The 288,358-nt window shown below is 44.6% G+C and overlaps 2 protein-coding genes across 7 annotated transcripts; both read right to left on the minus strand.

The window, feature by feature from the left end:
• Positions 1 to 15,697: 15,697 nt before the first annotated feature.
• On the minus strand, positions 15,698 to 62,860 carry MND1 (meiotic nuclear divisions 1). The gene is made up of 8 exons (XM_037496648.2): positions 62,817 to 62,860; positions 56,970 to 57,035; positions 53,275 to 53,332; positions 50,128 to 50,276; positions 32,018 to 32,092; positions 30,689 to 30,803; positions 25,280 to 25,324; positions 15,698 to 18,994 (listed from the first exon to the last, which is right to left on the minus strand). The coding sequence occupies exons 1-8, from the start codon at positions 62,817 to 62,819 to the stop codon at positions 18,888 to 18,890; spliced, it is 618 nt and encodes a 205-aa protein (XP_037352545.1). The 5' UTR covers positions 62,820 to 62,860; the 3' UTR covers positions 15,698 to 18,887.
• A 1,911-nt stretch (positions 62,861 to 64,771) lies between these two features.
• Positions 64,772 to 188,191, minus strand: TRIM2 (tripartite motif containing 2). Of its 6 annotated transcripts, XM_054689965.1 has the most exons (13): positions 115,216 to 115,523; positions 107,851 to 107,952; positions 105,290 to 105,474; positions 100,890 to 101,127; positions 93,462 to 93,613; positions 92,121 to 92,301; positions 90,544 to 91,267; positions 79,396 to 79,499; positions 78,994 to 79,161; positions 75,394 to 75,562; positions 73,917 to 73,987; positions 71,618 to 71,758; positions 64,772 to 69,254 (listed from the first exon to the last, which is right to left on the minus strand). In XM_054689965.1, exons 2-13 carry the CDS (start codon positions 107,881 to 107,883, stop codon positions 69,102 to 69,104), a joined length of 2,319 nt encoding a protein of 772 aa, XP_054545940.1. In that variant the 5' UTR covers positions 107,884 to 107,952; positions 115,216 to 115,523; the 3' UTR covers positions 64,772 to 69,101. The 6 variants fall into 6 exon arrangements, with proteins under 6 accessions (XP_054545940.1, XP_037351492.1, XP_037351493.1 ...); XM_037495595.2 differs by lacking the exons at positions 107,851 to 107,952; positions 115,216 to 115,523 and adding an exon at positions 188,026 to 188,191; XM_037495596.2 differs by lacking the exons at positions 107,851 to 107,952; positions 115,216 to 115,523 and adding an exon at positions 147,902 to 147,960.
• Positions 188,192 to 288,358: the final 100,167 nt, after the last annotated feature.

The raw sequence follows: 288,358 nt of genomic DNA on the forward strand, positions 1-288,358 counted from the left end.
TGTGACAGCAGGTGTCTTGTAGCGAAGTAAAGAAAAGGGGCTTTTTGCTTTGGGGGTGAAGGTCAAAACTCACCACTACGGCCATTTAAAAGTTGATAAGGAGAATCCTATTTCAGTGAAAGACACAGACTTTGGATATTAAGGTTAGAGTGAAGAGGAGAAAAGTTATTCCCTGTCTAAAGATCAGAACCCAGCTCAACACTCAGAATAGAAGTGTCCAGAATTCAGGTTCAGGAAAGGTTTTCTTACACAAGGCAACTACTGGAAAGTTGTGGCATGCCTCCTGTGGTTTCTGCTTCCCGTATAGTCCACCCAGAAAACCATGATGGGGACAGAAGGCCAGTGAGGGGGCAGGGGAAACAGAAATCAGTGGGATTGAAGACTTGCTAAATGTTCCCTCTCATCCACTAATGTACAAAAACATCTGAAGTTGCTCACTTATCTGTGAAACTAAAAAGAAATCATGCCAGAAATCCAGCATCCTTTGCAACCAAAGATACACTCTCCCGTGGCTGTTGTTACAGAGTGTCATGGACACATACACATTTGTGTTTTTTTTTTAAAAAGAAGGCACTTCATATAAACCCTCCACTTAAAGGGTATAGGACTATTGAGCTTTAAAAAGGAAAGAGCATTCAAACACAGACTACAACACGAATGGATTTGACACCACATTTAAAAAGCCAATAAATAATGGACACTGTACAATCCACTGACTAGCGGTCCCTGGAGTCATCAACTCCTAGACAGAGAGTAGAATCACGTGGTAGCTAAGGGACATGACAGGGCCTGGACTGCTATGGCTTAACAGGTGCAGAGTCTCAGTTTGGGAAGATGAGCGTCATTGTAGAAGTGGTGGTGATGGCTACATAAGAGAATATAATTCATGACATATTGTGCTGAAAAAATAGTTAAAATGGTAAATTTTATGTTATATATATTTAATCACTGTTTAAAATATATGTATTTTAAAGTGTAGGCCCTCCCCTGGTGACGGTTCCCCAAGCTGGTTCTTTTCTAGATGTCTTAACTGGTAGAATCGACACCTGGCTCTGCAAGCAGCACAACACTCAGAGATTTGTCTAAGCTCTGGGTAAAATCTTTTGAAGGCAACTGGGAATTTGACAGTGACTTTCTCAAATCGCACCTGCAAAGCCCACAATTGATTCCGTACAATTAGCCTTGAGCAAGAGTTGATGAAACACTTGATAAAATAACTTCTTGGAAGACACGGCTCCCCTCTTACTTTCCCACCCTCCTGGCTTCCCTCGTGAACACCACATAAAAAGTTTCAGTTTGTCATTTTTTTTCTTCTTTTTTAAGTTTTGGCATCAGCGTTGGTTGGCCTGACCCCTGAATGCAAACAGGCCCCACGACACCTGGCAACACCCGTCACACCCTCTCAACCCCACATTGCCCTCAGGAGAGAGCTGACCTCTATCTAGTCACAAAACCCGGTCAGTGGTGCGAAGGGACATTTCCTTTATATTTCCCCCTTAATATGGTTACTGGGGCAGGGGAGCACTCTGGGAACTCTAGTCCTCAGGTCCCCGAGTTCCTCTTTCTATTTCTGCAGTTTTCACTTCCCCTGCCATTAGAAATCCCCTGTGGTGGTGACGCTTTCTCCTCTCCCTTCCCTGTTATTTCCCTTTATTTTCTCCCCTCACAGCTCCCCTGGGCTTGTCCCGATGTCCCAGTGGCCACGCTTACCTGCTTCCCATCTTAGGTTTCCTGTCTCTCCACCCCAGACCTTTCCTACACCAACGCGACTGTCCAACGCATCCTGCACATCCGCAGTGCCGGGAGAACATTCCTGGTGCTGTTCCACGCCCCAGGCCTTGGCCAGAGCTCGGGGCCGCCTGCTGGCTGCTTCCACTTGCTCACTGCCACCAGGCCTGTGGGTGCAAGGGAATTCCTCCCCTGGGTGCCGGGGAAATTCGCTGGTGCTCTCTGGCTAGTCAGAGAGGGATTTCATGGGGAGGCTTTACCGCACTGCTTCTTGGAGCTATGATCCCCATTTCACCTCAGTGGTGTTTTCTAGAAAAACAGGAACGAAATAGAGTTTATCGGGTAAGCTGTCTCTGAAACCTAAAATGTCACCTATCAAAAATTCCAATCCTATACAGGCTTTTAAATCCCACCTGAGTTTCCCTCATAGAGAGTAGCTATAATTCTCAGTCTACAAACTTCATTTTTGCAATAGATAGAATATTATTGTCTACACTTATTTTCCACTTTGAGGCCCCCGTCCACAGCATGGGAGATTTAACCTCAGCCTTTTTCAAGGTTCCCTGCTCCCTGCTTCCCAAGATTATGCCTCAGCTCTGGGGCTTAATATCAAGAACAAGTGTTTCTAGAGCCTCTGCTCACGGCGAGCTGCTGCAAAGGTGTCCACTCAGGTCTAGCAGCTCTCAGCTGGGCATGGAGAAGTGGTGCAGGGTTCCCCTCACACGTAGGCCCCCGACTTTCCTTCTCTTTCCTCTTCCTCCCAGCCTGGAGGATTTTCTTTCTAAAGGCAGAGAAATCTTTCCTGACCAAGGTATTTGGTTATGCTCACAAATCCTCCCCTGTTGTCTTTAAACCAACAGTTTATTCATGACCAGGTGTCCACTTCTCTCTCTAGGGCTCAGATCTCTGGGAAAAATAACCTGGGGTTTTGCTTTCCCCTAAAACAGAGGGTACCAAGCTGTACCTGAAAAGTAGGATTAAAAAGGACCCCAACTGTAACTTTTTGTCACTTTTTTAGCAGTAGTTTTTGAACATAAGCAATGAACGTGAATGTTGCTGTGACAGCTCCTCACACACCAGTGCTGGTGGCTTCAGTTTCTATGCAAGTGGCTACTTCAGGGACACTTTAAAGCCATTCATGTACATTCAAACGTGAGCTGCTTACAGTCTAAAGAATGCTCTGTACCCATTAGTTTTTTTGGATCCTCATAATCACCGTAAGTGGTTGTGGTTTTTAAAGAATTTTTTAAATAGTAGTTGCAGCTGACATTTGCCTACAAATAAGTACTGAGCCCAGGGCTTATTTAATGAGGGGATTCCCAGCTAGTTCTCAGGAGACATGCAAAAGATGCATGCCACCTACGTATTAGGACTGCCAGAGCGCCTCCTCTCGTGTGTGTGGAAATCCATGAAGAGCATTACTTTCACTATTCTACATGCTGAGAAACACTAGTTTCTAGTAGCCTCCGAAAACCTGCTAGAAAAGGGCCATAAAATAGATCGGTAGGAAAAAAGGAAGAGTACTACTTTACACATATAGTTTATAGATACATACCCAACGAAAGTTGCAAATAATAGAACTATTCCTGCAATTTTTATCACCCAGAAGTGTTCAGTACCAGCGGGAGAAAGAGAGACGAGAGAGCAAGCAAGAAATAAAAGATGGGACCTTCAGTATCTTGGTTTTCTTTTTTTTTTTTAAGATTTATTTTTATTTATTTATGCATACAAGAACTGAGGTGTAGGCCAGAGGTGCAGGGGGTGAGAGGACTCAACAAGAAAGAGTGGGGAGCAGAACAGGCAGAGCTACTGAGATACACTGCTGAGGGGAGCAGCGGGTGAGACAGGAGAGGTCTGCTGCACCATGTGGGTAGCTCCCTGCCTGGGGATCCAGCTCATGCACAGTGGCTGGCAATAGCTTGATAGTGCTGAGACTTAGCCTCTGCGCCACCAGGGAGGCCCAGTATCTTGGTTTTCTATGGGAATTTCCAAGTGTGAGAGAGATAAAAAGATAAGAACAGAAAAGTTAACAAGGTCATCGCTGTCCCAAAAGTAACGCACAGAAATATGCCACTAAAAATGACAGTTAAGAGTCCTTCCTTTTTTTTTCCTCCTCCAAAATTTAAATGACTTTCATTCAACTGTATCCAAAAGGTAAATTGACACTGTCCATTGAGAACTTACTCAAACCAGGAACTGGGTGTCGCCCTTTAGGCCTTTTTTCTCATCTCTACCCCATCTAAACAGTCCTCAGCTCTTCAGATTCAACCTGCAAAATATATTAAGAAGCTACTTCCCTCCTTCCTTGCCCTAATCCAAATCTACTTCCTCATTTCCTGGCTTGTCTCCCCACTCCCAGATTTGCTCTCCCTTCATAGTCTTATCAAAACAAATGCAGGTAGATTGCTACGCTCCCACCAGGAGCCCTGAAAATGGGACCTGCACCTACAGAGTACACAGGATGGGCCTTGGAGAAAATCTTAGAACTTGCTTTTTTAACTCAATCTCCCAAATACTATTATTCTATATTTTAAATATACTTATGTAACAATAAACATGCCAGTGCTGACATGCAGGTTTAATGTGTTTTACTGCTAGAAGTACAACATTTACACCATTTTAAGAGTTTGGTGGCCACTACGTTATGCAGCACTCAGAGAGTCTTAGGAATACAGAGGTGGTTACCTACACTCTTTTATGCAAACCACTCAATGGCTTCCCACTGTCCCAACAACTGAAGGCTCTGTCTACTTCTCTGCTTCTTCTACTTCTCTGCCTTTCTTGGGCACAGACTGTAACTCACCAGCAGATTTCCCAAGTTTCTTCAGTGCCCCAAAGCCTTCAGTCTCTGTTTTAATGTTATTTCTTCCCTGGCCTCCCCTCCCTGCACACCCACACCCTCCAAGCTGAGTGGCCCCTTGGGATCCCTGGTTGCAGTACTCACAGCAGTTGCTATCATCTATGCATAGATTTCTGGTTAATGTTTTCCACACTAACCCATAATCTTCATGAGAGCTTGTTATCCATTGTGACCCCAGAACCTAATAAGTGTCCAATAAATATTTCTGGAATGGAAGAATGAACAAAAGCACCAACATTCACCCCTATACTTACTTCCTAAGACTTAGGGAGCCTGGGAGGCTCCTCGGCTCATTACATCATGGAACCCTTGGCCTTTCACATGTTTTTCTGTCCTGTTCCAGAACATCTTAAAGACTCAGCTCTCATTAACCATCTGTCTTTCCATGGGAGCTTTTGAGATGCCCCTGGACATTCCTCTTTCCTCTGGACTCATCAGCACCCCCAAAAAGCTTTACTACAGCTCTTATTGATGCGTAACAACCTACCTGCATTTGTTTTGACAAGACTGATTATTTCCAGGACTTGACCTGTCATTCACCTTATTGAATGATAAAAAGAGGCTTTTCTTCAGGGATGGGATTTCTCTGGTGTTCCAAGAATTTCCTTGGCAGAAGTTTTAGCCTACTTAATTTCCATAATTCCCAGCAAATGACAAATATCCCTTAAGGCAAGGCCAACCTGTGGGCGAGGGGTCCTCCCAGGCCTTGTGTGACAGGTCGCCACACATCACAACTGCGCACATCCTGCCCTTCCTGAGAACCACTTGGCGAAGGGAGTGGAAAGAGAGAATTAACACTCTGCTTAGTTCCACTTTTCTTCTTCTCCTTCTTGGAGAAACTAACTTAAAAGAGAGTGAGTAACTCCGAGACCCAGCAAAAACCTGGTGTAAGTAGCACAGAGCACAGGGAAGTTGCTTTTGACCACACTCACAAGGACCTAAGAAAAAAGAAAAAGGGGCCTCCCTGGTGGCACAAGAGGTTAAGCACCGCACTCTGAAGCAATCCGCAGCCTCTGCAGCACGAGTTCCATCCCCGGCCAGGGAGCTACCCGCATGGCACAGCAGACCTCTCCTGTCTCGCCCGCTGCTCCCCTCAGCAGTGTATTTCAGTAGATCCGCCTGTTCTGTTCCCCACTGTCTCCTGTGACTCCTCTCACCACCCCCCTGCATTTCTGGCCTGTACCCCAGCTCTTGTATGCATAGATAAATAAATCTTAAAAAAAAAAGAAAAAAGGAAAAGGAAAGACACACCTGATGTGCTTGTGGCAATTCCACAACATGGGAGCATAGAGAGTTAGAAAAATGCTTCCTTGGTATTTAAGACAGAATGAATTTTTTTATTAGGATGCAGCCTCCTCCAGAGCAGGCGGCTCAGACCTCTTCACAGAACTTTATCTCAAACCCAATCTTGCGGATCCCTGGAGTACCTAGGGGCTTCTTTACACTGGACATTCTTAATCTTAGCCGTTTGACATTTAAACTGATCCTAATAAGGGTTCGACTTGCTCACTTCAGTACCAAGAGCTGCTGCTGAGTTACCATACAAGGGAAGAGCCTCAGAAGGAGCAGGAGGGAGCAGGCTCCAGCCGAGAGGTTATATAACCACCCGGGGAATGCTGCAAAGCAAAAGGCTCCCTGCCTCCCTTATGAAACTCTAAGAATGTCTAAAAGACACCTAACCCGCGCATCTGAACTGCTTGAGTTAGTAGCTTAAATATAATTGGACCCAGAAATATCCATTCAATCTGATGCGCTTATGTGGCTGTTACTTTAAATAACTTTAGATACTAGGTGTCCTGAGAAACAGCTATGAAAACACATGTGCAGCATGTTTCAGTAATAGCAAAATAAATGTCATTTCCCCTTTCAGTGACAATGAGTTATGAATGTTGACCTACACGCTGTCCCCAGACAAGCTGCATTCCAGTGGTTCATTTCTAAGTCAGTTGTTGGAACATAATTTCCCATAGAAACACTTTTAGACCTGGTTTGGATTTCCAGATGGGGCAAAAGAAGCCCATTTACCCAGCGGAGATTTTCTGAAGCCCCTAACCACCAGGCACAAGGATGCTTTTTTTTAAAATAAGGAAATGTTTCCTGACTTCCAAATTGGGATTCTTGTAACTCGCCCTCTTGTCCTGGACGGAGTGGAGGATGGCCTGAGTGTGAGGCTGCCTGGAAGGGGTGCTGAAGGGAGGGAGGGGCTGGAGGGGTTCCTTGGACCAGTGGATTGTTGTGTCCATGGCCCATGACTTGCCACTGTAAGTGACCGAGGACAGTGTCCCTGAATTACAGAATACTGAGCTTGTCTGCTTTGCTGGAGCGCAGCTTCATGTTTCACTTAATTCTTCAAACAAACTCAGCTGGGGGAACAGGTCATTGTAAGATGATTGCATCAAAGAAAGAGGACATGGAAGCTTAGGGAAATTAAGAAATCTGCTGAAGTTCACAGTGAGAGCCAGCTTCTGAATGCAAGCCTGCTTGACTCCAGATCCATTATTCCAGTTTTCCAGGGATTTAAGAGACAATCCCAATCACTTGTTTAGTTCTCTTTTTAATGGTCTTAATTAAGACAGTAATTATCCTTCTCAGTGAAGGCACTAGATTAATCAATTCAAGAAATATTAAGTGCCATCTATGTGGATGATGCAAGAAGGAAAATGCTGGAAATCTAGGGGATATGACAAGAGGTATCCAAACATGAACACTCAGGTAACCCTACCAAGCAACAGGTGACCGTGCCACGTGGACGGACGTACCACATCACATAGGGCGGTCATCCCAGAACAGCGCAGTCATCCCAGAATAGGGCGGTCATCCCAGATCAGGGCAGTCATCCCAGAAGGCCTCACGACAGACGCTGAACTTGAGCAGGGCCTTGAAGAAATGAGTTAGGTTAGAAAGCATGCCTGGTAAAGAGCTCAGAGGAACAAAATTTCATGCTGATAATTCCTTAATTAAGAGACAAAACTGGCTTGATTTGTCTCACATGGAAGAAGTAGAAAATGGCCATAAGGTACACAGACCTCCAGGATTTATGTTATAAACTCTGAACAAGTAAGACAAACAAAAAATACAATTTATGAAAAGGAACAGAAGAAAGCCCCCTCCCCAGCTCCTCACACGGGTAACCTCTATTAATAAGCTTCCTACACATTCTTTCAGGTGTTTCTTGAGCACACACAGCAACAATAAACAAGCATATAGATGGGGAATACTTATTTTCTCCCTTTATTTATTAAAACATAACACCTGACCTATTGAAATGTTGAACAGCAATAATTTTTTTTTAAAGATTGATTTTTATTTATTTATTTGTTTGTTTATACATACAAGCACTGGGTACAGTCAGAAGTGCAGGAGGGTGAGAGAATTCACCAGAGCCAGAGCAGGGAGCAGAGCAGGCAGAAGGACTGAAGTACACTGCTGAGGGGAGCAGCGGTCAGCAGGAGAGGTCTGCACGCCTTGTGGGACCCTCCTCTGGTGGCCGGGGAGCAGCCGGGGATCGAACCGGTGCTGCAGAGGCTGCGGGCAGCTTCGCAACCCAGCGCTCAACTGCTGCGCCACCGGGGAGGCCCTGAACAACAATAATTTTTACATATACATTTTACTATTTATATTAACTGTATTAACAGTAATAATGAAAGTACAATGGCATTTTACCATGTAGATGAAAGAAAATTAAAAAACTGGGATCCAGAATAGACAGTAAGTTCGAGGTGAACTCACTCACCTTTGGGTTGGTGAGGGGGTATGTTTGTCTGCAGCGCTACTATAACACCTGTCCACACCTCACCTTGACGTTCTTCAGTTCTTTAATTGCTCATTTCTGTGTCTGCCCCACTCACTTGATTGGAATTCTTTGAGACCAGGGCTAGAGAACTCTTTCATCTTTTCCAGGGGACTGGAGGGGGCGGCCTGGAGCTGGGAGGCAGCCCTGGGGCAGCGGGACCACCATCTTGTCCTGGGTGGGGTGTGGCCCCAGCAGGAAGCTGGTGCCAGCTCTGAGGTCTCCAGCTCCAAGAGGACAGCCTCCCCGACCTGCCCTATGATGGTGGCGTCCTGGAGCGGCACGCTCAAACCCAGGTCACGCAGCCCCACCAAAGCAAGCACCACCCAGATCCACTGAGAGTGGCATTGAGGCAGGTAGCTTTCTGCCTGCACAAAGTTCCCTGGTGGAGGTCAAACAATCACACCACTTTTTGGATAACCTGAGACCTAAAGGAGGTACAGAAGCCAAATGGCTGGAAGTCATCAAACGGGATTTTGACTCCTTCGAAAATTCAAGAAGTTGATCTCTGTAACTGTGTGTGACCAAGGCTCAGGTTGGGGTTGGCTTGGTTTCAGAACAGGGCCGCTTACAGACGCTGCCTGTCCTAGCCAGGATCCTTGCAAGGAGCCACAGGTTTTAGTCCACACGGGGGCTGATGTGGGGAGCAAGTCTGTTACCTGCAGAGAGGACATGTCAGACCTGACTATCTGAAAGCCATTTGCAATGTAATCCACTAGGATGACGTGACTGAGATACAAGGTTTACAGAAAGTAAAACACTGCCACACTGAGAACAATAGGCTTCTTAGGACAAATGGAGACATTTGTGTGGAATACTGCAGCGCATCAGTAAGCTATTCCACTGGATTACTTTTTTTCTTAAAGATTTATTTATTTATGCATACAAAAGCTGGGGCACAGGCCAGAGGTGTGGGGGGTGAGAGGATTCACCAGAGACAGAGTGGGGAACAGAACAGGCAGATTGACTGAAGTACACTGCTGAGGGGAGCAGCAGGCGAGCCAGGAGAGGTCTGCTGTGCCATGTGGGTTGCTCCCTGGCCGGCAGGGGATCGAACTCGTGCTTCAGAGGCTGCGGACAGCTTCATAGGTTGTGTCTTAACCCTTTGCACCACCAGGGAGGCCCTGGATTACTTCTTAATGTGGCTAATCTAATATTTGATAAATATCATTTATAATACTATGTGTAACTTGGACTAAAATTTTGTTATTGGGCAAAAAAGAACTCATTTCTTTTTGTGTCAATATTTCATGCAGCTGAAAAATCTGAAGTTAAGTGAATGTTCAGATGATAAATAAAGAGTATTTTCACTGTAACATTTTCAAGGATCATTGAACAGTTTAGGGGATCCCCAGAGAATCAAATAGAAGGGGAAGGAATGGTGTTTGATTGTGACTGTCAACATAGTTCTGTGCAACACTGTGGAGCTGTGTTAAGAAAGATGAGGCAGCAGGGAGGAAGAGTGAAGACAACAGGGGAAGGAAGAAGAGAAAAATGAGGCAAGGCCTTGGAGCAATCAAGAGGGAGGTGGGTCCCCAGCAGTGGCGGTGAGGTTGGCCTGCACCGGAAGCACTGGTGTGAGCATCAGCATGTGCAGGATGATTAGGAAGTGAGATTATGCTTAAAGTGCTCATAAAAACTTTTTTTTTTTCCCCCGGGCAGCTCTTCTGCCCACTTGTGACTGTACAGGTGCCTTTTTCTTTCTCCTTTTCCTAATGAATCTGTCCTTTTAAGATGTAAAAAAAAGCCTTCTTGGTGGAGGGGTTATGTCTCACCACGATCACCACGACTACAACCTGAATTTGAATCCCAGCCAGGGAGCTGACCCACATGGCACAGCAGACCTCTCCTGTCTCCCCAGCAGTGTATTTCAGTAGATCTGCCTATTCTGCTCCCCACTCTGTCTCTGGTGAATCTTCTCACCTCCCCCTCTACACCTCTGGCCTACACCCCAGTTCTTCCATGCAAAAATAAATTTAAAAAAATTTAAAAACAAACAAACAAACAAAATTTAAAAACAATAAAATGTAAAAATAAAAAATAAAAAATAATTAGAGAAAATTGAGAAAAGTTGGGTTGAATAGAGAGGCCTGCACGGCAAATGTTTGAAATAGTTGTAGGGACTGAGAGGAAAAGCTGATTGAAAGCAACAGCTGTCTTACAGACTTTCTGGAATAAGGCCAATTACAACTTTAAGTAAAAGTTTTGATAAGAAATGTTGAGACTATTTTATGCAGGAGATGATGAAGGTGTAATTCTTTTGTGTCAAATATTGTGTAAAGTGGAAAATCAGTGTCCCCTTAAGGCACTTTTTGTCTAGTAAGGGGGTCATTTGAGTCTTCAAAATATATTTAATTCCAATATTTCACCTTATTCATAAAATCCTTTTTTAAAGATTTATTTTTATTTATTTTTATTTATACTGTACAGTCAGAGGCACAGGGGATGACAGAATTCACCAGAGACAAAGCGGGGAGCAGAACAGTCAGATGGAACAAAAACACTGCTGAGGGGAGCAGCATGGGAGACAGGAGAGGTCTGCCACACCATGTGGGTTTCTCCCTGGCCAGCTGGGAATTGAACCTGCAGCTGCAGAGGCTACAGACAGTGTCACAGTGTCACAGTGTGGCGCTCAACCCACTGCACCACTGGGGAGGCCCTATTCCTAAAATCTTATAACATAGTTAAGGGCCTCCCCTTACTATGGTGGTGCGGCGGTTGAGCGCTGGGCTGCGAAGCTGCCCGCAGCCTCTGCAGTGCGAGTTTGATCCCTGGCAGCCAGCGAGGGTCCCACATGGCGCGCAGACCTCTCCTGCCGTGCCCACTGCTCCCCTCAGCAGTGTATTTCGTCAGTCTGCCTGTTCTGTTCCCCGCTCTGGCTCTGGTGAATTCTCTCACCCTCCCCGCGCTTCTGACTGTACCCAGTGCTTATATAAATAAATCTTTAAAAACAAAACAAAACATAGTTAACACTGTGATACAATGCAGCTTTTGTGCTACTAAACATCCTGCCCAGGTATGAGAAAAGTGAAGCAACCTCTGAAACATTATGCAAAATAATTTTGATATCTAGGGACTTTAGTCCCTAAAGTGGTACTTTGTCAAATGTTGACACCAGTCCAAAAAAGAAGTTCTTTTTCTGTATCCACTCAGGAAATTGTTATAGACAGTATATTTTTATTTGTTAAGGACAATCCCTGTAGTCACAACAGATTTTAACAGGGTACTTAAAGCAAAATGTTTGTTTCAGTTGACCTAAGAGTCAAATCAAATCTCTTTGGTTGGAAACTTCCTAAGTTAGCTGTACCAGTCAGGTGTGGGTCCCCAGAGTCCACGTGACCGAGGAAGCATCTAGAAGCAAGAAGGACCCAAACATGGGAAAAACTACAACTGGACAGGAAAAAATTATACATCTGTTCAACTTAAATGTGTAAAAAGTTCCCATAGTTACTTTTCAAAATGTTATGAGAAACATGAAGCCGTCCAAGTTCAGGCTTCTTGCCAAATACCTCACCCTTTCTGTATCGAATCCCGTCTCCAAATCGGAAAGGTATATTTTAGAGAGGTTTTCCAGAAACCATTTGAGCTTTAATTTTTGAAAGCTAATCTTTAACCTAAAGACACATGAACATTAATTACAAATTGTCTTTATCATTAATAAATTCTAACTTAGGCAGTGTTTTTTTACAAATCTGTTTTGATAAGATTCTCACTTTATAATAAATCTTTTTAATAAAAAATAACTTAGAATTCATTTCTGAAAACCCACGGAAAAGGTAATTTAAAAATCCTTGGGGAGGAGAAGGGAAAAAAAGAATCATCTGTCATTACTGTTCTACAAAATTCAGTTCTGTCTTATATTTCCATGTTCTTCTCAGAGGATCAGTTCTTCAGAGCAACTCCTTTTGGGTAGCGATACATCCTCAGAACTCCCACAAATGTGCAAACAGGTAAATCTGAAAATGTCCTTTGAAAATATCGTCTAAAATAGCATGAAAGTGAAAACAAACAAAAATGTCCATCAATCTTGGTCAAATAAACTATAGTATGTCTTTAAGACAGCCAAGTAAAACAAACATTTTGAACCAAACAAACTTTTCAAACTTTAAAATAAAAGACGAAAGTGCTGATCCATGTGAACGGAATCATTTTTGTTGGTTTAGAGTTAAGTCTCTCTAGAGACCAGGGAGTCCCAATGTTACGTAATTGAATGAGTGGAAGGGAAACTTCTGTGTCTTTTTCAAAAGGCAAGTATTAACAATAAAATCCAAATCTGTAAAGAGAGGACATAAAATAAAAATAGACCAATACCACTTGTGAATATTAATGCAAAAATTCTAAACAAAATACTGGTAAAAAGACTACTATTACATGAAAAAAATAATTCACCACGACCATGTAGGTTTTGTGCCCAGAATGTGTAGGTGGTTGAGATTAGGAAACATATTAAATAAATATATTCACCTTATTAGTAGATTTAAATAGAAAGATCACATGCTTATCTTCATAGATGGGGAAAAAACCTTTGACAATTTTTTATTCTTTTTTAAGATTTATTTTATTTATACAAGAACAGGGGTACAGGCCAGATGAGCAGGTGGGTGAGAGGATTCACCAGAGACAGAGTGGGGAACAGAACAGGCAGACTGAGGGAAATACACTGCTGAGGGGAGCAGCGGGTGAGACAGGAGAGGTCTGCTGCGCCATATGAGTAGCTGGCTGGGGATGGAACTCAGGGCACAGTGGCTGGCCATAGCTTGATAGTGCTGAGACTTTAACCCCTGCGCCACCGGGAAGGCCCCACCTTTGACACTAGATGAATACTTCTTTGACATTAGAAATTATATAAGAACCAGGGGCCTCCCCAGTGACGCAGCCGTTGAGCACTGGGTTGCGAAGCTGCCTGCAGCCTCTGCAGTGCTGGTTTGATCCTCGGCCGCCAGCGAGGGTCCCACATGGCGCGACAGACCTCTCCTGCTGCGCCCGCTGCTCCCCTCAGCAGTGTATTTCAGTCAGTCTGCCTGTTCTGTTCCCCGCTCTGGCTCTGGTGAATTCTCTCACCCTCCCGTGCTTCTGACTGTACCCAGTGCTTGTATAAATAAATAAATAAATATTTAAAAAAAAAAAAAGAAATTATATAAGAACCAGCATATTATATAACATGGAAATACTACAGGCATTCCTATGGAGGCCAGAGACAAGGCAAGGATGCTGTGTCCATTACTGTTTTATTGGTGGCATTAGCCAAAATAATTAGATAAAACAAGTAGAAGCCTAAGATTTAGAAAAGAATTAAAACTCTCTATTTGAAGATGATTTGATAGGAGACCTGGAAAACTTCAGAGAACTAATGATGAAACAAACTCAAAGAAGAATTTAGCAAGATAGCAGGATGTGAAATTAAGATGCACAACCAATAACCTTCAGATACATAGATAAATGCCAGATAGAAAAGGCAATGGAAGAGAAACCCCCTTTACCAGTGGAACATAAAAGAAAAAATACTTAAGAATACACTGATGAAATGTAGAAAACCTATGTAAAGAAAATCATAAAAATAGGAAAAACAAATACATGTGTGAGCCAATGGAGCGCCATTCCTGACTCCTGACTGAAATGCTTCATCATCATTAAGATGTCGATTCTCCCCAAGTTACTTTATATATTTAATATAGTCTCAGTTAAAAAATAGGGCCAAGGGCCTCCCCGGTGGCGCAGCGGTTGAGCGCTGGGTTGTGAAGCTGCCCGCGGCCTCTGCGGCACCGGTTCGATCCCCGGCCACCGGCCACCAGAGGAGGGTCCCACATGGCGCGCAGACCTCTCCTGCCGCCCGCTGCTCCCCTCAGCAGTGTACTTCGGTCCTTCTGCCTGCTCTGCTCCCCGCTCTGGCTCTGGTGAATTCTCTCACCCTCCCGCGCTTCTGACTGTACCCAGTGCTTGTATAAACAAAACAAACAAATAAATAAATAAAAACATGCCTCTATAAAAAAAAAAAAATTAAAAAAAATGTAAAAAACAAAACAAAACAAACAAACAAAAAAATAGGGCCAAGACATTTTCCCTGGAATTTGAAGAGTTGAAACTAAAATTGTGCTCCAGTCAGTCTGTCAACTTGAAACAAAATTGGGCCCGAAGCAAGCTCTATGCTGCAGCTGCACTGGTGGATGGGCACATACCGTGGGGCCAGCCTGCCTCACCTCTCCATGATTTCCTGAGAAATGAGGAATTAGGGTTGCCAAATCACCCAGTTTTCAAAATAAGCTAAAAGTCTCTGTGTGCAAGTGGCGTTCTCATATGCGAATATGGTAACTAATGCAAATTAAACATAAAATAGTTTGGGCAAAATAAAATCCACCTTGCCAGCACATCCAGTCCGCAGGGTGTCAGCTTTTAACCTGGAGGCCGGCAGACTTCTTCGGTAAAGGGTCAGGTAGTAAATAGTTCGCGCTCTACAGCCTCTATGGCACATACCTGCTTATTTATTTTTAAATGATTTTTTAAAACTGGGCCTCCCCTGGTGGCGCAGCGGTTGAGTGCTGGGCTGCGAGGCTGCCCGCAGCCTCTGCAGCGCTGGTTCGATCCCCGTCCACCAGTGAGGGTCCCACATGGCGCGCAGACCTCTCCTGCCGCCCGCTGCTCCCTCAGTAGTGTACGTCTTCATCAGTCTGCCTGTTTTGTTCCCCAATCTGGCTCTGGTGAATTCTCTCACCCTCCCACGCTTCTGACTGTACCCAGTGCTTGTGTAAATAAATAAATAAAAATTAAAAAAAATATTTTTTAAAACATAAAAAGGCATGCTTAGCTCAATGCCCGATAAAAAAACAGGCCTTGCATTTGGCTCTCAGGGTGGTAGCTAGTCAGTCTTGGTTAACAAATTATTAGAAATTTGTAACAAATCATTAGAGATCATTTGAGATTTAATGAGCATTTTTAATGATAGCCACATGACCTGGTCTCCTCTCACACAAATAATTAAAAAACAAGTCAAACTGGGATAAGTATGAAATATGTAAATTCACCATAATGAACCATTTCATAACACAGTATATTTTCCTAATACATGAGCAATAATCAGGAAGCACATCCTGAAATGGAGTTTATACATAAATTTAAGACACTTTCTACCATCGGTCACATTTCAACTGCTTTTACAAATGGTGTAATATTAGGGCCTCCCTGGTTGCAAAAGCACAAGTTCAATCTCCTGCCAGGGAGCTATCCACATGGCACAGCAGACCTCTCCTGTCTCGCCTGCTGCTCCTCTCAGCAGTGTATTTTTTTTTTTAAGATTTTATTTTTTATTTATTTATACAAGCACTAGGTACAGTCAGAAGTGCGGGAGAGTGAGAGAATTTACCAGAGCCAGAGCGGAGAGCAGAACAGGTAGACTGACAAAGTACACTGCTGAGGGGAGCAGCGGGTGGCAGGAGAGGTCTGCGCGCCATGTGGGACCCTCACCCGGTGGCCGGGGATCGAACCGGTGTTGCAGAAGTCGCAAGCAGCTTCGCAACTCAGCGCTCAACCACTGCGCCACCCGGGAGGCCCTCAGCAGTGTATTTCAATACATCTACCTGTTCTGCTCCCCACTCTGTCTCTGGTGAATCCTCTCACCCCCACACCTCTGGCCTGTACCCCAGTTCCTGTATGCATAAATCAATCAATTTTTAAAAACAAAGACAAATGATGCCGTATTAGTTGAAAAATGTTTTCTATTTTACTCCAGTCATGTTCTCAAAAACCCCAGCATTTTCATATTATTCAGATTTTTCTGCTCAAGAGTTATCAGGGTGGTTCTTGCTTCTTGGCTGCCAGCTACACTCATATCCTTTCCTAATCCCTTAAAGAGAATCATGCTTGAAAATGTTAAGGATAATAGCATCTATTTCTGAGACTGGCCAAGAACTCTGTAATCCCTTTAGACAAATGACGTGGCAAACATCACAGGAAAAATCACATCCAATTCATCCTTGTGGATACTCTGGTCACAGCCCAACTGCAGAAGGGACATTGGAGGGGCTTGATCCAAACAACTGTGAAACTTATTAGAAGACTGTACAATCTTCCTCCTAGAACTCTCCAAAAACAGGATGGTGAGATTTAAAAAATTACTACCTGTGGAGAAATACCTTTCATACTCTAAAATTCATCAAAAAAGATACTGGGAGTATCAATTATAGCATCATTTGCTGAATGGAATTTGATCTGGATCACATGTAATTTGACTCTGTCTATATAAGCTTTACTGTGTTAGGCTCAGTAACAAAACCAATCCAGGACTTAGGATTACCAGAGCTCAGTTGGGCCAAGTTCCTGTGGTTCTTAATCAGTGTCTTTAATTTTAGACAAGAGCAAATTCAAATGTAGCTCTTAAAGGTTCAGAGCAGTGATGTGCTAGAGTAGGTGAGCCTCGAGCTGTTTGGTAGGGAGCCCAGTGGACACAGCCATCATTAAAGATTAAATAAACTCTGACGTACTGTATAAAAACAAAGTTGTAAAAACTCAAAACTCATCACTCCCCAATTATTTTACATTTTATCATTATTTCTGCTCTTGAGATTATTTACTTAGTCTGTTTTCTGTGGTGGAAAAACCAAGTGATGGCATGCTGAGCGCCTATCCGCAGCTCTGCGTTGTCATCAAGGTGCTAATCTGAAATAGGTTTAGCGTATTTGCACCTGGAAGAGGCAATTACTATAACCAGGCCCTGCTCCCACTTCCTGAGTCCATGTGTTATAGAGCAACCCCGATATTAAACGGGTTCCTGGCTGTGGGTCCTCACCCGCGCGCTTTAAAGGGACTTATGAATACTCTACTACAGACACATGCAAAAGGGTTAATAAAAGGTTTATTTACAAGAGAAAAGGAAATAAGGAAAATGTACAACTCAGGGAGAAAATAGGGAAATAAAGTCTTTAATGCGTCCTACCCTGGAAACCCCAAAGTCACTCTCAGAGCTGACCGGACCCCCAAAGCCCACGTGTCTGCCTTTTGTATCCACCTGGCTGCTTAACCCCACCCTCAGGTCCCAGCCACCTTCCCTTTGGTGGTGATGGGATTTGGAGTTCCCAGTGTCTTTGGCTTTGACCTGGGGTGGGGTTGGAGTCCACAAAGCCTATATGGAATTTGCTTTGGGACATCCTTTTCCCCCTAACACATGTAGACATTCAACCAGCACACTTCTGGCTACAGGGGGCACTACCAGCTCTTGCTAGATCAGTCATTCTCATAGCTCTGCAAAAAATTTTCAAAGTTGCCTACATACCTAAAAAAAACAGAATTTTCTAGGGATCATTAGAAATGGCTTCCTTTCTGAGTACATATACTTCTCTCTAAACAAGGAAGCAATTTTTTTCCCTTGACTAACAGCAAAGTCTGAGAAATTTTGGAATTCCCACAATTAATGTTTAAGAGAAAGGATTCAGATGAATTATTTTTATTATTTGTCCTTTGTCTCTGACATCAAATACTTCTCCAGTAGAAGAGCTGCTGCCTACCCTAAGGCAATATAAACTGGCCCCAAGAACAAAGATGGACCAATTTGCTCCCCGCCCACCTCCAGGAAGTGATTAAGTAGGACCCGGGGCCACACCTCCTGCAATACAAAGGCCAGATTCACTAACAAATGGTTTGGATGCCATTTGGGTCATTCCAGATACATGGACTATCTCATTCAAGTTACTTAAAAGAATATAAATATTGGACAGTGTGGGAAAAAAACCAAAGGCATGTATGGAAAAAGCATCCCACACCTTTGTTTTGGTTTTCTTTACGTTTGTCTTGGAGGGCTTGCAAATATTCTAAATGCCTAAGCTGAACTGGAAAGAGAAATACACACTGGATATGAGCTATTTTTAACCTACTCTTTATTTTTTAGGTGGTTGAAAAGAAACCCCTGGCCTCTGGTGGGCAGTGTGGCCTTCTACCGCCAGGGGCCACCTTATGGAAGCGCAGATGTCAGGACAAGGGGGCTGGGGCTTGTTCTCTGGAAAGGCATCAGTTCATCATAAATAGTCCTGTCTGAGGAATGCCCATGCCATACTCTAAATTTGAGAAAGCCACTTTCAGTATTTTTCTGTGGGAAATTTGCAAACATGATGTAGAACATTGCACTAAGTCCTGACATTATAGGAAAGCAGCCATTAGGGCATTAAAGGTTATTTCCGAGCATTTATGTGCAGGTTTACATGTAGAATGGGGTCTCCCAGCACACCCTTAGCGCTTAACATTTGATGTCTGGATGCAACGGAAATGTGCTATGATGGCGCTGGCCTCTGGGACTCCCACAGACCTCACTCATGGGTGCCTCCGCTCGCACTGTCCTGCCTGTGGGTGCTGTGAGAAAAGCCAACTTCCTTCTTGTGAACCAGCAAACAAGTCTAAAACATCTACACTTTATACTTTACTAAAGATAAACAAAATGATCAACACAGTTACAGGTCAATGTGAAAGCAGTGAAAAGTAGAAAAGTGCATATTTCAGCAGACAGCTCCATCACCAACACGGAATAGTTCAGTCTATGTAGTCAAAGTCTTCTGGAATTCCAAAATTTTTATCAATTTTATTTTCTTCAAATCCAAATTTTCTTTTCGCCCAAGATTTTATTGCAAATATGTTATCTATAAAGAAAATCAAGAAATAATTTTTTAAGTTTACAATCAGAAAACATTTCAAATGTAATTAGACTGTCTCTTTTTACTTTTCTGTATTACTGTCAGAAGCCTCGCGATAAGAGCATTTTGAATCAATAAATCTCATATTAAAAATCCAGCAAAATGGTTGCCACTAGAGAATACGTGACTTGAGAACAATCCAAAGTCAGGCAAGGTTAGCGGTGCTGCTTCTGCTTGTCCAGAGGGGCTGGGGGGGGGGGGCACGCGTGTGTGTGTGTGTGTGTGTGTGTGTGTGTGTGTGTCTCAGGACTGTGACCTGACCTCGAGAATCAGAGCTGCTCTTTTCCTAGACGGAGCACATTCCCCGCAGCCTCTTCTTCCTCCCTGCAGAGAGTAATGACTTCCAGACAATCTGGTCAGTGTGAGGGAGAAAGGATGAGGCGGGAAGGGGAAGGGGGTTCTCCTATCTTAAGACCAAGACAGGAACAGATGCAGCCTCAGTGCCCTCTCGGAGGAATTTAAAATGCATTTCACCACTGAAAATAAGTGTTATCTACTTAAAGGAAATGAACCCAATGAAATAAAAGCACTTGTTTACAAAGATTTATAGTCAAAGATCTTCACACAGTGTAATGAAAGAAAAAGCCCTCTTGTGTCTAATGGCCTGGAAGTGCCTCCATGAACAGGCAGTGAGGGAAGCGGGGCAGTGCCAGCAAGCTCCCAGTGGCTGCTCTTGGGGCAAGAGAATGACATTTCTCTTTTTAAAATATCTTAGACCTTTGTCTTAATATACATATACAGCCTTTGTAATAAAAAATGTATTACAAACAGAAAAATGGTAGGTTTTTCTGGTTCAGATGTTTCTATACAATGTGAACTACCAGATTAGTGGTGGTGATGAAATAAAGGGTTAAAAGAGGTTCTTTAGGACTGCTGTTAGTTATCTCTACCCCCCACCCCCCATTCATCTGCCGAAGTCCTAACTCACAGTACCTAAGTAAGAATGAGACTATATTTTTTGAGATTGGGTCTTTGAAGTGACTAAGGTAAAATGAGGCCATTTAGGGTGGGCCTTCCTCCAGTCTGACTGATGTCCTTTTTAGAAAAAGAAAAGCAGGGCATTCTGAGATGCCAGGGTGCCCAGGAAAGATCCTGTGAGGACACACTGAGGAAGCAGTCACCTTAAATCAAGGAGAGAGGCCTACAAAGGAACCAAACCTGCCGCTCCTTAGACCTCGGATTGCCAGCCTCAGAATTAGAAGAATATAAATTTGGGTTGTTTAAGTCCCCCAGTATGAAGTATTTTGTTATGACATCCTTGGCAAGTTAAAAACATTGTTCCAGGAAATTTAATTTGAATTATCAAATAATAATTAAATGCTGGAAATGATGTTCACTTCTAAGGTGACTACTGCATCAAATGGAGTAATGTTAACAAAATATCCTCATTTCATTCAATTCAAGATGTACTCTCAAAGATATTAAAATGAATCTTTGAGGGCCTCCTTGGCGGTCAAGGGTTAAGATGCAACCTAACCCCTCAACCAAGGGGTTAAGATGCAACCTATGAAGCTGTCCTCAGCCTCTGTAGCACGAGTTCGATCCCTGGCCAGCCAGGGAGCTACCCACATGGCACAGCAGACCTCTCCTGACTCGCCCGCTGCTCCCCCTTAGCAGTGTATTTTGGTCAATCTGCCTGTTCTGTTCCCCACTCTGTCTCTGGTGAATCCTCTCACTCTCCACACCTCTGGGCTGTACCCCAGTTCTTGAATGCATAAATAAATACATCTTTAAAAGGTGCTGTTTTTAAAAAAATAAAAAAAAATGAATTTTTGGATAACAATCTGAAACAAATTTTTACTTTTATAAAGACCTAGAAGAGGATACTAATAGTATGAAAAACTCCAGAATGATGTTTGATTTTACTCAAAACCCACAGACATTCACAACAATTGTAGACAAATATATTTAGAGGGCCCACTGCTACCTAAGATAAGCATTAAGTTTATTATAAGTATTCTAAAATGTAGAGATTAATGCCTTCAAGCCAACAGAAGGGCAGAGAAAGACAAGTCAATAATTTATTACTAGTCAATAATTTATTACTAAATATTACTAAATATTCCAAAGTGATATGTCTGTCAGAGAGAAAAGATCAAGAATTATGGGCAGATCTTCCAGAACAGTCTCCATGAGCACAGAAAAAGTCCCAGGAAATGCGAGAACAGATACTACACTGTAGGAACCTTGGAGGTGATTGACTCCAACCTGGATCAGGGAGAAGAGGGTGCACCCCCAGGAGGCAGCCTGTGCAGGAAGGAGTTTCCAGTCCACACATCCTCATTTTATTATTTTACAAACCTTTCAATTTTATGAAAAACTTTCAATGATTAAAAACAAAAGGACAGAAGCTCCTCCACAACAACGCTTAATGAATCAATTAAGGAAGAATAAAATTTCCCTGGGCTATTGGATGTTGCCTCCAAGATAAGTTTCCTTACAACCATGGCAGTTTGTTGATTCCTGTCAAATAATTTTGCTACTATATGGACACTGCTGTATATAAAAATTTTTTTTTTTTTAAATAAACCGCCTCAAGACTAGAAGAATGTCAGTTAATTTATATGATGGTGGACCCAAGATGCATATATAGGGAGAGGATGGGCAATGTCACATGGCCTCAGACATCTGAGGCCATGTGAGGACCCCTACTGGCATCAAATAGATGATTATATTACATAATTACGTGTGCTTAATATATTATGTAATTATTTTAAATAACAATAAGATACATGTTTTAAAATATATAAAAGCAGTTATATATTATATGCCTATTAAGCAAGGTTTTATATAATTTGTTAAATCACATTCAGAGTATATTTAATGTCACAAAACACTTATATGTGATATTTATAGTTATATTTACACCCTGAGGTAATCTCTCATTCCATAAAACTAAAATACTGAATTACTGAACAATAAATAGTCTAATTGCAGATAGAATTTAGGGTGCTTTTTTTTAAGTAAAAAGAAACCAAATTACATTAATAATAATGACACAATAAATCTTTAGTTACAATTATTACTGATGCTTTCTTTCTGTTTGCTTTGAAGGGAGGTTTTCTGAGGTATAGTTTGTTTTATCTACACAATCTTTTCATAACACTCATGTTGGAAGGGGTTAGTTGTAACATCAGATGGAAATATGGTTCTTAACAGCTTTTCTTTCTACCTGAATTTAAGTTTCAGTTTCTTACTCACCTAATACCATAAGGAAAAAGGTTTTTCAAATTTTTTTAAAACTGTAACTTTGGAAGCTTATGATCAACTAGAAAAACAAAGGATTTTTAAGAGAAAACTGAAAGGGGAGTGCTTGATTATCGATGTGCCTAACAGATAAAAAGCTTACAAAACTATCTTACTGAGCTCTCCCCAACATGAGGTAGCTCATGTACACTGAATGGTGAGATGCAGCTCACCAGGTCACAAGGCTAATCACAGCTCAGTCTAGATGCCTTTCAAAGTCACACACACACACACACACACACACACACACACCCTACCTTTGCTGAGACTGCTGGGGGAAATCTCTTTGTGACTCTTATTTTTAAAATAAATATCCACTTGCTGGGCCTCCCAGGTGGCGCAATAGGTTGAACGCAGCACTGTGAAGCTGTCCACAGCCTCTGCAGTGCGGGTTCAATTCCCAGACGGCCAGGGAGATGCCCACATGGCGGGGCAGACCTCTCCTGTCTCGCCCGCTGCTCCCCTCAGCAGTGCTCTCAGTCCATCTGCCTGTTCTGCTCCCCGCTCTATCTATGGTGAATCCTCTCATTCTCCCGCGCCTCTGGCCTGTACCCCAGCTCTTATATAAATAAAAAATAAAATCTTTTAAAAAATAAATAAAATAAAATAAATATCCACTTGCTTTTGCGTCCTCACTAAAAATTTTGCATCTCTTAAGCCCATACAGTATCACTTTATTTATATGTTGTCAGGCACATTTCACTCTCTTTAATGTTAGTTTGTTCTTTTTAATCCTCCTGTTCTTGTCACTAAAGCATATTTTAAAGAAATAACATTGTAATAAATGATTACACTTGTATAAGGCACCAAAGGCCAATGATACCGATTTCATCAATCTACTGAATTCTAAAACAAACAAGGAAAAATGATTAACCTTTTGGTGAAATACAGAGGCCTGGACATGGAGCTAGGAAAACCTGGCCCAAATCTGTTTTTCTGCTGACTAATCACCTTTGACTTTAGACGGCTCTCTGCATCAATGCAGTCTCTCCATGCTCTCCCACGGAAACAAAATGAGGATGAGTAATACATGTAAAGACATTATAAATACTTACCAAAAGTTCAACTACTATTATTTTATAATTAAATACTGGAAAAACATGAGTATAATTTTGAGACAGGTTTTAACAATACTAATCACACATACATGTAATTCATAGCAACCATTACTAACTTTTGTATAAACTTTAAGACACACATACAGTGCTTTATTAATTCCCTTTTTTGAATATCTGAGTTGACCAGAGCATGTCTCCATTGGCAACGAATGAATAAGGCATTAACATGAAAGCAGGAAGACAGAAAAGATAGCATCATATAGCAGCAAAGAATTTGGAATCTGAAATCAGAAAAGCTGGATTCTAATTCTTTTATCTGCCTGGGACCTAGCTGATCATGTGCTACTGATGGACTCAGTTACATCTTTGAAGGTATGACTAATCCTGTCTGCCTCACAAGACTGTAGGGATAAAAGGAGAATGCATCAGGGCCTCCCCTGGTGGCGCAGTGGTTGAGTGCTCGTAGCCTCTGTGGCGCCGGTTTGTTCCCCGGCCACTGGGGAGGGTCCCACCAAAAAAAAAAAAAAGGAGAATGCACCACAGATACCCTTTACCGTACTGGGCATGAGGTCAGTCCTCAAAAGCTGTCAGCTATCAGTACTACTAACAAGAAGATGAATCTTTAGGAGTCCATGGAACTCTTAAATTTTGTCTTTTAGTACTATATATGAAGGTTAACTGATTAGTTCAAGTGTCTAATTTGAGAAAAATCGCACAAAATTAAACAGGAAGCAATCATTCATTTTACAAAAATAATCTTATACAGCTGATCCTTGAACAATATGGGTCTAAACAAAGCAGGCGAACTTAAACATGGACATTTCTCAGGAAATATAAATGCATGAATCATTATACTGCAGATATATGATTTTCTTTTTCACATTATCTCCTCATCTTTGATGTCTAGTGTTATACATAAAACATTTACAGTGTTTCGTATCATGTAAGAAAATACTGATATAGGTGTACTGCCAGACAATTCATCTTATAAACAGCTGATGTAAACTTAAGGTATCAGTAAACACAGTATAATGTTATAAATGTATATTCTCATATGATTTTCTTAAATAACATTTATTTTCTCTACTGTATATATTACCTACAACACAAAATATATGTTACTTGACTGTTTACATTGTTGGTAAGGAAACAGTATAAAAGAAGAAATAAGAAGATGTACTGTATACACAAAATGGGATACTACTCAATTATGAAAAAGATGAAGCTTGCCATTTGGAACAACACGGATAAAACTGAAGGGGGCTATACTAAGTGAACTAAGTCAGAAGGAGAAAGACAAATACCAAGTGATTTCATTTATATGTGCACTATAAAGAAACAAAGCAAAGGAACAGACAAAACTAATCAAAACCACCATTGGAATGTGACTGCAGAACTGAGGTGACCATAGGTAAAGGAGGGTAGGGGCGAGCAAGAGGTGGAGGGGAGGGGGGCCTGAAGAGGATCATTGGTGCTTTGGGTGGTAACATACACGTGAACAGGTGTGAACCTGTATGTACACACAGTTGAGTAAATCAATATTGTATCAATAAAATTATTTTTCTTTTCTTTTCTTTCTTAAAGCCTTTACTTTGAGACATGATGGAAGAAAACAGTGTTATCAAAATTATTTTTAAAAGTATCAACAAGCTTAAAAGAAGTTTTACACCATTTTTTGATCATAAGGGGCAGCTGGTACCCCAAAACCCTGTGATGTTCAAGGGTCAACTAAATATTACAAAATGAATTATAAGATTTGAAAATTAACCCTAGGTAACTGAAATAATGTATAAAAACTTCATCAATACATATATTTTCAGAAATGTCTTTTCCTGAACAAATCCAGGCACCAGGCACTGAGATTTTATATCCTAGTGAGTGTGGGAGAAGTGTAACCACAGCTTACCAGTACCATTATAATACCTACCAGTCCATCTGTTAGCTGCTTCTTTGGCTACTTTATTTGCTTGACCTTAAAAAAAAAAGAGAAAAAAAAATGCATATATAAATACACACATACATATATACATAATTATCTTCAGCTATCTATAGATTTATTTTTTATGTGAACAAAAGATTAAATAAAATATGGGAAAAAAGCTCAAATAGGGACATAATATTGTGTAACACAAACCTGCTCAACTTTCCAAGGAAATTTTAGAGAGTTGCAATTATACTAGTCTTGGGAGCCTTTCCCCACCCCACAGATACCAAATTTCATTTTTTATATTGTGTGCCCTACATCATAGGCTTCTCATTATTTTTTATGCCACTTATTGTGAATGACACAGGAGAACAAGTAGGACACAAACAAAAATGCTCGAACACTAATCTCTAGGTTTACCTACATAGAAACTTTTACAAGTGTATTTTATTTCTTCCTATTAATCAAATTACTAGCTAAAGTCTTTTCTTCAACGGGAAGGACTCCCCCCCTTTTTTAGGGCAGGTCTGCTAGTGACAAACTCTCCATTGTTTACATGGGAATCTTATTTTATCCTTTATTTTGAAGGAAAATATTTCTAGATGTAGAAGTTTTGGTTACTGAAGATCACTTACATATGATGAATTGTTTCTTTCTTGTAGCTTTCGGGTTTTCTGCTCTTTTTTGATAGATTAGGTTATTTCAATCAAAATATCTTACTATATTCAAGCTTATGGATTCCTTCTGCCTGCTCAAATCTGCTGTTAGTCCCACTAGAGAATTTTTCATTTTAGTTATCGCAGTTTTCAACTGTAGAATAACTGTTTGGTTCTTTTTTTTCCCCCCCAGTAATTTCTATCTCCTTATTGATATTCTCTATTTGGTAAGATATTACTCTCAGATTTTCCTTCAGTTCCATAGGCATGCTTTTCTTTAGCTTAAAAAAAAAAAAAAGATTTATTTATTTATGCATACAAGAGCTGGGGTGTAAGCCAGAGGCATGACGGGTGAGAGGATTCGCCAGAGACAGAGTGGGGAACAGAACAGGCAGACTGACTAAAATACACTGCTGAGGGGAGTAGTGGGAGAGGCAGGAGAGGTCTACTGTGCCATGTGGGTAGCTCCTTGGCCAGGGGTGGAATTCGTGCTGCAGTGGCTGCTGACAAAGTCTGCATGTTTTGGTGCATGAGTCATATCTGTTTCTTTGCATGTCTTGCAAATCTTTTGGTGCAAAATGAACACTTTAAAGTAATGTAATCTGGCCATTCTGGAAATCAGATCTTTCCTTCCTTTCCAGCGTGATGGTTGTTACTCATTGTAGCTTTGTTGTTTGCTTAATGATTATCCTGTAAAGTATATATTCTTCGCTATGTGTAGCCAATGAAACCTCTAGTCTTCAGTTTGGTTATTGTTCAGTTAATGACTGAACACAAATTTCCTTAGCCACCTGGACTAAATCACTAAATCTCCAAGTCCTTGCTAAGGGTGTGTGTGTGTGGTGTGTGTGTGTGTAAGTGCATGTTTTAACACTCAGCTAGGAAGTTTACAACTCTACTTTGTCTTCACTTCCTGCTTGCACTGAATGTCAAGGTCAGCTGGATGGAGAGTAGGACCGTCGCAGTTCCTTCCTAAGAATGTACACAGCCATTTGCATGCATGTGGCTTCTAGATTTCCAGGAATATGTTGCTTTTCAAGGCACCTATGAACATCATTTTTAAGTTTCTCCTTTTAATTTGTTCGATTAGTCTACTTACTGCTTGCCTAAAACAGATGTGAAGTTACAACTCTTGCCTGTAATTATCTTAGACAAATGCTCCCTAAGGAGAGGCTTCTGGCACTGGGCATACACCAAGCCAGGTAAAACAAGACAATCCTTTCTAGTGGTGTCTTTCAGGAAACACGCAAAATATCAAATAATGAGAATTCTTTAGGAATGAGGGTCCTAAGGCATTGGAACTGCATGCCGTCTCCTCTCCTCTGAAAGCAGTAACGCGGGGCAGCTATTTTTCAAGGTTACTACTGAGCCAGAAAGAGTAGAAGTCAAAACACTACAAAGCTTGCTGTTCCCACTGAGATTCAGTCATTTTTCTTGAAAAGGCTCGGTAAGCCTTTGCTAAGTTACTAATTGTGGAAAAGCTGTGACAATTTTTGCAAGCTTTCACAGAAGAGTGTATTTTCAGAGGTCTTTACTATTTTCACTGTCATCCTGGCATTGTTTCTAATTTTTTTTTTTTTTTTTAAGATTTGTCTTATTTTATTTATACATATAAGAACTGGGATGTAAGCCAGAGATGCAGTGTGTGCATGTGTGTGTGTGCGTGTGTGTGTGTGTGTGAGAGAGAGAGAGAGAGAGAGAGAGAGAGAGAGAGAGAGAGGGTTCACCAGAGATAAGTGGGGAGCAGAGCAGAACAGGTGGATCCACTGAAATACATTGCTGAGGGAAGCAGCAGGCGAGAGAGGAGAGGTCTGCTACACCACGTGGGTGGGGCTGGGAATCGAACTCGTGCTGCAGTGGCAGCTGAAAGCTTCATAGTGCTGAGACTTAACCCCTTGGGCCATCAGGGAGGCCCATATTTCTTTTTTTTATTTTTTAAAGATTTATTTTTATTTATTTGTTTATACAAGCACTGGGTACAGTCAGAAGCACGGGAGGGTGAGAGAATTCACCAGAGCCTGAGCAGAACAGTCAGATTGATGAAGTACACTGCTGAGGGGAGCAGCGGGTGGCAGGAGAGGTCTGAACGCCATGTGGGACCCTCGCCGGAGGCCGGGTATCGAACTGGCGCTACAGAGGCTGTGGGCAGCTTTGCAGCCCAGCGCTCAACCACTGTGCCACCAGGGAGGTCCAGAGGCCCATATTTCTAAGAAAATTTCTTAAGTAGTTCTATGACTTCCTTGTAAGTATTTCTATGGAAATTTAACTTATACCACAGCTTATTTTATCACTTTTTACTTAAGTAATGATTAGAGTACATAAAATTACAATCTTAATAACTTATGCTTTTACTTCTCACTTATGGGAACTTTGCATGCAATCTTGCTAATACTTAATGATATCAATAACTAAACTGGCATGATGGAACACAAATATTTCCTGCAGGAATTATTGAGCAATAAGAGATAATACACAGCCAAGTCCACATGAACATAAAGGTTACAGCTATTATTGGCAGAAAAACTGCTTTAAAATAAACCATGACAGACTTAGAGATAAGCTGATTGTCCTAAAGTGTGCTATAGTCAAGCTATTAAGAATTAAATCCTATTAAAATTAATTTTTGGCATTTATAATCCTTTAATCCAGTATAATCTATACTTCAATACTATGATAGCTGAAATCCAATGAGATCCCTCACTATCAAAGGGAACATTTTAAAAACAGTAATTTTATTGGGGAAGGAGGTTGGGGTGAGGAGAGGTTAAAGTTTAAACTTATGGGGCCTCCCCTGGTGGCGCAGCGGTTGAGCGCTGGGTTGCAAAGCTGCCCGCGTCCTCTGCAGCGCCGGTTCGATCCCCGCCTGCTCCCCGGCCACCAGAGGAGGGTCCCACATGGTGAGCAGACCTCTTCTGCCACCCGCTGCTCCCCTCAGCAGTGTACTTTGTCACTCTGCCTGTTCTACTCTCCGCTCTGGCTCTGGTGAATTCTCTCACCCTCCTGTGCTTCTGACTGTACCCTGTGCTTGTATAAATAAATAAATAAATAAATAAATCTTAAAAAAAAAAAAAGTTTAAACTTATGTTCCCTACACTTAGTGATAAGGAGATCACTCCCATGTGCTACTTAAATATTTAAATTTCTTGGCTTTACAAATTATAATTTTCATTAATTTGGAAAAAAATTTAGACTTTCTTCAAACATTTTTCTGGCCTAGATAACCCCCCTCTTCCTCTCAACACACATTTCTCTTGGCACTCTAATCACACGTGTATTAGGTTGCTGGAAGTTGTCCTAGGTCTCAAAAAAGCTATTTTCATATTAAAATGTTTTTATTTCTCTTTGAGTTTCACCTTGGAGAGTTTCAATTGCTAGGTCTTCAAACACATTAATCCTTTCTTCTGCAAGTTTTGGTCCACTGTTAATCCAAGCAAATGTACTTTTCATCCCAGACACTGCAGGTTTCTAGGGCTTAGCGGGAGCGGGGAGGAAGGGATGGTCAAGGAGTATAATGGATGGTGATGGGAAAAAATAAAAATGAAATGGCTAATTTAAAGGGGGAAAAAGCTATTTAAAATGACCAAACTGGGGAAGTTTTAGTGGAGGGATCATTCTTTTCATTATCAAAACAGCAAATATCTGTGCTTTTCCTAGTCTGTCTTGTGATCAACCTGGCCTCCTCCACCACTGGTCTTTGCTATGAACACCAAGAAGTCATGTCCTTATAAGACAGACGAACAGAAAAACAGTTTGTTTCCTTTTCCAGATGAGTCGCGAGCAGGCCTTGCTTCCTACAGTATCCCCTACCCCACGCCTTGACTCCTTTGATGTGCTCATCTTTAGCGCTTCATTGGCAATAATTAAAACTTAAAGATAGGTTAAAATGGTTATTTTTAAGCAGTAGATGTGGTTCTTGCTTTCTTCTGGAGGATGTAAATGAAATGAATCTGTGGGCAGCGTGAAAGATCTAACACATCTTTCCAAGTACTTATTCGCGGGAAATGACCAGCTCAAAGGATCCTTTTGCCTCCTGAAAATCAGCCTGGGTGACCAGCTCAATGGCTGCATGTTACCTGCGTGAGAGCAGTCCCTCCCATCATTTGCAAGGGGGGACCTGTCTGTACAATTAAGTTTAACCTCAGATTTACACTAACTGAACTGTTAAAAATTGAAAAAAGTTATGCATCTGAGAGCAATTAAGTGTAATGTCTTTCTAATAGTCTTTAATTTCTTCAACTCTTCAAATGTATATCTTTATACAAATATATAAAATTATGCAAAATGAAGCTTTGGGAACTCTGGTTTAAAAGTAGGTAAAACATCATTGGTATATTCAAAAGGCAAGTCAATAGTCAGAATGATTTTCTGCAATTTGCAAACACTTGTATTTTTTGGAATCAGTTTTCCTAGAAGATAATGGTGGATGGATTTCTTTCTAGAGTTAAGGTACGCGGGGCCAACTTAGATCCATATCCAGCTCCTCAGCTTCCTAAGATTTTATGTCTTTACCCTTTCACCTACCTTCCTTACTCTTTAAATGCTTAAAATGTCAAAGCTGTCATGCTTTGTGATGCTTTAACATTAAGATTCCTTAATGGAAATATTAATGCAACATTAATACTATTAAAGGTTTTATTTTCTCAGATGCACACAGAATGGTTACCAGACAACTACGAGCATAAAGTCTCTCACACTAAAAATTTTAGCAAAGGTGTGACCAAAAAAAAATGTTTAACAAAGATGTGACAAAACTTACGTATTTCTTCCACAACCTGTGGGTCACATTCTTTATATTTTTCTACTTCTGCCTTTAGCTGCTCCCTTTGGTCTCGCAGTGAAGAAAGCTCCTTTGTAAGCATGGCTCGCTCTTCCTGCATCCAAAAAAAGTTATGTAACATTGTAACAAATCAAATGACTATTGTTCTCATAAATAATGTACATTAGGCTTTTGATATCAATATATATAACACATATTTACAGTATAAGAACAAACTCACCTTTCTTTGAAATCTCAAGCATCTTTTATAGACTGAATAACTAAGTGGAATTTATATGTAGAATGGATTACTCATAAATAAAGAAAGATTACCAATTACATATGGATCAACCCAAAAACAACGTCATTATAAGTTGGAAAAAAATGCTACTGGGTAGTTTCATAAGATTATGTCTGTTGTGACCTCTCCTGACTTGCCCGCTGCTCCCTTCAGCAGTGTATTCCATTCAGTCCGCCTGTTCTGTTCCCCACTCTGGCTCTGGTGAAACCTCTCACCCCCCCCGCATTTCTGGCCTATACCCCAGCTCTTGTGTGCATAAATAAATAAATATTTAAAAAAAATGTCTATTGTGTATATATATATCTTATGGCAGTGTTTTAGACAATTTTCAACTTTTAAGGATGACTCATCTTTAAAATAGTAAAGATAATCAGAAACTAGAAAGTAAATGGACTTTAAAACAAAATAGCGGTAAGCGCTGGGTTGCGAATCGAGCTAACCACATAGAACTCAGCAGTGTAATCTGGTGAAATGACTGTACCCACATGCAAAAAACATGAAAACACCCTAACATAGAAAACACTGCACCTTTTAAAATAAAATAAGCCACTATACATTTAACTAATTTAGAACTATTATAAGGCCACAATATCACTATACTGCTAGTTTTCGATTTGCTCTGTGGCAACACTTTCAAAAACACAACGCTAAAAATTTACATGTTTATATACAGGGCTTACCTTTGGCCAGGTTCTCTTCTAAGTACTGTGCAAATATCAGCTAACTTAATCCACACAATAAACCAATGAGGTAGATTTTATTATTCCCCATTGTACAACTGAGAAAACTAAGGATGAATTGTTTAGGAGACTCAGAAACCCAGCAGGGCGGCTCTAGGGTTTGTGTCTCAGCTATGCTGCCATAAGAATACCACAATAATTTAAAAACTAATCACAATTAGTGAGTCCCACCAGGCACCACCTCCCAGCCCTCTCCTGTGTGGCTGGCAGCAGAGCAGTCTCCTCATAGAAAGCTCCAGAGTCCTCACTTTTCAGTCAGCTCTGACTCCATTGCAGACTCAGACTTACCGTTTCCTGTCGGCCAATCTTAGCTTTCTCAATGCTTTTCTGTAGGGTTGCATGCTTTTGGTTTCCCTCAGATAACTAAAGAATTAAAAAAACAAGCAAAATGGCCTGGTAAGAGAAACTTGCTATGAAGTTTATAAGAAGACAAAATGAAATTTGCTTTTGGCCAAGTCAATGTAACAAACAAACACAAAAATCAAAAATTACTGAAACTAATGTCTCCAATGTGAAGAAAACCAAGTACCGGGAATCATTAGTGCAGACTAAAAAAAGTTTAACAATTATTTCTTCTCCTGTACAGGAAATTAATACATGCTTTCAATCCTTCCTACACAGTCTTCATTTATTATGTTCTCCACCTTTTCTCAAATAACTTGAGGTGCAAGATGCGGTCAAAAATTGACTTGAAAATTTAAAAACATCTGTTTTTTATATATTTTCCCTTCAAATTACATTTCACTTTTGACTAGTCTTTTCAACACACCTATACTGTCCCCAGACCAGCAGTATCGCGAGCTGCTTCACTAACAGTCAAAAGTGAACGCACCACTTCTTATCCTTGAAGTATTTTATGAGGAACTGCAGTGCTTTATATACTAAGTCTGCAGAAAAGAAAAAAATCTAGTAGTCTGTTGCTGAATTTATCCATGTTTAGGAACCTTAAGTTGATCAGTATAATCATTTTATTAAGCTTTAACATATGTTATAAGGAGATGGATAAAATAATTAACAGCATAAAGAGATTACAGATGTAGAATATTCACTAGAGGGGGGCCCCACATCAAAAAAAGATTGGTTCATTCCAGAACACTGCCTTTGTTCTGTCTCAATTTTACTAATCTTACCTGGGGCCATAACTAAATAATCAGAGCAAATTCCCAGAATTCAATTCTCCAGCACATCTTTTGCTATAAATTAGTTAGAAATTTCAGACTCATCTGACTGGGTAAGGAACTTACTTAAAATGTATTCCACTCCATCCTCACTCTTGAATTATAAATGTTTAGGAAATAATAATTGGATGAATTCTCTGTTTTGGTTGTGATAAGACACTGACCTTTTACAATATGACCTATTATATGCAGAGAGTGAATAATATTTAGACACCCTTTTTTGCTTAAAAATCACAAACAGTGTCTTTTGAAAGTTGGTAGCTTTACTGGGTCTTTTGTAAATCTTCCTCTCCTCAGTACGCATAAAGGAGCACTGTAAGCACTCTTTCAATGCTTCCCAAGTCATTATTCTAATCCTATGCGAACAAGATCCATCTGTGATGCCAACGAGACACCACCACCACCAAGTCATACCTCTTCTGGAGAGTAATTATCTTTTGTTAAAAACCAAAAATCTGCTGCAAACTTATGAGCCAAAATAAGCTTAAAAGTCCTAAATTTAGCAAGGAGATCAAGTTCTTTAAAACAAGGGTTCCCATTTATAAAATAATGCCATGTTTAGAAAGTTAAAACTCCACCCTGAAGGAACCACCTGAAATAATTAATAAATGCATACAACATTAAATTCAGGAGATTTTCCAATGAGAAAATACATATTAATGAATAGTTTTTTAAAAAATAACCAGACAGTTAAGTGTTATCCAAAAAGTTGATACTTACATAGAAATAAGCCAAAAATTTATGGATACATCTTAACCATGTTAATGATGGTCTTCTAGAATGTTAAATAAGTTACAGGTCTAGATGTAATTATTCACAACTTAAAAGCATTGGAAGGAGAGCTAGTTTAGGAATTCCTTAACTCTGCAAATAATCTGTATTTTAAATGTGATTTCATAATTTGTCATTTTAAGTGAGGGAGGCATCATCTGAATGATATTATCACTGAGAAGCTTCTGTTAAGTACTGAAACAACTTGGCTCAGCTCAATAGTGAAGGATTCTGTTTTCTGTTTAGATCTTAAAATTGCAACCAGTGGAAACAATGAGAGCAACTCTTGTTAAGCAGGTCTTTCTTTTTTTAATCAATTTTTTACTCTCTCTCTCTATTTTAGAAGCAATAGTGCCATAGATCCTATATATGCTTAAAGAAGCCCAGTCCAGGCCTTAGTCACAGAGATGAGCTGTAGAGTCAGGCATAGACATTACCTACAGCAGCAGTTCACAAACTTGAGCGGACATCAGAGGCAGTGAAGAGCCTGGTGGCACACAGACTGCTGGGTCCCCAACTCCCCATTTCTAAAAAGTGGGTCTGGGGATGGAACCTAAGAATTTCCATTTCCACATGCTGCCTGGTGATGGTGATGCTTGTGGTTTGGGGCACCACACTTTTGGGAAGTACTGAGACAAATAAAAGCCTGTTTTCTCACAATTAAAATACACAAGATATGGGCCTCCTCTGGTGGCGCAGGCAGTTGAGCGCCGCGCTGTGAAGCTGTCCTCAGCCTCTGCAGTGCCAGTTTGATGCCGGCTGGCCGGGCGAGGGTCCCACATGGCAAAGCAGACCTCTCCTCTCGCGCCCGCTGCTCCCCTCAGCAGTGTATTTCGTCAGTCTGCCTATTCTGTTTCCCGCTCTGTCTCTGGTGAATCTTCTCACCCTCCCGCGCATCTGGCCTATACCCTGGTTCTTGTATAAATAAATAAATAAATCTTAAAAAAAAATAAAATACACAAAATATTAATAAGGAAGAGTATTGCCTAGTTCATCAGTAAAAACAAATTACTGTTGAATACTGTAGTCTGAACTAGAAACATGGTATTTTAAATTTTCTGTCATAAAAAAAGTTTTACATATTATCAACAAAAAAAGGAGTAATAACTATATTCTCAGTAAAGGTATTCACCATAGGATTCCTTTAAAAAGCAAAAGCTGATACATTTCTGTAGTAGAACTGTAATACTTTTACAAACCCATTTCTGAATTTCGATAAAGCAAATAATTTTTAAAAACCCAGTAATGCAGACCAAAACAATAGCAGCAGTCACAACAAAAACTGCCTATAATTGGTAAGAACAGGATTTCATCTTTAGATTTGAGAGCTGATACAATGCATCTCTTCAATGCATTCCAGCCCACCTATACAGACACTCAAGGCTGAGAACCAGAATGCAAATGTTTTCTAAGGGGCTAATTTAATACCTAGAGGAACTGCCTATTTGTGAGAAACAGAAAGATTGATTCAAGCTGCCTACACTGGAATTCTGATTTTCTCCTTTTTAGAAATAAAAAAAAATTGAAAGCATTAGGGAAGGAATATAAACAGAGGTTTTCACAGATGGGAAAGGATTTTAAGGAATAGTGATTGGGGAGCAACAAAATTAGTCCACTGTTTCATCAAAATTCACATAAAATATGTTATGGGCAAGAACATTTTGTCTTGTTTTTTGCTTTTCCTTAAAAAAATCATTTACTTAAAAATTTTATATATTTAAAGTCTTGTTAGTGTATCCATAACTTCAAAAATTATCTTTTAAGGTGATAGGAATTGATTATGAATTGATCACAGGGAAACAATGAACACTATAAAGATATATATAAAGACAGGAGTCACATAATTATCTTTAACATAGAGAAATGTTAACTATTTCACAATTATGCAGCCAAAAGAAATGTTTTAGGAGACTTTTTAATGACACTAATATAGAGAATATAATTGTAAAAAATTAGGAACAAAACTGCCATTACATTTGAAAGCCTATGTGTGACCAAAAAAATTGCAAGAAAATGCATAAAATTCAAATAATGGTTATCTTTGTATTGCTGTACCTCCTTTAACTTTCTAGAAAATGAATATATATAACAATTATTTAAAAAATTATTTCCGGGGCCTCCCTGGTGGAACAAGGGGTTAAAATGCAGCACTATGGAGCTATCAGCAACCACTGTAGCACGAGTTCGATCCCCAGCCAGGGAGGTGACCCACATGGCACAGCAGACCTCTCCTGACTTGCCCACTGCTCCCCTCAGCAGTGTATTTCAGTTAGTCCACCTGTTCTGTTCCCTGCTCTGTCTCTGGTGAATCCTCTCTGTACCCTGGCCTGTACCCCAGTTCTTGTATGCATAAATACATCTTTAAAAAAATTATTTGCATTATAAGCAATATATGAACACATTCAATATATGAGAATTAAATGAGATTAAAGAGTATTAAAATGAATACTGAAAGTCCCTTTTGGCCTCTCTACCTTTGTACCACCATCTCCTCCCCAGAGGTGACCCCTGTAAAGTCTAAAGGACATCCCCATCCCACTCCTTTGCTTTAGATTTTAATAAATGGATATAGAGAACATCATGAAACACTCATGGGATGATCCTCTAAGTAATGCTCCACAACTTGCATTTCCAGAGAAACGTCCAGTGACAAAACACACGGGCATAGCTACTTCGTTTTTTAAAGAATAGACTTTAATTTTTAGAACAGCTTTAGGTGCACAGCAAAATTGAATGGAAAGTACCGAGATGTCCCCTTTAACCTCTGCCTCCTCTCCCGGCACCCAGCTCCCCTTACTATCTGCCCCAGATCGGTACACTTGTTACAACAGATCAGCCTACATCCACACATCATCATCACCCGAGGCCCACAGCTTATATTAGGGCTTACTCTCAGGGCTGTCTATTTCATGGGCTGTGACAAACATAGAACGACATGCACCCAGCATTATGGTATCTCGGAATATTCATGCCCAGACATCCTCTGCGCTCTGCCTAGTCATCTCCCCAATCTGTGGAGACCACTAATCCCTGCATTGCTTTATAGTTTTGTCTTTTCAAGAAAGTCATATAGCTGGGCTCATGTATCTTGTAACCTTTTACCATCCCCTTTGATCAAGTCAGAACCATACTTTGAACAATAACACAAAAGTACCCAACAATGGGGCTATCTTTGTGAAACTCTAAATGCATAAAGTAGTCAGTGACATTATGAATACTGAAATATTCAAATGCATAATTTTGATATTCTTTCTGAGGGCAAAACAGGCCAAAAAGTGAAATTGGGTTATTCCAGGAAACCAAGGACACACATGGCTTTAAAACTGTCACCACCTGTGGCAAGGACATCAAAATTGGATTCAGCTTTTCGTGAAGCAAATCTTTTCCCAGCTGGTTGATTTGGGAAGAAAATAGTTAAGAAGAATGGCCATCACAAACCCTGAACTCATGTGAAGCACAGAAGAGTGTTTTGGGGATGTACTGGGAATTCTACAGTTCTAGAGTCAGGCTTTTCAAACACACCCAGCAAGAGGCTCCAACAGCAATATAGAGTAACTCCTGGGGGGAGGTTTAGAAGTCTGGTGCAAAGCTACCTACAAAAGTAAAATGAACAAATTTAAAAAATAAATCTCTAAAACCTTAGGCCTTATAGTAAAAATTCATGCAAATTTCACTATTGCAATATTAACTACCATGAGTCACCCAATCTCAACAAATATATATTTAATTCCTGATTCTCTGAGATGCAGACAATAAGAATATTCAATAAAAGGAAACTCAATTCAAGGAATGCATACAGATAAAAGTCTGTATGCATCAGGTGCCTCTCCCAAGCCTTCCTTCCCCTTCCGTTCTGATTTGGGTGGCAAGGTGTTCAGAGAGAAAGGGTGCCTTCCCAGCCTAGGGGAAGAACACGACAGGGTAGATGCTTCCAGTGTAACCATGAAGCTCACCTGGCCAATGAGACAGAAAAAGAAGGCCATTTGGAAAGAGGGTCTTCAGGCATTTTCCTTTCAGATAAAAAGGAAGAGACAGAGAAGAAAGTCCATTTTTCTTCCTGTTTTGGACACTGTCATGGGGAGACAAAGTAGCTATAGTAGCTAGTGTGGAAAAGGAAATAAAAAGTTTCAAACTAAAAAAAAAAAAGTCAGGGACACCATTTCAGATCTCAGCTATCAAGGGGGTGACCACACTGTGACATCAGTGTAGTATTTCCCGCAAAGAGGTATCAAAGTGGTAAGATGAACTGATCATGACAAAGTCCATCCCAAACCTCTTACATAAATTAACAAACATCTCTTATTTAAGCCAATTTAGATCTACTTTTCTGACATTTGAGGCTGCAAATATCCTGATGCATACATATAAAAACAATATGCATCAAAATGTCAATAGCAATTACCTTTGAATTGATAGAATTACAATTTAATTTTCTTTTTTTCTACAATGAATAAATTTATTATAGAAAAACATGAATGTCAGTATTTTAAAAAGCCAGACTATGTAGGGTTGTGGCTTTCAAAGTTCTTACTTGCTAGAAATAACAATTCAAAGTATGCCAAATGGGTGGAGAGAACAGATGTATATTCCACAACACAGACTGGCGCACATGCTAATAGGGAGCTGACTACTCTCCCTAAGTGCCTGGTATGGGGGAGTTGTTAATGTTAAGGAATTATGGGCCGGGCTCTTTGAGAGACTCCACATGGGTATATTTAATCACGCATATTTAATCAGCACAGCTTTGAACAAGTTAGAATATGTTTTACCAACTGGCAAGATTGTTTCAGGCATCACAGAATACACACCAGCTCTGGGGATAAGAAGGTAGTTAAAAGATAGTAAATAGCCTTATTTACTGAAAGAAGTCTGTAAGCTTGGGCACAATTTCCAAAAGCGTGTTTCATGGAACATGAATCCCTCATAAAAATGGGTCAAGTATGTTGCAATGCATACCAGCCTATGCTCTGAGAACTCAAACTAGACTATCTTTGTTAATCCAGGATCTCTCAATTCCTTTGACCTTCTTTTAAGTAACACCTTTTATATAACCATTTCTCAGAATTAATTTGGGTAAAGCTGAGCTAGTGTCCAGTAAAACATAATTCAGGTAAAGGGGTGGAAAAAGGAAATCAAAGTTTAAAATTTGTCCTTGATTATTCCTATATATTATTCATATACATATATTTATTGCTGAGGCTGAATTTTAAAAAACATTGAGATTACTGTGTCTACTTCTGGAAAACATCTTTACTGTTCTATGTAGTGGGCTGGCCAGCAAGGAAAAGCTATGGGCCAGGGAGGAAGGCTCCTAGACCAAATACACACCAGTTGGGACAGAAATTAGGCAATGCCTTTGATTTATGCTTTTATTCAACATTTATTATGTCTCTACGCGTCTCAACAACTGCATTCCATGCTGAGGATAAAACATGATTAAGATATTCCTGCCCTCAAGAATGTCTACCATGGAAATCAGGCACATAAAAACTTCACTCTGTAAAAGAAATATACTTAAGATAATCATAGCACGAAGAAGTACTAAACTCTGCTGAGGAGAAGATGCAGTCTTCCCAGAGGAAAAGATTTTTGAGATGCATCTTAATGGCTATTTGTCTCTGGCTAATGGAAGGTTGTAGTTTACTACATAAATAAAGAGAAGCAGCCAGGCATAGTATGTAAAGACATAAAGAAATAAATGTATTCAGGAAGCTATAAACAGTCTGGTATAACTCGTGTGCAAGGTTAGAGAAGGGCCAGCGGCATGAGCTCCATCACAGAGAGTCTTCAAGTCAGGCTGAGGAATTTGCATTTTATTATTCAAGATTGGGAAACCACCTAAAGGGCATTAAAGATAACTACTATAGCCGACAGGAGAAAACAGACTGCACTGGGAGACCGGTGAAGACACTAATTCAGAATTCTGAAGCAGCGATAACGAGCCCAGACGGTGGCAGTGAGGGTGGAGTGGGAGGGAGAGGCCTGCGAGGCAGCAGCGTGTGGACTCAGCAGCCATGTGGAACCAATGGGATGTGGGAAAAGGAGAGAAAAAAGCCCAAAATAACTACCAGGTAGAGACTGAGTGGATAGTAGTTTCAGGATCTGGAAGACACAGAGGCGCAGGTCTGGGTAACTAGCTGAGTTGTGCACATAACAAACACCCGCTGCCTGTGGCCACTCGAGGTGATGTTGAAAGCTGTATGTCCAGGAGCTGAGTCCCTGAGTGTGGAGCTCAGTTCAGAAGTACAGGCGAGAAATCCGGGGAATCACGAGTGTGCAGGAGTGGCAGGAGCTACACGGGAGATAAAAGATAAGATGGAATGTCCCGGGCAGAATGTGCAGGGCAGGACGGGAAGGGACCGTCCTAGGGACCCTCATAGGACAAAGGTGGTTGCCTGGGTTTGAGGTATTTTTCTCTACTACAAAAATCTTTACAGAAAAACATACACTTATTTAAAAAAGAACAGGGAAAAGTAATTTAAAATGTAACAAGAATAAAGTCAGAGACATGAATCTAAAACAAGGCCTATTTAGTATTTTAGAAAAGACCACAGTGAAATAGTGCAAGTTTAGAAAATCTAAGTAAGGATAACTGACAGCAGGGGATGAGTTACATGTACTGGGAACAGAGCTAGTGTTCATCTTTCAATGAGAAGATGGTGAACTAAGGAAGTGACAGCGTCAACTTTTTTATTTACTTAGACATATTCAGATCAAGATGGAGATCTGGAAAGCATATAAAATTACTTTGGAGATACAGACCTGTCCCCTCTTCCAGGCCATTCTATAGATGATAAGGGCCTGACCCATCCACTGTGGTGGAGTAGGATCAGTTCCAACTGCAGGAGGAGGAGCTAAGCTACAAAATCCCTAGAAAATCTGAAGGATAGAGGGAGAGAGAAAACTTAGGACTTCACGTCTGGAACCCGGAGAGGAGGCAGCCTTGCAGCTACTGTGCACACCACTGAAAGAGGGGTACAAAGCAGGCCCTTTGACATATCTGAGCACCAGATAGAAGACGGTGTAAATCTCATTAGACCCAGCCCACACAAACACTAACCCCGGGATCCTTGCCAACACCATTCCTGGCTAGCCAGGCTTGAGAGGCTCACCCTGAAGAGAAGGTGGGCCACTGAGGAGGGAGGAATGAAAAACTGGTTGAGTTTACCTTAATTTATCGAGAAATCTCTGAGCGACTGACGTTTTTACTACCAGTGAATGAGCTCAAATTTGAAATTACATTTAATTTTTGCATATGTGAACTTGTGACCTGAGTATCTGTATTGGCTCTGTAAGGATCTTACAAATATGTCAAAGAACATTATCACTTGCATCCATGCTATCCTGACCTTGACCTTCAGACTATAGACTGAAAGCATGTGTCCCATCCACACAGACAGGCAACAAAGAGAAAAATCTCTATTTCAATAAAAATTAGTGTTTAATTTAAAATCTGAGTTTGGTAGAGTCAATGTGTGCACCGATGATAACAGACTCTACCTCCTAAACTTCTCCCCAGTCTATATCTTCTCCAACCCGAGGGCCAGAGTCTTAGCTCAGTCTTCACCATCCAGCTGAACAATTTCACAGCACACACTCGAGAATCCTCCACACTGTCAACAGAGCCTCTTTCTAAAATAAGGCTCTGATTGTCTCACGTCCCTACTCAAAATTCTTCAACAGAGGTACATAGAGTTCTTTCTTATCAGCACCTGCTAACAATCAAGTTATAGCCAGCTGTCCCTTGTACAACCGAGTGTTACAAAACAACTAGAATTCTCTCTCACACATTACGTACTTTACACACACTGCTCTCTGCATATAATCCATAGTGCCAAAAGCTAAATTACTCACAATGTACTAGTCACTGGTGTCAGCAGTCATAGGAAACACATTCAATTTCCATAACTATGCTATGCAGTAGGAATATTAAAACCATCTGATAAGAGGTTTCTACTAAATGGGAGAGGTTGGGCTTGAGCCTGGAGCCCACCTGCTGTCCTGCACAGGCATGTGGGGCACTGCACCCAGAGGCCCTTCCATCACAACTCCCTCATGAACTCCCAACCTTTCCAGAACTTGCTTCGCTGTCTCCTTCCTTAACTGTAAAGGCTTCCCTCAGCAGAATTACTCCTTTCAGCCTCTCTGTGCCTGTCTTCGCCAACACTGCGCAGGGAGCATATCACCATGATGCATGGACGCATGTCTCACCAGCCTGTGCCGTCCTTGAGAACAGGAACTACATGATCAATCTCTAAGTTTTCCTCATGAGCCACAAGGCTGCCGCAGCAAGCATTCCTGAGCAGTATGGAACTGAATGAGTTTCAGTAAGGGGAATGTCTATCTTCATTCAGAAACATTTCAAATTGTTCATACAACCCAGTAAGGGGTCTTATTCACGTAGTTTTCATGGTAAAGAACTCAATACACTCATTTCTAAAAACTTGGCAAATACATAAATTTTTTAACAATCCTAAAAGAATCTATAAGCATCTCCCAAAACTAATCCACTACGTCTAAAAGCCAGCTCAGTGTGGATTTCAAAGTGTAACGCTTATCATTAGCTGCTAGAAAATCCATCTCCCAAACTACCTTTCACAAGTAAAATGGCCTGCAAACAGAACTTGGATGAAGAACTATGGAAGATCTCAGCAGAACAAGAAAACAAGATAAAGTAATTTCCATAATTCTGACCCTTTCACTAAATAAAAAGCAGTTGAAAACTACTACAGAGATTGGCTAATAAAATTCTCTGAATCAGTGAAAGGCTTCATTAAGACTAGTGACTAAAATCATTATCATACGGGAAAAATCATCAAGTTTCAGCCAAAACTCTTGAAATAGTTATGAAGAAGAAAAAAACCATCTCTTCACCTTCAATGAGTTCTAAACACTCTTCAGGATTTAGAAAAGTGCCATTTCACCTGGGAGATCCCAGAGATAATTTATTTTTAGGTTATATAAAAATTCATGACAAAGACCTATGAGAAAAAGATGTGGACATTTCTGTTCCCTGTTGAGGCAAAATGGCCACTTCTAGTATCCTCCAAATGCCCCAGAGTATTTACATGTATTTCAGAAGAACTAGCAGATTTAAACATGCCCTACCACTTTTATCATCTCCACATAAAGCTTTCTTGCTCATTAAAGTTATTAATTTATGTGAAAAGGCCTCAGGAATGCATCTGTGTCACAACTATTTAGACAAGCTAGTTTAACAACTATTTCTTCTACCCAACCCAAATATTTATTTCAGTCTTGCAGAAATAAGTTACTACACCTTAAATAATTCTCAGCAACATTAACAAGCTCTTAAACAAAGAGAGGGGAGAAAACATTTTTGCTTAATACCAAAATGTAACGATACTATTTAAGTGTATCACCTAATTTTTAAAAAAACAGTTCACATCAGCAAAAATAATAAAAATATTCTAAAGGAAAATTTCAACTTCCCCTGCTCGGTGTACATGATGAAATCCAATCAACCACTGACACATCTCAGAATATGGTCTTAATGTAACTTTCAACCTTATTTTCCCATTGCTAGACAACAAAATATTGCATATTCTTTACAAGCTGGTCATCAACTACCCAATGAATGTAATCTGCTTTAACATCTTGTTTATCTGTGCTTATGAGCAAGGACTATAGAGACAGAATGTCTGGACTTGTATCCCACTTTACCAACATAGTCACCATAGGCAAGTTATTTAACCTCTTGGTGCCTCTGTGTTCTTATATATAAAATGGAGTTAGTAACAATATCTACCCCATGAAGTTGTTAAGAATCAAATGTTAGAAAACATGCAAAAGTGCTGCGGTGGTCTGAATGCTTTTGTCTCTCCAAAATTCATGTTGCAATCCTAACCCCCCAAAGGTAATGGTATTAGCAAGTGGGCCATTTGGGAGGTGCTTAGGTCACGAGGGCAAAGCCCTCAAGAATAGACTCAGGCCTGATAAACGAGACTCCAGAGATGCCAGACCCTTCCACCATGAGAGGAAACAGCAAAAATGGAACCCGGAGAGGCGCCGCCCATCAGTCTCCAGAACTGTGAGAAACAAATATGGTTTCTAATAAGCTCCAAGCTTGTGATATTTTCTAACAGCAGTCCACAAGTTTTTAAAACTGCACCTGATGAAGGCACTCAGTAAGCTCTGGCTGTTATGATCAGTGTCGGTAGCTGCGGCTCCCTCTCTCCCCTTTGGGGATCTCTAAATTCAACAAGATCTGTTCAACTTTCGGCTCAAAGTAAGTGTTTCTAAGAAGTCTTCCTTACAAAAAACTATGAACCAGAGACACTTTTTGGGGGGTGGGGGGCGGAAGGGGAGGGATTGGGATCAAAATGGGGGGGTTGCAATTGTATGGGGAATATAAAAATAAAATTTATTATTAAAAAAAAAGAAGTCTTCCTTAATTGCATAGATTTATAAAAATCTTGCCATCCTCTAAACTCGTGACAATTAGCACCCACAACAAAGACAGTATTTGGTACTGATCTTACATAAATTAAATCTTACATAGCTAACTTTTCATAAAGTTAATTAACTGTGTCTTCTAAAAAATCAATTAACTGGGCCTCCCTGGTGACACAGTGGGTTGAGCACCATGCTGTGAAGCTGTCCGCAGCCTCTGCAACCCCAGTTCGATTCCCGGCTGGCCAGCGAGATACCCACGTGGCGCGGCAGACCTCTTCTGTCTCACCTGGTGCTCCCCTCAGCAGTGTCTTCTTTGGTCCATCTGCCTGTTCTGCTCCCTGCTCTGTCTCTGGTGAATTCTTTCACCCTCCTGCGCCTCTGACCTGTACCCTGGTTCTTGTATAAATAAATAAATCTTAAAAAAAAAAATCAATTAACTGTGTAAGGCATTTATCTTGCCTTAGGAAGGAAAGTGTAAATTATCACTACATGAAACACATATTCTATTAATTTTATACTGCCCAAAGAACTCAGCACGGTGCATGCACAGAGCAGGCACACAGTAAATATCTGCAGAAGCAGTTAATGCAACCCACACACAGTGGATGGCTTGTTTGCTATCTGAGAAAATGTTAAAGAGAAACTTAAGTTATAGCCATGAGATCTTTAGACTGTCTTTAATAATGATCAACACATACAACCTAAAGGCAAGGAGTGGGGGAAAAAATGTTTCCTGATTCAATTTTCTGATCTACTATAAGAATGTCCATTCTCAACAGACAAGTACATTCCTGCACCTAATTGGAATCACTGGCAGAACCAAATCAGAACAGAATGATGAACAAAAAAAAGAAAATTAAGTGTTCTCTCTCTCTCTCTCTCGACTCTGGAAGTAATTAACATGAACCTCAAAGGAAGTTAACATTTACTTTGGTAGTATGTTGAATAAACTGATTCCTCAGAGGAATCTTGAAGTTACAATATGGTTCAAATTCAACACTAGCTGAATGTGTTCTTTCTTCATATAAATCTCTTACAATATCTTTATTCTCCACCATTCATGCAGGCTATTAGCCACTCACACTTTTCTCTCTTCATTTCACTCTTGTGTGTATGTATCTTAATATTGATGTATGCTTCCAGTTCTTTCCCATGAAGCATGAACCTTGACTTCTCCACTTTCAAACTACCTCCAGTGTCTGATAAATGCACATAGTATTCCCTCAAATATTTGTTCTGACTGAACAAATAAGATTACACTATAGACTCCAGGGTGAATACTAACATGGCTGGGTCCGTGGCTACCATCTGTTGAACACCTATGTGCACCAGGCACTTCACACCAATCACTTAATCTACACCACACCCTGTGAAGTAAGTATAATCTCTCTTAGAAATTAGGAGATTGAGGTTTTAAGGATTAAAAAAAATTTTTTTTTTTTCGGATCTCCCCGGTGGTGCAGAGGGTTGAGCGCCTTGCTGTGAAGCTGTCTGCAGCCTCTGCAGCACCGGTTCAATTCCCGACCGGCCAGGGAGATTCCCACATGGCACAGCAGACCTCTCCTGTCTCATCCACTGCTCCCCTCAGTAGTGTTCTTCGATCCTTCTGCCTGTTCTGCATTCGCTCTGTCTCTGGTGAATCCTCTCATCTTCCCACGCCTCTGGCCTATACCCCAGTTCTTGTATAAATAAATCTTAAAAAAAAATATTTCCCCAAGATCCTACTGCTAGAAAAAAGTGAAGATGTGATCCCAATCCATGTGTGAGTTCTAACTACTTCTTTTCCCATTAACTCATGTTGCTTCAAATTGTGATGCTCGATGCAGAACCATGGGGAAGTGTATCATGATGACATTGAGATTAAAATTTCAGCAAAAATAAAGCAGGGTTAGATCAGTGAAGTAGCACTAAATTGGCTTTTCTTTCACTTGAATCCCTTGAAGATAATTATCAAGTGTCAAGAGTTAACAACCTTTTATATATGACATATCAAATCTCACTCTTCATTTATTTCTGGGAGAAAGTATTTAGACATTTATCTGACATAGGATGTATACCCAGAACTGTCTAAATTCAACAAAACAATACTCCAATCAAAGGCAAAAGATTATACAGACACCTCATCAGTGAAGATATATGAGTGATGAGCATATTCAAAGATGTTCAATGTGATTAGTCACTGGGGACATGGAAATGAAAACACAATAAGCTGTCACTCTGTCACTCTATAGTTCTTAGAATGGGCATTGCACCCAGTACTCATGAAGCTGCGGAGGGGCTGGAACCTTCATGAGCCATTCAAAAACAGTTTGGTGACCTCTTAAAAAGCCAAACATATCCTTACCATTGATCCAACCATCCATTCCTAGGTACTTACCCCATATAAATGAAACCATATGTCCATCCACAGACTCGTACACAAATATTCACAGCAGCTTTATTTCTAATAGTCCCAAAATAAAACAAACAAAAAATCCAAATGTCCATCAACAAACGAACTGTCCTATACCCATGCTATGGAATACCACTCAGCAATAAAAACAAAAACAAATGAACACAGACCAAATATGGCTAAATCGTAAAATCATTATGCTGAGAAAAAAAGAAAAAAAGTACATACTGCATGATTTCATTTATATGAAATTCTAGGCAACATGAACTAATATGTAGTGACAGAAATCAGCAGTTGCCTCAGGATGGGGTCAGGGAGCAGAAATGGACAGGAGAGAGACATGAAACACTTTTAGGGTTGAAAGGTATGCTCAAAGTCTTGATTGTAATGATGATTTGATGAATGTATACATGTCAAAACTTATAAAATTATACAGCTTAAAAATGAGCAATTTTTATATGCTAATTATTCCTCAATAAAGTTATTTAAAAATTAATTGAAAAGAAAGAACATACACAAAAAGTGAAAGGAGTAAAAAAATTGTATGTATTGTCTACAAAGGCCCCCATGACCCTATTTCTTGGTACTTACACCCATGCCCAATCTCTTCTTGAGTACATGCTGGATTTAATGACTTGTCTCTAGGGAACAAAACGCAGCAGAGGTGATGCAAGAGCACCTCAAAATTAAATTGCAAAATACCCATGGCTTCTGTCTTGGACTCTTCACATATACTTGTTCTGAGGTAAGGCAGCTGCTATATTGTGAGCTGTGGAGATACCCGTAAGAGAAGGAACAAGGAGGCCTCTTCTAAAAGCTATCAAGGAATTAAGGCTCTGAGTTCAACAGCCTTCAAGGAACTGAAGACCTTAGCCTAGTAGCCTGCAAGGAACTAAATCCAATAATCAAAGGACTTAGTTCAGAAGTAAACCCTTCCCCAGATGAGCCTTCTGATGAGAATGCAGCCCTGATCAGCAGTCTGACTACAACCTCATGTGAGACTGAGCGAGAGGAACCCAAAAAGCCACGCCTAGATCACTGATGCTGGAAACTGTGAGCTGTCAATATTTCTTCTTTAGCCATGACATTCTGGGGTACACAGTTTTGTTATACAGCAATAGACAACTAATGCAAGATCAAACTCACATGTGTATAAAAGAAAGTCTGCAAGGCAATTTTATCTACACAGAATATATTCAGCTCAAGTGACAGACATCTGACTAAAACTTGATTGAACCGGGACTTTATTTCCTTATGTAATATGAAATCCACAGGTAAGACAGTCCTTTTGAGACCAGAGAGAACTCAGGTCTTCATCATAATGCTTGTTACAGTAGGGCATCATATGTTATGTTCACATCAGAGAAAAGAAGAAGGGGCTTTGTCTCTTAAGAAAGTGAAAACTAGGGGCCTCCCTGGTGGAGTAGGGGTTATATACTCTCAGCACAGCCAAGCTATCACCAGCCACTGCAGCCTGACTTCAATCCTTGGCCAGGGAGCTAACCCACATGATGGAGCAGACCTCCCCTGTCTTGCCTGCTGCTCCCCTCAGCAGTGTGTTTCAGTCAGTCTGCCTGTTTGGCTCCCCACTCTGTCTCTGGGGAATCCTCTCACCACTCCCCCATACCTCTGGCCTGCACCCCAGTTCTTGTATGCATAAATAAAAATAAATCTTAAAAAAAAGTAAAAACTTTCCCCAAAGCCTTGAAGTCTGTATTTTACTTACATTTCATTCATCAGAACTGTTTCCCTTCACCCTTCTTAGTTGCAAAGGAGTCTGGGAAGAGGAGCATTTTTGAGTAAGACACACTATTCTCTCAACAAAGTGTCTGGTTAGTAAAGAAGGGGGCAATATTTATTTGATACCCAACCAGCAGTATGTGTCAAAGCATTACATTTCTGTTATGGTGAAACCAAAATTATTACAGGAGGTTAAAGAAGGGCAAGAATACAAAAATCTATGGCAGCTTGAGGAGGATGCTTGATGTATTTTGTGGATATCAATCAACCACAGGAGGGAAGGGAGTGCCACTCAGCAGAGAAGCCCCCTTCCTATTTTGAGGACTGCTGGTGCCAAGAGCTGTCTCCCACCATAGAAACTGGATCCCTCAATTATTTACTCCCAGCTTCCCTGGCAACTAGGATGCAGGCTCATGACTCAGCATTGGCCAATCAAATGCACTCCCAGAATTGTGGCTGGTAGTTGAGACAGAAGTTTTTTGTTTGTCTGTTATTCTTTTTGGTGGCAGCAACATCTGGTTGTTAAGCCAGGGCCAGGAATGTCAGTGGAACCATTTCAGGTCAGCAATTCCAGAGCAGCAGGCAGCCGTGTCCAGGGCCCTGGGCAGCGGTGTCCGCGCCAGCCAGTGTGATTCAGGCTATGGTCTGGCTGCTTCCCACCTTCCCCCAGTTGTTGCCCACTTTTAGAACCAGATGTCTAGCCTTATCAGGGATTCTACAATTCTACTCTATACCTTTCAGTAAATCCCTTTTCGGCTAATGTCAGTCTGTTACAAGCAAATTACAGTTGCTTGTAATTTAAGAACACTGACTGAAAGAAGCCTCTGTACAAACTTGATCCTTCTTAAACCCATTTAAAAAAGTGCTGTTTGAAGATTTTCTTGTGAAGAGATGCCATCTCACATAACTTCCAAGCAGAAAGAAATTCACTTATTTTACTATTTTTGATGACCTTTTCCAATTTATCTTCCAGAGAAATTTCCTCCCCGCACCCCAAAACAAGTCCATAGCCCCTTCCCCTGAAGTTCCATTTCCTGCTTATTTGTTAAACTGCATGTGATAATTCACTCTATCAGTCTTACAAAAGGATAAAACATAGTTGATAAAAATTTGATGCATATTTCTTGGAAGCAATGAAGATTTTCTTCATAGCCGAATAAGTTAATAAAGTGTGGTGCAACTACAGAATGGAATATGATTCAACAATAAAAATAAATAAGCTATTAAATCACAAAATGACATGGAGGAAACTTAAATGCATATTGTTAAATCAAAGAAGCCAACCTGAAAGTTTGATTCCAACCATAATTCTGGAAAAGGAAAAACGATGGTGACAATAAAAAAGTCAGTAGTAGCCAGAAGCTGGGGGAGAGGGAAAGGGTAAGTGGAGCCCAGGGATGTTTAGGGCAGTCAAGCTATACTGTGTGCCACTGGAATGGTGGACACAGGACACTGCTGGATTTGTCAAAATCCACAGAATGTACAAAAGAAAGGTGAACCCTCATGTAAACTATGCGGCTTAGTTAATAATAAGTTATCTATATTAGTGCATCAATTGTAACAAACCATCCACACTACTACAAGACATAATAAATAATGGGGAAAATTGTGTTTGTGGAGAAGTATTGGCTTGCGGTATTTCTGCAAGCCTAAAATTAGTGCCCAGAGGAAACAAACATCTATTAATAATATTAAAAAAGGAAATAAAAAACAATATCATGGCATATAGGGAGATGAAAGTGAAAATATTCTAAGGTCCTTGCATTGTTTGGGAGGATAGAGGTGTTGATTATCTTTAGACTTTGAGTCAAATAATACATGTTAAAATTTTAACAGAAACCATTAAATGAAAATAGGATTAAGTAAAACACATTTACTTAATCCTAACTGTGGTTGTTTACCTGAGATTCCAGAACTTCCAACTTCCTCTTCCGTGCGTGAAGAGCTTTACTTGGGAAAGCCCAATAGTAATTGGATGTTCCGATCCTCTCACAGTCCACCATGCTGTCATCGACCAGGCTCTGGAGGACTTCTTTGACTGACATAGCAGCTAGGAGAGATCATTTTTAAAACTCTATTAAAACATCGTAAATAAACTAAAAGGGGAGTAACTGGGGACACATTTCCAGCTCAAGAGTTAAAAAGTTAATAAACAGTTTTTTAAAAATAATAACCAAGAAAGGACAAATAGTCTGACAAAGAAATAGTAAGTCTACCAACAGCTTCTACAAAATGTGCATGCTCAATAAACAAGATGATATTCAATCCCACAAATAGCTGGAGAAATGCAAAATAAAGCAATGATATATGATTTCTTGACTACGAAATTAAAAGCACTAACAGATATAATAAAGAATTCAGGGAAATGGGTTCTCTCAACATGGGTGGAAAAAAATGGCAACATGTATCTACTACTTTAGATTCACGCATGACTTTTATGCAGAAACTCCACTTTTGTAAATTCAACGAAGGAAAATGATGGGTATGCTTGAGGAGGCTTGTTGTAACATGGCTTTCAATAGCAAAGACTGAAGAGCAGTGTATGACTGTACTTTTAGAAGAATTTTACTGATGGGATATTATACAACTGCTAAAATTGTGTTATAAAATATTTAATGGCATAGATATATGTTCACTCAAAATGGATTATACAGAGTGTGTCATACACAAAAATAAACTATAGGGCCTCCCCGGTGGCGCAGTGGTTGAGCGCTGGGTTGCGAGGCTGCCCACAGCCTCTGCAGCACCGGTTCGATCCCCAGTTGCTCCCCGGCCACCAGAGGAGGGTCCCACATGGCGTGCAGACCTCTCCTGCCGCCCGCTGCTCCCCTCAGCAGTGTACTTCGGTCCTTCTGCCTGTTCTGCTCCCTGCTCTGGCTCTGGTGAATTCTCTCACCCTCCCGCTCTTCTGACTATACCCAGTGCATGTATAAATAAATAAATAAATGAATCTTAAAAAAAGAAAAGAAAAAAAGCATTATTAAAAATAAATAAATAAATAAATAAACGACAGTATTCACTAAGAGACGGTGGTTATCTTTGGATGGTAGGTAAAAGGCGATTTTTATCTCCTGTTTTCTGTTCATTTTCCTTTTTTCCAACAATGAACATGTGTTACCTTTTTTGCTAAGAATAGGTTTAAAATGATCAGGAGAAATTAAACTATAAAGTTAAATGTTATGATTAAGAGTATAATTAAAAATTAGTCAAAAAGTTTTTTATCCCCAGATATAACCTATTGCAAAATTAAAGATTTAATGAAAAAGGAATCTTGACACTAAGTATGCAAAACATTCAACCTAAACTTGTAAAGAAGTACAATCTTTCATGAAAAGTACAATCTTTAATAAAATGTAATTTTAAAAACAAAAATACAGTCCTGAGAAATGAATGTGAGTATAATTTGGTACAGTCTTTTCCAAAGGCAATTTGAGAACACATATAAAGAGCTTAATAACTGCATAGGTCTGTTTTGCATTCTACCTCTAGAGACAATTCCTAATGAAGTAATATGAGATGCAGAAGAAAATTCATGAGGGGGTGAGGTAGGAATGACAGGTGGAGTACAGAGGATTTTTTTGGCAGTGAAAATCCTGTCTGATATTGCAGTGATGGGCCCATGTTACTACACACTTGTCTGAGGCTGTAAGAGGAAGCCACAATGTGGACCATGGACTTGGGCAATGATGATGGTGTACCCAGGAGTGTAGGTCACAACCTGTGACAGACATGCACTGGTGCGTGGAGATGGGCAAACTGCGCATGTGTGGGGGCAGAGATCATGGAAGAAATCTGTCATTCCTCTCAACTCTGCTAGGGACCTAAAACTGTTCTAAAAATGAGTCTTTTAGGGAAAAAATTATGAATAGAATGCTAATTATACATTAAATTTAGCAGCAAAATTTAGAAACAAGCTAGCTGTTCAACAATAAGTAATGAGCTAAGCAAATTGTGGTATCGTGGGTGGTCACAGAATTAATCATTAAGAGAGGCAATGTTGCACATCAATTTTTAAAAGCAAATGACACGAGTGAATGTGGAAGATATATAATTTTACAAAAAAATACATGAACACAAAACACCGCATGCAACAACAGTTCCTCTCAGAGGGATGAACAGACTGTTAACAGTGGTGCTCTCAGAATACAGGGTTATGCACAACTTTGATTTTCCTTGTATTCTTTATAATTTCCAAATCTGGTAAGATATTTTCTTGTCTCTCTCTCTCTCTCTATATATATATATATATGTATGTATGTATGTATATATATATGTATGTATATATATTTCACAATCAGAAAGAGAGCCCCTAGAACTTGTGAATGTGAGTTTATTTGGAAAAAAAGGCTTATACACTGGTAATCAAGGATCGCACTAGGAAATCATGCTGAATTTAGGGTGGGTCCCAAATCCAATGGTGGGTATCATTGACAGAGGGGAGAAAACAAAGGGCAGGGCCGTGTGGAGACAGAGGCAGACATCAGAATGATGTGTCTACAAGCCAGGCACTGCTGGCCATCACCAGAAGCGAGGAGAAGAGGAAGGAATGGATTTTCCTTTAGAGCCTCTGGAAACAAACAACTCTGCCAACAACTGGATGTCAAACTTTTGGCCACTATGAGAGAATGCATCTCTATTGTGTTAAACCCCCAAGTATAAGGTAAATAACTAAAACAATCTTAAAAAACTAATATACTATGTAAAGACACGAGATCATATTTAACAAATACTAGACCAAGCATAAACAGTTTTTACTCCTTTTGATATAAATTATACTCACAAATAAACTTGGGCACAATGTGTGTGTGTACGTGCATGTACGCAGATGCATGCATATTCCACTTTAGTTTTTCCAGAGCAGATTCTCCAAACAGAAGAATCGTGTCTGTGACACAAAGAAATTACATAGGGACTGTTGCAAACATTACTCATCTCTAGAAATTTCTGTTTCTCTAAAGTGAGAGGCTGTTACAGGGGAATGTTACAGGCTGTTAATGGTGAATGATTTCCCATTTCCCGAGATATCCCAGCACATCTTTGATACTTACTAATGCCTTTCTCTTTGGGAGCAATCTTCTCTATGTCTTTTAATTGGAATACATCTTTCTGTTTGAAAGGTTAAAAAAAAAAGGTATAAGAAACTTGTACTTACTTTCTACTATATATGTATATTACCATAATTAAGATGTTAAAGTATACTAAAAAAACCATGCCTGAAACTAACAATAGGGTCCAGCACATGGAACTAGAGAAACATCACAGTTACCTTGTTCAATACCCTCAATAGAACTTAAAATGGATCAATTTTGCATGAACATTCTATTTTATAGTAATCAGAGAGAATATCTTCCCACTGAAGTATGAAAGCTTGTTTATGATTAATCAATTGTTAACTTGAATTAGTTTCTCTCACGCTCTGATTTCAAGAAAACACAATAGCGCTCTGACACACATTATATGTCACAGATGGAGGAGTTTGAATTAAAAGTAAAAAAGACAACTGTGGAGATTTGTTTATGTTCAATGTTTCATAGAAGAGTTAAACCTAAACAAAGGAAAAATTACATATTTGTCTTTGTCTATCAATTGCTCATCTAATTGGTACATGTCCACCACATGCAAATCTAAATGGGAAGAAAGACATGGAGAACATTTCATCCTAATTATTGGGGGGAAATTCTGTGCAGAACACTCCTTTCTTTTTGTAGTAAGTCTTGGTTGAAGTGGAGAAAAGAACTTGGATAAAAAAAGTGACATGTGAAAATACTGAAGTATTCAGTAAGTAGAACAGAATTATTGTGATTGTTATAGAAATCTGGGATTTATTTCTCCTAAAATAAACTTGAAAAGTCAACTTCAATAGGATGGAAATTAGACTTCACAAAAATTAAAAACTTCTGCTCATCTAAGGCCCTGGTAAGAAATTGAAATGACAAATACTGACTAGAAGACAGTATTCACAAAACATACCTGACAAAGACGGCTACCCAGATATATAAAGAACTCCTTTGAAGTATACTCTACCCCATCCCCCAAAGATGAACTGACGGAAGAACAAAACAGTGGTAGGTGATACACACACACACACACACACACATATATGAAAATATAAATGAATATATATAACGAGTAAAATGCTGAAGTAGAATCTAGGTGTTGGGCATATGGACAGTCACTATAAAATTCTTTCATCTTCCATAACAAAATGTTGGAAAAGTAACTATATCATTACACTTAAGATTTAGTAAATTAGGGGCCTCCCTGGTGGTGCAAGGGGTTAAGATGCAACCTATGAAGCTGTCCACAGCCTCTGCAGCACAAGTTCCACCCCCCGCTGGCCAGGGGCAGAGCAACCCACATGGCGCAGCAGGCCTCTCCTGACTGGTCCGCTGCTCCCCTTCAGTCAATCTGCCTGCTCTGTTCCCCACTCTGTGTCTCTGGTGAATCCTCTCACCGCCCCACACCTCTGGACTGTACTCCCACTCTTGTATGCATAAATAAATAAATAAATAAATAAATAGATAAATAAATAAATATTTTTTAAAAAAGATTCAGCAAATTAAAGTACTAAGTCACTGATCTTAGAGTGTGAAAACAATTTTTGTACATGTGGGAATAAACTTTAAAGATAGTATCTTGGGATTGCAGAGACTATGCAATAAATCACTGACTAGAAAAATCAACTAATCAGACCTATTTGCAAGTAGTTTAGATTCCCTGGAAAAAGAACATGAACTTATTGAGACATCATCCTATATGTGGCCACCAAGGAAGTCCCAACACAGTGGCTGCCCCAGCAGGTTTGCTGTGTAAACAAATGAGTTAGCAAAGAACAAAACCTTATAACTAAATTGAGATCATTTAAGAGGACAGAGAAAACAGTAAATATCATTATCCAGGCAATAAACAGTGATAACAAAGGAGATATAAATACAATGGCTCTGACTCTTAAATAACAATGCAAGCTAAGTGTAAGGTCTCCTGGAAGACACAGTCACACAACCAGACAACTTTCAACTGGGCTCTTATGATCTGGGCACTGGAATGTTTTACACGGATTGCCTCATTTAATCCTTACACCAATACTGTGAGCTGGATACAATTATTAGATCAGAAATACATTAGAAAACTGACACTTTGGTCAAGTGACTTGTTTAAGGTTACAGAGCTATTAGATAAAACAGAGGTCAGGTTCACTATCACTGAGCTCTGCTGCTCCCATGTTCTTCCTAGTGTAAAAAGCAAAGAATTCTATTTCTATTATGTTAGCAACTTTAAATATATATGTGAGTATACAATGAATGAAACATAAACTGAAATCAATCAACTAATTAATACAACCAATTCCTGGCTTTACATGACAGCTCACTAACTACTGAACTTCTTAAAACTGCTAATACTCTTTAGTATTATATTCATTAGTGCCTTCATGCTATTATCCAAAAGAGGTGGAAAATTTCTAATCAAAAACAGCCAATTTTGATATTTGAGGGAGTTAACAATATCCTAAAGCACAAAATAATCCCCTCCCCCACCACTCTCCCCAGTTTTCCACTGTCTGATAGAAATTATATCTATTTTTCTTGTTCTGAGAACATAGGAAAAATAGTTCAATGAACAGAACAGTAACCACACAAACTTCATCATTCCACCTTCCTAATCTTGTCATCATTACTACTATGATACTCTGCTGAATTGCCAATGACTATCTGTAAGTCACTCTAAGTGAGATTAGGGAGATTAATCAGAGGGCAAACAGTTAATACACAAGTTCCCAGAACATTTCACTTGTCTTACTTAGACTCTGTACTATCAAAATGAAAATCAAATACTACCATTGCTTATCTTATTAATTTACTATTCCATTTTACCATTTCCCCCCATCTTCTTCACATTTGTATATAATGAAAATAGTAGATTGGGGCCAAACTAGATTTTGAAGGACCTGTGTACTAATATATAGGAGGTTAATATTTTTTGTAGGTCAAAGGTTTGGACTTTAACTAGGGGGCGAAGAAAAGTCACTGAATAGCAACTTGGTGTAGAAAACAGGCTCAAGAGCCGACAGCCTGGGCTTGAATCCTGGCTCTGCCACTTAGGAGCCAAAACTTGAACATATTCCTGTTAGTGACGGGCACAAATTTCTGGAATAAATTAAGGAGGCCTACGTACTACCAAATATGTCTTATGCACAGACAGATTAAGAATGTCTTCAGACAGAGAGGCAGGATTAAAGCCCTGTCTCTGAAATCAGGTGAGCTGTCCTCCCTGGGTTTGAATCCTAGTATTGTCACTTCTATTTTGTGAGATCCAGAGTTGGTATCTTAGGCTGTGCCTCACATGTTTCATCTGAGAAAAGTGGATGATACTTTGTCAGTATCAAATAAGTGGATGAGCTCTTGTCAGTAAAAAGGACAAAATCAGACAATCCACACCAAGTGCCCAGGGCAGTGACTGGTCCCTGCCAATGATACTGTGAGCCATTATTACTATTTTCAGGCAGAAGGGGGAGCAGTCTAGTATATGCTTCAGAAAGAGGGTGTGTACAATAGTCTGAATGAAGAGATTTCACCAACAAGTGACAAGTCCTTTCCTATGCCACAGCTCACAAGCACCACAAATGTTTGCAGAATTTTATCCCTTCTCACAAATGGTCAGTATTGATCTCTCACAAAAAGGGGGTTAACACAGACCTAAGGAGACAACTATGCAACATACTAAAAATCTTAGGAAGATGACTTACAGTTTCAAAAAATATTTCCATCATGCGGACTCTCTTTTCCTCTGCACTCAGTCCTTTTTTCTTCGACTAAAGCACAAACACAAAAGTTAAATGGTAAACACTGTGTTTGAAACAAAACACTGCATTGTAAAACAAGCTGATCTAAAACATTATCAGAAATTCTGTGTACGGTTTTGTCTGATAACAACATTTGACAACTCTTAGTGTCAGGCCAGAGGACCCATCATACCTACCCTACCATGCCCTTCCAAGCCTGGGGCGGGGTTGGCCAGCACAGTAAGGACGGTGGGCAAGACGGGCATCTTGTCATTTTGTAGAAATTCATCATTTATTGAATGAGTTAATGGTAAGGCACTTCATTTGCCTTCAAGACTTACAATCTCCCAAAGAAAATACATAGACATAGCTACTATTAAATAAAAAGGTACATGTACAGACAGGACAGAAAGGATTAATTCCACCCTGAGGAAGGAGGAGGTGATCTAGACTAGAGATGAAAAGGATTTTAGGAAGTTGAGAAATGGTGAGACAGGAGACCTGGGCACCCAGGATTGTTCCAGAGAGATAAGCATTCTGAGAGGACTGGAGTATACAGAGGCAGATGAGGTAAGCAAGGTGGTCTCTGGCCAGATGATGGGAGACAGGAGGAGGAGGTGTGATTTCTACAGCAGGCAGTGACAAATTAGAGTAACCGCGGCGGGCAGGCGAGAGAAAGGGAAAAACCTGTAACATGGGAAGTGGAAGTCACTTCAGGTTACAGTTTCTCTGCAGACCCCTTAGCCAATGTGAAACTGAGGTCACTCACACGTAATTGAAATGTACGTTACTAATGATTTTTACTATATAATGGCTATAGACTATATAAAAAATTAAAAAAAAAAGCCACATTTCTTCACTGCAAAGATTCACAGGGAAAAAAAACAAACAAACCAACAAAACACCTGTTCAACTCACTGATACAAGTCAAATGAGACCAAGCCACACGCCCCACTGGAGGAGCAAACAAAGTGACATGTGAGTTTTGAGAACTTCCTTCTGAAAAAAAAAAAAAAAAAGAAGAAGAAAAAGAGAGTTACTCAGGACATTTATTCAGGAATATTCAGGAAGAACTTTAACACTCACACTACTTAAAAGTAGACATAAATGAAACAAAGATCGACCCTATCCAACTAAAAACACCAGGACAGGAGCCGAGGACAGCAGGAAAGCGTGCAGCACTTCATCTGACCCACAGAACAGAAACCCACTGCCTGGCTGCACAGCAGTGAGCTCAGTGGCTCCCTGGCGAGCGGCAGGTGTCTGCAGTAGTAGGCTGACATTCACTTTCTGGCCTCTGCCCCCTCCCACACACTGCAGCTCCGGGTTCTCCATTGAGGTCACCTTTTCTCACCCTGCGACCTCAGATCTTTAAGTCAGCTCCCAGCCCCTTAGTGTGCTCCTGAGCATCCCTGTCCAGTACCTACTTGCCTGCTGGACAGGCCTCAAACTCAGGAGGCCTACGCTGACCTCTGCTCTCCCCACCTATGCCCCAATCTGCTGTTCTGAAGCTCAAGTTCAGGTAGCTACTAGTTTGCTACCCAGGTCAGAGGCCTGGCAGTCACGCGGGGATCCCTTATCTCTTAACATTCAACCTACCACCAACCTGTGGGCTCAGCTGTCTCTGCTCCATCTCTGCTACACCCCTCAATTCAGGCCTTGCATGGTCTCTGCAACACACTGCAGTGCCCAGACCACACCAGCACAGCCTCCATCCACACTCCACACGCCAAAGAGCAGAGAACCAGGCCTCTCTTTTGCTTAAAATCGCAGAGTGGCTCCCAATATGCAGAAGCAGTCAATCACCACAGAATGAGCTACAGGTGCCTCCATCAGCTGCCCCTAATGTACCCCTCTGGGCGCCCCCCCCCTCAGTTTACCCTAACAACTTGGAGAGCTAAACAAATTGAGCTGTAACACAAGTTACTGACTGCGAGCTTTTTCTCATTTCTGTGCTGTTTTAAAAATGCTCTTGTTGGGGCCTCCCCGATGGCGCAGCGGGCTGAGCGCCACGCTGTGAAGCTGTCCACAGCCTCTGCAGCGCCGGTTCGATTCCCGGCCGGCCAGGGAGATTCCCACATGGTGCGCAGACCTCTCCTGCCGCCCGCTGCTCCCCTCAGCAGTGCACTTTGGCCCTTCTGCCTGTTCTGCTCCTTGGTCTGTCTCTGGTGAATTCTCTCACCCTCCCGTGCCTCTGGCCTGCACCCCAGTGCTTATATAAATAAATAATAAAAATCTTATAAAAAAATATAAAAATGCTCTTGCAGGGCCTCCCTGGTGGCAAAAGGGGTTAGGATGCAACCTATGAGGCTGTCTGCAGCCACTGCAGCACGGGTTCTATCCCCAGCCAGCCAGGGAGCAACCCACATGGCGCAGCAGACCTCTCCTCACTCCCCTGCTGCTCCCCTCAGTGGTGTAGTTCAGTCAATCTGCCTGTTCTGGGGACTCCCTGGTGGTGCAAGGGGTTAAGACACAACCTATGAGGCTGTCCACAGCCACTGCAGCATGAGTTTGATCCCTGGCAGGGGAGGTGACCCACATGGCACAGCAGACCTCTGCTGGCTTGCCCGCTGCTCCCCTCAGTAGTGTATTTCAGTCAGTCTGTCTGTTCTGTTCCCCACTCTGTCTCTGGTGAGTCCTTTCACTCCCCACACCTCTGGCCTGTACCCCAGCTCTTGTATACATAAAATAAATAAATCTTTAAAAAAAAATGCTCTTGCAAGCTTCTCCTCTACCTTCTATTCACAACTCCAGTGGAGTCTCCCAAGGCTGAGTTTCACCTTTCTCACTCTAGGAGAACTTTCCGAGCCCCCAGACCAAGTTGAGTCACTGTGTATGTCCCCAGCACACACCACCAACTCACGTAGTACAAATGAAAAGCTGTGCTTGCTGGACTCTCAGGCGATGCACATGAACTGCCTTTGCCTTCCCAGAGCTTAGTGCCAGGTCGGGTGACAAGCCCCCTAGTCCAGAACCCTGTATCTAAAAGCTTGCAACCTTAAAATGCGAGGCTCTTCAGGCTCCCAAACCTCACAATTCCCACTTCACCCCCACAATGATACCAGGTGAATTAATACTAAGGAATCTGGTGGCAGCCATTTATTGCTTTGCTTGGATAGAGAAATCCCAGATGAGCAAGTGCCAAGAAGCCACGGAGGCCTGGTCACAGAACCTGGGGGCCAAAGGCAGAGTTCAACAATGTTTGACAAGCCTCCCTTTGCACTGGCCTCCAGGGTCTCTCCCACGAATGAAAACTCACACTCAGAAGGTGCCTTTGGCCCATTTCAGTCCTGCGGGTCTCAAACAGACATACCTTAGAATCATCTCAGTTTTAAAAAAATGCTGATGGCCAGGTAGGTCCCTCCAAACCCTCATCACATCTCTGGGAGGGGCCTTCAGCCTTGGCATGAATATTTAAAATGATTCCTCACGGGGTTTAACTGTGCCCCAGGATTGCTTTTTTCAGCCCAGAATCTGGAGGCTGAGTCTCAGGGCACAGTCACAGGGCACTGTGTGGGCCCTGAGAATTCTAAGCTTTAGGTAGGAAAGACTCCTGACATTTTGGTATAAATGCTGGAGAGACCCACGGCCTCCATAAGAAACTGTCACCTGGAGGCAGGCAATAAGGCAAAAAGCGTGTGTGTGTGTGTGTGTGTGTGTGTGTGTGTGTGTGTGTGTGTGTGTGTGTGTGTGTGTGTGTGTGTGTGTCACACAGTTTTAGGAAAGCCATGAATCACTCAGTTCAGCAGCTATGACATTTAAGAAACACCATGAGCTGCAGCATCCACTTACATTGCTCTTTTATGGCAGATAAGGCTTATAATCAACCACAGTAGGAGTCTTATGGACAGAAATAAAATAATTAATGCGAAAAGATGCTATGTTAATTCATATTTAGAAATCCACCCCTCTCCCAAAATAAATCAGTAAGGGTTCATTTACTGCTTAAGATAGAAGAAAATCTCCTGATAGTATAAAGTTAGAAATACATTCAAGCTTTAAGGGGACTCAAAACGACCTGAGGACAAGAGAGTTTTCTGGGTGACCAGTATACTTCAAACCACTTAAAAATCATCTACCGGAGTAATGATCTTCAAGTGGGAGTTACAGAATTCCTAAAATCAGGAATTGATTAATTACAATAGCCTTTTGAAAAAGTAGACGCTATCTGCTATCCTCGGAAGTAGGAGACTTCCATTCAATTTCTCCAATTCCAAAAAAGATAACTGGATTATAAATGTCACCCTACAAACTCAACCATAACAAACTATTAATTCCCAATCCTGAAAGAGAACAGTTTGTCTTTGGTTAACAAAACATTAAGCTAACTTCTTGATCCTACATAAACAATAGGAAGCACCGATGTCATAAAAAGTTTTATTCTAACTTGTTTCATCTTTCTTCATTATTATAGGGAAGCATCTGAAGAGTTAATAGCTCATCAGGCCATGTAGTAGCTGAAGGTGATTCAGGTGTGGAGAGAATAGGCAAGAAGACAAAGTTCAAGCATTTGTGTTGCAAAATTCTCACTAGTCAGATTAGCTAAAGAAAAAACGACACCAGAGCCAGTTAACAGATGCTAACAGATTTAAGTGTAGTCCTGTTTGGCTTCTTCAAATCCTTTCACGCCCAGATGGCTAAGTTGTTAGTTTAACCACAAAAAGCCGTTATCAGCTATAATTATATCTGGACAAGTAGCTTCAAATAAACACTGAACAACCTAGATCCTTGTCCAGCAGAAGCTCGGCAAAATAACGGCCATTAGCTAAATTAAGATATTAAAATCTTAGATCCATTTAATGAATGTTGATTTTCTGCCAAGAGAAGCACACAAAAATGGCATGAAACTTTGAAGGCTTACGAAAACGACTTGACGAGCAATAAAATATTAAGTTCACAGAGAGACGGTGGGTCATCGTCCCAGACCTAACCCTTTATGGTACGCAGGGAAGTCTCCGCGCCAGTTTCTCTAACGGGTCGACTTCGGGCTCCGAAGTCCCGCATTTCTCGCCCTTTGGGGAAAAGGACTCTGTTTACAGCCATGGTGTAACTGGCATCAAATGAGGCTTGGTTAGGCCGCCTTTGAAATTGTGAGCAGTTCAGGGGCCTCCCCTGGTGGCGCAGGCGGCTGAAGCAGGACTGTGAAGCTGCCTCTGCAGCGCGGGTTCGAGTCCCGGGCCCCAGCGAGATACCCACATGGCACGGCAGACCTCGCCTGTCCCGCCCGCTGCTCCCCTCAGCAGTGTATTTCATCAGTCTGCCTGTTCTGCTCCCCACTCTGTCTCTGGTGAACCCTCTCACCCTCCCGCACCTCTGGCCTGTACCCCAGCTCTTGTATGCATGAATAAATCTTAAAAAAAAAGAAAAAAAGAAATTAAGAGCAGTTCAGAACGTGCTCCACTGTCCCGATTCACAAAACCACCCCGGGTCGGCACTCAGGCCCTGGGGTCTCCGGTCCCGGAGCAGCCCGCAGGGGGTTCCAAATGCCGGGGTGCGCCCTGGGGCCGAGCCCCGGGCCTCTGGGCTCAGCTCTCGCCCAGGCGCGTTCCAACAGACCCCGGAGCGCTCGAGAACATTTCGCTGCCCCGCCTCAGCCGCCCGTGGCGGGTGGGAGGGGGGCGGGGGGGGTTGGGGGGCAGGGGGGGCGGCTCCCTCCCCGGGACTGCCGCGGGGTGCAGGGCGGCGGGGGGGGGCGCAGCTGCGGGGCTGCCCCCCCGGAAGTGCAGAGGGGGCAGCGCGACCCCTCGGCGTCCCCCTCGGCTCTGCGCCCTCACACCGGGGCACAGGCGCCGGCCGGACCCCAGCTCTTACCATGGCGCGGCCGCGGGTCTTCCGGTGGCGCGGGCGGCGCTCGAGGCGGGGGCGGGGCGCAGAGCGGGTTTGATTTTGGCGCCGACACCGCCCCGGGGGCGGAGCAGCGAGGGGAGGAGGCGGGAGAGAGAGAGGCCGAGCCTCGTCCCCGCGGCGCGCAGCGACCCCTGGCGGCGGCGCCGAGCGGGCGGGCGGGCGGGCGGGCGGGCGGGCGGGCGGGCGGGCGGGGCGGGGCCTGCTCGGGGGCGGGGCCTGTCCCAGCTGTCAGCGCTGAGTGGCTCCTGCGTCTGCAGTGTCGGGGAACCCCCATGCTTCCTCCACTTTCTCTTCGGGGTAGAATTTAACTCCTTTTTATTTTTTATTTTTTTATTTTATTTACTTATTTATTTATTTATACAAGCATTGGGTACAGTCAGAAGAACTGGACGGTGAGAGAGTTCACCGGAGCCAGAGCGGGGAACAGAACAGGCAGACCTACGAAGTACACTGCTGAGGGGAGCAGCGGGCGGCAGGAGAGGTCTGCGCGTCACATGGGGCCCTCCTCTGGTGGCCGGGGAGCAGCCGGGAATCAAAGCAGCGCTGCAGAGGCTGAGGGCAGCTTCGCAACCCAGCGCTCAACTGCTGCGCCACAGGGGAGGCCCTAACCCCTTTTTAAAGAAAGTTTTTTTTTTAAAGATTTTATTTATGCATACAAGAGCTGGGGTACAGGCCAGAGGTGCGGGGTGTGGGGTAGGGGGGGTGGGAAGGGTGTGAGGGACGCACCAGAGACAGAGCGGGGCACAGAACAGGCAGACTGACCAAAGTACACTGCTGAGGGGAGCAGCGGGCGAGGCAGGAGAGGTCTGCCGCACCATGTGGGTAGCTCCCTGGCCGGGGCTCGACCACGTGCTGCAGTGGCTGCAGATAGCTTCATAGGTTTCGTCTTAACCCCTTGCGCAGCAGAAATCCAACCTGAGTTTGTCTTGTAAAATAGAGGTTTGGCTGCTGGCGATGAAGACACCACCTCTGTCCATCCGGATTTGCCCAATCTGGGGCGCCCTTTTTTGTTTTCTCACTTTGCCGTTCATCTCTCCCCCAGTTAGTCACTATTTTTCTAGCTTTAAAAAATCTCCCCCTGGGCCTCCCCGGTGGCGCAGCGGTTGAGCGCTGGGTTGCGAAGCTGCCCGCAGCCTCTGCAGTGCTGGTTCGATCCCCGGCTGCTCCCCGGCCACCAGAGGAGGGTCCCCCATGGCGCGCAGACCTCTCCTGCCGCCCGCTGCTCCCCTCAGCAGTGTACTTCAGTCCTTCTGCCTGCTCTGCTCCCTGCTCTGGCTCTGGTGAATTCTCTCACCCTCCCTCGCTTCTGACTGTACCCAGTGCTTGTATAAATAAACAAATAAATAAATCTTTTTAAAAAAATCCCCTTTTTTGTTTTTATTTTTTAAAAAACAAGGAATGAATTTCAAGTCAAAATGTTCAAAACTACGTTACCACCTGATGACAGTAGATGGTGATTCCAAGCAAAAGTTTGGATCCCTTCGTTTGCAGGTGCTGCAAAATGAAGACTTAATTGTATACACTACTGAAAACATAAAAAGAGCATCTGAAATAGGAATTTGTACCTCCTGTTGCTTGTTAGGGAAGCATAGCATTCCATTGATTTAGTTTCTCCTAGTGTTTTACTCTGCAACATTATTAAACTTATGCCAAAGGTCTCTTTGTTCTGCAGTATGAGGATAGTGATTTTGATCTACTACACCATGTAAATACATGTGCTGTGCATATCCCACGATTTTCCAAATATCTGTTGAAGTTACATCCTAAATGCTAATAGATTATTAGCACGACTAAGAAAATTTTATTAAGCTTCTCATAAGCGTAAACAGTTTGGTTGACGTAATGATCTCTTGCACATATTCTACAACATTCCTTCACTTCCCTTCACTGAAAAAAGAAACAAACATTCACCCTGGAAATGGAGAAAACAAGCTTTATTATAATGATTGGAGATTTTGTGCATGATAAAGATATACACATGAAACTTGTTTCTCCTATGTTTCAAGACAGAATTAATTTAAAGTTTTATTGTAGACTAAAGCATCCAAAATACTGTGGTACGTATGCAGCTATGAACGTACAAACACTTGGATACACAGCGCTCACTCTTTTCTTTAAATAAGCAGTCAGCATTTTGATTCATAAAAGAACAAACCATGAGAAAGTACCAATGTCAGGGCAAGACTTAGTGTTCTATACACAGGAAAAGTATGAAACAGATCTATAAAGATGGAATGTACAAAATTGAAAAAGAAAGGAAGCAAAAAACTTTCATAATCATACGTAGGATTGAAAGGCTATAGACTTGAGGATGATAAAAAGGGTTCTATGATAAGGATACACTCTGTGGATGACAAAACATTCCCATGTCATAAAGCAAAAGCATTGAGTTTAAGGCTGTGCTGCTTTCCAAAGTTAATGGAAGTGCTGTACATTCACTGGAACAACATAGCCAATTAACCTATTTTAGACTATTAATAGCTTTCATACATTCTCCACAAACAGACCACACAATCACTGCCACACAATTCATCTTCAGAAATTTTTTTTTAAAGATTAACATCATGATTTGTAGCTTACTGTCATTTAAAGCAAAAAAAAAAAATTATTTATTTATACCAAACAAATCTTTAATGGGCACTTAGTTTCCTTTATGGCAATTCTAGATTCCTAGTTATCAAAAATATTAAAATAATTGTAAAGTTTAAAACCCTGCAACATTTATAGAATGCAACAGTATTAGGACTTTCGGTTTTAAGCAAACAGCTTCAATTTTATCCTTCCTGGAAATGTCTTGTTTTCACATGGTTAAACTACAAATACTCCTCCCTTTTCAGAAGCTGGTGAATAGAGAGGATACTATAGAGTCCAAATGTACAAAAAGATTTTTCCCATTTGAAGTCATCTGCCGATTACCTGATATTTGCAATTTCTTCCAATTTAACTCAGTAGGCATTACCAACGTAATGACCTTCACATAAGGACCCATATACACTTGCTCATGTACAGCTATTCCAGTTAACTCCACATTAGGACATACCCTGTATACTTAGCAGAAGCAAGTGTGTTCCAGTTGCATGGACCTGTGACATTTATTTGTCTCAACTCTAGTGAGAGCAAATTGAAATAAGGAAACTTGACTTGTTTAGTTACTGGAGACTAAAGTTAGATCAAGACACTAATTACTATTCAAAACAAAGGATGAACAGTCATAAAGGTTTTTTATTGATGTGGTTCTGGACGGACCGGTGACTTTTCCACCTCCCGTGTCCAGCAGGGGAGGGCTCCCTAGGAGGGAATGCACAGTCACGGACCTTCATGTACTAACTGGCAACATTTTGCCATAAGTGCCCAGGGGAAATTTGAATGAGTAATTTTTCAGTGCTACTTATCATGAAGGTATGACAGGTTCTGTACACTTAACAAAGAGAAATCAAACAATAATGGTAGCCCAGAAAAAAAGTCACTTATTTTAATATCCTTCTCAGTTTACCAGAAACCATTTTCCATAGAATGTGACAAAATTGCATTTAAATCTTGTCTATTCCTCTATTATCAGCAGCACTTTCTTCCCTAAAATATGCTTACCAAGAAATACAGTAAATGCACGTCTGTATTCAAATGTGAAATGTTATCTATACTTTAATCTAGATGATCATATTTTTTTGGGGAAAAAATGGTGATTTCTGGGGTGCCCATAGCAACTGTTTCAGATAGTGGAACAGGTCTGAATCAAAATATCTATTCTTTCATTCCAGTTTGTGCCAACTTGACATGCAAAATTTTTTGCCTTGTATTCAATCTACTATTAAGATATGGGATGGCTAATCTTTATGGACCTAATATAGTCCCATAATATAGGACCCAACCTAATATGGGATGGCTGATTAAATTTTTCAATTCAAAAATATAATTTAAATGTTGCACCAAAAACAAACAAACAAACAAACAAAAAAAAACCTTTTCCATAAACTAAGTCTTAAGATCAATAGCCTGGAAAGGGATCCATCACTTCCTGGCCCTTTGGCTAAATGAAGTGTAGAAAGAGGTCCAAATAGGAAAGCATTTTTACTTGTGAAAATAAATTAAAATGAATTTAACCATTTTAAAAGTTTTCTCTTAAACAGTATAGTAACTATTATCTTTTATGCAGAATGTTAATAAACAGCAGAATGAAATTCCCTCTCTGGGATGTAAACTCCAAGGGGGCTGGGATTCTTGTCTTCACTTTACCCCTGGTGTCTGGCATAGTTTGGGGCACCTTGTGATCACTCATCAAACATGAATGTGTAAATTCAAAGACTTTTCACTGATGTCAGGAAACCATGTCTTAGTTTAATATTCTAAAAATGTTATTGAATTTTATAATTTTATCACAGACAGGCTCAAGTACTTTGAAAACTCTACCTAACTTAAAAAAATACTAAACCTAGATGTAAATCTCCCTGAAAAAAATTCTTCCAGGTGTTGATTTGGGCATAATAAATTTGACAGACAATTGGAAGTAGCTGGGTTTCCCTTCAAAATTTTAAAAAGTCCTATATAAGAGTGTGATTGCATTATAAATTAATAAGCAGTAAACATCACATTCATATAGTTACACATAAGGGAATTATTTTCTTATGGTACAGTTCTAAGGTGCTTTCAGTGAAAAAGATCCCAAAGTCATTATCGAAAATGCCGAGTTTGGCATCCTATTTGGTAGAACTGAGTAGAAAGTTCAACTGTGGAAATAGACCACATCTTATTTTACAGTTATCAATGATAGATTGGCTAAATTACTCTTAGCATTTCTTAAAACACATTTATACTTAGGTTTGATTTCCTTAGAACTCAAATTCAACTTTTCTTTTGACCTGTTTCTGTTCTCTCTTATTTTGAAAGCATAGAAGGCCATTTTCTGACTCAAGGTCAGTCACCACCACCATTTCTGGAAAGTGGCAAGAATCATGTTTGCTTGAGGGCGTGTTCTCCTGGGGCAGCTTCACTGTGCAATGAAGGGCGTGCTGAAGAAGGCTGGGCAATGCTTTGCTTTTCAGAGTGCTGCCTATTTCAATACACCAAAGTTTCAGCTATATATATATGTATATATATATGATACATTCTACCTTACCCTAATCATGTATACATAGTCCTTTAATGCCTCTACTATTCATTAGACAATGATAAATAACCATAACATGCCCTTACCTGTAAGGTTTTTGAGATAACACAACTTTGGTAACACTTGCTTTCTAAGGGAAAACCATTCATCAATCGCATGCCTTTGGTTGACACCACAGTCCTCCAAAGGGCTACTTATGGCTCTCTGTCCTAGGATACTGGTGTCCTACTACATGTGCTGACGTTTTGCAGGAGGTAAAGCTTTCGCTTTCATGAAGTGGAAGAAGAGAGACATGTGAGAACATGGCACATAAAACATCACTCATTCTTTTCTTGATTGCATTCCAGTGCACGAATCTGGAGTGGAAGGGCTGTCTGCCAAAGGTAGCATTACTATTGGAAGATGCTTTGCAAAGCATTGGGTATTTCAGGTTGCCCTGAAAATGTACTTTGTTTTTTGATATAATGAGAGCAGGTGAAAGGAATATATCCAAAGGATCTGTGATCGAATCCAGAATGGATGGGAAATTTGCATTGATTGTTAAGTGCTAAACTCATAGACCTGCTAATCAGACTTGCATGACAGTCTCTTTTTTTTTTCCTAAAGTCATTTCTCTGTCACTGTTGATAACCAAAAAAAGTGACCAAAGTAATACCTACTGTAAAAGGTGAGGTTAAAAGATTCCCCAGGTCTTGTGACTGAGGTTAAATAAAGTATATAACTACAACAGATTTTGTTTTTGTTTTGTTTTAATTTTGGAAGCTCTGCGCAAAAGCTATCATTCACAGGATTAACGAATAACCTTTAAATATTCTAGATTTTTTAAATGCTTGTTTGATTTGCAAAATTAGTTCAACTACATAAATCCCTGTCCTACAGGCCATAGTTCACAGGAGTAAAACTTTGCAGTTTTTATAGATTCAGTAGAAGAAATTTCCTTTTTTTAAACCCTAAAGGTGAATTACAGAAATCAGATATGCAGTTTTTAAGGAAACTGTTACATTCAGAAACAACCTTGGAAAGTTCACCAATGATTCCATCTAGCATGAAAAGTCTAGTATAATCTGGTCCCGCGCCGAGAAATTCATTCCAGTTTATAGTGCAAGACCTTTGTAAAAGGGGTGTCCAGCGGCCAACGGTCAAGGTCACTGCAAGTACCGATAGACCTTGAAGCAGTGGTTTCCAGAGTCTGCCACCACTACGTGGCCGTCTGAAGTCAGGGCCAGGCCTTGGGGGCCATAGAGTGGGTCAGCAGATGTATTAATATAGGACAAAAACGATCCACTTCCATCAAACACCTGTCGAAAATATAAAATCAGAGGGTTATACAGGAAAAGGTTGAATGGTATGATGAAATAAAAGTGAGAAAGCGCTTGATATGAGTGTTTTTTATATAAAACATGTATATTCCCGAGGTTTGTTTAGGACATTAACATATCTACTCTCTCTCTCTCTCTCCCTTTATTTTATTTTTTCTTCTCTCCCTCTCTCCTTGTCCCAGAGTTATAGACAGTGAACATGCCCTCGGCCAGTATATTCTTAAGGTGGTCATATTTGATGGAGCGTGAAAAATGTATGACCGGTATCTCTCGCTCAAAGCCTTCACTTTTCCCTTCCAGCTTCACGTCTCTCTTTTATCCCCAATCATTAGAGAGAAAGATGAGCAACTAGACCACAGAAGAACCGTCTTGAGTGATCATGAGAATGAGAAAATAGATTATATTTTCTTTTTTAGAGAAGAGCTACAAGGGTGGTGCAGGGATTAAAGTCTCTGCACTATCAAGCAATTGCCAGCCACTACGGCATGAGTTTGATCCCCTGCCATGGAGCTACCCACACTGTGCAGCAGACCTCTTCTGTCTCGCTCACTGCTCCCCTCAGCAGTGTATATCAGTAGATCTGCCTGTTCTGCTCCCCACTTTGTCTCTGGTGAATCCTCTTATCCCCCGCACTTCTGGCCTACACCCCAGTACTTGTGTGCATAAATAAATAAAAATAAGCCTTTAAGAAAAAAGAAAAGAGTTACAAGAAGTCACTGGGGCAACATGCATGGATACGAAGTGGTCGTCTTTGGTCTGGAAGCTTCTGCTGTGATGAAATTAAAAAAAAACTTCTTTTCAAGGGCTAAGCTGGTTCCTCTGGACAATTTGTTTGCCCTGTGGAGTGCTTTAAAAGGCAGTGGAAGCTAACAGGTGTTATGAGCACAAACAGCTTAGCATTGGTGGTCCCACATGGAAATGCTTTGTGGACTTGGCCCCTGTCTGGCTTCTGACTTCCCGTCAGATACAGAATGCCTCTTTCAAATGTAGTTGCCTGCTGGGGTAATTAAACAAGATAAATACACTGGAGAAATAAAGGCATTTAGTGTTGTCTCAGTTCTTTATCCGAGATGTAGTTATACACACTGGATACAAAGTTCTGATGGCTGTACTCACAGAGACCCCTGGTAGCTATGAGATTTAAAGAGCACTGTGGGTGCTCAGGTGCATGGCAGAATGAAGAACCCTGCCTGTTAATGCATGTTTAGATTATGCAGGTGTCTACACAGACAATTGAGAAAATAGAGTGGTCTTCCTACCTTGAGGATTTGACGGTTTTGTTGTTGACATACAGAAAAATCAAAGTTTTTGTGCTGGGGCCCCTTTGCAAAGACTATAGACTCCACTTCAAAACAGTGTTTCAATGTGCTTTTTCCAGAATGCTATAATTTTTATCATTTTTAATATGCAGTCAAAATATCAAATGCCATTTACAATACCATTGCTCCTAAACCACAGATGCATATTCAAATGTATTCTTCTTTCAGATTTGCTTTTGGTAACTTCTGATTTTGAAATAATAACAGATTAATGGGAAGTTGCCATGATAGTGCCCAGAAATCCTGTGTCCCTTCAACCAGTTCCCCCCAAAGTCTCCATCTTATAAAAGAGATGCTGGGATGTGGATATGTAGCTGTACATTTTATCCCAAGTGTAGATTCCTGTAACTACCATCACATCAGAATATTCTACAATATCAGAATATTCCATAGAACAGGACTTCCTGGCTGCCTCTGGGTGGTCATGTCCACCTCCCCCCCCAATTTACTCCCATTGTCCCTAACGGATCTGTTTTCTTTCTCAATAATTATTTTTGTTTTGCAAATGGCACATACATGGAATCAAATGGTATATGATCTTATTGAAGTGCCTCTTTCCACTCAGCATGAGTGATGGTTCCAAGTTCGTCTGCTCCTTTTCACTCCATAGCATAGGGTATAATAGTAATATGACAAGGTCTGTGATTTCTCTTGGTGGTAATATTACAGGTGTTACTAAAGCTACTGTGATTGCTCCCTCTATTCATAATGAAAGGCGGTGAAACTCTTCAGTTAGAAGTTACTAGAAATAATGGTATAATATATCTGTCATCTTAAATTCAGTGCCAGGCCCTTTGGTAGTCTGTGGGTGCATGTGAAGATGCCCTAAGGTTGGGGTGTGGTCTGGTAACATGCTGACGCTTTCTCTACCCCATCTTGCTTAGCCGGGAAGTCCGGTGAAGTCACCTACGGCCTTATGACCTAACCCATGAAGAATGAGAAGCAGGCCATTTTGGAGGACAGTTGCTTCCTCACTACTAACAAAAGCCCAGCACTGAAATGCCCCAGAGTGTGTCTGCCTACCTGGATCCTGCTGTTGCCCCAGTCAGCCACGATGATGTTGCCGTTGGAGTCCACGGCCACGCCTGTCGGGGCATTGAACTGCCCGTTTCCTTCTCCATTGGAGCCAAACTTCAACATGAATTCTCCTTCTTGATTAAACACCTGCATGAAATATTTTTGAATTACTGTAAATTAAAATAGTTGAGCCAATATCATGGATTTTAAAAATATCTATCTGAGCAGGTTATTTATAGCATGACCTATGCTTTAAGACATTCTTTTTTTTTTCTTTAAAGATTTATTTATTTACGCATACAAGAACTGGGGTACAGGTCAGAGGTGCAGGGGATAAGAGGATTCACCAGAGGCAGAGTGGGGAACAGAACAGGCAGATTGACTGAAATACTGCTGAGGGGAGTAGTGGGCGAGATAGGAGAGGTCAGCTGCGCCATGTGGGTTACCTCCCTGGCTGGGGATTGAACTCGTACCGCAGTGGCTGCAGATAGCTTGATAGTGCTGAGACTTAACCCTTTGCGCCACCAGGGAGGCCCCTAAACTTGATACTGTTTTTTTTTTTTTTGCACTTAAAAATTTTTTTTATTATAAATTTTATTTTTATATTCCCCATACAATTACGACCCCTTTATTTTGACCCCAACCTCTCCCCTCCCTGCCCCCTACTCCCCATAGAGTGTCTCTGGTTCATAGTTTGTTCTTAAAAAAAGGAAAATAATCACAAACTCAATCTCCCTGTCACCTGTGGGGTGGAGCGCTGCCACGGGGTGGCGACTCTGTGGAAACAAAAGGGCACTGCCAGGGAGCACCCCCTTCCCTCCTCCTGCACCCTCACCACTGTGCTGCACTGTGCTTGTGAACTGATACCCAGGGAAAAAGTGCAAGGTCTCCCCTTTCACTCAGGCGAGAGGTGTCTTTGAGGAAACTTCTGAGAGAGCGCTCTTGGTTGTTAAAGTCCCTATCCCTCATCTCTTCCAGGTAAGGGATAGGGATCAACTGATTAGATCAACTGATTCTAGCTTTGGTTTATCCATGGCTGACCCTGTGGAAACTTGAGCTACTGACTTATCACCTGTGTTGCTGCCTTATTAACTTTTCTTTAAAATGCCTCACTTTAAAAAATTTCCATGAACTTACAAGGAAAAATGCATCACTTCTGAAAGTGCAAACTATTATCACTTAATGGAACAAAAGGCAAATCTAAAATGAAATATGTAACTCTTAAAATAAGGGAAGGGGGTGAGGGTGGCTAGGTTGGGGCAGGTCGTGGTCAGTTTTGCATGGCGAAGGATGGAAACTCGACCTGGAGGCTAATGTGATATAGTGCACATACCGATGCTGATTTAAAGTGCTGGCCACCCGAAATCTATGTAACGGCATAAGCCAATGTACTGCAATTAAAAATTAAAAAAAATAAACAAACACATTTCAAGGATTCTCTGTCCCAAACTGCAAATCAAATTGTTTTTATGGTGCTAAGCAAGGACTATGGCCAGAATTCTTGATGAAAATAAAATAAAGTATGTCATTGCCTAAAAAAACAGTAGGTGCCAGCACCTGGCCCAGGACTGCAGGCCTTCCTGCAGCCGGACACCAGGTGCTTGCTCTGGGAGGGGACAAACATCTTCTGGCTTCAATATATGAGATATCTGCCTTGAACCACTTATTGTTTTCTAATTTGTTCATAATAAAGTTCACATATTCCCTCTATACCCAGTTGGAAAGATGTAAAGAGGGGGTGGGAGGCTGCATTGTTTTTCAAGAAACACCAGGTGGGTGAAAGTACCCTGAGAAGCATCAGATATGCTACATGAATAAATGTACACTGGGGTGAACCCCCCATCTATCCCATATCTGTTGTTGCAGCAGAATATTAATTTTTAAGTTTATTTGAAAGGCTTTATGATGCAGAAAATTGAAAAAGCGCTCTGTTCAGTTTATTGGATAGACACAAAGTATTAAACTGCTTTCACGAGCTAATTTTTCAAGTCGTCTCTATTTACACCCATTTCAAATTAAAAAACTTATTGTCATATTTTTTTGACTTCTCTGACTCTCCAAGGTCTGTCTGTCCAAATTGATACCTGCATTTGTTTTTTTTAACATTTTAAAAGGGCAGGTTTATCAGGAAGAGGAAAAGGAGGCACCTGCACAGCCAGTCACAGACGGGCAAGAGCCTGTCTTTAAGAAGCCAAATCTAGTCTTTGAGGTTAACACCTTTAGGCCCTGTATTGTTATTTTCCCCCAGACCGATTTCTCAATAAACGCATTTAAAAGTTAACAACAATTGATGTGTTTCTAGTACCTTGACAGAGTGATTATGGAAATCTGTAACGATAATCTCATTATTGCTATTTACAGCTGCAAAATGGGGACCTGCAATAAAGATGGAAAAAATTAGGTGGTGACCACAGCAAACCAAGTGGCAGCAATAACACAGCAGTTACTACCAGATGTAGTACATTAACTTAGTTTACTTCAGCAAGAACAAAGAATTTGAGACTCAGTCCGGGAAAGTTCACCCAACCAGACCTCTGGCTCCAGATAACCTGGCCCCTCTGTCACGCTATGCCTGTCACTATCTACTCTGAATTCTTTCAGCTCAAGCTAAGCGCTCCCCCCGGCCTGGTGAAGCGGAATGAGCAACAGCGGCAGAAGTTATTCTCCGCACCACCGTCTGAAAGTCCCCTCTGCCAGTTCCCTGAGTACATGTGATCATTTCAGGATCCCCAGCTTCCGACTGAGAAAAAACACAGTGACTCTGCACTGGGAAGAAGACTCTGACAGGTCATGCTTTTGAAAAAAAATCGAGCAGAAAACCCACTTTATAATTTGAGTTGACATTCAGAACCTGGCAGAACTGGAGACAAAGCATAAAGAAAGATTAAGCAAATGAATATTCACTGCCCAAAGCATCCTTTCAAAAAGAGAATTTAATAAAAATGTTCATTAAATAAAAATTTAATAAATTCAGCCTCTTGCAGATGTGAAAATCTAAGGAAGCTTGCAATTGCAAGCTCGGTATGGTATACCATAAAAGAGAAGGGAGTCTATCCTTGCTGTACACAGTAAATGTATTGAAATCATGATATCTTACAATTACTAAGGAAGGTTAAAAAAAACCTCTCATTCAGAAGCTCCATAAAGCTGCAGCTGGGAAACAAGAGTCACTCCCCTGAACATTTTTTTTTTTTTAAATGGAAGGATTTTTTTTTAAGATTTTTATTTTTATTTATACAAGAACTGGGGTACAGGCCAGAGGCACGGGAGGGTGAGAGAGTTCACCAGAGATGGAATGGGGACAGAACAGGCAGATGGACAGAAGACACTGCTGAGGGGAGTAAGTAGTGGGCGAGACAGGAGAGGTCTGTCACACCAGACCTCTGTGGGTATCTCCCTGGCTGGCTGGGAATCGAACTGGTGCTGCAGTGGCTGCAGACAGCTTCACAGCATGGTGCTCACCCCACTGAGCCACCGGGGAGATCCCATTTTTATTTTTTAAATAATTTATTTTAAAATTTTTATTTTACTTAATATTTGAATGTGAGGCTTCTGAGTTATAAACTGCCACTGACAAAAGCCCACACATGGACTGCAGATAACCTGACTGCAGCGGAGCAACTGAGCAGCACCCAGCCAAGCTCTGGCTTAGATGCCACCCCCAGTACCTTGCCCCAAGCCAGCAAGCATTGGTGGTGAGGTGCCTCCACATGCTCCGATATCATGCAAGTGTGAGCAGAAGAACATGAAAAAGGGGGTTTACATATTACCATCGAGTGTACCTGCAAACTGCCTGTCCCCATTTCCTCGGCTACCAAACCTGGTGACTATCTTCCCATTGGGCTGGAAGATAAACACGCAGCACGCCTTGTTATCCACCACGATGATGTGGCCGTTGCGGTCCACAGAGACACCTTTGGGCCCCATCAGTTTTCCCGATCCAATTTTTGTCTGTTAGAAACAAGCACAGAAATGAAGTTGAAAGCACCACAGCACCAGCAGGATCTGTCTTAGTAAACATTGGCTTGAATGTGCAAATAGGCATTCATTGCTACTCCTCTGTCACAAAAATTGCTACTCTTCTGTCTTAGAAAATTATCTTTACCACTTTTGTTATCTACTGAGATTTCTATGAAACCCTTATTTTTTTAAGATTTATTTATTTATGCATACAAGAGCTGGGGTACAGGCCAGAGATGTGGGAGGGTGAGAGGATTCACCAGAGACAGAGTGGGAAACAGAACAGGCAGACTGACTGAAGTACACTGCTGAGGGGAGCAGCGGGCAAGTTGAGAAGTCTGCTGCGCCATGTTACTCCCTGGCCAGCCGGGGATTGAACTCATGCTGCAGAGGCTGTGGATTGCTTCATAGTGCGGTGCTTAACCCCTTGCGCCACTAGGGAGGTCCAAAACCCTTATTTTTTTTTAAGGTTCCTCACCAAGAATCCCCTTAACTGGGATCATGGTTCTCTTCGAAGGAGGCAATGTGGTATATCAAAAGATCCCTGGATTAGGTATAGGATGACTGTCCTGTGTCTGTGATCTGCTTTGGACACAACTGGCATAACACAAATGTATTCGATTTCTTTAAACTGAAGATTCCTCACATATTCATCTTAATTAATAGTTTCCAACATTATTTTAGGATCATATATGCAATGAATAATGCAGGTAAGTGTTTGGAGCATAGCACCTATGAAGCAGTCATTAAAGGGAATCCATCATTGTCATTATTACATGTCATACTTAACACTGCAATTGCCAGGTCTTCTGTCACTGAACTTCACTAGACTTAAACTCACTCAGGTGGGAGTCTGAATGTTTTATCCAGTGCCTTTTGCTCAGAGTATCATACACTTCTTAGTGTCTAATAAGTACCCAACAAATATTTGCTGAATAAACGTTATTAAAATCCAGAAACAACGTAATTATGGTCATTAAATGGCTCCAGTTTCCAGTATTTTAAAATGGGAGCAAAGCATCTGATTTCTATCAAGCATATACCATATGCATTTTAAATCTTACTCATTTTTCTGAGTGAACTACAGTGTGCTTATAAAGACCCGTTTGCCACAAGATGTAAGTTTTATATATTTACTTTTATAGCGCCACAGACAATCTACTTCTCCTTTATCATACTCAGCTGATAAATCTTATGCGTGGGATTATCTTCTATCTCAAAAGAGCCAGCAGATGTGTGTAGAGAGTCTGGAGAGAGAGATGGGGACTTTCCCATAGTGGGGGTTCAGCCTTTATATTTTTGTAAATTCATAAATAACTGAGATTCAGACTTGGTCTCGGTAGACAAAGAGGCGCATTCATTTAGGAAGGAAACAATAGCATTCTTGCAGGGAATCTGTTGCATAAATTTGATTCTGGTTCTTCCATGTAGCCCAGAGATCAAAGAGACTAAAACATAATGGCTTATAAAGGAACTATACGTTCTCTCAGGTCTGAATGGAAGATATGTCAGCAGAGATCAAAACGAAGGAAGTGCAAGCTTGATGGCTAATGAATATCATTACTGCCTCACAATGAAAAACACCAGTTGTTATTTAGAATGACTCAGCCATATAATACCAAGCAGATGATAACTGTGTAGAATACAACAGAAAATAAATCACATAGTGAGAAACAGTGCAGGTCTCAGAGAAAAACCTTAAAAGTTGAACCAAAATCATCTTTACTTCCATTTCCTTTCTTCCAGTTAGGCTGCACTGGACTCTATCAAGGAAAATAAGGGCTACTGCTTTTGCCCTGACAATGTGTCTCTTATCTTAATCAGTATAGAAAGCAAAAAGATTAGACCCTGGCTTGGGAGAGTTAAGTGAAAGTATTCAGCTCAACAAGTAGGATCTTCGATTGAAAGGGGAAGAGATGAGCTATTTTAGAATGAGGGGTGCCAGGGGCCTCTCTATTGGTTCTGGGGGGGTCACAGAAGATGGAATGGAAGATGTGAGTCTTGCAGGGAAGATGGAAAGGAAAGAATCAGAGGAGGCAGAGGGAATGAAAATTAGGGCAAAGAAGCTGGTGAGTAAAAGAAAAAAGAGGTAAGATGTTCTATGTCTGCTACTATTACAAGCAAATACACAAATGAGCCTATATGATAAAAGTTTATCTTTCTGAGTATCTGTTTAACTTTTCTGAATTGCACCAAAGTAGAAAATAAGTACCTCTCTGTGTGTGGTCAGGGACATCACATTTGGATGAGCTCCTATTACATATCACAGTGCTTTTATTTGCATCCTTTTACTCTTGGGTCTTTATCAGCATTGACCTTAAAAAGGGGGGGGGATTTTGGAACTATCACATATCCATCCCCCAGTCCTCTAGGAGCAGGAGTGTTCTCTAGTGCTTATTCCAGTTATTACCAACAATATTCCGCTGTGAGAATTCATTTCGCCTAAGAAGAGTGTCTATTACATGTAAAATTCTGAAGCACAAGATGAAAAGGCTTAATTAGGAAACTCACCTCTTTCAGATATATAAACTCCTGTTTCAGTATGTTTTACTATATTAGCTTGAAAATATTTCAATACATTAGACATAAAATATTCCACTATCTTTGATATTAAATTACTGTTTCAATATCTATTTTACGAGTCATTCCTGCATTTCAAAAGGCAGGGTATGGTTTTGCTAGAGTGTGAAACAAGAACCAAATGAACTGTCCCCAAACTAGATGAATATTTTTTAGAGGTGACTCAATAATTTTCATCCTATTCGTGAGAAAGCTGTCATGGTTAGGCGTGCCTTACCATAAATACAATCACGAAAGCACCAAGAAGGGGAGGAAGTTAGAGGAGAAGCGACTTTGTGTGTATCTGACCATCACATGGAGTCATTAAATTTCAGAGGACCCAAGATATCTAGGGTGACTGGGGAATTGTGTGCACGACTGTGGAATCAAAAACAACAGATTTTCATTCTCCTGGATTGAAATGATGGGTGCTCCATACAAAACAGGCCCTGTTCTGAGGGTTAGTATCATGTCCTCCATGTGTCTCCATAAAAACAAGGTGACTGCAATGATGCAGAGACTTTTAAAAGGAAAATAAAAATCCCTCAAAAAAAAAATGACATCGATTAAGGTTTTTCATTCAATTGAGGTAACAGGAAGTTTCTCTCTAAATCTGATGGTATTAAAAAAAAAAAGTGCCTGAGCAACCCAATTGCTTTATAAAATAAAGTCACATTTAAGATACATCTAAGCAGACTTAGGACAATATCATTGTTCTTCTCACTTCATAAAATCAGTAACAAAGTTGTCTTTGCATATGAACAACTTTGCAGCTCAAGAAAAACTAAACAAAACAACTTCCTCTTATGCTTCCTATCCCTTCTCCCTACTGTTTACTGGCCAGCTGGTCTTGTTATTCTTACCTTAAACTTCCCATCTGAAGAGAAAATGCTAACCCACTTATTATCATAATCTGCAATGATTATGTCCCCGCTGGGATGCACAGCCACTCCTGTGGGTCGCTGCAGCTGCCCAGGGGAACGCCCCCGAATGCCAAAGCGGCTTTTGAACTGCCCGTCATTGGAGAATATCTGTAAAACAAATGACATTATGTAAACCAGCGCAGAAATGAATTAGGAAGAAACCATCAAAAATCTGGGCTTATGGAAGACAGGTCAGGACATGCAGGCCCATGCTAAGGTCCACAGGGGCACAGCATTAGCTTCCCTCTCCTTCCGTATATCTCAAGTCTTAAGTAGGAAAAGATGCAACGGTATCTACCTCATCAATCTATGGGGGCCCAAGGGTACCCTGAGGGGCAATACCTGCACACATTGGTTGTTACTATCTGCAATCAGTATCTTCCCACTAGTGGATGCAGCTACTCCTTGAAGATTTGTGAATTCTCCTTTATTTCTTCCTTTGGTACCTAAAAATAAATTATAAAAATGTAGAAGATTAGACTTCCAAGTTTCTGTAAGCGAATGATTCAGACTTCTGCACTAAACTTGAGAATGCATTGTTTTACAATGATAATTAAATGAGAACACCGTCCTCCCCATGACTAATCCATAGACTACTAAACTTTCCTTCTAGATCAATAAAGTCTTTGTAAAATCACATTTTTAGGCAAATGTCAAACTTCTCTTACTAAGTCAAAGCTGCATATTAACATGATTAAAATATACTTAGATTCCACCAGACATCATAATATAAACTAGTATTCTAATCAAGGATATGCAATAGGAGATGGCCTTACTTTAGAGTTTTGTCAAAATCCCAACTCTTAGAAGAAACCTGGGTACCGGGTTTTCACTGGATTAAAAAAGCATCAGGGCACAAATGTTCTAAAAGTAGCAGATACTGGATTTCCTCCACACTGTGGAGGAAATGAGCCACATGGATCTCTGAAACAGGCATGCCTCTGGTATGGAGACTTGGCATCTGCTGGCCAGGGGCCAGGGAAGGGGTGGGTGGACTCGGGGGAAGAAGGAACGTGTTTAGCCTTTGGTTCTCCCACTGATGTCTGAGTAACAGCCAGTTAAAAGGCACAGATCGGGAAAAGAAATAATTCTAAAATGCTCAGTTTATAAATTCTTTTTAAAAGGTGATGTGGGGGCTCCCGGGTGGCACAGCGGTTCAGCACTGGATTGCGAAGCTGCTGGCAGCCTCTGCAGCGCTAGTTCGATCCCCGGCCACCGGGGAAGGGTCCCACATGGTGTGCAGACCTCTCCTGCCGCCTACTGCTCCCCTCAGCAGTGTATTTCAGTCAGTCTGCCTTTTCTGTTCCCCACTCTGTCTCTGGTGAATTCTCACCCTCCCGCACTTCTGACTGTACCCTCCCGCACTTCTGACTGTACCCAGTGCTTATATAAATGAATAAATAAATAAATCATTAAAAAAAAGAGAAATAATAAAAAAAAAGTGATGGGGGTAAGGCCAAGGTCTCTCAAGAGGAAACTTTAATTCATTGAAAACATTTGATAAACAAAGTGCTGGAAGCGAGCAAGATAAGAAACTGAGGACCGGGCCTCGCTGGTGGCGCAGTGGTTGAGCACTGGGCTGCAAAGCTGCCCCCAGCCTCTGCAGCGCAGGTTCAATCCCCGGCTGCTCCCCGGCCACTGGAGGAGGGTCCCACATGGCGCGCAGACCTCTCCTGCCGCCCGCTGCTCCCCTCAGCAGTGTACTTTGGTCCTTCTGCCTGGTCTGCTCCCCGCTCTGGCTCTGGTGAATTTTCTCACCCTCCCGCGCTTCTGACTGTACCCAGTGCTTGTATAAATAAATAAATAAATCTTTGAAAAAAAAAGAAAAGAAAAGAAAAGAAACTGAGGACCATGTAAAGACACATGCTAAAGCAAGAGCCCCACAACTGAGATTGGGACAGAAAAAAAAGAAGTGACTCTATAAAGCAAGTCCAGCTGTTCCGGATGGCAGCTTATGTAAAACTAGACGTGCATCTGGGGGCTAGAGGCACACGCGCAGAGGGAGCAGTACTAAAATAGGGAGGGGAATGAGAAGCACCCGGACAGAGTAGCTGAGTACCGGTTGGCTGCCCTTCTGGTCCAGGCAGGGACAAAGACCTGGCGCTGCTTGTTTTTATCTAAGCTCTTGTCCATCTTGCTAAGGACAAAGTCTAATGTATTCAGAAAAGCCTCTGTAGGGAGCAGCACTGATTGAGAGGAAGGAGGAAATGAGGAGAAGCGTGCTTTAGCAGAGGCTAAGGGATGCCTTAGTCCATTCGAGATTTATCCATCTGAAAATCTAGAGGCAATGCTGAAGGAGGGAGAACACAGCAGCAAAGAACCACTAATGCTTTTTATTTTTGCTTTGCAGAACAAAGCACAGTAGAGAGTCAATGGAAGTGAAAAGCAATTGTATTTGGGGGCGTCATCTTAAAACTTGGGAGACTTATCAGTGCCATTTAGACAGGAGAAGAAAGACTCCATGCCCAGGTAAAACCAATGGGAGATGCTCAGAGCCTGCCCTGCTGAGTCAGGAGAGCAAAGGAAGGGGGGGGAGGGTTCGGGAGTAGGGGGTGCACAAGCTGGAAGTAGGCTCTGCACCTCCACTGAGCTCCAGAGTGATGTGATGGTCCAGTTTTCAGTCTCGGTCTCAAGTTAGCTAGAGCTTAAGTCCACCACCCTACATATAAATTCCAGGGGTGGAGGTACAGCTGTTAGTCCATGATTGCATTTTTGCTTATATGTGTGATACATACATACACACATATATGCAGTTTTGTATATACATTTTTATTTTTTTATTTTTTATTTTTATTTTTTAAAAGATTTTATTTATTTATACAAGAAGTGGGGTACAGGCCAGAGGCACGGGAGGGTGAGAGAATTCACCAGAGACAGAGCAGGTAGTTGAACAGGCAGACAAACCAAAGACACTGCTGAGGGGAGCAGCGGGCGAGTCAGGAGAAGTCTATCATGCCATGTGGGTTTCTCCCTGGCCGGCCAGGAATCGATCCCACACTGCAGAGGCTGTGGACAGTTTCACAGCGCTGCGCTCAACCCGCTGCACCACTGGGGAGGCCCTTGTTTTTATATATTTTTAAAGCTCTACATGGGACAGGCACTGGCATTTTAATTTCATAATATTTGTTGATAAAAATAATCTTCACACCACATGGCTCAGTTGCCCATTAGCTGGAGTTGGCATTACTGGAAACACCCCAATTTTCATAAGCGTCTTTTGTCAGAGATAACTGATGATCAGTTTAAAAAAAACTATTTTTTATTTTTAAGTGCAGCAGAATCAGAGTGTTAACTTCTGGAGACTAAAAGAAATCACCACCATATTCTTGAGGGACAACTGATGCTGCCTGGTTTTTATGAGCAGCTAAACTGGGAAAATTTTAATGTTGTGTAATGATACAGAACGACAGCACATTATCACTGGGCTCAACTGTCCACTATCCCAGTGTTTATCAAGTGTCTTGGGACCAAAATAAAATAAATAGAAATTCTAGAAGTTAGAAAGTAATTTGGGATCATCTTTTACTCTTGAAGATTTTTAGCCAATTCCATTTGGCCTGTAGAAAAGTCCTCCCCCCAAGTATTCTTTTTTTTTTTTTTTCTTTAAGCAAGGCAGATTTTTTTTTAAAAGATTTTATTTATTTATACAAGCACTGGGATATAGGCCAGGGGCTCGGGAGAGTGAGAGAATTCACCAGAGACAGAGCAGGGAGCAGAACAGGCAGAAGGACCGAAGTACACTGCTGAGGGGAGCAGCAGATGAGGCAGGAGAGGTCTGCCCTGCCATGTGGGAATCTCCCTGGCTGGCCGGGAATCGAACCAGCGCTGCAGAGGCTGCGGACAGCTTCACAGCGCTGCACTCAACCCACTGCGCCACTGGGGAGACCCTCCACAAGTATTCTAAACATACAATGAAAACTAGTTCTGACATAAAAATATAAAAGTGACACAAAAAAGAGTACTTACAAAATATTTTCCTATCTAGTCTGATGTAAAATTTCATTTAATAGCTACATTTTTGACTAGTAAAATCGGCAAGATGGGTTTTTTTTTTAATGATGGTCATGGAAATTTTTTTTAAGATTTATTTATTTATGCATACAGGAACTGGGGTGCAGGCCAGAGGTGTGGGGTGGGAGGTGGTGGTGAGAGGATTCACCAGAGACAGTGGGGAGCAGAACAGGTGGATCTACTGAAATACACAGCTGAGGGGAGCAGAGGGTGAGACAGGCGAGGTCTTCCGCGTCATGTGGGTCAGCTCCCCAGCCTGGGATCGAACTCGTGCCATGATAGCTTGATTGTGCTGAGACTTAGCCCCTGTACCACCAGGGAGGCCCTGAGTTTTAAAAGGAATTATAAACGATTTGGCAACAATTCCGTAAGATAATTACTTGGTTTTCCCAGACGTTAAACTAGTCTATGAAACACCAAAGTATGTAGAAGCCAACAGTTCTCATGGACACTCTTCTACCTGTGCCTCCCTCCCAGGTGACTCCAGAAGTAAAGTGACCCCTGGACTGAACGAGGGGATAGAGGACTATCCTGAAGCAGGATAGTCCTAGCAGGAAAATTAAGCGCATCTAGAGACTCAGAATGCCATATTGCCAGAGGGTGGAACTGAGTCAAATGCAGCACTTAACCCAGGATCTTAACAAATGTTTGCTGAATGAATACCTGAATGAATTATTAATGACTGAGTAAATGCCAACCCACATTACATCATGGGAAAGTGAAGTAATATTCACAAAACCAATGTGTCCTGCTGGGTCACTCGCTCCTGTCACTCCCAATAGGACCTCATGAGTTGGCAGGATAAATATTATCATCCCGTTTTATAGATAAGAAATGGAAGCTGGGCCTCCCCGGTGGCGCAGCGGTTGAGCGCTGGGTTGCGAAGCTGTCCGCGGCCTCTGCGGCGCCGGTTCGATCCCCGGCTGCTCCCCGGCCACCGGAGGAGGGTCCCGCATGGCGCGCAGACCTCTCCTGCCGCCTGCTGCTCCCCTCAGCAGTGTACTTCGGTCCTTCTGCCTGCTCTGCTCCCCGCTCTGGCTCTGGTGAATTCTCTCACCCTCCCGCGCTTCTGACTGTACCCAGTGCATGTATAAATAAAACAAACAAACAAACAAATAAATAAACATGCCTCATTAAAAATAAAAAAAAAAAAAAAAAGAAATGGAAGCTGACACATCACAAGGTGGTAGAGAGACAGTAAAGAGTAAGCTAGTTTTCCTGGCCCTTTACATACATGGTTTTTTCTATTACACATATTGTTTCTTTCTAAATGGACTTGAGAATACCAGGTTTCTGAGTGACCAAAACTCCACGGGGCTCACCTAGATCATGTTTTCTCCACAAAATCCTTCAGGAAACTCCATCCTTTCTCATGTGGTATGTGAACTGTGTAATAGTCTCCCTCACTGACCTGGCGTCTTCCAGGGGATGGGCACAGACTCTGTCCAGCTCCCTGCTGGATTCATGACACCAACCACCACTTGGGACTCAGCAGACTGGAGCGGAATCTTTTTCCATTTAAAATGCAAGAAGAGGGGCCTCCCTGGTGGCACAGGCGGTTGAGCACCACACTGTGAAGCTGTTCACAGCCTCTGCAGCGCGGGTTCAATCCCGGTCAGCAGGCGAGAATCCCACATGGCACAGCAGACCTCTCCTGTATCACCTGCTGCTCCCCTCAGCAGTGTGTTTTGTCAGTCTGCCTGTTCTGTTCCCCACTCTGTCTCTGGTGAATCCTCTCACCCTCCTGCACATCTGGCCTGTACCCAGCCAGCTCTTGTATAAATAAAAATAAATAAATAAATCTTAAAAAAAAAAAGATTTATTAAAAAAAATGCAAGAAGAGCTCTCAGGGAGGAGGTACTCCAGGGCAAGACAGGTTCCTATAATGGCATCAGATGCCAAATTAGCAGAATCTCCCTCCTCTGAGATTCTAGGAGGGAGGCGGTGGTTGGCAGACGTGATTCAGGAGAGTGGGGTATAAAACGATATATTTCCTGGGCCTCCCCGGTGGCACAGTGCGTTGAGCACAGCACTGTGAAGCTGTCCGCAGCCTCTGCAGCATGGGTTTGATTCCTGGCCCAGCCAGGGAGATACCCACATGGCATGGCAGACCTCTCCTGTCTCGCCTGCTGCTCCCCTCAGCAGTGTATTTCAGTCAGTCTGCCTGTTCTGCTCCCCACTCTGTCTCTGGTGAATCCTCTCACCTCCCGCATCTCTGGCCTGTGCCCCAGCTCTTGTATAAATAAATAAATCTTTAAAAAAAACCCACACAATATATTTCCCGGATAGCCTATGAGCTCACGCTCAGTAATTTCATATCCACTTTATAAAAGAAAACACACTGTTCTCGAGCATGAGTGTTCCATTCAAGACTTCCCATGGACTCATTAAGGTGTGAGGCCTGAGGTATGAATTACATAATTTGAAACAACTCAACTGTAATTCTTTCACTCCCTCTCACATCTTCTGGCTTCCCTTTTGTTCAACGACTTTCTTTAGTAGCTGACAAAACAGTGCAGGGAAAAATAATCTCCATGTTTCAAGGAATTATTATCAACAGATGGACTGTGTCCCAGCATCAGAGGAACACAAAAACTCATTCACAGTGGCACAGCATTAAGTGTTCGGGTGTGGGTGGTATCAGATATCTCAACTTTGGAAAACCACAAATACCTCAATTTAGCTGAAGCAGAACTTTGTGCTGTGTCAAAGGCACAGCCCATTTCTATGGTGTAAATGCTCCCCCTCTGGCTCATTTTAAGCTCCAGAACACGAAAACACTGAACACAGGGTTGGAGGAGGTGGAGAGCTAGTATGAGCTGTCTCTAGCCCACACTTATCTAGGTATACTAGATGGCGGGGACAGCAGGAACTCAAAGAATATTATATATACTAGGGATTTTAAGTAAGTAATGTGTCACGGAATGGGGGTGCATGCTGTGAAATGGGTTGTTAGGGGATTTTATTTAAGATTTATTTTTAGTTATTTATGCATACAAGAACTGGGGTGTAGGCCAGAGGTGTGGGAGGTGAGAGGATTCACCAGAGACAGAGTGGGAACAGAACAGGCAGATCCATTGAAATACACTGCTGAGGGGAGCAGTGGGTGAGACAGGAGAGGTCTGTTGCACCATGTGGGTCACCTCCCTCGCTCTGGATTGAACTCATGGACCGAGGTGGGTGGGGAATCTTACTCATCCCCAATAGCTTTATAGCGCTGAGATTTTAACTCCTGCACCACCAGGGAGGCCCCTACTTAGGGGATTTTGTTATGCAAATACCACAGAGTGTAACTACACAAACCTTCTACCCACTGACTCTCTTCCAAAGGTCTAGATATTACCTCTAGGAACCTTAACTCCCCTTCACCTGCCAGCTGTGCCCAGCCCAGCTTCTGAGCCTGTACTCATACTGAAGTTACCAGAATTTTCATGTCTGTCCCCTTCCAAATTTGGCCTCCTCCTGGGGTCAGAGTCAGTCTCATCTCCCTCTTTATCCAAGACCTAGCCAAGTGTCTGGCACATAGTAGGTGCTCAAACAACAGAGTCCCATCGAATTAGAGCACTGGATATTCACTGAGGAATGTAAAAATTGGAATAAAATTTTCCCTGAAAATCCTTTACATCATCTGGAGAGCGATGATTCACTTTCACAAAGGTATGCAATATTAGCACGTTATTTGGGACTGTTGAATGAACCCTAATATGCATTCTGTGAATACAAGGTAGCTTTTAGCATCGGATCGGGGCCTTGGAAGCTCAGTGGGAGCAGAGGCAATGCTGCCATGTCCAGTGTGGCTGAATTTTAATGAATTCTTGATAACATGAAGCAGGCTCAACAGTACTGTTCCCATAACGAATGTTCCATGGCCATGCACCTAACAGCCTCACCACACAGCAAAGCTTAAAGTTCTGAAACAAAAACACAGCTATAAAAAAACCTGGACTTGTTGAAGTATTAACAGAAACTTTACTCATTTATAGCCAATGGTACAGACGCTGCGAAGACAAGGCCACATGCTTGTCTGATGTTGCCAAGCACAAGGCCACTCAGGGGATATACAGGCCCCGACGCCAGTCTAGGGCATTATTGCCTGTCTGTGTATCCCGGGCCTAAAACTGGGACCTAACGGTCATGAGAGGGAACTGACAGTCACGGGAGGGAATCAGGCAGTAAGTGAGGACTTAATTCTACTCCCACAGGCAAAGTACTTATGTGAAGTTTTCTTCTTGAATATCACTGGAGATTATAAATGAGTAAAGACAGCATCCTTGACCTAGTGGAATTTACAGTATTATGGGTAATAAGACCCACACATATTATTATAATAATCATGGTAGATTCGAGAAGAGAAAGTGGTACTTGGGAGAAGGATGAAATTGGGGAAATAATTCATGGTCAGAGGTGCCAGGTATGTTAAGCATGGAGGGCATCGAGGTAGGGGCTCCCACACCATCTGTCCAGTCTGCTCACCAGCCACTTCAGTGGCTTCCCCTCCAGTCCTCTGACCTGCTCACCCTGCATCTTCTCACAGGATGTGCCCCCCTGAAACAACAAGCATGGAGTTCACTCCTCTGCACCTGGTCCTTTTCTCTTTACCCCGGCCCCTCTGGCTGGAAAGCCATTTCAACTTGCCATCTTGGATAAGTTGCAATTATCATTAATTAATCCTGGTTTTTACTCCATCTCATTTCTACCGCCTTCTATCACCTAATCTGTGGTATTAGAGTCACTGATCGATATCACTGGTCAAACATCTGTCCCCCCAGACTGTAAGCTCCTTGGGGGAGGAGACTGCACTTCTTTGGTCTCTGTATTCCCACCTCTTTGCACAGTGGGGCAGGCACAGATGTTCTGGAATGTTTCCTGACTGTATTGTTGCACACTGAGCGCTGTTTTGTGGCTAGACTCTAGATGAGCACGTAAAGTTAAAGAGGAACAGACTAGTGACACTGGCTTTTCTTTCTGCCTCTATACATCTGTTTTGGGCTAAATTGTATACCCTCCAAAATTATATGTTCAAGTACCAACTCTAGAACCTCATACTGTACTGTATTTGGAGAGGTCTTTAAAGAGGCTACTGAATTAAAATGAGGCCACTAGGCTGCTGGGAATTGGGCTAATCCACTATGATTGGTGTCCCTATATGGGGAGGGGAAGACACAGAAGGGCCAAGCACAGAGGGCCAGCCACACGAGGACAAAATAGCCTAAAAACCAACAATACAACCAGGAGAGGGACCTCAGAGGAGACCCAGCTGCCGCAGACTTGACTGGACTTCCAGTCTCCAGAGCCGGTAGAAAATACATTCCTGTTGTTTAAGCCTTCCATGGGTGTTTTGTTATAGCAGCCCTAGCAAGACAAGCCAGCATCTTTACATCATCAATAAACGTGGACCTAGTGCTGTGTATGCCACTGCATACAGCTTCTTAGAAAGGTTTCAATATTTAAATGCCATCTTCCATCAGCGCCTATGAATCATTAAGACTGACTTTCTCAGTGGGTAGGAGAATGGGAGCCGGGAATTCAAAATCACTATATTTGGGGGATCAGGACCTAAGTTTTTCCCCACCCTACATACAACCTGGAGAAGACTGGGGTCACTTGACTTGAGGTGGGGGGCTGTGAATTCAAAACTTGAGTTTGTTCTTAATACAGGAGCTCAACAGGGAGCAGTGAGGTAAATTTTTTGAGAAGGAAAGGTCGCAGGGAGAGTCTACCGGCCCTCACTGCATGTGCAAAGACAACAGGTCTTGTTTAGCTCGTCGTACAACTCAGGTATTTAGCTTGGGACTTAGAACTAAGTTCTGAGAAGCAGATGTTTTTATATCTTCATTTATGGGCAGGGAAACTGAAGTCCTGGGAAGCTGATAGACCTGCCCAAGGTCCAAATAAGTGGCAGAACTGGAGACACAGACCTGGCTGCCTCCCAGTCTGTACCCGCCTAGCTCATGTGCTCGCTTTGGCGGGTGGATCAACATCTCTGGCACTCACCCTGCACGTTGGGCCAGGGAACGTGCCAGGGCCTCCAAGCTCTGACCGGACAAGTTAGATCTCATATCGTGTCCTTTACCAAGATTCAGTCTAAAGTACACAGAGCAGCTTTTGCCCTAGATTATTTCTTTTTTTTTTTTTTTTAAAGATTTATTATTTATTTATTTATTTATTTATACAAGCACTGGGGTACAGTCGGAAGCACGGGAGGGTGAGAGAATTCACCAGAGCCAGAGTGGGGAGCAGAACAGGCAGAGTGATGAAATACACTGCTGAGGGGAGCAGCGGGCATGGCAGGAGAGGTCTGCGCGCCATGTGGGACCCTCGCCGGCAGCCGGGGATCGAACTGGCGCTGCAGAGGCTGCAGGCAGCTTTGCAGCCCAGTGCTCAACCACTGCGCCACCAGGGGAGGCCCCCTAGATTATTTCAAAGAGGCTTATTACCCCGAGATATCCCATGGAAATGGCTCTTGGGTCAGAAACATCTGGAAGTCCCCTCCCTGCCTTGGAGGTTACACTGCACACCAGCAGATGCTAAAAGTTCTGCAGTTGTGTTTTTAAATTTGTTTCCTTCACATAAACTAAGGTTTCCCCAATCTATTTGAAGCACAGAATTGTTCTCTACATGTTTCAGTGAATACAGCACAAAGAAATACTGCCAGATGGGGCTGAAGAGGTGGAAAGGAGCAGGCTGAGCTACTTTTGGATACAGTAACTGAAATGCAGACTTTCCCTCACCCCCCTTAATTATCAAATCATTTGTCATGTTTACTTTGGTGCTTATTGAGAAACTAAACAGTTAAAACAAATCAGAGGCTCCATCAAGAAGGGAAGGGCCATCTGTGCCCTCAAATCTCTTGGATCATCCTCCACCTCCACCCAGCACCATTCCATTCTTTGGGTCCCCACCTACAGTCCCCTCTTTGGACTGCCCTCCCACCACTGCAGATGACCCCACTCCCAACTCCTGCAAGGCAGAAGCAAGACAGGGGGCACCAGACTCTGCCCAGCACAGTACAGCCAGAGCTGGCATTTCAGAGAAACGAGTTATTGGAGCCCCCTCTCTGCCTCTGGGTTTTCAGGTAGGAAAACGCTCAGTACATCCATCCCCACGGGGGAGACAGATGGCCACATTTCCTCTAACATTTCCAGATGACGAATGCCACGATTCTCTAATTCTCTTTTTGCTTATTTTCAGCGTCTAGCTTTCTACAACGAATACGCAGCACTTGCATGTTACAAAAGAGCAAAGTGGGGTGGGGTAGTCGGTAGAAGCAGGAAGGAGAGGCAGGAGGCAGGCTGAGGGGGAAATAAACCCTGAGATCTCCAGGGAAGGCCACTGCATAAGCTCGCCGAGCAAAATACACCATCATCCCCCAGAGGCGCAGGTTCGGACCTGCCTCAGCTCCTGTTTGCAGCATCACCCTCCCAGAGACCCCTTCATGGAGCTGAGCGACCAGACCTCGGGGGCCGGCAGACTCCTTACCCACTCGAAAGATCAGATCGTCCTCGATGGGATTCTCTTTTCGCTTCCCGGTGCTGTACATGCTCGCGGGCCTCTTCACCGCCTTCTGCTTGACATGCCCACTGCCCGGGGACTTCACGCGCCGCTTCACGCCCTCGGTGGTGGGGGACACGTCGGCGGAGCGGATGACCTTGAGCTTGAAGGGGCTGCCTCGGATGTGCTGGTCGTACAGTCGCAGGGACAGGGTGAAGTCCCCCTCCTTCTGCACGGTGTACAGAAACTCGTAGGTGCCGTTTTTGTTGTCCAGGATCTCCCCGTCGGCCACGCTGCCGTCGGGCGTGCTCAGCTCGGCCGTGAGGTAGGCGTTGCCGGTCTTGCAGAGCTCGCCGTCCTTGTCCTTGGTGGTGATGGTCACGGACATGGGCTGCCCGATGATGGTCTGCCGCAGCCCCTCGCCCGTGGCCACCGTCTCCGAGGCGACGGCGTTGGTGGTTAAAATCGTGCCCAGGTTGTGGATGGACTTCTTGAGCCCCTCGGTCTCCACGAGGAAATCCAGCTGGTCGTTCTCGCGCGGGTGCAGCGGGAAATCCTGGTCCGCCAGTTCGTTCAGCTTCTCGCTCATCTGCTTCTTGACCAGCAGCACCTCGGTCTCCGTGCCATGGTTCAGGGCCTGCGCCGTGAAGTTGCTGCAGCTCTTGATGCTCTCCTGTCCCTCCAGCAGCGTGTCCAGCTGCGACTGCAGGACCTGCGGGAGACGCGGGAGGGTGAGGGCTCCCTGCGCCCCAGGCTGCACCCCCGCTCGCCCGCGCTGTGCTGCGGCGGCGACGCCCCGGCCTGCGCCCTAGCTGGGCGGAACGCAGCGTCTGCACCTGCGCGCGCGGCAGTGGCTGGAAGCAAGGGGTGTTTCACCCAACCCAGCGAACCCGGTTCTCATGCATAATCCTAAACCAAGGCAGGACCTTCTCTTTCCCACCCGCCTCTCCCACACGCATAATTCTGGGGTCAAGTGTTTTCCACTAGGGCGACAGAAGCGCCACCGCCAAGAGCTTGGCACCAGATCACTATGCCTGACATCTGAAATATTCCTTGTTCTCACTCCCGCTCTCATGGCCAAAGCGCCCCTGTCAACCCCTAAAGAAACAGAAACCAGACCAACCTACTCCCAGCAGCCGGATATCTGAAGCTTTTCAAGCCTGGCTCTGTGATTGGACAAGCAAGTTAACAAAGGCTGCAGTCAGGGCTGGCTTGGAAGTTGACTAACAGGTTGGTGTGGGAGAGAGAGCAATTAAGAGATTATTAGACATTATAATTAAGGAAGGAAAACAAGCCAGCTTAACCCTAAATCCTGAAAGCACTACTTTACATTCAACTTCACCTTGTGTCAAATTATAAATTGGTACTTAAAGTTACAGAATCACAGATTTTTGCTGAAAACAGGAAGGAAAAAAGAGCTCGCAGTGCCATGAAAACTACTGTGCAGTGCACGACAGCGACATTCACGAATCCTCTGGAGGCCTCTCTGCTGCTGTTAAAATGAAATAGCAAGTCAGAGCCCAAGGGCCCTGGGTATGGCGTCTCCTACCAATCTGGAGTCTTACTTTGTGTTTGAGACCATAGTTGACCTCCAGTTCCATTAGCAGCACGCTCTTGCGCACGTTTAGAGTCTTCTGGAGCTCATCGAAGGTGGAATGGATATCATCCACAATGCTGGCCTTCTGGTTGGTTAACTGATGGATGATTTCTGAGATGAACTGAAGAGCAGAATCTATTTCTGGGAGCCTGGAGGACAGTTGTCAGAGGTTATTATTTAACAATAATCCAAATATAGTCTTAAAAAATCTATCTGAACACTTAATTTTGTCCAAAACCCTTTTTTATACCTTTCATCATCCTGAAAGATAGCTGAAGAACAGACTGAATAAAACATAATTACTACCTATGAGAGAAGGGACTTGGAAGGTCTATGTCTATTTCAAATTATTTCAATCACCTGACTTTACTAATGGATGGTCCAAAGCCTTGAAGCTCTCTGGACCCTAACAGCTTCACCTCGCACTCTAAGTCAGACTTGTTCAAACTGGACACTAATATTTTGGGCCAGATTATTGTTTTGCTGCAGGGGACTATCCTGTGTGTTGCAGGATGTACAACAGCATCCTGACCTCTACTGGATGCCCTCGGTACCACTCCCCCACCCCCTTAGCCTCCCACCCCCTGCCTGCACACAGTTGTGATGCTAAAAATGTCTCCCGGCATTGCAAATGTCGGGGGTGGGGTAATCACCCAGACCTGAGACACACTAGTCTAAATATAGGCTCTATCTTTCCCCCCAATCACTTGAAAAACTTCTCCAGACTCAAGAGTTTCCTAGGAGCATCTTGCAAGTTTCCAAGTTCTTTTACTTAGTACACAATAACCACACTTTTCTCACTGTAATTATGGTGAAAAGGTTTATTTTCAGCTAGCTGTTTATTTCCTCTCTTTGATCTCTCTCATGCATCACACAACTGCTCTGCTCCTTCATTTCCATGCCAAAGAGAAAGTGTGGAAGCAGAGAAACACCGGGTAAGTTGAGCACTGCAGCTCGATACCATTTTGCTGGATTCAGAGAGAGAGAGAGAGAGAGAGAGAGAGAGAGAGAGGAGCCAGACATGGATTTCAGTGACCTCCGGAGAGCATTTCCCTTACTCATTTAGTCATGCGCATATACTAAAACAAAAAAGTCACTTGTAACAGGAGGAGTTTGGGATTTTACCAAGGGCTGGGGGATGATGGTCCCTACTCATTAGTTTATGGCCACAGGCCTGTGAGAAAAGGAGACTTTATTGAAGGAGTGTATAGGGTGGCCCCCTAGAACAGAGGATAGCATGAACCAACCACCCCACTGAGACAGAGGGCAGAAGGCCACACCAGTGGGGAACCCGGGCAGGTGTGCACACCTTTTGTTGACGGCGTCCAGCTGCACCTGGAGCGAGGCCTTGTGCTGCTCCACCACATCCTTGAGGGGGACAGTGGGGTGCTCTGCATGCTCCCCCTCGGTGCACTCCCGACACATGGCCGTCTCACAGGACTGGCAGTAAAAGTCCATCACCTGCAGGGGACACAAGAACAATGCCAGGTTTGGCGCTGCTGACAGAGGCTGCTACCGGCTTTCTCTCATGGCCTCCCCAGGATGCCCATACCATGATGTGCAGTTTCACAGGAGAGGAAGGATTAACATTTGCTTATTTATTGAGTCATAATGAATATAAGACATTAGCTTCGGGTGACAACATAAGGATTTGATATTTGACTATATGGCAAGGACTAGTCAATGTCTATCCCCACACATAACCACAGAAAATTTTTTTCTAATGAGGACTTTTAGGATCTACTCTCAGCAACTTTCACATTTACAATGTATCACTGGGTATGGTATTAAGTATAGTCACCATATACATAAGTCACCACGACTTATTTTATAACTGGAAGTTGGTGCCTTTTGATCTCCTTTTATGTCAAGGAGGATAAACCTTCTGGTGCCATGTAACAAGAGGAGCAGCTGGACCCCACAGCTGATGTTTGGTCACTCCCCTGTGGCTGTGGTCTCAGGCCTCTTTAGACACTTTATAAATCACTGAGGACGCCAAAGTGCTGTTGTTTAGCTGAGTTAAATGATAGATATTTATTATACTAAAAGAGAAAATGAATATATTTTAAAATATTTTGTCATTTATTAAAAGCAATAATAATAAGCCCATCTGATATCAACAGGAAGAAAATATATGGAAAATAACTATATTCTGCAAAACAGAAACTGAGATGGTGGCGTTTTCCATTTTGTAATCACTTCAGTGTTTGGCTTAATAGAAGGCAGCTGGATTCTCATATCCGCTTCGGCATTCAGTCTGCTGAGATAACACATGTCACATCATCTCTGGAAATTCCACTGCACATTCTTGAGAGAATGAGATTTTAGGTTCCTGAATACAATAACTCTCTCACCCAGAGTCTAGGTAATTTCTTGCACATAGTAGGTATCAATAACTCTGCTAAATGAGAGAATACTCTTAGCCACGATTTGGACAACCCCCAAAGATACCACAGGAGGCACAGAGGAGAAATTAGGTATTAGAAATTAGCTATTCCTAATTAGGAATAGCTATTTTATGTAATTCTTTCTGAAGCCGATGTTTCCAGGAATAAAAATTTAGTTTGGTTATATTATTTTGGAAGCAGTCTTCTCCAGTGAACCAAATCCAGATAGAAGTCCTTCAAACTATCACTAAGAAAATATTAAAATCTCACTTGACATTAAAATTTGAAATAGGCAGATAGTAGATAAGGGATTTGAAATACACTATTTTATTTTTGTCTTATAAGATTTGATACCGTATATTTTGTCCCACTGCAGACATTTTAGGAATATGCTTAGACCATCCATTGGAAGTTTCCGCTCTTTATCCATCGTTACTCAAAACATTTCTCCACACAGTCTATTAACAATGTATTTTAATAAACATACTCAAATAAAAATCCAAATGCTATGTGGGAAGATTATTGAACTGGTCACCCATGACTCAGGGCAATTTGGATTCATTCAATCCTGCAGAGGACTGGCACATACAAGCAGGGGCTCAAATAATGTCACTTCCTTGCAAGGTTGATGAGAAAAAAATATCCTAGCTGACCTTGAATGAAATTACTTTATTCACAGACCTGGTCTCACATGTCATTTCACTTAAAACCACAGTTTCCAAGAACCCATTCACAATTGTAAGTGAGGATTCCGCTTACATCAAGTGACAAGTGCAGAGACACAAAGCAGACTGGTGGCTGCCAGGGGTTGGTGGGGAGGATTGGGGGCACGGGGGTGGGGGTGCTGCTTAATAGGCATGGAGTTTCTTTGGGGGATGATGAAAGAATTAATCAATTAGGGGCCTCCCCTGGTGGAGCAGTGGTTGAGCACAGGGCTGCGAAGCTGCCCACAGCCTCTGCAGCACCGGTTTGATCCCTGGCCACCAGCCACCAGCCACCAGCGAGGGTCCCACATGGTGTGCAGACCTCTCCTGCTGTGCCCGCTGCTCCCCTCAGCAGTGTATTTCATTGGTCTGCCTGCTCTGTTCCCTGCTCTGGCTCTGGTGAATTTTCTCACCCTCCCGTGCTTCTGACTGTGCCCAGTGCTTGTATAAATAAATAAATAAATCTTAAAAAAAAAAAAAAAGAATTCATCAATTAGATAGTGATGATGCTTGCATAAACTTTTGAATATGCCCAAAGTACTAAATTGGACACTTTAAAATGGTTAAAATATTGAATTTTATATTATGTGAATTTTAGCTCAATAAAAAAAGAATGGATTGCTGCTTTGACGAGAGAGCAGCAGGCCTGAGGGATTGTCCCTGGTTCAGTATCCTAAGTGTTTCTTGGGACACAGAGACCCTGGGATCATTCAAATGCTTGTACCCAGATACTGACAGCTTTGACTCAAGCAGGGAGATCATTGCTCATTGTTCATTGGGTGTGCAACTGGCTCATCCATCTTGAGCAAGATGCTGCTGTGCTCCCAGGGCCAGGTGGTCAGAAGGCAAGTGAGCATGCTGTTGTGGACAGCAGTCCCCATCAGTGCTCACTAGACGAGAACGTCATGAGACCATATGCATCACTAACATCATGGTCAGGGCTTTGCTGGCAACGCTGAGGCTTCTGGAAGCGGGACTAGTTATAATGAGGATTTCTCCTCTGTGCCTCCTAACATCCTTGTTAGTAAGGTACCTAAGTGAGCAATCATAGGGTTTAATGATCATCTGTGTGTAGGGACTGCAGGACAGGAGCTCAAATGTCTGCTTTAAGTGCACAGAACGTCTTAAATCACTGGCGATTTTTCCCATTTTTCTTTGCATTTGGACAATGCAGCCATGGCAGTTTAATGAGAAGACAGTGTCATAGCACTTAAAGTAAATGACAGGGTTTCATCCACATGTGCTAATCAGCACCAGGCACTTTATGATGGCAACATCCTGCCTTATTGTTAATTACCCAATTTTATTAACCTTCAGATGCTTGAATTGTTTTTAAAGATGTACCCATAGCAATTACTGCAGCAATTTATCTGTAACATTGCATGCATTTGGCTGGAATATGCACTGAGGACTCCTGTTTCACAGTGGGAGCAGTGAAATTCTATAATGGATGATGAGAGACTAGAATCATTCAAGACATATGCTGCTAATTTTCTACAACCTCTTGCTGGTTTATAAATTGTATGATTCCAAGGACTCATAACGAATGACCCAAGATAAAGACAATGCTCAGACTTTAGTTTCATTCAACCTCAAGAAAGAGCAAATATTTTCGATACATTTAATTTTCAGTGCGATTTGATGTGATGATACCTTTGGTAGAAAAATAAGGGAAAGTTTTAAACTCAGGAGTCTGACTTTGCTGGCGTTAGCATCTCTAAGAGCCTTTCTGCTTGACAGTCTATGGCATTCAAGAATCTCTGCTTGCTGGGGCACTCAGAAAATACACTTTTAGGAATTCTTTTATTTGTCCTTCAGACACTTCAGTAGATTTCTGTCTACAGTTTCAAGACTGACAGTGCTATTTTACCAAAAGTAACAGTAATCTTAAAGAGCTAATCTCTATCTCAGCTGATATTTCAGGGACCCAAGCCAGAGCTGGGAACCACCTTTTCCTTGCCAGCCCATCAATTCTTATACTGCCCACTTCTTCAGTCTTGCCTCTGCTGCTCAGGATCAGGCCCCCTCCATGGATTGTTCCAGCAAGCTCCCAGGTGACTTCAAGCCTCAGGTTCATTCCCTTTGCATCTACCTCTATCCCTTCATATCTCCAACTATTTGAAATGAGCTAAATGCAAATCTTACCTCAGCACGCCAATGCTTGACAATCTTTAGTAAATGCTATGATGTAGAACATATTCAAGTTCCTTAAAACGCGTCTAGTGCCCTCCAGGACCTGGCCTGTTAACTCATCTGCCTGTCAGCCTCTCCTCCTGGCTCCCAGGACTCTGGGCTGATGCAGAGAATGACAGTCTCTCTGCTCTTATATTGTCTCTGCCACTGTGTCCCTTCTGGACAGAAGGACCCTTCCCTTTTTCCATACAGTACTATACTGTGAACCTACTAATTAAGAAACAAGCATAACTCTCTCTATATAAACACACAAGCATAGACACATATATTGGCGTAAGTGTCTTCTGTTTCTTAAAAAGCATCAGTTTTAATGGCCACTCAAAATCAGTTATATGGACTTGCCATAATCTAGTCATTTCTATAACATTGCACATTCAGATTATTTCCAATTTTTGCTACAATATAAAAAGTTCAGTTAATCTTCTTATATCAAATCTTTATCCTCATCTCCAGCTATTTCCTTAGAAATATTTCTGTTAGTGTAATTACTGGATTAAAAGGAGGAGTTATATAAATAACACTCATATTTTGCCAAACTGACATAACGTTTCTGAAGAGTAATTTACCCTCCCACCCACGGCATATGAACCTGTCTCACCATCAACTCTTGTTATTACCTTTTTATAGAAACTGCAGCTAGTTTAAGAAAATTTGACTATTTGTGAAGCTTATTTTTTTCCTCCTATGATTATTAACCATTTATAATGCCCTGAGTTCTTTGCCCATTTTCTGGTGATGTTCTTATTTTTCAAAGTTTGCAAATACTCTTACATTATAAGAATTTGCTGGGAGTATTTTAATTAAGAATTTTACAGTGACTTTCACAAACTGAATGATTAATAGTTTTCTTCTTGTTCTGTCTTTACTAGACTTTGGTGTCAGAGGTATATCATGGATGCACTGGGAAATTTCTATCTTATTTTTTAAAAAGATTTATTTATTTATGCATACAAGAACTGGACTACAGGCCAGAGGTGTGGGGGTGAGAGGATTCATCAGAGACAGAGTGGGGAACAGAACAGGAAGATGGACTGAAATACACTGCTGAGGGGAGCAGCAGGAGAGTCAGGAGAGGTCTGCTGCACCATATGGGTAGTTCCCTGGTCGGAGATTGAACTCGTGCTGCAGTGGCTGCAGATAGCTTCATAGGTTGTGTCTTAGCCCCCTGCACCACCAGGGAGATCTGGAACTTTCTATTTTATGATCCAGAACTATACAATGAATGATCCAAAACTATATATGAATCACATCCATTTTTATGTAGGTTTGGAGGAATTCAGTTTTAAATGAACTTTTACTAGTTTATTTCAAGATTATCAGTCTACTCAGGTTTTCTTGATCACTTGTAACTTCCTAGATAACTATCTATTTGCTTAGACTTTCAGTGGTACAGCCTTCAATACATAGAAATGACAATTTATTTTGAAATCCTCTCATCTGTACTGATTTCCTTATTTGTCCTAAGTTGATATATTTATATTTCCCCTTTGTTGCTTTATCAGATGTCATAAATTTTTAATTTTTAAAAAAAATTTATTTATGCATACCAGAGCTGGGGTATAGGCCAGAGGTGTTGGGGGTGGTGGTGAGAGGATTCACCAGAGACAGAGTGGGGCACAGAACAGACAGACTAACTGAAATACACTGCTGAGGAGTGGGAGAGTGGTAGGTGAGTCAGGAGAGGTCTGCTGCGCCATGTGGGATTGAACTTGTGCTGTAGTGGCTGCGAATAACTTCTTAGGTTGCTTCTTAACCCCTTGCGCCACCAGGAAGGCCCTTACTTTAGTAATTTTTAAGAAAACATTTGACTTCTGGGTTTATTTATCCACTCCATTATTTTATTTGTTTCAAGCTTTCTACGTCTGCTTTCTTCTGCCTGGTCCAGCTCACGGGCCAGCACCTCCCAGCAGGGCACACCTGTGGCCTTGCCCTTCGCCCACAAGAAAGCTTTCCCCACTGCCTGCCTGTGGGTCTCTGCCAAAACACAAGTGGTGTGTCTGACTTTCTATTAGAGGGTGCTAAAAAAAAACCCCGAAGCTTTTGTTTGTGCCCATTGGGTTGGTCTCCATTTCCACACTTTCATGTATAATATACGGTGCCTAGTGCCCGGGTGTAATGGAGAACATGGTCCCTGCCCTCTGGGAGCTCCCTTTCTAAAAGTAAAGCAAGAATATCCATAAATCAAGAAATACACAGAGAAAGCAGGCTGAGTGAAGGGCATCGAGGAAATCAAGGAGGCCAGACGGCAGGTAACTTTGGGGTGTTGGAAGGGGTGTCTTAGCAGGTATCGCCAGAGAGGACTGCTCCCTGGAGGAGACTGAGCTAAACCACGAAGGGTGAGGATGAGCTAGACCCTTAGGAGCGAGCAAAGTGCACGCCAGGCAGAAGGAGCAGAGGAGAGTCAAGCCCAAGGTGGGAAACCACCTGGAAGTTCCAGGTCAGGGAGGCAGCAGCTTAGCGGGCACAGAGAGTATGGAAAGACAATGAGGGCAGGAGTGAAGGCTGCTAATACCTGCCTTGCTCTAACAATCTCTCGTTGCCTTGGTGGATTTATTACATGTGGGCATTGCATCAACAGTAGTTTCAACTTTGAAGTGGCCATTATAGAAAGAAAAAAAGTGAATAAAGTCATCACTAGAAATAATCTTAATAGTAATAAGTCACTGAGAGCTTACCATCTGCTTTACATGACTTAAGCATTTAATTACCCCAATAATCCTATATGATAAATATTAGTATTACTTCCTTTTTACAGACAAGGAAGCGAGACACAGAAAGTCTAATAAACTTGCTGATGCTGACCCAAAGAATAAACCAAAGAGTAGGGCTTGAATCAGACAGTGCAACTCCTGAGCCGCTGCGCAGTGCTGCTGCTGAGGGGTACACAGCTGCTGTGAATCAGTTATTGGTGGAACACACAGGTCCTCCTAAGCCTATAACAGATGTTATGTTGTCAGTAGGAGAAACTGTTTGGAATTCATAATCTATAATCTATTCTCAATAGCTTCTAATTCTATTAAGGAAAAAACTAGAGCCTCCTGGAGCATGAGAAAAATTTCCTTCCCAAGAAAAATAAAGAACTCTAGTTAATTAACATTTTAATGATCCTTCTCAGTTTACAGAACTTATCTATTATTAAATCTTTATCTATAATTTACTACACAGATGCTTATGTGGGTCAAAGAATGCCCAGCTTGCAACAGCGATTGCTTTGCTCTCCGGGGAAAACCAACAAAATGTGCTAAGCAGACACAATGAAGATTGATGCTATTATTTAAACAAATTTGGTCTGAGAAAGTAAGCAGGTAAAATAGTTGGAGAGGGCTAACATACATCATTTTTAATCCCTCATTGTTCAGAGTGCTGCCTTAGTGCAGTAACTTTTCATGTAGAACCAGGGCCTACTCAAATCAAAGCAGCCGGCCAGGCACTATCTGGTCTGCGCTCACTTACATTCCCATCGTGGTTTGGGCAAGAGAGAGGCTTCCCGGCAGCCACCGCAGTGACTGTCTCCAGGATGGAGGACTCCTCGACGTTGCTGCCAGGAGTTCGCTGCAGCACGTCCATCAGGTTCGTGATGAAGAAGTTGTTCTGGAGTGCGGCCACCCCCTTCTCGGGCAGGATGGAGGTCTGGCGGCACACTGGGCAGGACAGGGTTAAACTGTGGGCGGGAATGTAGTTCTGCAGGCACCTGGGGTAAGAACAGAGAGGGAGGGCTGTCAGCTGGGGCTAACAGGGGGGTTCAGGGAACAGAACCCCTGCTTCTGGATGGTCCCAGCATGTTCTTAGTGACCTTCTTGCAGGACTCCCTTCAGAGTCTGCTTTTGAGGAAAATGAGATTTGGAAACCAAGAGGTAATGGGTACTCCTCCCGACCCTCCAACGGATCAGCAGATGGCTGTGACAAGGCAAGGACAATGTCTCAATGCTGGTGGGGCTTTGCATCCTGGTCACACCTGTGGAAAGTGCTCCAGGAAAGAGCAGCCCCAGTTCCAGAGCCCAGGAGAAACGCCAGCTGGTAGGTGGTGCTCCCGCTGAATGCACACATCCTGGGCAGTTTGCACACAGGCTGAGATTAAGAAGCATTGGCCTAGAACATCTGGTGTGCTGCTCCCAGATTCATGGACATTTCCAATTGGGAGAGTGTATCACACTTTTCACCCTGAGTTTTGGCAAACATTCAACTTTTTACATACCAAACCACAAGCACATCTCAGATGTTAAAAATACATCAAAGTGGAATTTTCTTTTTAGAAGTTTGGGCAAGAAAGGCTTCTTTCTTATCCCCCAGTTAGCAATGTTTTGTTGGAAGCAGGGGTGGGGCACCAGAGTCACACCAACGTGAACTCTTTTTGCTGCTCCTCTCCTGGCATCAACTGATATGATTTAGTTAGTGTGATGTATTGTCAATTACTAACGTGGGCACTGAATTCACAGGACTTCTAATGACCTGTGAAGTGGGTGCTATTGTGATCGGCTTCAGGCATATGGGGAAATATAGGCAAAGTTCCTCGCCTGTTATAGGAAGGTGGTCAGAGGGGGAGTGGGGGTTCAGACCCAGGCCATTTGGCACCAGAAAATAAGTTTTACAGAACTGCAGGCTACACTGTTTCCCAGTAGCTCAGCCAAAGAGAATTTGCAAATCTCCTATTTTTGCCAAGTCCCCCTTATTCTGCACATGAGGAAACTGACTGCAGGAAGTTCATGGGCCTCCCCCTCTGTCACAGAATCAAACCCAGAAATCAAACAGCTTTCGCTAAGGCCACTACTGACATCTAAACCCAACAGACACTTTCGACTCCTACCTTCCGACACTTCTCAGCAGCATTTCCAGTCTGGACCGCTGCCTCCAATTATCGCCTTTTGGGGAAAATTTCTCTTCCCTTGGTTGTGACATCACATTCACCTGGTTCTCCTTCTACCTTTTCTTGTGGCCCATAGAAAAGAGACTCCATTGTAAAAGCCCTCACGTCTCCCTGAGAGATGACATCAGTGAATGTGCTGGACAAATTGCCCTCACATGTCAAAATTCACCCCCAGCGTCCCCTCTGAGTCTTAAGGTCTGTACACCAACTGCTTTCTTGACATCTCCTCTCAGATGTCTTGTACTCCTGAAGCTCAACATGTCCAAGGCCAAACCCATGATCTTCCTCCAAACTGAGTCCTCTTCCTAGCTCAGGGAATAGCATCTCCACCCAGTCATCTTACACAACCTAGAAACTAGGAGTTTTTCTGAAGAGGGTAACTCCCTGCGTCCTTCATTTTCCATATTCAACCCGCCACCAAAGCCTGTCAAGTCCTACAGCCTGTCTGACATCTCCAGTTCTCTTCGTCTGAACCTCACACACACTTTCCTTAGGTTTCTGCAACAGTTTTATACCTGGTATATTGTCATCCACTGGTACTCCTTTAACCCTTCTCATGTTGCAACCAGAGTGACCTCAAAACTTAAAACTTCTATTTCTAAGATGAACATCTTCTCACGACTTCCACTGTACTGACAACAGAGGGCAGAACTCATATGTGGAACATGGATTATGCACCATCCTGATCTGGCACTTTCTTCTTTCTGTCTCATTCCGTCATTTACTGTACCGCAGTCATGCAGGGCTTATTTAGGTTCTTCCAAGTGTCCTGTTCCCTCACACTCTACATACCTGAAATGATTTCTTCCTGCTCATGCCCCTTTGCTAAATTCAATTTCATTTATACTTGGGGCTTCTATTTCATCACCACTTCTGAAGCAAAGATTTCCCTGATTCAAGCAAATTCCTCTATTATGTGGTTGCTTCTGTCCTTCTGGGGTGAGACACTGGACACTGGTTAATGTCTCATGAGCCCTAGTGATCAGGTTAAAGACTGACTCTTCCACTGACCCTAAGCTGTCTGGTTTTACTCCCCTTCCAAGCCTCAGTGATGCCACGGACACTGAGAGTGACTGTGAGAAGATGTTTGCCAATAAGCTGGTGTGTGCCTAGCAGTGGCTGGTGGTCAGAGGTCCCAGGACCGAGTTTCCTGACAGTGAGCCCAGTCACGAAATAACATAAACAAAAATCATAAACATAACATAAACAAAAATCATCCCATTCTATGGAAAGTCCCCAGCATCTTCAGAAGACAATAATTTCAATTCAGCATATGATACTGAAACTATTTTAACATGTAACATTCCACAGAGCCTTGTGTGGCAGGAGCTGGAAAGTCTCTGCCACTAGTTATTGGATGGAAGATTGAAGTGGTTTAGGTGAGACTGGGGAGGGGCGGGGGGACAGCAGGCAGGGGGAAGACCCAGGGCAGCCCAGAAGTGTTGCTTCTCACCTGCTGGAGCGAGAGAATGTGAGCCAAACTAACAGGCTGGGCACTGAACAGTGGGGAATGGGGCAGTTGCACACAGCTCAGACTGAGTGGCCTCCACACTGAATATAAAGAGCACCAGGCGGTGTCAACTGCTGCAAATCAAATAATGCCCTTATTGTGTGAGCCCTGGACACATGGACAGTTAGCGCGATTCATGTTTTAGCTATACCCATTGAGACATTTTGGAATACCGGTTATAAATTACTTATTATAAAGTACTTACAGCGAACTTTACAGTGAAGAAATATTGATGTCCTAAGGACAACTACTAAAACAAACAAAAATCACACACACACACACACACACCCCAAATCCACAACATAAAATAAAGCAGAACCCAACAAAGAATCATCACCATCAGTAACAAATTCACCTTCTGCTTCCAGCTGTCACCACCAAGATGTAGTTATTCTGTTGCAACTGAGACCTTCCAAAGTAAATCAATTTTAAGAACACTGAATTAAATAACAAATGCAAGTTAAATTGGATGGTAAAATGTAAATAGCATGGAGTTGAAGCAATTAGAAAAACCAATTTCCTGTTCTATAACAGGAAGTGAAGCATTGTAACAATGTGTAAAATAATAGAAAATGTATTTAATGAAAAACTATGAAACATAATTACTAAATTTATATATTTTTAAAATATACCCCTACTAGGCAAATACTTAAATTGGGCCACAGTCTTTTTCTGCTTAATTACTTACATGTAAATTGAACAAGGAGGTAAATGTGTATTTAGATATCTGATTAACTCAGTGGAAAAAACTATTTAAGAAGGTTCAATAAGGAATGTTATCACATATAGCAAATTGCATATTCAGGTAATTTATAATTATTTCAAATATATTGTTTTCCTTCATCTGAAACATCATAATGTTCAAATGTGTCATTAGTGTGTGTTTTTTGAAGTATTATAAGAAAATTCTGTCCTTTTAACTAACTCCCCAGATACACAGGTATTTTACCTTTCATATGGGAGGAGATAGTAGATTTTCAAAATTATTTGATTGAAGTAACACTGCATTATAACATTATATAAGTCAGGTGTGCATCATTATAAATCAACATCTGTATTTACTACATTAAGTTCACCTCTAAAAGCCCAATTCTGTCACCATATAAGTGACCCCTTTAACCCTAATTTCCCACCTTCCCTACCTTTCCTTTCTCGTAACCACTAATGGTACTCACCAAAGATCCTCTGTGAGGGTGATGTGGCTAACAAAAATTGTCTCACAAAGAACAAATATAAACTTTTTGGGAAATCTTTAAGTATTTAATGTTTCATCTCCTAAGGAACTGAATCAGTAGCTACTGAATGGCTTTCTCCCACTTAGAATGATTTGAAATAAAGTGATTTATTGACAACTCCTGACTATGGTTCTAGATGTCTATCAGATACACAAAAGATTTACTGTTTCCCATAGGTAACTGGAAAGAACCCTTTCTAAGGTGGGAAGGGATCAGTGTCATCTTGAAGCAGAAGAAAGCTCACCTCTCGCAGAAAGTGTGCAGGCAGGGGAGAACCTTGGGGTTCTTGTACCGCTCCAGGCATATACTGCAAATCAGAAACTGCTTGTCGATCTGACGCACCACAGGACTTGGGATGTTGGTGGCTTCACTGGCCATCCTAGACCACTGACATGGGGGGCCGACTTTCCTTGACCCTGCACGCCGCTGCTGTTGGACAGAAACAGCAAGACAGAACCACATTTAATAACCTGAGGAGTAGTTCAACCTTCGACTCATTCACAATAGGCGCTGAGTGAGAGGCTCCAGACCTCAAAAGGAACATCCCCAACCCTCCCCACCCTCTAGAGGAAGCACAGTCAGCTGCTCGTTTGTTTTGTAAATCAACGGAACAGTCACGTGTTCACCATGCAAACAAAACAAATCAGAAGGTGTGTTAAACAAAGAGAGGCTTGCAGAGTTCAAAGCAGTGGCAGCCAGAGCATAAATATTCACATAATGTGGCTGTTCAGGCCGTCAGTTGTGACTATACTTGGCTATTTAGTCTAATTAAATATAGTCTCATTATAATTTATATCAAATAAAAGTCTTATTAAAATAGATCTCTTTCGCAACTATTGTACTTAAAGGGGATCATATTTAGGGCTACCCCTAAATATGCCACTTTGACTTCAGATTATTTTGAGTGGGAAGCAATTGAGAAACAGTACACGTGGGAGGGGTTTTCTGCCCTCTCCCATCTGTCGAAAAGTAGGGCACACATTTCCCATTTGTAAAGGAAATTCTCATTTGTAAAGGTGCCCTGCTTACTCATGCCAGGAAGGGAAGACTTAATCACTAGAGATGACACCTCGGGGAGTCCGCGTATACCCTAGGAAATCACCCTTCCTACCAGAGATTTCTTGGTCACTTGCTCATAGATCACTGCCCCTAGGGATCCAGACTCCCCCTTTCTTTTTCTAGTCTGTGCTCCACAATGTGTCCCCCCTTGTTAAAATAGTATATAAGCTCCTGGTCTACCCACCTCTTCAGTTTTCACCACTTTTTGGTTATCCCTCTATCCATGCATGTAAAATTTAAAACAGTAAGTCAGTAAAATTCAAGAAAATGTAAGGTATATTTTATTTTATTTTAGAAAAAGAAAAACATCACAGACATTTTCTCTTGATTATCTTTTGTTAGTTTAATTCACAGATGTCAGTTAAGAATTAGGAATGTGAGGAAAGTGTGAATATTATTGCGACGATGGTTTCTATTCTGCTTCACGATGGTTAGGTCAACAACGGACCTGAGGTTGGAGATGGTCCCTGTCGGCTACACCCTCTGTATCGGATGCACAGTAGGTGATACTGTCTAGGCTCCTGTGATTACACCCCCTGATGGTCCCACAACAAAATCACCTAACAATGCATTTCTCAGCACATATCCTGCCGTTAGGCCACACGTGACTGTACTTTTATATGCAGACATGAAATAATTAGACTTTAATTAAAAACTCTGTATGTGGTTCAGAGCATTTTCTTTAAAACTAAAGGCTTGCAGATTTCATACTAAAATGTATTTGTCATGGAGGAGGGACAAAGGTTTCAGATAGTGCCAATTATTTTAATAAATATCTAATGGTATTTAGATGTGGTTATTTGAAGCATCTGCTGAAGTGAATTAGCTCAGAAAAGTTTTCAAAATACGAGGGAGCATGCCAGAAAAGGAGAGTTAGAAGATCAGAGAAGAGAGTAGAGGGTGTATGAGAGAATAAGGGAGGAAAGTTACAACATAAAGCAGTTTCATTCACCTTAAAGAATTCCTGACTTATACAGCAAAAGGATAAACTGCGGCTGAGCTAAAATTCATTACCTAATTCTGTCAATAGTTAAGAGGCCCACAGTTCTCTAATTTCTAGTAAAAATGTTCTTTCCAAAAAACAAACAAAAACCACAGTTAATTTTCAACATGGCCTGAGGCAGGATACCTAGGTCTCCTTCTGTTAAAAACTAAGGCTCAGGCAAGAACTGTGCTGCAGGCCACACTCAGCTGTGGCTGTCTCTGAAACTCAGAGTCTTTTCACTCTGGAAACCACCATGCCTCCCTTGACCTTGTGTCTTAAGAAGGCTGTAAAGGGAAGCTTCATTTATCTATAACATTTTCATGTAGCCTGGACCTGTGTTTGAAGCTGGGAAATAGAAGATATTTACAAAATGAACATTTCCACACACTCTAAAAGAAACTTTCTTCCAAACAGATATGGTTGTTCTTCTTTCTCCCCACCAAATCATCAAGCTGTTCAAAGATTATATCAACTTTTATTAAATTCCTATAGTTTTCACATATTTGAGTGTGTTTACAAACACAAGATACCCATTTCCCCACACTTTACGTTCTAACAAGTTCATTAAAGAGCGTGACCATAGATAGAACTTTGTGAAGGCACCTGCTACACCAGAAGGTCATGTTCAAACAGAATTCTCTGCTGAGCTACACAATGTAGGTGTGATATATCCAATTAGTCAGCATTACCTCCTAGACTTTCATAGCCCCTTCCTAAAGAACTAGAGTAGAGGATGATTTCCAGTGACGAGATAAAAGTACCTCATGTCTCAGGACCTCAAAATGTTGGTACATTCCCTGTTTTTCTTCAGCTATTGATACATCCTTATGACTTCAGAATAGGTAAGGAATGGATTTGTCTACCTTTAAGATAAGGAAACCACATATGTGTTATAAACCAATGTTATCTCAATAAAAACAAATAGAGTCATATAAGACAGTAAATATGCAATCCTTTCTACGATGTAAGAATGTCTGTACATTTAAACAAACTCCCCACACCACTCAAAAAAAAAAAAAAGATAAGGAAATCAAAGCTGAGGATTTAAATGATTTGCCCAAGGTCATCGAATAAAATCAGGGAATCAGAAAGCTTGAAACCTAAGCTTATTGAGAAAGTCAGTAAAACCTAATCTTATATTTAACACTTCACTGGTCTGTGTGTGTGTCTTAGAAAAATGCTAGGGTGCTTACTTCAGCAGTGCAAAAATTGATGCTGCAGAAGATGGCATGACCCCGAGTGAGGATTTGCCAAGTGTTTCATTTATTTTTTATTATATTAAACTTTCCATTGAAAACAGTTAAAAAATGTTATTTTGAATAGCTTTTGAAGCTGTTTAAATTGTTCTTTGAAATAATCATCAAGCGGGGTATTAAAAACAGCAGAGAAAACATCATATTGGATTTAACTCTTTTGAACCTTAATTTTGGAGTGTGGCAAGGAAAAGAAATATTGGTTTAATCAAATGACATATATTGACTAAATGAAATTTCCTCAGCAGACATTTTAATTCTACAAAGCTGAAATAAAAATACTTTAACAATCTTGTGATCATTATTGTAGCGGGTAAGAGCAAGTCTATGTTAGTATTGTTAATTTTTATGGGAAATTAAGCTCACTCATTAACACTAATTTAAAATTATGACAATAGTACAGATCTTTCACCAGTGACCAGTTGAAGACAGCTCAATTTTCAGCTCTCCCACAATGAACCCCAAAGGCCTCCAACTCCCAAAGGTCCCCAAACCGAGACTTTGCCAAGATAACAGTCATTTCCTGCATAACTGGATCCATACAATAGGAAGAGAATTTGACTTGTCCTAAAGGGACAATATGCTCAGAAAAATGGAGGCGCCAAATGTACTAATGGGTGCTGCGGGAACCCTTCCATCCCTATGATGATGCCGAGGGGAAAATACACAAGATACACGACAGTTTTTAATCAAAGTGTTTGGGCCCTACCACTGTTTCTAGTCTTTTTTTTTCTTAAAGATTTATTTATTTATGCATACAAGAACTGGGGTGTAAGCCAGAGGTGCAGGGGGTGAGAGGATTCACCAGAGACAGAGTGGGGAACAGGACAGGTGGATGTACTGAAATACACTGCTGAGGGGAGCAGTGGGTGAGTCAGGAGAGGTCTGCTGTGCCTTGTGGGTAGCTCCCTGGCCGGGGATCAAACTCGTGCTGCAGTGGCAGTGGACAGCTTCATAGGTTGTGTCTTAATCCCTTGTGCCACCAGAGATGCCCTGTTTCTGGGCTTGATTAGAAGCACAGTAAATACTTCCCTAGAGTCTTGACTGGTCTCCTTTCCCAATCTTGGCTCCTGAAGTGTCAAAGATCTTTCTTACTCACATACCCAGCAGTAACATGTGCAGGGCATTAACGTGGCTGAGGCTGGAGAATGCCTCTTCTGTTGGAGATTAGTGACATGCATGTCTGGAGAGACTCATGTGCCCACACATCTGGGTGGACTTTGTCTTGAAGGAGATTTTGGAGGCGGGGACTAGTGCCAGACATGCTGGCACTAGGCTAACGGGAGCTGCCAAAGAAGCATCATGGAAAGAGCTTTAAGCTCTTTAAATCTACATCACACCAACATGGGTATGACATTGACATGAACCAGCTATAGGTGCTTGCACGTGGGGAGACTGAGGTTCCATGTTGCTGGAGAACCAAGAACAATACTGCTGGTGGGGCTCTCTGCCACCCCAGCTCTTTGCTCACCATCACCTTCTCATTCTGACCATTCCAGTTTTTTTTTTAAAGGGTTTATTTTATTTTATATATTTTAAAAGATTTATTTATTTATGCAAGCACTGGGTACAGTCAGAAGCGCGGGAGGGTGAGCAAATTCACCAGAGCCAGAGGGGAGAGCAGAGCAGGCAGAAGGACCGAAGAACACTGCTGAGGGGAGCAGTGGGCACAGCAGGAGAGGTCTGGCTGCCATGTGGAACTCTCGCCCAGCAGCTGGGGATCGAACCAGCACTGTAGAGGCTGTGGGCAGCTTCACAACACAGCACTCAACCGCTGTGCCACCGGGGAGGCCCTAAGGTTTATTTTTTATATTTATTTATGCATACAAGAACTGGAGTATAGGTCAGAGGTGAGAGGATTCACCAGAGACAGAGTGGGGAGCAGAACAGGCAGCTATACTATAATACACTGCTGAGGGGAGCAGCATGCGGGCAAGACAGGAGAAGTCTGCTGCGCCATGTAGGTTAGGTCCCTGACTGGGGATCGAACTTCATGCCACAGTAGCTTCATTCACAGTAGTAGGTGAAAAGCTCGACAGCACTGAGACTTTAACCCCTTGCCTGGACCATTCCATTTTAAATTGAAATGTGCCCCCACTCCCCTAGCACTTGTGACCTGTTCTCCTGCAGCACTTTGTAATCAGTAGGTGATGCATTCATTTTGCATAATGTGTCTCCCTCCGCCCTGCCCCACTGGGATATAAGATTCACAGGATGTTTTTATCTGATTGCTCATTGCAGTTGTTCCAGCACCTAAAACTGTGCCTGGTACATCGTAGGACACATTATTATTATTTGTTTTGAATGAACTATATAGCATATCCCAGTAGCAGAAAAGAGGGATCTGGGTTGAATGACGTGACAGTCTGATGGCTGTTCTCACTTGCCATCAAACAGTCCCTGCCTCCCCATGTGGTAGTCTAATGCTCAGCAACATAAGTCATCACCCAGGGAGTAAATATTTAGTGACCTATTTTAACACCCAAATGCAGGAAAAGAAATTGAGCACCATTATGGATGCTTGGAATATATACAGAAATAAAAAGTCTAAGAAGGTTGACATATAAATTCCTTACTAGTGGGAACTTGCCAATTGAACAGTTTGTTGTGGGTAAAAGCAAAGCAACAATAACATCACAAAATCCTTGGGCAAGAAAATTCCCATTCCAGCACTGCTTCCTCATGTCATCGCTGCTGGTATTTTTACTGGCTCACTTTTTCAAATCTCTGGCAAGTTGGTGGAAATGACAACTACGTCGAACAGAATAACTTGATAGGAGAGGAAAATGTCTGTGTCTGCAATTCTAAGGTTGAGAGCATTGTTTCCACCCCAAATCACAGCATTTAGACCAGTAGATTATCAATTCTTTACTGCTGACACCAGAGCGAGCAGGAAGGAGGGCGGAGAAGTCAGACCCTGAACGCAGTCCCTGGAGGGGAAGGGAGTTGAAAACGAGAATGGCTGGACCATGACACACAGGTGGGCAACAGGTCAAGATTCCGAGGGAAAATAAAACTTCAACATGTGATTGTGGATAGGAGGCAATAGGTTTGATCACAAAGCATTCTGAGGGCACTAGATCACATTTCTATAGATTAATTTTCTGGTATTCCCAGATTACTCTATCTGTTGCCACTCAGTTGAATTTATTCATTAATGTAGTTACATTTTTTATTATTCTTCAGTCAATGATATTGGTGTTAAAGTCAGCTTTCCAAAGAGTTAAAAAAATTTCTGATACAACTGTAGAAAGGAAATCTTGAAGCATTAGGATCAGCTATAATAACGCACAACATGTCAACTTTTAGCTGTCAGGACAGATGGTACCTCAAGCTGTGAGTAAAGAAACAAGGTACTTTGGATTCTAAAATGTAGGCACATATTATCATTCACCTGCAACTGACTTTGCATTGTTACTGAGGACAACTGGAAGGAAGAAAAGAGGGCAATCTTTAATGAAATTAAAAACAGGATGACCTATTTCCAGTTATATCAAGTCTCTATCCCAAATGGGCCATTTTGTAAATTAGAAGGCCAGATGCAATATCTTTCCTGGTAGTAGGGGGTGTGTGTCTGTGTGTGTGTCTGTGTTTGTGTGTATGTATGTGTGTGTGTGTGTGTGTGTGTGTGTGTGTGTGTGTGTTTGGGCTGGGCGTCATTCAGGGTGTCCTCCACTTAACTTCAGCCTCCAGGTTAGGATGTACCTAAGTTTTCCAAGGACTCTCCATTTGATCCCCAGGGTCAGATACATGGCAGCTTCCATAGATAGCTGGTTTTTACTATAGTAGTTGAATTTTAAGCCAATTGTCTTTATGGTATTTAGATCTATTTCCTCTACCTCTTTCCTAAGCATAGGTATGGCTACTTGCCATTCATTGCCTTCTTCATACAAGTCTTCACCTTGTGCAGTCAGTTCTTAAGATCTGCTTTGGGGTTCCTATGTTCCAGAAGGCTGGGTCTCTGTGTTGGCATGTTAACTGGACAAACTAATTGGCATTCATCCACAGTACCCTTGGACAGTCAAAGCGAGTGGGGTCTCCACTCCCCACATCCATCACCTTGCCAAGTCTCCTCCCTTGCTGTCCTGGCTGATCACATATGGAAGCTAAATATTCTGGGGCCACATGAAAGGCAGAGGGTAGCCGGGGGCCCTAAGCTCAGTGGGAGGTTGATAGTAGCAAGAAAGGGGAAGAGAAATAATTCTACATCAGAAGTCCAAAAGAGACAGGCCTAGGTAACAGTAAATCCATTTTGCCTCTGGTGTATAGGAAGCACATTATTTAATTCTGTTGATTAGAATAAATATTTAATTAATAAGGTTTCTAGTGGAATAATAAAAAATACTTAATGGAGGAATGACAGCTATTGAGAACCTGAAGGCAGAAGGTAGCAGAGGAGGGTAGAGAGCAGTAATTAATGTTCCTTCAAAGATGCTATTTGAATAATTACACTAGGCTCATTTTCCCCCTCAGTATCTAATTCAAACCTCCACATCTTAGGAGGAAACCTGATCTGTTAAATTCAGACAACATGCACAATAATAATATTCAGAGAACCCCACGGCAACCCTGTCATAAAGCAAGTTCTACTCTGATAGTAAAACTTGCATAAATAATAAATGGGCAGGCCTCCCCTGGTGGCGCAGCGGTTGAACGCTGGGTTGCGAGGCTGCCCGCAGCTTCTGCAGCGCCAGTTCGATCCCCAGCCACCCACGAGGGTCCCACAAAAAAAAAAATAATAAATGGGCATAGGTGGCATCAAGGATTTTTAAAAAGCCTTACACACATGTGTGCAATTATAATCTGGCCATAATTAAAAGTAATTCCATGACAATTTTAAAGAAAAAAAAAGGTAAATAACCTGGCAGACAATAAGTTTAAAAGTATTTCTCTTCTCTACATTTCAATAATACAAATATTTAGTGAAAGTCTTAATCAGGGATAATAAAGACAAAGGGGAGTGTTAAACATTCAATTTAGTTAAATTTTTAAAAATTGCTACATATTTAGGATTTTAAAAAATTACTTAATAAAGATAGGTACAATAAAGTCATACATTTGGAGCAATTAATGCCTAACAGTATCCAATGGAGAATATTTTCATTTCTTTGTGAGACAAAGAATGAGTATTTTTACTTCATTTTACAAGCATTAACACCCACTAAGATTTTATCATAAAAGTAAAAAAAATAAGCCATTTGAGGATCATAATAATAATAGTGAAAAATATGTATAGATGTTGGTTTCCATTTTAAAAATGTAAGGGTTATAAATGCTGCATTCATATTTTGGAGAAAGCACATTCTACCAGGGAGCATTTGTTACATGCAGCCCTAGTTTAACCTTTCTCATGCAAATCATTGTGTCTTTCTAGGAGAAAATTGGAAGGCAAGACTGAGAGGTTTATGAGGGGCCACGACTCACATCTGTGCAACAGAAAGCTGTTTTCTCAAACCATCGACATGAAACTTCTCATTGTGTGCTGGCTGGCTGGCTCACTTGCTCTGGAGGGGCGTGATTAGTTAACATCAGGGTGGGTTAGGAATGCTGCTGCTAAGACATCTGCCTGAAAACAGTGCAAAGCACCAGAAAATAGCTTCACACCATGCAGAATGGAATTCTAATACTCAAGAAATCAATTTAAGAATCTGGCAAAAAAAAAAAAAAAAAAAAAAAAAAAAAAAAGCCCTCCTTAAAAATAGAAAAAGTGCTAACAATTTATTCATTCATGCAGAACAAACTGCTGTAATACGATCTAAACCAAAGAACTAATCATTTTTAAATGCCTCATTGTGAATTTCAGTCTGCTCCTTAAAGCTATGATGTTGAAACATCTTTTCTTAAGACAGGAAATATCACATTCTCATTTGGTTTAGAAATCCATTTAATTTTTCATAAATAGGCTTTAAAAAAGAAAACACTGTTCTTCTATCCACCCAAAATAAGGAATAATGAATGATAGGGTGGGGCATACTTGGAGGAAAATGGTCTCAGATAAAATATTATACACAGTTTCAGGAAGCAAACCCAAGGATTTTTTTTTTTTTTTCCTGTGTAATGCTACCATTGAACTCCACCCGGATTTCATATTTTACTTTTCAAAGGGCAGGGAAATAAAACGTTACAATAAACCCAAATCACCTGTATATTTGCTAATAATCATCAATGACATTCAGAACTCAGAGGGTCCAGTCATGCATTATGAATGAATGGGTTTCCAATGGTAACTGGGAACCGAGGCTCCCAACCCCAGGCTTCTCTATCAGGGGACATGGTGGGGGGAGGGTCGCGTCACACTTCCCTTTCCCTTTTACCCTGGGTGTTGAGGAAGGAATTCTGAAAATTAAACATCTCATCCCCACCTTTGGACCCAACAGAGAAAAATTCTTTTACTTGCAAGGGGGAAACTTCTCTTTAAAATGAGCCAAAATACACATTAAAACAAAGACAGTAAAATTACAGATCTAGTAGGATCACATTAGGCACTTGACAAGAAACCCAGGCATGACTTTCCCCTATTCTTGTTACTTGGTGCCTTTGTTTAAGCAGAGTGGCTCTCCTCCGGTCTTGTAGTTACAAAGCCTGCAGCATCATCACGAGCGAGAAGAAGGAAAAACAGAAAGAAAACAGCAAGACAGAGCGAAACAACAGAACAGCGAGAGCAGAAGCGGGTCATCCACCTGCATCATACTAAGCAATTCAAATATTTCGGACCTACCCATTTCTGCAGAAAGACTAATCAACGAGGCAAAGAATCAAATCCTCCCAAGCCTGTGGCTGCAGCTCCGCGGCAATCCAAAAGAACAAAGCGCATTTCTGCTAACACCTCAAGTTTGGAAGCACCATGCAAAGAGACTAGTTAAAATTCCCTACCATGCAGTGCAGCCATCATCACACGCCCGGCATCTCTTCTGCTCTATGGAGGGATGTGCCCGTGTATGCCCAGAGCAGAAAAAGAGCAAAATGGAGGAAAATGAGAGGAGGCGCAGGAAAGTCGGTAGGAATGTTTCTGGGTCATTAACAAGTGGGAGACCCCTCTCGGTGTTCAAGCCAATCCATCTTTATCTTACAGGACATCTTTTTCCCACTCAGCGTCTGTTGAAAAGACTGCAGCAAACCCAGCAAGGGATTGTGGGATGGGGATGCAGCAGCGAGCAGCGCTGAGATTCGTGGGTGGCTCGCTTGCCCCTCTGAGTCAGCAGTCAGCTGTTTGCAGGCTCTCGTGCTGGGCAGCGGGGGTCCAGCAGCTCAGTGTGCGCGCAGGAGGCCCCCCGGAGAGGCTACCCGCGCGCCTCCCGCGCCCGCGCAGCCAGCGCAGGCTCCCTGAAGTGGTACAGGCCAGAAAGGGGTGTGCTGATAAGCAAAATGGGGGTGCAGGGAGCCTCGACTCCAGAAAGAAAACGAGGTGTATGGGATCTCAGTATGAAAAGTTAAAATTTAAGAGTGTTTTGGGTGAGTGTGTGAGCACACACGGGAAAAAAAGGTGATCTATTTCCGTAGACATTTCAAGTAGTGGGAAATAGACACATAAATGAAACACAATGCAGAATAGCCCCAGTTCAACAAGGCTTTATCACCTCTTCCCCTCTTGCTATTTACTCAGGAAATAAAATAGAGTTCCTCCATGTCAAATCATGCAAATGACATTTCTCTGCCTTTTTTATGGCTTTGATGGTTCAAAGAAAAATCATATATAAACAGAATCCCTCTCTCTGAGGCAAAAGTTTCCAGGTAAAGGTTGAGAAACCTGAAGACGTTACATAGATACATAACCATAATTCCTATTGAATCATTAAACTTATTTAAAAAGGTGTTACTAACATAAAGATGATCAGCACGTGGCCATATAAAAAATGATTAGGTCCTTATAGTCAAAATAATGCTTTAGAATTAAAAAAATTCTTTCATATCACAATGGAATCACAATCATTCCCTTTTCTACAGCAATGGAGGTAGGGAGCCCTTCTGTTTTTTATTTCTTGGTTAGTGACTACTTTAGGAGTGAACACAAATAATTTTTACTCATAATAAAATCATAAATTTGCATATTTGATTACATTAATATTCATCACATTCCTTCTGATAGTCAGGCATTGCATTGAGCATTGAAGGGGTGCTCAGCTTTTCAGGGGTGACTTTCTTGGTGGTAGGGGAGAGAAGGTCATAGTGAACCCAGGGCAATGGACAGATCCTGAAAACACACATATGCCAATTTTGACATATTATTCCAGGTGGTATGCAGTTCTCAAAATCTCAGGTGTACACTCCACTTTGGAAGTTTATTTAACAGCTTTACTAAGAGTAATTCACACACCGCAATGCGCCCACTAGAAATGTATGAGTCAATGGCTTTTAGTATGGCCAAGGTTCTGGTCAACCACCACCACAGCTGATTTAGAACATTATCATGACCTCAAGAGAAACCCTGTACCATTTTGCTACCAACCCATCAACTCATGGTCTTCAACAATCACTTTCTGACACTAAATGTCCTTATTCTGAAGTGTCACATGCTGGGATCACGTCATAGGTGGTCTTAGATGTTTGTCTTTTTTTACTTAGTATATTCTCAAGATTTGTCTCTGTTGTAGCACATCACATTTCATTCCCTTTCATGACCGAACAATATTCTGTTGTAGGGACAGAGTGTTATTTGTTTGTCAGCTGAAGGACATTTAGGGTGTTTCTACTTTGGAGCTATTAAGATAATGCTACTAAAATACATTCATGTGCTGTGGACATTCATATTTTGTGCACATAATCATCTCTTTTAATTTTATGATTTAATTAGAAGCAACTCCCGAAACTAAGGCAGGCCAGCCCCTCCAGTGATGATGTGCCCCTCCTATGACAGGCCATCACAAGCTGCCTGACTCGCTATGACCAAAGTCCTCACTGCTCATAGTGCTGCTGAGCCATTCTGGAAGCCGAATTCATGGGGTGTTGACCCCTCCTAAAATACCATGACCTCCACCCTAAGCATACCCTCTCTACTTCTCCTCCCTATTCAATCTAAGCTCTGGGGTGCACAACTGGAAGTGGGAGAGAACTGCGGTCCTGTTGCTCAACTTGCTGTCAGAGAAGGTTCACTTGTGCACGCAATCACGCATTCCCAGGAACACTTACCGAGTGTCTAGTGTGTGCCAGGGACAGAGCAGCACTGAGAAGACAGAGAAGAATGTAACTGTTTCTCAGCCTTAGGAAGCTCATAGCCTAGTGAGGTGGATGAGTAAGCAGGCAATTGTGAGACAAGTGGTAAATGCTTTGACTTGCATGAGGAAGTGGATGCTTTAGGAGCCCAAAGTGGGGACATGGCGGGCAGGGAGGATTTGGGCACCTTCCAGAACTGGAATGCAGCTCAGGCAAAGACTTAGAGGTTCGAGATGGCGCACAGGATTGAGAGTAGCAGCTGGGCATAGTTCCAGCCTGGGGTGAAGGAAGAATAAATGAGGGTCATATGTGCTTCTGATGAAACACTGAGGATGAGGCTGCTGCACCGCCCCCTCCTGCTGCTTCCCCCAGTGAATAGACATTAGAGAGTTAACTGTCTTCAGCCAGCGGGACTGTGATGTACACTGCAGAAGACCTATGCATTAGAATGGGACATGGCTAACCAAACTGGGTTTGGCCCAATTCTAGGAGATGGGAACCCAAAGTTTACTGAACATGTCTTTTTTTTTAAAGATTTATTTTATTTATTTATACATATAAGAGCTGGGGTATAGGCCAGAGGTGCAGGGAGGGGGTGAGAGGATTCACCAGAGACAGAGTAGGGAACAGAACAGGTGGATCCACTGAAATACACTGCTGAGGGGAGCAGTAGGTGAGACAGGAGAGGTCTGCTGCGCCAGGTGGGTCAGCTCCTTGGTCGGGGATCAAACTCATGCTGCAGTGGCTTGCGATAGCTTCATAGTGCTGAGACTAAACCCCTTACGCCATCAGGGAGGGCCCATTACTGAATATGTCTTATGTACTAGACTCAACCCCAAGTTCTTTATATAGTCAAAGAAATTTCTACTAGAAAATAGGTTCCTTAGGTTGGTGTACATGGCCATTTATGATCAGGTCTCTGCCTTCCTTATTTTTCTCCACCTCTGCCCTCTGCAGTCATAATCTAGTTACTAAGACACCATACCGTGTGTATGGGGGCATGGGGAAGCACCACTGACATGAGGTGCCCCAGGGGTAGGGGTACCAAACATCCCCCCATACATGTGACAGTCTCATACAGGTCCACTGGTCCCCTCAAATTGCCAACAGCACCCCCTTTGAGAAATACTCATTTCTAGACTCATATGCCACTGGTTCTGCCAGGAATGCTGGTATTTACTCCCACCTTTCCCAGGGGAAGTCCTTTTGATCCTTCAGAACTCAGTGAAGCCGCCACTCACTTCAGGAAAGGTGCTCAGAGGCCTCCTCCAGCCCAGGCCTCCCGCCCCATTCAGGACAGGGTGTCACTCTCGTGAGTGACACAGCATTCTCTGCTAAAACTGTTGGCACTTCCATCTGTTGACCTCTAGCTCCCTAGTACCTGTCACATGGTAGGTGCCCAATAAGTAGATGCAGAGTGACAAACGTGCTTCTACAAATGAACAAGTGACATAACATGATGTAAAGGTAAATGTTCATCTCAGAATTGGAAAATAGTTGGACCACAGACCAAGAACGAAAGGCAATTCTTTATAGCTGATTCTTTATAGTCCATAATTTAAAAAGCCTGCTGATTAGAGAGGTCATTTGTTTCAGTGAGAGATAAATACAAGCACCGAGAAGGGGCAGCTTGAAATCAGGAGCCTATTCACTCTGGGAAATGCATCATCATTTACCTTTATCTTTGCTTCCAAAAAAAATTATGAAAATTATTGCCCAACAATCTTCTGAAAGAGGATAGTAAGGAACAATTATTTCCAGCTTTCAATTCAAGTATGAGCGAACTAGGGGAGAGCTACTGCTATGGTGGATTTCACAAGCCAGCACCCTCCAAACCAGGGTCCTTCCAGCTAGTCAGACACTCTGCTGTCAATGTGGGTAACCTGGATCCCAGGAGTCTCTTTCCTCTCTATTGGCAGTGGCTCTGGGGTGCCCCATTTCCACATCAAGGTTTGGGGTTGTGTCTCTTCTTCAGTGGCTACAGAGAGGTCCTAGTCCAAACAGGACAGTCTGAAAATAATAGTGGATGAAGCAGAAAGGATCTTTCATCTAAGTGTCCTTGAGAAGAGAGAAGGCCCAAGTTACCTTTAGCTTGGTGGGGTTATATGGGTAGAAATGGATTATTAACCAGGAAATCAGATGACCCAGTTGTAACCCAAAAACTCACATACAACTAGTCTGGCCTTGGGATTATCATTTAATGTACATTTCACAAAAACAAAAACAGAAACAAAAAAAACGGTGGTATAGTAGGCACTGATGATAGTACAGTAAATGAGATAGGAACAGAGCCTCTCAAAATCACCTCTGGGTATGGATTTTCCTGCCTCCAATTCACTGTCATGTTGATTGGGTCTTACGGGTCAGGACCAGCCACGGGGAGGGATTGCCTGTGTGATCCTTACAATATGCTGCCCAATACGGAAGACATGACGCAAGCAGGCTCTGGCCAGCACAGAAGAGAGTAAGACCGTGGCTGTCCTGGACGTGGGTCCAAACCTTTTACTGACAACTTCAAGTTCCCTTTACTTTTCTTGGCACTTCTGTCATATTGACTCACACTGCACAGATAACTCAAATTTGTGTCCACTAACCCTTTCAAAAGGAATTCTGATTGGTCTGTTTCTTCTTACGGAAGCCAGAGTGCTTCTTTTCTAGATGCTAATAAACCATACACTTGATAGTCCTCCATAATATTATGTTTGAAAGAGCCTAAAATTAGCCTGCAATAATACATTTCATCTTTGTAGATGAAAAATATATTTTCCTATGTCCAGTCTTTCCTAAGCTCTCATAAAAATCAGGGCCCCTGATTAAGCAATCTTATCTGTGTATTCTTTCAAAAACCTAGATGTTGAAGTCAGGAGACTTAAAATTGATGTAGAACAACTAAGTTTTTTGTTAATTTTACTTCCTGCATTCATTTCCTAGGGCTGCAGGGAATCCCAGACGGGATGTACTGTAACAATCGAAATTTATTCTCCACACTTTTGGAGGCTGGAAATACAAAAATCAAGGTGTCAGCATGGCGAAGCTTCCTCCAAAGACTCTAGAGGAAGAGCCTTCTTTGTCTCTCTGGTTTCTGGTTGCCCCCGGCCATCCTTGGCTTATAGGAGCTTCACTGTAATCCTTTCCTTTGTCCTTACGTCACTGTCTTCCCCTGAGGGCCTCTGGGTCTTCACGTGGTCCTCCTCTTCCCATGTCTCTGTTATATTTTTTTTTAAGATTTATTTATTTATGCATACAAGAGATGGGGTACAGGCCAGAGTTGTGGAGGGTGAGAGGATTCACCAGAGACAGAGTAGGGAACAGAAGGGGCAGACTGACTGAAATACACTGCTGAGGGGAGCAGTGGGTGAGACAGGAGAGGTCTGCTGTGCCATGTGGGTTGCTCCCTGGCTGGCCGGGAATCAAACTTGTGCTGCAGAGGCTGCGGGTTGCTTCATAGGTTGCGTCCCAACCCTTGCACCACCAGGGAAGCACACCCCTCCAGGTCTCTGTTTTATCTTCTTTTTTTTTTTTTTTTTTTTTTTTTTTTTTTTATAGAGGCATGCTTTATTTATTTGTTTGCTGGTTTCTTTGTTTGTTTTGTTTATACATGCACTGGGTACAGTCAGAAGCGCGGGAGGGCGAGAGAATTCACCAGAGCCAGAGCGGGGAGCAGAGCAGGCAGAAGGACCGAAGTACACTGCTGAGGGGAGCAGCGGGCGGCAGGAGAGGTCTGCGCGCCATGTGGGACCCTCCTCCGGTGGGCGGGGAGCAGCCGGGGATCGAACCGGCGCCGCAGAGGCCGCGCGCAGCTTCGCAACCCAGCGCTCAACCGCTGCGCCACCGGGGAGGCCCTGTTTTATCTTCTTATAAAGAAACTTGTTATTTGGGATTAGGTTCCAGTTTCATAGAGTATGACCTCATATTAATTTGATTACATCTGCAAAGACCCTATTTCCAAATTAAGTTCCATCCATGAGTACTGGGGTTTGTGAAGTCAACATATCTTCTTGAGAGACTCAATTCATCACACACCTACTGTAGGGAAGTGGTTAACACCAGGCATGGGCTGATGCAGACCTGCCTGAGGATGACTTGATTTTTCCAAAGCACTGTTCCCGTGAAGACAATAGACTTAAGATAAATGGAGAATGTTGTGTCTGCCTTATTCTCCATGTGCATTAGTGGAGCTGTGAGGGAGCTTCCTAAGCAGGATGATTAAAAGTTAGGTGGGGAAAGGGGCTAAGTTTGTGTCAAGGGGAACACCCCCCTACACACACACACCTTGGCTCTCATCCTTGGTACTTCTTGGTACTTCTCAATACCGGGTACATACTCCAAGTGGGTGAGGGTGACAAGGTAGCTGCTGGACTTAGCCATGAGCTGAAGGTGCTGTGTGTTGGCTTCACATCTTTGCTGATGTTTACTAACCATATCATAAGATGAAAGCAAATCTGTCTCTGGAGTCTGGCAGTTGAACCCACAACCACAGCTGTGTTGCTGGCCCACCCTTGTCCCTGTTCCTTCCCAGTAACCTTCAGAAGCCCCTTCTCACCCTGAAGATGTCCTTACAGCCAAGGCCCAAGCAAAAACACACTGTACCAAGGCACTCACAGGCCCAGCACCCAGCGGGTCTACCCCTCCCTTGGGTATTCTTTGTGTTGTTCTAACTATAACACACAGAAAAAGCGAAAGCAAAACAAAACAAAAAAACCCACACTCTATTTTTTTTTCTTTTTCTGCCATGGCTGGGCCAGGATAACTCCAAGCTGACGCTATCAGTTCCGAGAACGTGGAAGAAAACCTTCCAAGCCTCACTCTGGATTCCGGGTCCCACTGGGTGAACCCTGGGGTCCACGTCAGCCGCCAACGCTTCTTTTCCAGCAGTTTCCTGGTCACACTTTCCATTTTGATAATTAAATCCAAGGCGGTGCCAAGTTCCTGCTTGTCCCAGTGGTTTGCCTGTTTAATGAATCGGGGGTGCGGGGGTGGGGGGTGGGGGGTGGGTTTCTGATTCCCAGGCTGGGGTCGTCTGGGGCTCCCCACCGCACCCTCCGGGCGGCTGACCCCAGCCCTGGGCGAGCCCCGCGGGGCGGCGGCGACGTGCGCGCGCAGCTGCTCAGGCCAGCTCGGCTCTCGCGGCCCCCCCAACCCCGGGGCCTGCGCCCCACACGGCGGGCGCGTTTATAGTCAGTGACGGCTCCCGGCGCCCAGGGGTGCCCCCGGGTCACCCCCGCGTCAGCATCTAGTCTAAGGCGACCAATGTAAAGCAGCAGCCGCAGCTTCCCAGGCCAGGCGGAGCCCCGAGAACATTCACCGCTCCCCACGACGCCCTGGAGGGTTTCTATGGCAACAGGCCCCGCCCCGAGGGCGCCCCGCTCGCCACCAGCCAAGAGAAAGGCAGCGGCCACTGCAAAGAGCTGCCCCCACTGCAAAGAGCTGCCCCCGGTGCAGCTCACGAACCCCCTCCACCCGCCCTCCGCTCCGCGGTTTCTCTTCTGACCTTATTTCTCACCGGGAAACAGGAGCTCTCGGCAAAACAGCTGGTTCCAGCGGTGTCCACGGGGGCGCCCGGGAGGGAAGGGTCGGGCGGGGGTGACAGCGGCTGTGAGCCCCTGGGATGGCCTGGGGCGACCCCCCCCCCAAGGCGGCTGCTCCCCTCGTGGGATGACAGTTCTCCCCAGCCCTTTAGGGTTCCAGCACCTGTCACGGGGTGACTTTCTCCCCTAAGCACGCCTTGAGGGGTTCACAGAGACTTCTAGAACCCTGCGCCTTACTGGGAGGCCGGTATCACAGGAGCTGGGGCACCTGCAGAGCCGATGATCTGAAGATACGGGAGCAGGAGGGCCGCCTCCGCACAGGTAATCAGGGGGCCTTGTCTCCCTGGCAGCATAGGAGGCGCCAGGCCACACGGGCACTTTCATCCTAATATTAGAATCCACTAGCAGGAACCTGTAATTTAGGTACAGGCTCTGGAGACACATCCAGATTTGCTCGATCTGCAGGTTGTCATAGCCTCTGTGAACTCATTTGTAAAATGAGACTTCATGAAACTGTCCTGGTGATTAAGTGGGAGAGGGTGGAAGCCAGACTTGGGCCCAACTCAGCAAGTCTCACCTAACTGTGGCCGGAAGCTGTGTGTGCAGTGCTGGTGTGTGGGCCCTAGTTCCAGCCAGGGCTTCAATCCCAGGCCTGCACTTACAAGCTGCATGACTTTGGGTCAGTCATTTAATCTCTCTGTGCCTCAATTTCCTCACCCATATAATGAGAATGAGAATTAAATGGCTTAGTCTGGGGCCTCCCTGGTGGTGCAAGGGGTTAAGCACCGCACTTTGAAGCAATCTGCAGCCTCTGCAGCAAGAGTTCGATCCCCGGCCTGCCAGGGAGCAACCCACATGGCGAGGCAGACCTCTCCTGCCTCATCTGCTGCTCCCCTCAGCAGTGCACTTCAGTCAATCTGTTTGTTCTGTTCCCCACTCTGTCTCTGGTGAATCCTCTCACCCCCTCCCCACCCCGGCATCTCTGGCCTGTACCCCAGCTCTTGTATGTATAAATAAATAAATCTTTACAAAAAATAAAATAAATGGTTAGTCTCTGAAGAGAACGTAGCCCAGTGCTGACCACTGCAAGCAGTCAGCATGGGGACTGGTGAGTCGTGGTCCCAGCATCACACTCAGATCTACGAGTCTTTGGGAATGTCTAACTCACTTCTGTAACGCTAGAGCCTGGTTCACGTGGGGATCGGCATTTCTTTTCAGAGGAATAAATAGATGAATAAGATAATACTCCCCATTATTATTTCCTTATGTCAAATATACTAGATCAATAAACGGGAGTGGGCAGAATCACGCCACATCATAAGAGACCCAAGTCTTCCCTTATTTCCTCTGTTGCGCACAAGGTTTTCCTCACCTGCCACCCACTTAGCTCTGTGCTCTCCTTGCTGGTTTTGACACAGTTAAGAGGCTGGAGTGATACTTTGTTCCTCTCATGGAAGCCTCCCACTGAGGCCTGATCTAAGCCAGTCTGAGGAAGGAGGAGGGTGTCTGCTCCAGGCCACTTTCCCCTCATTATTGCGAGAGAGAGGTCTGGTCTTTTGCCCTGTTCTGTGGAAATGAGTCCTTATGGGTCACCGTGTCACATTTAGTCAATAACCTTCCTGGAAAGATAAGAGGAGAAATGACTCCTTTGCGGTCCTTTCCAGAGTCAAGTTCTCCCATGGAGGAAAGTCATTGTCTCTGGAGGTGAACTAGAAGCCTCACTGTCATTGTGAAGGACAGGCCTTCCCAAAACACACCTTGTGGGCAAATAGATTATTATATGCTGAGGTCAACCGAGACCCTGCAGACTCTGGAAAAACGTGTAATATTCCCTTAACTCCCTAGAAGAATGAAAATTGAGGGCCTTACCCAGAATCAGGGATTTTACTAGAAATAAATTTCCTATCAGAGAAAGTGATCTCCATAGCAGGGCAAACAGCTAACAACAGAGCATCCTTGTCATGGGGTCCCCTTCCTGCTCCTTGAAGTCCAGGTGCCTGTTCTACTCTTGGCTCAGGAAATACTGTTATTTGGCCCTATTGCCCTTCGAATCCATACTTATGTGGATTCTCCATATGTATTTATTAAATTTTCTCTTTTCTCCTACTAAATGTATGTTAATTTGATTGCTGGACCAGGAATCTGAGAAGTCAGAGGGGTAGGAGGAAGTTCCCTCTCTATACCTATAATGTCTTCCTCTGAGTGGACACGCTCTAAAATAAAGCCACTACTGGGCCTCCCCAGTGGCGCAGTGGTTGAGAGCTGGGCTGCAAAGCTGCCTGCAGCCTCTGCAGTGCCGGTTCAATCCCCGGCTGCCAGGGAGGGTCCCACATGAAGCGACAGACCTCTCCTGCCACCTGCTGCTCCCCTCAGCAGTGTACTTCATCGTCTGCCTGTTCTACTCCCTGCTCTGACTCTGATGAATTCTGTCACCCTTCCGCACTTCTGACTATACCCAGTGCTTGTATAAATAAATAAATAAATCTTTAAAAATAAAATAAAATAAAGCCACTACTGACTCACCTGGGTCTCTCTAGGGTTGGTGTGATAGGCGGGGAGCTGGGCAGTGATGCCACTAGAGGCAAGAGTTGCAGGGGCAGGAGAAAGGAGCAGAGGGGGAACACACCCTAGTCAGGCCAGGTCTGCCTAACTCTGTGAGCCCCAGTGAGCTGCCATGCATGGACTGGGGGAGGGACAATGCTGGGGGCACCCTAGCTCTTCCAATGTCTTGCCTCTTCCTGCCTCACCCTCCCCCCAGCAAGCTGGGAATTCTGCTTCTGCTCTGTGCTGGGCACGGCACTTGGGTCCCCAGCAGGGTCACCATCCCTACAGGACGTTGGCTCTCTCAGGAGAAAAATAAAAAAAAGATCTGAATTAAACAACACATTACATTAAAATAAACTTAAATCGAATTACGAATCAAAAGTTTTTATCTGTGGTCTCCACCTCAGACCCATGAAGAATGAGCGGGATTATCACTCTGGTGGACCCGGACGATGTTCTGTGGGAGATGAGATTCTGGACTCTGGAATCAGACACATGTGGGTGCAGGTCCAGCTCTGATACTGACCACTGGTGTGATCTGGGGGCCCATCACACCACTTCTGTGGGACTCCTTGCCCTCCCTGTGAAGGGGCGGAGGGCTTGCTGGTGTATGGCCGCAGCCACATGGCAATGTGCCGGGCACGGCAGATGGCACAGGAGGTATCAACGCTCATCGTTGTTTTCATCACTCAGGCCCAGGGCTCAGCCAGCTTTCTCTGCTGTGGACCCAGCAGGAAACCTTTCAGACTGAGGACCACACAGTCTCAGCTACCACCACACAACCATATTGTGTGAAAGCAGCCCCCGGCGACCTGTAAGCAAGTGAGTGTAACTGTGTGGGCATAAAACTATTTACAAACACTGAAATGTGCGATTTCAGATCATTTCACATGCCTCAGCATACTGTTTCTCTTTTTTGCCCCTCCACCATTTAAAAACATCAAAAGCACTCTGAGTCCGTGGACCATCCACACCAGGCAGTGGGCTGGATTTGGTGTGCAGGCCACCCCGGCGCCAGCCTAATGAAGTGGTGCCCATTTCCATGGATTTGGCTTCAAAGGAAAATCCAGCGGATGGGCAGATAATATGCCGATGGATTCAGTCTGAATGTTAAGACACAAGCCCAACATACTTGAACAAGGTTACAAACCAGCCCCAGGGCAGCAAAAAGCTCATAAAAACTAATACCTACAACTGACTTGCGCAAAGCCGAGGTAAGTACATAAACAGTAACTGCAATGGCTCACGTTCCGCCTATGAAACAGAAAACACCAGTCCCTCGCACACACAATCACCCTGAGCGTTCTAGAGGGAGGGGAGCCTGACCTGACTGGCTCCAGAAGTGGTGTGTATACTTCGCTTCTCGAGAAATCCAGCTGTAAGAAATGTCCCAGAGGGTCACAACGCCCCTAAATCTGATACACAGAGGAGGAGAGAAGAATGTCTGGCAGATGAAGAAAACAAGAAAAATGAGGGAGCGGTCAGAAGGACCCTAGCAGAAAACAGGCCAAGTCCCACCACTGTGGGATCAGACTGCAAATGACTGAGCTACAAGAACAGACACCCCAAGTCATGACCAAGCATCCCTCTGTCCCTCCTCGCCTCCCCTTCTCTCCTGCCCTCCTGAGTATCTGTGGATGGAAACAGGAGTCTGTGCTTCCCTTTCCTCTGCAATCTAAGAAGATATTTACTTGTCTACGTTCATTCAAGTTTCTCCCCAGCTAGAAATCCTTCCTTTAATGCTATACGAAAGCCACATTCCAGACACATTGCAATGAATAATTAAACCCATTTCTCTTGGTCCAAGAAATTGTAAAGACTTTCTCTAAAGCCACCCGAAGGATCAAATCCGCGTTTGCACCCCTTCTAAAACTGCATTTTACCTGCGTCTGAGCAGCCTGGCTGAAGTGCCGAGAGCTCTCCCGGCCCAGGGCCAGCGCCGTGCCCTCTAACTTGGCGGGGACACTCCTCTGGGAAGAGCATGAGACAGGCACAGACACATACACAGTTCGGGGGTAGAGAACCTGTTGGCTCCCTGCAGAGCCGCCTCTTTGCTTTAAGTGCTCTCTGATGAAGAAAGCAAGGCTTCTAGAAAAGGAAAAGTGAGAACTCAGGATCGTGTGAGGAACGCTGGCCACAATGTGCCCAATGCACTCATGCCTTCCCCAACCCACCAGGAAGCACAGCCAAGGTCAGAGAACCTGACAGTTTTCCTCATCTGGGCCAGACCACGTGGCGTGACACTGGCGCACTAAAGGTATACGGTCACCCTCTCTCAAATGGGTCTTCAGTTTTAGACCCAAAAGGCTGGATCGGGGGCATAAACACCACCACATTCTGGTCCCATGGGGCTCAGTGCACACGGTGATACTGACGTTCCCATCAGTATCAGGCCTGCCTCCAGTCAGTATCAGGCTCAGGCCTCCACCTCAGCCCCAGGTCTGGCACCTTCCTTGCCCTGGCAGAGCCCTTCCTCCAGCAACCGCAAGCAGGAAGGCACGAGACTCATCCTTTCATAGAATCAGGGGTGTTTAAAGTTGGAAAGGGCCACAGAGATGATGTTTCTTCAAAACACTTTCTCTAAAGAACTGGTGCCAGTCCCGTGAGCCCTGCCAGCAAGCACACTCACATCTGGACCCTCGATGCCTCTCTCAGAACACCAGGACTCCGCTGCCATCTTGAAGGACAGCCTCACCTCCACCCCAAGATGTCAGAACAGGCCCTCCCAAGCCCTGTCGTTGTGGCAAGTATCATCATATGGAGGTCAGTCAAAGCCCCGCAGGCTCACTAGAAACTTTTTTTTTTTGTGGGACCCTCGCCAGTGGGGGAACAAACCGGTGCTACAGAGGCTGCGGGTAGCCTCGCAGCCCGGTGCTCAACCACTGTGCCACCGGGGGAGGCCCTCACAAGAAACTTTTTACCAGTTCCTTAGCTACCTAGGAGAATGAAAATTGGGGTTCTTACCCAGAATTAGGGTTTTTACCAGAAATAAACTTTCTATCTGAGAAATCTATCTAGTTGGCAGGGCAAGCATCTAATTAAGGTCATCACATGTGTCACCCTCTCCTATCCCAGGAGTCCCCTCCACCCTCTTTGAAGCCCCAGGTCCCTGAACCATCCCTTAGTTCAGGAGATGGACCTTCATTTTGCCCCATTTACTTGAGAATCTATATGTACATTGATTCTCCATATATACGTAATTTTTTTCATGTGTATGTAATTAAATGTTATTTTCTCCTAATCTGTCTGAAGCTATTTTTTTTTATAGAGGCATGTTTTATTTATTTATTTGTTTGTTTGTTTGTTTTGTTTGTACAAGCACTGGGTACAGTCAGAAGCGCGGGAGGGTGAGAGAATTCACCAGAGCCAGAGCGGGGAGCAGAGCAGGCAGAAGGACCGAAGTACACTGCTGAGGGGAGCAGCGGGCAGCAGGAGAGGTCTGTGCGCCATGTGGGACCCTCCTCCGGTGGCCGGGGAGCAGCCGGGGATCGAACCGGCGCCGCAGAGGTTGCCGGCAGCTTGGCAACCCAGCGCTCAACCGCTGAAGCTAATTTGATTGCTCAACCAGTCTAAGAACCCAGAGGGCCAGGGGAGGAATTTCCCCTCCACCCCTACAGCATTCAGCCTGTTTAATACCATATCGACAAAGAAATAGGAATCTGGGGAAGTGATGTGACATCCCCTCTCCACATTCACACAAGTAGCAAGTGACAAAGCCTCACACAGACTCAGGTCCGACTCTGTTGAGACCTGTCCATCTGCCCCACTGCCTCTGCCCCGCTGGGCCTGGGAAGGTCTCTGCAGACTGCCCGGGGTTCATCATGATTTTCTGAGTCTATGGAAACTATCAGAAAGGACTGAAAATGCTAGCACTGGTCTTGCTAACAGAAAACCATGTTGAGGTGTAACACACATCTCTCCTACATAGCTGGAGTGCTGGAGAGTGAAAGGTTCAGAGGTTATGAATATGCAAACGCCACAATCAAACAGCAGAAGTTCCCAAGATAGCAGAGAAACAGGAACCCGCCCCAAAGGATGGGAGCCCTCAGAGGCTAAAATCCCAGCATCCACACAGCAAAGGGCAGGGAAAAATAAACTATGACATCCTGTTGGAGGGGGTTTCACAGAGAAGGCAGACTCCCGGGAATAGAAAGAAAAAAAAAAACACCAAAACATAATAGAGGCTAAATCCCAACTTTACAGAGTTAAGAAGCTGCCTATCTTCAGAACGACCTTGGCCATAAAAAGCTGACACTAAAACACGAAGAGTGGAGATGAGATCATTAGTTGTTGCACAGATTTCACAGGAAGCCTTGCGGTTCCCCTTGGAGAGCAGGGTAAAGTCACAGAGCGACTGACTTTTTACACAGACTTACCCAGCAGACCTGTCACGCCGGCGTCTGGCGGTGGCGTATTCAGGCCCTTCTCCTTCATCCTCACTGAGAGACCTCAGCAGAATTTCCATTCTATTTTTGAAAGGCTATTAACACATGTCTGTTTGCCCCCAGGAGCGGAAATGTGGAAATGGAAGAACAGTCTTAGTTTAGACTTGCCCATAAAGCCTCTTTATTATAAAAACAAGCTTCATTTCTGTTTTTCTATTTATTTAAACTACTAAGGCTCCCCTAGGGGATCCTGGACACTTTACCCAACCTTTCTTGGCCTGTGCTTCTGCTCTTCCCTCTATCTTTCTCTCTCTGATGTTTGTGACTTTCCAAGAACCAGTCAACCTATTATCCTAATGAGACAGGGCAAGCTAGGGTTATTAGGCAGTTTTAGGGATAGTGCAGGAGGGGACCTCTGAAAAATTTAGGGAGGCTTCAGAGATAAGGACAAGCAAGGGAAAGTAACCCATTCCATTAGGAAAAACAAACATGCCAGGACCAAGGACAACATTGTTAATGCTGGTCCTGGTTTCCTTCAGGTGGTAAAGGGAGGCGGAGATTGGAGAAATGGAGAGTGGTTTAATTTATGGACAACTTAGAAGGGCAGCTGTTTAACTTCAATGCAGGGATGCCCATCCAGAACACTGGGCCATAAATTTAAAGATGCAACAAATGGGGAAAGAGAAAGCTGTTAGATAAGGAATGTGAAGATCCCCCACTCAGTAGCAAATTAAGTGAGACAGCCGAGAACTAACCCATCACAAAGAGACTGGTGGAGCTTTAGAATAATGAGGGAAAAAGGTATATATTCCCTGAGACACGACTCCACTTTGGCTTCCTTGCCCCTCCCAGGTCTGGTTCCCTGGCCTGGGAGTCCCACTTTATTTCTGCTCTTTTCCTCCTCAATAAACTTTTTCTTCTAAACAAACCTGACCTGCCTCTTCTTGCTTGCTTGCCTGAGCATCTGCGAAGTCCCTGCTGCGGCTTCGTGAGACACCAACCCGTGGGGGTCTAGTGGCCGGGGCTCAGTGCTGCCCTGCAGCCTGGGATTCATTCCTGGCTGAGAGACTAGGCCTGACAATTCCGGTATCACTAAGTTCAAATTTTCTGAGATCTTAAGTCCTTAAAAAATTGACAAAATTACTGAGTCTTTGTGAGGATCGGGCCATTCTTCCAGGACACTTAATAGTTGAGGTTCCTGCGGCCCCTCCCCCCCTTTTTGCAAAGCTGCCCCCATAGCCTTAATGCTCTGCCTTAACGGGGCTGCTCCCTGAGGCCTTTCCTGACCCTCTTAAGTAGGCTCCTGCTTTGTTATTTAGCACTGAGAGCTGCTGGCCCCCACAACCTGCAACCTACAGGGACAGGGCCCTGCTCAAAGAAGAGGTAGCACATCCAGCCCTGACCCCACCCCCCACACTGGCTTCAGGCCGCGTTACCCAGGGCTGGGCACCAAAGTCCCTCCAGATAACACAGTCTCACCAGCCAGTCATCATGTGAAATGCCTTCAAAAATACTTGTTATGACTGAAGCTCAGCTATATTTTGTCTGTTATACATATGAAGTACTGAGCTACATCCGAGAGGATGTCTAAGGTAACTGGTATAAGCAAGATTATCAGGACTGTGCAACCAGCTGAAGAATTTCATGTTTTCCATATGTAAAGATTTTCATACTTCTTCCAGAAATGGTTTTCATTCACCTATTAAGGTGTGCTTTATTGCACGTTTACATGGTTACTGGGTGAGTATAAATACTGGTGAGGAATGAAGGCAAACAACTTTTTTGATATTCACTCTAATTCTGTACTTCTGGACAAGAAGCAAAGCAACTTGCAGAAGGGATGAAAGCCTGGTAATCACTCTGATTCCTTTTGCTCTTCCATGTTCTGACGGTGTGAGCGCTTACAACAGGCAGGAGCAGATGGAGGAAGCTCCAGATGATAGACGCAGCATAGAAAAGGACACCATTTATCCCAGGCCGTCTGTTCCCAGTGGACAAAGGTAAAAGAATTATTAAAATTTGATGCTCTTTCATTTTAAAAGAAATATACTGCTTATGTAAATATGTAGTTTTTAAAGAAGAGTTTATGACATAAAACCTCTTCCTTCTCATTGGAAGTCTAAAAACATATCGAAAGGAAACACCATCAAATAGTAAGTTATATCTCATTATTCTTATTGCTTAGCCTTCTATATTTACTGTGTTATTAAAGGAAAACATTTCCAGAAATAGTCAAATAATCCTTATGCAGTTTGGCAGCAATAATCTACTGCATTTAAGCCAAATAAGGCTGTAGGAGTATAATAGTCAGCAGAAAGCTAAGGTGCAGTCACAAGAGGGCATTCTATGTTGCTTGGTAATGATGCTTCTAATCAGACACAGATGAACAAGGCAGACCTGATAAAAGTTGTGCTGTTTGTTGAAGGAAACAGAAGAAGGTAAAGAGAAGAGAAAAGGATAGAGAATGAGGTGCAGGTCACTTATTTGTTTCCCTCCCTCCTTCTTTGATGCAACAATGATGTTAATGCTTATTAGGATCAAGGCAGTTTTGTACTGAAGGGGATTCAAAGCACTATTATGGCAACTGCATTCTTTGATAATTACAAATCGGGATACTTTCACTCTTAGTTAGAAGGTATAACAAAGAGATTAAGGCAACAGAAAGACAAAAGAAAGAGAGCTGTTTTTATGAAGAAATCTCCAAAACAATTCTAGCAAAGTCAAAGTTCCTTTCTAACTACAGAAAATGGGCACTAACCCCATCACAAAGGCCCCACCCTCATGGCCTAATCTAACCCTAATTTCTTTAGTGAGTTGCTTAACTACAAAGTTCCTCTCTTCTTGCTGGCATGATTCTGAGAAGGCAGATGTAGTTTTTATCTTTGTTCCTCCACAGGTAAGGTGTTTGGTGTTTTTTTTTTTAACTCTGGCTTGCTTCAGGATTTTAAATTTATCTTTGACTTTCTGTAGTTATGTGATTTTGTCCTTGAGTGGCTTATACAATACTAGATTATATAACTTCTACACACTAGGCCATCTGGCATAGCCTATAAGGACCACAGTCATATATGTGGCCCATCACTGACCTAAGTGATCTTAAGTGATGCAAGACTGTACCTCCCCAAGGCCTCATCTCTGAAGACTATCACACAGGTATTTAACACAAGAATTTTGGGAAAATGCAAACACTCAGTTACTACAGAAAGACTTTAGGTTTTTCCTCAATAGGGCCTGGCCATCTTCTACCTCTGTGACTGCATTTCTTTGCTGTGACAAAAGCATCCAAATCACATAGGGTCACAGGACACATGGAGAGCCCAGGATTCACAACCGGACACAAACCCAGACTCTAGAGCAAATGTCTCAGCTGGAAATGTTTCACTTGTTGGCTCTAGACTTATCCCCTGACAAGTCTTTATTGTATTTAAAATGTACTCATTCCAGGCTTCTCAAGAATCCTGAGTTATTCCTCTCCCTCTGGTTTTTAAATTTTATACTACATACTTTCCTTCTGCCTGGAAGGCCAGTCCTTTCTCCTCCTGCTAGAGATTCAGTAGGTCCAAGAGGCAGGGCGACCGAGAGCAGCATCAGAGCTTGTTCTAGGGTGGGCTAGGCCGGGGCATGCGCAGACGGGCACACAGGGTCCATGCTAACTGCGCCTACTAGGCCTTCTCCCTCCAGGAAATTGTGAGATAATCATTAGCCAGGATCTAACGCTTTTTTGTCTTGCATGGTGCCTCCCGGTCAGTGTGATGGGCCAAACTGTTTGGACAGGGCTTGTCCACCTGTTCAGACAGGCCTGGGACAACTCATCCTATCTGCTGGCAACTTCCTCTGTGTAGGCTGTCTTACAGGAAAGATGTTCATCCTTCCCTTGAGTCACTATCCATCTTGCCCACACTCCTTTTATTGTACTTTTCACTCTCTGCCGTAATTATTGGTTTACTTGTCTGCCTCCTACTACAGAATGAGCCCCTAGCCCAAGCTTTATTCATCTTTTTATCTCTGGATATATAGGAAGGGGTAGATAAAAAGTGCCTAGTAATTATCAGCCATTTATTCTATGAATATTACTTTTCTCCTAAACATGCTTTGGTTTGTGGCACATGAAAAGGAAAAGAATTCACATTTATTTAGCAGCACCTACTGTATACCAGGTTCCATGGCTAAGCATCCCATTTTATTCTTAGACAACTTTGCAAGATAGGAACTATTGGTTTGAATAAAAGAGATTATAAGAGACGAGAGGAGGATTTTCCCAAAATACCTAGAGATCTACTTGATCTATTTTGAATCAGTAACACTTTGGAGGTTAACTATCTTAACTCTATAACTCCTATCTTTTTTTTTTTTAAGATTTATTTATTTATGCATACAAGAACTGGGGTACAGGCCAGAGATGCAGGGGGTGAGAGGATTCACCAAAGACAGAGTGGGGACCAGAACAGGCAGATTGACCAAAGTACACTGCTGAGGGGAGCAGCGGGTGATACAGGAGAGGTCTGCTGCGCCACGTGGGTTTCTCCCTGACTGACCGGGGATTGAACTCATGCTACAGAGGCTGTGCATAACTTCATAGTGCTGTGCTTAACCCCGTGTGCCACCAGGGAGGCCCTATAACTCCTCTCTTAACTCGATAATAAAGGTCTCTAGTGTTCTTTGAAAAGCAGAAACAAAAGAATACACTGAAGAGGTTGCTTAAACAAGTAGCATGTGTTGATGTATGTTTAAAATCCAACATGTTAGAATGACATGTACCTACTCAAACATGCAAATGTCCAAGAACCACCCAACTTGGCATTGATGGTAGATTTGCCAAGAAGTTAGTGGCATGGTGATCCTGAGTCAGTTTATTCTGGTTTCAGTGGATGGTGCTGTTGCAACACCACCCACCAACCTTTTGCAGTTGGCACATCACAGCATCACCACTCATATTGTTCCTTAGAGCAAATGTTCTTCAGTTATTACATGGGCACAATTTTTTTAAAACTGGATGAAAAAAAACCTTCAAAAATAATTCCATTGTGTGGATACTTTTGATTGTTTAGCTGTTGCTGTCCTGTTTATGGTCTTCCAGTTTCAATGTCAAAAGGACATAGAAGTCATTTTTGGGTTATCACCAATTTATTCCACATGTCTCCCCTGTTTCCAATAAGAGGAGATGTGACATTTCACAGCAGCCAATTCATTACCTTTTGCTCCATGAAATTTGCTTGGATACAAATTATGAAACTTGCTATGCTATGTGTCATGTCCTATTAATTTTGGAGATTAGTGCCCATCAAAATACATGAACAAGTGAGAACTGGCAAACTTTTCCCCACCCCATACTAATCTGGTTCGCCATCCTGTCTCTGAATGTTGTTTAGAGGGCAGACTCAGAAACACAGCAGTTATTGTCACTACAAAATTAAAGTTCACCTCACTCAGTGGTTGATGGGGTAAAAGAGAAATAGATGAGAAATCCCAACTGCCTGAACCCCTTTTCTTGAAGGAAGGGGAGGAAGGAGGTTTAGCTTCACGTGGACTAAAGACACTGAGACCCAGTCCACATGGAGCCAGGACCAGCTCTTAACCCTCCCTGCTCCCCCGCACCGCCACTGCCATTCCCCACAATGGCAGGTTACCCACCACATACCCCGAGCCTTGTGAGACTACTAGGTCACAAAGTGGGACAAGAGGGAGAGCTGAACACAGGCTACCAATGGACTTTCTAGTCGTTGGAAAAGAGAGAGAGGAAGGAAACAAAGATCTGAGCTCTAGTGATCAAGTCAGGAAAGAAGACAATTAGAAGTATTGACAACTAGTCAGGGCAAAGTCCACAGTGCTCTATGCATATTCTCCTTAATCCTTTCAACACCCAATCATACGTGATCGATGCTGTTATTCCTAATGACAGGCGATGTATCTAATTAAACACAAGCATCCTGCCTAGGGTCACACGGTGAGTAGAAGGTCCCTACACTTCTCCACATGAATTTCCCCATATGATCCAGAGTAGAAGCACATTTGACGGCATGGTCCAGCACAGACATATATTTCACTGAAACAAGAGTTGTGTGATATCATACTTAGTCACACTTAGCCCTCTGCAGTTTTCTATTTTATTTCATTTTTTAAAATAGGCTGGTTGCAACCCAAAACACGATTTCCAACCCACTCCTGAAACCCACAGTTTGAGAACTCCTGTTCCACACCCTCCCACACCAGCAGGGGGTGTCAGCAGTGAGACTGCAGGCCGGAGGAGAGGTGCAAGCAACCAGCGAGACAGCAGGAGGGAGCTTCACTCCAGGTGATTTCAAGTCAAACGCACATGATGAGACGCAAATCTCTTCTGCTAAGCCACACCCGGAGGACATGTCTGTGGAAGCTGTAGCTCTTGGGCGTGAGTCATTCATGGCTGTCACACACATTTATGGGGATTGGAACCATTCTGGCTGCCAGGTTTCCACATGGTATGCCACAGGGAAAGATGCAGATCCATTTAACTTTGGAGGACGATGAGCTGTTACTTCTGAAACGGCAATGGAATCACATGGCAGCAGGATGTGGGCAAAGTGCCCAAAGAAAATCAACTGTGAGCCTGGACCCCACTTTGATGTGATTCCTGCAGACAGTCATTGCACCAGGAAATAATAGCTCCAAGGTGGAAGTTATGGAAAATGATATTTAGCATCTTGCTCAGTAGGAAATGGTTTTGCTGGCAGGACTATATAGATGGCCCCTGCACCCCCAAAATATCATAGACACTGGGTGGATGCGTGCGCTTATCCTCCCTCTACTTTGCAGGAAGAGGGAGATGGCTCCTCTTCACTAGAATTCACTTTTTCTGACGGGTCCCCCTGCCTCCTCACACCTCCTGGGCCTCTCTTTCAGTTAGCGCTTCCCAGCCACATTGCTTTCCCCACACAAGCCCCTCAGCATGTAGGAGGAATGCAGGGGCTGGAACTTGTGCCTTGGTAGTCGTGGTGTTGGCACCAATGTGTACCCAGTGTCAAAACTCAAGAATGCAACCCCAGAAAGGGTGCATTTTACTGTATGTAAACTATAGCTCCAAAACCATGACTTTAAAATAAAATTTCCCTCCCCCTTTCTTAATCATATCGCCATTCTGTGACGAGCATGCTCTTCTCCGCCTTCCTTTCCTGGACACTTTCTCTTCCTGCTGTTTTCATTTGAGCTCAAACCAAAGTCTCCCCCAGCTGACCCAGCAGTTCTCTCCTTTTCAACTCCCATGATCCTTGGGCTCCTGGCACTGAAACTTCTTGAAACTCTCCTTGTTAAGCACTTGACTGTCACTCTAACACTGTACATGCTGCTTTGACTCAGTAGCAATCCTCTAACTTTGGGAATTTGCCAAAATACCATGGGGCTGAGTGTCTACATTTGACAGGGGTGTTTCCCCTGCCTCATGCATGAAAGGGTTGCTTGAGTACCTCTGACTCCCAAATCTCTGTCTCAACAGAGGACAGTGGGCTCTGGTTTCTGGTGGTCCCGGGGACATCACCACTCGGCTCTGTCACCATTTCAAGTTCAGCGCATGTGGTGACCTCACTGAAGTGATGACCTCTCCATTGGTCTCCTCCCAGCCTGAAGTCCTGAAGACACCAGCAGCCCTCTGCGTCATCCTCACTGTCAGCCGTCAACGTCAGAGGTGGCGGAAGTGCTCTGTAAACTGTCGTGGTCTACACTACGATGTAGTGTGATTCCCACTACTCAAGTCTTTCCAGCTCTTCCTTTGAAATGTCTGTGGATTTTACCTAGTCCCTGCACCCTCCACTCCAGCCTACAGCTCCGTTCTTTCCCTCCAGAGTGTTCTGCATCCCATTATCAGTCCACCTCCAGCTCAACAAACTTCTCCCTCACACTGTTGCTCACAACTCTTGAAAAAGTCTCCTGTTATGGACTAAATAGTGTTCCCTCCCACCAAAATGTTGAAGTCCCCTAGTCACTCAGAAAGTGACCAACTTGGAAGTAGGTTTTCAGAGGTAATCAAGCTAAAATGAGATGATAAGAGTAGGCCCTGATGCAGTAGGACTGATGTCCTGAGAAAGAGGGGTAATTTGGACATAGAGAGATGCATAGAAGGAAGACAATGTGGAGACACGGGGAGAACAGCAACCATAAGCCAAGAAACATCCAAAGCTACCAGAAGCTCAGGATATTCCCAACAGTCTACTCTGCCCTTCCCACTTCTCTCTTCCATCTAAATCTTGCACATTCTTGGGTCTTCCTGGTGGTGCAAGGGGTTAAGCACAGCACTATGAAGATATCTGCAGCCTCTACATCTCAAGTTCAATCTCCAGACAGCCAGGGAGCTACCCACATGGTGCGGCAGACCTCTTCAGTCTCACCCGCTGCTCCCCTCAGCAGTGTATTTCGTCTGTCTGCCTGTTCTGTTCCCCACTCTGTCTCTGGTGAATCCTCTTACCCTCCTGCGCATCTGGCCTGTACCCCAGTTCTTGTATAAGATATATATATATATTAAAAAATATATATCTATCTTGCACATTCTTTAAGATCTACTATATCCTACTTCCTCAATTATATTTCCTATGCTTTTTCTCTGAGTTGCCATTATACTTAACATCCACATCATATAATCTGACACTTGATTATGTCTCATTCACAGTTCCTTAATATTTTCTTGTATAATATTCTTGGCTTTAAAGTTTAATTTTAAGTGATTAATCTGTATTGGAAACTGCTTCCCTGGGCATCTTCCTAGATCTATTTTCTTAGTAAAGCATCCTTCAATCCTTCTAGAACTTCCCACAATTCTTGTATTTTTTTATATGTCACCCAATCATTTGGGTTTACTGAGAAGGATGTTCTCAGTATGACTCCTAAATCTGTTTTCTGGAAAAGTCACTGGACTTCTAGGAGCTTTAGTTTCCTTGTCTCATAAAAATGTTACCTCAGGCTCGTTGTAAAGATAAGATGGAATAATTTATGTGAAGGTGAATTTTAAAAGGCAAATATTTACCCAAACGTGAGATTAAATCATCATTATCATCAGCTCCATCTAGCAAGCAGCAATCCTGGTGGAATTACGGGATTGAACCAAATGGTTCTTCTAGATTTATGCCACAGGGGCCAATAAATTTCACTACTAAAAAAGAGTATGAAGGAAACTGTAAAGCACAAGCTGGTGGGTCAGCAGTTATCTTCATAAATAAAAGATAGATGGCACACACAGCTGCCTCAATCTACCTATGCAGTGTAGTATCCCAGGCTCTTGAAAGAAATAGCTGACAGTTCCTGACATAATCGGTTTTGGTGCAATAAATCCATAAGGCAATACATTCTGCCCAAGTCAAGAGTTTAATATCTTGGGGCTTTTTTTCTAATTGAATTCTACTGGTTTTATGACTGAAAGTAAACCCAGAATCACTAAATATGCCTGAATACATAAAGCAAGCTGACTTGTGTCAATTCAGAATGTCAGGATGATTCATCCCATAAGCACCCTGAATCCAGGAAGAATTAAACCCTTGCCATTGATGTCCAAGGAAGACAAGCTTTCCTAGAAAACAGAGTTAGGATTCATACTGAGAGCATCCTCTTATTAAACCCAAATGCTCAGTAATACTTGATTAGATGACATATGATAAAATAATACAAGAACTGTGGGAGGTTCTAGATCGATGGGTGTTTTATTAAGAAAACAAATCTAGGAAGGTGCCCGGAAAGTTGTTACCAATACAGATTAATCGCTTAAAATTGAACTCTAGACCTGAGAATGAATACAAGGAGACATTAGGGAACTTTGAACGAGACACAGAGTCAGTGTGCTTGGCAGGTACTCACATCCCCAAACCATCAAACTTTCCCTATGAAACAAGTCATAGGAATTAAAAATACATTTAAATGTTTCTATTTTAAAGGGGTTAAATGAATTATTTTACAAACTTTCTACAGGGATCAATAATTTTGAATGCTCATATGATCATTCTTCAACTGTGGACACCAAACACGGCATATAAGAATATTAATGTTGCCAAAATCGCTGTGTAAAATTTAGAAAGGTGGGCCCTGGGTGTGTAGGGACTGGAAAATGGATCGAAGACACAAGGAAGAGGTCAGGCTTGCCTGGCATCGCTCCCCATTCTGGTCTGCACATGACCTCCCCTTGACCACATGAGCAGATCCACCAGAACAGATCTCAATTAGGGAGACCCGGGACTAAGCTACTCCTGCAGAGACCTGGCAGCACTTCAGTAAATGCATGTAACCCAGGGACCGGATATGGAGCAAACGGGTTAGGAAAGGAAATCTATGTAGTTCTGTGTAGATTTTATTTCAGCATTGGAGCATCCTGTGTGGATTAAGCCCCAGACCTGCCAAGAATATTTTGTACCGCATGACAAATGAAAACCAGCTCCCAATGCATACGGAATTCAGTTTCATAACCCAAAGAAATCTGTCCACCTCCTATTACAGGAATTGCTTTAACTATTCAAGACAACTTCTTAACTCCTTACCATTCTTGATACATTAAAAACATTTGCAAAAGTAGGGAAAATTTGATCTGTGATAGATGCTTAATTAAAAATTCAAAACCTTTGTTTAAGCAAAACAATTTAAGGGAGAAGTAAAATGCTTACAGAGGAAATCCTGGAAAAATCCAATTTTTTTCCTTTTAATGAATTATGTTAATAATGAATAAAACATACCTTTTGTGGGGTCCGAAGCTGATGCAGAGATATTAGAGTAAATGTCACAAGGCAAAGGGGGATGGTTTGCCCAGGGACCCACACATGCTTCACCCCCTTCTCCCCTTTCAAGGCTTCCTAGATCATTCATGTTGTTCTGGTAGGTGGTTTGGCAGCTTAGAGCAGGTTTTAGTCTCAGCCATCAATTACTTTATACTTTAGGTTTTTGGATTATGGATGAGGACAATTGAAGGGTAATTGCTACTTGATGGCTGAAAACAGGGAAAATCAGCAAAAAGATTGCAGTTGGCCACTGGTCCTCTTTCCTCCAAGCAAAGGACACCCAATCCTGTCACTTCACTGACAGTGTGACTTCTGACGTGGGGTAAAAGCGCACACTGATTAGGTAAGCTCATTTGTTGCACAGTGTGCGCACTGCTTTTCTAAAATGGAAGCAGCTTTTGGGCCCCCCTAGTGGTGCAAGGGTTAAAGACACAGCGCTATCAAGTTATCATCATCCACTGCTGCACGAATTTGATCCCTGGGCAGGGAACTAACCCACACGGATGCAGCAGACCTCTCCTGTCTTGCCCGCTGTTCCCCTCAGCAGTGTATTTCAGTAGATCCGCCTGTCCTGCTCGCCACTCTGGTGAATTCTCTCACCTGTACCTCTGGCTTATACCCTAGTACTTATATGCATAAATAAATAATTCTTTAAAAAAATTAAATGGAAACAGCTTTAAAAAATATTTTTAGTGGTACTTGGTACCTCGAGAACATTCTATAATTTGGTTTTGATCAAAGACCTCATTATTGGTTAAGATTTAGAAGCAAAAGGCCTCTAGTCTCTGTCATTTGTTTTCTGCAGCCAGCAAGATGCAAATACTCAGCCTTTTGGAGTACCTGCGCATCTACATTCTTGAGTCAATTCTGACTGGCCAATAAGGGGGGATCCAAAATAAGTGCTTGCATTTCGTAAGAGGCTCATCTTTGTAATTACTGTCTTTGACAAAGATGCCATTTATTTGCCTTCCATTTGGCAGAATCCAATGCATGGGTTAAGTTAAGTGGAGGACGCTTTGGACAGATGCTGAACACCAAAGCAGAGCCAGCTGCCCCAAATCTGCAAGGAGATAATTCACCCATCAGTACTGAGTCTACAACACATTGAGCTGGCAGGTGTACTGCTGTGGCAAACTGTGCAGTTAATCTTGAATGACAGAAAAAAGAGGAGGAGTCAGACCTGACCCCATGCCTCCCTTCTTTTGAATATCCCGCATGTTCCTCTTTTCCCATCCCCCTCCTAAGCTTCTAGTTCACTATTTTAGTTCCCAGTAGAATCATAACCAAGGCAGCACGCCTAGCAAAAGACAGACGTGTCCCCTCCTGTGGTGTGCAGTGGTGAGGGAGACAGAAGCAAGCTAACAAGATGCAAATCCCATTCAATGTGGCTAATGCCTTTTTTATTCCTAAGTGAAGACCCAGAAAGCTCCCCCTTGAAGGCAGGTCTGTAATATAGGTTCACCATGGTCGCTGAATGTGCGGCACTCGTTTAAATAAATTGTATGTGGTCCACAAAAGAGATGGCTCTGTCTTTGTTTAGTCTGAGAGGCTGTTTCATGATTAAAGAGACCTGATCTCATCCTCTTAATTAAGGAGAAGTGCAAGAAGATCACTGACTCTCCAGCAACGCCCCCTTCTGAGTCATTCTGGCGCTGGCCAGGTCACTGCTGAACAGCTTGGTGTGGGGGGGAAAGACATAAGATATGAACAGTCATAGGAGCCTGAGGGTTAGCAAGTGTCATTTTGCCTAAGCTGTGTTGAAAGAACCACAAACACACCTTTCACTACTGAAGGGAGTAAACTTCAGGTCACTAGGCTATCTTGACCTCACGAAGTGGCTGGAGCTAAACTTTCTGAAAAGACACAATGGAATTTCCAGTGGAGGATTTAGTGCACACAGAAGAGGGTCCTGCCATAGACCTGGTGAGGAAGGCAGTGGAAACAGGAGGGAGAAGGACGCATGCTAATATCCAGAGACACCACCACGGCCTGAAAATCCCTTTGAGGCTATGTGCTGCCTCTTACATTATTGTGTTTTTCAGGTCACAAAGCCTGGGGCTTGAAAGATAATATTTGTTCAATATATCCTGTTGGCTGATAGACTGGGCTTGAAAAACATCTTTCCTTTCTTCTAGCTGATTAGACAGACTCCTCTAAAACAAAAGGGGGTCTGATCTTTCACATGTTTAGTTTAAATCACATCTTTCTTGGGCCTCCCCGGTGGCACAGCGGTTGAGCGCTGGGTTGCGAAGCTGCCTGCAACCTCTGCAGCACCGGTTGGATCCCTGGCTGCTGGGCGAGGGTCCCACATGGCGCGCAGACCTCTCCTTCCTCCTGCTGCTCCCCTCAGCAGTGTACTTCGTCAGTCTGCCTGCTCTGCTCTCCCCTCTGGCTCTGGTGAATTCTCTCACCCTCCCGTGCTTCTGACTGTACCCAGTGCTTGTATAAATAAATAAATAAATCTTTTAAAAAAAATAAAATTATAAAAAAAAATTCAGATCTTTCTTTTCTGCAATCTGGAGAATTTGGATTTTGGTTTGTGCATCCAAATTATCATCCCTGAAAGTGGGCGGTGAGAGTTCTAAAATGCTAATCCTGATCCTAATGGGAGATATGTAGGTCAGAAGACAGACTTTCTGCTTCTCTTGATACTGTTTTGGCTGAGATCAATGGCTACATTTAAACTAAAAAAAGATATCCTTCAAACAGCAGACAGACATTCTGAAACCTGGAAACATTTACTATAAAGAGATGGTGGTTTAAAGGGTTGATTATCACCCCCCAGAACTCCAACTGCTCTAGCAGATTTCTACAAATTGTTCTGCTTCATTCATTTGACTGCAGTTAAGCCTGTATTTGCAGCTTCTAGCTGAGCACTACAAAAATGTCGTACACTAATACAGATGACGAGCTAAGGTATTTTAGTTTGACTCGGGAACACATCCTAATCCTCCTGGTCAGCCCTTCTGCTGAAATACATTTGAGACATAGCAGAATGTTAAGCAAAAGAATGTGCTGAAAATTCTGGGGAGAAAGTATTTCTTTTCAAGGATTCAGATGTGATTCAAAGGCAGGATATGCAAAAGTAATAGGTCCATAGAGGAAGGAATAAGTACTAGTAAGTCAAAATATTTGCCAACAAAAGCTTAGTTTCTGAGGTTGAATTTCCACTAAACTCTCAAAAAGTACATAAAAGCTAACCAACTAGTAAACAGTGGTTCTGTGAAACTAGTTTACCTCACTTCACTCCCTTCTACCTACTTCTACCTACTTGCACTTGTCTGTTCTTGTGACTCTAAGATCAAATTCTATCCACACCCAAAATCAGGCATTCTCTTCCAGAGAAAATAATAAACTAAACTCACGAAAAACTTGCAGGGTCTTTTTCAGACTTGCCATCTAGCTCTTGATTCTTAAGATCTAGTATACAAGATCATTAGCAATAATGTCAATGATGGAGCATGACAGTCACTCCAGCCTTGACTCAAACAGACATCCTGGAATGTATTTTTTCATGAAATCCAAAAAGAAAACAGCCATTTCTGTGTGGGGCTGATCTCCCCAAAAGAGCCAGGCAGGCTTTTCTCAATGTGCCCAGAGTAGACCTCTCATGGGCTTTGGTGCGGGCACTAGAGGCCAATCAAGGTCCTGTGAACCTGGGAGGTCTACTACCATTGCTTAAAGGATGTGGATTGTTCTTGATGAAGAGCAGGAGGGCCCTGAAGGCTAGGAGAAGCTTCTGTCCTTGCCTAACTGCTTCAGCCCTCCCTAGTTGTGGAGGAGATACCTGGAAGAATGCAGCTTGGAGGTCTCATCCAGTTGTATATCAGTAAACATGTCTTTTCTATCAAAGAATCCCATCTTTACTCTCAGACTAAGGGCAAAGTAATGCCCCCCCATATCCCCATCTGTCATGGGAAGTCTCCCCTCTCTTCTCTTGATACCCAGATCCCTAAACACTGAATAAATATTCCTGGTATGCTCCATTAGAATTTACACCATGTAAAATTGTCCATATGTGTGTTATTAAATTAATTGTTTCTTTGCTAACCTGTCTGATGCTGTTTTGATGACTCATCAGCATGAAAAGAACCCAGAGGGTTACAGGATGGTTTCTTTTTTGCCCTGACAGCTCCTGTCTCCTTCTTTGGCAACAGTATCTAAAGCATCTTGCCAACAGCTGCCAGCATAAACTTCAAGAGCCTATACAAATCAAATTCAAATTGCCTGTTGGGAGCTGATATGCCAAGATGAGTTTGGTGTAAACCAAGCAGTGTCATTTTTAGTGCAGTGGTGAGAGAAGAAAGTTCCGATAATGTTCTCACCCCAGATTTCACGGTGGCATTTTTCAAGGTTTCTCAGTCATTGCTTTGTTGCCTGATGAACCATCTCCTGTGGGCTGACCAGATTCTTAACAAGCAGTCCTAGGAGAGGTGGTGAGTTATTGCTGCTCAGAAAAGGTCAAATAAACAGCTCACGCCCAAGCTACTAGGGATGTAGCCAACCTCTCTGTAGAGTAGTCAGTGGGCAGAAATCAAAGAAGAGAATTCAAACCAAGGGCAACCAAAGGAAAGGTCAGAGTGTAAGCACTGAATTCTCAGTATTCTCCCTGAGCCAGTCACATCCAGTGTCTTATGAGAAGCTCCTTTGGGATGAAAAAGATGCGGTATATGTACATGATGGAATACTACTCAGTAATCAAAAAGATAAATCATACCATTTGCCGCAACATGGATGGAGCTGGAAGGGGTTATCCTAAGAGAAGTGAGCCAGAAGGAGAAAGAGAAATACCGGCTGGTTTCACTTAATATGTGGAATCTAGAGAAACCAAACAAAGGATCAGACAAACACAAATTGTAAAAGAGACACTTGAAAACAGACAATAGATCTGAGACACTCAGGAGGAGACAGGGAAAAAGGGAGAGTAGAAAACAGGGGAAAGAGCACAGTGGGCTATGGTGGAGGACTGTGGGGGCTTTGGTGGTGGGAAAACTATGGGGACCACCCCTGAGGGGAGAAATCCGTATTGCAAAAAAATAAAGAAGGATGTTTAAACAATTTTTTAAGTAATAATAAATTTTTTAAAAAGGAAAGTTCCTCTCATTTGTGTTTCAAGATGAAGCAGCAATAGCAAGCTGACTCATGAGGAAATCATGCAAGTTAATATTCAAATAATGTTGCAAAATAATTCAAGATGCATGTGCCATGTTTACTTTTGAAAGATACAGTGGGTTTTCCAATGGAGGAGTCAATAGCATTTCCCAGGAAAATGAAATGTTCTGAGAATACCAATAAGGCACCCTGTCATTTAAACAAATCTTGACATGAGAAGGTAATGATAGCCCAGATTCCATCATGCAAAATGAGTCATGGGAGGTACCTAAAAGGGACAGTAGAGAAAAGGGTAGAAAGGAAAGGGAGGTTGGGGGAAGAGAAGCTAACAAGTGGCGTGGAGGGAGCCCTATTAACCCTTCTATGCCCAGTCCAGAACACCACCCAATGACCTCTCCATAAAAACCTTTCTATAAAGGTAGGTGCCCCTGTCTGTATCAACCAAATTCATGTTAACGTTCAGGGAGGAGAGGGGCAGAGGTTTTGTTGTTTGTTTGATCCTTAATTGCTAGATGTACCTAAATTTGAAGAGGAAGGAAATGTCTTCTGCGTCACAAAGAATTCCATCAAACACTTTGCTTTAGTGGTGAAGTCTGCGGTAGTCAGAGGCCTCTGAATCATCCCTGCTCTTTGTTTCTTTCAGCTGAAGGGCAGGTACCAGGTCTGCCACGGATGAAATCTAGTGGTAATCCGAGGCTGGAGGCCAATAGAGCATGGAGGCAGTGTCCCAGCCTCCGGGGAGCGAACAAGAAATATGAGTTGTCGTGCATCCAGCCCATAATTAAATTCCAAGCACATTGATGAAATTCAGTGTCTGTTTTAAAAAAGAAAATAGCCTAAAAGCTGTTGAGTGAAAAATGGCATGGGTGTGTGGACCTCCACAAGAACTGCATGCTCATCCCACCCTGGGGTGATCTGCTCTTTGGGTCTCTGGAACTAGGAATGCCTTATAATTAACTATTTAACAAGCATTTGCATCTAAAGCTGTCTGTTCTATAAATTAAGGTTGGTGATTTGGGGAGTGGAGAGAGAGATAGGGGAGCAAAGGGATGAGGACAGAACCAGCTGATGAGTTAGATCACAGGTGGGGATGAATTTAGGTTCATAAAATGCTTGGGATCTGACAGACATTTCATGTGAAAAAAACCTACCTCCCCACCCCCTTTTTATTCAGCCTCTTATTCAGCGGCAAGTAATTTTCTACAAGGGACATGAATTTTTCAGAATAAATATATCTATCACAAACAGACCTGAAAACCCTCAAAAAGTAACCGCTCCCTTCTCTAATGAGCCAGAACTGCAGTACGAATTTAGGCAGAGGGTCAGAGTGGAGGCCAAAGGAAATGAAATCTATTTGAGTAGTTTAGTTTTAGGGAAATAGGCAAAATTTCAAAGAGAGGGGAACCCATCTTTTAACCAATTAAAGCTGCTGCTTTAAGACTGCAGAAAAACCTTAGTGCCAACAGACATTAAAAGCTTTATTCCGGGGCCTCCCCGGGGGCGCAGCGGTTGAGCGCTGGGTTGCGAGGCTGCCCGCAGCCTCTGCAGCGCCGGTTCGATCCCCGGCTGCTCCCCGGCCACCAGAGGAGGGTCCCACATGGCGCGCAGACCTCTCCTGCCGCCCGCTGCTCCCCTCAGCAGTGTCCTTCGGTCCTTCTGCCTGCTCTGCTCCCTGCTCTGGCTCTGGTGAATTCTCTCACCCTCCCGTGCTTCTGACTGTACCCAGTGCTTGTATAAATTAAATAAATAAATAAATAAATAAATAAATAAATAAATCTTAAAAAAAAAAAAAAAAAAAGCTTTATTCCGAAGTCTCGCGCACACTTGGGAACGCAGAGGGTCCCGGCGCGGGGAGCCCCTCCCTGGCCCGCGGGGCGGGGGGAGATGCAAGGTCAGGGCTCGCCACGGCGCCCCGAGGCTGGCAGCGCCTGCAGCGGCGGCTCGGGGTCCGCGTCCAGGCGGGCTGGTAACCCGCGCAGCCAGGACCCGGGGGCGGACCCCACCCGGGCTTCCAGGCAGCCCCAGACCTCCCGGACCTGGCCCCGGGGAAGGGTCCAGGTGCGCCGGGTCAGGCGCGCACGCGCAGCCCCCCCACCACGCCGCAGCCCGAACCCCAACTTACTGCGAGACAGCAGCGGCTCCGCGGAGAGGCGCTCGCCGAGGGGCCGGTCGGCTGCTCCCCGCCGCCCAGATGGCGCCCCGCGCGCCGGGATCCGGGGGGGCTCGGCCTCAGCCAGGGGGTGCTGCTCCCGCGGCGGGCGGGGGGCTCCGGGGGTCCACCCCGGAGGTCGCGCGGGTGCTGCGCGTCCGCTCTGCTCCCCGCGCGCGCTCCTGCACCCCGGGTGTTCTCCGAAGGCGAAGCTGCCGAGCCCCCGGCGCTGTCACGGCGCGGCTCGCCTGGGCGCAGACAGGCAGAGGAAACGCTCCTTCCTCTCCGGACTCTGAAGGGCCTTGACCCCGTGTCCTCGGCTCCGAAAGGCTCTCGGGTGGGTCATCCCCGCGCCGCGCTCAGCCCCCAGCACGGGGACATCTGCGTCCCATGGGCCGCGAGGAGAGGCCCAGCCGGGATCCCGGGCTGCAGCGCCCCCAGCCCCGCGCGAAGCTAATCCCCGCACAAAGAGCTGGAAAACAACACACAACTTGGTGCCCAATCCCAGAAAGATTTCCCAGCGCGATGACTAAAGGTTCCTGTGCCCAGCCCTGCCCCCCTCCGCCAGGGCCAATCGCAGCACAGGGGGCCCCCAAAAGGGGGTGGGACGGGTTTGCAGGTCTACTCCAGAAAACGCGTCCTCTGCCGTGCAAGCAGAGATGCAAACTGTCTCTGCGGGGGAAGCGACTGGTTTGATGGGGCTGAGCTGGAAAGGACCGGCCTCCACGACCCGACAGCGCAGGGTGGAAAGCGGCCTCGAGTCCCGAATGTGAGGGAGGGAAACCGCGTCTGCGTTTACTTTAAGTCGGTTCTGACAAACAAGGCAACTGTGACACAATCAGCCTGAAAACGACGAGGAATTACAGGATCTCGGATCTCGGGGTCTTATTGTTTTACTCTGTAAAATAAATGGGACGGGGAGTCTCTCCTGTCTTTCTAGAAGCACTGGTGAGCGGATGTGCCAGACACTAGACTGAGAATAGAAAACTGCCTCCCAGACTAGCGTGGGTGTGTTGCTGCACGGACCAGCATGTCAGTGCATCCTCACATTGCTGGGATAGATGTGAATGCCAAGGCCTCCAGGACTGTAAATGCAGGGTTTACATCGTGTTGAAAATCAAGGAAGGCTTCCTGGGGAGGCTGCGTTTGAGTCTTGAAGACGGAGCAGGCGTCAGGTGCAAAAAGGGGAGAGATGGGAACCCTCCATAACTGCAGCCGGCCAGGGAGAGGCGCAAAGGGAGAGATGAGGTTATCCAGGGTGGGAAGGGGTCAGATTTCCAAGCTCTCATCTGGGATCCGCCTTTGTTTGGAAGCAGAGGGTGGGAGGGAATATGGAAGTAAGCCTGCATAAGAGGACAGTGGAAGTCGGGGCTGGGATGGAGGGGAAGGACCCAAAGATGCGAGAGAGGTGAAAACTGCTCGTTGATGGCTGTTAACAAGGAGGGAATGGCGCTACAAATCACCCAGGTTTCTGATATGGGCAACAGATTGGATGGAGGACGCCATTCACCAAGAGAGAAAATGGAGGAGCGAGAGGGACAGGTGATGACAGTTAAGTTCGTACCAGCCGAGTTTGTGGTTTCTGTGGAACATCCAAATGCCATATCCCAGCAGACAACACAGTGTTGTGGATCTGTAAATGATTTTGGAAGTTACAAAATCATTTACTAGTAATCAATACAAATTAGGCAATTGTCCACTCATAAATAGAAGGTAAATAGAAGTTGAGTTTGCTATAGTTGCCATAGCAAATCAAGTGGCTTAAACAATAGAAATGTATTGTCTTCCCGTTCTGGAGGCTAGATACCCCAGGTCAAGGTGTTGGGAAGGCCATGCTCCCTCTGTCTGCCCTACGGACTTATTCCAGGGCTCTCTCCCCACTCCTGGGAGTTTCCTGGCTTGAGACAGTATAACTCGGATCTTCTCACAGCATTCTCTCTATGGGAGTGGTTGTATTCAAATTTTTCCCACTGTAAGGACACCAGTCATTTTGGAGTAGGGTCCACCCTATTCTTCTACCATCACAACTACACTCATTACATTTGCCCTTCGTTATTTCTCCTATTGGGAAATCACCCTATTTCCATATAAGATCACTTTCTGATTTAGGGAATATTAAGACTTCAACATGTGAATATGCGGGTGTAGGGTAAAGAAAATATCAGGCTTTTTCTGCCCTCCTTTTTCTGCCATCAGGATAGATGATGGATCCTTGTCCTGAATGCATGCCTGATGGCGGGCACCTGGAGTAGGGTGTGGGCATAGGTAGATGGGATTCAGCTGAGCTAAGACTGTGCTTTTTAAGGGCGGCGTCACGGGGGGACGCCAGCAGCACCAGTAGCAGCAGCAGCAGTAGAAGCCGAAGCAAAAGCCGAAAGAGAAGCCGAGAAGCAGCAGAACGAACGCTAGAGAGCCCAGATAGAGTGAAGACTTGCTGGGGGCTGGGAGGCTGGCAGGCCCCCCAGTCAGCACCCCTGCCTGCCATATGCCTGGTGAACCCCAAATAAAAAACCTGCAAAACTACTGAGGACTCTGACTCCTCCTTTACCCGGTCTGCATGGGATCAGAAAACCTGCACTGTGTCCTGTCCTGCCCTCTACAGCGGGTAACCTGTAACATTCACAATAATGTGACCTGAGTTATCAATAACAGGACTGAATATAGAGATGAGAAGAAACACCAGCAGTTTCAATGACCGAGAGAGCAACTCTGACCAGATACTAAGAAAAAATTATTAGAGAGATACAGAGGGGTAACCCTAAAACACAAAAGAGAAATGTTTCGGAAAGTGTTTGGTGTTGCCTAAAAAAGATGCTTAAAAAGTTAGATGAGATAAAGCTGGAAATCACCCATTGCCTTTGGCAATGTGACAGTCATTGGAGCAAAGAGACTAGAAGAACTTCAAAGGCCTGCTGAGATCCTGTTGTAGAGCAACCCCAATACAAAACGGGGTGCCTGACTGTGGGTCCTCACCCGCGCGCTTAAAAGGACTTATCAATGCTCTACTGCAGGCACACGTGAAAGGTTAATAAAAGGTTTATTTACAAGGGAAAGGGAAATGAGGAAATGTACAGCTCTGGGAGAAAAGTGGGAGACAAAGTTTTAAATGAGTCCTACCCGATCCGCCGATCAGGAATCCCAAAATGGCGCTCTGAGAGCTGGCCGCCAGCCAGGAGCGGTGAAGCCAGGAGGCGAGCGATCGCGAGCCAGAGAGAGAGCAAGGCCCACGTGTTTGGTTTTTATATCCAACCTGGCTGCCCAACTCCACCCTCAGGTCCCAGCCACCCTCCCCTTGGTGGTGATGGGATTTGTCTTTCCCAATGTCCTGATGGCTTTAGTCTGGAGTGGGGGTGGAGTCCACAAAGCCTGTATGAGATTATCTCAGGACATCCTTTCCCCCTAACAATCCCACACGCTGACTTTACAACCACTATCCCGGGGAAACCCACCTAGTGAAATGTAAGATAGTGGAATTTGTTTGAGCGTTGCCTTTTGCAGGGGAGCAAAAATCTTTCACCCCAAATATGTCTTTTTGGCAATTTGATTGCCTAGGAGGGGCGCTGAGGGCTGGGTGGAGGTTGTTTTTGTAAGATATTTGCATGTAAACTTCTCTCTGTAAGGCCTCTCCAGAAAGACCTACTCTCCTTATCTCTTTTCCATGTAGAAGGAACAACTTAAATCTACATACCTTTGCCCACAGTACCTTCCTTGGTAAACTCCCTAACTGTACTTCATCTTTCTTCTTCTAATCTCCCTTGTTTTAGCTAAGCTAGTTAAGCTGGCATCTGGAACAATATCCCTGATGAACATTAACGTAAAAATTTTCAATAAAATACTAGCAAATCAAATTCAACTTATATACCAAGATCAAATGGGATTCATTCCAGGGATGCAAGGATGGTTTAATAACACACAGATCAATTAAAGTAAAATATCAGCACAAGGAAAGATAAAAATCATCAGACTATCAATAGATGTAGAGAAAGCATCTGATAAGATTCAGCACCCATTAATAATAAAAACTCTGAATACAGAAGGAAGCTACCTCAATATAATAAAGGTCATATATCACAAACCAACAGCCAGTATAATATTCGATGGTGAAAAACTGAAAGCTTTTTCTGTAAGATCTGGATGGAAACAAGAATGCCCACTGTTGTCACTTCTTTTTTTTTTTTAAAGATTTATTTATTCATTTATACAAGCAGTGGGTACAATCACAAGTGTGGGAGGGTGAGAGAATTCACCAGAGCTAGACTGGGAAACAGAACAGGCAGACTGATGAAATATACAGCTGAGGGGAGCGGCAGGAGAGGTCTGTCGCACCATGAGGGACCTCACTGGCAGCCGGGATCAAACCGGCGCTGCAGAGGCTGCGGGCAGCTCTGCAGCCCAGCGCTCAACCGCTTCGCCACCAGGGGAGGCCCCTGTTGTCACTTCTATTTAACTTAATATTAGAGGTTTTGGTCAGACCTATCAGACAAACAGGAAATAAAAAGAACCCAAGCAGGTAAAGTAGAAGAGTCACTGTCACTATTTGCCAACCATTTGATATTAGATATAGAAGATCCTAAAGATTCCATCAAAATGTTATTAGAAACAATAATGAATATAGCAAGGTGGCATGTTACAAAATCAAAGTACAAAATTCCACATACAATTTATATACAAACAACAAACAAGAAGCAAGAGAAATTAAGGAAATTCAAATTGCTTCAAAAAGAATTAAATACCAATGCAGTAATATCATTTACATGACCAGTAGCAACTACTGGCTGTGAAATAGTATTTCATTGTGGTTTTGATTTGTATTTCCTTAATGACTAATGTAATAGTGAATATTTTTTTGTGTGCTTATTGAACTTTTGTGTATCTTCCTTGAAGAAGTGTCTGTTAAACTTCTTCACCCATGGTTTAAATTATTTCTAAAACTGCGGTTAAACATACATAACATAAAACTTTAAGGATACACGGGCAGTAGAATAAAGTGCATTCACCATGTACAATCACCATTGTCCATATTTTACTTGTTTTTAAATTTATCTTTTTTTTATTGTTAAATTTTTAGATTCTCGATACAAGTCCCTTGTCAGATACAGGCCTTGAGTATGTTATCTCTTATTCTGTAGGTTGTCCTTTCACTTTCCTGCTGGTGCCATAAATTCTTTAACAGATTTTGGTGTTTTTTTTTGCTGAAATTAATTTCTGTTCTCAGTAGCTAAGAACACAGACAGATGCATTGGTTCTGTTAAATACCATCCTTTTCTAATTTTTCCCCCATAACAACCTGTTTTATATCATATCTCAGATTCCACTGTGCCCAAGACTTTGGCGACGTCTAAAGCTTTTCCTTGTCTCTCTGAAGCACACCCACACCTTACAGATCCTGGGTGCAGACCCAAAGTATCAATGAGCACCACTCTCACAACTATGAACAGAGCCAGCAGCAGCATACTGCCCACCACTGTCTAGTCCTGATCCACACCCAGCAGTCAAGCCAGTTCTCTCCCCTCTCCAGAGGCCTCCCACCTCTGTTAAATTGCCACAGCCGTGTGGGAGACTATGAATGAGATCAATTTCCCATCTAATCTTTGGATTATTCTCAGTGCCAAGGACAAAGTTTTGCAAAAACTTGGAGCACAATAATTGCATACTAAGCCGAATTGAATCTTGTGCCTTATTTCCTTAATTTTAATTTTTTATTTAGAAATATATATATGTAGTCTTTGATTTTAAAGTTTTCTCCCAAAGGCCACATTTGGGTTGCAGGGCCTGAAGCTGGGTTGCAGGGCAAAGCTATGGTATTTGATTTACGGCTGGCAGAGTGGAATTTGGGGTGGGGGAGGACAATCTCCAGGGTCTTAAGAAACAGTGAAAGAAGGTAAAATTTCATGGAGGAACTTCTCAGGAACCAGAGGGGAGTAGAAGAGTAATATTTGGGCACCCTGAACCTCAGGTGAATATATTTCCTGGCAGATTTTTGTGGTTAGGCTTCATGTTTGCCACTACCCAATGCTTTGGGTCTATTTCATCTTTGTCAGCTGTTTTAAATCTCACCACCTTGTTCCTGTTCTGAATAGCAATCCTTTAGATTAGGAACTAACTAAAAGAAGCCTGTTTGAAATAGTTGGAAGGAGCCTGTGTCCAATCAGCCGTGAACTCCAGCAATGCCTGAGCACACGCCTCACCCCAGGCACCGCCAGGGGCTCCGGGGGTAACCGGTTGCCCCCTGTGACCAGCAGTTGGGTGATTCATCAGGGGTCCAGGCAAGCACAGTGAACTATAAATCAACCTGGAATGGACGCCCAATAAAGATTAAAAAAAATTGTTTTGAGGGCTTTATGGAAGGAGAAAGGGCTAAGCTTTTGCTTGGAGACATAGGGGTCTCTGCACCATAGCGGCAGTCTCCGGTAGCTCCCCACGAGGTGGGAGGGCATCACACATGAGTGGCTGCAATTCAAGACCCTATTTGATACGACCAATAAGAGTCAGTGTAAAATGGGAGATCACTTCTTATTACAGTAATCAGGAGAGAATTTAATGAAAGTGTGCTTGGGCATTAAAAGATAAAAAGGCATACTAAAATTCATATTTCAGATGAAATGGAACTAAATGTTTTAGAAAAATTGGAAAACCCAGCAAAACATAAAGAATTAAAAGAAATCATCTATAAACCCACTACCAACAGATAAAGATATTGCCAGACATATGTTTAAAGTATTTGCAATATGAATGACATTACCACTGATTGACTATTTTTTCTTCATACATATTTCCATTATATATGTAATTTGGAAACTGCTCTTTAAAAGCATGTCATACCACCTTTATATCAATGAAGTTATTTTAAAATTAATTTTTAAACAGCTGAAGGGTATTCCCTTTATTTTTTTCTAATTTTGCAATTGTTAAAATTAACCTTCAACGAAATAGCTAAACACAAATCTCTGTCTTCTCAGCATAGATTCCTGTAAGTGGAATTAGATGAGGAAGTATTACCAGAATTCTCTCTACACTCGCATTACAGAAAGGATGGCAAGATGCTAGGTAGAAATGGAAGAAAGTCAGTCTTAACAAAGGAATATTGATAAGTCAATCAAAGGACTCAGAGAATCTCAAGACACAAGATACCCTCTTATTCTGCATTCACTTAAATAATTTTGTTATGTATCCAGATCCTCAAGGCAGAGGAAGGAAAACTGATAAATATGACAACTGGAGCCCAGGAACTAAGAAACTGAATGGCAATAAACAATTAATTATAGATCAACTATAAAGTCAGCAGAGGGAAATAAACACTAAAATGATATTTCAAAACAATCAGAAAATTGACAAGGAAATTGCCACTGGCATCCATTAGAATAAGAGCACATTTTCATGTGTGTTTTCTTAATTTGATGACATATTGATCTTCTTGGGCTGATCCATTAGCCATGAAAAGATGTTCCTGAGTCTCTGGAGACATTACTCAGTGTAGACCTCAGGCCATTTCACAGAACCAAAGACTATTTTAAAAGCAAGACAGAGAGAAAGTGACTCTCTCTGGGGTCTTAATCATTGTTCTCAAATTCCTGCCAAAAACTCAGTCATTATATCATCACATATTTAAATATGTGTCATGCTTTTCGTGTTTCAAATAAGAAATCTTATTGGGACAAAACAAAAGAATAAAAACAGGCAAAGAGCTGTTATTTAGGACTTGGTTTTCTCAGAATGATTGTGATTTCATGTCTAATCAATTCCTGAATTAGAGATGGAAAAAAAGGAATCGTGAAAGTGTTTCTTTTAAAATCTCTTCTTAGTCAACACATGGAGAAAACAGTGACAACTGCATAATAATCTTATTCTTTACCCTGGCTTTCAATGCGTTCTATCCCTGACTTCTAAAAGGTTGTATCTGATAGCATTTTGAAAATAAACTTTCAATAAGTATAAATACAAACAGAAAAGCACACAAGTCCTAAGGTCACAGTACAATGAATTATCACAAAGGAACCCAGCCCGGGTTGTCTGCTCAAGAAACAACATCAGCAGCATTCCAGGCACCTCCTCCCCAATGTAGTTTTGAGTTAGATAAATATTTTCATAAAACTAATATTATTTGTGATAGCAAGCACCCAGATTAGTCTGCAGAAGCCAAGGTTTATGGACACAGTGCCCAGGGCTAGAAGGACGTCTCCATTTATCTAGATTTTAGATTCCTTCATCATTTGCACAGTGCTCAGGGGAAGACACATTAGCATATGTGGCATTACTGGGAAGTAATTTTGTTATGTATCCAGATCCTCAAAAATATTTATACCTATGCCTTATAATTCCAGTTTTTAAAGTCTTCCCTGGAGCATTATCAGAGGCATAGTCACAGATGGACGTCCAGCAGCCTGGGGTCAGCCCTGCCACCTCCTAACATGCTGTGTGGGATGAAAATGTCCACCTAGTGCTCTTTGCCTCAGTTTCCCCATCTGTTAAGGGTAATGAGGGTAGGATTGTTGGTTAGCAATTCAACAAATGTTAAGTAGTTGAATTATTGTTACAGAAACATTCATCGCTGTCTGATTTATAACAGGAACAAGTTTTGAAGCAAGTTAAGTGAGCAGAAATGGGGGAACAAACACACACTTTTGTGCATGCACAAAAAAAGAATCTAACACCCTCTGTGGGTACATGGTGATTGAAAATGCAGGCAGCCCACTCTTGAACAGCTGTGCGGACATTGAACAATTTTTTTTTTTTTTAAATCTGAGCCTCAATTTCTTCATTTGAAAATAGAGAATAATAACACCTATCCTGGGCCTAACTGGTTCATACACATAAAGCACTTAGAACAGTCTTTGGTATACAGTTGGTGCTTAATCAGTGTGAGTTTCTCATTTGTAAGTTTCAGTACAGTGGGCTCACTGCCTGGTGAGGTATCACTAGCACCCAGCTTCCCAGTCGCTGGCCTGGGAGGAGAAGGCAAACAAACAGAACCTAATTCCTGTTGGAATGAGCAGTGGGTGGCCACCTAAGCCCCGGCCAGGTGCTTTGTGCACAGCCACGTGAGGGAAATGGCACAGCTGCTCGGTGGGCAGCGCCAGAACGGATTGCTATGACAGAAAGGGATAAAGAAAGGCCCACCCAACAAAAAGCCCCACCCCAGCAACAAACACGTCTTGGTGAAAGGCGCTGGATGGTTTCCTAATCCCTGTCCACCTCTTCTCCTTGAATGCCCACCGCCCCCCCTTTCCCCACTCACTGGGTTTTTCAGAAATGAAAGAACAGGGAAATGGAAAAGACAGATTTGCATCCACTTGGGGGAGGAGATGTTCCCCAGCAGGAGCTGGAAGTGGCGCCCACGTGGCCCTACGCTGCTCCTAACCCTCTAGGCACATGGGCACACAGGCCAGACAGGACTTCCACTCTAGAGGAGCAGGTGTATAAGCAACCTTGGAAGCACTCATGGCATTGAGGTGTTTCTCTGACCCAGGAACCCCAATTCCTGGACAGGTCAAGGACCACCCAGCCCTATTCCGGCTGGACCTCAGATCCCTTCACGGTCAGCAGCTCAAGGACACTGCCCCTAGGAGGCCACAGCAGAAGCTTGCGACCCCACCAGGCCTGTGGGGTGGGCTCTGTGGAGCCCAGGTAGCATGGCCTGTGAGCAAAAGAGCCTCGTGCCAAGTCCAGTATCCCCTGAAGACCCCGTCAATGCTGGCGGGCCCCCCACCTTCCGCCCTCCAGCGGCAGCTCAGACAACAGCTCCTGGCTCCTGCCCAGGCTAAGTGCCAGGGGAGAGCTGTTTTATTCAGGCCTGCCACTCTCCTTCCTTGTCATGGTTCCAAAAAGGCTTCTGGACCTCGTGGGGTCACTGCTACCTTCTAGGGGTTTTTCCATTTTCTTTACGTAATGGACTGGAGTTAATTAATGTTCATGCTGTGCCTGCAGTGGCTCAGAACACAGGGCATATCCAGAAGACACAAAATATACTGGGTATATTTAAAGGGGTCACATTTCTAAGAAAACACTGTTGTTGTTTTTTTGTTAGATATGCTTTTAAGATAGAGTCATCCAGGAGGAGTCCAGGTCATGAATCCTGCCAGCTGAGAGCACCAGTTCTTGTTCCTTGGTCCTCGTGGGGAGGAGCTGTGTGCCAGAGCTGGGCCAATGACATCCACTGTGCTGGGCATTCCTGGAGATGTGGGTTGTCCAGTGGCCATGAAGTGCTCAAGGGCAGAATTGGCCATGGCCTTGCAGGCTGGCCTCACACTAGACTTCTGCAGCAGGCAAACATTCCTTTGAAATGTTTTTGCTTGAAACTCTTATATTTAAAATTAAATCACCCAATCTTGCAACCAGGAAAACCATGGGAAACTATACAGAGCTGAAACTGTCTTCGAAAGTACATGAGTGTTCTTTATAGTCTGTGGGTTTGAGGTCAGATGACAGCTTCAAGGTTCAGTTTAAACACTGTTTCATGATTCTGGAAGACCAAACAATTGGATGAGTACCTAGTGACAGCTCCATCCTTGGGGAGTCCCCGTGGGATCTCCGGATATATTTAGCTCCTCAACACATCAAAGAACACACACTGGAAACTGCTTGCCTTGATGACCTTGATACCGAGGCTTTGTCCCTGCCAGGGATTTAAACATCTTCCTCCTACAGGCACCTCGAGGATAGAGATCACCTTCCACTGTTGGTTCCAGGGCCTAGTGTCAGGACGTGCAGCTGACTTTTGTCCAGGCAGAGCTTGACCCTTTGGCACCCTGTGGTTTCTAGAGTTGCAAAACCAAGTGGGCCCGTCCTTTGTTTTTCACCTGTCAGGTTTGCTACTAGAAAGCGTGGGCTGGGAGTGGCCAAGCACACCCAGTCATTAGCGACCTACACACCAGGAAACGCTCTCCTTGAAGGCTGAGCAGAACTGCTAGCGTGATAAGGGGTCTGTCCCCAGCAGGTGCACTTGAGGTGAGAAGATGCTCACCTGAATGGCTCCCAGGGGCTCCCTAGGGGCTCCCCAGGGGAGAGAGTCCCAATCTCCACTTCTGCTTTACCTTCCACCTATTTTGATGAGTCCCTTTAGCATCCTGGTTGGCAAAAGAGTGTGTTTGTTAAGTGTGGGTGATGGTGTGAGTGTGTTAAGTGTGGGTGATGGTGTGAGTGTGCCTCATTTCAAAATGTAAGCAGACAGCGAAGGCAGGAATTCCAGGGCTTAGCCATGCCAACCAAGTTGGGATTCTACTGCTGTGCCGAGGAGGTTGTGGGAGACCAGGAGACTCTGGCTCTTAGCCAGAGCCCATGCTGGTCAGTGCAGTGGAGGCTTGTTCTGCTGCACTGCTTCCTCCCCCTAGCCCCAGAGGTTACAGTGAAGCCAGAGAGATACACAACTGACTTAGTGTTCAGGACTGCCGTTGCGTGCCGGTGGCAGCCATAATAAAGGAATTCAGATGGCCCATCGTTGGACAACTCGTTTAAACTGCACACACTTACACAGAGTTTTTTCCCCAATAAGAAGTTGGCCCTCCATACACTCGGGTCCACATTCACGATTCAACCAACCTCAGGTGTTGATGGGAGTGGGTCCTGAAACCAATTTCCCGAGAATACCAAAAGATGACTAGTTAAGTTTGGGGGGGAAGTCAAAAGTTGTACTCATATTTTTGACCGTGCTGGGGTCAGGGCCGCCAGCCTCATGTTGTCCGGGGTCAACTGTATTTACTGGGTGTTTGCTGAGCAGTGGGCAAAGCACTGACACTCATTATCTTGAGTGCTCACGATGACCCCATGAGCAGACACTGTCAGCCCCAGCATCTAGCCAGGAGATGCTGAGACAGTGTGATTAGGTACCGTCCAATATCACACCAGCAAACCACAAAGGTGAGCCAGGTATATCAGCAGCAAAGCTCTTAATTACAACTCTTGTGTTGTTCAGTTCTTGCTGCTGTGTGTGGTCCCTTTTGAGGCACTGCACGAGACTGTAAAGGCCCGCTGGCATGGCAGGGACAGATCCCAAGTACCTCCTGTCTGCTGACTTCCCAGCTGCCAATTAGCATCCTGCAGAAGGTGACATTTTGGTGGCAGTGTCTAGATGGGTTCTTTCACAGGGAAGCTCATTTCATAACAACTTTCCTGGTGATTCACATTTCAGGTCACTTGCCAGCTGTGTGACCTTGTGCAAGCTACTTAACCTCTCTGTGTCCCAGTTCCCTTTTCTGTGGTATAAGGACAATTATTATACTTACTTCAAAGGGGTTCATGAGGTCTGAGTGAGATAATGCATGCAAAAGCCCGGCAGACAGAAAGTGCTCAACAGATGACAGTTATTATTACCACCAGTATGTGCTGTTGTCATGATATTTCATCTATATATACTGGTTTCTCTGGTTTCAAAGCACACAGAAATAGTCCTCAGTAGTTAAAATGTCTAGAATATTATTTTTGATTGCAAATCTCCTATTTTAGCCTTGTCTATATATAAATGTTGTATCTGAAAATTATGCTGTGGCTGGAATTCCAGAAGTGCAGCATGCACACCAGTGTGGAGGTGAAAGAAGCTGGGGAGGGCTGCCACTGTGCGGGCGGCGTCACTGGGGCCTCTTTGTTCTTCTGAAAGAAGCAGGTTTGTGGGGCCTGGGGTAGCCCAAAGGGCAGAAGGTGGGATGCTGCATGCCCGTCCCTTCCTTCCTGGGGCAGCCCTGCCAGAGTCAAAAGTTGTGTTCCTCAACAAGACCCCTTCACTCAGCCCACCCAGCTCCAGGGCTCTCCTATCACTCAAGGAACCCTCAGCCTCACTGAGAAACCATCCGGGCTTCCAAACATCGCCCTGAAACACCCATGTGGCTTTGGGTCACATTCACTTCTAAAGTAACCTTTGCATCTGCTTTCAATCCTCCAGGAGTCCCCCAAACATGTTGTCTTTAAACACGGCATATCTAGATCATGCAGGCTCTGGGAGCAGGGAGATGTAGTAAGCCCTGGATGTGTTCAAGTTGCACGATTCACCTTTAGTTTTATCCAAAACATGAAACCATGCCTTTCAGTTTCCTGGGCTTTAGTCCACATCAATCCCGATTGCAAGCTCACTGATTTCTCACCTTGAGGCTCATCAGCAAGGAGAAGGCAGGATCCTCTCACCAAAGCTGCTGTCCGTGGTTTTCTGTTAACAGGAGGCAGGAACTCCCTGAGCAATTGGGGCTTTAGTGCGGGGCCCCCCACTTGCGGTGCTGACGGCAGCATGCCCCCTCCTCTACCTGGTGCACCCTCTGCTCTCTGAAGGATCTTACCCTGCACCAAATGGAGCTCCCAAGTTGATGAAATCAGGCACCAAAGACCTGCTGGTGCCTAGCAGTAGTCGACCTCATGCACTCACACACCCTGGAAGCAGAAAGAACCCCAGGTGGGCTGGCTCAGCCCATTTCAGGTTTCACCCCCATCTCGCAGAGGTCCCCTGCCTCCACTGATGTCTCTCTTAGGTAGTCAGGACAAATGTTCTCACCGCCTGGGCCCACTGCAAACAGCCAGAGTACCTTTGAGCATTTTTATGGGGCTGTAAAACTTTATCGCCCGCCAGCTCTCACCCCTCCGTTACTTGTGAACAGACCGATTAATGACAGGCAAGACTACTACAGTTTGCCCTTTGAAAATATCAGCAGTTATCAGACCCTTTCAGACCTGGCTGACTGAGTTCGGGGCTGCCAGCTGGCTTCCTGAAAGCCCAAAGTGGCAGAGCCAAACTAACTGGGAATAGCTGTTAGAAAATAAAATAGCCGCAGAGTCTTGCATATCACTGAGGTAACCGTGTGCTTGGCCTCTTCCCTTCGCTACAGTGTCAACCCCAGTTTGGGGCTTACATGTCTCCCAGATCTTTTGCTTCCCTGCTCCCTTCTTGCTTGGGTTGACAGGGGTTACTCACTCTCAGCTTGACCACCAAGTCCCAGGGAACTGAGCTCCCGTTTTCAGCATGCACCACTTCAGATCCAGGAAAAAGCCAGAATTCAGTCACAGCCAGTGTCTCCCAAACAGTGTCCAGATAGAAAGCATCAGCGCACTCTGCAAAGTGTCCTTACCGGGATCCATAATGGCCACCCCTGTGCATCAGAGTTGGGCCCTGGCCTCCTCAGATGTGGGGACTCAGCTCCCTGCCATCCGCAGACAATTGGGTCCATTATAGTCACCAGGTGGCCCTTGCAAAAATATCCACAGCCTGTCAGCACAAGCCAAGGGGTGGAGCTGGTCTGGCAGGACGGAGGGAGCCAATCACCTGCCTCTGTGGGCCCTGTCAGCTGCAGATACTGCGCTTCCTTCTGAACTAGGGGAGGAGGGTGAAGAGCACCTCAGGGGAGGACCAGTGTCCTTATCTTCACTGCCCAGCAAGCAGCACAAAAGGGGCCCAATTTGAAAAGTTTAATCACTGCTTGCAGGAGGCCAACTGCCAGGCGGAGCTGTGTGACTCACGTGTAAATGCACACACGGTTGGCCCTCCAACGACTCAGGCTGGAACTGCGTGGGTCCACTGACACCCAGAGTTTTTTCAAAAAGTATCATCAATGTGTGTCATTATACCTGTAAATATTATGGATTTATTTTTTTCAATCTTTTCATTTTTGGGGTCGAATGTTAGTAATACACATAACATGTGCAGTGCCTTGGGTCATATAAGATACTGGCACAAGGACCAACTGGCAGGTGACTCTCCTGCAAACAGCTAATATAAACACTAAGTATCAGGGGCCTCCCTGGTGGCACAGGGGTTAAAGACAGTGCTATCAGGCTATCGCCAGGCACTGGCATGAGTTCCACCCCTGGCCAGAGAGCAACCCACATGGTGCAGCAGACCTCTCCTGTCTCGCCCGCTGCTCCCCTCAGCAGTGTATTTCAGTCAGTCCACCTGTTCTACTCCCCATTCTGTCTCTGGTGAGTCTTCTCACCCCTCATGCCTCTGGCCTGTACCCCAGTTCTTGTATCCATAAATAATCTTTAAAAAAACAAAAACATAAAGTATCAATGAATACTGTACCATAAACATACTTTCCCTTCCTTATGATTTTATTCATCATTTTAATTGTTTTAAAAATTAACTAAATATGGGGCCTCCCCGGTGGCACAGCGGTTGAGCACTGGGTTGCGAAGCTGCCCGCGGCCTCTGCAGCGTCGGTTCGATCCCCAGCTGCTCCCCGGCCACCGGAGGAGGGTCCCACATGGCGCGCAGACCTCTCCTGCCGCCCGCTGCTCCCCTCAGCAGTGTACTTCGGTCCTTCTGCCTGCTCTGCTCCCTGCTCTGGCTCTGGTGAATTCTCTCACCCTCCCGCGCCTCTGACTGTACCCAGTGCTTGTATAAATACATAAATAAATCTTTTTAAAAAATTAACTAAATATGAATAAAATTAATTAAAATTTTATCATTACCCATGTTCATAGCAGCATTATTTGTGGCTGCCAAAATATGGAACCAAGTAATTTCCCTCCAGATAAAAGGACAAATTGTGTTACGTGTAGCTAACGGAATAGTATTTAATCGTAGAAAGGAAAGAAATAATGATGTATTATACAACAACATGGACAAACCTCAAAAACATGCTAAAATTAAAGCAACTAGACACAAATGGTCACATATTAAATGATTCCATTTTTATGAAATACCCAGAATAGATAAACCCACAGAGACAGAATGTAGATTGGTGGTTGGTAGGGCTTGGGAGCCGAAACTGCTTGATGGATACAGAGCTTTACTTTGGAACTAAAGAGAACTAGTGGTTGTACCACTCTGCAAGTGTACTCCCTGCCACTGAATTGCTCACTTAAAAATGGTCAACCTGGGCCTCCCGTGGTGGCGCAGGTGGTTGAGCGCCACACTGTGAAGCTGTCCGCAGCCTCTGCAGCGCAGGTTCAATACCAGCCAGCCGGCGAGGGTCCCACATGGCGCAGCAGACCTCTCCTGTCTTGCCCGCTGGTCCCCTCAGCAGTGTATCTCGTCAGTCTGTCTGTTCTGTTCCCTGCTCTGTCTCTGGTGAGTCCTCTCACCTTCCCATGCATCTGGCCTATACCCGGGTTCTTGTACAATATAAATAAATAAATCTTTTTAAAAAAGTCAACCTTTTTTTTTTTATTTTTTTTTTATTTTTTTTTATTTTTTTAAAGATTTATTTATTTATTTATTTATACATGCACTGGGTACAGCCAGAAGCACGGGAGGGTGAGAGAATTCACCAGAGCCAGAGCGGGGAGCAGAGCAGGCAGAAGGACCAAAGTAGGAGAGGCGGGGAGCAGCGGGCGGCAGGAGAGGTCTGCGCACCATGTGGGACCCTCCTCCGGTGGCCGGGGAGCGGCCGGGGATTGAACCAGCGCTGCAGAGGCTGCGGGCAGCTTCGCAACCCAGCGCTCAACTGCTGCGCCGCCGGGGAGGCCCCTCAACCTTTTTTTTTTAAACTGGCATTTTCTGGGTTCAACTTGAACATCCTTTGAAAGAGCATATCACAAGTTTACTGATAATTTTTTTAGAAGTAGATTTATGCAATCAATCCATTCGTTTGGCCATTCACCCATTCATTCAATAGTTACATATTCTTCAGAGCTATTAAGCTTTAGAGAGCTGGGACGGCTGTGTCCTCGGAGACTCACCAGCGCCCTCTATCCAGGTGAGAAAGAATAGGACCGTCTACTGGTGAAAGCTAAGGCCGGCAGGGTGAGTGAGTGAATATAAGTAGTTGCTGCATCAAGGCCACTCATGCTTGATCTCACTATCAAAATCACTTAGAGTGGTGGGAGCAAGAATTATTATTCCCCCTTTACAGACACAGAAAGAGAATCAGAGAGTAACTAACTTCACAAAGTCACCAACCAAGAAAGCCAGGTCCTTTGCTTCCCAGTGCAAAAGGAAAAAATAAATAAACTACCAAAATATATTAACAAGCACTTTGGATATCAGAAAGAGCAGTGGAGGGGCCTCCCTGGTGGTACAGCGGTTAGGACACAACTGATGAAGCTGTCCGCAACCACTGCAGCACGAGTTCCATCCCCAGCCGAACAGGGAGCAACCCACATGGCGCAGCAGACCTCTCCTGACTCACTCGCTGCTCCCCTCAGCAGTGTATTTCAGTCAGTCTGCCTGTTCTGCTCCCCACTCTGTCTCTGGTGAATCCTCTCACCCATCTCTGGCCTGTACCCCAGCTCTTGCATGCATAAATAAATCTTAAAAAAAAAAAGAGTGCACAGTGGAGCTCTCTTTCTAGTACAATGAATACATTAGAAACAGGGAAAGAACAAAGCCAATAATCACTTTCATTTTGAGAAAACAACCATGAAACTTTAGAAATTAGTAGTTTTCTAAGAAATAGGACCAGACACCCTCATTTTTTCAGATGGGAAATCTAATGCCTGCAAAATTAAGTGACTTGCCCAGAGTTAAACAGCGAGTAGCAGCAGAACCAAGGTCAGAATTCAATTCTCCTAACTCTAGCCCAGGCTTCTTTCCAGCACGCCACATGCACACACAATTCAGAAACTGATCCCAGGTTAATCTTTTACTAAGTAGAAGTCAAGTTCCTACCTTGCCACAGTAGACATAATTTCTACTCTATAACCTCTCAAGTGTAATGACCTACAGAATGTCTGACATTCTCAATAGGTTTACCATTTCTTTCATCATACATTTTGTTAAAAAACCAATAAGGGAGCAAGAGATTCATAAGCTATAATCAGAGAAGGCCAATATTTGAACTCTGTTCATTTTAACACAGGTAAACCTCTTAGAAGATTGAAACAGGATATGAATTGAGACTAAGGAGGAGGAGACGGTGGCTTTAAGAACACAGAAAGAAGACTCTGCTAGGAATTTCATCAAGAAAAGGCAGCTACATGGGACTGAGCTCTCTGACAAAGCTGTTCCACACAGGCCTGAGGCCTTTATCTTTCCTGACCATACTCCTTGGCATTGGATTATTTGTTATTAACAATAATACACAAAATAATTACAGAGGCAGATGCATATTCTTTTAAAAGATGGGGAGATGATGTCACTACTTTCTAAATTTCAAGCCATTAGATTATGCAATTCAGAAAATTACTATGTGTCTTTTGAGGATGCTCATCATCCAATTAAACTCTTACCCTTGATTCAAAACAGCCACCTCTTAGTCACCCACCTCTTGGCAACCTGAAGCTTCAATTACCCATCGCAGAGTCTAACCCAGCCCTTCTAAAGAGTTGAAGTCCCAATTAACTGACTTAGTTCAACATCCCACAATACCCTCATTATCAACATACAAAACGCTGTACTAAAGGGAAAATATTAAACTGTCTACTGGTACTTTTAAAAATAATATAGACATAATTGTCATATGGACGGTTGTATAATAATAGAGTTAATGGAACTGAGTAGTTACAATACAGATCCCATGGAAAATACGTAGATGAATGATCACAGCCACCAGGTCTTCTCGGATGATTCTGGAAACTATATATTTCTAAACCTGAGTTATATATTTTTGGATTCTTCCTTTCTTAAAGAAAACAAAAGGGTCTAGAAAGCCTGTCTGAATAAAGAGGAGAAACTGAAGATTTCAGGGACACTGGAGAACCTTTTAGAGAAAGGATTTCTTGACTTTGACAAGTCTTTTGATTTCTTCTGCTTAGCCGTTTCATGATGTATTTTAAATTATGGGTAAAAAACCCACTCATTCTTAGGTCCCAACTTGATAAAGAGTTGAAAAGTTCTAAACATATTCTATTCAATATTCATCATCCTCAAATGCATTTATTCCTTGTAGATGGGGTAATTTATAGCTTACTATACAGACGTTCCTTATTTATTATCCTGTATGAATACTTTGTACTTCACTGAGAGATGGAAGAACTTAAAGTCAGGTTTTATATGAAGTTGAGTCATGAAGAGGACTCTGCCAACCACGGTTAACTGTGTATTTTGGAATAAATTTTTATTTTGCCAACCATCCTCATGAACTTTTACAAGCCTCCTGCAGCAGTCTGCCCTGTTCTCAATGATCCAGCACCCACATTTGCAAAGTGATGCCTAAAGTCAAGTTGTTGCCATGGAAAAGGGCAGCTGGTTGACTTTCACAGTGGGTTAAGCAATGGCCTCGAGACCATTTGCACATCATCTCCCAGTCCACCCAGCTAACCCATGGCAAGCTTTGACACACCAAAAGGTTTTGAGTTAATTGGTGAAGGAGGGGATTTGCTAAAAATCGAATTGAGAATTAATGCTAGGATGTATAGTAAAGGGCGATTCTAGATCTAAGAGCAATACAATGTTTTCACCAATAACCCAAATGTTGGAAGAAAATACATTAACTTTGAAGAAGCTACAAATTGAGTCACCCCTTTAGAAGTGGGAACAAGCTTAGTGCTGGTGATAATAATACAATGTAACATCTGCACTGTTCTATGAGCACTGGCACATATTAACTCAGGTGCTCCATCCAGCCAACCCCAGTAGCTACTCACAGTGATTGCACAGATGAGGAAACTGAGGCTTTGAAAAGTTAATGGCCATCCATCTAGAAAGTAGTGTCAAATATCAAGAGAAAAAAGTTCTACCTGGATTAATTCAGAAAAGGAAAAATAGCAGCATAAAATATGGCATAGAACTAAGGATAACAAGGAATGAAAATACCTAGGGGGGCTGCATTAGTTGGCGTGAGCTGCCATTAGACATGAATATGAGCTCACACCAGCAGAATTGTGTTCTCTCGCGGTTCTGGAGGACAGAAGTCTGAACATCAGGTATTGGCAAGATTGGTTCCCTTTGGGAGTCCCCCCCCCCTCCAGAAAATCTGTTCTATGCCTTTCTTCTAGCTTCTGGTGGCTGCTAGCAATTCTTGGCATCCTTGGCTTGTAGCGGCATCACCCCAATCTCTGCCTCCTCCTTCACATGGCTTTCCCCCCGGGTCTCTGTGTTCTTTCAAGTCTCTTATGATCTCATTTTGAGATTCTTACTTTAATTATATCTGCAAAGACTCTTTTTCCAAATCAGTCTCCATCTGCTTAAACTGCTGACCCAACACCTGCCATTTGCTCCTGAATCCTGAGCTGAGTGCAGGGCCCCTGTGGACTGCAGCAGGAGGCTTCAGGCTGCAGCAGGAGGCTCCAGGGGCTTCAGACTCCCTGAAGTGCCTGCACTTCTCTCCACATGACCTGGCCCCAAGCACCTCTGCTCTCACTTGCAAGGCCCTCTTTATTTCTTTTGCCACTTCCAAGTCTTCCACTTCACCTCCTACACTTGGAAGTGACCCACTGCCTCCCAAAATCCGTGCTCCATTCACCTTGCCCAGAAAGCATTCTATGCTTGGCCCCAGCCCAAATCTGCCCAATCTTGTGTTTCTGCCAAATATCTTTCAGTTATTTAATAAAGGGAAGGAGTATGGTCATGTTTGAAAGCACAGATGCTGGGACAGGCTGCCTCATACCAGCTGAGATTCGGCGCTGTGCCTCTGTCTCTTATCCACAAAGTGGGGACAACACTTTTACCCTGTCTGGCCGCTGGGCAATGCACTGGAGATAGGTCGAGAGAGTTTAAAACAATGTTCGGTGCAAGGTGAGCACTATGCACATTGCCCTCAAAACAGAAGAAAACAAATGTTCCAGTGCTTTTCCTCACCACGAAGAATTCTCCTTGTATTCACAGAGATGTTCATTTAAAGATTCTTTCTTTTTTAAAAAAAAGATTTATTATTTATACATACAGGAATTGGGGCACAGGCCAGAGTCGTGGGGGGTGAGAGGATTCACCAGAGACAGAGTGGGGAACAGAACAGGCAGACAGACCGAAATACACTGCTGAGGGGAGCAGCGGGTGAGTCCGGAGAGGTCTGCTGCGCCATGTGTGTAGCTCCCTGGCCAGGGATCACACTCGTGTTGGCAGAGGCTGCAGATAGCTTCACAGGTTGTGTCTTAACCCCTTGCACCACCAGGGAGGCCCTAAAGATTATTTCTTGAGGTTCTCTCTGTACCAGGAACTCTTCTAAGAACTGGAGAATAGAGCAGTGAACAGAACATACACACATGCATCCTACTGGGCGAGGTGGCAACACACATACTGACAACTGAAAACATAGACCGAGTTTGTGCAGTGACATGGGGAAAGAGAAAGCAGCCTAGAAGGAGATGGGGGATTTCTGAGGGTGGGTTTGGGTGGGCTGGGCTGCACACAGAGAAGGTGGCGCCTGAGAGAAGGTCTGCGTAGCCCAGGGAGTCTGCCGAGGAGCTGTCAGGGGGAAGAACATCCTTGGCCATAGAAATAACAGCTGTAAAGGCCTGCAGGGCCCGACACCTAGTGCTCACTGGACTGGCTGACCACAGTGGATGTGACTGTGGGCACAATATGCAGAACTTATATCAATTTTACTTGCTCTTAAGAACCTCTTAACATGGATGTTTACCTCTTTACCTGGATATCCTGCCCAGCTCCACCCCCAGTGTTTAGAGATTGATACTTTGTGAATTTAAAGCCTCAATACTTTTTACTTATTAAAATTTTTTATTGAAGTAACATTGCATGTTTCATGTGTGCATCACTGAGAAGCAACATGTGTGTAGCTGACATTAAGCTCATCACTAAACGTTCAATTCTGTCCTTGGTACCATTGTCTCCTTTGTCTGATTTTGCCCACATTCCTCCCCCTGCCCTTCTGGGAGCCACTAATTGGTCTTAAGAATTCAAAAGTTTACTTTTCTTTTATTTACTTGGCCTGTTTGCTTTCTCTATATACCACTGTTAAAAATAGGAGGAGCAAGCTCAAAATACTGTTCTTCATGGAGGACCCCACCCAGATTTAATAGGTTTGCAGTTTCAATCTCTTCCAAAAGTCTACTCCTCAACCAATCAATCTGGAGTTTCCTAATCAGCACCAGTGAGGTCATCTGCAATGATAAGACTCCCCTGCTTTCCTGGACGGAAGGTGACTACCTGAAATAATCTTTTCTTTTGCTAATAACCTTGTCCCACCCTCTTTCTGTCTATAGATACCTTCCATTTTGCCTAACCCCGTGCACACAGATGCTGCCTGATCCATGGATCATTTAATAGTCTTTGTCTGGCTGTGTATTACCCTCTAGGACCATCCATGTTATTGTAAATGGTCATATTTAATCTTTTTTAATATACAGCTGAGTAGTATTCCACTGTGTGTGTGTGTCAGTGTATAATTTACATGTTCTTTAACCTTCATCTGTCAGTGGGCACTTAGATTGTTTCCAACTGTTGGTTATTGTAAATAATGCAGTGAACATGAGAGTGCACATCTCTCTCTGAATTAATATTTCCATATTTTTCAGGTAAATTCTGAAAGTGGGATAAATGGTTCATATGAAATGTTTGCTTATAATTTTTGAGTGATCCCCATACTACTTTCCGTAATGGTTACACCAATTTACATCCCCACTAGCAGTCAATACTTTTTAGATAACGGATACAATGCTGGTTACAATAGAGTCTAAATGAAGTGACTCACCCTTGAGACCCTGTGCTGAGACCAAGACCTTGGAGGTAGGGTGCTGGGGGAGGACTGGGCACAAGGAATTACCCTCAGGCTTCACTGTAAGCCTGACCAATTACATCTGGGCTGAGCATCTAAAAGGGGATTTGGAGATAGTTGAGGGGCTTAGCAGAGAGTAATCATGGTAAGAGGATGGAAAAATAAATCCAGATGGGACACCTTAGGAGTTGAGCATGGAGTTACTCATTTCCTCTGAGAAACAAATGAACAGGTTTAATTTACAGCATGAAAATGTCAAGATGACTGTAAAAATTAATTGATAAAGAGCTTCCTTCTAGGAAGGCTAGCTGAATATTGTGAATTGTTTGGCTCCTAGTCTCTGATGTTATTTAAATGAAGGAGGATATGAAAAAACTATTTTTTTCACCTATAAGTTTTGACCTTATCATTTGGATTTGTTTTTAGAACTCTGTCATCATGAAGCAAATTGTTTTATAAAAGAAACAAGAAAGAAATGTTTAGCTACCATCTCCCTCATATTTTGGCCAATAACAGAAAATCTAAGTACACATACTTCAAGCATAGCTCCCTGGATTTCTGCACCATCCCTGGGATGCCGAATCTCTAGTGCAACTGAGCAATTCTGATTGAAAAATTTTAAACTTAAAGATATCCATGTTCCTCATTAATGTGCTGGAGATACCCACATGGAGGTGGTCCAGTTGACAGTGTTTTCTCCTTCTCTTGGCTGTTCTGGGACACAGGAATGACCCCTGAGGAGGCTGGCATTTTTCTGCCTGTGGATGGAATGTCAGGCAGAGCCTGAGCTTGAATTTTTAATATCTTTTTGTTTGCAAAAAACAGCCTTTACTATTTTATGGCAATACGAGATTTAGAAATTAGAATACAAAAAGGGGATTCTATTGGAATTGATTGCTTTTTCTGATCTATCATCAACATTCTTTTTGGGTGCCTGACAATACATGCCCTCCTTAGTTCAGCAAAGCTTGTTTTTTCTCACTCATTCCCTTCTGGTCATCCCTTAATGTCCAGAAGAGGAGGCTCTTTTTGATATGAAGAGAGATACATGGCAGACAGGGTGAGGTTCCAGTTCAGTCAGAGAACAGGAGAACGGCCTCATGGGAGCTGTGCTACCCTTTTGGGACTTGGCAGCCAGAACAATACCTGAAAAGCAGCCCTCAAGTGCAATGTCTTAGGTTCTGTAACCCTAGAAGGTTCTGCACTTGGCTGTCTCTTGAGGCCCAACAGGAGTTCTTTCCTTAGTGACCAAACATGAGAACGAGGTCCTCGCCACTCCTTTTACAGATTTACTGTAGATGAAATAGTTCAAACTTTCTGTTCACCTGACATTTAAGCAATATGTCCTAGAAGGCCTCTTTAGTCCTCTATAGTTTTTCTGTTTTTTTTAAAAAAAGCAAGAAATTCTGCTAGCACTCTGATCCCATCTTTAATCTCCAGCTGGAGTTAGCTCAGTGAATCACAGAATGATACATTGTTGGATGTAACCTAAGCGGTCATTACCTCATAGAAAAGAAAACTATAACCCAAGTAATGAAGTGCCCCAGTTCCCACCACTCAGACTAGACTCCTGACACCCCTCAGGCTCTCGTGGTATTTGTGCTGACACCCAGAGCAAGCCTTATTATTTACTAATTCATTCATTCATTCATTCATCAAACCTTTATTATGTTCAATGTGGGAGACACAGCAGCCAACAGGCTCCGAGGGGAAATCAGGCAATAAATAAGATCACAGTCTGGGGCAGCAGCTCTGCAGGTGACCAGATTTGGGGTAATGGGACAGAAAAGGCATCTTGAAAAGGTGAGGGCAGAGCATCCCGAGAGTGGAGGGCAGGAACAGCCCCAGGGAGGGAAGCACTTACAAGAATGAGGAACAAAAGGGAGGCTGGTGGGGCTGGAGGACAGTAACCATCACTATAATAAACTCAAGAATTGAAATATTTTGAAACACCTGATGCATTTGGGAAGAAATCCATAAAATCATAAAATAAACCATTTTACATTAAATGCACCCCCAATACTGTCAACAAACCCTTGTCCATATTGCAGGCAGGCACTGTGTTCCCTGCTTTGATTTTCACGTATTAGCTCACTCATGCCTAATCACCATCCAGTGGGGCACTTACTACTTATTGATGAGAAACGGGAGCCACACGCACACCACCCGAGGTCACACAGCTGAGAAAGGGCAGAGGGACAGATCCACGCACTTGGGACCACACTCAGCCTGGACATGAAACTGCCTCTGGACATGAAACTGTCCCCTTTTTCTCTAAGCAAGGCCAATCCGTGGGCAGCTACACCAAGCAGCCTTCCTTGAGCTCTGGTCTCTTCACTGCCAATTCCAAGTTTAATGATCTCAAAGAACAGCTAGTGTCTGCAGAGTCAGTGCTTTCTGCCTGCGACCTCAAGCGGCTCCTCCTCAGCACCTATCCCCCCCCTTTTTGGCTTCACTGCTGATCGGACCAAAGGATTTTCTGCCTCACCTCCTTCTACCACCTACTAGCTCTCCTTCTTTTTTTTCCCTCCTCCTTTTTTAATTCAAAGGCTAGTGAGCCCCAATGATCAGGCCATTCACTCAGCATGTAGTTTTGCTATGCAGTGGATTGAAATGTTCTATCCACATCGCAGCTGCAGGAACAGTCACAGCACATGTGTGCAATCTGCTTTGCAAATGCAGATACGTAGATACCACTGCAAAGAAGCAGACCTCGCTCATGCAAAGTACCACGTGGTACAGGAAATGTTCAAGTTCACATCCACCCAAGCTAGCCTGGACAGACACCATGCACGGGCCTTCAGAAATCAAAAATTCAAAAGCATTCAATTACAAACAATCTGGAGGACTGGAGCAATATTTCATAAAGTTGGTGCTTTTGTCAGCATTACTGTGAAGGATCACAAGGAACCTTCATCAATATTAACATCTTTACAAATGTCATGGGTTAGGCATATCAGATGCTATGGGTTAGGAATATCAAATTCCCTAGAAATACATATATACTATACCTACACCATACACACACATACACATTTGCATACATCTATAAAACCTTGATTACACGAGAACAATGCTACCTCAAAAAATCAAGTGAAATTAAATATTCATATACAAGGTATAGGATTCATATACAAGGTAAAAGATGGTATAAGATGGTAATAAGCAGGGCATGTCACACAGTTTTTCTATGAATAATTTGATGACTAAAACCGTTACCTCCCAGATAACAAATACAGGGATAATTAAATAAAGCAAGATATGTTAAATCTATTCAGTGAAGCATGGTGTGTGAGTCTAAGCAGATAATTCATTCCAGATCTTTCAAAATCTGCCTGAAATATTGATCCCAACTGTGTTATGAATCAGCAACCTCTGTTCATTATATATTTCTTAAAGAGAGAGAATTGCCTCCACTACTGTAGAATTTCTATCAAATGAAAGTCTCTGAAAGAATTTTGAATACATGGTAGATTAGACCTATAAAAATCAGCATGCCGAGAAAACATTTTAAAGATCTTTCAATAATGCAATTAAATCAACCACTCATATACTACGCTTTCTAATTTAAGAAATATTTTCTATCCTTAAGACTAGTCATGAGTTGGATATGAGAAAATGGAAATTAACATTCTGAGTTGTTTTAGAATAAAGTCTCTATAGCTTTAATCTCAATCAATCACGATCATCCAGGATATATATTATTAAGGTCATTTTCCTCTAACTCCGAGCTCCCACTCCACCTGACTCTTGTCACTTTGTAGCTATATTCCTTTTTTCTAGTTTCAAAAGCAATAAATACTAGTCACAGAAATTCAATGGTCATCTATAATCCTACCACACAGAAATGATTACTTAACAATTTAGCATCAAATGCTTTTGCAGACATACTATTAAAACAGTACCTGTCTGCTGTCTTATAGGTATAGTATGGATTTATGTAACCAGTTCCCTAATGTGGGTAAATTAATAACATAAGCAAATGGGAAAAATACACATTTGAAATATTTCACTATTTTAAATGGTTTTCTTTACCTATAAGTCACGGCTATTAGTTCCTGTTTTTTTTGTTTTTTTTTTTTAATCAACATATATAAAACAAGAATTAGGCAAATGACAAGGAAATTGCATTGGCAAGCACCTATTTTTATATCTCATTTTAGTCTAACACATATTTCGTCATTTTCTACACTTCAAAGACAGAAACTCTGCAGAGGAGAAACTCTGGGTGGAGGGACATAGGCTACTTTCAATGACCCCCACTTGCTCAGGTCCTCATCTGGGGGACAGAAGCCCAGACCTGTCTCTTTCCCTTAAATTGCGTTGTTTGACAGAGACTGCCTGCCCCTTCCCTCTTCGGTGCTCCTCTTCATCCTGCTCCTGTGGGAGGTGTGGGGGTCCCTGCACCCCAAGTTTTATACTTATCCTAGAGGCAAAGAAAATCCAAGAGCTGAGAATAGTCCTTGCAATTTCTAAGTCTGTGGTGAAGGAAAACAAATGATGCTAAGGGTACTAAGACTTCAAAATAAACATTGTTGCTTTGCAAATTTTCTGGTCAGCTTTTGATCATGTTGTAAACACAAAATTTTCATTCAGGACTTCTTTCCATGTTTCAATCTGCCATTGCCTCATACTCACGTCATGGTATATTTTTCAATGGGCTATTTGTTTAGACATTTTTCCCCTTTTCTTTTGGCCAAATGTGTGAACAATGAAATTACTTCAGCAGGAAACTCCATACCATCTTTCTAGAAAGATCATGCGTGCAACTGTATTCCTTTGTGCTTTCACTTGTGTGTTATAAAAAGAAAGCATTTTTAAAATATAAAATAGGTTCAAGAGAAGTAAAATGCAACATGAGCTTTCCTCTCTGGACATTGTACTACCCCTCAGCACTCAGGACTTGCCGAGAGTAGGGCTGAGGGACCTTGACTGATAGCTAGTGAATTAGAAGAGCTAGGATTTGAACCCAACATTCTGACCACAGAGCCCACATTCTTGATATTCCTATGTGGCTGATTCCATACCACATACCCAGCTCTGTGGTTAAGTAAAGAGTTAAAATACTGAACAGCTTCCACTCAAGAGGAGCAAAGTAATTTGAAGTCATGACAGACTCCACAGAGCTAGAAGCTCACTTGCAGATCATCCCTACAAAGAAGGTCCACAGGCACACTCTGACCCAGATGTAAGTCCCCTCTTACGTGGGTGCCAAGTATCACCAGACAGCAACAAACAGAGCAAGGAACTCAGGGGCCACTGAAACAATACAGGGGAGAAAAAAAGGTTTTAGAATTCCACTGTTTAATACTCAGAGGGAAAAAAAAAGGTGTTCAATCTAGGAAATGACAGGATATTTTATTTTTTAAAAAGATTTATTTGTTTATGCATATAAGAGCTGGGGTACAGTTCTTGTACTCCAGAGATGTGGGCATGAGAGGATTCACCAGAGACAGAGTGGGGAACAGAACAGGCAGATTGACCGAAATACACTGCTGAGGGGAACAGCAGGTGAGTCAGGAGAGGTCTGCTGTGCCATGTGGGTAGCTCCCTGTCCAGGGATGGAACTAGTGCTGCAGAGGCTGTGGACAGCTTCACAGGTTGCATCTTAACTCCTTGCACCACCAGGGAGGCCCATGACAGGATATTTTTAAAAAATAAAACACCAGGAAGGACATGGTAGGAATTAAGATTCTGAAAATAAAAGCTAAGCTAGAGACCAGGGCAAGAAGAGTTTTCATTGTTCTTGCCAGTGTTCTCTTTCGAAATTTTGAACTATGTAAATATAATTAAAAGTTTAAAATTCAAATAATCCTACGAGAACTAATTTTCAGTAAGAATCTCACTCAAGTGTACAAATAAACTTGGTCAGGTGATAGAAACTTTGCTACCATAAGAAATTTGTACAACGCTGAGTGAACAAAATGCTATGTCCTTGATAACAATTTCTTCCTATCACATTTTGCCTAAAAATATACAGCATAGAGGGAATTTCTATGTGAATAACAAAAATACATTCATCTTCAGTTACAAAGCAGAGACACATTTCTTCACCTTCTTTTCTCTGTAGCACATGCTTTAAGTTGTAGATTTACAAAATTGATCCTAGAATATATGACATGCATTGTGATTTGGAGAATCAATAATCTACAAATTTCAGAAACACAGTAACCACCTAATTGCATTAAATGAACTAAACAAAGCAGTTTAGTTCTGGACACTTAATGGGTTATAGTACACTTGGGTACATAACTTGGATATATTTTTTTCCATAAGTTCTTCAAATAACTGGGTTCTTACAAGTTTTAGGATTCCACCTCTAAAAAAAATCTTACCCTTTAGACAATCACTCTTTGTCCCTCAGTTTTGGAGAGTATGGAATATGTCTCAACCCCTTTCCTTAATTCTGTTGACCCAGGTGTGACAGATCACTTGGGAGACAACTAGCTAAGGCAGCCCCAGGAGGGACACCATGGCTGGAGCTGTCTCACTGGGAAGATGTTATGCTAATAACAAGTCAAAAGATGGCTTAGTCACAAGGGTCATTCTAACTAGAGCCTACAGTGACAGGGACCACTTGCTCCTCCACAGTCCAGAAACCACCATTTCACATGCCCCAGCTCACCATGGGGGTTTATTTCATGTGTTCACTTGATTGGGTCACCAATTCCTTGTAACACACACACACACACACACACAACTACATAAGTAAATATCCTACCAGTCTGTTTCTTTGGAAAACTATACTTATCCAAACAAATATTTCTTTAACAAGGACTATATGCCAAGCAGTAAGTGTGGGGCCAAGATAAAGAGAGTTCAAACTAGTCTCTCCCCTTGAAGATTTAAGAATTTGCGATAATGTTGGCAACAAGGAATTTCTCCTAAGAGTAGAAGTTGGCCAAGTTGCCTGCGCACAGACCGTGCACATGAATTTCACTTAGGAGAGTGAGGCTTCATCAGGCTAATTCATGATTAGAACCTGACCAAGTTTTTTCCAGTCTTGCTTTACCTGTTTTTGTTTTTGTTTTTCTCCCTAGAGCATGAAGGTTCCAGTGAAATACAACTTTCTACTCCCTAATCATAAATCAGTTGCAGAGGACACAGTGGATTTATTTGCTGGTGTCCCACGGGTGGGTGTCTCAGACATCATTTCCACTTGGAATATTGCCCAGCAGTCAGCCATGTAGGAAATGTGTTGCACCTGCTTTACAGAGGCTGTCTTGGGTGACCCAGATGGTACAAGGAAAACTACCAAGTGCACTGGTCTTGTCTATGAGAGTTCTTTGAGCTTGGCTGTTCACTCATTAGGGATCTCTCATGGAACCCAAAATGGGGATGGGATATTCTGAGGGTTCTGCTGTCATTGTATTGCATGTAAGGGCATCTTGGAAAGAGCGATGACTTTAAAGTCAGAGATCTGGGCCTCCGTGGTGGCACAAAGGTTAAGATGCAACCTATGAAGCTGTCAACAGCCACTGCAGCACAAGTTCGAGCCCATATGGCGCAGCAGACCTCTCTCGACTCACCTGCTGCTCCCCTTAGCAGTATACTTCAGCCGATCTGCCTATTCTGCCCCCTACTCTGTCTCTGGTGAATCCTCTCACCCCCCACACCTCTGGCCTATACCCCAGTTCTTGTATGCATAAATAAATAAATCTTTAAAAAAAAATAAAGTCAGAGATCTGAGTCAAACTCGCATACCTGCTTAATAGTTGGCAGCCTTGGGGACTGACTGACACCAAGTTTCTGAGCTCTGATGCTCTCACCTCCAAATGATAACAATACCTTGTCACAAGATTCCTTTTAGGACTGACTGTCATCATGCAGGCACAATGACAAGAGCCTTGTCTGCCACATGCTCCATCAACAGAGGTGACTTTTTCACATGGAGTGTTGGTGTCTCTTTGATCCATGTCTGTGCTTGTAAAAGCAGTAGGGGGTGGTTACAAACATTTGTTTCTGTAAAAAGGATTACTGTCCCCATTTCAAAATTTTGTATTGAGCTCTTAGAACAAAGGACCTATTTTAGTTCCAAGTACAACACAATCTTTGTTACCCAGAATACTAGAAGATGGTGGTTATACGGATGCCCAAAGACTGGTGAATGGAGAGTTACCCCACACTGACAAGATGGCTGTGCCTGGACTCCCCTCCCTCCTGGGGAAACACAGGTGTGGAGGAAAGAACAGAAAATGGAAGGTATTTGTGAAGCAGAGAACTACACCCTCCCCTCTTAAAATGACGCCCGGAAAACAACCATCTTCTGAAAATCTGCATACTAACTCACAAGATGACTTTGTTCACTTTGGGGAGGAGAAGGAGACCAGTGACTTGTGCTGGACTATTTCAGAAATGCTTATTCCTAGAACCCAAGTGAGGGGGTGTCAGATGACACAGCAGACTCAGTGATCATGTTTAACAGAGACCAACTCAAAGGGATTAAGATAAGGAAGGGGCCTCCCCGGTGGCGCAGCGGTTGAGCACTGGGTTGCGAAGCTGCCCACAGCCTCTGCAGTGCTGGTTCGATCCCCGGGTGCTCCCCGGCCACCAGAGGAGGGTCCCACATGGCGCGCAGACCTCTCCTGCCGCCCGCTGCTCCCCTCAGCAGTGTCCTTCGGTCCTTCTGCCTGCTCTGCTCCCCGCTCTGGCTCTGGTGAATTCTCTCACCCTCCCGCGCTTCTGACTGTACCCAGTGCTTGTATAAATAAATAAATAAATAAATAAATAAATCTTAAAAAAAAAAAAAAGATAAGGAAGGAGGGGAAAAGCGGGCAAAGCCTTTCCAAAATATTTCCCTGCAAAGGGTCATAAAAAGATGTTACAAACACGCAGTGTGAAGACTGCAACTGACTCATAGTCTAAAAATTGCACTAATCAGTTCTGGAAAATCATAAATTAAAGATGAGCAATCGGAACACATTGTTTATTGCCAAATCACAAGCACAATACTGTTGTGACTTTTACTTAAAATCATCAACTGTGGGGAAATGTCCGAAAAGAACAACAAATGAGTGGAAATCAGACGACCTGATATATTCAGCAGAAAGTTTTCCACAGTTCATCTGTGGCGCTGCCTGAAGACCATACAGCAACTTCCTGACAATCCACCTTGGGGGACCATCTCCTCACCTTCAAAGGGGTGAATTTCAATTTCGATTAACTTGCTCAAGAGTGTTAAAAGTTTGAGTGGCAGATAAAAGAGAGAAGAAAATAATCCAAGCAGAGATTCAAATGGTCACATAGGAATTCACAACAGTTCAGTGAGCTTTTTTTATATAATAGGTAAAAAACCGCTTTCACTTCCTTAAAGATTTTACAGTGGCTTGGGAACAAGTTCAAAGTCCTCAAGCTGATATCCCAGACGGGTAGAGCCCCATGTCATGTCTTTGTCTTGATCACACCGCTCATCACAGGTCAATGAGCCACTGAGCCCTTCATATCAGTTCTCTTTGTACTTTAAGCTAACCAGTGCTTGTCCCCCCTAGGGATGAGGAAATGAAGACTCTGCATGGGAAGCAAACTGCTACAGGTCACACACATTTGGGAAACAAATCTCAACTACTGACCCCAGAAAGGTCTCCCCACTATCACAACTGAAATCCACGCTCAGTGTGTGGAGATTTCTGGACCTACTAAACATAGAGCTTCCATATGATCCAGCAATTCCACTCCTAGGTATTTACCCAAAGGACACAGAAACATCAATTCCAAAGAGCACCTGCACCCCTATGTTTATAGCAGCACTGTTTACAATAGCTAAGCTTTGGAAACAACCCAAATGCCCAAAAATAGATGACTGGATCAAGAAGATGTGGTACATATACACCATGGAATATTACTCAGCATTCAAAAAAGATAAACACATGCAATTTGCAGCAACATGGATGGCGCTGGAAGGGATCATGCTCAGCGAAATAAGCCAAAAAGAAAAAGAAAAATACCGGATGGTCTCACTCATAGCAGGAATCTAGAAAACTTAAATAAGGGACCAGGAAAATGAATATAAGAAAGTGAAAATCAAAATCAACAAAAAACTATGAACCAGAGACACTTTTTGGGGGGTGGGGGCGGGAGGGGAAGGATTGGGGTCAGAATGGGCGTTTGCAATTGTATGGGGAATATAAAAATAAAATTTATTATTTAAAAAAAAAAAAAAAAAAGAAATCCACGCTCAGCCAGCCTGTGAGGCACTGCTCAAGCTGTTTGTCTGTAGGCAAAAATGCCTCCACCTTCTCTGCCTACCTTTCCAGTTCCAGAACATTCCTCAAGGCCCTGCAGCCACCAGAGTACCCCATCTACACCCACAAACATCAATGTCCCTCATCCCAGCCTCGCATAGGGCAGACAATCTGTGTCACTTTGTCCCTGCACTGATCAGTCTGGCGCTGCACATAACACCTCTCTCTGTTAAATTCTTCATCTGTTTTTTGTGCATAAATCTTTTTCTAAACATGCTGGCAAGAGCTAATCTTTTTTATTGGTCAGGCATCCTTTGTCAGGGTAGGAGAAACAGGGTAACCATTTCACCAATTTAATTTTAAAATTTCTACTTTTTGTTGCCCACTATGTGTAAGGACACAGTGAAAGGATAATTTACTTTTTGGCCTGCCTCATATGATGATGAGAATAATGTACTTAAAAATAAAATTTCCAATAGAAATGATTTCTAAAAACCAATGACAGTTCATAGCATTTTCATAATTGAGTTCTACTAATATTCTTAATAGTCTCATATAACAATAATCTTTGGTCATTAAGGACAGAGATGAATCGAATAGCCATGATCATTTTTAGCCAAAAGAATAGAATTCCCCCTTAATTAGTTTTTCTATCACCAACACGCAGAAGTTAAAAGAAAAAAAATGGATTGGAATTTTACCTGCCCTCCATTCCCTGGATACACTTAAGAGCTGTTAAGGTGACTTTGTCAGGCCTCCCTGGTGGTGCAGCAGTTGAGCGCTGGGTTGCGAACCTGCCCGCAGCCTCTGCAGCGCCGGTTCGATCCCCAGCCACCGGGCGAGGGTCCCACATGGCATGCAGACCTCTCCTGCCGCCCACTGCTCCCCTCAGCAGTGTACTTTGGTCCTGCTGCTTGTTCTGCTCCCCACTCTGGCTCTGGTGAATTCTCTCACCCTCCGCGCTTCTGACCGTACCCAGTGCTTGTATAAATAAATAAATAAACCTTAAAAAAAAAAAAAAGAGTGACTTTGTCAAAGAGGAAAACTGAAGAGGAAGATTCTAGAATGGAGACACACCAGCATAAACTACCATGAGAAAAAAATATGCAAGCTGTTCATGTAAAACTTGGCAGACAAGCCCATCCACCAGGACTCTCCACAGGCCACCTGCCATTATCAAGCCAGAAAACAGTGAGACCTGACGTGGCAGGGACTGGGCAGTGCAGCCACATAACAACAAGCCTGAGCTACAGTAGGAAGACAGATATGCAGGCTGATGCCAAAGTGTACCCCGCAGCCGGTCCCTGACTAAATGGAGCATGACACAGAAGGATCCTTGGGTGTTGCCATTCCTGGGTCACAGTCCTGAGGCTGCCTGATGGTGAAATGAGGCACTGGCAGGACCTCCCACGGGCCTGGTGGCACCCCACCTTCCTTACATCCTGCCCTCAGAAGCTGGCCCCTGGCTAGCTGCAGAGGCATGGGTTGGAATATGATCTGGAATTGAGGATTCCAGTAAAAGCAGCAGCTTTCCCATGCAGCCCCCAGGTGAGAGGCAGAGGGAGCCAGGGGAGACCCCAAGGCCCTGGCAGCGGGTCGCGAGGCTGATGTGGCTCCTGCTCCTCCAAGAAACGCATTTCCTGGTTGGCAACCAAAATCCAACCAAATACCTGGATCCTGTTCTCTGGGCTGTTTCCTACCTGGACAGTCCTCCCTGCTCCCACAGTGAGAGCGCACCCCTGGATCACAGGTGACCCTGGAGAACCTCGGGACCGGCCAGTGGGCTGGGACGCTGGACTGGAGATGCATGTTTGTGGCTTGGCAAGATTTTCCCGACTCGGAGCAGGGCATGCATCTGTTCAGGTACCAGGTTTGCTGCTTACCCAGAGTCACTGGCAGCCGCTAGAGAAGGCTGAGTTCATCTGCGTACAGTGCCCCCTTGCTCTGCAAAGCGGGGTGAGCAAAGCTGGCTTCTGTGCATTGGCACTGTGGTGAGTGCTGTCTCTGGGCTTTGTCCCCCCACCACATATGTGTGCCCAGGGCCTTGGGAAGGGAGGGAGGCCCCAACCTGGTCTTACAAGCCAGTGTGGGCCACAGCCACAGAGGAGGCCTTCCGGGTACATCACTACTTGCCACAGCATCCAAACAAAATAACAGCGTCCCTCACCCAAAGGGGAGAGGCAGGGAGAAGCCAGCCAAGCCACATTTTTAAGTTGTCTAACATTTTTCTACCTCTAACAAAGGTGTTCTTGTCTGTGGGAAGTGGTGTCGAGTGTCCCTTGGCTGATGGAAACACGCTTTCATTGCTGTGCGGCTTAGGGAAGGCTAGAGGGAAATTTAAGAGATGTGTGAACTGGAAATTTTTAAAAGTCTCATTTGTATGAGGGCTCGGTCAGTGGGAATGTGGATGGGTCCACTCTGTATGGAAAATAGTATGGAATTTCCTCAAGATATTAAAAATAGATCTACCATATGATCCAACAACTCTACTCCTATGTATCTACCCAAATAACACAAAAACACTAGCTGAAAGGGATGCAGGCATGTCTGTGCCCACTGCAGCACTATTTGTAATAGCCAAGCTCTGGAAAACAACCTAGTGGCTAAGGATAGATCAGTGGATAGAGTATTCCACACAGAGGAGCACTACTCGGCTATAAAAAGAGATGGAGTCTTGCCATCCGTGACAAATGCTAGATGATTTCACTCGTATGTGGAAGAAAGAGAAACAAAACACAGGGGGCTCCCTGGTGGCGCAAGGGGTTAGGATGCAACCTATGACGCTGTCCACAGCCACTGCAGCACGAGTTTGATCCCCCACCAGGGAGCTACCCACACGGCGCAGCAGACCTCTCCTGTCTTGCCCGCTGCTCCCCTCAGCAGTGTATTTTGATCAACCTGCCTGTTCTGTACCCCACTCTGTCTCTGGTGAATCTTTTCACCCCCATACTTCTGGCCTGTACCCCCATTCTTGCATGCATAAATAAATAAATCATTAAAAAACAAAAAACCAAAGGAACAGACAAAACGAAACCAAACCAACCCCAGAAATCTGACTGTAAAATTGAGGCTACCAGAGTGGGAGCAGGAAGAGGGCAGGCAGGTAGGGGGATTAGCAGACCATGGTGGAGGACTGGGCTTGGGTAGTGGGTGTGATGTGGTAACCATCTGACGGTGTGCGAGCCTGCATCTCTTAATCACATTCAGCGTTGTAAATCAACATTAGCTCAAAAACAAAAATACAATATTTCTTAAAAATCTCATTTAAACCACTCATGCCTCAGTTTCAGTGCTACTTACATGCTTTTGGCTTTTTGGCCAACCCAAGACACCAGATGGCAACTTCAGGGCAGTGCCCCAGGCTCCCATAGAAAGAATGAATTAAACTTCCTAATCCTCATTCATCCCATCTCCCTGACCATGGGGAGGGAGCAGAGAGCCCCGAGTAGAGGATGTGGGGAGCCAGCAAAGTGGGTCATGCCTGCCTCAGGTCATGATCAGAATCTCCAGGGGCCAGCCTCTTTAACTCGCAGTCAGAGAAGATCAGGAAACTAGAGCATGTTCCTTCTTTCAAATAACCCAGAGAGAGCTATCAAGGAGCAGAGCCTTGGAGAGGACAATGTGGGCCTTCAGCAAGCAGGAGGCCAAGAAATGTCTTTTTCAGTCAAAAAGAAAGCATGGAAAAAACAGAGCTCAAACTAGGAAAGGTCCTGCAGGAACAGCTTGTTTAGCTCCTGTCCCTCCCGGGCAGAAAGGACACAGGTCTATGACTGAGGTTGCCCAACATGGCCTGTGGGTTGGCTTCAGCAGGTGTGTTTTGCTTGGCAAGCACACTATATTGTTAAATGTTTTACTCTTAAGTAGCTGCCAACCTTTAAAAATCTGGAGATTCCATACTAATAAATAAAAAACTAGATTTCCAGATTCCCTTGACAAAGCAGATCTAGCAAAGTTCCTGACATCCATGTGTGGCTCGAAGCTTCCTTCCCAACCCCCGCCAGCCCCTGGGCACTCGGGGACATTTCTGGGCCCTGCCAGCCCCAGCCCCTGCAGCGATGGACTTTGCCACCTGAGCATGATCAGCTTTCTCAACCCAGTGCTTCACCTGGAGAGCTCTGCAAAACAGCCAGACTTGGGGCAGACCAGTTCAGTCAGATTCCGGGCCTGGGGAGGGACCCAGGCCTCGGTCAAGCCCCAGGAGACACTGCCGTGCAGGTGCAGGCGGGCTTGGCACCAGGAAGACAAGACCACAAGCCACGCTGGACAGATGAAAAGTGACCCTTTTCTTGAAGCTCCTCAGGGGGTCATTTTACTCCATCACTATTTCAGGGCTTCATGACATTCTATCCAATCTGGTTTTCTCTTACTCCGTTCTCAGCACCTCACACGGGGGGTGGGGTGGGGGTGGTGGTGGTGGTGTGTGTGTGTGTGTGTGTGCGTGTGTGTGTGGTGTGGCTCCTCTTTCTGCTTCATTAAGTTATTTTGATTGCTCCATTAGGAGCCCCTCCTCCAGTTTCTCCACATTCTTTTTAAAGTACAATGGACAAAATTAGAAACAACACCCTGTCCTTTCTTTAACTAGAATTCAGTAGAAGGATGCATTCTTGTTCCACCCTGTCATACTTAATCTCTCAGAATTACTTTCATTTCTTTTCACAATTTTTGTTTTTTTGACTTATCATCACCTGGTTTCTTTTTTTTTTTTTTTTAAGGAGTGTGAACTTTTTTTTTTTAAGATTTTTTTTTAATTTTTTTTAAGATTTATTTATTTATTTATACAAGCACTGGGTACAGTCAGAAGCGCGGGAGGGTGAGAGAATTCACCAGAGCCAGAACGGGGAGCAGAGCAGGCAGAAGGACCGAAGGACACTGCTGAGGGGAGCAGCGGGGGGGCAGGAGAGGTCTGCGCGTCATGCAGGACCCTCCTCTGGTGGCCGGGGAGCAGCCGGGGATCGAACCTGCGCCGCAGAGGCCGCGGGCAGCTTCGCAACCCAGCGCTAAACCGCTGCGCCACCGGGGAGGCCCAAGATTTATTTATTTTTATACAAGAGCTGGGGTACAGAGTAGAGGCGTGGAGGGTGAGAGGATTCACCTGAGACAGAGCAGGGAACAGAACAGGCAGACTGACCAAATACACTGCTGAGGGGAGCAGTGGGCGAGGCAGGAGAAGTCTGTGTGCCATGTGGGACCCTCGTGGGCTGGCCGGGATCGAACCGGCGCTGCAGAGGCTGCGGACAGCTTCACAGCACTGCATTCAACCTGCTGTGCCACAGGGGAGGCCCCTGGTTTCTTATTAACAAGAAATTCATTTGTAAAAACCAGAAACACCACACTCCCAGATGGAAAAATCTAGATTTGGGGCCAAGTGAAAGCACTGAACATCAAGCTCATTTGGGAGGCAGAAGAGTAACACATTATCCCCATAGAGAAAACCTGATGTGTAAAATCAAAGGGGACACGCACACATGGTAGTACTTTTAGGTTTTTTCTAAACCTGCAAATGAAGTACGTTGTAATCAATACATTCACCTGGTTTTAGGCAATTTCTAAGCAACATTTTAGAACTGCTTTTCTGAGGGTTTCTTTAAACATTTTTTTTCATTGTGTAGACTTTTCCTTTCCTACTTGTGCTCACTGAGACCATCCTCACTGTCAAGTTATAACAGAAAAACTGCTTAGTGGGAGTCAGAACTGGAAGGACAGATGGTCTGAGACTATCGCTGAGGTGTTATTTCCTTATGGCCACTTTACAGATTAGGAAACTGAGGCCTGAGAAGTTTTCACCGCTCATGCATGCATGCACGCAACACCAGATGAGTTCTGGGGGGAAGGTGAGGCCTTCAATGGCCCTCAGCCCTGAGCTGGATGCCGGAGACCGCATCATGAAGCCTGGTTTCAGACACCCAGAAAAGAACTGAGATTGTGTCTCAGTATCACGCTTTCTGGCCTGAACCACACGGGAATGGAGATGCACATGAGACACTGAAAATGCCAATCTGGGGGCAAAAGACACTTCTTGGAAGCCCTAGGAATGAAGAGAAGGTTCTTTCAAAAATATATAAGCCATGGAGAGATCCTCGCATGAAGCCAGCTAGGTGAAATTGAAGATATTGTCCAGAAATAAATACAAAAACGAAGTTGAGCTCTAGCAATTGACTGTGTGTGTGTGTGTGTTTGCACGCGCGCCACACCCCTTCACACTTATACCTTGATACTCTGGGGAGAAAGGAGGGAATTGAGGATTTTTCTTTCTGTTCGGTCTCCCTAAAATGTCTGCCCTGCTAGAACCCAGCTTCCAGGAGCGGAAGGTGTGGATGGAGCGCCCTGGCCTCAGCTGGAACCTGAGGCCGGCGTCTGTGAAAGCCCGGAGGCGCCAACATCCCCAAGGAAGCGCCCCGGGCGGCGCCGCCACACCCCGTTCCTGGGCTCCCCAAGGATGGGGCCGCGGCGGTCACAGCGCAGAGTACAAAGGTCCCTCCCGGGCGTGGAAAGGCCGACCTGATCTCATTCATTGTTTCCAGCCAGCAATAAAATGCAACTTATCCTCTTTCTCCAGAAGAACCCCAGGGATTAGGCTGCTTAGGCCTGAGGTCCTTTTCTTTGTGCATCTGTCCCCAAAGCACTGGACGCTTTCCCAGGCCCCGGGGCGCGCACCTCCCCAAGACAAGGCACCTCCCCACCCCAAGACGAGGCGTGGCGGCGGGTATCGCCGGGCCCCCCAGGCCGGCCCCCTGCGCGCGGGCCGCTCCCCCCGCGGCTGGTGCGTCGCGGCCTCCCCCCCCCCCCACGGCTGGAGGCCCGAGGACCCCGGCCGCCTGCGAGCAGCGCGGAGCCGCCGCTACTCACGTGTGCAAAGGTTTGGGTGAAGAAGGCAGAGAACGCGCGCCGAGAGTCGCGTTGGCGCAGCGCGGGGTGACAGGCAGCTGCCGGCGGGAGCCCCTGTTTTGCAGCAAGCGCGCTCAGAACGCTCCCCGGAGCGGCCAACGCAGCTGCCGGGCTTCGCGACTGTGGCGCGCGCCCCGCCCCGCGGAGACAGCGATGACAGGCCGGGCCGAGGTCCGCGCGCGCGATCGCAGGCACCCCGCGGGCCCCCGCGCCGCGCCGCCGGGGTGGCTGCAGGGACGGAGCAGAGGGAGGCTCAAGTGCCCCCCCAGACCTGGGAATTCTCCAGAAACCTCAGATCTTCCCTGCGCGCTCAGAGCACAAATCCGATCTTTTTTCCCGACGGTATTTGCGCAGCAAAACCAGCGGCGGGCGCCTCTCCAGGTCCCCGAGCCCGCCCCCACGCGCACCGGGGCGCACCCCCAGGACGCGGCCCCCGCCCCGCACACTGGACTCGGGGCGCCGCGGGGATCCGGCCTCGGCCCAGCGCCGGAAGCACCGACCTGCTCCCCTCGCGCTGCAGACGCGCGCGCGACGCTCCCGGGGACGCGGGTCCGCAGAGCCTTACCGTCTGGGGGGGCTCCGCTGCGCTTCCCCGCCGACCCCGACCATCTCCGAAGCGCGGGCAGCTCCTCCAGGGGGGCGGGATTTTATCAAGCTGGGAGGAATTCGTGGTTCTGGTTGGCGAGGACTTATCGCCCCGAAAGCCGCGCGTTGTAAAACACCGGCGATAACCCGGCGGAGCGCGCGACGGACCGGCAGCCCCGCCCCCGACACGCCCCCGACACGCCCCGCCGGCCCCGCGCCCCGCCCCCGCTCGCCCGCGCCCGCCCCGGACACGCCCCGGACACGCCCCCATCCCGGGCCCCGCCCCCATCCCGGGCCCCGCCTCGCCCCCGCCCCGCGCACCTGCCTCCGCGGGGAGTGGTTGCCGTGGAGACCCAGGAGCGCCGGTTCTCGCGTGGACGCGCCGTTACCCTGACAACTGCGGCCAGTGCTGGTCGGTCCGGGAGGGACGGCGAGGGGCCTGTTTCAAATCACAGATTGAAGGAGGTTCGGGAGGGTGGGTGGGAAGAGCGGGCAGGGGTGTCGGGGAATGAGCGGGCCTCGCCCCCCGGGACCGCACTGTCCCCCTCCCCACGACCCAGCGAATTTATACCTGGTTTTAAAATGAATTCATCATTTTCTTAAGCATATTTCTTTTTTTATCTATTCTGCGTAAAATACTAGTTATTTTTTTCAGATTCTAGTGTATTTTATGGTGGAGATCTCCTTTAAAAGATGGATGTGGGGCCTTCCCCGTGGCGCAGCGGGTTGAGAGCAGCGCTGTTGAAACTGTCCGCAGCCTCTGCTGCGCGGGTTCGAGTCCCGGCCGACCGGGGAGATACCCACATGGCGCGGCAGACCTCGCCTGTCTTGCCCGCTGCTCCCCTCAGCAGTGTATTGCGTCAGTCTGCCTGTTCTGCTCCCTGCTCTCTCTGGTGAATTCTCTCACCCTCACGCTCCTCTGGCCTGTACCCCAGTACTTGTATAAATAAAGCTTAAAAAAAGAAAAAAAGATGGACGTGGCAGAGGGGAGGTCTCTTGGGGAAAATACTTGACTCTGGATAATCTCATGCGCAGAAACTGAAGACTTGTTCCGAATGTGATGAGCACGTGGTTACACATGTAAATTCATTATTTCAAGAGAAGGTTTGGGTGGAGCGGAAGGGTAGATGACACAAGCAGCCATACGTGTCAAAGTTTGAGTGTTCATGTGCCATCCTGTTACTTTAGGGTATGGACATATTATGTTAATCAAATCAGAACTAGATACTAAAAAATAAAGTGAAACGAGTTAGTGAACTTTGTGCAAGGCATAACAGGATTGCATGCAAACACACATACTTCATATTGGTTTCTCTTTGCTATAAATTGTATATTTTCTATCTGAGTTATTAAAAGTGGAAAATCAGTGGCATATTTGAATTAATGAGATTTTATTGTACACATTACAAAATGTGATGATTTAATCTCTGAATTGAGATGATATAAAATATAGATATATAATATTTAAATACTAAATATATATACACACATGCATCTCTGTAAAAAAATCATACGTGCATTTCTGTAAGTTTCATCTATCTGTTTTTGTAAAGCAGGTAATAGCTTATGTAAAAGAAAACAGGAAAATTTTGTCATAAAGACTTCTGTCAAGGCAAATCATCTAATTTACAAAAATTTCAAAAGTTCATATTTTGTATCCTGAATCTGCTTTGAAGCACAGAATTTGATAATCCTCTGACACATGTTTATTTGCAAATAAAGAACTCTAAAACAAAAATGTTATGCAGAGCAATAGAATAGAAATTCACTTCTCTCTCCAACTATACTTCAATTTGAGAAGGCAAAAAAGTATTAAGATGATCATCCTCACTTCTAACAAAAATTAAAATGTCAAAGGCTTCCCTGGTGGCGCAAGGGGTTAAGCACAGCACTATGAAACAATCCGCAGCCTCTGCAGCACAAGTTCAGATCCTGGCCCACCAGGGAGCAACCCACATGGCGCAGCAGACCTCTCCTGTCTCACCCTCTGCTCCCCGCAGCTGTGTATTTCAGTTCGTCTGCCTGTTCTGTTCCCCACTCTGTCTCTGGTGAATCCTCTCACCCCCTGCATCTCTGGCCTGTACCCCAGCTCTTGTATGCATATATAAATTAAAAAATCTTTTGAAAAAGATGTCAAAGTCATAATGGTGGCCATTGTAGAAGACAACAGGCGTGGAGAGGTTAAAAAAAATACTAAGCAATGTGATCATTAAAAAGTATCTTTCCAAAGACTAATGAAGAGTAAGATGATTATAGTCAGAATATTATATTAGCTGGTAATAGTATGCAAGATTCAAGATAGTGGATACTTATAATCACAATCTTTTTCACATTATGTCTGTGTGTATTTATACATATGGCAATGATGATTCAGGGGAATCCTTGGCTTACACTTGCCTCTGTTTTCCACAACAAACACTGTCAGTGAAAGCAGTGTGGCAGAGAGTGAGGAGTCAGATAGAGCTGGCTGATGTCCCAGCTGACACGCCCTCTTTCTGTGTATTTTCTCATTTGAATAATGGAACTAATAAGCACACCTTCCTCATAAGGTGGTTAGGTGGATTGTGTGGTATAAGGTCTGCAGAATATTCAGCACAGGGTCTGGGACAAGGAATTATATCAATATATTATGGCAATTACATTCATTCCAATCTTTAGGTTATTTTCTTCAGGATTTTAATTATATCTTGGATATTTTTGACCCTTCCTTTAGGCATTATTATTTGATGCTCACAATATTGTTTGTATTTGTCCACAGTTTTGCCTATACTCTCGTCATTCCTTTTGCATCTCAGAACTTGACTTCTGGGATCATTCGCCATTTCCTTAAAGTAGACGCCTATGAAGATTCATAGTAAGGGTTTTTTGTCACGGAAACTTCTATGTCTTCATTTGATAATGTCTTTATTTTGATCTTGTTCTTGAAATGTGGTTTCTCTTGACATGTGATTTTAGGTTCACAGTTATTTTCAATAAGCACTTTGAAGAGCTCATTTCACCGTCTTCTGACTTCACTGTTACCACTAAGGAATAAGCTCTCATGTAATTTTCACTTTTTTTCCTAGGCAATCTGTCAGCTTTGAATGTCGTGTCCATGTTATGTTTTTATTCCATTATCTTCTCTCTTTCAAAATACTAAATGCACTTGTTTAAAATTCTGGATGAAATTTTTCCAGTATTCATAGTCTCTGCAAATTTAACTTGGAGTTTATTTTCTCAGATGACTCATTCATAGATGTCATTTTCTTTTTATTGAGTGATTTTTGTTTGTTGTGAACTCAGGGCAATTTCTGAAGAAACTCTTTGAGTTCTGTGTAAAGTTCAGTGCCGAGGTAAGTGGACTGGTGAGATGGGACACTTCCAGTATGGACCCACTTTAAAATTAATTTAATATTTAAAATTTTCAGGTCCGTGTAGGAGGTGTAAATTACAGGAATAAACACTTGTGAAAGGAAGCCTAAGATTGGGGCTACTTAGGGAAAATTTTCTGTACTTCCCCAAACACCAAGGCTGACGTAGGTAACATCTCTGTATACAGGCTTGTTGGTTTCTTTTATAACTACCTATTTTTTTTTTTTATAGATTTATTTATTTATTTATACATACAAGCACTGGGTACAGCCAGAAGCGCGGGAGGGTGAGAGAATTCACCAGAGCCAGAGCGGGGAGCAGAGCAGGCAGAAGGATCAAAGTACACTGCTGAGGGGAGCAGCGGGCGGCAGGAGAAGTCTGCGCGCCATGTGGGACCCACCTCCTGTGGCCAGGGAGCAGCCGGGGTTCGAACCGGCGCTGTGGAGGCTGCGGGCAGCTTTGCAACCCAGCGCTCAACCGCTGTGCCACCAGAGAGGCCCAGCTACCTATTGTTTTTGAGAATTCAGGCCTCCCTCCCTGTTCAACCCATTTGCTTTTTAATCTCTTACCCCTCCCTGGATGTGGCTCATCAAACTCAGGCTCTGAAGTTGGTAAAAGCCACCTCTCCACCCTCCCTCCCAGCAAAGACTATTCTGCCCTTGCCAACTCCCCCCACCCCACTGCCCCCAGGCAATCACGTTTTCTCAACATTCTGCCTTCTGTTCTTTTACTTTACCACCATCTCAGCAGTGCTTGCAAAGAGCAAGGCAAATGGTCCCATTTTAAAATTGGGCGAAAGATTTGAACAGACATTTCGCTAAATATCATACATGAATAGTAAATAAAAACATGAAAATGTGTTTAATGTCATTAGTGAAATGCAAATTAAAACAAAGATGAAATGCCACCATGAGAATGGCTGACCAATGAGAAAGATCGACATATCAAGTATGGCCAAGAATGTGGAGCAAGTGGAGCCCCGTACACCACTGGTGGGAGTGTAAAGTGGTATAGCCATTTTTGGAAACATTTTGGCTCAAACTAAACTCCATTCCTTTATTAGTTTATAGTTGTGTAGGTCAAAAGTCTGGAATAGTGTCCACTCAAGGTATCACAGGACCCAAGTCAAGACCATGGCTAGGCTGAACCCTTTTCTGCAGACTCTAGGATGAACTCTGCTTCCAGGCTCATTTTGGCAGTTGGCAGATTTCAGTTTCTTGTGGTCATAAGATTGAGTTCCCCCATTTCCCTGTGGGGGCTTTTCGCAGTTCCTTAAGGATGCACACATTCTTTCTTAGGCTCCCCCTCCATCTTCAAGCAGTAAGGACACATTTCATCTTCTGCACTTCACATGCCTTTGACTTCCTTTTTTGTCTACCATCTTTTACAGGGCTCATGCAATTAGTTTAGGCTGACCCCAATAATCTCCTTTTAAAGGTAACACAATAGTGTGAGCGATATCATATTCATTGTATTCATTCTCAAAGGGAAGAGTATGGTACAAGGGTGAGGTCATTAGGGGTAGCCTTAGAATTCTACTTATCATACGACATGACCCACCATCCCACACTGAGCTACTAGCAAGAAAGCTAAACACATGTCCACCCAGTTGATCTACAACTAAGGAGTCAGAATATACATTCGAGAAAGGATAGTCTCTTTAATAAATAGTCTTCAGAGGGCTTCCCTGGTGGCGCAGGAGTTAAAGTCTCAGCGTTATCAAGCAATCACCAGCGACTGCAGCATGAATTCAATCCCTGGCCAGGGAGCTGACCCACATGGTGCAGCAGACCGCTCCTGCCTCCCCCGCTGCTCCCCTCAGCAGTATATTTTAGTAGATCCTCCTGTTCTGCTCCCCACTCTGTCTCCGATGAATCCTCTCACCCCCCTGCACCTCTGGCTGACATCCCAGTTCTTGTATGCATAAATAAATAAAAATGAATCTTAAAATATAGTCTTCAGAAAACTGGAGAGACACATGCAAAAGAATGAAAGTAGACAGTTACCTCACAGCATATAGAAAAATTAACTCTAGATGGATAAAACTTGGATGTAAGTCCTAAAACCAAGAAATTCAGACAAGAAAACATACTCCATGACAGGCTACAGTGATGTCTTTGTGGACTTGTCTCCCGCAGCAAGAAAAACAAGAGAGAATATAAACAATTGGGACTATAACAAACTAACATGTTTCTGTACAACAAAGAAACTTTAACAAAAAGATGCCCTACTGAATGGGAGAAAATAGTTGCACATCATACAACGGACAACGGGCTGATATTCAAGATCTACGAAGGCCACAGGCAACTCCTAGGTGTCTACCCAAAAAAAAGGAAGGACACTATCTTAAAGGGATACGTGCACTCTTCTATTCACTGCAACACTATTGACAGTAGCCAAGTTATGGAAACCACCTAAGTGCCCAAGGACAGATGAGTGGATCAAGAAGACGTGGTGCATATACACAATGGAACACTACTCAGCTATAAAAAAATAAAGGCTAACTCTTGCCATTTGTGACAGAATGGTTGGGACTGGAGGAGATAACGCCAAGCAAAATATGTTAGAAGGAAAAAGACAAATCCTTGATGGTGTCAGTTATATGTGGAATATAGAGAAACAAAACAAAGGATCAGATAAAATCAAGCCAATAACAATCCCTAGATCTGCTGTAGAATTGAGGCTACAGAGTGAGGGAACAAAGGGGGTGCATGGTGTGGAGGGGACCCAGTGAGTGTGGTGTAGTAACATACAAGGGTGTGATCCCAGACCTCTAAATCATAAACAGTATAACCCAATGTTACCTCAATAAAACAGCAAACTCATTGTTCAGTAATGGTGTCTTAGTGAAATAAACATTTTAAGATGTTCTACATTTATGGTTTCTCTATTCACCTCTAAGACCTTCTCAACAGTATCTAAATGTGCCTGTATTTTAATTCACCCTACCTAAGTGGATCTGCACGTCATTTAGGTATTGTCTAACCCCCCGGCTAGACTACAAACTCCATGTGGACAGGGTCATGTCTGGGTTCACCACTGTACCCCAGTAGTGCCCTATCATGGGCCTTTGATAAATATTTATTAATAAATAAACGGCCTCCTTTGAACTCTGGACACTCTTATTATATACCTTTCCTCCAGCTGACCCTGACCGTCTTCAATTCCATTACTAAGACCTTTTCTGAACTATAATTAAGAGTTGGAGCTAGAAACCTTTCATTTGGCTCCACTGTGCTACAGAGACCACATATCGACTGCTGGTATCTGGGCAGAAGCCCAGTGTACAGTCACCGCGTGGACTGAGGGAGGAGGCAGCAGTCCAGGGCTGTCTTCCCGCTGCTCTGGCGAACACTGCTGGTTTCCTTCTACTTCCACTCTTCTTCTGTCATCGAAGACTAAGTGCAGACAGCACCCTCAGAAGTGATGGGGTGGCTAGGAAGGTGCCAGACATTTCTCTCCTTAGGAAATTAATTAGACCCTCCATTCAATTAGACCTTGGCCTTCAGTTTCTCATCAGTAAATCTCACACCTTCCCCTCTTCCAGGCCAGGATGAACCTGCAAAACTGCCAAGTGTTAAAATCCTTCCTGATTATTGTGATACATGAAGAGGGGGAAAAATCATGTGAGAAGTGTTTCTCTTACCTTCGTTCTTAGTATATAAAGCTGTAAGCACACACTGTATTAATCTGATGGGCCCTCTCAAAAATGTGAGATAGCACACTTAGTTATTTGCTACCAAGCATTTATTTCCCCTCCTGTCAACAAGACCTCAAATTTAGGGGAAATTTGACTAGGATGGGATTGAATTCACCCCAAGTCTCAGAAGTGGACTTGTTGAGTGTAAACCAACTGGCACAACTATCCCTGCCCCCAGGTCACCTGCAGAAGATTGGAGATTAAAAAAACTAAGCCTTCATTCTCTTATATTGTTTCGGGGGAAAGACCATCCCCTTTCCCTGGGGGGTTATAGTAGGGGGATGTGATTTTTGGAGTTGCTGCTGTTATTTTTTCATTAAGCGAGACTTCAGAGGTACCTCTGGGGCTACTGCATGGAGTCTGGTGTTAAATCCAACTCTGTATCAGGCAGAGTGGGGAGGAGAGAAGCCTGGTCCTTGATGGCATCTTTTTAGTTGCTGGATCAAACCTCACCTGAAATCAGTCTGGGTTTTCAGACACCACTAAGTCAGCAAACTCTTGTTCTCGTGTAAGGCATCCTAGCTTCAGATTTCTTTCATTTGTAATCAAAGTGTGATGTTTATTTTAAAGATTGTTGGGTTAAAAGTGTCATTTAGACGCTGTCTAAAAGTTCTGTTTTGCCTACTTTTTTCATGGCCTGGAAGGGGGAAGGTGTGAGATTTAGTGAATTATACAAAAGTTTTACAACCGTTTGTCAAACATTCAGCCTTCCCACATCTAGACACTGAGATGCCTGCTGCCTCATATTCTGACATTCAGTGACTCCCTGACCTGCCCTTCTACTGGCCTGCGACATGGGACATACATGCAGATTCTTGAAGCAAACACTCTAGAAAAGGCCAAGGAGAAAAACTGGAGAAACAAAGGAAAAGATTTGAATGAAGGCCCAGCCCTCCCTGGCCAGGGGGAGTAAGGTGGGTGCGTGTACTGAGCTCCCGCTGGCCCCGACATTTCCAGTGGAGATGCTGGCTGTAAAATCACTCTCCCTGCACAGGCTGCAAACACATGTTAGGAACCAGCCATAGGGTTGGAGACAGGCCCGCTTTCAGATGTGTTTCATGGCATTTTGGTTTCTTCCTTTAATTCATTGGCCTAAGAGAGATGCCCGCTCCTATTGTCCAGGTCTACATGTGCTGCTTTGTAAAATGCAGAAACTGACTCAAAACAAGCAGGCACTGCATTGCTATGGAGATTACTCTGTGTAACAGACCCACTCCCAAAGAGCGGGGAGGAAGTCAGCGGTTAAGCATGATAATAGCAGCTCACATTTGCCTAGTGCTTCTTTGTACCAGGCGCTGGGCTCATTTTTTATTCCACCCTTTATTCTCATAATCGCTCCACAGCTCAATGCAGAGGGCTCATGCACAAACAAGCAAATTTGGCACAAAGCGAGTGTTTAGCTCACCCCAGATCCCCAAAGATATAAATGATAAAAGTCCGACTTGAGCTTAAGTGGCCTAATACCCAGGCTGCTGTGTGCTTTCTTAGCATAAAAGTATGATAAGGCCCCTTAACAGGTTTTTTGGTGAATCCTTCCAGAAAGAAAAGAAAGCTTTAGTACTGAAGACAGTCACACCATCATTCTGTCTGTCTGTCTGTCATAATTCCACTGTGTCTGTTCAGACTTTTATTTGTCAGTTTTCATAGAGTTTACCTAAGACATTTTGTGGCTCATGTAACCTCATTTTGTCCAAGCCATCGCCATATGCTAACACTTAGAACCCGGTATACATCGTGCTTTGCAGAAAATAAAAGAGAAATGATCATATCTGCTCCTAAAGGCTTTTACTTAAAGGAAGAAAGGAGCCCATAGGCCTCTGAGCTGTGGGAGCAGACTGGCATTTGAGATAAGCCGCCAGCCACCAACCAGAACCCACCTGCCAGGGGCTGGAGTCCCTTCTCTGATAAGGGCTGCATGTGACCGTAGCAGGAAATAAAACCCAAAAGGTAGTGGGAAAGTGAGGATAAAGTTGCTGATGTGAATGAGATTGTTTGGCACTTTTTTCCTTGCAGTCAGCACTGGCCCTAGTTGGGATGCTGTGGTTAGTGACTCTCAGCTCAGGCTGGATCATGGGTTGTTCCAGAGCAAATGCTGCAGGTTCATAGACTTGTTAGGGGGAAAAGGATGTCCTAAGGCTAATTCCATACAGGCTTTGTAGACTCCACCCCCCACCCCAGACCAAAGCCAAAGACACTGGGAGCTACAAATCCCATCACAACCCAAGGGAAGGTGGCTGGAACCTGAGGGTGGGTTAAGCAGCCAGGTTTGGTATAAAACCAGACACGTGGGCTTTGAGGGATCCCCCATTTTGGCTCCCCGCCAGCTCGCAGCGCGTGGCCAGCTCTGAGAGTGCCTTAAAGGGGTTTCTAGGTCGGCGGATAGGGTAGGACGCATTAAAGACTTTATTTCCCTATTTTCTCCCTGAGTTGTACATTTTCCTCAATTCCCTTTGCCTTGTAAATAAACCTTTTATTAACCTTTTGTGTGTGCCTGTAGTGGAGTATTCATAAGTCCCTTTTAAGCGCGTGTTTCCTCTACAACACAACTTTACTCCCTTCTGTGTTAAAATCCCAATGTTCTTCCCCCTCACCAGCCGGGGGCTGGGAGGGCTTTGGAGTGGCTCCATCTGTGGTTCCCTGCACTGGGGGGCCGGTGGATTCTGCTGCCACTCCAGCATGGACCCCTCCCCCGAGTCTTGAATCTCTCCATCAGCAAGGCCCTGCCTGCGGGCTGCTGAGTCTCATTACCATCTGGAAACACCTGTCTGGCATTTCCTTTCCTTAGCAGCTGGTGCAAAACGATTCTGTCTGGGATTTCTGCCACAATCATTATCCTAGTCAGCTTTCTCTACATTTCCCTCTTCTGAAAAGCCACAGTGGTGACATATTTGAAATCCCACAATATTTTCCAACTCGGACATATGGGAGGGAAAGGAGATGAGGACCCTTCTCCCGGGTGGCAGCCCTCAGGCGAGATCTGTGCTTATGGACTCATGAAAATGCATGCAGAAGACACCCAGGGTCGCGTCTGTGTGTGCTTGTGCACGTGTGTGCATGTGTGTGTGTATGTATATATAACAATATCATTATTAAAGAATAACTATAATAAAAGAAATTTTAACAAGGAAAAACCACCCACTTTTCTTCTAATATTGCCAAAACTACTTCTGTGATCGTGTGTTCCATCCTATCTTTGCCAACTACATGTTTTACGCCGGTTGTAAAATACCTGCTCTTTTATTTGCTGATGTAGATAACCCTGTCCACACTTAGCTGCTTCTGTCCCTGATAGCACATCATATAGCCTGTATATCTGTTCTAGCAATTACTTCTCTGCACCACGATTAATATATGTGTGCCACCCTCACCTCTTCCTGGAGGGGTGAGAGCAGATCATATTTATCTCACCTATCATATCGCAAAACAGTCTTAGCATCCAGCCCTGTGTGCCTGGTACAGAGCTGGCTCTTAATAAACACTTGTGTTGAATGAGTGATTACAAGGACCATGCAACTAGACCAGTTTAGTCTAGATGGAGGCTATTTTTAGTGTAGATGGAGGCTATGAATTAGTAGAGTCCAAAGTCCGTGGGAGCCCAGCCATTTAGCACTTGAGATTGGAGGAAGATTCTAAAGTTTCCAAAAAGTCTGCCCATAGTAAGTTCACAAGAAGGTGTATCCAGCCACAAGGGGCCTAGTAGACAAGACCAGGGGCTGGGCACAAGGGGCCACAGCTGGATCTGGCGACTCAGCTCTTGGCCAGAGGCCGGCGGTGGACTTGCTGAATCACTGACCTCGAGGTTCGCTGACTGCCAAGTGTGGTTTGGAAGAACTGGGTCTGTCATCGCATTCAGCTTGAATTAACCGTCATGACAAAGAACACTCACCCCCTGAGCTCCCCAACATGGTTATCTGCCTCCACCGCAGTCTGTGTGACATAGATGAAAACATTTTAAAGCAAATAGCAAAATGGAAAGCAAAGGAAATTTGATTGTCAGGAAAATGGTCTGAGACGGATCCTGGAAAGACGCAAGAAATGACAGCCTGGTTTTTAATCGCACCAATTTCCCTCCTAAAAACAGAAAGAGCAAAACCAAATCCCTGTGGAGAACCTTTACAAGGAGACTGAGTCATCCCCACAAGCCCCAAACTATATGTGAAAAAGACCAAACCACCACCCCCCTCAGGCCTGTGTGGTAACCAGCACCAGTGCAGAAGCCACAGGAGGGGGCATCTACAGGCCTCGAACCTGAGAATCTCAGAGTTGCCATTAGGCCTTCGCTGGAGCGTGAGATGGTGCGGGGTGAGAAGAGCAGCCGAGACGGGAAGGGGTTGATCAGCCCAGTAGTGGGGGGGGCCCCACGTGGCCCTTGGTAAGCCCAGTCGAACTCCCAAGAACTCCCAACACAGGCCAGCCAGGGCCCCCTGCAGGCACAGAACTCCACGCTGAGGAGAAACTGGACAATCAAAGTAAAGCCTGAACAGCAAAGATGAGGAAAGAGAAGGCTGAGATAAAGGGGGCCACCTTCAGAGGGTAAAACGAACTGATTAATTGTTGTGTATGACAACTCCCCCATCCTCAGGACTTAGTAGGACTTAGTAGCAAAAACCAACAATTTTATTGTTGAGGGGGTTCCATATTTCAGCAATTCCACAGGGCCTGGTGGGAACAGCCCCAGGCCATCCGGGACCTCATCTGGGAAAGCTGATGGGCTGAAGCTGGAATTACCTACAGGTACTTCACTTACTCGTCTGTACCTGGGGTGACCTGATGCCAAGCCGTGCTCTGCGGACGGAAGAGGGGCATTAATAAATGTGTTTGTAGCTGGCTTTTCTAACCTGGTGGTCTCAGGATATCTGCATTTCTCACAAATCAGCTCAGGTCTCCAAGACCACGTCTTCTAGAAGTGGCATAACAGAGTGTTGTCATTATATATGCACCTGCTGTTCGAAGCAGTCACATGTCCTCTCAGATTCAACAGGAGGGACATAACCCCACTGCTTAAACACAGAAGTGCAAAAGATTTGCAGTGGTATTTTAAAACCACCCCAGGAATTAATTCATTTTCTTGAAAACTGACAATTAAAGCAAAGGAAATTAAGATCTTTCTGTGTGAGCTCTGTCACTGAGAAAGCAAACACTATGAAGGGTGCATGCTTTTATAAAAGTATTCTCACTAATCCATGTAATTATAGCACTGCTGTTTTGCAGCCCCCAGTGAATTCATGGCTCTAGACATAGGACAGCAAGAGCCAGTAACATCACAAAAAGAAAGACCAGCAGTGGCAATGTGCCTGTCAAGGAAAAAGCATAGCGCTCCCTAGTGTCCTCTCAGAGGAACTGAAGGCGAGTGGGAACAGCCTCTGTATGCAGCCACCACGTCTGCAAGAAATACAGAGGGCTGTCTGCAGCCTCTGCAGCGAGGGTTTGATTCCTGCCCGGCCAGGGAAATACCCACATGGTGAGGCAGACCTCTGTTGTCTTGCCCGCTGCTCCCCTCAGCAGTGCTTTCGGTCCATCTGCCTGCTCTGCTCCCCACTCTGTCTCTGGTGAGTTCTCTCACCCTCCCACGCCTCTGGCCTTAACCCCAGCTCTTGTATAAATAAATAAATCCTAAAAAAAAAAAAAATCCGATTAACAAATGTAGAGGCAGAAGATTTTATTAAAAAAAAAAGCAAAAGAAATGCAGAGGCACGAGTAACATGTGGAATTGTACCACAAAACTATGGTCAGCGAATTACAGGCTCTGAGAGGCTCTATAGGTCAAATACCCCAGGTTCTTCTGCAGATAAAGAGCCTATAGGTTAAAATAAACTTAAAACATAAAATGTGAAAACAAGAAGGGGTATGTGGCCTGAACTATGGGGTCTAGGCATGCATATTTGGGTGGGGAAACCAAACACATCCAAAAAAAACCCGTAGGAAACCACTATGGTATCAAATCAGAACAGTGGCTATTGTTTGGAGACTGAAGAGAACTTAGGTTGGAACAGGGGCTTCTGGTTCACTTGCTGAAGGAATAGCCAAAGCGTGCTGGACATTTGTTTTTAGTAAGGACAGTTGCATCTTTAAATCACTGTAAGAATATAAATTATTATTTTGTAAATCCCAAATCAAATGGTTTTAAATATCAGTAATTTATCACAATATGCTACATGGGTGTTCACTTTGTAATGATTCATTAAGCCCTACATTTGTTTGGGAGTTTTCTATATGTTTTATTTTATAATAAACCCAATAATAAAAGAATGGAACAGAGGAAGATGGAGTGATTTTGTTGGTGATGATGATAACAATGATGGTAGTAATGGAAGCCAAGATCTATTGAACAATGATGACTGTACCAGTGCATGTATGGACATGCTCAAGATCTATTGAACACTTGATCTAACATGAATTAGTTCATTGAATTCCCACCACTATTATCCCCACTTTTCATATGGGGAGACTGGGATTTATAAAAGTTAAGTAACTGGTCTAGGGTCTTAAGTGAGTGGTAGACTGGAAATTTACTGATGACCCACAAAGTGAGTGCTCCTAAGGGGCTTACAAGGTCATGGTGAGCCTTCCTTCCTCTGCAATGTGAATCAAAGTTCTCAATATTCAAAATTTCAATATCCATTCTGCAAGATTATGAAAGATAGTCTTCACCTTTGATAAATAGCACTTCAGGGAAGTAAAGTATAATGTCCTAAGCACATTGTGATAAATTACTGCTATTTAAAACCATTTAATTTGGGATTTACCAAAAAAAATTATTTTCTTAGAGTGATTTAAAGATCCAGCTATCTTTACTAAATGCCAGCATGCCTTTCCTGTTTAATCAGTTTCTATTCTTTAAAAAGGAAGGTGGGGCCTCCCTGGTGGTGCAGCGTGTTGAGCACAGCGCTGTGAAGCTGTCCGCAGCCTCTGCAGCGCGGGTTCCATTCCCAGCCGGCCAGGGAGAAACCCACATGGCGTGGCAGACCTCTCCTGCCTCACCTGCTGCTCCCCTCTGCAGTGTCTTTGGTCCGTCTGCCTATTCTGCTCCCGCTCTGTCTCTGGTGAATTCTCTCACCCTCCTGCACCTCTGACCTGTACCCCCGTTCTTGTATAAATAAAAAAAAAATCTGAAAAAAAATAAAAAAGGAAGGTGTTTTAAAATGATTAAGTAGAGAAGAAAATATCACTAGCTTTTAAATATGAAAATTTGACTACAAAGTGGGGACACACCTTTTTGAAAAAAACTATTAAAATAACAGAGCCCTTTGCCTCTCCAAATCATTTTGAAAATTTCAAAGCAAACTGGCTTATTTTTTTAAGATAAAAGTGGTAGCTTTAATGCACAGACACATTATTAATGCTTTTTAAGTTTTCTACCAAGAAAATTCCAACCCTGGGCCTCTTTGGTAACCAGACCCAAGCTCACAGAATTGGCAATAAGTGGATTGTACAGCAGAGGGCACTCATTCCCAAGGCTACTCAAAGGCGCTGCCTTCAGGGATGAAGCTGAGCTTCAAAGAACAAAAGAGAATCAAACATTCCATCTGGAGGACTGAGAACACCAGGGTCCCTGTATTAAAAGCAAGAGAAACTCAGCATTTAATGCCGCCTCACATAATGTCCACAAACAGCCTGAAACTCGGTTACAACTTGTCAGAGTCAGGCTGAAGATCACATTCTAAAAATAAACTGGAAAGCACCTGTTTTAAAGAAGCGATTGTTTGCTTAGTTTAGTAATTCCACTCTAGTTATGCTTATTTTTTCAAACTGCCAGTTTTGCCCTAGTTGTGTTTTCCCAGGACGAGAGGCTCACAGGCCTGGCTGAATCCGAAACGGAGATACTTTAACATGAGTCATGTGTTTGGTAGGATAAAGTAGAGCCATTCCTCTCTATAAGTATGGGGGGACTCTCAGCACCCCCTCCCCAAATCGTGCTCTATGTTCTTATCCTCACTTTGTTGTAATTTACTAATGAAAACACATTTAATCCACACAAATAGCTTTACTGAAATAATTATGCTGTTAAAAACGTAGGGCCACCTTCATGGTTTGTTTTAAGAAAACAGTAAATATTCCTCAGCAAACACAATGACAGGAATATCTCCGAGCAAGCAGCTCAAAGCAAACACACAAATGGAAACGGGCCCCTTGTTTACTTACAGGTCTTTAAGCTCCTTATGTTGACATTAGTTTCTCAGGTCTCCTGTGCATTTTCTTTTCTATAGCAAACAACAGTGCTTTAATCTACGAAGAGGCAGGTTTTTGCTGCTGCAGAAAGATGGGTTAATTGTCCCCCCAAGGACAAAGAAGAGTGTGCAGTGTGTGTAGAGCAATGACAGGCGACATCTCCTCTAGTAAAATAAACTTCTTTGCATAAGCCATAGCGATGCCTTCCAGAGCTAGGATAAAGGGCCAAACAGCAGACAGACCATCCTGAGGTTACAGTGTTTGCGGGCTGGGCTGCAGCTCCTTCTTAGGGTCTGTTTAAAAGTAGTATCTTGAACTTCTGCCTTTCCAAAAGGTATTTTTAGAAGCAATTACGTTAAAAGCTTGAGCTCCGTGGAGTCTTATATATAGGATATCTCTTGGCTAAGGGACCTTAAGGTATTGAATTAAACGAGTCTTATTTTAAAAGCTAAGAATGTCCATACATAAGAAAGTGCCTGCATGCAGGGTGCCTGCAGGAGCGGATTTTCAAGGAGCCGGCATGCCCAACAGGTGGGCCTTCTGGCCTTGGACAGTCATCTTTCCAGAGGGAGTGGGTTGGTCAGGAAGGGGTCTGTGGCATCTTCTCCCAGGAGGGTCCCCAGAAGAAGAATGAGGGGCAGGCACATAGGCGCAGCCTCCACAGCTTTCCTGACTGACCCTATGCCTGGATGAACTAGGAAACTGGGCGTGGCCTGGGATCCTCCATGACCCACACCTGCAGACCCAAAGCCCTTAGGCCCACACTCACCCTTTCTGCCCACATCCTCCATGAATGCTGCTGTTGCTTTCTGTCTAGTGCAGTGGTTTGATCCTGCCGCCATGAGGGTGCACTCATTTGGGGTCTGCAGTACCCTAAGTTGAGTGTGAGATTGTGGTTAGAAAAATATGCACTTTTTTGCCGGGAGGTTGACCCTTCGCTATCACTGGGCTCTCGGGCTCTCAGAGGGAGAGATTCACAGCTCCTCAAGGATCTGGAAACTGCGCAAAGGAGAGTGAATGAATGAACGCAAGTTGGGGGAGCTCCACTGCCCAGAATGAGTCAGAGCTACAGGGACTTGAAGAGGCTGAGAGCCAACAGGACCCAAAACAAGGGGTGCTTAGAGGTCTTCTAGTTGAATTCCCTGGTTTTCTAAAGAAAGAAACTGAGTCTCAAAGTCTCCCTGGGCAGGCATCAGCCAGCACCTGGTCTCCTGACTCTCAGTCGGGAGCTTTTCCAGAATGCCACTCAGGGCAATCAAGTTCCCTGAGCTCTCATTCTGGAAACTGTGAAGATGCAGCAGGAGGGCAATGACCTCCGGGGATGTCACCGATGTTTCCCATCTCAGGGGTTTCTGTCAGCAGCTGCAGATTGAAGGTGGCCCCTGGAGCCTGAGTAAGTCTGGCCTTTCTCTTCTGTGTGCCTCAGTCTCCATCTGTAAAGTGGGGAGAATAGCAGCACATGCAAAAGATGTTCCTTTGACAATTCCACGAGCATATGTGTTACATCCAAAGCTCAGAACAGAGTGTGACACAGATGAAACTCCCATCCTCACCTGTAAGGGATATTTTAACAAACATTTATTGAGCACTTTTATATTTTTGTGCCAGACACTAAAGAGACAAAGTCAAGAGGCCCAGTTTATTCCCTCCTATCTGGGTGGAGGGATGGAAGAACCGCAGTTAATTAAAATACATAGTGACAAGGGCCCTAATAATGGTTAGCAAAATGAAAGGCTGCAAAGGTCCTTGGTAACTGGTGGTGGGGGGCCCTGCCTCACACCTAGTAGTGTCCTTAGAACTCAAAATGCAAACCAGTGCAGGTAGGTGCTCTGAGGACCCATCTACCAAGGGGCCCTGAAGCCACCGGGGGCTCACAGCAAAGCATGCAAGCATCAGGATTGGGGCTCCTCGAATTGCCAAGCAGAAGATTGGATTGAAGGTGAGAGCTGGGCTGGGCAGGACCTGGGTCTGAGGACCAGACGCTGCCAAAGCTGCCAGGACATCCAGGGATCTCATTATATGCCAGAGTTGATGGGCCAGCAGGGCCAAAGACATGGAGAAGCAGAGCCGGGACTAAGACGTGAGCAGTCTGGGCTGCTCCAGGGTGGCTGTGTGTTCTGGGTTCCCATTTTGAAGGTATGTGGTTAAGGTCAGGACCACCAAGCCCATGGTTCAATACAGAGCTTTCCAGAGAAACAGAGCAGTAGAGTGTGTGTGTGTGTGTGTGAGTGAGAGAGAGAGAGAGAGAGAGAGAGAGAGAGAGAGAGAGAGAGAGAGAGATAAACACATACATAAAGATTTATTTGAAGGATGAACTGTACCATGTTGGGGTGGGAGAAGGAGGTTGGCAAGTCTGAAATTGCATGCAGGCCGGTGACCTGGAAACTTGGGCAGGAATTGATTTTGCAGTGCTTACTCTGAAGGCTAGAAACTCAGGTAGAACGTCTCAGCTGCCATCTGGAGACAGAATTCCATCTTCTTCAAGGACCTCACTCTTTTTGCTTAAAGCCCTCACCTGCTTAGATAACGCTCACCCACCTTATGGAAGGTAACCTGTTTTACTCAGTCTGCTGATCACATTAAAAATAATATCTTCACAGTAACATCTAGACTGGTGTTTAACGAAACAACTTGGCACCATCAGTACCATGGCTGAGCCAGACTGACACACAAAATCAACCATCACATCTTCTGACACCAGCACCTCACCAAAGACTGCAAGGCCACATGGACCCAGGAGAGATGGGAGAGGCTTTTATATTTAAAACTCGAGCAAATCTGGGCCTCTCTGGTGGCACAAATGGTTAAGCGTCAGCACTAGGAAGCAATCATTAGCTACTGCAGCATGAGTTCGATCCCCTGCCAGGGAGCCAACCCACATGGCACAGCAGACCTCTCCCGACTTGCCCACTGCTCCCCTCAGCAGTGTGTTTTAGTCAAGCTACTTGTAATGTTTCCCACTCTATCTCTGGTGAATCCTCTCACCACCCCCATCTCTGGCCTAAACCCCAGCTCTTGTGTCCATAAATAAATAAATCTTTTAAAAAATAAATACAACTCGAGCAAATCTGAACTTTCTTCCAACTCTTGGTTCATTTGTCATCTCCTATGGAAAAGTGCGCCCCCATCCTGAGCCCCTCCCTGGGCCCCTCGGCTGTGGAAACAGTGCCCACTGCCTCTGCCGGCCAGCCTGCCGGTTCCTTGCTGTAACTGTGGGTTTATTCTTCAGACTCTGTCCTCATCCTTGTACCCCTGAGGCCCAGCTTTCATTCACCTACCGCGCACAGTAAGGACTCAATAAATGTTTGTTCAGTGGTGAAGTTTCTGCTTTTGGAATTCTGCCTCAGCCTCCACACCAGTGAATCGGAGCTCAAGTTTCCTGACTAAACTTGATGCCAAGAGCACCCAGCATGGCGATGGCAGACAGCCTGTGTATTCATGTTAAACACCGGCCTTATCACAGCACATATCATGCCCCGACCATGAGTGCTGCCCTTCTTAGGTAACATGCTTGGAAAGACGTATTTTTCTGTTCACCATCAGATAGCAGCTATGAGTCACTTCCTTCGAAGTGGGGTTCAAATTAAGGATCTTGGTGTGGAAGGTTCCAAACTCAGTCCTCTGGGCTTGTCTGTTGCTCATGCCTTCCTTTACCCTGAAAGCATTTCCTGGGTTTTGACTATGTGCCAAGAGCATAGTCCCAGCCCTCAATGAATTCATGGCCTAGGGAATCAAGGTTTCACTGACATCTTCATAAAGAAATGCCAGATTCGCTTGCTATTTTGCCATAAGGAAATGTAGGAATCGCAGTCAAAATGTCATTCCTTTTCCTAATCTCATCTTTCCACCTGACACCAAGTGAAAGCTTTGAGTATTGTGAAGTGTGGGGCCACTTCAAATTCTGTGCCATTTCTTCTCTAGCAGAAGGTGACATGCAAGAGTACCCCAAGTCACTGCAAATTTAGAAAAACAAAGGCAGTGAAGGAAACTCCCCCCTTGCATGATTTCTCATGCTTATGCAAATTATATCCATTAAGTTGAAGCCTCTCTCTGCTTCAACACTTTGCATGCCATGTTTTTATGTTCAGTGTGCATTTTTTAACATTTTCTCATCACTGTCTTAATTCTAGACCAAGGATTGACAAACTATGTCCAGTGGCCCAAGTCTGGCTCACAACCTGTTTTGTAAATAAAGTTTTATTGGAACACAGACATGTATTTATCCACACAGTATCTGTGGCTGATTTTGCGCTGCAAAGGAAAGGTTGATTTGTTACTAAAGAAACCGTGTGAACCATAAAACGTAAATATTTACTAACTGGCCCTTTATAGCTAAGTTTGTACTGAATGACAATATATAAATGACAAAAACCAGGAATTTTTCAGGATCATTACTTTTGGGGAGGAAGTAAGAGAAGGCGATATATGCATGTCAGTGAGGACTCCAATTATATTTATAAGAATTGCTTGAAAAACATGCATGGAAGATATATTACAAAACATGTCCAAAACTAGTGATTGGCATGTGGGTATCTGTTAAACATTTTTGTGTGTGTTTGACAACTTTTTCGAAGGGTATCCAGGAAGCAGCCATGGCTAAATCCATGCACTTCATAAATTGTAGGCCACTGGAATTAGGGCACCCTCCAGTGCCATCCATGGCTCTCTCATCTTAGAAGACAGATCAGCAAGGGTAGAGACGATATGGTGAGAAGTGAACCCTTGCACACTCTTGGTGGGAACGCAAATTGGTGTAGCCATTATGGAAAGCAGGATGGCAAATCCTCAAAAAAAAAAAAAAATAGAAACTGCATATGAGCCGGTTGTCCCATTTCTGGGGACTTAGCTGAAGAATACAAAAGGACTCATTTGAAAAGATACATGTACCCTGATGTTCATTGCAGCATTATTCACAACAGCCAAGAGTTGGAAACAACCTAGATGCCTACAGACAGATGAGTAGATAAAAAAGATGTGGTGTGTATACACAACAGAACACTACTCAGTTATAAAAAACAAACAAACAGATGAAATGCTGCCGTTTGCAACATGGATGGACCTTGAGGGTATTATGCTTAGTGAAGTAAGTCAGATGGAGAAAGACAAACACAGTGTGATTTCACTCACATGTGGTATATAAAGTAAACAAACGAACTGAATAAAACAAACTCTAAATAAGTCAAACAAACTCTCAAGACTTTAAGAACAAAATAGTGGTTATCAGAAGGGAAGAGGTGGGTAAATGGGACTCAAGGGGTCACCTGTTATGGTGATGGCTAGAAATTAGATCTGCAGTGGGAACGTGACGTAGTCTATACAGATGTGGGCATGGGTGGGTGCCCACCTGAAGCCCATACGATGTTATAGCAACAAAAAAGTTAATTAAAATAAGAAGATAGAGAAAAACAGTAGGGTTAATGCTATTTTAAAATTAAGAAGTTCTAAGTATTTTTGGGCATGGATTTGTCCTTAAAATCTGATTCCCAAATGCTAGTGAAATTGATGGACGGCGCCCCTCAAAGAGTGTCCTTTGCTGTCCATTGCACTCCTTCGGCATCGTGACACAGCGCGCAGCTGCAGGTACCTGCGGCTGCCCTAATTCTGGGCCAGTGACTTCCCAGGTATGGCTCTCATGCAAACTCTCATCCGGGGACTTAGTAAAAAGACAGTTTTCTGGGCTTTGCTGCCAAGACACTGATTCAGTGAGTGGGGATGGAGGTGGATGGGGAGTTGATGATGGAGCCATTTACTTAATTTTTAATTGCATTTTGTTGTTGTTGTTGAAGTAACGTGGGTTTACAAAACTGCATGTGACTTAGGAGCAGAGGTTCACAACTCTTATGGCGTCCGTTAGCACGCCTGCCCCCTGCCTCTGCCACCGCCCACTGGGCCCCTCCCTCTGCTCTCCCAATTCCCTCTCCCTTTTTAGCAGCTTCCACTCCACAGTCAGATTTCTAGGGGTTGTTTTGGTTGGGTTTTGTCTGTTTCTTGCTTTTGTTTCCTTACATGCCACATGTGAGTGAAGTCATCCAGTATCTGTCTTTCCCCTAACTTATTTCGCTGATGCTGATCCTCTCCATTTTCAAGTGATGGAGTTATTTTTAACATTCAGTTCAAGAGGTTGTGGTGCAGGTGCTTTGCACACCACACTTAGGCGGCTTCCGCATTTTGCCATCTTTGCTAAATACTTGCCTGGATTTCCTCACCTGGAGAAAACAAAAACAAAAACCGGAGTGAATAGGAGGCCGGGCTCACTGCTGGTGAAAATGAGACTCAGAAACCAGGGCGAGGCTCATTACCCAGCCTCGTGGAAAAAAAATACTGGACTAGTCACCAAAATGAAGGCAGATTACGTATCAAGTTAGTGAAGAAAGCGGCAAGTTTCCATCGTTGAGTGCCAGGGGTGGTGGTAGGTTGGTAAGTTAATGCTTGAAAGGGGAGTCTAATCCCTCTCCCCAACTCTTGATGAAGAAGAAAATAAGGAGGAATCAGCTGAGAAAGTTCCTGCTGATTTCTTCACGAGTGTACTGCTATCACGCCTGTTTATACATTGCTCTCAGCCTCTCTGATAAAAGAGTTGATAAAATATCAGCGACATGTTGATTATAATTACATTGAAGGAGACTCGATTCAGCGTGAATCTTAGGAGTGTCACTGATGCCCCAAATGCAGAAATCACTAGTTGGAAGGACAGAGGGATGAACTGCTGGCCAGAACTTCCAATGACATAAACTAAATCTTACGTGACTCATGACCCTCCACCCTCCAAGTCACATTCCCTCTCTGAAGCCCCAGGCCATACCAAAGCTGCCACAGCTGGCACCTTGGACATCGGGCATCGTGGAAGCCACCCACAAGATAAGACCTGATCGGTCTTGGGGAGGCAGCTGCAATGGCCCAAACTCGTGTTTGCAGCTCCCAGAAGCCAGAGAACTCTCACCAGCTCGGCCATGCAGGTCCACCGAGCCAGTGCTTTGACCCCGTCGTCTGGTGAAGCGAAGAGTCAGGGATGAAGAGACTGTCGTCCAGGCAGTGGCCATGTGCAGAGTTGGTCCTGCGAGTTTCAACGGCATGAGTCTGACTGAGTCCTGGTCTTGGGGTTCCTTTTATGCCCACAGTTTTCAGTCTTCCCATCAGCTGTCACCTCCTGTTGGCTACATTTCTACTTGAATCAGCCGGACTTGGCATCCACGGCTTCCACCTCAGGACTTGAGCTGATTCAACTAATGTCTCAGAGTGAGGATGGATTCCAAGCTAAGGGAAACTACCTACTTAAAACATCCTCTCCATAACTCATTCCAGCGATGACAAGCCAGGAGCTTCAAAGTCTCACTTGTTACTCATGATGAATACTTGTCAAAGGCATCAGCACATTCAAAGTGTCATTTCTCAGCCTTTCCTGTTTAGGGCTTTATTTCCAGAAACACTTCCACAAGGATGAAGCTGGCTGGACTTGCAACAAGCAAGATGTTGGCCTTGCAACAGTCAAGATGTCAAGATGATGGTGCCATTTTCTGGGAACTAATGGAAGATTCAATGGCAACATTTAGGAAATATTAATGTTTTATTTTTAAAAAGATTTGTTTATTTATGCATGAAAGAGCTGGGGTGTAGGCCAGAGGTGAGGGGGGTGGGTGGATGGTGAGAGGATTCACCAGAGACAAAGTGGGGAATAAAACAGGCAGATTGACTGAAATACACTGCTGAGGGGAGCAGCAGGCAGGCCAGGAGAGGTCTGCAGCGCCATGTGGGTTACTCCCTGGCCGGGAATAGGAAGAAAATCGAGCTCCCATCTGGGGTGTCTTTTTCTCATTGAAGTGTGAGACATCAGCTGTCATGAAGGAGGGGTGAGGGGGGACAGTAAAGGGAGGGCGAGGGAAGAGAAAGGCTGAGGTCACCGCCTGAGGAAATTAAACTCACAATGAAAATGGAGAGGCCCGTGCCCAGGGGAGGCTTGTGGTTATGAATTTGAAATGGATCAGCCAGCCTAATTGTGTGATCATTTTTCTGTCAGGGTTAGCAGTTCAAGGACAGACAGGTAGAAGGTCAACATTTGAATGGGTCACGGTTGGGGTTTTGACACAAGAGCATGACTTAGAGACGAGAGGAGCATGGGCCTTGAGGAAGTCAGCCAGGGAGCGGTCACAGTCACGGCTCCTGTGATCTAAGGGGGTGAGGAGGGCAGCAATGAGGGGGGGCCTGGCGCAGGAGCCGAAGGCAGGGGAGGAGGCCCATCAAGGAATCAGAGTTCTTGGCATGACATCTGGGAGCACCGAGGGCGCTGAAGAAGAGGCTCTTAGAGGCGGTGGGATGTGACCCTCTGCTGAGTGGCTGAGGGGGAGATAAGCTGTGGTTGAAGGGCACAGAGGACATTTCCCCTACTCCTTGGGGTTCTCCTGGGGTTAGTTGAGCAATTGAATGATTATCAGACAGATTTGTAGGAGAAAAAAAATTATTATGTATGTGTGGAGGATACATGTAGATTCTAAAGTGAATGAGACAATCTTTATATATATGTATGTGTATATATATGTATATGTGTATATATGTATATATCTTTATATATGTATATATCTGTATATATCTTTACATATATATGTATATCTCTTATATATGTGTCCATCTTAAGTTAAAGAGTGGGTCTCACTCATAGCAGGAATTCAGAAAACCTAAATAAGGGACCGGCAAAAAGACTAATTAATACAAAGTAAAAATCTAAATCAACAAGCACCTATAAACCAGAGACACACTATGTGGGGGGCGGGGAGAGGAAGGACTAGGGTCAAAATAAGGGGGGCTGCAATTGTATGGGGAATATAACCAAAATGAAAATGCATACATTGTGCAAAAATGAGAAATGATGTAAGAAGTATACAAAATAAAATATTTTTTTTTTAAAGTGAAAGAGTAGGCTAGAGCCTTGAGGTTCGAGGAGAGAGAAACGGACTCAGGTAATGAGGAAAAGGTGACTCATATGATGAAGACCAGATGCTCTGTAATTATGTTTACCTTGTCATGTAGATATGTTTCCCTGATAGGACGGGTATTTCTGATTAAAAAAAAAATCTTATGTCTGGGTAATAACCCCAATTTTCATTCTTGTAGGTAGTTAAGGGAGTGGTAAATTTTCTCATAAGCCTGCAGCACCTCTATTAACCTCAGCTTGAAATAATCCACCTGCCAAACTCACATGCTCTGACATCAAGAGGAGACCAATCCTTCACCCCCAAAGTCAGGTCTGTGTCCTGGAATGGGGATGTGCTCTACTTGGGAAAGAGTCCTTGGAGAGGTCACTAAGGATCCTGGATGATCTGAGAGGGCCAGAAGTCCAGTGAGTGTCCTTCTAACAGAAAGGGGACATAGGCGCTTGTGAGGAGGCTACATGAAGAGATGGGGGTGCACAACTGCAGCTAGGGAAGCCTGGAATCACCAGAAGCTTGAAGGGACAGGAAGGAGCCTCCCCTCAAGCCCTCAAGGGGACTATGGCCCTGTCAGCACCTTGATCCGGGACTTCTGGCCTCTGCAACTGTGAGACAACCCCTGGCTTGTTACAGGCGCCCCAGGAAGCCAATGCAGTAATGTAGTAGCCACAGTGTTGGAGGCTCCCCACATGGACATAGAGGTCCCCGGCGGTGGTGCCAGGAGTAGAGGTGGAGGAGAAACAGCGCCAGCAGGTCCTGAATAGAAGCACACCCAGAGGCTGGGTCAGGTGGCCAGCACACACTGCAAGTGAGTTGTGGCTTTTAAAGAAAAGAGAAGAGAGGGCCTGGTGGTGCAAGGGGTTAGGATGCAGCCTATGAAGCAATCCACAGCCACTGCAGCACGAATTTGATCCCTGGCCAGGGAGCTACCCACATGGCACGGCAGACCTCTCCTGTCTCACCCGCTGCTCCCCTCAGCAGTGTATTTCAGTCAGTCTGCCTGTTCTGCTCCCCACTCTGTCTCTGGTGAGTCCTCTCACCCCCCGCACCTCTGGCCTGTACCCAAGTTCTTGTATGCATAAATAAATAAATCTTTAAAAAAAAAAGAGAGAGAAGAGAAATCATTTGAGAATGGCGGTGTGTGTGTGTGTGCGGGGGGGCTTCCAGTGAAAGTGTCCTGGGGGACATCTGGGTTGAGATGAAGGGAACGAACACAGAAGGACTTGAAGTCTGCTGAGACATGGGGGTGGGCCAGAGGGGCCATGGGCCCATTTAGGAGATTTGGAGAGCAGAACAGGGACAGGCATAAGGAAACAGCTGTCCAGAGACCTGGACTTCTTGGGGACCGAGTGGCAGGCTGGCGAGCCCTCTACCAGAGCCCCGAGGCCAGCCGGGGCTAGGGCTCTGCTCCTGCTGAAGGCTGAGGGTGCCCCGGCCATGGTTGTGGTCAGGGCTCTCTGACTTTTGACCTCCTCACCGTCCCTTCCTCAGGGCAGAGCTGACGCACTGGAGCCTGTGTGTCCAGATCACTTCTGGAGATTTAGGTTGAGTTTCTGGCACGCGGGGGTCTGTTCTGGAAATGAAGCGCCTCCAGGCCTGGGGTGTGCATGACCTCACAAATGATGTGGGTGAAGAGCAGGGAAAAATTCCCATGAGAGAGAAGTACAAAAATCAGCCCAAAATGAATGATACGATCCTGATTTGGCAAAACAAACAAAGCAAAGTTTATCCACAGGCCTTTGAGCTCCAAAACAAGGACAACAATCCTCTGTGGATGTGAATATGGGAAATTTTCATTTTCTCCCAAATTTACTGTATTTTCCAAAAATGACAGTGGATAAGTATCGCTTTTATGATTTTCAGGGGGGTGGGAAGAAAACTTGTCCTGACTAACCCTAATCCTCCCTCACTCTCTCTATTTGAAGATATGTCTTATGTCTTCCTTTGGCGAAGAATAAACTGTGCAGCTCTGCCCCTCATAGCCACACCCTGCGCAGGTCAGGCACTCCTTGGCCTTGACCCTTAACCACCCCTCTGACGCTGACCTGAGCGCCTGGACTTGGGGCAGCTGTAGTGTTCTCTGTGGTCTTTCCTCCAGCGCCCCGATGGGTGGCCTCTGGACTGGGCCTGTTCCCATTTGGATGTGACACCCACCACGTGCCCAAATGATTTTTTTCTTTCTTCTAACACCTGTGCACCCTCCCCTGGCACATTTCGGAGGGTTTAGGGACCTCCTCCTTCAATACTCTGAGAGAGCCCCTGCTGCCTCTTGGATGGGACAGTGACCCTCCCAGCACCCCCACCCAAGCCCAGCTTCCTCCCCAAACCAGTTCCCACTCCTCACTAGCCCCCTCTCCTGCTGGCCTTTGGCCCCTTGCAGTGCCCCAACCCCTTTCTCACCTTGTCCCTTCCTCCCACCCCCTGATCCCTCTGGTAACCAGTACATTTCTCACAAAGTCTAAGAAATGTTCTTGCTGTGCTTTGCCAGTACATATATTTTTGTTATTTATATTCTGGTAAGTGCAACCATGCAATATCTATCTTTCATTTTTAACCTGCTTTCGCTTAGCATAATCACGTCAAGGCCCATCTGTATTGTCTAAAAGGTGCTGTATCATCCTTTTTAATAACTGAGTAGTATTCCGTGGAGTATATATTACACCACTGGCCACTTGGATGGGCCCCAAGACTTGGCAACTGTGGACAGTGCTGCTAGGGACACATGCATAAACCTTTGCATATTTGTTTTTATCTTCTTTGGGTAAATACCTAGCAGAGGTATTGCTGGGTCATATGGTATTTCCATTTGTATTTTTTTTTTAAGTTCTCTCCATACTATTTTCCATAGAGTCTGTAGCCAATTGTGTTTCCCACATGTTGACAAGTCCGAGTTCAAAGGCCTTGCTGAAATGCCACCCTCTCCCCTCTGCCAGGGAGGGCTCCTCCTCAGTCCCTACCTGCCTGCCATCCAGGGACTTCGAGTCACACTCCCTAGTCTGTCCAGTGAGGATAGTGCTAAGAGTGTGTCACAGGCTGTTGGGAGGTGGTATGTGTGACTTCCTGGCTAGCAGCTGAAAAATCTACCAAAACAAGACTGAGTACCCAGCAAGACTTGTTTTCAGTGATCTGGGCCCCTCCCAATGATCACAAATTTCCATTCTAAACATTCACAAATCATCCCCTGAATAATCTCCTCTAGAATGTTGATAGGAATTTATATCAGACTCAATGGTCTATAACTCATAAAACTAATCCTCTTCCTCCTTTTAAAATTGAAGTCAACTGCCCTGCCCTGTTGCATCACCAATGTGGGAGTACCCAGCTCACACACAGACCCGATAAATCAATCAGAAAAAGATAACACAATCCCGAAGCTGGCCAAGAACACAAATAAGCCATTCACTGCAGAGGAAACTTGCATGGCTCATACAAATAATAACAGATGCTCCACCTCGTTTGTAATCAGGAAACAGCAAATGAAAGTTCATGCTGAGAATCCATCCCACACCCTTTAGATTGGAAAATACTGAAGTCTGGTGATTGCAAGCACTCTGAAGACAGGGATGAAGGGACCGTCACTCACCGCAGTGGCGTGGGAATGGGTGGCTCTGGGTGGCAGCTGGATGGCAGCTGGGTCAGCCGGTGCTGTGCTGCCCAGCCTCAGCAAGACCTCCCTGGGATCAATTCTCTCCTATTCCCCCAAAGAGACATGGACCCAAATGTTCTCAATGACATCATTTATTAGCAGAAAAATTGCAAACAACTTAGATCATCAAATAACTTTTTTCCTGAAAAAGAAAATGGATTTTAAAATCGCAGTATGTCCAAGCAATGGAATTCTGTTCCATTACAATGAATGAACAGGGGGTGAAGGAAGACTTCTAAGTCCTAGAAATGTTCTCCAGTTAAGCTAAGTGATAGTCGCACAGTTGTAGTCACTTTGTGAAAAGTGAATTGATTGTTACGTATCAATAAAAAAGTGTACCCCCAAAATGCATGAATGTGAGCAACTCAGGTATAGGGGTGGGGAGCGATGTCAAGAAGAGGGTTTTAGGGCTTCCCCGGTGGCACAGTGGTTGAGCGCTGGGTTGTGAAGCTGCCCGCAGCCTCGGCAGCGCCGGTTCGATCCCCGGCTGCTCCCCGGCCGCCGGAGGAGGGTCCCACATGGCGCGCAGACCTCTCCTGCCGCCCGCTGCTCCCCTCAGCGGTGTACTTCGGTCCTTCTGCCTGCTCTGCTCTCCGCTCTGGCTCTGGTGAATTCTCTCACCCTCCCGTGCTTCTGACTGTACCCAGTGCTTGTACAAATAAATAAAAATAAATAAATCTTAAAAAAAAAAAAAAAGAAGAGGGTTTTAAAAAAGCAGATGTTGCTGACAGCTACATAAGATACAATGCCAATTTACATGAAGGTTACAACTTGCAGAGCAATTATGGGAGTTGTTGATGGGATGCTGAGGTGAAGGATATGGGCTCAGAAAGCCCATGAGCAACAAAATACCTGCACATTGTCATATCTTAACGTGGGTATACAGGTAGCCTCTGCATTATTTTTTATATTTTTGTGTAAGTGAGATATCTTATTTAAAGCTTTCTCCTAGTTTACTCAGACATTTCAAATAACCATGAAAAGTCCTCTAAGTAATCTTCCATGACTTTCTTCACCTTTCCAAGAATTAAAGGCAAGTGAGTTCTGACTTGCAAATGCTAACTCAGCTGCAAAATAGTGCAAGTAGAGACTCTCAGGTTCCCCGAGAGACACCATGAGGAAAATAACTTCATTCTTTAAGAAGGTAGGAATTTTCTTTTCAGAAGCACCAGTATTTCAATAGCCTGATTATGACTCTCTTACACAGCTGTTGCTGGGGTTGCCTTCATAAAACAATTGCCTGGCTAATCACACACTTGAGCGCAGGCTTGCGGTATTGACACGCTACCTGATCGTTTTCTTCAATGATTTTACATTTTGTACACTTCCTGCAAAGGAGTGCTTTAATAGTTCCTTGTCAGTGAGGTGCCTAAAAACATGCAGTGCCAGAATCTCTGCACATTCACCTGATGTTTGTAACAGGCTCCAGCGTGAAACCAGTACTCCCAAGACAAACCTTTCAGCTTCAAAGTTCAGCTGATCGTAATTCAGTTTCACAGGTTAAGGTGTGGGGAGCCCACCTGAATAGGGACTGTAGGGAGCCCCCAAACTCTTTACCTAGGACTTCTCACAATATTTCCCAAAGAAAATGGCCCATGGGGGCTGCTCTCCTCACAAGAGCGCTTCCCTACAGAGGTCAGCCACGGCTACCTCTAGGCCCAGGTACTGGCTCAGGGGCATGGCTCACAGCCAGTCAGGGATGGACGCAGCGAGCTGGCTGAGTCAGTTTGTGGAACATGTTTCAGTTTTAGTTGTTCCACATCCACTAGCAGGAAGAATCTTCAAAGACGGTGGTAACATCACAAGGCTGGAATACCTTCCCCCTCACTTGAGGGGACAGCAGCACAGCTCACCCCAGTCCTCAACTCGGGGGGTACTGGGCCCTGGCATTGCTTTTCCACGTCCTTCTGCAAGAATTTCCACAGAACTTCAGTTTGCCAAAAGCAAACCCTCAGAGGCCATGCCCTATGTGTCTGTTATCAAGCAGAGATTTGTGTACAAAGGAGGCAGCAGAGAACCCATGTTCTGTCAGAAATAGAGATTCATCTAGAAAGAGATTTTGCCCTTCTTCATCTTGAAACCAGTAGCAAAATTCAGGAAGCAATTTTGTGTAAGCAAAAAACTTGAGGTAGAAACGGCAGCTGATAGTCCTGGGCCCCTCTCGTTGTTCTCTCTTGAGAGGCTGTGTCCTCTCAGACTCCTCACCTCTGACTGCCGCTCAGGCAGGGCAAGGTTTCACCAGCCATGGCCCAGCTCATTCCATTAAACTCCATCCTAAATTCTCAGCCCCCTTGGCCACCGCTCAGCTCCCACTCGTGCATTGTTCTTAACATCAGTGCGTCCGCCAGGAACTCTGATTTCTTCTTGTTTTCTTCAGGATAGAATGGACACCCTTGTCTCAGCTCTCAGGTCCTCCAGCTCTGGGACCTGCCTACTTCTCTCAGTCTCCTCCCAGGGATCCCTACACCCTTTGCCTCCCGCTTCCCGAATCAACCCCAGACTCACCTTGCTATCCAATACCTTGGCACAAGCTCTCCCTTCTACAGGTGTGTCCTCTCCCACCTCTCCTTTCATCTGTTAATGTCTTGCCCCAAATTCCCCTCCTAAGAGGCTGAGGAAGACTCCCCTAACTTTTCAGCCCCCTCCTGGGCTCCCTCCATGTCTTGGGCACATCTTTGTCAGGGAGAGTCTCTCACTGTGCCTTAAACGTGAGCTGTGGTACATTGTAAGTGCCAGTGTAGACTGTGAGGCCCCTGCAGGCAGGGCTTTGCTTTTCTCAGGACCTGGCACAGTGCCTGGCACAAACGGTATATTCAATAACCCTCATGGATACACAGTGGCTCCGTGGTCATAGGGAAGCAGAGCGAAGAGGCCACAGACATTGTTGGGGTGGAAGGGACATTCCCACCAACTCCTCTGCATTCTTCTCAGGCTGGTTGTCTTATCAGATCAGTATCACACAGTTTGGGAGGAAGAAAAAAAAAAATAATTATGTATATACAGGGAATCCACACAGGCGTGGGCTCTAAATTCACTGAGGCAAAGTGGAGGATATCTCTCCAGCTAAGGAATGGAGCGGGACTTCAAGGAAAGAGGAAGACCAGATGACTGCATGCTTGCCCTGCCGCAGAGATAGGTTTCGCTGATAGAAAGTTATTTCTGGAGGAGGGAGAAGGGTCAAAATAGGGAGGGGAAGAACACAAGGGACTATGGTGACGGGACACCGGTGAATGGTTGGTGGGAATTTCATGGGGACTACACCTGAGAGGAGAAAGCATACACTGCACAAAAATGAAGAATGATGTCAAATAAATACAAAATAAAAAAATTTTAAAGTTATTTCTGGCAATAACCCTAATTCTGAATAAGATCCCCAGTTTCCACTCTCGTAGGTAGTTAAGAGAGTGGTAAAACTCCCTGCAAGGTCTCGATTGAACTCAGCTCGAAATAATCCTTGTGCCAAAGTGCCACGTCCGGGGAAGGCCTGCCCTGGGCATGTTGGGCAGGACTGTCCTTCGCATGGTGCCTGCTGTAAGTCAAGAAACCACCCGCTGTCCTCCCCATTTCCTTCTCAGCGATTCTCTACTTTGCTGTCCGTTGCCACATTTCCCACCTTGACCCTCCATGGGCCCCTGAGAGCATTGATAAAGTGAGAGGTGAGGAATGTTCTAGAACCCTACACTTGTCTGTTTCTGTATCCACTTCTATCTAAGTTCCTAAAATCCCCAACCATATTGGCTATTGGGGGAAACCCAAGAAGAATTTGGGGAAAATAGAGAAAAGGGTTGGGGAAAGGTGTGTGTGTCTTTTTTTTTTTTAAGATTTATTTTTATTTTATTTTATTTATTTATTTATACAAGCACTGGGCACAGTCAGAAGTGCGGGAAGGCGAGAAAATTCACCAGAGCCAGAGCAGGGAGCAGAACAGGGAGACTGATGAAGCACACTGCTGAGGGGAGCAGCAGGGGGCAGGAGGGGTCTGCGCGCCATGTGGGACCCTCCTCCAGTGGCCGGGGAGCAGCCGGGGATCGAACCGGCGCTGCAGAGGCTGCGGGCAGCTTCGCAACCCAGTGCTCAACCGCTGCGCCAACGGGGAGGCCCGTGTGTGTGTCTTTTTTTGGTTAGTACCCAAGGAACTAGAATCCCATAAGATGATGTTATAAAGAACCTCTTCATCTTGAGAGAGATACAGTTGAGCATTTGCAAGGAGGACGTACACCGCCAGCACACGCAAGGCATGGGATGTATGTGCCCCTTTCCACTGCTTCCTCACATCCACTATCTGCACTGACCAGGGAGGCTGACATCTCTGCTTGTCAGCCCGGCTCCTTGCCCCTGGCCCTGAATTGGGTCAGACCCGTGGGAGGCACCATTAGTAGGCACCATTAGTAGATTAGTGAGGAGGAGAAAGAAATTGAGGTATTCATTTCCTTTCTCCCCTCTTATCTCCTTAGCTCCTGGCAAAGCTCACCTGTCATATTTTCAACAGAGCAGCCAGACAAGTCACAGGCAGGAGGAAGGCGTCCACCCTTATTTAACAAATGATTTCAGCCTCTGCAGCTCCAGATGGTATTTTGAGTCACAAGTGAAAAGTGCAAGTGAGACTTTCTCCAAGTTCCCCTTCCTACCTTTCTCTGCTGACACAAGGCCACGCTTGCTCACACACCCCATGCTCACTTATCTAGCCAACACCAGAATCCCCAAAATGTTCCCTCTGTGCTAGAGGACTTAAGCCACAATGGTATCCAAATGTCACCTCCATTCCCCCTTGACCAGAAGACCAAAGTCAAGTGTTCTATTCAAAAGCCTTTTCCATGGGCTTTGAGAATCTTCATTCCACTTGCAGGTCAGAAAGAGAAATTGGAAGTTTGCCGTTTTAAGGAAAACTAAAAAGGCAGGTCAATTGCTCTAAGAATATTCTAGAGTTCTTCTCTTGCTGAGGTCAGGCACATGTTAAATACTTCCACATGTATTGCCTAATTTAAGCTTCTGAAGAGCCCTTGAGGTAGTGAGCAAGATTTCCCTCATTTCATAGATAAGAAAACTGATAACTGAGAAATTACAAAACTTGCCCAAGGTTACACTAGCTCTTGACTGCCAGTGCTTGGTTCAGACACAGAGACGCCGCAATGCTTGTTCTTAACCAACACTCTCTGCCGCTGTGAGAACTCAGAAAATCCTGTCGTCCTTTGTAAACCTGAATTTCCTCTGCTTAAATAAGGAACAAGATTAAATTATTTTTTATTGTTCTCTTGCTCCAAAATTTAGCTGGTAGCCCCAGGAGGTTGCTTTGCCACTATCAACCACCAGATGGCGCACAGCCAACTGTGCAACGCGGTTGCCAGGGCTTGAGGGCCAAGACCTGCTTATCCCCCCAACCTTCTCTGACTGTGGCGTGGGAATGGAGAGCAAACTTGTTCCCAGTAGTAATAGGTGCAAAGTGACACAGCTTTCACGTGGCAGAGCCAAGAGTTGAGCCAGTAGGTCTGATTCTTATAAGTAAGATATTTCTATCAGCTGCAGTTGCTGCTACTCTCAGTAGACAAGACACTTGGGGTCTCTACCACCTGCTCCAACTAGCTCTTTGGAAGCACTTTATGTTTTCTGCAAACTACATGTTAGCATCCACAATCAAAATAAGAAAGATCGACAAGTGCATGCCATCCCAACTGGATATTCTAAACAATGAAAGAGAGACTTGCTGTCGGTAATGTACCAAACCCACTCTCTGAAACCCAGCGAGGCCTCTCATGGGTAGCTTCCATGTGCATGTGTGAAAATAAATAAACTAAGCCTGACCTGCAAAGACAGAGACATGGTTTGCAGCAGGAGCACAGCCAGAGGAAGCTCCCGCAGACAGACTGCAAATCCACTGAAGTGTCCTCAGAAGGCACACATAGAACAGGGCAGACTGCCATGCCCCGCACTCTCGTATTATCAGACACCAAGAAAGTGCAGGTTGAGGGAACTGTCCTCCTGGTTGGCTGGCCCAGGCTTGGCCGGCTTGTCTCCAAGCACTAAAATAAACCCTAGACGATGGGAGAAGGACTGGTGTCCAGGGGCTTGGGAAATGAAAGGGAAAAGATGGAGACAAGCATTCTTTCTTCTCAATGCTCTGCTTAATGCTCTTCGTGTAAGTGCAGCGCGCTAAATAATAAAAGTGGCAGAGACACAGTGAGACTGCCAACACTGCCAAGGCGTCTAAGCTCATGGAGGTAAATAGGGTTATTTCATGAGGATTTGTGAGCTCTAAATTCACTGTTGTACCTCTACCCCTCAGATCTACTCTTCAGATTCTAGAAGCATCTGCGGGGAGATCTAGTCACTCAGAGAAGTTTGGCCAGTTATCCTGGCTGACTACGAAGTCTTTGGGAAATGCCTGCTGAAGAGAAGAAAATGATGAAGGACACTGTTCATTTAGAACCAAGTTTTCTGACTTGGACTCCTGTTCTCTCTTCCTGTGGAAAATTAAAATAAAATTAATTCAGTCTCTAAAAGATCACTTAAAAAATGAAACTGGCATGATTTATTGGGATAATGGTGTCTAAGGAGGGGTCCATCAGAAGGGAGCTTATTTGTCTCTACAGCTCGGTCACCCCAACACCCTCAGAGCTAGAAATCAGCTATGAATCCAGCATCAACTTGCTTGGTGGGAGCAATTAACACTGAGTCAGGTCCAAGTACATGTTGGGAGCTGATAGGACTTTAATCATTTCATCCCACTGTGTGAAGAAATATGCACTTACATTAGCTCTAGGTCAGCAACTGGGGCTCCTAGATTTATGAGCTCCAAGTCATGTCAGGCTGAACAAATAAAATCACACTTACAGCTCCTTCGGTCCCACCATTTTCCGTGGCATTAACTGTTCTTCTCATGGACTGTCAGCTCTCATCAGTGGAGAGAACAAAGAAAGCCAGAATATTAACTTGAGGAGAACGAAGACACCATCTGGTGGCCATTCGCTATAAATCTTTGCCTCAGACGCAAGTTCCTCACACAAAGGAGCCGAGCTCTTGATTTGCAGGCTGCAAGAACAAGTCTTGTTATCTAGAAAAACTTGAAAATACCCCCACTTCCACAGCATGCAGGTCTCTTTTTAATTTTCTCCATCTAAGGTACTCACAAAATGCAAAAAATATGAAAAGAAGAAAAAGAAAACTAAAAAAACAAATAATTAAACCACCTTTTAAAACAGCATCCTAACCAAAGGGTACTAAGAGGAAGCTCCCTTTTGAGGTCTTCCCAGCCCAAGAAAGAGAGTTGCTTGAGTTGTGATGTTTTACCTCTTAGTTCTGAAGGTTCTGGAAAGGGAAAAATACCCGAAAAATCCTAATTATGTTTTCCTCATGAATGTTCTGCTGTAAAATAGAAAAAAAAAACAAAAACACAGAGTTGGTCTCTCAGGTTTCCCTTCTCATTTAAATCTTCCTTTGCTCACAGAAGAACAGTTTTGCAAATGTAAACTTTCCCGGGCCAACTTCTTACCTCGGGGTCCCGGAACACAAACTGCCTTTTCCTTTTTAGTAGATGACAATGATGAAAGTCACCTCAACTTGATATTTTTTGCTCAGTCACTCCAGGGCAAGGCTGTCCCTGAGCAGAATTCCCAAGTAGTAAAGCTGGTCTCTAGGCGCCTCTTCTCCCACTCAGTGACCATCCTTCCTCCTCTGCCCCCTTCTCTCCGGCCTCCACAACAGCCCCCCAGGCCCAGCCCAGGAGTTGGTATCTCACATTGAAGAGTCTTGCATGCTAACGTGGAACGCTCTGTGAGAGCATGTTCCTATCATAAAAACTATGCTCAATGAGGTAACATTGGTTTAAGCACTTTGTGTTTTAGGGGTACAGGTTGACACCTCTTCAAATGTCTGTCAGCATGCCAAGCTCACCCCCAAGGAGCCCACGATCCCCTCCCTCCAGGGCTGGAGCCCTGCCCCTTTGGAGAGTATTTTCATCTTAAAAGGGGCACTGCAAAACCTGGTGAACCAAAGGAGAGAGTTTCTAGTGGTGTAATTTTATATTTACTGTTGTTCTGGGAACTGGGATGACCAACACTGGGGTCGTTCCCTGAGTGTTCTCTGGATGGGCCATATCCTTGGGCTGGCTGTGCCAGCTCCTGCTGGAAGCCCCTCCCCTGCTAGCAAGGCCCTGCTTTGACAGGAAAGGTGGCTCTCCAGTGAGATCTCCAAAACCCCAACTTTCTGCTCAAAATGAACACCCTGCTCCCTGAGGCCGGAAACCCTGTGCCCATGGCTCTCGTCAAGAAGAGCCAAATTTTACCACTTCTTTCTCCAACTGTGGTTGGTAGACCTGTGTTCAGACTTGCCTCTTCTGAAACAAATAGTTGGGCACTTCTCAGAAACGGGTACTTCATGTTAATTAACAGGAAGCAGATGAAACAGGAGCCCAGCTCAGAAGGAGCCATTTGCCTCACAGATCAGGAGGAACGTGCTGGGGGTGGGGGGGGAGGCCAGGGGTGTGGAGGATGAGGTGCAACTGAGCAGGGAGATGTTTTCTCAGGCACAAGCTGGTTTGTTGTTTCTTGTCTGCGACTAGAAAAGGTAGAACTGAGGGCAACTCTTATTATCACTCACTAGACTAGACTCTCTAGTTCATGAAACACAGGGCTGTTTGCAAATGGAAGGTCAGGACAAGCCCAGTTCACGAATTTTGGAGGCCAGAGCCCCTGGACTTCATGAAGAGAGGAGTAACAGACAGGGTACCATAGCATTATTTGGCTTCTTTCAACAAAAATAACTCCTTAGGCATCTAATGCAGGCTCCTTGCTATCCTAGACCCCCACCTGAAAGACAGCCACACTGTAGAGCACCTCAGGTTGGGTCTCCAAAACCAACTGAAGAAGCCCCTGCAGCCCAGAATCCCCATCACCAGGTGGCTCAGGACCCAGTCGGGTCTTCAATGACCCTGAGATCTCTGGGAGAAGAAAGCCCAGACTTCTCATCACATGATTCTCAACTTAAAAAACTCCCATAAGCCATGGCTGTCTGGTTTTTATCCAAGTCCTCAACTGCTGACAAAATCTGACAGAAAACTTTTGAGGTGCTTGAGACCCAAGGCCCTACCTTGAGAGAGAAAACACAATTGAGCCAGAGGCCTGGAGAATAAGGGTGTTTTGGTTGAATTGTATCTCCCCACAACATATGTGCTGGCTTCCTAACCCTGGTACCTCAGAATGATGTGACCTTATTTGGAGATGGGGTCTTTCTTCACAGAGGTAATCCAGATGAGATCAGTCAACACGACATACATATGCCTCACGCTCACCCCCAAGGAGAGTATTTTCATCTTAAAAGGGGTGCTACAAAACCTGGTGAACCAAAGGAGAGAGTTTGTATCATCAAAAATGGGCCAGGGGCAAATTTTATGTTATATATAGTTTCTCTCTCTCTCTCTCTCTCTCTCTCTCTCTCTCTCTCTCTCACACACACACACACACACACACACACACACACACAGAGGAGATGTGTTCAGTAAGGTGGATCCTGTTCCTGCATGACTAATGTCCTTGTGCAAAGGGGAAATGTGGACACACAAGGGAGAGTACAGGCCAGGTGAACCCGACGCCTGCCAGGTGCACACCAAAAAGAGGAAACAGGACACAGCCCCCCACTGCCCATAGGAGGAGCAGCCCCACCCTCTCCTGGGCTGACTTAGCCTCCAGAACCAGGAGACAATAAGCTTCTGCCTCTGGGCTCCTGAGCTCTGAGGAAGCTTGCTACCTTCTCAGCTACTGGATCTTTCTGCTGGACAAGAGACATTTGCGGATGGTTCCCCCTTTTCTTATTCACTAGTTTCCTAAGCTTCTTCTCATCACCTGGAGCTTTCTTAGCCATCTCCATCACATCTGGAATCATGCTAACTTCTGGGAATCGAGAGAATTGTTTCTTATAAGCATCCTCAGCTTATTCTGTTTTTAAAATGATGCATGTCATCAGCAGTGTTCTGACTGATCACGTGCTCCCGATGGACTTTTGCATGGAGTTCCTTGCTTTCTGAATCATAACCAGGGAACCAAGTAAAGCATTTTATACTTCGGGTATATTGATTGAAATCAGTTCACTAGCAGGAACCCTGTTTGTAGCCGCAGTCTGTCAGTTTCCAATGCGTCGCCTTGGGGCTTTGTTACAGTGGCACTGAGAACTGACACCCCCAGGCCTTGTCTTCATGGCCATGTCTTTGGGTCACCCCTGCTCGCTCTAGGTGATCAGAAGTTTGTCCAGACGCACTCTGGCATCTCTTCTGCCTGAGCCCTCGGACTCTTTGGCCCCTGGCCTGTAAGAACAAGAACACTGGCCCTCTCAGAGCTTAAAACAATGATTGGACCAAGCCCCTAACTTTGTGTAATAGGCCAGGATCACCTCGTTACAGACACCCCATTTTCTGAAGCAGTTTCACCTAGAGAGGAGGGGCTGGGAAATCATTGCCCAATGCTAAAGCATGTAAGTATAAGCCTAGAAACTTGAAACCAATTTTTAAAATAAATCAGTAAACGGGCTAAGTGCTTCTCCCTCCTGCATCAGCCTTGATCTTCCTCCAGCCATGCTTGCCTTGAAGTTCAGTGCACATTATTCTTACATGTTATTATTGGATGGCAGTAAAGAACAGCCCACGCCTTTGAACCCACCTTGTTAACCACATTCTCTATTCCTGCCTCTTTCCCACAGCTTCTGCCTTCAATTTGCTCGGGTTTGCATGGGGATATATAGGTGCTGGGTGAGCTCTGCATGTATTTGGGTTGCAGGTGCAGGCTTGTTGGATGAGGAGGGGTGGGTGTGGCAAGGAGGGTGGAGGCCAAGCTTGGCACTTGTGAGCAAGCTGGGTCGGGGTTTGGTGGGTCCCCAGAATCTTGCAGGTGTCCCCTCCTCACATGCACATATGTCACAGCATGTGGGTCATGCAGGGGGCAGCTGTGAGAACCAGACCTGCAATTTAACAGGTCAATGAAATAGCTTGTTTAGACGATCTGGTACCAACGTCAATGGTGGAACCCTTCTAGAAATGGTTTTAATGGCAAAGCATCCCCAGCACCCCTGCCCCTCAAAGACCTCCTGGTGTGTAGCTCTGCTCACTCCAAGTGCAATGAATTCAGATCCTGGACAGCAGGATGGACCATGCCCAGGGCTGACCTAATGTAACTTCTCTCTCCTGGCCGTCGGGTGGGGGAAGAGAGAAGCTTCTAATGTGCCAGGGAAAGGGAGGGAAGGCGGAGGAAGGGGAAATGTTGAGGGCAGACTCCTTTGAGGTTCAGTCTGTGCTGAGTGACTAAAATGAGGGTGATGTAATGAATAATCTGCAGACTTCCAACTGCTATAATTCTGTGTGAATAATTCTGATAATGACCCTTTACTCAGCAAGGGTGGCATCCAGATAAGCAGATTGCTAGAGCTTTCTGTCAGCTTATGTTCACAGCGCCAGCGATTGCCATCTGACGTGACGTGATGTTCCTCCGTGACAGACATTTCCCCATTGGACCTGCTGGGCCGTGGGAGACATAATGAAAGCAGAACCTGTCCAGATGGAGAGCAGCCACCCCAAGAAAGCTCGGGTTTCCTCTGAGCTCCCAGGCCAGATCCTTCTTCCTTTCCTTGCCGGAAGGCAGCAGGAGCCACCATGGCTGCCCAGCCTGATGTCAGATGGGTCTCAGTCTTGGGGGAGTTACAAGGTGTCTTGTAAGGGGCCTTGTGTAAAGGGGAGGGGGCTTGTCACCACAAGGAGGCTGGAGATGGTTTACTTGAGCACCCGAGAGTTAAACCTCAGGTACCCTCCAATGCCCTGTGGAATTTCTATCCTGCCCCCAACATCTCTTTCCTCTCTTTGGTGACAGCACCCCCATGGTCTCTTTAGGGGCCCATCCCTCCCTCCATTCTCAACCAGCGTGGTTTGGGGGACCTCACCACACTCCGGCCCCAGGACCAGCCACCGAGAGCAAGGCCCCTCCCGGGCTCAGGGCCAGCTCAGGTGCCAGCCTATCAGGGACACGCCAGGGCTTTCGTCCTAATCACTGGGAAACATTCTGTCCTAATCACTGGGATGTATTTCTGCGGGAGCAGCTAAACTCGGATTAATCCGGCATGGTCAAGGGGCGCCTCTGTCAGCTTGGGAGAAGAGGCTGACCAAGAAGAAAACCAAGCAGAGACGAGGGAGGGAGAAGAGAGACTGGCTGCTGGCATCGATTCAAACCGTGGGCCCAGCTGCACTGAAGCGCACCCCGATGTTTTCAGTCACCCGAACTTACGGGTTCTCCATCGCTCTCCCGTCCCATTTTGTGTTGAGTTCCCACTGTTTGTGCTGACGAGTCACGACGCACACAGGGGTCACCACCCAGGCCCAGCGTAGGGTCCACTCCAGTGGCTCACAGGCGTGCTCTGCCCCGGGGCCAAGGGGGAATGGCCCCTCCACAAAAGGGGCAGAATCTGCCCGAAAGTGACCCTTCTTGTTTCTCTTTCGCTTTACCCCCAAAAGTCTCCATTGTCTCTTTTTTGCTCTTTTCTACCTTTTCTCTTTGTTTTACTGAGGATTTTACCACATTCTTTTTTTTTTTAAAGATTTATTTGTTTATGCATACAAGAGCTGGGGTGCAGGCCAGAGGTGTGGGGGCGTGAGAGGATTCCCCAGAGACAAAGTGCGGAACAGAACAGGCAGACTGACTGAAATACACTGCTGAGGGGAGCAGCAGGCGAGGCAGGAGAGGTCTGCTGTGCCATGTGGGTAGCTCCCTGGCCAGCAAGGGGATTGAACTCATGCAGGGGATTGAACTTGTGCTGCAGAGGCTGTGGATTGCTTCATAAGTGCAGTGCTTAACCCCTTGCACCACCAGGGAGACCCTGTTTTACTGAGGGTTTTAAAAGACACTGAATATTTTGTGTTGCCAGAAGGTTTGTAAGGACTTAAAATGACACAGAGCTTCTGCCCAGTGGAGAACTAAGACCAGGCCTTTATCAAAATTGACATCAGAAATGAGGGATGGGGCCTCCCCGGTGGCGCAGCGGTTGAGCACTGGGTTGCGAAGCTGCCCGCAGCCTCTGCGGCGCCGGTTCGATCCCCAGCTGCTCCCCGGCCACCGGAGGAGGGTCCCACATGGCGCGCAGACCTCTCCTGCCGCCCGCTGCTCCCCTCAGCAGTGTACTTTGGTCCTTCTGCCTGCTCTGCTCCCCGCTCTGGCTCTGGTGAATTCTCTCACCCTCCTGCGCTTCTGACTGTACCCAGTGCTTGTATAAATAAATAAATAAATAAATGAATAAATAAATAAATAAATAAATAAATAAAAAAAAATAAAAAATAAATCTTTAAAAAAAAGAAAAAGAAATGAGGGATGGATGCATATATGTCTCCAGATGGCACATGACTTTGGAAGTATTCTACGAGTTATCCAGTAGACCCCAAATCACAAACATATTTATTTAATTGTGATAAAAACACATAACATGAAATTTACCATCTTACCTGATTTTAAGTGTGTAGTTCAGTAGTGTTAACTATATACACACAGTTGCACAGATTTCTGGAACTTGCAAAACTGAAACTCTGTTCATTGAACAACAACCTCCTCTCTTTCCCCGAAGTCCCTAGAAACCACCATTGTATTTGCTGTTTTTGAGCGTCTGATACCTTCATGTCAGTGGAATCATGCAATATTTGTCTTTTTAAGACTGACGTGTTTGTTTCACTCATACTGTATCATAAGACAGGGGCTCTTTCTTTCTAAAGGTTGAATAAGATCCTGCTGGATGTATACGCATAAGCCACATTTTCTTGATCCACTCACCACTTGATGGACATTTAAGTTTCTTCAACCTCTTGGCTATTCTGAACAATGCTGGTTGTTCATATTTCTTCAATATCCTGTTTTCCATGTTTTTGACTGTATTCCCAGAAGTGAATTGCTGAGTCATATGATAATTTTACTTTTGATTTTTTTAGAACATTCTAAGATGTTTTACATAGTGGCTATACCATTTTGTAGTCCCAGAAATATTGCACAGGAGTTAGTTCCCTTTTCTTCACGTCCTCACCAATGGTTTTTATGTCTTGGCTTTTTGACAGTAGTCAGTCAGCCTGCTGGGTGTGAGGTAACATCTCATTGTGGTTTTGCTCGCATTCCCCTAATGGTTTGTGGTGTTGAACAACTTTTCTTATGCGTGTTGTCCATTTGTACTTTTTTGGAAAAATATCTGTTCTAGTCTTTGCCCATTTTCATTAGGTTGTTACTTGTTAAGCTGTAGTAGTGCTTTATATATTCTGGATGTCAACTCTTTATCGGGCATATGGTTTGCAAATATTTTCTCCTTCTCTCTCTGCAGGTTGCTCTTTTCACTGCTGTTTGTTTTCTTTGCTGCACAGAAGTTTTAAAGTTTGATATAATCCCATTTGTCTATCTTTGCTCTTAATGTCATCTCTAAGAAATCATTGCCAAATCCAATGTTAGGCTGCTTTCCCCCTGTGCTTTTTCTAAGAGTTTTCTAGTTTCAGGTTTTTAATCCATCTTGAGTTAATTTTCGTTTATGCTATAGGATAAGGGAATATTTTAGGAAGAAGGGGACTTGATGCATATCATTAGCTCTCAAATGCTTCAAAAGTGGTCGGGGGGCGAGGGAGAAAGGAAAGTATAAAGAAAGGGAAATGTGATTAGATATTGTGGAGCATGTCATGCACAGTTCCTATTCTTGCAGCTTCTCTGCAGGTGTGAAATTACATTGAAATTGTGGTTGGTTCAAGATGCTGGTGCCCAGGACAGAGCTGCTGGCACTTGCCTGGGGACAGCAACTCCCGACAGCTGTGTGCATTGTGGGGCGGCCCCTCAGTTCCCACCAGGCCCTGCTGTAACAAGAGCAGCACATGAGCCTTCTTTCCACATGGACTGGTAGTTTTGTCAAGTGGAATTTAATCCTTCCAAATCAGGAAGATTATTCTGGATAAGCCATTAAAATTATTAATCAAAATGTTAGTGTCTGATTGCCTGTAACCTTGTTCATAAGAATTCTCTCAGAAACTGCACATTACCCCTCGCTTTTGGGGCTCCCCTGTTGAATGCCTATTAAATCCAGGGCCTTGATATCCCTTGCCATTCCTGCCAATGCCTGAGGAATGCTCTAAAGGTGGGCATGAAATTTAAGAGAAGAGGCATTTTAAAGCATGCTCCACATTTTGGACTGATCTTTTTGGAGTCTCTAGTATGTACAAAGCAACTTTGGTAAGTTGAGCTCATTAGTTTATGATCTAAAATGAGAAAGTAAAACACACAGGAAGCTAAGTCATCACAGAAGATAGTTTCCAATAGTCGCCAATGAAAACATGATCAGACAATGGAAATGAATTGACTCATTGGTGGAAGATTACGAAGACCCCAAATACCCAACGGAAAAAATGACCCCTGTGGGTGGAAAGGGTTAAGGAGACTTTGCGGAGCGAAGAGGAATTTTGAGATGAAAGTATTGGTGGGATTTGTGAGAAGAGGGCTTTCCAAGAGGGGAGAAACCCATGAGCCAGAGTGCGCAACTGAGAATACTGAGTCTGTTTGAAGTATGGAAAAGGGACCAGTTTTTCAGACATTGAGAGGTTGGGAAGGGGAGTTAGAGGTAAGTTTCTCTGAGCCAGCTGGTCATGAATATTCAGAACCCAAACACCAGCAGCTTAGGCTTTATGGGAGATGGAGAATCCAAGAAGAGGCTTTGGAACAGAAATGGGGGGTAGGAAGAACCCTTCAGGAATTACAGTCCAGTACAGCCCATTTATTGCTCATCTATTGTGGTTTAACTACTTCTATGCTTAGCTCAGACCTTCTCAAAAACCTGCAGCAAATACAGTCACCTTCACTTTGGCATGAATTCCTGGGATGGGGAAGTATAAGGGGTCCCCAATTTATGATGGCCCAACTTGTGATTCTCAACTTTATGATGGTAGAAAGTGATAAGCATTCAGTTGAAACTGAACTTTGGGTTTTGATCTTTTCTTGGACTAGCAATATATGGCACCATACTTTTTGGGGTGCTGGGCAGTGTCAGTGAGCTATATGCCAGTGGCAGGCATGCCAGCACCAGGATGATGGTAGGCTAAGCGACGATGTTTGGTAGATGAGGTGAGTTAAATCCAGTTTCAACTTAACAATATTTTCATGTGGTTTATCAGGCTGGCCTTAATGTGGTTTATCAGGCTTGCCTTGGCCTGGGGCCACACATGTCGTAGGGACAGAGCCAGGGGTCATGGGAAACCCTGCAAGACTTCAGGGCAGAGCTCTCTTGACACCATTTCCCTCTGCGGTATTGGAGGTCACGCCATAGTGCTCACCCAGGGCAGAGGCAAAGGATGTGGAAGGAAAAGGAAAGATGTAGGGGGAACGAGAAGGAAAAACTCACAAGATTGGGTGAACACTTAAGTTTGGAGGTGAGAGAAAAGGAAGTTAAATAAAGTTTCATTATGTTCTTCAAGCAAGAACTTAGTATTACTACTTCAGTAACCACTTGGAGAAATAAAATAAATGATGACACTATTGTCCCTACACTTAAAAAACATGAGCTTCTAGTACAAGATGTTATGGATAAGTATCAATGTATACACTATGGGGAAGAATTTGATACATGCTCTGAGAGTGAAATAGACACTGCCTTAGAAGGGAAAAAGTCTAAGATGCAAAGTCCAGCATTCACAGAAGAGAAAATATTTGAAATGGATTCAGCTTTGAATAGCAGAGGAAAGAAGTAAGGAGAGGATATTTTAGATCAGAGTTTCTCAACCTTGGCATTTTGAGCTGGGGTGATTCTCTGCCGTGGCAGGGCTGCTCTGTGCATTGCTGAATGCTCAATAGCATCCCTGGCTCCTCCCCACTAGAGAGCCTCCCCAATTCTGACCACCAAAATGTCTCTAGATGTTGCTAAAATTTTCCCTGGAGGGCAAAATCATCCTTGGTGAGAACCATTGCTCTCATCTGAGAGAATCATGTTAAAAAGGGAGTGTGTTTGGGGAATAAAGGAGCATCTGTATCTGCCTATTTCAAAATGTGTCCCTGAGAACATTAGTGTCTAGTGACATAAGTGATCGTCCCTGAAATAGGGTTCATGGTCAAACAGCATTGAGAAATACCACATACTTCCCCTCAATTGGAAATTCACAGTGCATATAAGAATAGTGAAGCCTTTGAGAGATTGTGCAGGAAAACTCTTTGACATTGGTTAAATTTAATTACCAAAGACATTTTTTTTATCAAGGAACAAATATTAACCCCCTGAAGGACACTTTTGTTTTGCAGGATCCAACTTGAAAAATGACGATATATTTGACCAAAGCACAGACTACATGAAAGATTTAAAGCTAGAAAAATGTAGATTCTAACCAGATTCACAGGGTGGAATTTCATGTAGTCTGAATCTGGTCAATACTAGGGAGGTAATCCGCAGGTAACACAACTGAAATTGCCCTTCAGTTTTTCACTAATTCTTTCAACATAGATTAAGCAACCTTAGTCTAGTGGCAGCAAGCTAAATAGATTAGAAGATGCAGAAACTGGATTCAAAGTACTTTAAGTTATCGCAAAAGTATTAACTTCTAGTGGTAATGATAGAAGGAAGGGGAACATGCAAAAAGTATTTTAGAGATTAGTAGGATGTAGTGTCTGATTTACTGGAAGGTGGACCAGGAAAATGGAAGTCACTAACAACTACAGATTTCTAGACTTGAGTTACAGGGAGTTTCTTGCTACATTTACAGAATGAGGATAGTCAGGAAAAGCAGCAGATTTCGGGGAGAGATGGTTTATTTTGGACATGTTGAATTTGAGGAGTTAATAGAACATCCATGGACAGATGTCCACTAGGCACAGGGCTAGAATCATGAGTCAAGAGTAAAAACTGGAGTGGAAGAAAGTGTTGGCAAGTCATCTATCTGCCTTAAGGTAATAAAGGAAGTTGTGAATGTGAATGTGGCAGTGAAAGAAGGAACCAGCGGGGAGGGGGAAAGAAGAAGAGAACTCAGAAGCTCGGAGAACATCTGCATTGAGAGGGCAGAAGAACGAAGATGATGTAGAGCGGGAGACAGAAGGATCTGTTAGGCAAATAGAAGAGCCAAAAAAAGAAATGACAGAGAAGCTCAAGGTGAAGGGAGTGTCAAGAAGCAATGGACAGGTAGTCATGGCCAAATGGGTAAGGCCTTGAAGAAGCAACTGGCCATGTTGGCAAGACGGGGGCACTGGATTAGGATGCAGGTCCCCGAGGCTATCAAACAGGGTTTCTGTAGAGCACTGGAGATAGAAGTTAAATGGCAAGGGGTGAACAGGTGGTAAGGGAACTGAGTTACAATTCATGACAATGAATACAAGTTACTTTTTTGAAAAGTTTGTCATGATGGCTGGTTAGAAGTCACAGACAGTAGTGGGACTGAATCAAGAATTGTTTGTTAGTTTATTTTGGGATAGGGAGATGTGAGCATGTTTACAAACTAAAAATTAGGAACCAGGGGAGATTTAGAGAGACAAGGAAAAGGAGTAATAATTGATAGGGCAGGGCCTAGGAGGAGTCGATTAAGACAAGATCAAGGTCAGAGATTTTTGATGAAAGAGAGGCATGTTTTTCTCTGAGTCAGGAGAGAAGAGAAGACAGATAAGAAAAGAGAGAAATCCCGAGGCGGCGACCTCAATAAATCCGAACCTATATAAATTCAGGGATCCAGGTCATTGGCTGACCATGAGGGAGGCAGAGAATGGGCTTAATATTTAAAAGCTAGAAGTTGCGAAATTATGAAAGAGCTGAAGAGCAGTGGTGAAAAGGCTAATTTAGCTAAAGTGAGTCCTAAAAATTGCTGCATGGCCTTGTAGCTGTCTTGCAGAGCACAGTTTGGGGAGCTTCTGCAGGTTGCTTAAAAATGAAGAAAGTGGAAAATGGGCAGTAAAAACCGCCCACAGGTAATCCAAATATCGGTGCCATAGACATTAAAATAACTAATCGATATGATCAAGAACATAGATGACAAAATGGAAAATTTTACTAAAGAAATATAATCTTTGGGCCTCCCTGGTGGCGCAAGGGGTTAAGCACCGCACTATGAAGCAATCCGCAGCCTCTGCAGCACGAGTTCGATCCCCGGCGGCCAGGGAGAAAACCACATGACACAACAGACCTCTCCTGCCTCACCCGCTGCTCCCCTCAGCAGTGAATTTCAGTCAGTCTGCCTGTTCTGTTCCCCACTCTGTCTCTGGTGAATCCTCTCACCCCCTACATCTCTGGCCTGTACCCCAGTTCTTGTGTGCATAAATAAATAAATCTTTAAAAAAAAAAAGAAATACAATCTTTTCAAAAATAACCATGATGTTAACTAAATTTACTGTGGTAATCATTTCAAAATTAAATCTATATTAAATCACTATGTTGTACACCTAGCATGAATTCAAGGCTCTATCTCCATGTAAAAGTAATCAAATGGAAATGATTGAACTGAAATAAATAATTAAAAATGAGAATTTAGTTAATGAGTTTAATAGCAAATTAGAAACTGTTGAAAAGTAGGTTCATGACCTAAGAGAATTCAGAAGAAAATAGTGAACTAAAGGAAGGAGATAAAAACACTGGAAAACATAAGAAAGAATGTAAAGACAGATGGGACACAATGAATAAAGATCCTGTGAGCATGCAATTTGAGTCCCAGCAAGGGAGGAAAGAGATCAAGGAGCAGAGCAGAAATAATATTTGGAGATAATAGCTGAACATTTCCCCAAATTAACAAATGCCATCAAGCTATAAATCCAAGCTCTGCAAACCCAAATGGAATATATTGAAAGAAAACCATACCTAAGCACAACCTAGTAAAACTGCTGAAGATAAAATACAAAGAAAAATCTTAAATGCTACATATTATCCTCATAGATACTACGAAAGAGTGAAGGTAAGTTTTATCAGACATCACAGAAGTCAGAGGGCAATCTGAAAACATCTTTAATAAGTTGAAAAAAATTAATGTGTCATCCTAAAATTCAGTGTCCAGCAAAATAGCCAGTGAATCAGGAACAACATCACACAAAATAGGATTTAGTGTAAAAAGTGTTGCTAGAGATCGCGAGGCATCAACCAGTATAATAAGGCAAGAAATACACACATGAACAAATTGAGAAAGGAGAAATAAAACTACCACTTTATTTTGGAAAATCAAATAGAACTATGGGTGAACTATTAAAATTAATAAGTAAAATTAAGCAAATCTGCTGGAAACAAGACCAATACTTAAAAATCAAATGTATTTCTAAATTTCCACAATAAATAATTAGTAAGTGAAATTCAAAATGATACAATTTGCAATAGCATAAAAAACAAATACTTGGAATAATTCTAACCAAAAAAAAAATGAGCAAAACCTCTGTATAGAAAATATAAGTGTTATTTGGAGACATTTTTAAAAATCTGGATAAATGGAGGGCTATACCATATTTGTGGATTGAGCACATACCATAATAAAGATATCAGTTTCCCCAAAATTGATCCATAGATTCAGTGTAAACCTGAAACCTCAAAAATAGCCTGGCAGATTTTTTTCTCTTAGTGTGGAACTTGACAAGCAAATTTAAATTATATGTGAAAATACAAAGACCCCAAAGCCAAGGATAGTCAGGACAGTTTTGAAGAAGAACAAAGCTGAAAAAGATGTATTAAATTCCAGTTATTCTAATGCTAGAATTAAGACAGTGTGGTAATGGCATAAGAGAGAAGTATATCAATGGACCAGAATAGAGAGAGCAGAAAAGACACTTGATTTACAACAAAGATGATATTGTAGTAGAATGGTGGAAAGACGGTTTTAATAAATGACTCTGGGTTAGTGAATATCCATCTGAGAAAACCTCTTCTTAATCTCTACCTCACATGTTTTAAAAAAAAAAAATACAGCCAGATTGCAGATCCAAATATGAAAAGTAAAACAATTACACCTTTCGAAGATCACAGATCACGTAAGAGAATATGTTCATGCTATTAAGATGGGCAAAGATTTCTTAAACAGAACATGAAAGTCACTACCCATAAGAGAAAACATTGATAAATTTGACTACATGAAAATAAAGAACTTCTGTTCATCAAAAGATAGCATTTTAAGATAGTGAAAAGGCAAGCCATAGACTCAAGAAAGATACGCAATATATACTCCTCACAAAGGACTCATTCAGAATGAATAAAGAAGTTCTTCAAGTTACTAAAAAAAAGGGGGGGGGGAACATTACAGAAAAAAACAGGCAAAGGACTTAATATGTACACCATAACAGAATATCCAAATGGCCAGTACACATCTGAAAAAGATGGTCAACCTCATTATTCCTCAGGGAAATGCAAACTGAAACCACAATTAGGTACCACTTTCTACCAACTACCCCAAACCACTAGTTGCTTCCCATCTTTTGGCTAAGCTCAAGTGTAGTAAAACCACTAAAGGTTGGTGAGGATGTGGAGCAACTAGAAATCTTACATACTGCTGGTGAGTGTGCAAATCAATATGCTAACTTTGTAAAACTGGTCTGCAGTATTTACTAAACCTGAATATATGCATTTATTATGCCCCAGCAATTCCACTCCTAGGTATATAGTCAACAGAAGTGCATACAAGTGTACAAAATACAAGTATTTTAAATGTTTATAGTAGTTATTGAAGCAACCCCAAACTAGAAACAACCAAAAGTCCCTCACTATTAGAGTGGATAATTGAATCATAATAAATTCCCCCAGGCAGCCCTCCTGTCCACCTGTCTGCAGGCATCTCTTTCAACAAACCTGTCCCTTTCAGATGCAGCTCTTTCTGCCCACTTGTGTTGGCGCAAACATCCTTTGCCTTCCTTTCCTTTTTTTATGTAATAAACCTGCCCTTTTGGATATAAAATAAATAAATAAATTCGCCCAATAAAATTTTATAAAACATTTATAATTAATTATATATTGTTCTATGCAACAACATTGATAATTCTCATAAAAAATAATATTAAGAAGTTAGACGCAAAAAAAGAAGTTAGACACCAATTAATACTTATTGAGTGGTTCAATACAAGGCTCAAAAACAAAGGCAACCACCTTACACACATTAAGATGGCTGCTACTTAAAAAAAAAACAACAGATAATAACAAGTGCTGGTGAGGATATGGAGATGTTGGAACTCTTGTGACTGTTGGTGGGAAAAATAAATAATGCAGCTGCTATGGGATTGCTGGTTCCTCACAAAAAAAAAAAAAGGTCAAATTACTACAGAATGCAATAAGCCCACTTCTGGGTATTTACCCCAAAGAGCTGAAAGGGTGTGGAGATCTTTGTGCAACAATTTCACAGTAGAATCATTCACAATGGGCAAAAGGTGGAGGCAAATTAAGTGTCCACTGACAGATGAATGGATAGACAAAGTATAACTTATTACACATACAATGCAATATTATGCCATCATGTAAAGGAAAGAAATTCTGAAAAATGCTACGACATGGATGATTATTGCGGATATCAGGCTAAGTGCAATAAATCAATCACAAAAAAAGACAAATATGGTTATGATCCCACCTACGTGGGGTACCTAGAGTAGACAAATTTGTAGACTAGGCAGTAGATGGGTTGGTTGTCAGGAGGTGGAAAGAAATGAGAGCTATTGTTTAATGGGTATACATTTTGTAAGATGAAGAGAGTTCTGGAAATTGGTTGCACAAAAATGTGAGTGCAATTAACATTACTAAATAGGACACTTAAAATGCTAACATGGTAAATTTTGTGTGTATTTGCCACAATCAATTTTTTTTAAATAAAGGCAAAGTGAATGGGGTAATTAACGTTAGTACAGTTGTTACGTTTGGTGAGGGGTTAGTGATTGGGAGTCACGTGGGGAATTTTGGGGGTTTTGAGTTGCTTTATTTTTTATTAGGTTAACATATTTGATTTAGGGAAATAGGTTCACACTTCCTCAGATGTCTGTCACCACACCACACCACACCCACCACCATAGTCCTTAATTCTAGACCACTGGGCCGCCTCCCCTGTCTTTCCACATACACCCCCCTCTCCCTCCTAGCAGCCTCAGTTCTGCAGTCATATTTCTAGGGTTTGTTTTGTCATTTCTTTTGTTTGTTTCCCTATATTCCACATATCAGTAACACCATCCAGTATTTTTCTTTTTCCTTCTGACTTATTTCACTTAGCATAATCGCCTCCAGTTCCATCCATGTTATTGCAAATGGCAAGAGTTCATCATTTTTTGTATAGCTGAGTAATATTCCATTGTGTAGATACACCACACCTTCTTAATCCTCTGCTCTGTTACTGGGCACTTAGGTCGTTTCCATAACTTAGTTATTGTAAACAGTGCTGCGATGAACATAGGAGTGCATCTATCCCTTGGAATTAGTGATTTCGTATTCTTTGGGAAGACACACCATAAGCAGAATTGCTGGATTATATGTTAGGTCTAATTTTAACATTTTGAGGTAGCTTTCTACTATTTTCCATAGGGGCTGGACCACCATTTCTGCCAACAAAGATTTTTTTTTTTAAAGGCAAATGAGTCGGCACTTACCTAATTCAAAATATACTATACAGTTATTCTAAGAGTATGATTACTGGCCCAGAAATGGGCAATGAAATCAGTGGAGAAAATAGAGCTGAAACAGATCTATATAACAAATGGAAATTTAATACGTGATCATTTCAAATTAAAAGGGGAAAAGATGAATTATCCGTAAATGATTGAGGTAACTGGCAGATTACTTGGACGTCAAGGAGCAAGGCTTACACCATAGAAAGTTCTGGTCGCACAAAGATTTAACCTTTTTAAGAGAGCCATAAATATACTCTAACATAATCATGTCATTTTTAATCACAACCTCCCAAATTAATAATCATTTTACCTCTTTAATTAAAAATAAACAACTTTTGGACCTCCCTTGGTGGTTCAGATGTTAAAGTCTTAGGACTATCAAGCTATTGCCAGCCACTAGGGCATGAGTTCGATCCCCAGTCAGGGAGCTGACCCACATGGCACAGTAGACCTCTCCCATCTTGCCCCTGCTCTCCTCAGCAGTGGATTTCAGTAGATCTGTCTGTTCTGCTCCCCACTCTGTCTCTGGTGAATCCTCTCACCCTCCCCATACCTCTGGCCTACTCCCCAACTCTTCTATGCATAAATAAATAAAAATATATCCTTAAAAAAAGTATAAAAAATACTTTTTAAAAAAATATACATATCTTTAAAAAACTCTGTTACTGAGTTTATATGAACTGCAAGACAGATCAAAATCTGTATCAAAATTTAAAATAAACTTTCCCTAGGATTCAACTATTTACTTTCTAGAAACTTACCTTGAAATATTCAGCCAAATATATTTTTAACAAGTCCACTGTGTGTATCTTAAAATGGTGAAATATTAAAGGAAAAAAAACCAAAATATTTATCAGATTGGAGTTGACCAATAAATGCAGGTACTCATCTAGTATGGTCAACTAGTCACGAGAAATGTTTTGTTTTTTTTTTTCCAAAGATTTATTTATTTATACAAGAACTGGAGTACAGGCAAGAGGCGCGGGAGGGTGAGAGGATTCACCAGAGACAGAGTTGGGAACAGAACAGGCAGACTGACTGAAATACACTGCTGAGGGGAGCAGCGGGAGAGGCAGAAGAGGTCTGCCGCGCCATGTGGGTATCTCCCTGGCCAGCTGGGAAACGAACCCACACTACAGAGGCTGCGGACAGCTTCACAGCACAGCGTTCAATCTGCTGTGCCACCTGGGATGCCCGAAATGGTTACTTTATTCCACATGCTTTTGATTTAAAAAGGCAGTTACATAAAACCAAGCCTAGTGATCCCCTCAGTATAAACTTATTTATATGAACACACACACACACACACACACACACACACACACACACACACACACCCCTAACTGGAAAATGTTCACCAGACTTTCTGGGTCCTTATCTTGGAGTGGAAGAGTTCAGCTTTCCTTTCAATGTTTTTCTTAATGCTTTAATTTGTTCGAAGAGTAATATATCATTTTTATAATATATTATATCATCATTTATTTATTACCATGTTTATGTTACACTCTTTTGAAAAATTCTAAGGTCACGGGACAGTAATTTGCTCTGGTTCAGTTACAGGCAATGCTGCCCAGTCCTAGAGACCTCGCCTGTCTTCCCCACTCCTACCACGACCCTCAACCCTAGGGGTAAAGCAGCAAACCAGACCGGGGCTCTGGTACAGGAGGGGCTCTTTGGGGTTGAGAGCCTCCGCTTCGTTTGCTGTGACTGGTATTTCTCCAGCGACTGGAAGGTTTTCCTGTACCAAGCCCCTTGTAAAAGATTAAGATGCTTTCCTTGAACTGAAATGTTTGCCTTCCCCTCAGCGGCTGGTGGCAGGGCCTCCTCTTCTGGCCCCCTCTGGAGCAGGAAATTAATGCCTGGGGTCTCCAACACCCCCACTGATTTTTTTTTCTGCTCTCAGATGAGTTGAGATGGCCGGGTACTTTGCATTTCTATAGGCCTTTCACCAGGGATTTAAGAGCTTGGAGCCATTAATCCTCTAGCAAACCCTGGAGGCCCCTGGGGACCAGAAAGGCCTGGTTGGTTTGGGATTTCAGGGGGATAAAATGTTCTTCCAAGGACAGATAGGGGGTTTATCAAAAGAAGTTTGAAATGTTTGGTTTTATCCATAATCACTCTTCCACCACATTTACAAACCCTACAGAAATCGCCATCATTTTCACTGTGATCAGCAGTTGGAGATGGTAACTCGGTTTAAGAAAGGAAGCAGCCAAAGAAGAAAGGAAACCTTTAGGCTCGGAACCCACGAGATACTGCTTCCAAGAATCACACAGTTCCATCCAGGGCCTGAGCACACCACTGAGATCAGAACTTGAATAACTGGAAATTTTGACTTTCTCTGATATGGTTCCTGAAAGAACAGGCGTTTCAAAGTGCTGGACGGTCTCTTCGAGGGACAAAGTGTGATCGAACTCCTGCCTTGAATGGCTACAGATTGCAGAACTGGAACTGCTCAGAGCATTGGCCCCAAAGCCTCACAAACGCCGGGTCAACCTGCAAGGCGCCCTCTCCCCGCCCCCCCCTCCACCTGCCAGCAGACACCTTCCCCAGCCAGCGACCTGCCCTGGGAAGCCCGCAGGATCACGTGGCCGTCCCCAGGCCGGCTCTCCACCGTGCTGTGCCGCGTCCTCCAGCTAATCTGCAAGCTTGAGCATAAGCCAAGGGGACCAGTTATATAACTCTGAAAGTTTACACTTGGGAAAACATGCACACGTATCTAAACAAGAGCTGGTGGAAAAGAGAAAACCGCAGCTCTGGTCCCGTTTCCCTAGTTCAGGGCCCTGTGCAGCCACAAAGATGTCTCCGTCATTGCATCTTTCCGTCTTTGTGATCACCTAACCAGGTCACCCGACTAATTCAAACACACTTGCTAAGGAACAATTAAATAAAGCATACCTGCTGCTCTCCGTGCACAGAGTGGTGGGACCGGCAGGCGTCCATCAGCCCATCTTTGCATTTCCTCCTTAGGACCAGCACAGAGAGGCGTGTCTCCCAGCCCCAGGGAGTAAAGATGGCTTCTCCCCTGGAGTTCAAGTGTCTGCAAGGGTCAAAGGCACTGAATCTTGGGGGTCAGCAGGAAGCACCCCCTTCCCCAATCCTTTCCCCAGCCATGGGCGTGGAAGCAGGGGCAGTGGCAGGAAGTTCAGGAATGGCTTGAAATGCGGACAAACAGAGGGGAAGATCAAGGTTGTAGCTTGCTTTCTGCCACCTCTTCATTGCTGAGAAGCTCCATGGGGAGCTGAGGGCTGGGTAGGTCAGGAGGCCATGGGCAGCTGTAGGCTGGCAGCTCTGTCAGGTGGGGCAGGAAGAAGGGAAGGAAATGCAGGCTGGACACAGTGTAGAGGAGAACCCAGGCCTCCGGCTAATCCCTTGGAGAGATGGGGCCGATGGGGCCGCAGTCCTGGAGCCCGGGCCTGGTATTGTCCCAGGAGAGAGCTAATTCCAAGGCCCCACCCTTCCCTGGGGCGGTGGGACAGGGTCACAGGCAGGTGGGAGATAGTTCAGGACCAGGAGGGGCTCTGTCTCTGGGAACACACCTCCTCAAAAAGGGGCAGCAGCTCTGCCCTTCTGGTTGTACAGTCTGAACCAGGCCTTCCTGCCCTGGGAGTCTGACCTTAGACCTCCAGAGGGGAAGCTTAGCCCTTCAGCTCCATGCTGAGCTGAGTAGTACGTTTGCTTTGACAAATTGAGAAAAATGAGAACAATGTAGTGAGATTTCAAAAAAGCAAACTGTCTTCAATGTAAAGATGGCTTTTATTCTAATTCCAGGTTTAGCCCAATGCTTTGATTTGCTTTGTTAATGGCACTAGTAGGTGATCATTGTTTTTTGGGGGGCTTTTAATATCCTTTTTTTTTCCTTTTAATGTCCTTACTGACCAACCTATCTGTTTTTTCCCTTTGATTTTACTGGCCCATGAAAACCCAAAGTTCAGAAGAGAGAAGCATGTCAAGGCAAGTTTTATGGCCCATTTCTGCTGTGATTATTCTACCTATATCTTATTTCCTGCTATGAACACTGAGCATTGAGTCATTTAACAGACATTAAGCATCTATGTGTTGGATAAAGACTTGGTCAAGAGGTAATGTTTACTTATAGGGAAAGGATTTTCGAACACTACAGAAATGAACAACATAAAACCAAGTATTAAACAGAGATCATATTTATCCCTGACATCTTTAATCTGCCATTCAGTTAACCATGGTTGCACTACTATGCCAGCCAGTTGCCGTCAAGAAAATTTCTCTTTGAGCCTTTGATTCTTATTTCCTTAGCATCATTCTTACCAAAAAAAAAAAAAAAAAAAAGTCAGGAATCTAAATCTTCCCCAAATTATTCTGCAGGGACCACAGTTGCTCTCATTGCCCTTTCTCTTAGTGGCCATCTAGGTTTGCCACTCCACACATCCTACCTCCACTCATGTGGTGTACAAACTTCCAGAGACGGGAATCCAGGACACATTTGTTATAGCAGTGCACCCTAGCCTAAACTGACTCATACACTGACTTCCAACTTTAAACTTCTTTCCCTTTGGGTGCTGAGTAGAGCTGACTTACAACCTGGATGAATTAGATTTTTGTTTTGGAGATGTGATTTGAAGGTTTCTCACCCAAAGCATTTCCTTCTTTGTTGTTTTACCTAATGTTGATTTTTACCTTTATTTTTGCCACCCCTCTTTGGTCTTCTACTAAGACTGAAAACCTTCTAGGGCTTTGTAATGCCTTCTCCATGACATTGTCAGTGCCTTTGTAGCCCATATTTACAATATTTACCCAGCCTGCTATTGCTGTCTGAGTCTTGCTTGTGCCCAAGCGTAGCTAGGTGCAGGACGATCAGGAGCCCAGGCTCTGATTGTAATAGGGTGGTCCCCAGGGAAGGGCGAGGTTTCCTGCCCCACCCAGAATGGAGGGTGGAGCTGAGAGGGGAGAGAAGAAGCTGCAGAGGAGACTGAGGAAGGAAGGAAGCAGGATGGAGCCAGAAGGAGACCTGGAGGTGGCGCAGGGAGCCTAGAGACACGTGAAGAAATTGCACTTGCCTTTGGGTCATGGACTGGGTGACAAAGATGTGGGTGAGACCCGTGGGGAGGTGACGATGGCAGCTTTTATCTTGATTTTGATTTTGCTCTTTCCTTCCAGTCTTGTCTGGCTGTTTCTGACCCTTTTCTGTGGGTCCCCACTGGAAGATGCTTTTTAGACTTGTGGCAGGCTTTGGGGCCTTGCTCTGGGCCAATCCCATTTGGATGGAGTTTTACCCACAAGGGGACGGGTAACTTTGGGTGCTTGATTTAAAAACTAGATTCTTTGTCTTTCCTGTATTATTTCCTAGTTGTATTAAAGTTCCTTCCCATTAAAGTCTCATGTTTTGTGTTGATGCGGCGGATGGCAGAACCCATTTAAAATAGGCAGGTTTGCGGGGTTTGGACTGCCCCTCTCCCTGCCCTGTAACATGATCATAGACATCTATGACACTGAACCCTGTCTGCACAATCTCATGCCTCTCCAAACTCCATTTATTGAATTATGATGTTTGATAACAAGTGATACAATTTGAGTAACTCATGTAACACAATGCCTGCCTCACTTAACACAAAGCCTGCCATACATTTAATGGTGATTATCATGATGATGGTGTGTTTTAGTTTGCTAGGGCTGTTGTAAGAAAGCACAACTAACTGCTGCCTTAAGGGTGGTTCCTTCTGTGGCTGTTGAGGGAGAACCTATTCTAGGTCTCTCTTCTGACATCTAGGACTTTTCTGCCAATCTTTGGGGATCCTTGCCTTCTGCTGCATCACCCCAATCTCCATTGTGTTCCCACATGTGTTTCTGTTGCCAAATGCCCTCCTTTTATAAGGACACCGGTCACACTGGATCAGGGTCTGCCCTACTTGAATATGACTTTATGTTAACTTGATTTCATCTGCAAGGACCTTATTTCCAGGTAAGGTCACATTCTGATATATAGTAGACTAGGACTTCAACATATCTTTTGGGGGAAATGCAATTCAATTCGTGGCATGAAGGGGAGGATTTTATCTATGGTTATCTTTATTACTGTTTCCATTGTTTTTCTACTCACTAACTTATTTGTATGCATGGTGCAGACTGTCACCAAATACTGGCTGCATGGCAGTTGGAGCACAGCGGCCCCCTTCATCTGTTCTATGCACCCCTGGGCCAAGCAAATGAGTTCTCTTCTCTCCCATACAGCTTTGACTACAGAAGCTCTTCACCCCGTCACAACTCTCCACAGGTCACCAACTTCTGGCCACCCACATCTGGGGTGAGAGGGGACAACACAAAGAAGCAAACAGCCCCCTGACCTGGCCACCTGCAGTGTGCCTGGAAGGTACAAGACTGGCTCCACCGACCCCCAGGGAAAGTCTCCCTGCAGGTAGCCAGTGCTCACCCAAGCTGATCCCAGCGCTGTCACCATGGCTACCTGAAGATGCCTGCCAGTGGCCACGCAGGAAAGACTTGCTCTGGCAGCCCCTAGCTTTCCCTGGGCCAGCGGGCCAAACTTCCTCTGATTTTGTTCTTTTCCAAGTGGGATATTATTTTAAAAGCATGAGGAGAGTTTTACTAATGAAAGAAAGCCCGTGGTCTACGGTGTTGTCAACAGGATAAAATAATCACTCATTACCATAATGTTCACAAATCCAGACTTTTACGTGCGGGATTGATTTGCTTGCAGAGGGCGTGCACCTGAAGTGGGCGAGCGAGCAGCCTGAAGACTGGGTGTGACCGGCAGCGTGAGCCGGAGTGATGACAGGCGTATTGGGGCCATTAGCTTCTGGCTGCTGTCAGGGCCTGTCCTGCAGGAACTTCAGTACCTGGGATTCGGTCTTGTCCCTCCCAGGAGGGTGGCTTCCGTGGGTCCTTGACACCCGGGGTTACTATACAGCATCTAGTAACCGCCTCTGGAAAGGGGCCCTTTCCTAGAGTCTGCAGACCCCCAGAAGGAACACCATCCTCCACCCCAGACTATCTGTGCCTCACCCCACTGACATGGGGCTAATGATCCGAGGAGCTGAATTGCTGAGCCCAGAAGAATCTTCATGACTTTATCTAGGACCCTGGTTTGGAGTAAAGGGGAAATGCAAAGGGAGGTTCTTTGCTTCTGTTTTAGAGTTGCCAGATTTAGCAAAAGAAGAAACATAAGACAGTCAAATTAGACTCACAGCTAATATCAAATAATTTTTTAACGCCCTAGCCATTTTTAAGTGCATGGTTCAATAGTGTGAAATACGTTCACATAGCAATAAATCATTTTCAATTTAAATATGTCCCAGCCGATATTTGGGTCATACTTACACTAAAAAAGACTTCATCCTTTATCTGAAACTCAACTAACTAACCGGATGGCCTGTATTTTGTCTGGTGGCCCTACCCTGTTTGCCCTGGTTTAGCTCATGTATGAATTTGTTTCTTTTGCTGGATCCATGTCTCCTTAAGGAATCAGGAGGCCAGCCTGTTCCGGGTCTCCTGGGTGAGTGGTCCGCTGCCCTGGGCACACACACTAAAAGCAGCTGAGATCCTAAACAAAACCATCCAGCAGGCACAGAGTATCCTGGGCTCCTGCTCCTCCATAGTGCTCCCTTCTTCCCTCCTGCGCCTCTCTTCCAGGTGTTAGCTCATCCTAGCTGAGGACTGAAGGACAAGGGGCAGCTTAAGATGTACCCTCTCGGGCCTCCCTGGTGGTGCAGTGGTTGAGCGCTGGGTTATGAAGCTGTCTGCAGCCTCTGCAGCCCCAGTTCGATCCCCGGCCACGGGGTGAGGGTCCCCCATGGCGCGCAGACCTCTCCTGCCGCCTGCTGCTCCCCTCAGCAGTGTATTTTGTCACTCTGCCTGCTCTGCTCTCCCCTCTGGCTCTGGTGAATTCTCTCGTCCTCCCGCGCTTCTGATTGTACCCAGTGCTTGTATAAATAAATAAATAATCTTTAAAAAAAAAAAAGAAAGATGTGCCCTCTCAGCCATACTTGCTTTTTCCTCCCACGAACTCAAATGACCAAGGAAGAAGGCTGGTGAGCAGATAGAAAGGCAGCTGCTGCTTGGATGGGCTAAGCCTGCCCAGCCTCGGGACCACCGAGCATGAGATGTCTGTGACCAGCACCTCAGCCATTCCGCTCATCTGGCAGATCTGAGAGGAAGGAATGATTTGCAAGAAACTCTTCCAGTATCCCTTGTTTAATGGCAAATTCAAGCCCCCTTCAGTGTCCTGTTTGTATAGTACTTAGGCTCCTAGGGCAGAGATAGTCAGGGAAAGAAAACACCAATGAGAAGCCTTTAGGAATGACGAGCTCCAGTCTGACTCAGTGCAAAGCACTTGTGCCCACGTGTGTGGGCACAGAGGTGAGAAGAGCTTTCTCCTGTTGTTGTCTGCTAACCTTTGGAAATACCTGCCCAGCTGGCATGCTTCCAGTGCAGTCAGAGGCACATCAGGTTGTGATGGACAATGTGTTGGGTTCCATTAACATATATTCAGGGACCCACACGCACCACCAACTCCTTCCCTTAGGAGCTGTGCTTGCAACCCCTTATGCTAGGACCATGCAGACATCTCACTTGGTTTCTAATAGCAACTCAGTTCAAAGCACAGTAAGGGTGGCCATGTGTTGGCCCCCATGTGATAGAAGTGTGGCATCAGGAAAACAAAGCTATGTCCCTCACAGAGATGTTTAGGGTCAAACGGCAAAGCTTGACAACAGCACTGGAACAGAGTGGTTTGTGGCTCGAGAGCTCTGCACCTCACCCTTTAGTGCTCAGCTGGGATGAGCTAATGACTTAGTGGAGGGGAGGGACAGGGGACAAGTGGACACCACAGAGGATATGCATCCCCACAGAGAGGAGACATCACCCATGTGGGACGTGGTGGGATTAGAAGTGGCCCAAGAAGGCTTCCTAAGGGAGGTGATTCCAGGCACGGTCCAGTGAAGCAAGTGGCCAGTTGAACAGAGATGCATCCATCCTCAGCAGAGGGCTCTGCAGCAGAAGCCAACCCAACTGAGGGCTGACATCAGCTTGTAGAGACTGCCACTGTTTCTGCCTCAGCTCTACTGGCCTGGCTGTTCTGGCCCCAAAGTGTCCTTTAAGTCTCCCTGAAGTGAGCATTACCACTCAGAGGCAGACAGAGACATGGAATTCCCTTTCTTAAACTTTCTATTTATTCATTTCAGCCAAGCAGTTAATTAATTTTGGTAGATTCCCACAATGATTCTAGAACTTCCATCCAAACTTCAATTAATGAAAAGCTTCACTGAGGCTGTTCTCCAGAGCGTTCACATTTATTCTTTCTGATTTCACCTCTGAATAGGCTGCCTTTGAGGCCAGCGGCTGAGGGGGGCTGCTCAGTTTTTCAGTGATTTCCATTTTCTGCAATTCAGCTGTAACTAAGGATTTTGACCCCCAACTGGGCTTTCAACAGCTCCTCTGCTCCAGGAGCTGGTGTTAAAGGCCGCTCTTGGCTCCAGGAGGCCCTACCCCGTTCCCTCTAACAGCCATGTCAACACTCAGTTCACACGTGGAGGATGTTGCCACCCACCTGAGGTAGAAACTGAGTCCCTGATGAGCTTCTTGGGGGAGCTTTACATTCCATGAATGCTCATAAGTGAGTCCACCAAGAATCTCTTACTTAAGCTGTCTTGCAACAAACACCCGGTCTGAAACTGTAGGTAGACTCTGAAAGGAAATCATCCCTGAGGAGGAGGAGAGCAGCAGAGGGGACTAGGGAGGAGGTGTGGAGGCTGAACGAGTCCACGGTGATGTAGGGCACAGTGGCGTTGAGGTCTGTGGTGACCAGGCCTTGAATAGACTGAAAACAGACCAGTGTTTATATTGCTGCTCTTCCCAAACAAGAAAGAATGATGCCAACGTCAAAGATAAATTTTATGTTAAGAAATGTTTTCTATCATCTCTTGGTCCTCTGGCTAAGATCAAGTATTAAAAAATTGTTTTCTACACTGGAAAAATGACAACACATTGTTAAGAGAAATGCAAGGCCTGAAGAAAGGAGACGTATTAAATCTCAATATTGTCAAAATGGTACTTCCTTCCCTACTGGGATACCCTCATTTGCAAAGTGCCTGTTTAAGTCTTTGGCTCATTTCAAAAACTAGATTATCTTTTCCCTTCGTAGGAGAACTTTACATATTCTGGACACCAATGCTTTGTCACACTTCTGTACTGAGAATGTCTGTCAGTCTGTGGTTTGCCTCTTAGCTCTCTCATTAATATATTTTGGTGAAGACAAGTTTCTTAGTTTTTTTTTTTTTTTTTAAATCTTTTTTTTCCATGTATTTATTTATTTGTTTGTTTATACATGCACTGGGTACAGTCAGAAGCACGGGAGGGTGAGAGAATTCACCAGAGCCAGAGCAGGGAGCAGAGCAGGCAGAAGGACCGAAGGACACTGCTGAGGGGAGCAGCGGGCGGCAGGAGAGGTCTGCGCGCCATGTGGGACCCTCCTCCTGTGGCCGGGGAGCAGCCGGGGATCGAACTGGCGCCGCAGAGGCCGTGGGGAGCTTCGCAACCCAGCGCTCAACCGCTGCGCCACCGGGGAGGCCCAAGTTTCTTAGTTTTAATGCAATGAAATTACCCAAACTTATTTTTAATGGCTAGTGCTTTTGTCTTGTACTTCAGAAATCTTTGACTGTCACAAATGTCATGAAAATAGCATCTTGTTTTCTTCCAGAAACTTGATTGTTTTACCTTTCCTTATAATAGCTATAATCCACTTTGGTTAATTTTTGTGTGTAGTGTTAAGGAGGGGTTACTGTTCATTTTTCCCACATAGATTTACTGTGGATCCAGGACTATCCATTGAAAGAATCATTCTTTCCCTCACTGAAATGCAGGAGTGTCTTGGTCATAAATAATAATAACAACTGTGGAGGTCTCTTTCTGGGCTGTCAGTATCCAAATGGCAATAAGCAGATAGATACTACTCCATATCAGAATTGCACCGAGAGATGCCAATTAAAGCCACAATGAAATACTACTGTACACCCACCAGAAAGACTAAAATTAGAAGGCCAAGTATTGGCAAGGAGATTGAGCAACTCGTACACTCATAGTTCCCTGGTGGGAGTGAAAATCAGTACAGCCATTTTGGAATCCTCCTTGGCAATCTCTACTATAGCTAAACTGGGCTGACCTATGACCCAGCAATCTTAGTGCTGCATCCTCAGTTGATGGAAATGATCATGCCCTAAAGGGGAAAAATTGTAGGGCAATAAAAGAAATGGCCTGGCTCCAAAAGAGTTTATTAATCAGGGGTAGTGGTGGGGAAGAGGAAGATTTCTGGGCATTCTTTGTTTTCTTCTAAAACCTGACATCACTCACCCTCCACTTGTGAGCCGAGGGCGTGCCTGGAGGCACCACAGATGGGCAGCCCAGTGAGTTAGGTAGAAAGAGGCTCGTCTGGCAGTGAAAGATACATTTGAGCGATAGAAGTAAGGGAAACAACTGACAAGAAAACTAAAGTGAAAATGTTGAGTTCAGTGAAATAACAGGGACAATTGCTTGCTGCTCGCTGCCAGGATATGATCATGGAATATGGGCCCGTGCAGATGAAGTTCCCAAGAGAGCAAAGACAGAGAGACAAGACAGAGCTCCTCCCTGCCACCGAGGGTTGAAGTCCTTAAAACTTCAACTGGATGATGGGCAGGACAGTCATCGCCATCAGCAGCAGCTAGCTGTGCTAAGTGCTTTGCACACATTTCTCATTTCATCGGCAATAGCTCTGCGTGGATGCAATAGTGCTATTATTACCCCTGTTTACATATAAGGAACGTCCTCCTGGTTGTACCTGTCTTATCTGTTGCCACATCCCCTAGCAGGAATGGGTCCAACCCAGTGGGGACAAGGCTGTTGCCAGAATCCTGGACATGGGGCAGGAAGACAGCAGGGTTGAGGCAAGATGCCATCTAGCACACAGTGTCTATGATCAGCCCCACGCAAGGCCCCCCCTGCTAGTGGCAGTGCTGGGATAGTGCTCCCCATTGCCGTGTCTGGGGCTTTGATAGATGAATGAAACAAATGGAGGCTTGGGATTAAAGGGTGGATTTCACACATGCAATTTGCAGCAACATGGATGGCGCTGGAAGGGATCATGCTCAGCGAAATAAGCCAGAAAGAAAAAGAAAAATACCGGATGGTCTCACTCATAGCAGGAATCTAGAAAACTTAAATAAGGGACCAGGAAAATGAATAACTATAAGAAGGTGAAAATCAAAATCAACAAAAAACTATGAACCAGAGACACTTTTTGGGGGGTGGGGGCCGGGAGGGGAGGGATTGGGGTCAGAATGGGGCATGTGCAGTTGTATGGGGGAATATAAAAATAAAATTTATTATTTAAAAAAAAAAAAGGAAAAAAAAATAAATAAAGGGTGGATTTCACACGGATTTGCCTCTGCAGGGAATCCTCAGGGCAACTCCTGTGAAAAGACTTGGGGCAATGTGGGAAGAGTGTATCAAGAAGGAGGACGTGACCTTCCTGGAGGGGAAATTTCCCAAGAGGCTCTTGCAAGTTAGCTGCTTGTACTGAAAACATTAGACCTGCCCGATGAGATGTTTTTGTGCTTATGATAAAAGGAAGTGATGGCTAAGAATCAAATACCGCGGTGCCAGAAGAAATGCCTGGTGATGTGAAAGAGAGACTGGGCAGGGAGTCTTAACTGTGGTAATAAAGGGATTTTATCTCCTCCAAATATTGCAACTACTTGATGCCTCTCTAGGGAAAAGCAAGCAAAGGAAAACATGTCCCTCATCCTCGTGTGGGGTTTCCGCGTCCAGATGTGGCACACACGGCGTCGGCTGTACCTGTCCTCCTGGTGGAGGGAGTGTGGAGGCCTGGCGAGCAAGGCCATGCAGAACCAGCCTCTCACCCGAGAGGGTAGGCATTCACCCTGCGGCCAGTCAGGACACTGCACTTGCACTCTCGGACAGGGGGGAAAAGCAAGGTCATGAGCAAGATGTTTGCTAGTTAACACAACAGTGACTCCACAGAAGCCAGCAGACCCCGTAACCATGGCTGCCTATTCCATTCACGTCGGTACCACCATCTCCGCTCTCCTGGGGGACAGAGTTGGCCTGTAAGAGGGTGAGTGTGCACACACACACTTTCTGGTCAGATTTGGAAAGATGAGATAAAACACTCTCTTTCAAGATCTTTTTTCAATGACCAAGATGATTGAGATACTTGAAAGAATCACGAGCTTAGGCCCAAATAGCATGTTAGGTGCTCTGAATTAAATCCTTCACCCTCTGTGGTGGAGTGAGGAGGGCTGAGGGAGACTTTCCATAAAAGGAAAGTTCTAGTCACTAATGTAGTTCACGAGAACCAGCAAGCCAACTTCTTAGAACGTCTAGTGCCCCAACATGAATGCAGACACACCACGAGGGTGAGGGTGGCTGTTGTGTCCAACCCCAGAGGGGGCAGGGGTAATGACCTCAGAGCAGGGAGAGGACAACTTGACAAGAAACACGTTCCTTGGCAGGAAGGAGCAGGCGTCTCACATCATGTTCCAACTTCAGGCAAGAAAGAACCTGAGGCATCTCTGCTGGCAAGCCAGGAAGTGGGAACCTCTCTTGGGGTGAGATAATGGCAGAGCAGACCCCTGGGAGGGACGTGGCTGTGGGAGGTCAGCGTGGCTACTCGGCAACATGGCAGAGAGAGCTGCCCTGCCTTGTGTTCCCAGTATTATTTTTCTATTTATTTTCATGACCAATCAGGTCATTTTGTTAAGCCATCTCCTGCCATTTGCAGAGAGATGGAAGATCAATGTTTTGTCGTCACTGAATGACATAGAGGAGGTGAGCTTGAGGTCCTGCGCACTTTCTGGCCCACAGGCGGAGCAAAGGTCCAAACTAGTGCTGTGGCCTCCTTGGGTCATGGTCCAACCCCAGGTTTATTCATCTTCGTAGCTGGAGGGAGATGCGGTCACGGGAGAGTTGTGGAGGTGAGTGTGGTGACGTCTCAGGACAGGGCTGTGGAGGGCGGGGCAGGGAATGACCTCAGTTTCATGCTGTCCATGTTGAGACTTCAGAAGACACCCAGGAAGCTCATTCCTGGCCGAGGTAGAGAGACCAAGTAGGCGAGGGCCTTCCCCAGTGAGCTCAGCCCCCAGCCACGGTGCCCCTCCACACAGGCCACGCGGCTGTGACCAGGACTGAGCGGGTAGCCTCAAAACCCGGAACTCAGCCACTGCCCCTATTTTTGGCCTGGATCCCACCCCCACCCCCCATCATCATTTTAAATTCTGGTGAGGGGAATTAGAAAAATGTAACAATTTGGGGAGTGGTGGAGAGAGTCGTGGTTGGGTTCAAAAAGAAGAAAATCAGTAGCTTTGTCTAGCACCCCAAATGTAAATGAGGCAACCAAATGGCCGATGTGCTAATAAAAGTTTAGCCTCTGTAGTTTTGATTTTAAAAATAGATTCTTAGTCTATTGTAAGCACCTTTGGAGAGACTGTCAATTCAAGAATGACTTTGTGGAATAAGTGCTCACATAATAGTCAACGTTTTCAGTATTCTTCTCTTCAGCAGAGAACTAATACTCAAGAAAATGGATAATAACAAATTCAAAAGCACATCGACAATTCTTTAGCTTTCTCTTCTCCCCGACAGACCTGGCTGTCTCACCCCGGTTGTCTGACAGACCTGCAGAGCTGCACCCTGATCTCAGCCACCTGGCGGGCAGCCAAGCTGACCACAGGGACTCCAAACCTAGGGATCCGGCGGACATGGTGGACAGGGCTCCCCCTTCTGTCGTGAAGCTCAGTCAAAGCGCTCCCAGACCTGCCCCGTGGACACACGCTGGGCCCCCAGATGGTAGCAGATGACCGTGTCTCCTCGGCGAGGCATGAAGAAGGACTTCATTGTCGAGGGATTTGGATCCCAAATTCAAATTGGACAACTGCCTCCTCTTTCCTCATTCCCTTGCATTCTTCTGTCTCTCCCTCATTCACGTTTTAAATCATGCTGACTCGCTTGCTTCATTGAATGAAAGGGCTCTCTCATCTCACCCTCGCTGTTCTCCAAATGAGAGAGAGGCTGCCAGGGCCCTGTGTAAAGTGGGCACAGCGGCGAAGTCAGGAAGATCAGAATTTAAGCCTGAACATTTAAATCTGAACTTGAAAACATGGGCAAATCTCTCAGCCTCTCTGAGCTTCCTCTCTTACCATTAAGGGAGTTAATCCTTGTGAGTTAATGGGTTCAGAGCGCAGCACCTTGCCTGGCGCAAAATGGGCTTTACCAGCTAGTAGTTACGAAAGCAAATAGAAAACAATGGTGGTGCCTTGAGAACCTTGAATCCTTGCCTTTGAGCTTAAGTGGGGTTTCAGTTCTGGCCACCTGCTAGAATCTTCGGAGAGCTTTCAAGAATTCTGATGCCCAGGTTGCATCCTGGTCTCATTACATCGGAAGCTCTTGGGGCAGAATCCGGGTTTGGTCTTTTCTCAAGCTGCTCAGCTGGTTCCAATGTCTGGGCTGAGTGAAGCACTGAAGTGAAGCTGCGTGATGACCTCCCAGGGCACCTCCTCTTACGGCTACAGTACCCAACTCAGGGAGACATCCCCTGACCTCTGGAAATCCCCTGGAGGCTGATGACAGAGGCTTATACAGCCCAGAGGCCAGATGCCAGGTAGCTGAGAGTCAAATAAAGCATCTCAGGCTGCAAAGGTGACCCAGCTCTTCCCAGGGACGCACAGCCTCTGTATTCCTTCACGCTCGGGGGACAAGCAGAAGTAGTAAGCGAAATGGTTTCCTTCTGCCCTGGCAGGGACCCGGATCTGGTTTGCTCCTTCTGTTACAGCCATAGCTGTATGTTTCTAGCAAAGAGCAAGGAGACCTGCCATGCTCACCTCAGAAAACCTCACTTTGCAGGCCTCCCTGGTGGCACAAGGGGTTAGGACACAACCTGTGAAGCTGTCCACAGCCACTGCCGCATGAGTTCGATCCCTGACCAGGTAACTACCCTCGTGGTGCAACAGACCTATCCTGGCTTGCCTGCTGCTCTCCTCGGCAGTGTATTTCAGTCAATCTGCCTTTTCTGTTCCCCATTCTGTCTCTGGTGGATCCTCTCACCTCCCCCCAATACCTCTGGCCTGTACCCCAGTTCTTTTATGCATAAATAAATAAATCTTTAAAAAAAGAAAAGAAAATCTCACTTTGCGATGCTTCCCTTTTCAGCCCACTATGCTGCAGTCACCAACACCCCCAGCGAAACACTGAGTGGGCCCCAGTGCTGTTTACGTCTCTGCTCAGGAAACAGGGAGTTCTACAGACCCAGTATCTGCTGGTCCCCAAGGGCCAATTAGACCATTGACACAAACTGAAAAGAAAGAAAAAAAAATAAAACAGCCTATGCTGGTTCCATAGGGAGCCTGAGGGGGGATTTTCCAGAGGCCACCACCCTGCCCTCTCCTGCTTTTCTAATGAAGGGAATTTTGCTCCAGTCCATAAATCCACAGGGAGTTTCCAGACCTAGATTTGGAACGACCCGTCCTCGAGAGCGTGTGGGGTGGGGAACTGAGCGAGAAGAGCAGGAAAAGATCAACAGGGCCAGAAGGCACAGAGCAGAGCACTTTGGCCTTTAGAATGAATCTGCAAGAGGAAAAACAGACAATAAATGAATCAAAAGGTGGAATGAAGGAGTCAGAATCGAAGAAAGAAATATTTTTTCTATATAAAATCCTTTCATGAATATACATCTCTTTATAACAAAATCAACATTCTTAATTTTAAAAAGGATGATAACCCTGGGTGTGATTATAAATTGGTACAATGACTTTGCTGCTACAGTGCAATTCAGCAATTCCAACTTCATGTCTAATCCTAATTGTAGAGTTTCCCCAAATCCACTGGCAAGCATGTCTGCAAAGACGCCGCTCATTAGGGTCCAAACCCAGAAACACCCCAAATGTCCATTGCGAGAAGAATTCATAAACTATGAGACACAGAGGACAAAACAGCAGGGGATGGATAAACTACAGCTGCAAGTGTCCACAGAGAGAAACCTCACAAACATAACCCTGATAAATAGCAGCAACATGTCTCTCACAAAAAAGGGTTTTATACAAACTATTTATACAAATATCCGCAAAGCAAAATATTACTCAGTGATCCCCCATGTGATAAAACTAGGCAAAACCACTGACTGATCAGGGCTGTGGTTTTTGCCTCGGGGAGTAGGGAGGAAGGAAGAAAGGTCAGGTTGGGATACATTCTGGAATGTTCTATTCCTTAAACTGGGCTATGTTTACTACTTTTCTTTAAATCATGCATATGCATTAAGTGACCCATGTTTATATGTGATTCATTTTATCATAAAAAAAATAGGGGACGGAAGATGATGAAGCAGCAAGGCAAACAAGGAAGGGATAAAAGAAGGAAGAACGGATATGAGACGACCGGTGAAGAAAAGTCATCCTGGGGACAACGCCTCAACCTCCCACCTGCATTGCCATCGCAATTCTTGATCTTTATGAGAAAGCCGCCAGTTTTTATGTGACATTTCCTAGTGTTTCAACATTGCCTCGAGTGTTTTACAAACATGAGAGAGGCCAACAGAACACACCTGGATTCTGAATTCAGACCTGAGAGCTGTTTGCAAATTTGTTTGAGGTGTTCCACGCTAAGTTATTCAGATTTTCTTTTTAATGATTCACCTCATCATCACATGTTCTTAATTTTCAAGGAGTAAAAGTTCATGACTTGCCATACAGAGATAACCAACAGAATGCTCACAAAAGCAGAAGCCAACTGCTGCCCACATTTTTAGAAAAGAGTGGATATGATTTAAAGTCTAATACTTTACTATTTAGAAGTTTACTGAACACTGTGGCATATTTTGGATAATCTGTTGTGAAATATTAACTAATGCTTTTAAACTATGAAAGTTTAATTATACGTGAAAGAAGAAATAGTGACTAAGCTCAAGTATCCCTCTCCCCCTCAATCCTGGTGTATTGGGGAAACTGAGTCACATGTCTCTCTCTCTCTCTCTCTCTCTCTCTCATGTCCCCCATAATTCCCTTAGTTCCATGATTAAATCTACCATGCTGTTCTATAGTTATCTGTTTAAGTATTTGCCTTCCTCAAAAGGCTATAAACTCTTGGCTGGGACAAATAAATTACCTACTGTCTTAAGCTGTTAGGAGATTTAAAGATGTAACATAGTAAAGTATCTAGAACTGTGGCATAAAGTAAGGAGTGAGCTTGTAAAAAAATTGGTTTCTGTAGCCTAACAAAATATCTGTTTTATAGTAGTTGTAGCTATGGAATGGGTGTGAGAAAATGAATGAATGAATGAAGCTAGTTTGAGCTAAAATCCCAGTTGCTCTGCTATTCATATCTCTTGTGACAGACACAAGCTGTGGCGAAATCCTCTGTTCATATGCTCCACAGGGATTCCCAAACATGAATCAAATCTCATTACAACAAATGTGAGGACGTGTAATTACTGTTTTAAGTAGGCCACCCGCTGGGCTTGGAAACGTTTCATTATATAGAGTTTTGTTATTGTTGTTATATTTAGGTGTTATCATTGAATTTAACTGAGAGCTCCTCTAACGTATACAAATACTCTCATCAATTTTAAAAAATGCATAAGATAATAATCTCGTGTCCATATTTTTATAAAAAAAACTACAAAGCATGTAGCAATTTCCAAGATGCCTCATGGGACTGGAACCTTTAGCTTCTGACTTGAAGGAAATTAGAAGACAACTTCTGGTTTTAAAAGCTATCCTTTCAAATTATTTCTGACTTTCTGGTACATGAGCCTACCATGTGTGCCTGAAGTGAGGTCTGCAGGACGAGAGAGGGAAGCCATTTTAAAATGTGGCTTTGATCCCAGAAGTCCATGTGTCTGACAAATTACATTAGCTAAATTCCAAAATTTAGGAATTTCTGAAAAAGCAACATCTTACGCAACTGGATTCTCCCCTGAATGGATTTCCAGCACATTTTCTATAGAGCTCTAGAACAGCCTGGAGTGACAGTCTCCTGGCTAATTCCTTAATAAATGGTCAGTACCATAACTGGCTAAATGCGATTTGTTGCTTCAACAAATAGCTGGCCCCCGTTCTGCGCGAGTTAATGTGCTGGCTGCGGGAATGCGGCCCAGCCCCACCTGCTGGAGTCCTTTTGAGGGATAGAGCCACAGGGAGACTCACCAGCACAGAACCCTGCACCTGAGTTCTGAGAGACGAGCCAGGGAGTGCAAAGGGGCACCCATTGTCCACAGTTACAAGTGAAAACCCACTGGGGCCATCATTAGGGTTCTCCAGCTAATCTCTTCTCAGACTTGCCCAGAGCGTTACAGAATAAGATGCAAACGTTTCTGGGGGGGGGAAAAAAAACAAACCAACAACCCACAAAACAGAACAAAACACAAAAACCACACCTAATCACCTCTCCCTGAGATGTCGTCCCAGATTTGAGTTGGAGACACTTACAGCCTCAGTGCAAATGAATTTAAAAGCTTGCCCTGGTTTTCACTATTCAGACAAATGTCTGATCTTGTTCTTACCCTTGTTTAGTTATTTGCTGTAATAATAACTTGGGGCAGTGAATTCTCCCGGGTTACTATTCACTGGGAAGGGGACAGGACTCTGTTTCATTAGTTTAGATTCGTGGGAGAGCCATTACGTGCCTGTTAAAAGAAAAGCTAAGTATAAGCTGGTTAATAGCAGCTAAAAGGGGCCATTCATGGCTCTGCTGGGGATCCGGGCGGGGAGCAGTGTCCCCAGTTCTGGCACCTGGTCCCCATTCTCTTTCCCTTACAGGCCATTTCAATCCTTCCACGTCTTCATCTATAAAAAGAGCAAAAAAAACTTTTGAAAAATGTCTGCTATGTCACCTATGAGGGAGGTGTGCCTCAGAGGAGCCCCTTCAGGGGAACGTCAGCCTCGTGGCACGTATATCACCTTGGGAAGGCAGCAGAAGCAGAGACCACGTGTTCCACCGTGTTCCACCGTGTTCCACCAGAGACACAGTCCCGTCACCTCCAGGAACAGGTGAAGTCCTGCTTTTCCCCTTGCTTCCTCTGACACCGCCCATGAGACAGGAGGTGATGCTGCCTCATTAATGTCAGGGGGTAGATCCCCCTGTTCCCCGTGTGATCTCCACCGACACAGGGTGTTTGGATGGGAGGTTTATTATAGACTGTCAGGGATAAAACTTGCAGAACCCCCACTTGGCGATCTCTCCCCGCTCCCTCTGGGGGTATAGTGGCACCTTGTCATTGTCTCTTGAGGGTAGAAGTCAAGTCTCCCCACCTGACCTTTGCTGGCCTGGTTTGAGTGGGGCCCTAATTTGGGGCTGGGATACAGTGGTTATTGTCTAGAAGTTTTCTGTCTTGCTCGGCTGCCCCTTTCGCGGCCCTTTAACTGGAGCGAGGAATCTTTTGTTAGACTATTTCCTTGTCTGCCCCTACTGATGTTGTCCAGTTTGCTGGCTTCCTCTGCTCCAAGTCTGGGCTATCTGAGGTCAAACGAAAGCCCAGAAAGCTCATCCCCATGTAATTCTTGGGTCCTGAGGCCCCTGGCCCATCTGCCCTCTTCTCTCCACATTTCAGAGCTTTCTTATGGTTTATATAGAATGTCTAGGGATTTTGGTTGCAGTTAGTGGGAGGATTATGGAAGTTTGTCTAACTCATCTTCCAGAAGCAGAAGTAGCCTCCGTAATTTTAGAGAATAAGAGTCCTGAGTTTGAGGATATTTAACACACAAATCATAGATCTCTGCTCCCAGGTTCATAATCTTGCTGTGAATGTGACATGTTAGACGTTTTAACATTTAGCTCTAGATGTCGAACTATAATTTTTAATAAAACAAATTATTACTAATTAAAAATGTATTTTTAAGGTCCCTTTCTGGTCATTTTATTACTGTAGAGACTCGCTCTTCTGCTCCCCGCCCCAGCAGACCTCACCATCCTGTGGTGACAAGGAGCCACAATCCGCACGCGTTGCCTGGGACAGCTTACACAGCTCTCTCATGGACATGGCAGCATTTGATCTTTAAAACAGCTGCGTAAGGTTGGCAGCGTGAGTACTATCATGATCAGGGCAGACATCTGGCGGGCACACCTGAGTGCAGTGGTACTGGCTGCTAACACAATGCAATCCTCCGTAAAAGCTCTCTTGCACCCGAAACATTCCCCTGCCTCCTGTCCCCCACCTCCTAAGAACTGCAGCTACAAGATTAATATCAGGCCAAGACGGGACCTCCCTGATGTCACATGCTTCTGTCATGTGACCGCACCTTCTGTCAAATGCTTTCACTGCCTGTCACCTTAGTCTTACACTTGGACACACTGAGGTTCCAGGAACAAGACACTTGGACATACTGAGGTTCCAGGAACAAGACCCTGCATGCAGCCCCCAATGAAGGTTTTTAGGACCCAAAGAACCAAATCTTTCCTGGGTGGGTGAGTTGACAGGCAGCGGGGCTGAGAGGAGGCCCTTGGGAGTCTCCCTACACACCCCCCTCATCCCTCCTGCCTCTCTGGGCCTCAACACCCCTGTTCCCCTGTGACTGGGATTGCCCCCTATGGAGCCTTCTCCAGGAATCTCATCCCGAGCCCCTCACACACACCAGCTGTTTCTCAGAGGGCGGGGGAGAGGGAGCTGTATAAGGAATCATATATCTACGTTTTACACCCCTCTCCCTACCCCCCAGAGATTATCCGCTCCTGGAGGAGAGGGACCATGTCGTATAATCCCACAGCGATGGGATTCCATGCTCGGCACGGAATGGGTTCTTTAGAGCCCACAAAAATTCTCGATGGACTTGGGGGTCATCAGAGGCAGAGCACGGCGGCGGGAGACTGGAAGACACGGTCACACCACAGCCTCTGCTCCCTGCTTGCTCCTGTTGTCTTCCCACGGGCGACGCGCACACGCACAGACCGTGAAGCAAGACATACATGACTCCACATCGGCTGCTATCACGCCCTGGCACGCTGAAGGAAAGTTCTTCACTTGACAGTGACGTGGCTAGTGTGGGCTCACTCTCCATATCGCTCCGTGGAAGAGAGATAATTAACAACCACCAAAAAATGACACGAACTTCGATGAGTTAGTGGGAAAGTAGAACTAAGTGGAAATTTTGGATTCTGACCACAGGAAAACGCCTGGGTTGGCAAGTCGTAGGAAGAACAGCCAGGCCAGGAGCACAGGGTCAAAGGTCTTCCCGGGACAACACAACCCGCTGCAGAAAATGCTGCGTGAGGTCCTCTCGTGTCCAGCAGCCGACGTGGCGTGCAATGACCCTGACAGAGATGAGGTGGTTCCCAGCTTCTGAGGCCTGCAGTGCCCACCGGCACTGGGGGGCAGGCCTGTGAGGGGACAGCATGGGACGAAGAGGCACCGACTGCGGTTGGCACACCGCGGCCCCCGCTTCCTGCCTCTCCCCAGCATCCTCCTGCTCCGTGAAGGGCCTTGAGGTAAAACCTGTTCCCAACATACTTAGAATTGAGACATTCCCTGCACAAAATTATGCACTTTGGCCTGCAGTTTGCTTCTCCCCGGAGAAAGGCACCGTGAGAAGGTGGCAAGGAAAGCGAGAGGATTAAAAACGACAAGGAAGGAGAAAGCGGACAAAGGCGGTGAGAAAGGAGCCCGGGCCCCCTGCCAGTGCCATGAGGCCGCACGGGCCAGCATCCGTCAGCACAGGAGCGCCCTGGGCCCGCGGAGACGCCTCGGGGGACGTGCAGGCTCCCGTGTGCCGACAGGACACTTCCTGGCCCCGGTACCTGCGTGTTTGCTTTTCTAGGACTTCCACAAGAAAACAGCCCGAAGCTTAAAACTTGCTTTCCCTTGCTGCCTTCGGAGTGGAAAGCAAGGTGACTGCAGAACAGACGTGTTCTCCGGCAGGTTAAGACAGCAAGAATGACTGACAGCCCAGCATGGCCCAGTGGAGGGGCCCAGACGGGCCACAGGTGCCCACCTTCCATTAACCAGCCTAGTGACTGGTGCTTTCTCCCTCTCATATGTGTAAACACACAAGCACACAGAAGGAGACACACACAGACGCACAAAGAGATGCAAACACACACACACACACACATTGCCCTCACTTCAAACATGCCTTGCCTCCCCTTCCTGCATGGAGGTCTCAGATTAGATACTTAGCTAAATTTAGAAACACACCTCAGTTGCTCTGCCCAGGTAATCTGAGTCTTGACAGGCCTTTTTAAGAGCAAGGCCACACCCCACGGAACTCTGGGCCCTGGTGCAGCTGGTAGTGTAAGCAGGCCAGGTTGTGTGCCCCTCAATCCTTCCCCTGGCCCCCGCCCCCAACCTGGCCCTGACCCTGCCACACTGGGCTCTGCCCTTTGCCCTTTTCCTGTGGACCACAGTCCTCAGCACCTTGTTTTATATAATCATGGGTCGCTAAAGTGACTCAAGAAAAACAAAACAAAATCTCTTTACATTTTTTCCTATTGTAAACATTTTATACCCAAGGGGTGGTGAGCTCTGAGGAGAGTAGCTTTCCCAATCATAATTACATCTTTAAGAAAACTGCGGCGCTGTGCCTGAATTTGCAATGCCCAGGGAGTTGTTTATTTTACTAGAGCCACACCCGCAGTTTAGTTCCATCAGGCTCTGCAGATGGGTGCACAGGAGCCCCCCACCCCCACGCACAGCCGTTCAACCCCTTCAGCTGCACTGAGTGTGAGGCTGGCGCCCGGGCCGGGGCCAGATCCTGGAGTGGGTACCCGCTGTTCTACCTACCCAGTGTGGGCGGCCAGGTGGAAACAATACCCTCTTTCACGGGAGGCAGGTGGTGTCATTGCAACACAGAGCAAGGAGAGGCAGCCCCAGCAGTGAGAGCTGCTCTGGAAATGGGAGGAAATAGATTTCCAGAGGGAAGGGGCTGCTCAAAAGCCATCCAAGTGCCTACTAGCCCCTGCCACTTCAGGGGTGAGAGCCAGCTGGTCCACCCAGCAAGGCTGAACTGGCTATTACAGTACTGAAGTACTTGCTTCAGAGTGGTCATAGAAGCTGTCCTGAGCCCTGCCTGTCCCCCGATGCCTGGACCCACCTTTCCTGGGCTTCTCCATAGTCCGGTTACTGAGGATTCAAACCAGGGCCCTCCGGAACTAGCTTTCCTCCCACCGGCCAGCGCTGTCAGTTCTGACTGCTACATGTTCTTAATCACAACGTGGTAGCACCTGCTTCATAGAACCTCCTCCTGTTCCCACCCAGGTGGGAATTAGAACCCCCCCTCTTAAGGGGCCAGATAGCAGGTCTCTCACACTCTGAGTGTGGACCACATCCTTCACGTTAGTCTGTGCTGCCTGGTGGCTTATAGCCAGGCCTACCTCCCCCTCCTTGGGCCTGGAGGCCGTTCATCCAGAGCTCCCCAGCACCCAGAAGACTCGTTGGCCATATTGGCTGCATTAGGCTGGTTTGGAGGTAGGGAGACGGATGAGACAGAGGTCCTTCTGAGATGACAAACGTGTCCCTGTGCGCATAGCTGAGGGCCCACAGGGGCATTTCTGATATCTGCTGATCTGGAGGTGAAGAATGAAGACAGGTTTGGGTGGAGGTGGGGAAGCCACAGAGCAGGACAGCCTGGAACAGGAGCAACCAGACTGGAACAGTGACAGGCCTCTCCCAGGCTTGAGTCTCCATGAGGCTATTTGGTTCAAACTCAGGCTGCCTGTTGGAAATGCATGCTTCTGCTCACTGAGGCTCTGAGGGAAAAGCCATTCCAACAATGAGCCAGGGGCGCTGGACTGCGAGAGGCCACTCATTCAGCCTTCTGTCCCCACAGGTGGATAAAATCACCCGGTGTTGGTTTTTCTAAAGCCTCCCAGACTGATCCAGGGACCCAAGAATGGCAAAGAAATGCTACTCCAGGTGGGGAACAGAAATAGGGGTTGGCACTGAGCCAACAGCAGAGCTGGGCTGTGGGATCCAAATCTTACATAATTTGGGGACTGCTCTAAGAGAAATAATCCAAAATTACAAACACATCATGAGGTACAGGAACTTGGAAGGAGCTTTTACAGGAGGGGGCCTGAATCTTATGTGCCATTAGCTACACAATAAATTTACCTCTGGTATAAGTTAATAAGAAGTAGAAGGGGAGGGCTGTGTATTAAGCTGCTGGGGTTGCCATAACCAAGTGCCACAAACTGGGTGGATTCAAAGAACAGAAATACACGGTGCTGGAAGCCAGAGTCTGTTGGCAGGACCATGTTCCCTCTGAGACACTCCGATGAGTCCCGCACTGGCCTTTTCCTAGTTTCTAAGGGTTTGTGGGTGCATGTTGGCATGCCTTGGCTTGTGGGTATGTCACTTCAATCTCTGCCACCTCATCATATGACACTTTCCTATGTGTCTCCATCATCACATGGTCTTCTAAGGACACCACTTCCATTGGCTCAGAGGCCCACCCTGCTCCAGTGTGACCCCGTCCTAACTGATCTTACCTGTAATGACACTATGTTCAAATAAGGTCACATTCTGAGCGACTGAGGATTAAGACTTCAATATCAATAGATCTTTGCGGGGCAGGTAGTGGGGTTGGAGGGTGGGGAGATGGAGGACACAATTCAGCTATGACAGGTAAGAGGAGGAAGGGGCAATAATGGTGGTAGAGGCAGCTGGAGCTACTTTGGAACCTTCAGATTAGAAGATCCCATTACTACTCTACTGGGCTCTCTGGGTGGAAACACATTTCTAACCCCTTCCTTAGACAACCTGGAAAGAAAAAAAAACAAAAAACCACAATAATCTCTCCAAACATCCTGCTGGTTTGTGGCCCTGCTGCTTCATCTTTATTCTTGGTACCTTCACCCCACAACCCTCAGCATCATCTTGCTGGTCTCCAAGAATATTCACAGTTTCCACCTAGACCCATTCTGCCACTCCCATGAGTGTGGGTGGAGCAGGTGCCTAGTAGGCCCACCCCCAGGTGCTCAGGTCAAAATTCCCTAAGAGTTCACAGCCCAGTGAAATGTGATGAAGGAATATTTGCCCACAAGACACCAGGCCGATGAATCCATAGCCCCAGGGCCACTGAGGCCAGGTCCTCATGCTTGCCCAGCTAAATGAAAGGGGCAGGAGCCCCGATGGTTAGAGCGGTAGGTAATTTGGACTGGAATGCATTGCTGCCTGTGGTTTTTCTTCCTCTAAGGGGTTTGCCCTCTCAATTATGTTTTTCTTAATCTCCAAAATGAATTTATGTTTGCTGCTCACACGATGGGTAGGATCAGACTGGAGAGTTCTGGGTGGCAGGAAGAAGCCAGGCTGGGATTAAAACAGATCATCATAAGACTGGCACCCCACATGCATTCAGTAACCTGGACCTGCCTGACGAGGTCAACCATGGACTGGCCTGGCTGCTTATAATTATCCCCGTGCCAGAGAGGTGTGCCGTTTGCAGAGTCATGTTCCCATGAAGTACATCCATGAAGTGCACCCTGACATGGTTCATCCACGCTCATCCAGCTGGGCCTGTGGGAGGTCATCTTGTGTGTCAAAGATATGGCGCTGTGCTTGTGAGCGGGGGGCCCTGTGATAAATTGTGGGAGCTACTTCCTGGTCACACAGTCCAGGATAGAAGAGATTCTGGTTTTGTGAGCTGGTGGTGGTTGGAAGTCTGGATTGAGAAACAATGTCACAGTGGAGATTTGGTTGTACTTGTACTTGAGGACAGGGAACAAGTTCATTGACTGGCTGAAGCACATTTGAACTTGCTGAGCAAGGAAAGGCAGGACCTGCGCTGACCATTCCCTACCCCTCTGCAGGGCCAGGGCAGTCCCTCTACTCCCCTGATGGGGCCATGAAGACGCTCCCGGGACTCTCTGACAGGCCTCTGGGTCAGTCTGCTGTGGACTCAAGAGTTTTTACTAAAAGAATCAAAACTTCTGCTCTTTGAATGTAAATTACCATTGCCACAGAAAACAGCATAGAGGTTCCTCAAAAAAATAAAAATGAAATTACCATATGATTCAGAAATCCTACTTCTGGGTATTGACCCAAAGAATAAGAAAACATGAATTAAAAAAAAAAAAAAAAAAAAAGACACGCACCCCGGTGTCATTGCAGCACCATTTACAATAGCCAAGTCATGGAAATAACCTAAGTGCACAACAACAGAGGAGTGAATAAAGGCCTCCCTGGTATGCAGGGGTTAAGTCTCAGCGTTATCAAGCTATCGCCAGCCACTGAAGCCTGAGTTCAATCCCCTGCCAGGGAGCTGACCCACAAGGTGCAGCAGACCTCTCCTGTCTTGCCCGCTGCTCCCCTCAGTAGTGTATTTCAGTATATTTGCCTGTTCTGCTCCCCACTCTGTCTCTGGTGAATCCTCTTATCACCACCCCCCACATCTCTGACTTAGACCCCCCAATTCTTGTATGCATAAAAAAATTTTAAAAAAGAAGAGTGAATAAAGATGTGGTCATATTTTTACACAATAGAATACTACTCAGCCATAAAAAGGTGAAAGCTTGCTGTTTGTGACAACAGGGATGGAACAGGAGTAGGTATTATGCTTAGTGAAATAATTCAGAAGGGGAAACACAAATACCATATGAGTCTACTCATTTGTGGAATAGTTAAAAAAAAAAATAAGGGCAATGGAACAAACATAGTGAAGAATAACAAAACACCAAACCCTTAGCCTATGACAACAGAATAGTTGTTACCAGAGGGAAGGGAGCAGTTTGAAGGTGGATGGTGACTGGACTTTTGGGGGTGGGTGTGGTGTGAGATAAAGTTGCTGAGGCAAGAAGTTGTACAACTGAAACCTACGTAGTGTTGTAAACTAATGTACATCAAATAAGGAGAAACAATAACAAAAACAGCTTCCACCCCCTTCTACTTCTTGGTGGCCTAGACCTCAAGTCTTGCTTCTCTGTGGGTAATGGAGTTTCCCCCTCGCTGTGCTCGTGTTCAGCAGCTGCTGGGCAGACTGCCCTTCAAAGTCCAAGCCCTCCCCAGCAACCTCCCAGCAGGTCACTCTGGGTTCCAACCCTGGAGAGGGCCCACGCAGCAGCAGGCACAGTGTCTGCACATGTCTGCAGCCTGCATAGGGTTAACTACCACTCTGGCCTCGAAGGAAGGACTTGCAGTGGTAGCCAAAATCTTGGCACTGATCTGTGTTCCCTTACCTTGGGATGTTTATTTATCCTATTTGGTGATAGGCACACTGGAAATAGCTGTTAAATAAATAATATGTGGCCAAGAGGGGCACTATTAATTTTTATTCTCATGGTAACCCCGTAGCTTGCACAGTGCCCAGCTCAGGGGAGGCCCTAAATACAAGTTTTCAGGTGAATAAACAAAATTGTAAATAAATGAATGACACAGTGAATGAGAGGCCTGGCAATCTGAATGGAAAGACCCAGGTGAACTAGGGCAATCCCGGAAGACTTCATGAAGGGAATTTAACTAAATGGGAGTTAACTGAGTGGGATTTAACTAAGGAATGAGAAGGAAAAACCCGAAGTATTTCTCTCAAAGATCTGGAGAAAAAAAAGGCCTGTGCCAGAAGGGACACTGCAGGCTCAGTCATTGAACAACCATCTTCCTGGAGGCCCCATGAGACCAGCTCAATCCTGACGTGGACATTTTCAGATGTTGAGGTCATAATGGGGAAGGCAAGCAAGCAGAGGCCAGGCAAAGTGGGTCCAGGCACCGAATGTGTTCCTCTCAGGCCTGGGGGCCGGGAGTGGGAGAAGGATGATGGAAAGTTGACATCTCCCTCCCACACGGCAGCGTGGACTCCTAACCACTTGCACTGACAAGTTTTCCACTCAAGCTTCTTGAATTTCCCCTAAGGAAGCTTTTCAACAGCACCACCCACTCCCAGTGGCTCATCTTGATTCCCACATAGGCTCAGCCATTCCATACATAGTTATCAAGCAACAACCATGTGTCAGGAATTGTACAGCAGCGCACAAGACAGACAAGATCCCTGCTTTTATGGAGCTTACGTTTTCCAAACAATGGAAGAAAGAAGGAAGGAAGGGGGCACGGAAGAAAGAAAGAAAATAGAAGGCAAGGAGGTGGGCAGAAAGGAGGAGGCAATGCTTTTACTTCTGCTCTGCAGGACGAGGCACTGTGCTAGTATTGGGGCTACAGAGATGGACAAGATGCCTCTTTTTAGACCTGGAAACTAGGGGAGCAGTGAACACAGGGACTGTGATAGTGTGAGAGATGCTGTGGCTGGCGCCCATGAGAGCTCCATCCCATCTGGGCTGATCACCAGCATGACCACCAACAGGGGCACCAGTCCTGATACCCACTTTCAAAAGCAAAATTCTTCCATTCATAGGAGGAGCCAAAAAGATATTTATGCCATTTGACCCGGGAATTCACTCCTGGGAACTTATCTGAATAAAAGAATTCAAGAGAAGGAAAAGGAAATATGACGTCATATGTTTATCACAATATTTAAAAAACAGCAATAGGAAGCTGAGAGGAGGCAAGAGCATTTGAAACATCCTGGGACAAAAGTTGGGATGTGTGTGGCTGATGGATGAACAGGAGCAAAAATAAAAGTCCAGTGGGGCTGATCAAGTGTTCTGTGACTGAAGCTCTTGAAGCCATGGTTTCCCCCAGATTTACCACTCCCTCTGCCTGAGCCCCAGTTAGCTTGTCCTGGTCCCAATATGTGTCTCTGCTCCCATCTTCCCTCTGAGCAGCCTGTACACTCAGCCAAGATGGCCAATATGAGGGAAGCATGTGTTCATAGAATGTGGTAGATAAACTTGATGAAATATCACTCAGTCGAGTCACTTAAAAAAAATCAGGAATGCTATGTTGAAATATGGAAAAATATTCCACAGCGAAATAATCTAGAGGAAAGATTTAATGGGCTGTGATAGATCAACACAATGGGAACCATAGTAGCTATTAAAAAAGTGTAATTAAGAAGACCATGTAGGGACATGGAAAAATATTGGCCATTGTGATAAGTAAAAATAACTGCAAACTGAATTTTCTATGAGCAGACTGTAGAAAAGATTTATCTCTTGCTCAGAACTTCCATAATATAATATAACATTTATCATAAAGATGGAATGTACAGAAATACAAAGTGATATACAAATTTTTTAAAGTTATTGTGGAATGAGTAATTGAAACCTTCAATTTCCACTTGCACTACCTTAGTGTTTTTTCAGTAAGGTGAATACAGCTTTTAAAAGGATAATACATTTTAAAATTAAGAGAATTCTTCAAAACCAGCAAAGAAAGAAATATTTTTTGAGCAATGCTTCAAAAAAGCAATGTTCTTGGTATTGATGATAAAGGGTAAAGAAGCCAGACTTGACATCTAGTCTCAAGTTGCTCACATCATATGTCTCCATCCCTGCAGTGGGTTGCCAGCAAAGATGGACGCCCACAGAGCCGCCATCTTGTGTATGCGCCCTCCCGTCAAGATACAGACTGTTTTACCTTCTCTCCACTCTGGGCTGGCCTTGTGACTTCCTTTGCTCATATAATGTGGAAGAGGTGACACCATGTGACTTTTGTACCTAGGCCTTAAGAGACTTTCTCCTGTTTCTACCCTCATGGAAACTGTTGCCTTGCAAACCAAACCAACTGTCCTGCCAGGGGGAGGTCACATGAAGCAAAAGATGCCACAGGGAAGAGGGTTCAGCTCAACCAGCCTCTGGCCAATTCCAGACATCCCGGCTGCAGTGCCAGTCATGTGAACAAAGCTGTTTTGGAGCCTCTAGGTCCAGCAAAGCCACCCCGGTCAAGACTCTGTGGAGCAGAAAAGAAACACACCATCTACACTGAACCCTGATCAAATTGCAGAACTGTAAGCAAATAAATGCTTGCTTTTGTTTCCAGTCACTATGTTTCTGGGTGTTTGTTTTATACAAAGGGTGTCCGGTCGTAACTCTAATATCTGAAAGGCCCCTGGAACAGAGCTGAGTCTCCCCAGCTCTGCATCTCCCCACCACACAGAGCCTGGCATTTCATAGATGCTGGAGAGAGGGGAAGCGGGGAGGGGGTGAGGAGGTGAGAGGGCAGAGCAGCAGGACAGGAATATGAATAGCCATCTTGTATTAAGCATATTATAAATCCTTTTACATACTGACTCACCTACTCCTGTCACAGCACAGTGACAGAATATGCCGGAGAGGAAAGACATTCACAGTGATAAAGTTGGGTTTTAAACCCAAGCAGTCCAGAGCCCATTCACTCAACTATTTTGTTAGGTGGCCTTTTAAAATAACGTAATGGTGAAGATGAAGACGCCTAAATGCTGGGTCTTCACTCTTAAGTGCTGTGAGGCAGCGTGGCTACTAGGGGGGAGGGGTTGGGGGATAGAAGAACAGAGGATGTCAAGCTGCTAATGGCCAAGACAGTACTTTGGTGGTGGGTGAGACAAGACATCACGCACAGAGGTGAGAAGGTACCCCTGGAATTTATGTAGTATTATCAGGCAATACATTTTTATTAAAAGTAAATAAAGAGGGCCTTGCTGGTGGCACAGGAGTTGAAGTCTCAGCGCTATCAAGCTGTCACTGGCTACTGCAACCTGAGTTCAATCCCTAGCCAGGGAGCTACCCACATGGCGCAGCAGACCTCTCCTGTCTCGCCCGCTGCTCCCCTCAGCATGTATTTGAGAAGATCCACCTGTTCTGCTCCCCACTCTGTCTCTGGTGAATCCACTCACCTCCCCAACTCCGGTCTACACCCCAGTTCTTGTATGCATAAATTAAAAAAATTAATTTTAGAAAATTAAAAAGTAAATAAAGAAATGTTGGCTTTTAACAAGTGCCATCTTGAGTAAGTCTAGAATGAACCAGGACAGGATAATAGGCAGGCAAGAGCCTTGGCAGAGCATCCTGAGGACTGTGGGGTGCCCAGGGCCTGGTTTCAGTGAGTCCCACATCCAAGGAAACTGCACACACACAGTCCCAGAGCAGGCCCCTCCCCTCACACCACAGCCTCCCTGCACACCGATCTCTGGAATTCAGGGGTTCTTGTGACTCACCCATATATTTGGGGAACAAGGGAAGTTAGAGAATCTGCACTTCACACTAATTTTATTTTTATACAAACACCGAGGGGGAAGTGGTGAATGTTGAGCCAGTCAGTCCAGGGGTGACAAAGTGTGGCCCTTGAGCCACATCTGCCTGCCATGTTTTTTATGGTCTGCAAGTTAAGAATGTTTTTCAGTGAATAAGTGCTTTTTTTCAATGACTGCTTTTATTTTTAATGACTAAAAAAGATCATTTTTAATGATTTTTTCATTTTTTCCATGATTAAAAAATCAGAAAATTTGTGACAGTTTAAATCATTAAAATTATATGAAATTCACGTTTTTGTGCCCATAAATAAAATTTTCTTGGGACACAGCCACGCTCATTTGTTTGCTTATTCCTATGGCTGTTTTCATGCTACAGTGACAGAGGGACAGAGACTCTGTGTCCCACAAACCCAGAAATACTTACAAGGTGGCTTCTCAGAAAAAACATTGCCAACTCCTCCTCAAGATGCTGCTATCTATGTTGACATGTGAGTTTTCTATATAATTGTAAGTATCTCAAAATATTATGGATTGACAAGGTCTGTGATACATAAGCTAAATATGGAACACCAGAAGGTTTAAAGAGATGCTTTTTCTGGTACTGGGTTGCAGACCTAAAGACAAGAATTAAAGCCCCAGGCGGGATGTTGCTTCATAACCTTGAGCGGTTAGTTACAGAGCTGGTAGTCAGGTGAATGCAGGCTGGTTGTTGAAAACAGAAATATTTCTGTAGCAGGTGGTGAATTGCTATGATCTTGAGCTCCCAGGGGGTTACCTGACAGCCCTAGCTGTTCCCCAGGATCCTGTCCCCACTTTCTCCGCCATCTTCCCAAGATGGAGCCATCAAAGGATTCATCCATGAGCTTAAAATCTGTCTTCTAAAATAGTTATAATCTTAAAGTGTGACCTTTTGTTTGGCTTCAGTTCCCAAGTGAGCCATTAAAAAGATGAAATAAAATCTTCCCAGACTGAGTTATGGGAAGGAAGGCAAGAGCGTGGATATTCAGAGACCCTGCCCAGTGGGTTCTGCACCCTGCGGGGCTTGAGGGTAAGAGGAAGGGCCAACTACCTGATTAGTGAATAGATTTTGACCAAGGGCTATTCCTTTAGAATCCTCTCAGATAACCCCCCCAGATAACTCCAAGTTAAGGCATCTTCTAATACGCTTGCCTCACTCATAAGGATTCCTCTAGAATAGTGAGAACAGACAGAAAAGTGTTCTTCACTGACATGGAGCATGGACCTGGGCACGCCCCCAGAGAGAACCGGGCACAACTCACCCAGAGCACCTCATTCAGCCGAGGAGAAAGAGCTACCACCAGCAGCCCCTCCTTCTGCAATTCTAACCTGCTCAGGGAGGGCGACCTCTTAGTAGCCTCTCTCAGGGACTCAAATCCCATGTGTCTGCAGGCAAATAACCTCCTTTTATCTGCATGTGTCCTAGCGACTCAGTGTTTTCAGGTCTAAGATGAACCACTCCTGCTGCTGATCTAACTCTGCCTGGTGGAAGGAGCCAGGAAGAGACAAGAGGCCTGGGTTCAAATCCAGGTTCTGACACTTCAGCCAAGTAATTCACCCACTGTGCAATCAGGTGAATGATTATCCTGCACCATAAGGATCAGCTTTTAGGATCGAATGACATAAAGTAGGTAAAAAGTCCTGCAAGCACAGAGCCTCTGTTCATCTGTCTTCCACATCCTTTCTCTTAGGCTGTGCTTTTGGCTCTGTGAAAAGCAAGTGAGAGGTTTAACCCTTTATTGGAAGACAAGCGAGGGAAGGGAGGGGACATGCTGCTCACACTCCCTTCTAATGATGCAAGCTCAGCTTTGATCAGGTCCAGTGGAGGACAAGCCTGAAGCGAATAGCACCGAGAACTACAGTTAATTAATTTTTTAGTCCTTAATTTTTAGCGCTTAATTATTTTTTAAGTCCTTTTTCTTAATGTGGAAAAGGAAAAGTTCAACTTTCATCTTATTCAAAGGAACACACATTAAAATTCTAGTAAGATACAATCTTCCTCTTTGACCTATTCTCTGATGTTTTTTTCTTTCTTTATGTAGATCCAAGTTTCCGACCTATATCAATTTCCTTCTCTCGAAAGAACCTCTTTTAACATTTCTCTCTGATCTTCCCTGTGAAAACCTGAGATATGCTTTCATTTCTTCCTGGTAACATCCAGAAGGAATGCTGCATGCTAGGGTAGATGTATGTTAGGTATAGAAGAAACTATCAAAGAGTTTTCAGAAATGGTTTTGCAATCTCAGGAAGACCTTGATCAGAATCTGGAGTTCGCATTTTTCGGAGCAAGCTGGAGATGGGCCACCCCCTAACTGTTCCTCTCAGTAAAGGCTGGCATTACACGCAGACACTTGGCACCACCACTTGGTACTTTGAAGTCCAGCTGTTCTAGCTGGTACTGGGAGGACCAGGATCATTTTTCTTACCTATCAGCCTCAGGCTCTGGGTTTTTGCGACCACCCACTTCCCAGTGAGGCACCTCAGAACTTCCTGTCTCAATCACTTTCTGCGTCCCACACCCACAGTCACAACCCTCTGATTAGAGGCCCATCTCTGATGGGTCACTCACTTGTGCAAAAAGGCTCCCCCCACCTCTCCCGCCCCCGCCGTGGCCCTCAGAATGGGACCTGAAGTGGTTTGCAGTGAAAGGAGACATTCAGGATCCCAGCACTGTGGCCTTCACCTGCCTGTCCAACCTTATTTTCCGTGATCTATCCACTCACATCCTGCGCTGCCAGAAATCGCTCCTTCTTCCTTTGCTGCCCCCAATACCCTTCAGGGGCTGTGGGGGCGGGGGGGGGATATTACTAACCTGCGGTCACTGCACTTATCTCATGGGGAAAGGAACTGCCAAGCCCTGTCATCCACCCTCTCCTCCTCCTCTGGGTGTGAGCTCTTTCACAACTCCTGTGGGGTAGACTCAGGGGCCCCCAAGTGCAGCTGGGTGCTCCTGGAGGCGGGATAAATGCAGCATAACAATCAGTGTCCCTCACCCCTGTGCCCTCACATCTCCTGCTCCTCCCACTTATCTGCCAGACCCATCCTGAGGTAGGAATTAGGAAGTGACACTCCCTGACTCTGTGTGTGTTATTTTCAGCTCAGACACCATTTTCCATGCTGCCTGCCCGGGCTCTTCCTATAGTTCCCACTGGACAACGTTTCTGTCCGGGAGCTGTGGACAGAACAGATAATGGGGAGCCCTGGGTGAAGGGTGAGCCATTCAGGCTGCAGGAAAGCGGAGGGGCGGTGGTGGGCAGTGACCTCTGTTGCTACCCTCAGAACCATGGGAATCACCTTCTGGAGACGCTTGTCTCAGGCTGCCCCTGAGGCCTCTCAGAAGGGGGTTGGGTTCATGCTGCTGTTTCTGAACTCAAGCCAGACTGGTAAGGGCTGCTTCTCCCCACCCCACAGACCCCACAGCTGATTGATGAGGGAACCTGGCTCCAACACCCCAGCACATTCACAGTTCCTGAAAACAGCTCTGAGGCCTTCCCCCAGCCCCCGGCAGCAGGTTCTGAGGACCCCTCCTACTCTGGCTGCACACAGGTAAAAACCCAGCCAAGAGAAGAGAAGAGATTTGGGTGCCAAGACCCATGGTGGTAGGTGGTTCTGAAACAGCACCTTCTCTTTCTCATAGGTGGGCATGGCCAACATAGACCAGGCTCATGAGGACTCAGCATCCTCTCGTCATTGTGGTTTAAGCCACCCTTGTGTAGATTTTTGTTACTTAGGCCCCAGCCGATGAATGCACTGGGTTAGACCATTTTCTTGACTTCTGAGCTTCTCAGAGCCTTTCATGGAAATTCAGTTTGAGTGCAGTGACTTCCTAATTCACCCTCAGGATACTTTCCCACCCTCCAGCCCCCCACTGGGCATCCGGGAGGGAATATGTTTATAGGAACCACAGAAACGATTGTTTCACAGTCTGGAGGCCAGAAGTCAGAGGTCAAAGTGCTGTTCCTTCTGAGGACTGTGAGGAAGAAACTGCTCCAGGCCTCTCCCCAGCAGCCCCCATCTGCTGGCTGTCTTTGGGGCGGCCTCACTCCCGTCTCTGCCCTCATCATCACATGGGGTTACCCTGTGTATATCTGTGCACCGATTTCCAGTTTTATCAGGACTCTAGGTCTGCTGAATTAGGGGTCCACCTGTTTCAGCATGGCCCTGACTTAGCGAACTACTTCTGCAACAACTCGATTTCCATGTATGGCCACATTCTGAGTTACAGAGATTTGAGATTTCAACAAAACAAGGAGTGGGGGGGGGCACAATTCACCCCAACTAGGATTTCCCACATTTCATTTGGACTCATCAGTTCTGGAAAGAGGTTGATGAGATAGCTCAGGGGAACCAGAACATACAATCCCAGTGCAGAAGAACCAACCCCTGCCTTCTCACCTTCCCCAAACTGCCACCCCCTTGGGATGCCCACTCCTCAGTCATATGAGAGGACACTCCCAGCCTCCAGCCCAGAGAAGGAATAGAATCATGCAGTGCTCACGCACGCTACCCCAGCACTGGGTATCACAGCAGGCCACGTATCAGCCCCCGGACTGAGGACAGAAAGGTTGATTCTCTTTTGATTTTAGCAGCCACCGGGCACTCACAGTCCCCATATCCAACAGGAACTGATGTTCAGGAAGCTGTCATTTGTCTGGGGCTTGCTTTTGACATGTGGTGGGGCTGACATATGGAAGTCACCGAGCAGTAAACGGGAGCTGAGTACCCACCAGCGACCGCCTCTCAGCACCTTTCCCTCACTCTTCACATGCTCTGGGGGAGGGATCAAAGATTTCTTGGGAAGAATGGCCCAATCAGAGCTTGAGAGGGAGATGATTCCCAGGAACTGTGGCTGGGGGGGGAGGGGGGATGAGAAGAGAAGACTTTTTTCTGAAAATCGCATGCCCGCTGGCCTTCAGTAAATGAGCAGAGTTGACAATAGCATCTTGTGAACCAGAGGCTCACTCACTTGCCACAGCGAGGAGACTGTTTCGAGGTACTATTGGCACAAAAAAGTCACATTGCTGAGGACTCACAGGGGAGCGCTGAGATGAACCCGGAGAATCAGCGAGGCCAGACAAGAAGAATGTGGGACATAGAATCTAAGGAGACTGCGTGTGAAATTTAAGAGACCCTGGACATGGCAGAGAAGAGGATATTTGGAATATGTGGATGAGTTTTCCTCAAAACGGAGAAAAATCAGTTGTAGAAAAATAAAAGCAAGTACTGCTATTAGAGCAGGTGGTAAGCAAAGGATTCATTAGCCCACATATAGTACAAACGAGTGAGATCTGGTTCGAAGAGATTAAATCAATAAACTCATTGTGGAGTATAAACTCAGCTGAGCAAGGAAACACTTTGATGGCAAATGTCTGATGAGAACAGGTCTCACATTTCACAGGTCAGCTTTGAGTCCAAAGCTCACAGCAAATCCGTATTTACAAATGTGGCTCTAATTTGAAAAGACGGCTCCCTTCTCTATTCAGACTCTTGTCTTCTTTGTGCTGGTCACCGCTGTGCAGCATTTAATGGAAAGAGGACCATCAACTTCACAACCAGGATGTCAGTTCATTCCTAGTTCTACTTCTCATGGGGATAAATCTCAGTGGGTTGAGAGCAGCGCTGTGAAGCTGTCTGCAGCCTCTGCAGCGCGGGTTCCATTCCCGGCCGGCCAGGGAGAATCCCACATGGCGCGGCAGACCTCTCCTGTCTCGCCTGCTGCTCCCCTCAGCAGTGTAGTTCAATAGGTCTGCCTGTTCTGCTCCCCACTCTGTTTCTGGTGAATCCTCTCACCCCCCACACCTCTGGCCTGTACCCCAGTTCTTGTATAAAATAGATGGATCTTAAAAAAAAAAAGGATAATACCACAAACTAGATTCTTATGAACCAGTGAAATCCTGTATGTGAAGCACTTGGCACATAGTAGGTGCTCTGTCAAAGGAGATCCTTGCCTGCCTCTCCTCTGTAGGATTCTAGAGTCAAAATTAGCTTTTCCCAAGGCAGGGCAGACAAAGCTCAGACGCTGGCTAGATTGCATGATGGAGAAAGTTCATCTAAATTTATGCCTCTGTCCCTCTTCTGGCTTCTTATTTTTCTGATCTCACTCCCTGAAGGAGGAGCTGGAGGCAGGTAGCTGCCCTCTTCCCTGAAGACCTCAGAGGGACCCACAGTCCACTTGGCCAAAGGGCCCGAGCAAGTCCAGACTTTTAAGAGCAGGAACCTGTCACTGAAGCATGACTGGACGTCCTGCCTCCTGTCCTCCCTCACGCGGCATCAGTGCACCTTGTCCAAAGCATATTTGGACTTTGCTTGCATATTCCTGGAACACATATTCTCACGCCCAGTTCCAAGAGCTGAGTTGCCTCCACCCGCTGGGAGTCACAGTCCAGTGAGGAGAAATAAAAGGTTTCCTGGAGAAAAGCTGTGTTCTCTTAAATACTTAAGGATTTCTGGGGTGGGGGAGGCCAGGGCTGGGGCCCACCAAGAGCTCACTTCACTCATCAAGACACAGGGAAGGAGGGAGCCTGGGAGCTGGAAAAGAGAAAGGAAAGTGGCGTCAAGAGCCAGAAAGAAAGGGGTTGGCGGGTCAGGCGCGGAAGAGGCCAGGGAGAGGACAGGCTGAGAAGGTGGACGCTTCCTCAGGCTGCTTCTCTGTGTCTGGCCGCGTGTTCCTCAAAGGTCCCTGAGAGCCTGCCGGCGAGTGCTTCGGGGAGTTGAGCCTCCGCACTGACGTCCACCCATCCGCCAGGCCGCCCCTGCTCCCGCGAGTCGTGAGCCCGCAGGGCGAGGGTGACCGTGTGTCACGCAGCGTGATACACGAGTGGGCTTGACCGACTTGCCTCCTTGCGCTATGTCACTCACGGCCCCGCAGCCTGCGGCCTGGACCGGCATGAATCAGACAGGAGAGGCGGTTTCTGGGGGGTCCTCTTTGCCCCTCCAGCGTCAGCCTGGTGGCTACCGCTCCTCAGGTGAGTGTTGTTCCTGACAGACCAGGATGAGAAGCCTTGGCCCGGGTGGAAGTTTGCAATCCCTTGGGGTTCAGAGCACCCAGGGCCCAGGCCCCTGGCCACCGACCCACTTTCTGAATGACACGTGAACTTGCATGTTTAAAACGAAAATGGTATAAATGTGTGAGTCAGCACTCTCTGAGGGAGGGGCGGGGAGCGCCTCTCACTGCTGCTTCTCCAGGGCTGAGCTGGTCCTCTCGGCAAAGCAGGATTTTCTTGGTGCTGCCTGAACTCAGGTCCCCTTTGGGGCTGGCCCTGAGTGCCTTCGGCAGGCCAGATCTGCTCGCCAGGACGGACTGGAGGAAACTGGGATGTGACGGAGCTGGGGGGGAGCCTCTTCAGCCAGTGGATGCACTGCAGCTGGAGGCTCTGGTTCCCAAGGGCCTGAGAAGCTGCTGCCACCTTCTATTCCAGAGCCATGTTTCTCCACCTCCTTCCCCAGGTGTCTCACCTCTGCCCTGCTCCACCCCCAACACCATTCATGGCTACCTAGGCCCAGCTGCCCAGGTCTCCCCTCCACAGAACCAGCTTTGGCCATTGTTTGATGAAGGATTTTAACAAATAGCTCCCTAAGGGCTGCAGCCTCAGGAAGGGGACACTGGGACGAAGTGGTTGCAGACGGTTGAGGGAAGGAGACACCGGGTGACCTGGGCCCTCGTCATCACTGTGCAGGGGATGCAAGTGAGGGCCCGGCCAGGGAACACTTGTCCCGCATCACATGCTGGGTTCCCGGCCGAGCCGGGGCTGCCCCCAGTCTGCTGTTCTCATGTCACCCTCCAAATCAGTCAGCTCATCCTCGGTGTTTCTCTGTGGCTGTGACCGGTGTCCAAAACCCCTTTGATGTCCTGGTGAGTATTCCGTCTCGCCAACAGCACATAGGTCCCTCGGGACTCAGTCCTTTCATCTCTACTGCACCCCAGAGCCCGCACAGCGACAGGTGATAGGACCTCGGTGAATAGCTGTTGACTGACTGACAGGTTCGGGGGCCAGTGTACACGCCATGACCCTGACCTGCCTTTGCGAGCTGTGTGACCTAGTGTTGACGAAAAAGACTGGCCGAGACGCAGGCGAATAAATGGCTCATCCTTACGACGTATTACTGGAAAGGACTAGCTCGTCAAAAACTGGACAAATAAGGAGAACTGAGCTGTGAGTCACTCTCCCCTGCTGCCTTGGCACCTGAGAGGTTACCTCACCACTACAAGGCAGGAAGATGGGGTGACTCACCTGCCCAGTGTGGGCACCACTGCCAGTGCACGAGGCGGCGTTGAGAAAGCTGAATGGAGTGGGACGCGCGCGGGGGCAGGAGGCATGCGGGGTGCTCTGTGTGAGCACAGATGCGGCACCTGGAGACCCCAGAATTCCAGGGAGCACCTTAACCGTGGGCGCCCTGCAGAGAGGGTGGGCTCAGGCACTGGTGTCAAGGAAGACGACGCTTACTTTGCACTGCATAAATTTTTACAGTCCAGGGGTTTGAAACACAGAGTACTATAAACATTAAAATAAACAAACTCTCCCTGAGAACCTAAAATACCTGGTTGTCCCCACCACCCTCACCTCCGCCTCTCTTCCTAGTTTACCTGGCCACAAGCCAGTCCAGGAATGCAAAACTCTGGCTTAAGTCATAGCAAAATGGGCCAGAAAAAGATACAGAAGAAGGTCCAGGCTTCGAATGTTTAGACCCTGAGGAATGAGGGCAAAGGTTTCATTGACCGAAGGGCCAAATAGCTCACTGGGCTCCGTGGACGCAAATAGCCCCCACAGCCCCAAACAACCACCTCCCCTGCCCTCTTTTCTGCCCCCACCCTTCCCCAGAAACACAGACCTAGATTTGGCATCCAAAGCATGTGGTCCTCCCCTAGTGCAAACAGCAGGACAGCCTGTGACCAAACCCTGAGTCACACGGAATCCCCTTGGGGAACTATTACCTGGACTTTGCCACGGCCTGAGAAGGAGGGACGAGAAGGGCTAGCAGGAAAGAGATGGTATCGTCTTTGCTGGAACTTTAAAAAAAAAATGTGAATTTCTCGTTTTGTTTTTTAATAAACTCCCCGTGACACTGGCCTGTCCCTGAGGGGAGAGCCATCACTCTGTGGCTTGAACCACAAGGGGCTACAGCACGTGCTTGAGTCCTGCCTCCACTGAGACTGGCAAAGCTTGGGCCTCCTTCAGGATGGGCAAGAGGGAAGTGAGTGTCACGGCGCTGAGGTGACATTAGGGTCTGTTTCTGGCACCGTTTCCAAGGGTAGGGAACTCGGCCTGCCAGGAAGTGGCTGTAGCCTGGGTTTTCCTGGTTGGACAGGCCTGCGCTGACAGTAGATTTCACGGCCCTTTGAGGGGACCTGGCAGGGCATTGTCTGCTGCTGCTGCTTCTGGAAGCTGGGAGGGCCAAAAGGAAGGAGCACAACGGAGGCCACCAGCTTTCAACCACGCCACCTGGCAAGGGATCTGAGGTCAGGGGACAAAGGAGAGATTCAAACCAACTGAGCTGTTGGGGGTGGGAGAAGGAGGAGAATAAAGACCTGAAGGCCTGGTCACCCCCAAACACTTTCCCAGAGAGCAGCAGAGCCTGAAAGTCCAGTTTGGGAAATGGGTGGAGAGGAACTGAAATTTCTTTTCAGTGAACGTTGGAGTAAGCAGAAATATAATTGCTTCTCCCACAGGCCAAAAGACTTCCTCAGTCGAGTGGCTTCAGGAAGGTTCTCCTAATTTAAGAGGTTGCCTGCAGGAGGAAAGAGAGAAAAGGATCCCCTATTATGGCCTGTGAGCACTGGTGTAAAGAGGAGGTGTCTCTCCCCTGCCCCCCAGTGCCACAGGGCTGCCCCCGCTGGAAGTGGGCACAGTCAGGGGGTCTGGACCACCATGTCCTTCACCTTCTAGGTAAGGTCGGCCATTTGTCAGTGACCCTTCCCAATTCTGAGAAACAGCTTTGCCCAGGGGTGTCTTCTTGACAAAGTTGGGGACCCCTGTCCCATAAAGGAGTCCCTCTGGCTCACAAAGGTTCTACTTACCCCAGGGATACCCTCCACAAGGCAACTCAGGGCCGTGGGTTGCACACTTGTGGGGTCTTCCAAAGAGCAAGTTTGCTCCCCCCATGTCCCTGCTTAGAATTTTTTGATAAACAGTTCCCCACCAGGATGCAGTCCCTGAGGCCTGTCCATTCTGTCCACCTCCCCCTGCAGCCTCACCCCCATGCTCCCCAGACCCTTCACCCTGCCTCCTGCCTTGAACCTCATGCTTCAGAAAAAACAGACACTCTCAGGCCCCCAACATGCTGTTACCTGGCTTCTGTACAAGGAGACCTCCAGCCTTGGCCTTCTGGACAGATGGACCCCTGCCATCACCTCCTTAACGCTTCCATAGTTAACCACTCTTTTCTGTCTCCAATGTCCTGGGGACAACTTGTTCTTTGAGATAGAATCTTCTCTATGCATTTAATTATTGTGATGTTCTGCTCTCCTGCCCGCCTGGGAACCATAGTCTCCCTAGGCCAGGTCCTAGCCCAGGGTCGGCCCACAGTGATGCTCAATGAGACAGAAAGGAAGGTCGGGAAGAAGAGAGAGGAAGGAACCAGGTTAGAGGCCAAACTTGAGGTCAAAGCTTTTCTAAAGCAAAAGCATCCGGGGAGCAGAGCTGGATCTCAGAAAATGCAAGAGAGTCCACCAATCTCAGGCCTTCTTTAATGGTATGAGCTGAGTGCCTCTCTTCCTAGTCCCGGCCCTGCTGAGGCTTCAGTCATACCTGTCCCAACCCAAGTCCTGATCTATAAATTCAGTGGTTGGTTGCTGGGCACCTGCTGTGTGAGCTCAGGCTTAGTGTTGAGAGTTGTGTAACTGTGCCTGCCCTCGGAGGGCTGCCATCTAGCAAGAGAGAAGACAAGCAAGTAGGAAATCAAATCACAATGAACTAAAAACGTCGTGCAGGTGATAAAGGAAGGGATACATGACTCTAAAAACAGGAGCCAGTCTAGGAAAAATGTGGCTTCCCTGGAGAAGGGAATCCAGAGCCAGTGCCAGGAACTCAGCCCTCATGTGCCCGCCCTTCTGCGGGCGCTGCCTCCCAGCACCAGCAGCTGCCACCGTCCCCCACCCTCACAGCTATCTATTGCTCAGGTAAATTAAAATACACACCCAGAGCAAGGGCGCATATTTTATAAGGATGTATAGGTGAATAAATAGATAAAAACATATGCACATACACATATCTACACACGCATACACGTATCTAAGATTGGTGTCTGGACTTGCCATGGGCAGGGCAAGTGCCGAACGGGCTGTGGGAGAGATTTCCCCCTCCATACCCAGCAGAGAGAAATGGGGGAATAAAAGTGTCAACCATGACAGGGCTTTGCACAGACTGATGGTAACTGTGCACTGACAACTATGAATGTTTGGCTTTATACTGTTCCAACACAGAACAAGACAATACAGAACAAACCAAACAGCAAAACTCTGAAACCACTTCACGTGGACATGCGTGATGTCATTCCATTTCTTTCAGGAGCCTTAGGAATTATTCCAACCCAACTCCCCACACTAGAGTTGAAAAACAATGGCCCAGAGAGGGTATGTGAGTTGCCCGAGTTGCACAGCTCCTTGGTGGCAAGAGGAAGACTTGGGGCAGGTCCTAGCTCCAGCGAGCCCTCCGGCTCCCACCCTCTGTCTGCTTCCATTTTCTGACTGCTCAACCCAATCTCCCCTCACTGTTTACGTAAAGGGCTTGGTCACATTTATCTTAGCACATGGGTGCCCAGCCTGAGTACGTAATGCGCTGGCGTTGACTGGCCCTTTCTGCATAGAGTTCAAGGTGAAAACCTCCTAGGGAACTTGGGAGGCTCAGGGACTGCTTTATCTTTGTTGTGTGCTGTTTTTCCCTTTCCAGGACAACTGCCTTAAAGCTCCGATGACCTCATCGACTCACCTGGCCAGGTAAGTGCACGTCTTGGACAGGGCCTTAATGGGCGTGGATCCTGTGTGGAGGAAATGATATCACTGTGGTGCTGACGGCAGGAGGCACGAGTCTTCAGGAACCATCTTTCCCACAGCCCGTTCGGCACTTGCTCTGCCCGTGACAAGTCCGGAGCCCTTGCTCTGCGTGGGTATGACAGGTTGACAGCAACAGCTTTGCTGGAACCCGCAGACCCATAAAACTGCTGGCAAGAAAATTGGGCAGTGTATTAACGTGGGCAGTTGGTGGAGGTTTATAGCAGAAGCTTGCCTGAGAGAGGGGCATGAACTGGCTCTAAGATGGGCTTCCATCACTAATGCCCCCAAAACCCACATGGCCGAGTTTGTATTATTAAAGCACAAAACACACACAGAGGAAAAGCTGCATAGAACCTAAAGATGATGCTTCCACATACCTGTATCCACATTTTATATAGGCCTATATAATCAGTACCCTGGTCAAATTATAGAATATTCTCAGACCACAGAAGCCCTGCTCCCCAAAACACACACCTGCTACACATGCCACTCAAAGGATCACCTCTGTCAGTGCCATCTACACTGAGAGTGTCAGTTCTGAGACCCCATTTCAACCTCCTCAGCTTCAGGGTTGGGGGTGTCAGCAAACAAGAAACCCTGTGCTGGTCGATACCTGAGTTAGTCCCTGGTGTTTAGGGTCCCACCTGACTCCTGAAGCCCAAGATGTTGGGGGTTCAAGCTTTTAGAAACCCCTTCCTGTCACCAGTTCTATGTTTCACTGGATGGACTGTCTAGAAAAAATCCCCATGGCTGTGTTTAAGGGAAGCTACAGCAAAATACCATTCAGAGTTAAGCCCCTGGAAGAACACAAGGCAGTTAAAGACAACCTTTGGTTCCAAGCAGCACCTGTTCTCAAGATCAAAGCCCTTTAAAATACTAGCTCCCTTCACCCACTGTTGTCTAGATAGACATGGGACAGGCAATGTCCCCATTCTGGGGGCTGCCGAGGCACAAAGGGAGTGAAGTAGCTTACTTAGTCATGGAGTCCACGGTAAGTCAGCAGGAACCTCGCGGCGCAGACAGGCTGTCCTCCAGCTTGCCCTGAGCCCTCCGACACCTTCCCGCTACAGGCCTCGCACTGCAGGCCTCGCAACCACAGCTCTTTTCTCAGCCACCTGGGCCTTCTGAGTGGGTACAGGTGTGAGGCTGTCAGCCTAAAAATCTAGGAGGCCGGGCCTCCCTGGTGGTGCAGGCAATTGAGTGCAGTGCTGTGAGGCTGTCTGCAGCCTCTGCAGCGCGAGTGTGATCCTTGCCAGCCGGGGAGATACCCACGTGGGGCAGCAGACCTCTCCTGTCTCGCCCGCTGCTCCCCTCAGCAGTGTGTTTCAGTCAATCCTCCTCTTCTGCTCCCCTCTCTGTCTCTGGCGAATCCTCTCACCCTCCGCACCTCTGGCCTGTACCCCAGTTCTTGTATAAATAAATAAAATCTTAAAAAAAAAAAAAACTCCATGAGGCCATTCAAAAGGCCAAGCAACTTTATTTAGGATCAAATAATTTCAATCAGCGGTACACAGATTCTAGCAGGAAACGTAAACCTGCCTCAAGGAGGGACAAAGTCAGATGAGGAAGATGGGTGAGTGGTTGAAGAAAAGAGTTAATTAGTAGGGGTCAGTTTGAGCACAGTGATAGTCATGGAACTTCAGTGGTAGCTGTGGTGTGGTACATCCATTTATTGAGGTGCAAAACTATACTCCTAAATATTATATAATATTATCTAGCAATCATTCAATACATTGTTTGGGTTAACTAGTTTTAATAGGCTTGAAGTATTCTTGGCTATACATAACTGGTTACTGATTCTCTACACAGGATGAAAAGGAAACTGACTGATCCTGGCCTCCAGCTAAAAGTCCACAATTACCAGTTCTCCTAAATACTAACCAGACCTGATGAGATTGGAGATATTTGGGATGGTTTGGCCATAAAATTAATCATTGGCTCTCAAACAATAGTTTGCTTGACGGCTTCTTAAACAATTGCTTTTGGTCCAATCCAAAGATCCTTAGGCCCGTTCAAACGAAATAGGTCACGCAATTTCTCTGCAATGGCTCCCCAGCTCCATTTTAAAATGGTTTCACAGATTCAGCCTTTTTCAAGGTGTGATGTAGCATTTTTCCTCCAGAGACCCAATGATGACAAACCTCAGAGTTTAAAGATGGGTGGATTGTGGGTAACAGCTAGCATTGCAGCCACATGTGAGAAGGGATGGGGTACCGGGCAGCCCCCCGCCCCACACTGTTCCACTTTGGCTTGAGGATTATTTGAAGCTCGAATTATTTGAAATCGATCGAGGCCCAAAAGATCCAGAAAGAATTCATGACCTTCCTGTCCACCACCTAAAGAATGTGCTCAGAAGATCGACTCCAGGAGGGAGGGCATCACCCCAGATAATTACACCACAGGAGCTAGAGACGGTGGACAGGGAGGAACCTACCTGTATTTGTTAATGAAAATTTCTCTCTGGCCTATTGTTTTCTGTTTGACCCAACAAACATTTGCCTCCCAAAATATGTGATCTTTTTCATCTTCCAGTAAATTACCTTCCTTCCCTTTAAAGTCCCCAAACTGCTAGGCCCTTCTCCTTGTTCCAGAAAATTTCATGCCTGTGCAAATTCCTCGTGAGTACATAATTAAATTGGGTCATTTCTCTTGTCAATCTTCTGATGCCAATTTATTAGTTGCTAACCTGGCAGACATGAGAGAGGAAGAGGGACTTGCCCTCCCCTGACAGTAGCAGAGGAATGTTATGCTCAAATGACTCTAGCAGCAATTCCCTGGAAGCCGGATGCTAAGTCATTGTTCTCTTATCCCGTGGCCCTCTCGCATCTGTGATGATGGTATACATCTACCCCACCATCCACCACTTTTCTTGCATGTGTGCCCAGCAGAGAACATCGCCCTCCATTGCCTAAGCACGCAAGAAATGTGCACAGGTCACACTCCCCTGAGAGTCCCGATCACCGTTTATTGAGTATCTTCTACGCATGTGGATACATCTCTGATTTTAATAATGTGTGACATTTCCACAAGGACAGAATGGCCTAAAGACTCATTCTCAGAATGAATCCTTGTCTTTAAGTGACGTCTAACTGTACTCGAATCAAAGAGCCTCAGCCCTGATGGGAACTTGAGGGCGCAGAGTCCACCTTGGAGCCATGAGGAAACATTCAGATGACAGGTGTCTGGCCTGGGGCCCCAGGGCAGCACGAGAAGTCATGTCAATTCCAGGCCTCTGCTGCTTCCCCAGTGTCTGGATGGCCTCCCTTCGGCTGGTGTGTGGACACTAGGGTTCGGGATGTCCCTTGTCTTTCTGTTTTGCCTTCCTGGCAGTCAAGGTGGCAGGTTTAATGTAGGCGGTGGACACACCTGGCCAGGTGGCCACAGGGAAGCAGGTGCCCTGAGGTGGAGTCAGACACAGGGTACCGTTCCTCATGCTTCTGCTGGGCTTTGTTGACCTCGAGGGAGCGCTGGGGCACCATGTGTCCCGGGGGAATTTTCCTGAGTCAGCATCGAGCCTGCTGCTACATAGATAGCACCATCCCCCGACATGAGAGCTGGGCAAACATCCAAGCTAAGTCACACCAGGAGTCCCAGATGGGAGGGAATCCCCTGAAAGACTTTGACCTTGAGGGTGAGATCATAAGACTTGGAAGTAAATGCATTTTATTGAGCCAATAAATTAGACACAAGCTGGCCATTTATGAACTGTCAGGTGTCATAGAACCTGGTCTTGCTGACTCTACTGGAAGAGGAAGCAGAAGTAGGGGCAGAGCTGGGTTCAGTGACCTGCCTAAGGTCGCTCAGCCACACAGGCAGGGTCAAGGTGAAGAAGACCCACTGCACAGAGTCAGCAGGTTGTTAGAGAACCTGCTGGCCCATTGCACATGAGTCTTTAAAGCCTTCCCTGTGAGCCAGCACACGTTACTCGGACCCCTGTGCTGAATGAGAAGTGACTAGGTCTGGCCTCTGACCTAGAACAGTGATAGTGGCAACACACGTAGTCATTCAATCCTCTCAGCTGTCTGAAGTTATGTGGAGTTATGATTCCCAAGTAGGGATGTTAAGCCAGTTGCCAAAGTCACATGATTAATAAATGGGCAGACCCCTAATCTGCCCATCACCCCAATACCCATTACAATTCAGATTCCAGGGTCATGTTTAAAATGCTCAGAGGCTGCTTGTGCCTGCTTTCAGTGCCCAAGAGTGTGACTTAGAGGTATCCAGGACAACAGGGCTTTTAGCTACCACAGAAGGAGCTCCCTCCCCGTGGGCCTGAGGTTTTCAGGTGAAGCGCCCACAAGCTTCCCTCTTGAGGTCAAGCAAAGGCTCAACACCTGGGCTGCTCTACACGGTCATTGTCTTTGTTCCTGTTCCCATTCGTGTCTCCAAAGACCCTCCTTTCCCAGAAGCCCTTGCTCCTTCCATGGGGCTTTCAGCTGGGAGCCCCATAAGCCACCACCCCGAGGTAGGGAGCTGCCAGTGCGGGAAGCACCCTGGGAAGTGAGCCTCCACCCAAGTTCCCTCTGGCACAGGTCATCATTGCCACACCCCTTCACATGCATCAGCCCGCACATGCTGAGTGCCTACTCAGTGATGGGCCACACTGTGTGCTGGAGGGCTACGTGCATGGAGAAACGTGCCCAGATACCCTACACGGATGCACCCTTGGAGGTCACGCTCTAGTTCAGGAGTCAAACAGAAACACCAACTGTTTGACAAGGCAGATGGAGATCAGTTTTGTCCCCCTAAGCATGCTGGGAGTTCAGGGAAGGGAAAGAGAAATTTCCAACGTGAGGGATTAGAGGAGAGTTGCTGGTAGAAAGAAGTATTCAAGCTGAATTGAAGGTGACTGGGATTCTGAGGAACCCTTGGCAATGCAGGGCTGGGAAACCCTGTGTTAGAATCTCTGCAAGACTCAGAGCTGCCCTGAGTCACAAAGTTTTCCTTAACTTCCCCTGAGA

Source organism: Talpa occidentalis, unplaced genomic scaffold, assembly GCF_014898055.3.
Source record: "Talpa occidentalis isolate TD23 unplaced genomic scaffold, MPIMG_talOcc4v2.1 talOcc4.8, whole genome shotgun sequence".
NCBI lineage: Eukaryota > Metazoa > Chordata > Mammalia > Eulipotyphla > Talpidae > Talpa > Talpa occidentalis.

Bases quoted from the DNA above. Each gene is read 5' to 3' on its own strand.
- TRIM2 (XM_054689965.1), bottom strand. From the start codon at position 107,883: ATGTACCAACATTTTGAGGTCCTGAGACATGAG. The intron at 101,128-105,289 runs GTGAGCTTTCTT...TTCTTACCCCAG, and splicing joins CTGCACACTTTCTGCGAGAG to GTGCCTGCAGAACTACATTC. The intron at 75,563-78,993 runs GTAAGAATAACA...TGTTTCTAACAG, and splicing joins CTTCAGATGGGAAGTTTAAG to ACAAAAATTGGATCGGGAAA.
- MND1 (XM_037496648.2), bottom strand. The intron at 32,093-50,127 runs GTAAACAACCAC...TTAATTCTTTAG, and splicing joins TGGAAGTTCTGGAATCTCAG to TTATCTGAGGGAAACCAAAA. The intron at 18,995-25,279 runs GTAGGTATTATA...TTTTCTTTATAG, and splicing joins AGCAGCTAACAGATGGACTG to ATAACATATTTGCAATAAAA.